General features: G+C 44.5%; 7 protein-coding genes, 1 long non-coding RNA gene and 1 pseudogene across 17 annotated transcripts in view; 5 read left to right on the forward strand and 4 right to left on the reverse strand.

The window, feature by feature from the left end:
- Positions 1-1,685, forward strand: part of LOC113915305 (uncharacterized protein C11orf53 homolog) — a 253,599-nt gene extending 251,914 nt beyond the window's left edge. For all 3 annotated transcript variants that reach the window (XM_027581144.2, XM_027581145.1, XM_027581149.1), the window contains one exon: positions 1,060-1,685. In XM_027581144.2, the coding sequence (XP_027436945.1) occupies positions 1,060-1,431 (372 nt within the window). In that variant the 3' untranslated portion in view covers positions 1,432-1,685. The remainder of the gene's footprint in view (positions 1-1,059) is intronic.
- A 31,734-nt stretch (positions 1,686-33,419) lies between these two features.
- POU2AF1 (POU class 2 homeobox associating factor 1) lies at positions 33,420-58,071 on the reverse strand. Of its 2 annotated transcripts, none has more exons than XM_027580182.2 (5): positions 57,658-58,071; positions 39,396-39,526; positions 38,855-38,897; positions 38,508-38,773; positions 33,420-35,531 (listed from the first exon to the last, which is right to left on the reverse strand). In XM_027580182.2, the coding sequence occupies exons 1-5, from the start codon at positions 57,671-57,673 to the stop codon at positions 35,217-35,219; spliced, it is 771 nt and encodes a 256-aa protein (XP_027435983.1). In that variant the 5' UTR covers positions 57,674-58,071; the 3' UTR covers positions 33,420-35,216. The 2 variants fall into 2 exon arrangements, with proteins under 2 accessions (XP_027435983.1, XP_027435984.1); XM_027580183.2 differs by lacking the exon at positions 57,658-58,071 and adding an exon at positions 40,487-44,833 and having other exon boundaries at positions 39,396-39,550.
- Positions 58,072-60,273: 2,202 nt separating this feature from the next.
- On the reverse strand, positions 60,274-88,721 carry LOC113914984. 2 transcript variants are annotated; one of them, XR_003517562.1, is made up of 6 exons: positions 88,634-88,721; positions 73,751-73,873; positions 73,134-73,226; positions 66,308-66,381; positions 62,888-62,923; positions 61,851-61,942 (listed from the first exon to the last, which is right to left on the reverse strand). It is a non-coding gene; the product is annotated as an uncharacterized LOC113914984 (long non-coding RNA). The 2 variants fall into 2 exon arrangements; XR_003517561.1 differs by lacking the exons at positions 61,851-61,942; positions 62,888-62,923 and adding an exon at positions 60,274-60,442.
- A 31,208-nt stretch (positions 88,722-119,929) lies between these two features.
- Positions 119,930-144,134, forward strand: LOC113914626. The gene is made up of 15 exons (XM_027580028.1): positions 119,930-120,338; positions 121,415-121,585; positions 121,997-122,154; positions 123,487-123,627; positions 123,931-124,048; positions 124,296-124,480; positions 124,669-124,794; positions 124,919-125,111; positions 125,824-125,946; positions 127,909-128,060; positions 136,911-136,997; positions 138,593-138,739; positions 139,165-139,362; positions 142,184-142,306; positions 142,981-144,134. Exons 1-15 carry the CDS (start codon positions 120,005-120,007, stop codon positions 143,038-143,040), a joined length of 2,316 nt encoding a protein of 771 aa, XP_027435829.1. The 5' UTR covers positions 119,930-120,004; the 3' UTR covers positions 143,041-144,134.
- Positions 144,135-150,964: 6,830 nt separating this feature from the next.
- BTG4 (BTG anti-proliferation factor 4) lies at positions 150,965-156,336 on the reverse strand. The gene is made up of 5 exons (XM_027581192.2): positions 156,082-156,336; positions 154,387-154,581; positions 153,783-153,920; positions 152,989-153,187; positions 150,965-151,240 (listed from the first exon to the last, which is right to left on the reverse strand). Exons 2-5 carry the CDS (start codon positions 154,560-154,562, stop codon positions 151,058-151,060), a joined length of 696 nt encoding a protein of 231 aa, XP_027436993.1. The 5' UTR covers positions 154,563-154,581; positions 156,082-156,336; the 3' UTR covers positions 150,965-151,057.
- A 14,053-nt stretch (positions 156,337-170,389) lies between these two features.
- HOATZ (HOATZ cilia and flagella associated protein) lies at positions 170,390-194,414 on the forward strand. 5 transcript variants are annotated; one of them, XR_003517555.2, is made up of 10 exons: positions 170,408-170,620; positions 170,724-170,855; positions 171,644-171,768; positions 171,932-172,042; positions 172,238-172,400; positions 173,477-173,547; positions 191,063-191,122; positions 191,751-191,803; positions 193,776-193,864; positions 194,122-194,412. XR_003517555.2 is itself a non-coding variant. In XM_027580586.1 (9 exons), the coding sequence occupies exons 3-9, from the start codon at positions 171,688-171,690 to the stop codon at positions 194,177-194,179; spliced, it is 597 nt and encodes a 198-aa protein (XP_027436387.1). In that variant the 5' UTR covers positions 170,429-170,620; positions 170,724-170,855; positions 171,644-171,687; the 3' UTR covers positions 194,180-194,391. The 5 variants fall into 5 exon arrangements, 4 of the variants coding, with proteins under 4 accessions (XP_027436391.1, XP_027436387.1, XP_027436390.1 ...); XM_027580586.1 differs by lacking the exon at positions 193,776-193,864 and having other exon boundaries at positions 170,429-170,620; positions 194,122-194,391; XM_027580590.2 differs by lacking the exons at positions 191,751-191,803; positions 193,776-193,864 and having other exon boundaries at positions 170,390-170,620; positions 194,122-194,414.
- LOC113914379 lies at positions 180,868-182,427 on the reverse strand (annotated as a pseudogene).
- Positions 194,415-197,729: 3,315 nt separating the features above from the next.
- Positions 197,730-219,092, forward strand: LAYN (layilin). Of its 2 annotated transcripts, XM_027580584.2 has the most exons (7): positions 197,730-198,002; positions 201,023-201,320; positions 206,993-207,150; positions 210,714-210,746; positions 211,369-211,452; positions 213,650-213,746; positions 215,794-219,092. In XM_027580584.2, the coding sequence occupies exons 1-7, from the start codon at positions 197,918-197,920 to the stop codon at positions 216,155-216,157; spliced, it is 1,119 nt and encodes a 372-aa protein (XP_027436385.1). In that variant the 5' UTR covers positions 197,730-197,917; the 3' UTR covers positions 216,158-219,092. The 2 variants fall into 2 exon arrangements, with proteins under 2 accessions (XP_027436385.1, XP_027436386.1); XM_027580585.2 differs by lacking the exons at positions 197,730-198,002; positions 206,993-207,150 and adding an exon at positions 198,474-198,668.
- A 3,909-nt stretch (positions 219,093-223,001) lies between these two features.
- On the forward strand, positions 223,002-224,775 carry LOC113915023 (DNA primase large subunit-like). The gene is given in 4 exon segments (XM_035723021.1): positions 223,002-223,747; positions 223,749-224,023; positions 224,026-224,285; positions 224,288-224,775. Coding segments are annotated over 4 exon segments (1,518 nt in total). The 5' UTR covers positions 223,002-223,070; the 3' UTR covers positions 224,594-224,775.
- The last annotated feature ends 24,770 nt before the right edge of the window (positions 224,776-249,545 follow it).

A 249,545-nucleotide genomic window follows, 5' to 3' on the forward strand; every position in this document is an offset into this window, starting at 1 on the left:
GACAGCTGTGAATTGAAAATCATTGATTTAAACAGTGGTCCTTGGATTTTTGAGTTCTGGAAAATGGCGTTAGGCTGCGTCTACACAGTACCAAACTGTCATTACGATAAGGGGTTTTTGTTTCATTTTGACCCTGAACTGGCCCCACTAACCAGTTGTTTGGGTCTGGCGTAGGCACAAGAACTCAGCCCTCATACTTCAGAGAATTTGGATTCTCTATTCTTGATGACCCTCACATGTTTGCAAATATGGTATCATTTAAAATGGAGTAAGATTTCCATTAGTAGACACCAGTTGTTTGCGATGTTTTTTAGATACTCATATAGTTTTTTAAACTGTAAAAAGAAGTGTGTTTTTTTTTTTTTAATGTACATATTTTTCTTTTGGTTTGTCAAAAAGTCTATGTGGGTATCAGACTAAATTTTCAGAGTATAGGAAATTAACTCCAGAGAATATGCACACCGGACCCCAGTTATCAAGCTCCCTTCTGGCTTCCAAAGAAGGCTTTCTCAGTAATAACTGTAGTCCTGCTTAAGAGAAAGCAGAAAGAAGCAGAAGGTACCTTTATCCTCTGGGACAAGACTTCAGTGACTGTAAGAGTAGTTGCATGTCTTGGAGTCTCCCAGACACCGGCTCACTGAAGACCCCAGTTGTACCTGTGTATGGTTCACTTTGTTCTCCATGGTTGAGGTGTGGAGGAACATCCACGGTGCCACCTGCTGCTTATATTGTGGCCCACAGCAAGATCTGACGTGCAGGTGACTTGAAGCACAATGGGATTTTGTGGTTTAAGAACAAAGCATCCTCTAAAATATGGTTATAACAAAGGAAGCCAGTGAAGCAAGGCAACTTATTGTTGGGGAAGAAAAAGGCAAATATAAAGTGTCAAATCATGCAGTCAGCAAATAAAATTACTTCTGCAGACCTGGGTTGGGCTGGGTGTTTTGTTGTGTTGTATTCCTGCCCTAATGTTCTTACTCTGAGTTAATAAATCCTCTCTACTCAGCTTTTTTAATCCTGTCTAAATGATCAAGCTCTTTGTTCCTCGGTTTTCTCTAGACCCCAGGATCGCCTTCGGATTCCTCCACTCTGTCGAGTTCCTTAGACTACAGTTACTCGCTGGCTCAGCTACCTTCATGTGCTCCGGAGAATTACAATTCTCCCCCTTCTCTGGACACCAGAAACTGTGGCTATCCCTCAGAAGACTACTCCTACTCACATTTGCCCTCGTACACCCAGTACGACTGCTTCTCCTCAGCCAGCACCTCAGTCTGCTACTGTGCATCGTGTGAGGCAGAACACTTGGACACCCTCAGAGCAGCAGAGTATTTTTCCTATCCCGGCACAGACTATGTGAACTTGGCCCCCTCAGCGGCCACAGCCAGCGAGTTCTATAAGAAGGGAACAGACTGGGACATCTGCTATAGTTAATGGCAATTACATTAATTTGGAACACGGCGTGAATATCTCTGTCTTTCGGCCACACCAAATGACAACTCGAAATATGCAGCCTGTTAACAAAATATCACAAAGCCCGGTTCCCATGTCGGATTTCCGATGTTCTGATGCTCACTTAGGCATTAATATGAAGTCTTTCAGACCTGGTCATTGTGCCAGTCCTACTTTGTATGCTCACAGTTAAAATTGTTTATAGGGACTGTTCAGTTGTTTTACTTTTCTATGTAACGAACAAATTCTAATTTTTTAACTAATAAATTTTGTATTTTTAAACATTGGCTTTTTTTTTTAATTTTCTGATGACAGTTTCCAATTGCTTTGAATAACACCGATTAATTCTGGAGATCACCAGTTACTTTTCAATAGTTTAATCTCATTTATCCATGAATTTTAAATTATTTTAATTCGGCAAGATGCCTTGGCTCCCATAGGGATGGAGGGTAGACACAGTTCTGATGGCTGATGAGGAGGAGCAGCCTCACCTCCAAATGAGGGTGTGCATCTTGGAGCCACATCAGAGAAAGACATTTTATGAATCATTAGCTTCTCATATCTAACACTAGTCAACGAAATGTTAGTATGACCAAAAGGCACATCTTGCCTACAGCAATATTAACCCATAGATCATTCTTTTTCATGTCCAAAGTGTTGTTTTGTAAACCCTCTGGGCAAATACTTGATCTTTTTTTCTCTTGAGAGCCGCCATGCTGTTGATGGACCACAAGGTTTGGAATTCGTTGTTACCTTAGATTTCTGAATTTCTGCCGTCAGTCCTTAAACATGCATCGCATCGCTCGTTTTTTACAAATTGGTTGAGACAATTGACCGTGCTGTTTATGACTGAATTTCAGAGTTTACTGCCTCTGATTAATGTATTTGAACAAGCCCAACCATCCTTCCGGGGAAGAGGAGTTAACTTAAGCTACCGATGCCAGACTATACTGTTCAACCCTGTTTGTCGAGGGCATTAAAACACAGGACCTAATCCCTGCAGTGAATCCTTCTGTCCGGGGGGCGTTTTCCATGTCCCAACGTTCTGCACAATGGCGGCGATACTGGTACCGTTGGTCCTGGCCACGGCTACCATTTTCCGAGCCCTCCCCGTGCGCCAGAGTTGCCTTTCGGGTTTTCTCACTCCTCCTTCCTCTCACTCAATCTCCACAACAATGTTGATGACAAAATCAGGAGTCTGAGACTCAGAGAAGTCAAGTCACCTGCCCGATGTTACCCAATCAGTAAGTACCCAGGCTTGGGTCTGAGGAACACCAGAGCTGTGCTTTGTACTCACTCCCTGGGGGTGAAAAGTTTGAGCCATCGTCTGTGGAAGACTGCTCTGTGGAACCTGTGAAATCATCCCCCATTAAACTCTGACTTCCTCCTACAAACACGGGTGTGTCCCCCACACAGCTAGTCAGAGCTCCCCAGAAGGGCCGATTGTCCACAGATACGAAGGTGCCAAGCACAAGAGCTGAAGCCCCCACTCTGGGGACCGAGAGAGAGAAGCTGACAAACCAACCACCCACCTCAGTGAACCTTGTTCTATCCGGAAGCAGATAGGCTTTCAAAATGACATGCCTAATTGTCACCTCCCTGGGGACTCCACTAAGGCTCGGGCAAACAGAACAAGTTGCAACCTGCCTCATGGAATAGCTGTGCCAGGGAAATAGAACAATCACTGCCTTTCTGAGATGCCAATAAAACTAAATTTTTAATAGTTTCCAACTAAATTGAAACTGACGTGTCACCGACAAATACCTGTACGGCCAGAAGGAAGCCCCCTGCATGCCATGCGCCCCACCCCACCCCGGCTGTCCCCACGGGGCAAAGAGCAGAGAAGCCGGAGATGACCAGGGGTTGACACAAAAATATCTTCTTCCTGTTGCCATTCTTCTTTCTTTCTTTCTTTCTTTTTTTTCATTCTCCACCTCTATCCTCTGCCTTCCAAATCAGATCTCTTGCAGCTCTAACAGAGCGCTTGCTCCTTGCTTCTTGTTCTTGCTTCCTATGTCCCTTAGTGTTTGCCTAAATCTAGTTTGGAAAAAGATTCAAAAAAAGAATGTGACACACGGGCTAAGAGAGTTCACGATGCTTTAAGATCTTTCCAGATATTGGGGCCGACGGGTGGCCCCGCACACGAGGAAGTAAATGAACACTGCGCACCCGGTGTCTCAAGTGCTGCAGCTCTCACAGAGCAGCTCCCGAGCCCTACAGCCCCAGGGAGAACATCTGCCCTCAGCACTGGGACAAGCTGGAGGGCCTCTCATCAGCATACAGCCGGGAAGCTGCAGGCAATCCAGACGCCTGTGCCTCGCTGTCAGAAAGCACGATTCAGTAAGTCAGCCCTAGGAGCCAGGCACCTGCATTTTTTAAATGGACCTAAGTTGATTCTGAGAGAGAAGTTCCTCTGTCTACACGGGAAAAGCACTCACATATTCCACGTCTGAATCGTTCCACTCTAGGATCTAGCAGCGCAATAACAGCTTATATGGACTAAGCTCTTCCCATGGCCCAGGGCTGCGGGCATTTATCTCATTTAATCCTCAAACAACAACACAAGAGAGATACTATTACTGTCCTTGCTTTTTTTGTTTTGTTTTGTTTTTGTTTTTTTGTTTTTTTTAATCAACAATGAAAGTGCAGCTTGGAGAGCTGGAATAACCTGCCCAAGGTGACACACCCTGTAAGCAGGCTGAGTTCTCCAGCTCAGGTGGTTTGAACGTCCCACAGCCGTTAGTATACTTTCCATGTATTATACCTGGAGGAATTATCTATTTGGAATTGGATCTTTTGCAGGCACATCTGTACCCATCTCCTCAAACCTCAGAGGCATTTAATAAAATTAAAAATGGGAGTTTCAATGAATGAATAATTTTGTTATTCAGAACCACTGGATTAATAAAACAAAATATTTTTTTTAATTTTATGTATTTATTTGTCAGAGAGAGAGAGAGAGAGAGAGCACAAGCAGGGGGAGCGGCAGAAACAGAGGGAGAAGCAGGCTCCCCGCTGAGCAGGGAGCCCAATGCAGGACTCAGTCCAGGATCCTGAGATCATGACCTGAGCCGAAGGCAGACACTCAAACGACTGAGCCACCCGGGCATCCCCCAAAAACAAAATATTAATTAAGCACTTACTATGCGCATGACTGATTCAGTACCTTCAAAATGCAAAGGGTAAAAGGAAATGTGATTTCAAAAATTTAAAACTGGAAGAGCTTCAGTTACGATGGACATGGACTAATTTTTCAAATTCTTGGGAAATTTAAATTAGGGGGTCAACCCTTGGAGCCTGAGAGATGAGACAAAGTTGAAGGTAGTAAACATCTAGAAATGATGACCTCAAGCAATGGCCCAGAGTGGTGACATCCTGGCTGCTGGCCCGAGCCACAAGTGGACATCAGGGAGCAAGGACCTGCGATGGACTTGGGTGGGGGGTAAGGAGGGAGGGAAGGGGGTGCTACCTTTTGATAGAAAACTTTTTTTAAAAATCATTCTTCAGGAATGCCTGGGTGGATCTGTTGGTTAAGCGTCTGCCTTCGGCTCAGGTCACGATCTCAGGGTCCTGGGATTGAGCCCCGCATCAGGCTCCCTGCTCCTTGGAGCCTGCTTCTCCCTCTGCCTCTCCCCCGGCTTGTGCTCTGCCTCTCTCAAATAAAGAAATAAAATCTTTTAAGAAATCATTATTCAGTCTGGAATCGAAGCCAATGAAAATTGTGAATAATATAGATTAAAATAAATGTGGACTAACCATCATTTCCAAATCCTCAAACCCTAAGTAACCTGTAGCACAACCCCTGGCAGGGCTGCTCAAAAAAGTAATTGACTCTTAGACTTTCTCCCTGCCTCTTACAGATGAAGGTGTGGAGATGACCTGCCTGCGCGAGATTGGTCTGCATGGTGGCTCTAGGTCTTGGGAGCTGGATTGTAGTGTGGCCAGAGAGTGGGCCATTCAGAGCCATGTGAACTTGTGCTTTAAAAGGTAGCTTAAATGGCCCCATTTCTTGTCTCTGGGCAAGATGTAGGGGCTGGACGATGAAGAAACCTGAGGGCACAGCTCTGCGTAATAATAAAGCATCAAACTCGTTGAGGGCAGGAATCAGCATCCACTCAGAAAATAGTTTTTCTTGCTTAATATGGCTAGAGATCATGCTGTTGGTTCTTGGGAAATGTGGAAATGTGTGTGTGTGTGTGAGAGAGAGAGAGAGAAAGAGAGAGAGAAAGCACTATTCATTTTCATCTGGATAATCGGGAGGAAAGAGGAGACATCTGCCCTTAACCTGTCAGGACGGGACTTGGAGTGTCCCAGCTCCGAAGCCACCACCTCCCACCCCTACTGTGCAATTCTAGGTTGAATAAGCCAGATTTCAAACAGAGCATGCTGTGGTTACCCAAGTCCTCACATTGCCCTGATGAGGGGGAGCGATGACTCCAAGGGAGAGATCAGTTTGTGGGAACGTGACAGTTACCCTAAAGGGGAGCTAGAATTTCACCGTGGTTGTAAAAAGAAGGAGGCATTCTCTGAAAGGAGGACCCATCGGAGGACTAAGAATTGGGGAGTATCCTCAAGTGGGCTCCCTGTGGGAGGTCCAGTTAGGGGGCCCTTTTTTTTTCAGACTGTGAGAGCACAGTCCCATTCTGCATCGTTGAATATTCCCCCTGCTACATTATAATTCTATGGGTAACCCCAGCTGTTCGGAAACATCTGGTTCCCAGTAGAGCTTTGGGCGGAAGTACGGAGAATAAAGTGAAGGCACTTTAGGGGGAAGCGTTCGCCCTTCTCTGCTGAGAACTGAGCAGTGCTGGTGGAACCCGTCTGAAGGGACGTGTGGTCCAGGGCAAACCGGAAGTGGTCTACAGCCAGTGCTGGTGGCCCTACCTGGGGCAGGGATCCCGGGAAGGGCATCAGGAGCCACGCAGCCACTCCAAGATACAGCCAGAGGAGGGCGATGCTTGAAAGTAAAAAAGGCAAGAGCTCGGGTCCCTCAAATAAGGGGTAACTTTAGGACAAATAAAAGAAACTTTTTACATAGCAAGTAATACACTTTAAAAAAAATTACTCCTACAAGTTGAACATTTAAATAGTTTCGATAGGGGTTGAGATTATTTTGGCCGGTAATATTTTAGGGCTGGAAAGGGACCCAGAGATCACCTAGTTCCATCGTTCTCAACCCTGGAGGCACATTACAGTCACCTGAGGAGGTTGGAAAAATGCTGACGTCCAAGCCCCACACCAATGAATCACAATCTCTGGGGTGATCTGGGCATTAGGATTTTTTTTTAACTCTTTATTTTGAAATTACAGGAAATTACAAAAATAATGCCTAGCCTTTATCCAGCTTTCTTCAGTGGTGACTGACATTTCAAATAACTATGGTATAATATCAAAATCAGGAAGGTGACATTAGTACAAAGCTAACTAGACGATGGATCTCATTTTTTTTTTTACAAGCATGCATTTATGTGTTGTTGGTGTGTGGAGGTATCTATGAATAAGCATTAGTATATTTTTAAACTCCCCTGCCCCAGAAGATCTTAATGCATAGCCAGGGTTGAGCACCAGTGGTTTTGTCCAGTCAAACCCGCATTCCTACAGACAAGGAAATTGAGTCCAGAGTAGCAAAGTGACTTGTCCAAGGACACCGCCGTCTTTCAGCAGGGAAGGCAGTGAACTTTCTCAGTCCAAAGATCTTTACTGTACATATGCTTGTTACAAGTCAACAATGTGCTACTGAAAAAGAGCTGATCCTCTAAGGGTTGGAGCAAGGGATAAAGGGGCATGTGCCTCATTTTTGAGGTCACTTTACGGGACAAACCTAACACACAACCTTTGGTAGCTCTTCCAACCTCATCAGGTTATTGAAAGACAATTGTTTTAAAATTCCTCAAAAGCATGGGTCTTGGACAATAGTAAACATCCCCCCATGTTCATTATTATTATTTACGGATTCTGACCTGGAGGGATCACAGAACTGGCATCACGTGGAAATTCCTTGACTTTCTCTCTGTGTGGTTCCTTCTGCTTTCTTCATGCTGCAAAGGGACTTTGCATGTTTGGGAACACACAGCCAGATTTAAAATCACCTCCCGCCATGCTCTCCCTCTCTTCTCACCTCCACTTGAGGCACTGAGCCGGGCAGGTAAGAGAGCTTGCCTACTTTCTGCGGGATTTAGTGTCTTCATTTTACATGCTTTTAGGCCTGAGTAAGGCAGAGATGTTTCCTCCTTCACCCACAGCCTGCCCCCACATGGCGAGCCTCAAACCGCTCTCCATGTCCAGGGCAGCACATTCGGAGGGAGCATGGAAAACAGCCCCTGTGCCCCCAGTGTGGGGCCCTCTCAGCCTGAGCACCTTCTCATCTCAGTAAATCTTTCCGCACACCACCCTTTCCCTGAAACAAACACAGCCAGGACTCCATTTGCGCTTGAACTGGAGTCCGAGCCCAGGGCAGCCGCAGGGGTCGGAGGGTTGAAGGGTCTCCAGCGATGGGCATGGCAGACGTCAACCCTGGAGCTCTGGACTCCGGCTCTCCTCTGAGAGCCCCTGGGACTGCTTCTCGGTCCCAGAAGCTGCCCCTCAGAGCTGGGTTTGAAGAGCCAGACTATCCTTGAGTAGCCTGTCTCTCAGCCAGTCCATGATGAGCTGGAGGAGGCCATCTGCGCAGGATGTAACTGAACCTTCCGATCTGGTCAGCCACGTGGAGCCTGAGCCTCGGTCTTCCCTCCCATTCCACTGTGGGGGGAAGGGTGCATCCCCTTCCTGCAGCCCAAAGGGGAGGATTAGGAGTCCAGCTTCCCAGACATTGACCCCAATGTCTCCACATAAAGCAGACTTCAGAGCCCTGGAGCCAGACTGACCTGGGTTTGATTCCTGGTACCACCCTTTATTTGCTCTGTACTGTTGGACAAGGACCTTAACCTCTCTGGGCTACAATTTAGTGACCAAAGCACACAAATCATTGGAGTAAAACCTATTCATTCAGAAAACCTCTTCAAAACTGGTTTTTGTCCTGGGGACAACTGGTGGAAAGCTATTTTTCTTGATCACAAGGAGGTCACACCAGGCATCATCCCAGGCAGTCTGGTGACACGGCATGACCAGATCCTCCAAGACCTTTCCAAATCCTCCAAGACGCAGACACAAGGGCCATTCTGTCTCGGAGGGAATGGGAATTCTGAGAGCATCATCAAGGGCACAGATGTCTAAGAAGAGTCATATTCAATCCTTTGGGAAAGACTTCCATGGCTACCTGGTTTTTATGTTTTCTCTGCACTTTAGGAGCAAATCATGTTTCTTCTGACATCAGTGGGTCACCACTATGGATGGAGCTCCCCAGTTATTTTGTGTCTGCCAGACCACCTACCTGACATTGGCCCCCATCATCAACCAATGGGCTGGGTATTGTTATTCCATTTTATAGACAAGAAAACTGAAATCCAGAGTTTGAGTCAAATGCCCAAGTCAATAAGTGAGAAGACCATAATTCAAACATAATCTGTCTAATCCCATAGCTTATGTCTTCATTCCCTTAGGGAAGGTCCTAGATGTTTCTAGAGCAGGATTCTCCTGAGTGGGAGTTCACACTGCTGACCCCTCTTCATCAATGTTCAGCATTGTCCCTCAGCAGAATGAAGATATCATTGACTCTGACAACAAAATGCTGAATGGGAATCGTGCAGAATGGAAGAGTAACTCAGAGACTTTGATCAGATTACCGTGGCCTCTATGAGGAAACTGCTCCGGTATAGCTCTGTTTCAAATGATGCCATGGAGCTGTTATTTTAAATGTCCTAAAGAAAAATCCTTTAGGAAGCATTCTTGGGAAGAGCCTGGAGTTGCTCTTCCACATTCCAAAGACATTTATTGTGCAGCTACTGTGTATAAGACGCTGCCCCAGGCATTCTACGGGCAGAAAGGCGATTAAGACACAGGCCCTGTCAACAAAACCTCACAACGCTGTGTGAAATTCTCTTCTATAAAATAAATCAGAAGAGATGCAATAATGGAAGTGCCAACCAAAAAAAAAAAATAATAATAATAATAGAATTACAAGTGCCACAGACTCAAGGAGAAGTATTTAATAAGAGCTAGCTGTCTTTGTTCTTTCCCATAATGAGTGCATGCAGGTGGCTAAATGCTTATTGAGCTCTTCTCAAGGACCTTTCCAGGGAAGTAACTGAAATCTAAGACTGAAAACAGGGGATGCTCAGTGGATGAGGTACTTGGAGTGTGCCCAGGTATTTGGTTTCAGCTAAACTTTACCATTTGAAGGAGGTGTTTTTAACTGGCCAGTTCTTACCAGTGAGTCCTCATTATCAGTTCTATCATTATGGATGAAATATTCTTTAATAATAAAAAGTTACATTCCTATAGAAAAGCGGATGGACCGAATTGTGAGTCAGTTATCTTTGCTCTCTGCTCTTGAGAAAAATCCAGCTACTCAGGCCACACCAGCCAAGACCGGGCACTTGTCACCCCGCCACGTGCACAAGAAGTCACCCAGGGCTGTCATTAGAGTGGTGGCTCTGATCGGGCAGGTCTGGGGTGGGGCGTGGGCTCCCACGTCTCTAACGAGCTCCCGGGTGATGCTGGTCCTTCTGGTTTCTTGACCACACTCTGAATGGCAAGGGACCCAGATGCTCATTTGCCCAGTGGCCACTACACAAACAGCCGTAATGGTGTGCAGAAGGGAACAGGGCTGGGCTAAGGGACCCACACACATAAAATGAAGGCAGACCTCATAATCCTCTTGTCATGATTTATGTGCCTGAGAGTGCATTCCAAGCTGGATTGTCTCACTGCAGGGCCCAATTTCCGGAAAACTTTCTAAACTTTGACACTATGTCTTTCCTTTCAGAGGTAGTATAATAAAGGGGCTAAGAGCATGGGATCACCCAGTCACCCACCAGAGTCATCCCAGGCTTGAATCCGGAGGCACGTAAGCTTTGCCAAACTACTTACCCTTTCTTAAGCCTCAGTCTTCTCCTGTGTAAAATGGGCATAACAAGAATGCTTGCTTGCCTCCTACAGTTGTTTGAGGACTCAGTGAGGATGCGCACAGAACAGCTAGCCCGGTGCCTGGCTCGTGCCAAGGGCACCGTTGGCGTGAACTCTTTAACCTGGAGGCTTCAACGAAGCTCTTTTGTGGAGACTTCTTGAGCCCTCGCCCTCCTGTATCTCTTGCATTGTGGTCACAGTCCATACTGACGAAAAGCCAAGATTTCGCCCTGAACATGTGGCTAATGATAGATGTTTGTGTGGAATAAAATCTTACGGATAGAGCTCAGCAGTTTCATTTTTTATGTTGTTTGTTTGTGTTATTTTTTCAGACAGGCTGAATCAGAAACTTAAGGCTCGACTCGTTTAGTTTTTCCAGCAGCCACAAAGAATTCTTGCTGCCATTCGGGAAATAAATGCAGTCAAGGGGAGCTCTAGACTCGCTCGTTTGCTTCTGGAAGAGGGTGCAGTGGAGAGAAGCAGCTGCGGAGAGAGCAGCGGGCTGTAGAAGACAGGACAAGCCATCCAGGCAGAGACGAGCAACCATCAGCTATGGAAAGTGTCCCAGTGGGAGCTAGAACCACCGCCAAGGAGGGCAGCCCAGGGCGGGGTGGGAAGGGGCACCCCTGCCTTCGTCTCTGCAGCACCCGCCCAGGCCAGGAAGGACACGGCCTCACTGAGAACGAAGCTGACACATACTTCTTGAAAGGCTCTGCATATGCCAGATGGGGTGCAAGTTCGGGACATGGTCCCTAGCCTCGGGGAGCTCACACTTTTGTTAAGGAGGCAAGACTGTCAGGGGTAGGGACCACAATCACTGTCTAGAAAGGCGGAAAGTTGGGGACCGAGAAGCTAGAAAAAAAGGAAATTGAGGAGGCAGAGGAAGGCGAAGGAAGGAAAGGAGAGAGAGAAAGAGAAAGGATGAGGGAAGGGCGGGGAAGAAGAAAAAAAGTAAGAAGTCTATCCAAGAACGGGTCCCAAATACGGACTGAACAGAAAGAACGGACATGGGGATGCTGGAGCGTCCATTGCACCCTGACTCCCCCAGCGAAAGGAACCGACTGGCCACTGCGTGAGCAAGGAAGAGGGGCCGCGCAGTAGGGGACCCGACACCGCGGGTTGGGGGGACCGCAGCTCACTCAAAGGGATTTGATGTGTTTTGGCAGCTTGCACTGGGAAGGGCAGACTGGGTTGCCTTTACTTTTTTCTTTCTTTTTCTTTTTCTTTTTTTCTTAAATTTTAATGAGCATATGAATCACCTGAGGGGGAATCTTGTTAAAACTGATTGTTGATTAAATAGGTTTGAGGTGGGGACTGAGCTGCTGCATTTCTTTTTTTATTGAGGTGTAATTGATGTATAACATATTCGTTTCAGGTGTACAAGGCAATGATTCAATGTTTGTATACATTGCAAAACGATCACCACACTAAGTCTAGTTAATATCCACAGCACACAGTTACCAAAAAAATTTTTTTCTTGGGGTGAGAACTTTTAAGAGCTACTTACTCTCTTGGCAACTTTCCAAATATGCACTGGAGTATTGTTAACCAGACTCGCCATGCTATGCATGGCATCCCCAGGACTTATTTCTTTTATAACTGGAACTTTGTACCTTCTGATGGGCTACTTTTCCTTAAAGGAAGGCTTTGAGAAATTCTTTTTGTCCTCTATTCCTTCTACTTCAGCCTGTGACGCTCAGGGGAATGGCACCCCCCGTCGGGGGTGGAGGGTTGGGAACGAAGAGTCAGCCGGCTCCTGAGCCCCTGTTGGATGTCTCCAAAAGGACCAATCAAACCAGTGTTTCCAGCTCTGGGCCTGACTCATGTCACCGTTCCCTGCCTCTCTCTCTCTCTCTCTCTCTCTCTCTCTCTCTCCGATGTCCTCTTGCAGAGGGGTGCGGGGACTGCCTGGGCTGGCAGCTGGGCAAGGGAAGATTAAGCGGAGGTCTCGGACCTCCATGAGGCCTGACTGCAGAAATCTGCCCCTCTTGGCCCAGTGCAGTCCACTAGGCAGCCCTTCTTGCTCTCTGGCATACCTCATCGCATCAGCTTCCACGTGCTTCTGGGGACAAGTGCAAGGCCAAAGGGAGAAAACAGTGCTAAGGTTGCATCTACGGAAGCCACAGTTCCTCCAGCCACACTTTTTCCTACATTTGCTGGAGAAAAATAGAAATTCTTGTATGATCCACTGGACTACTATGTTGAAGGGGTCAGTCCACTTTCTGAAACTCAGAGGAGAACCACGAATGAACCAGAACTACCTTCCCCTCTCCCACCCAACCCTGTGTTGTGTGCACCTGATTAGGGCTTTGGAGTTACAGGCTGGTCAACCGGGGTGTTTGAGAATAAAGTTGATTTCAAGCTGAACTGTTCAAAGTCAAAACCCCAGGCCAATGAAAACTATTCTTTAGAGACTCTCCCTCAAGCCAGACCCACCCTCCCAAAAAATGTCTCCATAAAAACACCATGCAGTCCATTGAGAGCTTTTTTGGCAATAACTGTCCAGAGAATTTTTACAACCCTCTGAAATCGTCAATCTACCCTCTCTGCTCCATGGCAGCAGACCAATGGTGCCTCATATAATTAGTCAGCTTCTCATAAAATGTCAGAGTTTTGGCCTGAGATTGTTCTCAGAGATATACTATGCAAATATCTAGCTGGTATCACCAGAGAACAGGAATTCAGTTTGGAAAAACACAGTGATTAGGAAGCCAAAGGACGGGCTCAGGGTCTCCACTGGCCCAGAACGTCTTCATGAGGGTCCCAGGGGTCCTGGCTGAGGTTTGCAACACAGGACGCTCGATCCCAGCATGACACCTCGTTCTCACTCTGGGTTTCCTACAAGTGATCTCGGGCGAGTCCCTTAAGAGGTCTGAGCTTGTTTGCTTACCATAATAGTAATTGTAATAATGCCAACCTAACAGGGCTCTTGTAAATGCCAAGGGGAAAGGAGGGGTCAAGGGACGCAGGCCTCGTAGCATGAGCAAGGGTCAAAGAGAGGGGAAGGAACTTGCCCAAGATCACACGGTGGCAAGCTGCAGTTAAATGCAGGGTGTCCGACACATACCGTGTTCTCTCTCCACTAAGCCCTGGATAGGACGGGCAAGACTCACCTGCTGGCACCCGCACTTGATGATTGCTATGGTTCCCAGCTGGGTCTTATGTGTGAGCTAACCCCCTCCTCAAGCCCCACGTCAGCCGAGCGGTGATCTCTCAAGGGCAAAGCTGCGTCACAATCACACAGCCTGTCTGAGCAATCTGGTGAAGCACAGGATTTCCACCTGTTCAAACTCGGCACACGTTCCCTCAGGCAGCTGTGGATTTGGAGCTGGGGTTCCTCCAAGTGTGAACAAGACGGATAGCATCAAGCCCCCCAACACACTCTTGTACTCATTCCTGTGCACTCCTCTTTGAGTACTATTCTGGAGCTCAGAACTCTCACTATTCCAGAAGCAGCTGAAACCATCGAAAATGGTGATTATTAATTTTATGGAGCGCCTTGCAAGCTAGGTCAGGCTCTATAATATTTGATACTCAAAGTGAAACTAAATGTGAATGACTTTTATCATTCCCATTTTATGGTAAGGAAGAGGAGGCCTAGAGAGTTGAGGTGAGCTGCCCAAGACATACAACCAAGAAAGATGGGCAGGATTCAAATCCAGGTCCCCTTACACCAGGACCAGGCTTGTCCCAGGATGCCCTAAGCCTGGTCAGCGCTAAAGAGCAAGCAGCCACCAGGGCATCACCCCAAGCACAGCCCACACGCCCCTGCAGCCAGGCCAAATTCTCAAAAATGCAAAACTTGAAGGATGGGCAGCAATGCAAATGTGTACACAGCTCCAAGTGGATCTACCCTGATCGAGGCAACCCAGGTGGCCACTTGGCCATGGAATGTGCCCAGCCCGATAAGAAGGCAAATGCCTGGCACCTTGCGCACCCAGGGCATGTGTCAGGTTTCACCGCTGGGCTGTGGCAAGGCAAAAGTCATCTGTGGTCTCCACCTGCCCGGACTGGTTGGCACTGATGCCCACAGCCTGCCAGGCATGACAAGCCCAGCGGTGGTTCCCAAGGGGGCCTCCTCGTGCCCTAGACAGCACTCTTAAAGGCTTCCTAGTGAGGCACACTTCCACAGCCCATAAGGCAGCAAACCAAGCCTCCGCCTCTCTGAACCCTACCCTTCCTCTGAGGTCAGCTCAAGTCCACCCTCCATGGTACAGACTCCAATGCCAACCAGCCACTGCTGGCTGTATGCCCTTGGACGGGTCATTTCTTGCCTCTGAGCCCCCGTGCCCTTTTGTGAATAAAACAGGAGTAAACACGTTCACCTCCCAGGGCTCTGGCACATAGTAAGTTCTCAGTAAACGAGAGGCATGTTTTCACTCCTCCCGGAGAACTTTCTTCCCTGCATTTCCATTGCTCTCATCGCCTTACCATTCCTCCACACACTGGCTGGGATCTGTCATCTTTCTCTGATCATGGGTAGTCTTGTCACTCCCAGATCGCCTGAGAGCCAAACAAAACAAAACAAAACAGAACAAAAGACAACCAAGACCAACCTTTCTCTTACGTCTGTGCCCACCCTCTGACCCACCAAGGTTGCTGTTTGTTGGTAACACATCGAACAGAGCCTGTAAGTACGGCCGTACTGTGGGATGGGAATTTCATCCTGGCAAAAGGAAACAGGTGCTCTTCGTATTTCCGTTCTACAGGTAACCGAGTTACCTGCAGGTTAGGGACGTTTTAAATGAAGTGCCCAGAGTCACGAGGACGTGAGGAGGGAAAAATCAGGGTGTGAATCCACATCTGTCCAACTCCACAGCTCAGGCTCTTAACCACGATCTTAACTAAAATTACTTAGGGCCTATTCTGTTGGGCCAGAGCGTCCCACAAAAAAGTCCACTAGGAATGAAAGGGAAAAGAGACCAACGGAAAGACCAAAATGAGTTCTGAGGGGAGCCCCAGAGTTGCCTGGCCTCTTCTTCTCGGATCCAAGATCGACCCAACTGTCATCCAAACAACAGACCCCAACCCTACCCGTGCTAAACCCACGCACAGAAAACAATGTGTCACATCCAAAAGCAGGGGGGGAAATATCCTTCTACTTAGAATTTTCTCTTTGTTTTCCTCTTTAACACCTAAAAGGACCAGAGGATGGAAGAGACCCAAACGATTTCTACAGGAGAAAATAATCTTGCATTTTAGTGATCAGCTTTACGGCAGGAACTGCCAAGGAACTGCTGGCTTTGGGGTGTTAATTCCACCTGTCTGTTACACCTCAAGTTAAAACCATTTGCATATTGGCTAGAGGGCTTTGAAATTCAGAAATTCATGTGCTCTAACTTGAAAGCCAAAATAAATCAATCAGAGCCAGCCAGGACATGTTCCCAGGAGATAGAACTGAAATGCACAAGAATTCATCCACCCCAACGGGTTTGGGGTGCTTTCCTTGCAGGGGGACTGTCACCACTGTCTGGGTCTCAGCCAAGTCTGGCCTCCCCTCTCCAGAGTGCTGAACAGGACCCTGGCCTGGCTTTGTCAGTCACTCTATGCCCAAGCTCCAAGCACGGGGCCAGCTGAAGAGGCTCTGCACCTTCCTCAATGCTTGTAGGCTCAAGGAAGACGGCAGATTGTCAGAGAAGGTAGCCGCAGGACCAACGTCTTCATTAAACAAGGAGTGATTCCAAGGAGAGACAAGAGGAAAAGAGCTCTTATTCTAGATCAAGACCTTTGACATATAGGAGCACATTTAACTGAACCAATCAGCAGCTCAGAGGCCTGTAATATTACCCCCGTTTTATAGATGAAGAAACTGAGTCTTAAAGAAGTGATTTGACCAGCGTCACAAAGTTAGTAAATGGAGTCAGGATTTGCACTCAGGGCTGCTGGCCCCAGAGCTCACCTCCTCGCACTTGGTCACTTACCCCACAGGAGCCAGTGTCAGCAGCCTGCAGACGTGAGTGGGAGCATCATCTGCACATACCGCAGCCTGGCAGCTCGATTGCTTCCTCCTGGGTTGTAAGTCAGAAGGAACGATAACTGGGGCAGAAGGTCAGGTGAGGTGGCCTCGGGGATCATTGTCTGACTGGTTCTTCATCCTCATGACAGCGCTTGGGATCTGGCAGCAGAGATGGGCTGGGTTCATGCCAAGGCCTCAGTCCAGGACAAAGGGCAGACCCAGAAAGGCCCCCAGAGCCACCCGGCCCCTATCTGCCCGCTGGCTGCAGGGCCCTGGGCTTTCCAGGTCAGCCCGCAACCCCTCCAGGCTCCTGGCCTGTCCAGGGCTTGGCCCTAGTCTGGCTTGGCAACACAGAGGCATGCAGGGGGCCAGCCCAGCACCCCCACAGCCACCAGCCACCGGACTTCATGAACACACACACAGCACGTGCCCCTCTGGCTTGAAATCCAATCCTGGGTACAGAGGGATCGGGGTCAAATGGTAATAGCAACCAGGCTGTCTGTGGCCATGTGCCTCATTTTTAATGACAGAAGAGAACAAAGAGAACAGAATTAGCAACTATTGAGTGTCTCTTCTTTGCCAGGCACTGTGCACATTACAGACCTTTTCTTAAACTCTCAAAACTTCAACAGAGGAACAGATACAGTAATAGCCTCATCGTACCAAGGCCACAGACAATAGCAGTTAGGGGCATAGGTTCTGAAGAAAAGTTTCCTTGGGTCCAAATTTTGCCTCCTCTTTTCACTGCCACTTGCCCTTGCGCAAGTTACTTCTCCCCTCTGTGCCTCAGTTTCCACTCTCATCAGCCCTTCCCTGGTCTTCAGCCTGCTGGCCCACACTGCAGATTTTGGATTTGCCAGCTCCCTTCATCACGTGAGTCAATTCCTTAAAATAAATCCTGCCCCCACCCTGCCTCCCTCTGGAATGTATGAACCCTTCTGCTTCCTCTCAAGCTGAGGACTGCCAACACTGGTACCATCTACCAAGCTCAAGAGGCCACTCCTCAGGAGAGCCGGCCCAGCCCTGACACTTGGGGTCAGTTATTGCTCTCATGGTTATATTTACCTAGGTTGTCACAAAGGCCTTTATCTCCCTGGCTTTCAGCCCAACCACCAGGGTGATACCTGGTGGGGGCATCATGGTTGGCGGGGAGGGGCTCTCACACCGAGATCCCATGGGCTGTTTCTGGAGTCTTGTATATCAGTCCATTACCCTTCTCAACAAAACTTCCTGAGTCACAGAGACACTAGGTCACTTTCCCAAGGCTACACTGCTTGTGGATTTCAACCCAGATTTGCTTCCAGGACCACCACCTACTTCTACTTATTGTGAGCATTAAATTAGGTAATAGGCCAATAACACACAGAAGGTGATTAATAAGCACCACATCTGGCACATTTTAAGTGCTCCATAAGCACTAGCTTTTCTTATAGACATTTTTGTCATCCAATTTTTACAAAGGACTTAAAGTGGTTGCACCATTTTCTCAAAGTTATTCCTATCAAGTGAAGGTCAGAGCAAAGAGTGTGCCATGCTGATAGGAAAATGAAACCCATCAAATGAAAGCATTACTACTTTACTGGCATTCCATTGATGGCCTAGAATCCTGCACATTTGCCATACAAAATGTGAAAGAAGTTAGGGTTAAAAAGTCAAGATATTTCAAAGGCAAAAAGTTGACAGCTCAAAAGCAGAAGAGCATTTCTTGTAAATGTGTAGTTTGCATAAAAAGATGATGAATGTACATGCTATATGGCCTTCCACCTCTCCTCAGCTGACCTGTCAAGGTTGAGGTCATGGCTTGCGACTTATAGCTCTGCTCTGGAATTGGCTGCTCATTCATACCCTGTCATCCAGTCTTCTGCTTCCAGGAGATGGCGTGTGGGTCCAGTCCGGGTGTGAGCTTGCTATGCTTAAAGATTTTCCAGGAAAGAGAGCTCTGAGTGCCTCTGGTCATCATTTCCTTCCCATGTAGCTAATGATCATTGTCATCGATTCTTCATATGTACATGGCCGTATGCTATGAGCTTTTCATATATCTCAATTAATCCTCACAACAGCCCTCTGAGCTAGTGAGATTGTTGGCTCCATTTTGCAGATGTGAACACTGAGACTCAGAGGGGCTGTTCTCTGCCCAGCTATCAGGCTGCAAAGCCACATTGCAGACCACTCACTGCCTGCTGCCTGTGGGTGCTCTCTTGCACTAAAGCCCATTTTCTCTTGCACTGTCCTCCTGGAGAGAGGGTACTTGACCCCAACAGATGCATAACGATTGTTAAAAAGTTATTTATTGGTGCAACCACTTTGGAGAATCATTTGTCAGTATCTACTAAAGTTTTAAATTTGCATGCTCTGGCACCCAGCAGTTCTACTTCGTCTGCTGTAGAAAAACGCTCGACAAAAGCACACAAGGAGCCATGTCCGACGACGTTGGTAAAAACATCACAATGATGGAAATTCAATAACAACTTAAACGTTCACCAACTGTGGAATGACAAGCAGACAACACAGAAATCAGACAACGAAGGTGTGTACCCATAATAGGAAATTCTAGGCAGTGGCAGACAGGAATGAATGAATCTGCTATTCTTACCTGGAAAGAGGGTCAAGGCATTGTGAAGTGAAGGAGTTTCCAAAATGATGGTTATGAGCACAATTCCATGCATTGACTAGTACTCAGCAATGCTGGTGATTTCTGTGCACATACTTACGTGAATGTGAGATAGGAAAAGCCCTGAAATTTTATGAGCCAAACTGAGAATAATTACCACTTGAGTGGGGGAAAGTGACAAAATATAGGGGATGTCGACTGAATGGGATTCCAGCCTCATCTGAGCAGTTTTCATTTGTTCACAAGAATTATGTATTTCGTGAGCTACTTGTGTAATTATAGTAAATCGCAAATACAGTTGTTTTATTTAGTTACATTAGAGGAACAGTAGCATATGGTGTTAAAGGATGCAGTGTAGACTCAGACAAATTTTGGCCTCCATGCTGACTTGGCCACTAAATAGCCGTGTGACCTTAGATAAGTTGACTTAACCTCTCTGTGTCTCGTTAGCCTCATCTATAAAATGAAGTTGATAATAGCACTGAGCTCAGAAGATGTAGTGAGTAATTATATGAGGTAATGGAAAGAGCACTTTATGCCTAGAACATATGTGATCAATCAGTATCGGCAGCTCGTGTTGTTCCTAAAGACCTGTGAGGAATTGTGATTTATGCCACGGAGCTGGCAGAGATCTGCTGGGGAGTCGTGGATATCCCAACACAACTGCAGGATTTCTATCAGGGAGCTCTGGAGAGCTCATGCTGCAACCCCCCCCCCCCCAATACACACACACGCACGCACGCACGCACGCACGCACCAGGAGTGAAGACACAGAAGGGCAAGTGATAGCCAACAGGGGAGTTGGATGGAGAACGGGGCTGATAGCTTTTGTCTGCTGGGATCAGAGGATGTTTATGGAAGCAGGTCCCGGGACCCAGGACTCATCGACAGTCCCATCCCTGGCATGGCTGAGCCCCTCAGCTCTCAGGGCAGGAGGTCCCCCCAGGGAGACCCAAATCCCTAGAATAAGTCATTTGGAGATAGAAAGGAGGAGAAATGCTTCCTGTAAGGCCACTCAGTTGACCCTGCCCAGAGGCTGGCTGAGCAGGGAAGGTGGACAGAGCAGACCAGGCTAATAAGGGTGGGGGCAGGGGGCGGGGGGGGGAGGTCCAATTAGGAGGATGGGAGGGACCTTTCACAGAAAGGAAGGGCTAGAGCCCCAAGCTCTGTCCAGCCCAGCCCAGCACAGATACAGACCGTTAAGGATGGAGTCCTCCGGGGAAGGGCTTGCTACACAGCACAACATCTCCATCTCAATTGCAGTGACTGACTTTGGGTAAAACAACTCCGTAATCTTGCCCTTAAAGTAAGGGAGGGACTCTCCTTGGCACTTAGCCAGAGTTTACAAACACAGGTCCTTAGTGTTGCTTTACAGAGCCGAATCCTGTGTGCCCTGATTAAATATTGGTAATAGTGCTACCTGCCTTATCTTGATTCAGTGGAGACCTGGTCCCCAAGGAGCTGCGCAGGGCGGAATTTACCTCCCATGCTACACACCAAGAAGTCTTTCATGAGTCATCTCTGCAAAGAAACTGCTCTAAAATACATAAAATCCAAATGCATACTCCTTGGCAAAATCAGTTTTCTGACTGTTAAACCCTAAATAAAAGTCTCCTTCAGCTCTCTGGGTTTGAGAGGTGAATAGCAGGAATGTCACCTGCGGGACTTAATAAATCACTCATTAACTTTCTCCTGGCAGGTGACCTTGGGGGATGGGGTGTGAAGGGCCTGGCATGCAGGATCCCTGTCCCCTGTACCTGAGGCTGCTGACCATCCAGGTCCTCCCCACCCAGGGGCCAGGGGCCTGCTGGGTCTGAGGGAGTCTAAGAGCACCAGACCCAAAGGAAGGACTGGTGTGAAGTGCAGTTTTGAGGGGGCAAAGGTTGTGCCATCCAGGACCCAGGCCTCTTTGTCGTTGTCTTCCCTAGGAACATCCCAGGCCCCTGCTTAGGACCCCTGTCTCTCCCCTACCCAGCCCGCTGAAGGGGCAAGATTAGAATACAATGATTCCCCCAGGAGATGAGGAGAGGGTGATCCTATGCCCTAGGTCTCCTTGTTGACAGAAGTCATTAGGCTCTCCCTCATAAGGAGGTTTCTGATGGCAGAGCTCCCTACAGATAAGGAGGGTGGGCTCTTGTAACTCCCCCAAGCAGGGGCTCTGCTCTGCAGGGGTGAGCCAGAGGGTTCTCTCTCCCCCTCAACCACCCCACCCCCCAGCCCAGAAGTGAATCTGATCAGAAGCACAAATGACAGGACTGAGTTTTCAGTTCACTCAGCATCCTGAGAGACTCTTCCGGTAGGAGCTCTGATTCACTGCCGTCGCACACTCCATTCCACCCTCCACAGGCAGCAGATCGCCTAAGGATGGAGTTCAGAGTTCAGCGAGAGAGAGGGGACACATGTCTCTAGAACACTGAAGATGGTCTTCTGTTCAGAGGAGAATGTTTGGGCGATCCCATGGGCCACAGAAAGGGATCTCTGAGAGATCAGGTTTCCTTTCTCATTCTTCCTCAGTGCCACCGATCACTCAAGACACCAGGCCCTAGGCTAAGTGCTGTGAGTTATATTATCTCATCTAATCTTCACGGCAATCCTTTGAGAACCCATTTTATAGATGGAGAAGCTAGGGCAGAGAGGCACCAAGCAACTTGCCCTTGGTCACATGGCTACTAAGTGATAGAATCAGGATTTGAAACTAGATCCGTCCAACCTCATAGCCATGCTTTCAGCCAGCCACAAACTCCAGAGCAGGACTGCGGCAGTCACTGTCGTATGAAATGAGTTAATACCCGTGAAGTACTTAGAGCACAGCCTAGAACATAGTAAGCACTGTATGAGTGTTTATTAATGAACAACAAGCCTTGTGGGACCAGGGGAGAAGATGACCTTGAGCATCTGTGTGGCCAGGATGAAGCCCACAAATGGAGGAGTCATGGGGCTCGACCGAAGAGCCTCCCAGCTCTCTCTGCCCCAAACTCCTGACCAACCCCTAACCCCATGTGGTGAGGAGGAGGTGAGAGTCGCCACCAGCACCAATCTCACACCCGACATAGGAAGTTCCATCTGTACTTAATGTCCCCGGGGCTGGAAAGGGCGAGAGTGATCTCCTACAAGGGCTGTCAGCAATGGTCCAATCAGCCCCCTAAGCCTCGGACGTTAATACAGCTGAGATCGTTTGCATTGGGATTGCAGCACACCCGCATCATCCAGGAGGTAAGTCTGCATTATGCAAATGACTTGTGCCAGGATTCTCCAGAAATGACCAAGCCACAGGGGACTTGCCTAACTGCTTAACCCTTTCCATCCAGCTCCAGGTTGAAAAGAGACACCACTGATCAATGCAGAGTTTCCCAGGACTTGACAAGCTGATAAGCAGAGGGGGAGCCACTCAAGACGGGTGTAACCGGCACACAACTCATCCAGTGGGTTTGCGGGTTTGCCCTGTTGCTGCATTGAAGCGCAAACTCTGCCTTCCCGTACCTCTTGAAGGGGAATGCTTTTCCTCCAGGGGATCCTTGGGGCTCACTGAAGGTGGGAGGATTCCTACAAGGGGCTCAGAGTCATTTACTCTGACTGACGAGGTGGTGGGGGGTTCTCAGAGAAGGGGGTTTTGGAACTGGGCATTGGAGGCGAGTTAACAGGAGAGAAAGGGCATGTCAAGGACACAGAAGCAGAAAGGTCTACAGTTTATTTTAAGAACAGCAAGTGATCAAAGTGAAGTGGACTGGGAGGCAAACAAAGGCAAAGTGCATTTTTTGTTACAGAAATCACTGTAAAGCTAGGAATATTTAATAAAATCACAAGCTTATGTTTATGAGTTATAAAATTTACCACTTGTCCCAAAAGACAAACAACAACCAAACAAACAATTGTCCAAATTCCGTAGACAGATTTCCTTCGGGTAGGCATGTGGGCATTGGAGATTTCGAAGCAAAAGGTGAGGTCGGCACAAATTCAAGCTCGTAATTGGTATTTGCATAGCTGAGCTCCTGGGTCCAGCTGGAGCAGACAAGCCCCAGGAGGACCAACAGCTTGGCCACCTGTGGCTTAGACTGCCAGGTGAGAAGCAAGGAAAGGCTCCTTCAGAGAAGGTCAGTCTCCCCCATATGAGTGGCAGCTTGAGACCTCAGCTTTTCTTATGGCTTCCATAAGAAGGAGTCATGGAATCTTAGGGCAGGTGGCCGAGCAGAGAGCATCTGATCCATCCCTCTATCTCCAGGCCAAACTGTACTACATATAACAAAATGGAAACACATAGCTAATGCTCCTCAAATGCATCATGTGACAGCGATGCTCACAGCCCCACCCCCCTCTGAGGCTCAGAGATCTTAATGATGCCATTCACCCTATGGTGACAATGTCTCACAGCCTTTATAACCAAAAACTTTTTCTTTAGAGTCAACCTGGAGCCTTGGAGAGGAACTGTGAGCATCCACGTCTTTAGATGTTAGAAAATGGACAACTTTCTCCATATAGGCATCCTACATTTGCCCTCACTTATCGCTTGGCATGCCACACTGGATTCCTCCAATCCTTCTTCCACTTCATCTACGAAGACAAACATATCATAGTGGTCAAGAGCCAGGCATTGGAGTAAGACAGGAGCCAGGCTCTGTTTCTACTCACTAACCACTGTGCTCTTGGGAAAGTCACTTAATTCCTGCAGACTCACTTTCATTTCAGTAAAATGCAGATAAGAGCATCATTTTCCTGAAAGATTGCCGTGGAGGTCAAAGGAGAACGTAGAAACTGAATCCGTTCATAAATAATGCCGAATAAATATAAAATATTATAGTATTATTTCTACTTACAAAGGAACAGCAATACTGAGCAAACAGTAAGCACAAGGAGGCTGAAGTGGCTATATTAACATCAAATAAAGTAGACTTCAAAACAAACAGTATGACCAGAGACAAAGAGGGATATTTTATAATGATAAAAGAATCTATTTATAAAGAAGGCATGACAACCATAAATGTGTACGTGCCTAATAACAGAAATTCAAAATACACAAAGCAAAAGTCAACAGGACTAAATAGAGAAATGAATAAACTCACGGTCATAGAGATTTCAACACCCCCTCTTTCAGCAACTTATAGAATAACTAGACAAAAATAGCCAGTAAATACATAGAAGACCTAAACAATACTATCAGCCACCTTGACTGAATTAACATGTATTGAATACTACATCCAACAATTACAGAATTTGATTTTTTTCCCAAGAGGACATGGTATGTTCACCAAGAAAGACCAAATGATGGTCCATAAAACAAGTCTTAATACATTTGAAAAGATTGCAATCTTACAGAATATATTCTCTCACAATAGGATTAAATTGCAAACCAGTAATATTATGATATCTGGAAAATGCCAAAATACATGGAAAGCAAACAAAACATATCCACATACCGATGGGTCAAAGAAGAAATCATAAGGAGAATTAGAAAATATCCCTAATTTAATTGTATGAAAATGCAATATATAAAAATTTGCAAAACACAGCTAAGTAGTGTTAAAGGGAAATTTATAGATTTAAATACATATATTTAAAAAGGATTAAAAGAAAACTCAATGACCTTAGGATATATCTTTAAAATATAGATCAAATATAATTCTCAACCAAGGAGTGATTTTATTCCCTAGGGGATATTTGGCAATATCTAGAGACATTTTTGGTGTCACAACTAGGTGAGGGAGAGCTATTAGCATCTAATGGATAGATGGCAGGTTTGGCCCTAATCATCCTGTAAAGCATCAAACAGCCTCCCACAACGAAGAATTATCTAGTCAAGAATGTCAATAGTGCCAGGGTTGAGAAACCATAATTAAATATGGCATAAAAAACATTCCCACAAAGAAAGCTATAGGCCCAGGTAATTTCACTGGTAAGTTGTATCAAACATTTCAGGAAACAATGAACAACAATCTTACACAAACTATAATAGATTATGGCAAGAAAACACTTCCCAATTCATGTGAGGTTAGCATAACTTGATATCAAAACCTGATAAATACAGTGCATGAAAATAACAGACCAATAGCCCTCACAAACATAAACGAAAACTTGGGGCGCCTGGGTGGCTCAGTCGTTGGGCATCTGCCTTCTGCTTAGGTCATGATCCCAGGGTCCTGGGATCGAGCCCCGCATCGGACTCCCTACTCGGCGGGGAGTCTGCTTCTCCCTCTCCCACTCCCCCTGCTTGTGTTCCTGCTCTCACTATCTCTCTCTCTGTCAAATGAATAAATAAAATCTTTAAAAATATATATAAAGATGAAAACTTTTACTAAAAAATGTTACATTGTGGTCTAGTGAGATTTATTCCAAGGATACAAGGTTAATTTAAATTTCAAAGAAACCTATCCATGTAATTCACCATATTGACAGAAGGATCAAAAAAAGTCATATGACAAATTCAGCACTGCTGTGATTTTTTTAAAACTCAGAAAACTAGAAATGAAAAGGTATTTCTTCAGTCTTTCCTCAATCTTTCCTCAGTCAAAGGGCATCCATTAAAAACCTACAACTAATATCATACATAATAGTAAATACTGAATGGTTTCTAAGATTGGGAATAAGGTCTGACAGAGAGAGACACAGCGAGAGAAGGAACACAAGCAGGGGGAGTGGGAGAGGGAGAAGCAGGCTTCCTGCCGAGCAGGGAGCCCGATGCTGCAGGGCTCGATCCCAGGACCCTGGGATCATGACCTGAGCCAAAGGCAGACGCTTAATGACTGAGCCACCCAGGCGCCCCTAAGATTGGGAATAAGGTAAGTGTGTTGCCTCTCACCACTTCTATTCAACATTTACTGAGGTCCTAACCAATGCAAAATAAAGAAATAATCCAAACACACTGGAGAGAAAGAAGTAAAAACTCTGTTCAGACATGAATATCTATATAGAAGCTCCTAAGAAACCTATAAGAAAAAAATAGCTACTATAACCAATAAATTAGTTTAGCAAAACTGTAGGATATAAGGTCGATCCACAAATATTAATTGTATTTGTATATACTAGTAATTAGAGAATGAAATTTTAAAATATAATTTATTTTATGATAACATAAAAAACATGAAATACTTAAGAATAAATTTTAAAAACATATATAGGACTTGCACCCTGAAAACTACAGAACCTTACTTAGAAAAATTTTAAGAGATTTAAATATATGGAGAGATATACCATGTGCATGGATTGGAATATGCAATGTTTTAAGATGCCAATTATCTGCAAATTGATCTACAAATTTAGGCAATCCCAATCACAATCTCACCAGTCTGTCTTTCTTTCTTTCTTTCTTTCTTTCTTTCTTTCTTTCTTTCTTTCTTTCTTTCTTTCTTTCTTTCTTTCTTTTTTGTAGGAATTGACAAACGGATTCTAAAATGTACATGGAAATGTAAAGGACCTAAAAATATTCAAAGCAATCTTGAAAAAAGCAGATCAAAGTTGGAGGACTTACATATTTGATTTCAAGTTTCACTACAAAGCTACATGAATTAAGAATAGATGAATGTATCAATAGATCAGAAAAGAAAGTCCAGAAAGAGAATCATACTTATGTATTCATTTAATTTCAACAAAAACGTCAGATAAATCCAATAGAGAAAAGAAAGGCTTTTCAACAAATGGTATTAGAGGGGAGCCTGGGTGGCTTAGTCATTAAGCGTCTGCCTTCAGCTCAGGTCATGATCCCAGGGTCCTGGGTTCGAGCCCCATATCGGGCTCCCTGCTCAGCAGGAAGCCTGCTTCTCCCTCTCTCACTCTCCGAGCTTGTGTTCTCTCTCTTGCTGTGTCTCTCTCTGTCAAATAAATAAAAAATCTTTAAAAAACAAACAAACAAACAAATGGTATTAGAAGTGGAATGTACATGGGGGGGGACCCTTGACTCCTATCTCATACCCCACCAAAAAAATGGATCTTAGATTTCAATATAAAACATAAAACTACGAAGCTTCTAGAACAAAGTAGGATATCTTCACAACTTGGGTGGGGGAGGCAAAGATTTCTTAGGTAAGACACAAAAATAAATACCCATAAAAGAAAATACTGCATCAAATTTAAGAGCTTATTCTCATCAAAAGATAGGATTAGAAAAATGAATACAGAAGCTGCAGCCTGGAGAAAATATTCACAAAACATATATCGAGCAAAGGAATTGTATTCAGAATACATAAAGATCCTATAACTCAATAAGAAGACAAATTACCTTTTTAAAACTGGGCAAAAGATTTGAACAGACATTTCACGAAGGAAGATAAATGAACAATAAACATGTGTCGGACAGTGTCCAATAGCATTAAGCATTAAAGAAATGCAAATTAAGGTCAAAGTGAAATAAACCAAATATTAGCAAGGATGTGGAATAAAATGGCACAACCACTTTGGAAAAAGATCTGGCAGCTTTCTTATGAAACTAAACATACATATACTGTATGAAACAGTAATTTCATTCTAAGTACTTACCCAAAATCAATAAAAGCATATGTGTACACACAGACATACACAAAGTAAACCAGCTTGTACAAGAATGTTTTTAGCAACTGTATCCATAATAACCAGAAACTGGAAACAGCCCAGGTGTCGATCAGTAGGAAAATGGATAAACAAATTGTGGTATGTTCTTGCAATGGAATACTACTCAGCAATTCAAAGAAACAAACTATCTATATGTGCAACAATGTGGATGAATATAAAAGCATCTTGCTGAGTGACAGGAGAGTTACACAAGGGAGTGTATACTGCATGATCCCATTCATGTTAATTCTACAACAGGCAACACTAATCTATGCTGAAAAATAATTGGTGGTTGCCTCCCCCGAGGTGGCAGCAGAGACGGAGTAGGGGCATGAGGGAATCTGGGAGCTATAGTAACGTTTTGTATCTTGATAAAGATTCAAGTTATACAGGGGCACTCATTGAATTTATGTTTCATTGTATGTAAATTTGACCTCACGATAAAAAACAAGAACCCTAATCTAGTATCAGTTTAATGCATGCATCCTAAAGTACTTAGAAATGAGTGTACTGATATCCACAACTCACTTTGAAATGCATCTAAATACAAAATAGATTAATGGAGAAATAGATGGATTAGATCCATTTAAGATAAACTAGAGAGAGATGTTCATGGTAGCTCTAGGTGGTGAGTATACGGGTGTTCGCTGTATAGTTTTTGGAATTTTTGTGCATGCTTGAAAATATTCATGATAAAATGATGTGTAGGGGGAAAAAAAGTAACAGTGATGTGAAATATCAGAAGTCTCCCTGATAACCTCAGGGCAAACCCTGAGGAATTCAGGGATAGGCGTGCCTGTCCCTGCTGTTTTCCATTCCAGCCGTTTGTGGGTTATTCGCCCCACAGGCTTCTGATGAATCTGCGTCATGGCATTGAACTTTCCCAGAATATACTGCGTTTTTGGTAAGTCTGTGCGTACATTCTAATTTTAATAACTGGGGTCGCCAAGATGATAAGGGTTATGACAACTACATTATTCAAGTATATGAAAGATACTCTTATGTCAGACCTAAAACTGGTGACAAGCGACTGCTGTAAACAGCAAGGTAAATTATTTTGCAGCCAGGAAATTCTGTTTTAGTATCAGCTACAAGAAAGCTAATTTGCCTTTAAATTTTGTTTATGAAGTGTTCCTAGCATACCTGTGAGCTGTTTTTAAATGCTAAGTGTAAGATGCAAGATCTTCTCACCTTCTACTTAGGAGGAGCTAATGTTTATGGAAGGCTTATGATAGAAATGTCAGACGTTACAATGGGCACTTTAATTATATTATTATATATATTATACCCATTGAAACCTAGTTTTGTCTGCTCTAAACTGTTCTTCTTTTCACTATGTACCACTACCTCGGATGAGGTAACAATGGCTTTTGATGTGTGGAAGAGCCTGTTAATTCCGTTTCAAAAGTGCGTCTAATCAGAACTTGCCGGTGGAACACAGGCGCGAATTGAAACTCGTCCTTGTGAGTTGTTGCTGAGTCACTACGGTGAGCTGGCAGGCAAGCCCAAAAGCCCCTTGTCTTCAAGTTCATAGACCAGCGTCAGTGTTCCCGGGACCAAGAGGGCCAAATGCTGCAACTCCAAAAAATCTTTATCCTGACTTGCTTCCCTAGGCAGAAAGACAGAAATACAGGTCTACAATGGCAGCTGGGCATCGTTAATGGGTCTTTGCCACAAAGCCCTTGGACTCTTTATCCGCTTGTGCAGAAAGGATTATGCTTTTCCGTTTAGTAGGATGGCATGTAGATTTCTGTTTAAAAAGGGGAAACGTGGATATGTAAGTCCAAGATATTTGGAAAAACAAAAGAGAATTCCCTTCAGAATAAAGAGAAATATCTACGTCGAATTATTTCATAAAAACTTCATACTTCATACCACATCTTTCCTTCCTCTGAAAGGCAGTTTTAAATCAAATCTACAGGATAGAGTACTCTGATGAATAATTTGCAAAAACTGAATTCTATGTTGAAATTGCCCAAGGTGTTTAATACATTTAATTTGAGCCCCTTAGATATTCTGATTTATGTTAACTATGTCAGGAAACAAAAAAGAAAGGCAAGGAATTCTTGATTTATAAAGGGTCCCAGTACCATGGCTGGACATAGCAGTTACTCACTGCGATACGATACTGTGATTTTAAGAAATAGAAATTTAGTCTTCATTCCGTTCCCAGCACAGACCCTTGGAATTTCCTAAGTGACAGAGGGATAAAGGTGTTTTTTGTTTTGTTAATGAAGTGATTTAGGAAAGCCCCTAGGTAACCTGAGGAGGGCCTTGTTGCCAGAGGAACCAACCTGTGATTGGCGCCTGGAACCTCCTGAGAGGGCAGAGAGGCTGGAAGTTGAATTGATCGCCAGGACCAATGATTTAGTCAATCAGTGATTATGTAAGGAGCCTCCATAAAAAGCCAAAAGGGTGGGGGGTGTCTGGGTGACTCGGCTGGGTAAGCGCCTTCGTTTGGCTCAGGTTATGATCTCGGGGTCCGGGGATCAAGCCCCACATCAGTCTCCCTGCTCAGCGGGAGACTGCTTCTCCCTCCCCTCCATAAATAACTTTTTTTTTTTAAAAGGGTGGGGTTCAGAGAGCTTCTGGATTGGTGAATGTTTTCAGGTTTGGGAAGAGGGGTGCACCACTCCCTTTGCCTTTTGCACCTCTTCCAACTGGCTGTTAAGTAAAATACTCAGTTCCAATCTAGAGCCCGTGGGTCAGAACTTTCTATTGGCATCTGAAGTGGTGGGGGGCAGTCTTGTGGGAGTGCGCCCTTAACCTGTGGGATCGAAGCTATCTCCAGGCAGATTGTGTCAGACTTGAGTAAAGGGGGGAAATCGGAGGGGGAGACCAACCATGGGAGACGATGGACTCTGAAAAACAAACTGAGGGTTCTAGAGGGGAGGGGGGTCGGGGGATGGGTTAGCCCGGTGATGGGTATTAAAGAGGGCACGTTCTGCATGGAGCACTGGGTGTTATGCACAAACAATGAATCATGGAACACTACATCCAAAACTAATGATGTAATGTATGGTGATTAACATAACAAAAAAAAGAATTGAACTCACTAAAGCACTTGTTGAAATGGGTGAATACTATATCAAAAGGAATGCCAAAAAAAAAAAAAAGCATAATGAACATAAAGCAACCATCATCGCATCCTTCAATTTTGGAAAGCATAAGCATAAGCTTGGTAGAGTGCTTTGCAGCCACAACCTACCAATGCTCAGAATTCCTCACCCTAAGAAATGGGCAAATGATACTCCCCTTGACTGACAGAGAAAACAAAATCCGGGCCCACAGGTGGCATGGAAGGCTCAGAATCTTAACGGCAACTTTGAAAATCAAGACACCTGAGAAACAGCCTCTGCACGTGCCATGTTGCTGCCTCTGTGGACACCCATTGGATATAGGTCAGTTGAAGGACAAAGCTTCATAGAGACCACGGAAGTACAAACAGGTAAGAATTCTGGCTACAATCTGTGTAATCCATGAAATATATTTAGTTATGTAAATCTACATCCATTCATTTATCTATTTATATTGTGTATATACCATATGTCCAAAATGCTATTACCTCATTTAGTAGCAAAAGCCACAGAGTTTGGATATTAGCACATAGATAATTAGCACCGTGAAGCTACTAGAGAGCACAGATGACTTTGAGGGGGAATACCACTAACCGTGGAGATTCTAGATCTCAAGGCAACCAGCAGGCTGGCCTAAAATGCCAGCCACCTCTCTGCACATCCATTCTGGATTCAGTGTTGACTGAAACTTTTGTGTCCACCCCTCCCTGCCTGCTCCCTTTGGAATGGATTCTCCCTATACAGAGACCCCTGGGTTACTGTAATCTGAGGCACTCCAGGTGGGGACATTCCAACCCTCCAGTTATCTTCATCCGTATCTTCATCTGCATCCCCCTTTATGCACAGGGGAAACAGTAACTACTTGCTTGATGAATTGAGGTCACCATGTGAACTTGGACCAGTTACTTAACCTCTTTAAGGGTTTCTCCCCACTGTAAACAGGAATTAGAATGGTACATTCCCTATTTGCTTTTTGTGAGGATTAAATGAGATAGTAGTAACAGCTTTATTAGTAAATGTGAGGTACAGAACACACCTCGGTTTATATTTACCGCTCTACTCATTTCCTATATTAGAACCTTCCATTTGCTCCATAACCCTGAGTTTCTTGTAATAAGGGCTATGCCCTGACTTTTTGAATTCCCCGACAAGTAGCACAGTACCCAGCACATAAGTTATTTATTGCACGTGGCAAATGAAGCAAGGGTCTCCAGTCCCATTTATCAGAAGTTAGGGACAACCTCTCTGGAGCCCTCCTGAGTCACTGCAGATGCCAACATCTTCACTGAAGTAGGGAGCATTCTAAGACAGCAAATAAGGACATTGGTCATGGCTGAATTATACCGTCATTGAGATAAGCAGATTTTTCAGTCCTGCATGGTTCATTCCTTACAGCTTGGTTTGGCTTGAAGTTCGTCATTGCACACTGCCCAGGGAGGGCCCTGTGAGGTGGCTTACCTGTGGGATGCTACCATAGCTCCTGTCTCCAGTGTCCCTGCTCCATATTTGAATACATCAATCCATGACTGAGGTTTAAAAGTACATGGGTGAGCCAGAGGGAGAAGGCTCCAAACATCCTGCTCTTTCCTTTATGTTTCATTCTTACATTTGCTTAGGGGTCTACACATAGTCAAAGAAAGTCTCAGGCTGTCAGATAATTGACATTTAAAATGGCTCTAGCTGCTCTCTCTCAACTGAGTCTATCCACTCGAGAGGCCTGCTGTAGTGATTGCTAAGACCTCTGGGCTTTCCCTCTCTAATGAAGAACTTCTGCAGTACAACCCATAACACTGCCTGGTTCGGTAGGAACCCGACTCCGATTAAATGGAACATCATTGATTCTATGTGTCACACACACGTTGCATCATCTGAGATCTGTTTTTAGCATTCAGACACGAGAGTAATCCCAAAACCACTGGAGGCGGAAAGGTAGATGAGCAGTGTTTCTCAGCTTTGGCTGCATGTTGGAATCACCTGGGGAGCTTTAAAAACTCCTGATGTCTGGTTCCCACTTCGAGCAATTCTGTCTCAGTTGGTCGAAGTCAGTTAAGCATCTGCCTTCGGCTCAGATCATGATCCCAGGGTTCTGGGATCGAGACCCGCATCAGGGTCCTCACTCAGAGGGAGTCTGCTTCTCCCTCTGCCCCTACCCACCGCCCCCAGCTTGTACGTGCGCTCTCTCTCTCAAATAAATAAAATCTTTTTTATTTTAAAAAGTAAACTATTAAAAAAAAAAAATTACCCCAGTAGAGATGAACAGTGAAGGGCAGTGAACTCAGAAGTTGTTAGTAACTCAGAAAATCACAGGAAAAGGAGATCTTTCCAAACTGTTACTCACTCCAAGGACTCACGTCGGAGGGGACTGGCGGGCTTCTTGAATTTCCATTTCATTGTGATGACTGGCCCTGAGAAACAGCTTCCTTTGGGCATAGCGCTCTGCACCGTGTCCCAGGCCCATAGGTTCTGACAGATGGAAACACCAGTGGTTGAATTTACCTCTGGACACCGAGCATCATGAGACTTTACCCATGTAACATGAATAACACCAAGGGCAATAGGGTTAAAAGTCTGCCTTCATTGCCTCAGATCCCTGCTCTCCTGGAGACCCAGCCTCCTGGCCTCCTGTGTTCTGCCCCAGGAACTGGACAGCCGGCTCGAGGGGCCCGTTCCATCTTCCCTTGAAGTAGATCAAGTTGCAAAGTCAACAAGACTCGTGTAAGCTCCTGCCTGCACTCACCCTGCCTGACGTGGGACTGCAAGCTAAGAGGGATTAATTTGATAAGAAATAAAACACTCTGGCAAAGAAAAGTCTGAGTAAATCTTTATTAAAATGTTTCCATCTTAGCAGGAAAACCCAGGAAGAAATCTAGAGAGACTATTACAACCAAGACCTTTTACCTCAAGATAAGGAGAAAAAAAAGACTGTATAAATCTTAGCAAATACTTAAAGTACTTTATTTCTATGCTAGTTTTTGCCAATTTAAACCCCCTTATGGAGATTGCTTCTGCATAGTCTCAAACCCTCAAATAATAAGCTGAAAAATCTTGCATAGTGTTTTCTCTAGGAAACCAAACAGGCCTGAGACTTCCGCTCCTTTGTCTATTCACCGCCATGACCAACAAAGATGTAAATTTGGTATCGAAAATTTTAACCTTTAAAATCTAAATATTAAGTCTGAATAAAAACAATTCAAGGTATTCGTATTGGAATTTTAGGCAGATGCTAAGAAATGTGGGTCAAAATAATCCCGCAGCAGAAAAAAAATCCAATAAAAGGCAACTTTCTAGAGTTTTTACTTAAGATGGGAAAGAAAATGTGTCCACGAAGCTGTCATTTCTGAGAAAAGTTTATTCCTTGGCCATGGATTCTGCCAACTAATGTGTCTGCCTGACGCTGACAGTGGTATCAGCGGACAGACGTGCCAGTTCTGAAAGCACACAGCCGCGACAGCGGCTCTGCATCCCCAGCAACAAGTGTGCCCAAGCACCTGCAAATCTGAAGTTTCCCCAGCAAAACAATAAAAATCGAAATGAAACCTAGTGGTTCTTCCAGCTGAGGCTCTAGAAGCCCCCAGGAAGGACAGTGTTTAGGAAGGAGGCCTTGGCTCTACATTAACAGTGGCTTACGGAGGTTTTTAAGACACGCAAGAAGCACGTGAGGCAGCACTCAGCGAGGACACCATCACCCCTGGGCTTCGGTGGGTCTTGGTCCCTTACCCAGCAAGCACCCCTGAGGGTCTGCCCACGGGAGGAGGCAGTCAGGCAAATTAATCCTCCCGATTACAAGAGCCCAGCTTTCCTTGCAAGTATTCTCAAGGAGAGCAGCAAAACCACCCATTAAACCAATATTTTCCTTAAGTTTATTCTCCTTCTTAATAACCCAGTAATCTGGAGCTAAATGGGTCCTCAGCCCCTCCTTCTCTCAACCCAACCTTTCTTCCAACCCAACCCTACCCACCCCCTCATATACCCATACCTCGTTCCCCTCCCTCCTCTGTCCCTTGACCCAGCCCCTACCCACTCTGATGTTCCCTTTTCTCCCGGGACCACCCCCTCCCCCCCCACCGCCTCACTGAGCCCCAGGCCTTGAGACTCCGCTGCCTGAGACTAAATCTGGCCAGCGCTGAGAACAGCAAACAAAGGAGCAACTGTGGATACTGACAGCTCAAGGAGTCTGGCATTGGGTCTGCCCTTGGAGGTGCGGCAGGACACGGCATCCATCACTAAATGACAGAGGGTGGGGCAGGGCATCCAGGCCCGAAGCCGGCTCAGCCACACTGCTACTCCGGTGAGTGCTCGAGGCAGAAATCAAAGCCCCGGGGTCCTAGGCTTGCAACGCTGGCTTCAATATCATCACTAAGATCCCTACAATTCATTTTTCAAAAGGAAGAGAAATGGAAAAAGAAATGAGAAAGGATAGAAGGGAGGGAAGGAGAGGCAGGAAGGGAAAAGGAAGGAAGGAGGAGGGAAGTCTATCATTCTAGTCTGGGGTGCAAAGTGTAGTCGTAACATGGCTACTCCAAACAGATGTGAATCCTGTTCCCTGTTTTAAATCCTGTTTTAAATCCCAGTTTCAGGGAACAGGATTCTCAGGCGGGAGCGCACCCTAAAAGCCTTCCACAGAGAGCGTGTGGTTGAGTGCGTAGGCGTCACCATCCTCTTCTTCCAAAAGCAGCTTGTCGATGGTCAGGGAATTCATGGCTCTCCTGGGGTCTTCCATGTCCTGGAGGACGGGCTCGGGGATGGAGATGGGCAGCTGGACAAACTGGGGCCCGGGCAGGGCTGGGGCCGGAGGCTGGTACTGCAGGGTGGAGGTGGGCAGTGTGGATAGGGGCTGAGGCCACGGGAAGTAGGTGAGGGGCGCCTGGTGCTCCGGGCCCTCCAGCTGGGGCCCCACTGTGGGCGCAGCCGCACTTCTCGTCTGTGATGGGGAGGACACAGGACCAAGGGTTAGCAGCCCTGGGGGACCCACCTGTCCTTGCCCGTCCTTGTCCGTGGGGGAAGCTCTCCATCCCCCTTTCCTGCTGTCTCCCCTCAGGGGCTCTGTCTCCACCTGCTCAGAGTCTCCCCCAAGGGAGAAGCCACACAGACTTCAGCTGGGCCCCTGGCTTTACCCCCCACTAGCTACATGTCCTTGCTCATGGTACCTCCCCAAGCATCCATTTTCTCTCCTACAGAGAGAATTACAAACAGGACTGATGCCGTAGGGCCGAGCCTATTAGAGATGCTCTTTCCAGATTTTATTGAATATACATTCCATCCCAATTTCAGGTATATTAAAACGTGGGTGGGGGGAAATGTACATCTTAAAAATCAGTGAAAATACAGCATGCTAAACAAGCCTGTCCCGTGGTGTAGCGGCTGCATCCCCAGGCTGGCCACTGTCATGGCTAGACACGGAGACAGCCCTGGCTCCATACAGCAGCTCTAACATCCTGGGGTCCACCTGGGCCAACATAGCTCCACTCACCTCCCTCCCGCTCCGGGCCAGACCTGGACACTGGGAAGCACCGCTCCATCAGTAAACAGGGCTTTCCCTAGGGCTTCCAGCACCTCCCACGTTCTCATCCTCCGCCTCTGAGCTGGGCCCCCCATGGCTATCCCAGGGCCATTTTCTCAGGTGCCCTGCACACAATGCCTCTCCTCTGTGCAGCAACCACCCTACAGACCTGAGGTCAAGCCTGCACGAGAGGCAGGGCCTGGATCCCTACTATCTTCTACAGCTGAGGAAGCAGGTGCAGGAGGAGGAAGGACTCTGCATGAAATGATATGAGTGAGACCCAGACCTCCCCCTACTGCCCCTACTTCCCCCATCCTATTCCTGTCCGGTTGCCACTGTGTTTTGAGAGTAAACCGTTAGAGTCATTTCAGGACGAGCTTATTTCACTTTCCTGGGAATCTTGTGACAATGCCGATTTTGGTCCAGGAGGCCTGGGGGAGGGCTGGGACTTTGCACGTCCACTCAGATCCTTGGTGATGCCAGTGTGGCTGGTCCAGGGACCGTAGTTTGAGGGGCAAGGCTCTAGGGTGTTTTCCTATAGAATGCTAGAGCTGGAAAGGGTCTCCGAGGCCTTCCAGCCTCCCAACAAAGCCTTACTATTTCCAGTACCTCAAAAATGCACATGGAAATCCTCCTTTTTTGAGTCATAAACCCATGCAGGTCACCTGCAATGGCAGGTTTCTTGGCTCAGAGATGGAATTCCATCAACCCAGTGCTACAAAATGTCTTATCTCCTGCTCATCAGGAGCGCCCGCTGGTAGCTCAAACTAGCTTTGATGAGTTCATTTACAAAGCGGCAAAACAAATTATTTCTTAATAAATAGAGTTTGTTTGATACACAGAGCCTTTCAAAGTAGGAGGTGGGGCTAATGAAAGATAATGAAAGAAATCCTTGGGATTGGAATGACTGGGAACAGTTATATCTGCCACCTCCCGTCCCCACCCAAGGCCCCCGATATGGAAATGAGTTGCTTGGGAAAGGTGTTGAATTCACTCCTTCCTATCCACCATCATGTAGGCCCCACAACCCGTTCGCTGGGTAGCCTGGGGGGTGGGGCATGGGGTAGGAGGGCTTCTGGGGGCCCTTGCCTGGATGGTGATGAAAAGGCAGGTGCATCAGGATGACGCTGAGCCCTTGAGAGAAATGGTTGGGAGGCAGGGAACCAAAGCAATCCAACATCAATGTGGGCTCTGCAGCTACTCATGAGGCCCCAGCTCCCCTTCCCACAGTTTTCCCTGAACTGAAGCTGGATACGGCTCTACCCATAGGCCTCTTCTCCTCTGAACACTTGGGGGATTCCCATTCCTTTGCTCAAACAGGTACCACTCACATAAAACTATTTTTCTTGCTTTCTTCATTGCTTTCCCACCTGGCACTTGGAGGCAGCCATTGGCGAATGTTGCTGACCAACTTTAACCCATCATAATAACATTTATGGAGTGTTTTCTGCATGCCGAGGACGATGCTAAGTCCTCCACATGTATCATCCCAATTGATCCTGACATCAGCCCTCTTGTTAGTTAGTATTCCCAGTTCACAGATGAGGACACCAGGGCTCAGAGAAATTAAGTCACTCAGGCCGGGGTCTTCTAGCTCCTAAGTGAAGGGACAATGAATTGAACCCGGGCAATCTGATGCTAGAGGCAGCACTCAAAACATTACCCTGCAGGTGGGTCTGACTTCATCGACAATAGTTTTCTGTGGGGCACCTGGGTGGCTCAGTCAGTTGAGCGTCCGACGCTTGCTTTCAGCTCAGGTCATGATCTCAGGGTCGTGAGATCGAGCCCCACATTGGGCTCCGTGCTCAGTGGGGAGTCTGCTTGAGGACTCTCTCTCTCCCTCTCCCCTTCCCCCACTCACATGCTTGTGCGCTCTCTCTCTCTCTAAAAATAAATAAGTACATCTTTAAAAAAAAGAAAGGTAGTTTTCTGAAAAGTTGTGTCATCTGTTGCTTAGCCTTAAGATCATCTGGAAAGTCCCATTGTTAAGTGAACAATCACCCCCCAAGGTATCTGAATAGAAAGAAGACACTGACTCCGGTACAAGACCCCACATAGACCTCACCTGATAGCCCACTCACTGAAAATTTAAACTTCCAACCAAGACTTGCCTCTTTGGGGGCAGCAGGGGAGATTTAGGGCAGAGAGGCTGGAGAACATCCCAACCCTGAGGAGCCTGAGGTATGAGGAGGGAGGCCCTAAGCCTTCTTTGTGGAAGCTATTTTAGGTCCCTGGGAATAAGAGCAGGCCCAGGCCTCCCTGCAGGACAGGGTGGGCTTGACGACTCCATTATCCTGCAAGTCAGTAGCAGGAATGATCAGGGGTCAGGAAGTCAGCCCGCATTCCAAAGGGTGTCCTTGGCGTAGGTTGGTGCAGCCATGTGTTTGCGTGACATACCGTGACGTTAGTGATGAGCGGCTGGGAGGCGTAGGTCAGCACAGAGGAGGGCCCCACCACCGTGTAGCTCGGGCACATGGGCTGCACGTACATGTCCGCTGAGTAGGGGCAGCTGACGGCTTCGTGGGACACATACTCTGTGTAGGGTGTCCACGGGGCCAGGGGTTGGAGGGTGGCCGGGGCAGGCTGGGAGAGCCAGCCGGCACACAGGGCCCCCTCCTCCGTCACCGTGGAAGCAGAGACCTCCATGTCAAGGCAGGAAGGACCTGTGGGAAGAAGGAAAGTGCTGCAGGTGTCACCCCGATGGGGGACCTGAGGGGTGTCCCCAGGACTGTGGGAGCTCTTACCCACTGCGGTGTAGGTCGCCAGGGGCTGATGGGGCAGCACCACCTAGAGGGAGAGGGGAGACCAGGTCAGCTATCTCCAACAGGCCCTCTGCAAAGAACTTGCCCCGAGGGCCCCAGGGCAGGAGAGTAGAGGGGAGGGTCTTCCTTATGAGAGCAAAATACCCACCCCATGTCCCAACCCTCACCACCCATACTATGGGGAGATTCGCGTTTCCATTTCGCAAGAACCTTGCGCACTTCGGGAACCCGCAGGGTCCTCTTCCGGTGGGGAGCCCCCAGCTCACGCCGGGACGGTGGGGGTCATCTGCTCCCTCGGGCCGAGCCAGCCAGCCAGCCCGTCCCCCTCATCCTACCTCGGGCGTCACTGACGTTGCCGCCGGGGTCCGTTCTTCAGCAGCCACGCCATGGCGATGTGCCGCCTTCATGGCCTCGGGAGAGCATCCCATAGAGCAAGAAAGCGCTCCCACCCGGCCCCGTGGGACACCCTGCCGCACGCACACGCGCACGCATACACGCACACTGGCCGCGGTGGCCCCCTCACCGCCGTAGGTGTGACAGCCGCCCCGCTGCCGGCGTGGCCACGTTTCCTCCGGAGCAGTTCCTTCACGGGCTCCTTCACGCGGACCCCCTGGTACGGCCGGGGTGGGGCCGGGGCTTGTTCTGGAGCTGTGGCTGTGAAAAGCAACGTCACTGGTGCTCATCTCCCTCCCGGCCAAGCCTCCACCCCAGGGTGCCCGCTCACCTCAGCTGTGCCTGAACATGGGACTTCCTGGACAGTTTCCCCCAGTATCGCCCCTCCTCCTGCCCCAAACCTTCTATGGCTCCCTTCCATCCCATCGATTAAGGCCTGCAAACTTCATGTACAATGGAAAGTCCTGGGCTGTGTCAGCTCATCCCATTTTCTAACCACTTTGCACACTAAGTGCTACCTACACCCCAGCTCTGGCTGGGCATAAACCCCAACTTCTCTTCATGTTCCTTGCATGTTTTATGTCCTCCTCTTTACTTGAGATTTCCCATGGTCAGGATCCCTGCTCACAGTTCTCAGCCTCCTGACTTGTCCTGGCTCCAGACTTAGCACAACCCTCCTGGCCGCCCCCGGCTGCCCACAGAAGTGGCTTCCTCCTCCAGCCTGGTAGGCAGAGGGGTGTAGGTAGTGCTCAGCATAGGGGGCGGTAGAGGCCGGCATAAGAGCAAACACTCTGAGTCTGGATGGCACAGGCCTCGACATCTGCCCCTGCCACGTTCTAGCTGTGTGATCCGTGATCCTGCGCAAGTTACTAACCCTCTCTGTGCAATTTCTTATCAAAAGAATGTCACATAAGGAGTCGCTGGCCTAGTAAATGAGAAGCACAGTGGGTGCTTAGTATAAAATCAGGTACAGAGTAAGCATTTAATAAAATTGCAATCTGCTATATAATAATTAGTAATCCTTTGGTAGGATTGTAAATTTCTTATGCCCCTAACTAGATCATGAACTTGTCAGGGTGAGATATTATACCTCTTTCTCTAGACTTTCCCAGGTAGCATGTCCACAGCAAGCTCAGTAAGGTCTTTGCTGATTAATTGGTTGGATGATAATTTGAAACGTGCTGCCCTTTAGAATGTACCCAGACCTTTAGAATGGGCTGCAGTGAATGATTCCCAGGTTCTCTGTGGCCCCCCAGGAGAGAAGGTTCCCTGTGCCTTTTGTCATCAAAGCTGGGAAACCAAAGCACTGAGCTGGAACAGGGTACTTCCTGACCAGGGAGAGCAAGCCAGCAGCAGTCATGGCTGGGCAGTGACAGTCTGCCCACCCAGACGGCCCACAGCCTAGGCCCCTGGGTCTTTGGAGGGCAGGCCGGGGTCAGCCAAGAAGAGTGAGTACCACTGGCCCTGGGGACTCACACAGGGAGTCCATTATCATCCACCAAAAAGGGTCCCAGGGACCGGGCTCTGAATCAAAAGCCTGAAAGCCTGGGTATCTATTAAACCTGGAACCATAGTGCTACCCTGGCTGAACTTTGCTCAGTAAATACCCAGCTGATCAGAACCCATGCCTGACCCAGCACCAGACCTCCAGCCATGCCCAAGGCACACGCACAGCCTGGCCTGGAAGCCTAGCAGGCAGAGTGAGGCAGTAGGAAGAGGGAAAGGGAGCGTACAGAACCCTGGGGACACATGACGCCGAGAACCCCAGACTCAAATGCATCCAAGGGGGCTTCCTAACCTGGCCAAGTAGCAGAACTGACCAGGAAGAGATGCACAATGCAGATACCCAGACTTTCAGAGAGTTCTGATTCTGGGGGGTTGATGTGGGCCTAGGAATCTGTATTTTTAAAGTCTTTCAGATTCTGAAGCTCTGCTGGGGTTAGAACCACTGATAATTCATCCCTGATCTAACATAAGAATCTCCCTCTAACGTCCTAATAGGTTTATTATCTTCTTTTTAATTACCCCCGTCATAACAAGGGATCTCTATTGATATTCATTCATTCTTTCAAATATCCCGGGGCACTAAGAACACATTACTGAACAACACAGCTGTGGGCCCTGCCCCCATGCATCTTGCATCTAGCGGGAGAGACAGCAATGCAACAGTTAAAACATGTGAAATTGAGGCCAAAACCCGAGTGTGGAGCGGAGAGAGATCCAGCCCGGTGCCGGCGGCCGGGGACTGCCTGTGAGCAGGTATTCCTATAAGCAGCATTAACAGTGGACTTGAGAGCCAAAAATACCCGTATTCAAATCGGGGCTGTTGCTTACTGGTAGACAGGTCTCAGATGATTTTTTAACACCCTGGACCTCACTGATTCATGTCTCCCACAGTGGTTGTGAGGATTCAGTGCAGTAACACGCGGGATGCTCCCAAAGCCACGTCCACCTGCGTGGTCTTTGCCTTCCGGTCCCCCGCCCACTTCCGCCTTCCTCTGGGGAGCTACAGCGCCGGGAGGCTCTTCCTCCAACTTGACGGACCACATGGTAACAAGCACCAATTTCCCTTGCATTTGCCTTCTGATGAAACTCGCCATTCATAATCCATCTACGGCCTTCTCATCTACACAGTGAGGATCCTAAAGGTACATGCCGGGGAGGGTACACGCTTAACGCAGAGACTGCACCGAGCAAGCGTTAAAGAAACGCGAGCTAATATTATCATTCGTGTTAGTAGCCATACCCGCTTCCAGCCTCTGCAGACGGATAGCAGGTCCCCCGTAGAGTCTGAACAAACGTCCCATCCTTCCAGCTATTTCTTAATCCCCCTTGTAACCCTCCTTCTGGGTGCCTCACCCCTGCACAGATTCCATGTGCCACTTCCCCTCATGATCACTGAGGCCCAGCATTGGCCCCAGAGCACGGGTGGGCCCTGAAGGGGCAGACCTGCCCTCCCACACTCTGCTCACTCATGCTCAGTCATCCACAGCCACATCGGCTTTGTTCACACCCGTAGCACTCAAGCTATGCGTGTCTGCAATTGGGTTTCCAGCTATTCTGTGGCACAGAGTATAGCCTGAGGCATCATGCCCTGGGGAGAAACTCAGGGGACAGGGTTATTTGGGGGTCTGAGCACTGTGGTCACACCCGTCATTCAGCCGGGGGACAAGAAAGACTCATTCTCACAGGTAGGCATCTCAAGCCGCTCAAAGGCAGGTACGAGGCTAACCCCCTCCGTTTGCATGTGCACTTCTGCGGAAGGGCCCACAGGACTCCCGAGCCCACTCCCTCCCAGGAAGTGGACACATCGAACACTTGGCTGCTAAGGGGCCAGCTGGGCATTTCCAGGATCTTGTCAAGTGGTGGCTTCCTGCCTCCTGTTGTTTTCGAATCAATGAACAAAGCAGGCTTGGGGGAGGTGCTGTGAGCAGAGGGTATCAGCTTCTGAAGTCTGGACTTCCTTCAAACCCACAGTGTCAACAGGTGTGCCCAGCACAGCGACCATAAGGAGAGCAGTTTCTAAGTCCCCACCTCTTCCTCTTGCAGTCACAAAACTCCCCCAGCTCTCAAGGATCTCCTGCATACCCAGCTATGAGTCCAAACCAGCTGCCAGGGAATCCTGCAACTGACTACAAGTGTGCAGGCATGAGCGGGGGTGCTTCCCACAGTGTCTTGGCAAAGTGGCCATGACCCATCGGAATCAGAAGCCTCGGGACAATTCCCAAAGGAGCCCGATGGCCAAGTGTGTGTGCAAAGCCAAAACTTGCAGTCGGTGCCTTTCACCCTGACCTTTGGGAAGCAACAATAAATGTTTCTAATTCTACAGTAAACACTGTACTCCTTACTGCCGCCAGCATGAGAAACGAGCCCGCAGATACAAATTTGGGATAAGAAAAGAACTTGGTCTGAAATCATGATTGCTTTGCTTTGGGGCTTCTGGATCCCCGAACTGAGCTAGCTTTAAGACAACTAAACTAGAATACTTAAAAGAAAAATTTTAAGAGTCTTAAAATAATTTCTTAAAATAATAATAAGAGACAAAGAAAATAAAACAGAAGGTCAAAATGATAATACATAAGCAGAGAGGATGAAAGGGCAGTGTCCCAGAGTAGAGTTGACCAGAGATTTTAACAGCCCCCCTCATCAAATTGCAGCTCCAGGTAGCATGTCCTCAAAGCCTGAAGCTTCCTCACCATGTATCCCGTGGTTTGAAGGCCCATTAAGTCTCTTGGGAGCATCCAAGTGTCTGCCACTGAGAAGAGTCTTCTCACCTAAACATGAGCCTCACTAGGAATCTCCTTTTACAGGGTGAGAAGTTCAGCCCCGTTACCTTCCCACCACTGGAAGTCAGTCACCAGTGGAGTTTGGCGGCGGGGGGGAACACAAAAAACTCATTTACAGAAAAACCTATAAATTTGGCCCCAGTGAGGGCTTCCCTTTTCCAAAATGAGCGACGAAAAAATCTGAAAGTATAAAAAGTCAGCAGAAGACATTTCAGTTCCCCCTGCCACACACCCAGACATGCTCCACATCACAAAAATAAGAGTCCTACAGCTGTTGTTCTTCTGGAGAGCACAGACCATGACAGACCAAGCCAACTGGTCACTTCAGGCGTGCTCCGGCTGCCTGGGCATGTTTGCACCGAGCTGAGGGAACGTATGGATTCTACTGATTTAAATAAACATGGCCCTCCAGTTCCTTGAAGAAGGTATAATAAATATCACCAAGCACATATGCAAAATTGTCAGCACTTGTTTATTTAATGACCCCATGCAAACCACATTCACACCACAGTGTGGAAGCTACTTGGCTAAGGAGGTAGGTCCCTCCTAATGGCTCCTCAAGGAGCCGACATCCAAGCATTTATCACATTTAACTTCTCCAGGCAGCTTTCAGAGAGCCTCTTCAGATGGGTGTTACCTAGAACAGCCTCCAAGATCCTCTTGAAAGAAGAGTCTTCTCCCAGCCACTGTCCTGTTGCAGATTTCCCATGAGCCGCCAGGGCCCAGCAGTAAATTGAACACCAGTTAGGATTGCTGCTCTAAAGGCTAGTTGGGATTCAGGGTACGCCTCCAGTTCTCTCATCAGGGAACCAGGAAGAGGCACCCATCCCACCCATCTTGACAATCTAGCTCACTGAAAGTGCTTTCTGTTTATAACTGACTGGTTGAGCTCGAGCCTGTAGCCACACAAGGCCATTTTGAAAGACAAAACCTTCCTAGCCCAGAAGGATACATGACACACTATTGATCCCTCCAAGTAACCACAGTAAATATTATTCTCTTTTGCTGCTGAAACTTCAGTATTATTTTTTTAAAAAAAATCCATTCTAAGGAGAAAAACAAATAATTTTCTCTTTACTTGTAGCAAAACCAAAAACAAATAATTGAACAATAGGAATGCAAGCCTAGGGCTAACAAACTTGTCCTAGCTTCTAACTGAAAACAAAGTCATAAAATTTCCTGACACTTTTCACTTTATTTTTTTTAATTTAATTTAATTTTATTATGTTATGTTAGTCACCATACAGTACATCAATAGTTTTTGATGTGGTGATCCATGATTCATTGTTTTTGTATGACACCCAGTGCTCCATGCACTACGTGCCCTCCTTAATACCCATCAGCGGGCTAACGCGTCCCCCCACCCCCCTCCCCTCTAGAACCCTCAGTTTGTTTCTCAGAGTCCATCGTCTCTCATGGTTCGTCTCCCTCCGATTTCCCCCCCTTCCTTTTTCCCTTCCTTCTCCTAATGTCCTCCCTGCTATTCCTCATGTTCCACAGATAAGTGAAACCATATGATAATTGACTTTCTCTGCTTGACTTTAATGTAAAGAAGTTTGTGTTCTCGGCCCAAGGTAGTTGAGGGCACCTGGGAAAGTTTAGCTCAGGTCGGCTAAAGGATTATCCACATCCTTAATTGAAACACTAATGTGAATGTTCGTCGTCTGTTGAAGGTCTGAGTCAAAGTTTTCAAATTTGTTCTTTCCATTCATGGACAATGGCTGATTTTTTTCCAAACAGGAAGAAAGAACTTGGGCTTTGGCCAAAGATTGGACTTGACACGCTAGAGAAAGACTCTCCCGCCCAATTTACACTAGATTGCAGTTTACTTTTTTTTTTTTTTTTAATGGAAGCCAACAAAGAGATTTCCTGTGCATGTAAATGCGGGCTTTCCATTCACTAATGTTTGAACTGAAAGGGCTCTGCAGCCAGCAAGTATCACCACGTCACTCATATATTCTAGCAATCTGGATAACACCCAGGGCAGAGTGGAAAAAGACAGATTGACAAAAGAATGCCTTTAAATGTGTTCAGAAGAATGGGGCCTGGGTGACTCAGTCAGTTAAGTGTCTGACTCTTGGTTTTAGCTCAGGTCATGATCTCATGAGTCCTGAGATCAAGCCCCTGGACATCTCTGTGCTCAGCGGGAAGTCTGCTTGAAGATTCTCTCCCTCTGCCCCTCCCCCCACTTGTGTGCACACAACTGCGCACTCTCTCTCTCTCTCTCTCTCTCAAATAAATAAATCTTAAAAAAAAAATAAAGGTGTTCAGAAGATATGAGAAAGTGGAACCTCAACTGAATTACAATCTGATGTTGCTTGTAAGGCTGCTGGGGCAGCCGAAAGGGAGTAAGCCGTGGCGTCTTGGTATGTGGAGTGGGATGTCTCCATTGGGAGACCTCCAAGATGGCAGGTGATCCCAGACTCTCTGGTCTGATCACAGAAGGGAAGGGAAAAGTAGTGACATTTCCCTTCTTTGTCCCCGTTCTGAGACGTATATTCCTATCAGCCCCACAGAGCTCGGTGATCAAACATCATTTGATCAATCATCATTTGATTAAAACCATCAAGTCATCTACCATGATCCCAAAGGGTCACTGGGAAAGGATAGAGAAGAGCCACAGCCCTGGGGGGGCCAAAAGGACCTAGAGGGAACAACCTGAGAAAGAAGAGCCAGGGAGGATCCTAAAGTACATCTGGGGTGGCCACAGAGACTTGTTCAATCTTAGAGCCCCAGAGCCCCAGAGCAAAGGGGTCCAGGAGCCAAGTGATCCCTGTTTAAGGGAAGCCCCAGCCTGTCTGGCATGGACACGCAGGGTGATGGCACACTCCTCTCAGATTGTTAGGCTTAGGCAGAGAGCCAGTTTACTCGTAGCCCACTCTCATCCACCAAGTTCCTGCCTGAGGTGTTCCCACTTCACAGCCTCAGGATTACCTGTATTATCCCAAAAGTTCTGGATGTCCCCTCCATGACTTTGAGTGAGGTCAGCCAAAAGGCCACTAGTGCCAGAGCCTTCAGACGGTCTTCATGGGCACTGCTGCCGAGACAACCTGCCCCCGGGGGCTCTCCGGGCATTCCACACCGGGTGTCCGTCCTCCCTCCAAACCTCCTGCAGAGCAAGCGGAGTGCACAAGGCTCTCGGATTCCTCTCTCTACTCCCAGAGACAGTGTCAGTGTTCTGCCTCTTCTTCGTGAAGACTCAGGCATGGTGAATAGATGCATGCATGACAAATGTCCCTGTGTTTCCTAGTCATGACCTTAACCCCCAGGAACTCAGAAATCACCACGCTCACCTTTGCACAATTTCTGTGACTCACACAGCCCTGAGGCCTCACCACAACTTCTGAAATAGGCAGGGGAGGTCTTCACCCTCCTTTCCACTGATGGGGAACACGATGCCCAGAGAGGTTAAGTGGCTTGCCCAAGTCCACACTTGTAAATAGATGTGTCATCAGTTAAAGCCAAGACCTCTGATTCCAAGCTCAGTCCATTTCTGCCTCACCGCCTGCGTGCCCCCTGCCTGGGCAAGTCCACTTATTTCTCTGGGTAACCCCAGAGGTCAGTCACCAAATGTCCCTTGCCCCATTCTGACCCTCATTCCTCATGTCAGAGTCTGGGCTTGGACCACCCTGATCCAGTCTCCCTTGACGGCCAGTTTCCCCAAGAAATAGAATTTCCCATCCGAGAGAGGAAAAAGAAGTCCATGAGAAGGTTACCAGCAGTCTGCTCACATGAGTGACGAGAACTGAGAGACCTGAACAATTCCCCGCAAAGTTTTATTTTTGGTATTTTCGACTGAAATGACAGTGGATAGGTCCACCTGAGAAACCAGCTGCATCTGCCTGTCTCTTACAGAAACTGGGGTCACCAGAGCAGAAAGGGCTCCCATCTGAGATACAGTGAGTCCCAGATTAGGGGACAAGACTAGGAGAGCCCTGACAGAGCATGCCCTGAACAAATACATGCTAAGCAGAGTAAACCAGGTCCCTGCCATCAGGGAGCTCACCATCTCATCAAATGGGGTAGACGTTAATTAAATAAATGCATCAGCAGACCTAGAATCACAAACTGTGACAGGGCTGCATCTGCCTCATGGCTGAAGTGTCCTGGCTGGTTGGGCTTGTTTCCACCTCCACTTGATTCAGTAGGACTTCCATGAGCAGCAAGCAGGGGTCCCCAGTCTGTAGGGGCTACATAAAGAGGAGAGGGCAAGAGGCTTTGTTGTCCTGCCTCTGATGCAGGGAGTCTGGTCTGGGGTGAGGCTCAGCCCACACCATGAATGTAAGTCTTGCCCAACACATACAAAGTAGTCCCGGATGTTCAGGATTCATCCCCAGCCTAGGGACCCTAGATGAAATCCAAAGATGTTTCACCAGCTGGTCCTATCCTATCTTGGCCGATTAGCCCACTAGGAACTAGGAACTCCAATTCCAAGATGGAAATCGGCTGGCTCCAGAGGTTCTATACTGTCTCATGTCTAACTTCCTGAGATTCATATTTGTAGGAGCTTTTGAGTCAGGCTACAACTGCTCTCGGTGAAGTAAGAACCCACCTCCGTCTAAGGGTGGACTTATTTTAACTGGGAAGGGAAGAAGCATCTAATGGAACCCTAAAATCCTTGGCATTGAAAAGTGGTAAGATGTTTGGGACTCAAGAGGATCTAGTTTGGAAAGCCTACTACATAGCTTATCACTATGTGACCCTTGGCAAATCACTTAACATATATGTGCCTCAGTTTCCCTATTTGCTAAATGAGAGTAATGATATCTATCTCATGGGATTATCATGAGGATTATATGAAATTAACACAGTTAAGCACCTAGTACATAACAGGTGTTCAACAAACTGCTGTTTCTCCTATGATCTTAGCCTATCACTCATCAGAGAAGTAGCTAGCCCTGGTGTTGTGATCCTAACTTGCCCTTGTCCTGCTACATCCTGATACTGAATGTCTCTATCCTCAACACACCCAGAGCCTTCTGCTGCCAGCAAGGCCTGTCTCAACCTGCCTTCTTTATGGTCTTAGAAGTCATCCCTCAGGTACCTGGGCAGGTGTCCCCAAGCAGTGGGACAGCCATGTTTGGGAGAGAGGGGGCCCATGATGCTGCAGAGAGACTAGTCAAAGACCTCACTTGCAAACAGAACAAGCTTGGACAGGAGACTTCAAAATCCTAGCACTGACCTCTTATAAAGATATCACGAGCTGAGCAGAAGGACTTCTTTCTTCAGAAGCCAGCAGAGGAGTAGGTTTGTGGCAGATTTAAATTTTTTAAAGGACAACTCCAGGAAGGAGCACCTTAGAGATTTTTGAGAGACAGACGGAGTAAGATGGCATGCGTTTGTCCCTGACCTCAGATGTAGCCCCTCAAGGAACTTTTATGCATCTCCCAAAGGACAGGGACAGAGCCATAACTGAGGCCATAGTCATGGTACTTCTCCAAAGGCCTAGAAACCTAAGAGCACGTTTCCCATATGGGATGGAAACATGGCAATATACACGGGAAAGCTCTTTGACGGTCAGGAAGGGAAGTTTTATTGTCTATTAGAGCAAGGCAGAATTCTAGCAGACATATTGGGCATTGCCTTTGCTTTATCGAGAGTAGCCGGGATCAGAATGGGGAAAGAGAGGAACTACACTAAGAGCACAGGACCATATTGGGGGTGAGCCAACCCAAGGTGCCCACCCAAATTCTATAGCAAGTTAGCACCAGAGTGAGGAGACTGAGCAGAGGAGTCAGAATATCTTTTCTTATTAGATTAAGACTCAGAGCCTGAATCTTAGTCTGATCAAGAACAGGAAAAACCTATGGTTAGGCAGCTGGAGGAGAAAAAGTGCAATTGTTTGTTCCTTGATTTAAGCAATATCTAGTTTGGGATTTTCCATACCAAAGAGATTCTTGTTAAAGGAATCCACTTTTCCTGAGACCAATTCCTTGGAGGAAGGACCCTTCAGACCCAGCGCCAGCTATACATTTGGGGTCAGATCTAAGTGCTCCAGCCCCAAGGCTTGTGGTGACCTGGGACATAGACTATGTGAGTGAAGTCAGCCCTCATAACTGATTCATGATGTGAGATATAAACGCCAATCAAGATGAGCTTTTTTTGCGAAGTCTCTGGTGTACTAACCAATGGTCTCAGGATGTGGGGGCATTTCCTTGTGAAGGACCCTGAAGAATTTGTTAGAATAGCAAGCCTGGGAAAGGAGTCACCAGGTCAGTCTTAGAAGAACATACCTCCTTCTTTGTTCACAAGATACCGACATAGACTGAAAACATGACCTTCACAGCTTCAAAGCTTCATGGAGCCCAATACAACATGCTTCACAGTGACTCACTTTGCTCTAAGAGTGTGGTCTTTACCCCAGAAGCGTTTAAAACTAAGGACCTGTGACCAGGTATCAGGGATCTGGCTGAAGGAGTAGAGGATTGGTCCAGGTCACAGTTGTCAAGCTATCATCTAGAAACCCTGGAATACAGTGGAGGCAACTGTAGTTGCCAATAAAGGGAAGGAAGCAGGGGAGTCTGGGTGTGAATGAGCAATCAGAGCTTCAATATCCCCCCAGAACTGCTCCATCTTTATTTTTTTATTGGAGTTCTACAGTAGGTTTGGTTTGAAGAAAGACATTTGTGTCAAAAAAATGTTGTAAACACCAGCCTAGACGTGCCTGGATTTTCTTCCCAATGGTCATATGTTATGTCCTAATATGCCTCTTCATCTCCCAAGATCTAAGCAAGAAGTCTAATTATCATTTATTCTTGGGGATCTATATCCAATGCTATATGCTTCAGGATACCTTCCCTGATTCCATCTTCCCCTCCCTCCTGCTGAAGATAATGTATGTCACTGCTTGATTTCTCTACTAAGAATAATTCCATTATTGGGTGGATGCACTCATGCATGGGACAACAAAGGGATGATTGATTTTCCTTCTATGCCTTTCTTTCCTGAATCAGTGTTGCCTTCATCCAGCATTAAAACTTCCTCCTGCTTTCAACTCTCTTTCCTCTTTTTTTTTTTTTTTCCTCTCTTTTCTATTTCCCCAGCATTTTGCAGTCCTGGGAAGTGATAACAATCTCTGTACACTTCCTATCTTCCAGTTAAATTTATGAGTCTTTCTAAAGGGTTAAAAAGTAATTCAGCTTTTCTTAAGTGTGGTCAAGTCCTTTTTGGTCCCAACACCTGGTCTGAGAATGACTCTGGTTTATAATTCTTTGGCTGCCTGCTCTTTCCAGAAAGTGACACTAATGAAACCATTAAAACCAAGAAAGGCAGCACATTGCTGTTTCAGTTTTCAGTATCATTTGTGCTATTTCTTCAAAATTCAAGGGTCAGTCTCCTAACAGCTAGATTATAAACACTTCAGTCCAATCTTGTGAATTAAAAGAAAACAAACACAGTTTTTCAGTCACTATGAGCCTGCTGCCTTATGAGGCGTGGTAGAAAATGGTGGCCCAAGTTCCAAGTTTGGCCACAGAATGGCCATCTTAGCCATCAGCCTTAGCCCTGATCACTAACCCCACCACAAATTACAAGACTGGAAATGTGCGCCCTGCTGTTTCACAAGAAATGCAGAACTCAGAGGCCACACAAATCACCATCTATAATTAGCCGCATAAGTTTTATTCTCAGAGGTAGAGTGAGAGACAGCGGGAAAATAAGAATAGTAACTAATATTTATTATTGAGCGTTGACTTAATGCAAAGCACAGTAGTAAACACCTACCACAGCCCCATGAAGCAAAGAAGTCAGAACTGTGGTCCCGTTATATACTTTAGGAAGTGGTAGCAGAGTGAGGCAGAGGGCTTGTCGGGACTGTGCAACCAGTGAGGCATAAATCTAGGATTCAAACTCAGATCTGCCTGCCCCAGAGGCGAAGCTTTAAGCCGCTAATGGCATAGAAAGAACAGAGACGTCGCTCTCTAATTCCAAATAAACCCCTACTCTCTGTATGTTGCTTTCCACACCACACCACACATGTGCACACACATGCACACACGCATGAAGGAGTAGCCTGACTCTTCCAAAGTCTGGACAGTTCAAAATGAAGGAAAAGCCAGGGAGGCAGAAGCCTTGGGTCCCACCTCAGGCGGCCCCACAGGGCTCTTTATTCGTGCTGCCCAGATAACAGATGGGCTGAGTTTTGGGGGGAAGATTCTAGGTCGCTCTCTCCCCTTTGAGCCCTCCCATTGCAGCTGAAAAATCTGCAGAGCCCCGTGGAGGAGGTATAGACGCAAAGACCTTATTCCTTGCAGTAAGTTAAGATGAAACACGCATCAAACTGAGTTTGTGAAGTAGGCACAGGAATCCGCCAGCTGGCCACTTCATTTTTGCCATTGAGTTTCCACTGCTTTACCTGACGTGGAAGGCCTGTGCCTTCACCCAGAGCACCCTCCCACGCCCTGGGGGTGAGCCAAGGCCCTCGGCGGAGACACGGGACAGCTTTGTAAGACAATATTCAGGCTGACTTACTAACCTAATCTTCAAGCTTCAGTCTTCCCATCTATGAAATGCAGCTAAAACACAGAACCTACCTCCTGGAGTTTCTATGAGGATTAAATGAGAGAATCCATCAAAAGTGTGGCAAAGACTGGCAGCTGCCGCACCCCCATCAGCCCTCTCCTTTCTTACTCACAAGCCCCACGTTAGGGGGGGTGTCAATGTGCCTGCTAGATAACGACACAATCCTCCCTTGCAGATCAGAGCGGCCATTAGATGTCAGCAGTAGCGGTGAGGGCAGCAGGGAGGCATGATCTTGTTGCCTTTCTTTTCTCTTCTTCTTCCTTGTCCAAAACACAGATGTGGTGGCTGGAGCTAAAGTGGCAGCTATGAGACAATTTGGAGGACAGAAGCCACATGCCAAGGACAGCCGACCAGAAAGACAGAAGTAGCGGGAGCCGTTGCTGGCCCTGCAGGCTCTGTGGACAGTCCTGCTCGGCTTACGGCGGACTTTGGTGTGAGAGAATGTACACCACCGTCTTACTTAAATCCATCTTGTTTCAGGTCTCTTCACTAGCAACCGAATGCAATTAAACTGATGGAACAGATCTGTTGGTACACTGCAGGGAGCCAAGTAAGTACCCATGCCCCAGAGCTGGGACGTGGATGGGTTGGGCGCACAGGTGAAAACGTCCAAGGGTATATTAGAAGCCCTTCCCTGCAACATCTAGGTCAGTAGTTCTCACCTTGGCTGCACATTTGAATTGCCTGGGAAGATTTGAAGATCTAATGCCCGGGGCACTTTAATGAGAACCTCTGGGTTGGGACCTGGGCATCAGTATTTTTTAAATTTCCCAGAGCATTCCAACCTGTCGCCCAGGTTGAAAAGCACTGCTCTGTGCAGATGGAGGAATGCCTTCTGTTAAACATTTGTGTTTGAAACATGGATTTATTTTGTATGGGCCCTCATGAAAGCTCAGCAATTATAGCTGGAAAAGAACTTGGGTCAAGTTCAATCTCCCTGCCTCTTAGTCACGTAAAGGCAATTCCTTTACATGGTTTTACAGCTGGAACGCTGAAACCCAGAGTGGTTAGGTGGCTTGCCTAAGGCCCCGTACCTAATAACCTGTACATTGGAAAGTAAACTCCATGTTTCCTGCCTGCAAGAACAATGCTTTGTCCATAGCATCACACAACTGGGACAAGAAGATTCCAGAAAAGCCCTCTCCACCCCCAGCAGGCCCACTCTAATCAAGCAATTGTTCAACAAAAATGAGAAAACTAGAACATCAATAAGTATTTCATAACCGTGAAACTTCTGTTGATAATCGATCAGCCAACTTTGGTTTGGTTGGATCAAAGTCAGAAATTGGTGGACATCTTTGTTAGTAGGAAAATAAACTTCTTTAGAAAGAAGTCAGAGGGGGGGAAAGAACCTACTACCTTTATTTTGTAATGGGAAGGTTTAAAAGCAAAAATTTACGGAACTTCTAAGTAAATTAAATGTCCAGATTTTTAGCTAATAAGTGTAGACAACCTTGGTTCTTTTTTGTTCCTCACAACAGAATGGATTTGCAGATGTGAACTGGAAGAGAGATTTCCAAACCTCTGACTTGGGAACTTTCTGGGTATGGAGAAAAACAAAGTTGGCATTTTTCTTTAGTAAATATAGGGAGAAGGAAGTGAAGTGTTCACCTTAAAAATTATTGCTCTTTCACCAACTAATCTGTGTGCTTGGTGATGTTTGTCCCTTATTTCACTTCCTTCTGAGCTTGTGAATTTGTGTCGTCTTTTAGATCCGACTTGTCCTTATCAACAAGAACCACTGAATCAATACATAAACTTGGTGAGAAGTAAAGGTGCTTGTTAAGTGGACAAAGGTTGTAACACACAATAGAAATGTTAGAGGTACTCCACAGACCTAAATTACTTCTTGGTGTAAATTTGCCTGAGTTTCCGCAAGAGATGGGGTTTTAAACAGGATAGGGTCATTACAGGTTTTCCTTATGTTGAAACGAATTTTTGGCTTCCCTACAAAAATTGGCTATTTAGTAGAACCCTGGAGTAAATCCAGAGTTCTACGTTAATGAGAATTTTGAGACCCTAATTTATCTGTCTGGGAACCTCTGCTTCACTGAAGCTGTCTGGAAGCAAAGGTACATACATCCATGTCATAATCGTTTAACAGTAACTATTTCTTGTTGCTATCGGGCCTCACTGCACTCCAGGGCCGTGTCTACGGGACATCAAGATAAGCAGCCAATTCAAAGAAAATCAGTCAGCCTGTTTTCCCTTACACAAATAACAACAATAAAAAGCAGTTGTGTGATTCATTCATTTTCTAACAAATGGTGTTGAGTTTATTGTACATAGTTTCAGAGCTGTTAAGGAAGAAGTCAGTCAAATCAAATTCGGCTTTATGCAAATCATTTAATCAATTGACTGCAAGTTTTATCTCCCACTGGTGTTGGCATTGTGTGACCCCAGGATGCAGCGAAACCTAAGGAAATGAGCATGTAAACTATGACCCAAATCATTTAGCCCAGAGGTCGGCGAGCTTTTTCTATAACGGACCAGATAATAAATATTTTAGGCTTTGTAGGCCATATATATAGTCTCTATGGCACCTACTCAACACTTCCGTTGTAGCAAAAACAGCCCCAGGCAATATGTGAACAAAGAGATACGGCCACGTTCCAAAAAAATTTTATTTGCAAAAACTGGTGATGGGGCCGATTTGGCACTCAGACCGTGGTCTGCAGACCCCTGATTTAGACCCTTGGAAAACCATTTGAAAGATCCTATCACTCAAGAATATTTTGATCGTGCCTTTTTAACTATTCTGATCAAAGTGTTTGGAAAAAGATAGACAGGAAGGAATTTAGCAGAACCCTGATCCCTCCAGATGGGCACAGGGGAGGTGCCCCAGGAGGGAAGGTGCTCCCTCACCACTTTCCAGAGACTTGATGACACTACCCACATTCCCTACTTTCACTCCGACTAAAACCTCATAAGGCAGGCATTAAAACCCCCATTTTGCAGATTTTTCAGAATCTGCGAAGGTTGAACTATTAAGCTGCAGAGCCAGCTTTCCAACCCAGACCTGTCTCACTCCATCACTCCTGCTGTTTCTACTGCACTGTGACCAGTTGGCCTGAACAAGGAAGGGCCTCTCGTTGGAATGGCTGTGAATTCACATCCACGCGGTGCCTGCAGGACCAAGTCCAGAACCCAGGAGGAGAATGTGCCGGCGGAGTAACTTCCTTATCTAACCGGCCAGTCAAGCAAAGCTCAGAACCGTGCACGGGGCTCGCAGATTTCCACTTCTGTGTGCTAGCAGGTCTGAGCTGATCCGAACCAAAGTCAGTGTTCACATTTGGTCCCCAAACAGGGATCCTGGGCCAGGTAGGGAGGAGACAGCATTTACAAAGTGGATGTTTTCTTAACCCTTTCCAGAACGCGAGAGTACAGTCATTTCAAATCATGGCCCGAGGGTGTTTTCTGAAAAAAGAAAGTGCCTTTTCAGCACTCTTGGTGTCTGATTTCAAACTCTGCCCTTCCATCAGGTGATTCTAAGTGGGCTGATGATGCTGCCCTGTTTTTACTGGTTCCCCACAAGGTATAGGCACCTAGGTCCCCTCAGTGCCCCTGGACAAGGGTTTTATTTGGATCCTGGGTTAAGGGGTTGGGTCTAGTTCCCCAGGGCCTTTCCTAATTTCCTTTAAGGTGCCAAAGGACAATTAAAAAGAATTTTGACTGTGTGCATCTGATCATGTACAACCATTCACCCCAGTTATTCCACAGACAAGCTTACAATGTGGTCTCCCTAAGGATGGAGTTTCGTTGGACCCGACTGACGTCCAGCGTGTGAGCAGGAAACATGCCTGCAGCATCTCCTCTGAAAAAAAACTGCTCATCTCTTAAGAGGAATTAAGGAAGGAAGAATGTAGTGCATAACGAAGAGTGGGGAATATGGTAGCTCATGAAGGCAAGAAAGCAACCCATATCTCAGACACTGAAGCAAAACCAAAGCAACAAACACCCTTTTGGCAGCATCTCAGCTTACCAAGGTAAGGGTAGCTCTGAGGAATGGGTATTATGTTTACCCCATTTTACCTATGAGAAACCTAAAGATGTTTAAAAAATTAAAAATAAAAAGGAAAGTGACTTGCTCTGAATAGGTAGGAACCAAGGCAAAAGTCCCTCAAGAGCTCACATAAAACCCACCAATTCAAATCTAAGCGTGAGGGCTTATGGACACTCAGCAGCATCCAGTAAAAGACATGAGTGCCCACCTGCCTTCAGCCACACAGCTCTCCCTGGGGCTGGGTTCTATTCCTCTATCCTTTGGGTAGCCATGCGCACCACACATATTAGCATATCTCTAATTATCTTGGAAGGATTCCATAGCTCTCAAGCCCAGATTAAAGTTCATCTCTTTTTATTAAAAAAAAAAAAATTGCATCTTGCCAGTATCAAACAATGAGACTTCACAATCGGAGAAATTTTGAAATCGCTCCTCCGAATTATATATTAACAAGCTTAATTCCAGAGAATTTACACAAGAAATAAAGGAAACAATGAGTTGGTGATAAAGTGGCTGCAAGTTATGTTTTAATCAGTGGAAGTGTATTTTCTGAACCCTAAGGCCTCCAAGAGAATATCTTTTTGTAAAATAAACAAACACTCCCCAATTTATCTTTTTCTGTAAATCTAGATTCTCTTATATTAAGTTTGCTTGAAGCAAGGTGTACATAAATTCATTAAAAGGCATTTTAAAGACCTGGGCACCTTTGAAAAGGCAGAGCAATTTTTTTGGTAATATTTCTTTCTTGAGGAAGTCCGGAACCGAGCCCCCTAGAAAGGTTCAACTCCCATGAGGCAGTTGAGTTGACTTTGTTATTTCAAGAAAGGAATATTGTAGACACTCTCTGTATGATTTCAATTATTAATAACATGAGTCTCTGTTTGATCCCACATAATGGAAAATAAAGTTCACAGTTGTTCCATCCAACCCCAGGGATAAACATGAAGGTTAAAGAGAAACACGCTGCCCCCTTGCACGGGGACACACGGCACACCAGCCTTGCCACAGAGCGCGGAGAAGAATGACAAGAGGCAGGGCAGTGGAGCAAGCGAAGACTTGCCTGACAAAGCCAAGCCACACGGTCCTGGGGCACTCACAGAAACAAATCATGCCTTCAGCAGAAACCTAAGTAACTCAGAGAGAAACAGGCCGGAGGAATGGAACCACAAGCTCAAGAGCAGCTGTTTATGAAAAATAAAGCCAGTCATGTAAAGGACTCCACGGCTTTCCCCTCTCGGCCCCAAACCAATGTCACATTTGGCTTTTCATTGTGTGAATCATGAACTGGCCTTTCCTCGCTATGGTGATTCATGCCGCCCAGCGGAGACACGATGAGCCGTCCCACCTTGGAACACTAGTTCGTTCGCCTCCAGCCTGGAAACTTAGCATCACCTCTGACAGGTTGGTTTCTCCACCGGGCTCCGTCGCCCACCTCGCCCCTGCGCTCCCCTCCTGGCTGGGGACCCAGAGCCCGCTGCCTCCAGCATGACCACATCCTCTCCGAGAAGTCCCAGGCCCACTGGTGAGCTCCCAGTGCCTACCTGTGCTGACATGGCTCTGACAGCCACGGTCAAACCACTTACGTTTTTGCCAGAGCATGGCCTGTGACAGGATGTTGCCTTTTCTCTTTGAAGCAGACAGTTTGGCTTCTTGAATGTGAGACCTGGGTGTGCTTTCCTCCAGTGTAGCCACTGCTTGCTCAGAGGATGTTTCCTCAGCTTTTTAAAGGCCCGAGTTCCCGCTGCGCGGGGGCACCGCGTCATCACATCCTCCCACCTCAGGCACGGGTGCACTTTTTCTTCAGCAGGGCTGCCTGTCACCCCACTGTGTGCGCCCTCAGAGGCCCCCCAGCTACAGACTGCTTGACTCACGGAGCCAGCCAGCAGGATCTGAACGACAGCACAGCACAGAAGGCCGTGGTCATCCAGACGCGGCCCCAAGAGTGCAGAGTGATGCGTGTGTGAGGGTGAACACGTCTGTGGACGTGAGCTGTGTGAGCATGCGTGTCAAGTCTTGAACCCCTCCACACCCATGATGAGCCCAAAAGACCCCTGGACAACTCTGGGTTTGCTGTGGTGCCCCTTCGGGCTTCTAAACCACAGGCATGTCAGCAGGACTCAGTCCGCCATGGGCCCTGCTCGACGGGAAATGCAATTCCCAGGGGTCACTGGTTCTCAACACAGGAGGAAACACCTGTAGTCTCTTCAAGCCTCACTAAACAACCTCTTCATTCTTTTAATACTGCTTTTCTGTTTATTCCATTTTGAAACACAATAGCCCCTCCCTTGCCCCTCAGCCACTGCCAAAATGGCGAGGCTTAATCATGCTTAAATATGGGGGACACTGGTTCCAGTGGTCCATATGCCCACGGAGAAAGAGGCCAACTCACTCAGGGAAGAGAGGAGTAGACACCCATGCTCTTCAACGATACAATACGAACAGGGCCTCCTTCCTAGTACCCACCCACCTGCTAGCATGAAGCTTCTCAGAAGAAAAGTAGTGAGGCTCACCACCTCATAGCATATGGGTGTTAGGCCATGGACTCCCTCCCAGTTTGGAAGCTCTCTGCCACTGTGTATCTCCCGCCGGGTGTGCTTAGGCCCCAGTGACCCAGTCATTTGACCCCCTGACCACGGCCCCCCAGCGCAAGGCGCCCTTGCTGCTCTGCCCGCCACACTGCTTCAGAGCCATCTGACACAGCTCTGTCCACGGGAAACCAAGGCGCGTCCATCCGGCCTGGCTCAGTCATAGGAGGGGTGGGTTCCCAGCGCGCCTGTGCCATTCGCTGGCTGTGTCCTCTTCGCCAAGTCACGCCACGCTGAGTCTCTGCTTCCCTGTTTATAAAACGAAGGAGCGGTGCTCTGAACGCCTCACGGGGTTCTTGGGAGGATATGCGACCTCCCTGGGCCAGCCTCACTTTGTTCTGGGTTTTGTCCTTTCTCCAAGTTCCGTGAAATTCAGAACATTTTCTTATTTATGTTGGGCTCTCCCCCAGGCCTAGCGTAGTGATTTCCACGAGGCGATCGTAATAACAACTACTTACCAGGCACCAAGCTCTGTGCTAGGCCTTCACTACGTTATCCGATCGAGTTGCCACAGCTCTGTGAGGAAGCTCCTGTCCGTACAGTTTGGAGAAACAAATGCGCGGGAACTTCAACGGGGCCCGTGTCACGGGGCTATGAGGTGATAGGCCGGCTGTCAGACCCAAGTTCCTGGTGCTAGAGCCAGTGCTCTAAATAATCACACTGACAGGTATTTGTTCAGTTGAAGTCAGTGAAAGCCAGATGCCAGTCTTATTTAAAACCTAGAACGGAGCAATGGGAGATCTGGGCTAATTCTCTGTCCTCTGGAAAGAAGGGAGGAAGATGACAAAATCTAGAGGTGTGCTCACAAATCAGACCTCACACAGCAGCAGGTAAAAACTGTCAGGAGGTAAGCCCGCCATCATGCCCAGCTCTAAGCCTCGCGGCCTCTGACAGCCTTAAAGCTCAGGAGCCAGATTCCAGCTCAGGGCTTCCAGTGAAGACTCTGGTTATCAACGACCACATACAAGCAGGTATTTGGGAACCAAGACTTGGTCAAAATATCCAATATTTGTTGGGAAGTCAGTTCCTGTGGCTGAGAATCCAAAGTCAAACTGCACGGCATAGTTCCAAAGGGGAGGAGGCGTCCATGTGTATGCAGTACTTCAAGAAGTCGAAGAAAAGAAAAAATTCTTCTAATGCCTCCAGAGGTATCAAATTTGGGTGTGCTCACATTTTTTTTTTAAAGTTTCATATATCGAAATCAAAACTCCTAAAATAATTCAGTAAAGAGCACTGATTCATACTGCAAAAGAATCCTTAGCTTTGCAAAAAGGATTTACCACAGACTTCATTCATTCCTTCATTCAACATGTATCTACTTGTACTCACTATGTGCCATCATCCAGACTAGGCCTTATTTTCCCCTTTCCATTTGGGCCTTCATCATCCCTTTCAGCCATGGCAATTTATCATCATGCGTCCCCAACGGGTCTCTCTCTTATTCACTCATTCACCCATTCACTCATCCATCCGTTCATTCATTCCCTACCTGCATCTTCCATGCCTAGTCTTTCTCTTGTCGCCACTCACCTCCACCACATACCAGTCAAAGCAGGTATTTTCATCTGGTTGATGTCAATCCTTTTATTTGTAGACACTTGTACCTGTTCTTACAAAATGTGTACTGTTTTGCATGCACAGACCTTTTTCATTCATGTCTGTGGTGTTGTATTGTAAGCGCTCACACTGTTCCTGAGTTTGTCATTCAGCACTATGTTTAAGGGCCATCCACACTGCCGTGTAGACATTCCATCTGTCTCTTCTGATGTCTTCAAAGGAGCCCCTGGAATGCAAACACGGTGTTTTACTTAACCAGATTGTCTCTAACTTCTCCCTCCACAATCAAAGCATCGATGAATATTTTGATGCATCCTTTTACAGATATGCATGCTTTTGTGGGTTATATGCCCAGAGGTAGAATTATTATGTATGCATATATTTAAGCTGACAAAATACAACCAAATTGCTCTCCAGGACTCCCACCAGCTTCACAGATTTCCATTTCACCACCAAACTTGGCACCATCCAGCTTCCCAATTTTTGCTGACCAAATAGATGTAGTGATAGCTCATTGTGGTTTTGTTCTACATTACTAATACTAATACATAGTAATACATACTCTTCATATGCTTGTTAACCTTCTGGATTTCCTCCTCTAAAATGACTCTTTATTCCTTTGCCAATTTCTCCAGTGAGGTCGCTGTCATTTTCTTGTGGACTAGGAGTTCTTTGTATATTCTACATGTAAAATTCTAGATATTATCAGTTTTACTCAATATAAATTTCTTCTCCTAATCTGGCATCTGTTAACTTTATTCGTGGTATCCTTTTTTTTTAATAGAAATATCCAATTTATATACATGGACCTGTCTTTAAACTCCATTGTATTTCATTGGTCTCATTGTCTGTTCTTGTACCAACACTTGAAAGTTTTCACTATTATTTATTATAGCACATCTTAAAATTTTAGAACAAGTTTATCAAGTTCCTCCAAAAAAATACAACTGGAATTTTTATGTTTTTTCATTGAATTTATAGATTGCCTTAAGGAAGACTGATATCATTATAAGATTAATTTGGCCCAGCTGAGCAGGGGGTAGCTCTCCATCTATTGAAATCATATTCCATATTCTTTATTATTATAATTTTAAAATTTTCTCCATGGAAGTCTGGTGTATTCCTAGATAAGTTTATTCTCATTTGCTTTATAGTTCCTGTTGACATTGTGAATGGCATCTTACTTTCTATTGTACTTTTGAGTTGGTTATTGATGTTGTTGAAACATTCTCATAATATTTGTGAGTTTATCTTACTTCTAACAACCTGGCTAAACTCTTTTACTGGTTCTAACAGTTTGTCTCTTGATTATGATGGTCTTTCTAGATAGATGATCATCTCTTCAGCTGACAATAGCAGTTTTCTCTTTTCCCTTCCAATCCTTACATCTCTTTTTTTTTAATTAAAGATTTTATTTATTTATTTATTTATTTATTTATTTATTTATTTATTTATTTGAGAGAGAGAGAGCACAAGCAGGGGGAACAGCAGAGGGAGAGGGAGAACAGACTCCCTGCCAAGTGTGGAGCCCAGTGCGGGCTCAATCCCAGGACCCCAGGATCATGACCTGAGCCAAAGGCAGACACTCAACCAACTGAGCCACTCAGGTGCCCCCAATCCTTACATCTCTTATTCCTTTCCTTATAGGTTTAGTGAGTACCATGCTAAACAGCAATGGTGATTGTGGTTATTCTTGTCTTGTCTTGAGTATGATGAAGATAAATTCCTAAAATTTAAAAAGAAATTATGAAAGATCTAAGATGGAAAGAGTGACAGTCAAACTCTAGGGGTGATGAAAAATTAACACCTAGACACATTATAATGAAGTTTAAAAACAACTCATACAAAGAGGAAAACCTAAAACCCTATGGAGAAAAAAAGTATATTAACAGCTGAGGAACAGGAATCATATTAATAGTATTCTTCTCAATAGCAAAACTAGATGCAAACGAACAACGAAGAAATATTTTTAAAGTACCAACAAAAAGAGCATTGAACCCATAATTTTAAATCCAGCCAAACTATCATTTAAATATGGTAGCATAACAAAAACATCCTCAGATAGACAAGGCCTCACATTAAAATTGCTCTTTGAGGAAGCACGCAAATAAAAAGGGCAACTGGGAGAATTTAAAAAAATACAGGAGCAAAAGGTGATCAGATCCATGGGTAAGGTTTATGATAGGAATTTTCTTTAAGCTGAAAAAAAAAAGAAAATACATCCCAAACCACCCAAAACAAAATATCTAGAAAATATCAGCATGATTGCTCAAGTGCAAGGGACACCATTCACTTTATATTCTAATTTGCAGAGGCATGTAATGTGTGGCCCTGGAGGAGATCAAAGAGAAATTAAAATGTGCTAATGTTTTTGTTTTACAAAAGGGAAAATACAGGTATTGACAAATTTAAGAAATCGACAGGGGAAAATATAAACCTAAGTATGGATCAGAAGTAAGGGGTGATGGCCACTTTTGTTCTTACTATAAGAATAGATATAGAATGTTGCATTTTTAAACCAGCTGAAGAAAACTGGATCTTTCTATGGAAAACAGGAAGGGGGTATTAAAAAAAAATACAGTGAATGGAAAGTAGAAATAGGGTAATAGGATAAGTTCTAATAGCACAGTAATTATAATAAATATAAAAATATAAAAAACATTAAACTCACCAATTAAAAGACAGATTCCTGGATTGAATTTAAATTCTAAAAACAAAAACAAAAACAACGCTATGTTGTCTCTCAGAAAGAATCAAAACAAAAAGTCACAAGTAGTTCGAAAATAAAAGGCTGATATAATTCTTGATTTTGAAACTAGATAAGGTCAACACAAGAAAAGACTACAGACCCATTTAATTTGTGAACAGAGATTCAAAAATCCCAAATAAAATTTTGCTTTGCTGATACATGATGGTGATACAGTAATAATAATACAACAACACACCATGATAAAGTAGGATTTATCCCAGGAAAACAAGGATGATTTATTCTCAGAAATTTTATCAATGTAATTCACCACATTAATAAACTCTAGGAGAAAAATTCTGGAATTACCCCACTCAATGTCTAAACACTTGATAAAGCCCAGCATCTAAATGTAATTTTTAAAAAATAGTAGTAACTCTTACAGGATTAGGACTAGAAGAGAATTTTCTTAGCTTGGTAAAATTTATATACTAAATCATCTAGGATGATGTACATAATGGAGCAATTATAGGCAGATTCTCTTTAAGAACAAGCTCTTTGGGGCGCCTGGGCGGCTTCAGTCAGTTAACTGTCTGACTCTTGATTTTGGCTCGGGTCATGATCTCAGGGTCCCGAGATTGAGCCCCATGTGGAGCCCCTGACAGGCTCCATGCTGAGCATGGAGCCTGCTTAAGATTCTCTCTCTTTCTCCCTCTTCTCCTCCCCACCCTCCCCCAAAAAAGTTTTCCTATTACATGTATGTGGTTAATTTCCAAACATTTCTGCACACAATTTTTTTAAAAAACACATGTTCAACACAAAAAATAAAACATACAGATTACATCATGTAACTACACCGAGAACTGTTCTAGGCTTCAGGGATACAGCAATGAACGAAACAGAGAAATTGTCAGCATCATATAGCCAGATACTCGGTGTTGGGTAGACAGAAAAATCCATATGACCTTCCAGTGAAAGTTTTATCATCAATGCAAATATAGACAAACTAGAGCATAGAAAAAATTGATGGCCTACAGGTTGACCAACCCCTAGACTATGAAGATTTTCTGTGGCCCAGAAAATTGGAGCAATTTGTAAAGTCATATCTAGAGAAAGATATCCTGACCTTAGGGGTGGAGTTGGAGAGGAGAGGGTACTCAGTGATTTTAAAGTGGAGGAGGTCCTATGTGCATATATACATTTTCCTTGGGAGACAATCTGTAGAGCTCATGAGAATTCCAAGGTTAGGAATCACCATATTTCAGAGAAATGCTATGATATCAAAATTTTAAATACAGGAAGGGTACATTGCCTAAGTCCAGCTAAAACAAGAATGAGCCCCCAAGTGAAATGGGTAATCCATGGGTATAGTAGTATCAAACTTCATTTCTGCCTACAGGCAATTCCTTTATACACCAAGTCAGCTAAGCCCATTTCTCATTTCTCCTGCAAACAAGTATCATTTCATTCTTCCACAGAATTTGCCTCTGGGTAAGACAGCAGAGCATGGTGAAGAGATTATGTAAGTAGAGTCAGAAAGCCTGGCTTTCTGACTGGTGGAATCTAGCTGAGCTGCTACTGGGGTGGCCTTGGGTAAGTTGTTTCAACTCTCCTAGCTCCAGTGTCCTCCTCTTCCAAATCAAGATAATAGTAATAGTCATAATAAGGATAATAATTGTCGTTATTGCAATGATGAAATGCAATAGCCTAGTGTAAAGTCCTCTACGTTCTCTAATTTTCACTGTTTCGTTCTGACCAAGAGACTACATAACTGAATTCCCTTTCATGGTTTTGTTCTCAATGTTCAGGCACACCAGGGACACTTCAAGCTTCAACAATTTGTACTTTTCCAAGATAAGAGCAGTTTCTGCTACCTCTGCCAAAGAAGCAGTGGGATTCAGACCACATCTGTCTGAACCCCAATTGACAAATATGGCTGACAGGTGCATGGCAGGTTCTTATCTGGGAGTAGCATTAATAGTTGGGATTTCCAGCTTTATTATGCCTTAAATAATTAGATGTTATGACTAGGTACAATTAAAAAGGAAATCACATTCATTCTGATCAAATAGAGACTGCACAGACCCAAGGCAAAGTGGCCTGGATGGGTGCCAGTATTCAGAAGCTAGGGCTTTACCGTATGTAGCAGCCTGGTGTTCATGACAAACTAGAGGGTGGCCAGCTCTTTTTATGGCTCTCCTGAATGCCCCCTGATACTAAACAGATGGCCCCCGGTCATACTGACAACGTCTCTTCGACACAAGAAGCTGGCAAGTGTCCATGCCCCCATTTTGCAGATGAGAAAACCAAGGACCAGGTGGCTTTAATTATTAGCTATGGCTCAAGACTGCCATAAATAATCCTGGAAGGTAGTCAACAAAACTTAGTGGTTATTACCTTTGATTTGCTTGTTACCCTGGAGCTTTAAAAAACAGCCTTTGCAAAAGAGAAAGTCTCTAGGCTATTCTACCCACATGTGGTCCTTTCAAGGCAAACGGACTTTTTTTTTCATGCTTTACCATTACTTGGCACCACACACTGAGTAATAGGTTTAATTTGAGAGTTTCACCTCCTTGTCAACAGTACCTTCCCCCACAGTCTGCACATTTGATGGCCACCTTTGAGAAACGGCTTCAATTATCCTTCTACAAATGCTTTTTGAGCACTAAATCTATACTGGGAATTATGCGAGACATTAAGAATTCCATATGAGGAAGACACAGCCCCTGTGCCCAAGCAATTATCACTGATATGAAAAAAACAGATTTTTTTTAATGAAAAGTCCTAACAAGAATTCCTAAAGAGTGGTTTCCATCCAAATTATGTAGAATAATTATTATAGAGAAATATCCTTGGACCCCGCCCTCAGAAAACTTGACTCAGTAGGTCAGGGAGTGGTCCATGATTCTATCGGCTATTTTTTTTATTAAAAAAAAAAAAATCGGGAATTCAAGTGACATTACTTTGAGATTTAGGAAACACTAACTTAGGCAATCAAAAACCAGTCCTTCCTGAGGTTCAGGATCTGCCACCAGCAGCCTCTGCCCTCACTCCCCTGTCCAGGCACAGCCTCACATGACTGACCCCATTCCAGGGAGGATTTTCATTGGCTGGATTTCACACATGTGCCTGCCCGGGGCGGCTGTTTCTTCTGGTTGGTGACCTCCTTGATCATCGGCACCTCAAGGTACTCCAAGAGTATCCCATCCCACGAGTCACCTTCTCCCCTCACCCTCCTGGGCCCAAACCCAAGCATCTCCCACTTGAGTGTGATGAGAGAAAACAGTCTTGTCAACTTCCAGATCTCTTTTACCATTAAGGGTGCTCTTGGCTGTAGGCTTTATTAAAGATGCCGTTTACCAGATTATGGAAGTTCCCCTCTGTGCTGCTATAGTGAGGACGTACCTGATGGTAGGATGTTGTGTTGTGTCCTATCCTTCTCCTGCATCTACTGAGACAGTCACACTGTTTTTCTTAATCTGTTAATATGAATCACATTCATCATTAGAATTTAAAAAAACTAGTCCTTCCTTTTTTCTCAAGATCTCTTTTCCTATCTGTCCTCTTTCAAACTCGTATTCATTGGAATGCCCCTAGAAAGCCCTGATTAAGAAGAAAAACAAAAGTCTCCAGCTCAAGTGTAGCGTGGAAGATCCTTTGTCTAGGGAAGCCCATAACCATTGTTTCCCACGCACAGAGAGGAACTTGGCACCACGAATGCTGTGGAACCGGAGACAATCCCTTTCCTTTAGGCACCCACCAAGGAATAGTGATCAGGTGGCCCTGTGACCCGACCCCCACTCGGTATGCCCAAGACTCCGACCAGTCTCACTGTTTTTCTCTGCAGTGTTGAAAGGCTCCCAAGTGACCAGAGCCCCCCAGACAAAAGACATTAGGGATGTCTGAGCTAATGGCTCAAAGGAGTAAAGGGGAGGGAGTTTGTCCAATGATGCTTGTCAATCATCTTTCCTTATAAAGTACAACCAAAAAATCTCCTCCAGTTCCTCTTCCTGCAACACCAAGCCCTCTGGTGACTCAGGATTTTTACCAGGTGCCTTTCATGATTTGTGCCCAAACGCTATGGAAATCGGAACTACAATAAAGCTAAGGTCTGTTTCCTTGTGAATCAAAGGTTTTGTTACTACAAAAAGGAAAAGGCTGCAGCATGCCACGACAAGTCTATTTGCATGTGTGCCATGCTCCTGGGCAACTGTCGGTCATGGGGGAGCTGTCAGGCAGGCAGCCGTAGTCTGGTGGGAGAGAAACCTGAATGAATGAATGAATGAATGAATGAAGAGATGGAGAAGTTGAAAAGGAGATAGAAATGTAAGTGGAGAAAGAAGAGAAAGAGGAAAAGGGTAAGAAAGAGAGAAAGACAACTCAAAATTTTAGACATCTTAAAGGTCCAAGAGGGAAAAAAAAATCTGCCTTCAAAGACAGAGCTGTTATTCAATCAAGCAGTAACTGTGCGAGGTACATGTGGCCACAGTACCACCAGGGAGAGACTAGTGAACCAAGTAAGCTAAGCATGTGCTCAGTGAACCCAGAGACAAAATCAGACACTGACAGTCAACACCTACACGTCATTGTCGCCGGTCCAGGCCATCATTTAGCCACCAAAGTGCACAATGCCCAGCACATAGTAAAAGTCTTTAAGTGGTGGCCATTATTGTTATTATTTTTAATATGAAATATTTTAACTAATATGAACGCTTTTGACGCAAGCCCAATATCTCTGCCATTACCTGTCAGAGCAAATACAGAAAACAAAAATACAAACAGGGTTAGAAATGTAACAGGCACACAATAAATATAAATTGATTGGCATGAGTATATTTTTTAAAAATCTCCCTTAGTTAATATATTCCACAAATAGACACAGTCACACCATAAAACAATAAATAACATCAAAGTGAGGGGAGAGGGGTAGAGATCAAATGTACCTCCCAGTTGTAAAATCAATGATAGCCAAGATTTCTGGACATTTACTATATGCCAAGAACTGTTCTAAATACTCTGCACGTATTATTTCATTTAATCCTATAACAATGCTTTGAAGTATCAGCCTCATTTTACAGATGAAAAGACAGAGAGATTGAGGTTAGGAAACTTAGCTAAAACACACAACTCCTAAGAAGAGCCTGAGATCCCACCTGGGCACTTGGATTCCACAGCTCTTTTTTTTTTTTTTTTACTTGAGATATAATTGACATACTAATTTCCGGTGTACAACACAATGATTTGATGTAAGTATCTACTGCAAAAATGATCAGTACATTGCCTCATGAACACCCACCTCCACATAGAGTTATACATTTTTTCTTGTGATGAGAACAGCTCTTATCAACCCTGTAACACCACCTCCCCACAAGAGAGTTAAGTTTCAAACAACCAATCATTCATCTATCTAATCATTCAGCAAATACTTGTTGACTGTCATTCTACTGTTATCCAGGCTGTATTTAGCACTGAGGATATAGTAGTGAACAAAGAAAGTCCCTGACTTCACAGAACTTGCATTCTGGTGGGGGTTGGGGGTGGGGTGGAGAAGAGACAAGCAGCACAAATATCCTCACACCAGAACAAGGAAAACAGTGGGTCAGAAAGCATCTCCCCAAATAAACATATTTCCACAGAAATATGCACATCAGAAAAGCATTAAAAAAAAAAAAAACAGCTAAAGGGTACAGATAAAAACCATCAATGACATTAAATCCAGATATTCTACACTCAGCAAATTCAACAAATGTCAACTGAGCACCAACCACTGCCCTCTCAATGGCAAAGGAGAGACTGAGTTCAAGAAGGCCCGGGCTCAGCCAGTTAGCGGGAGGTGGGGCAAGGGCTCCGGTGGGCTTTCCACTCTGCCACAGATGCCCAGAGGAGTTTTACCGGGGGATGGATGCTGAGCCTAGAAGCCAGAAGTCTAATCAGACCCAAGTATCCTTGCCTTCCCTCTTTCTTCAAAGGCTGCCAGTCCCACTTGCTCAGCCGAAGGTGCCACTCAGACCACTTATATCTCTGCAACAAGGTGACCATTTTGCACCAGGGAGGTGGCCTTCATAGGCAGGTGCACAGACTCTAGAGCAAGTTACAGACAGATTGCTAAGCAGTCCCAGAGCCACCTCAGCTTGAGTGTGGATGGCCCAACGTGTTGATGGCCCCAAGCTCTGGAAGGCAAAAACTATGCCAAACCACCTCTTCTGGTACAAGAAGAGTAGGTTCCTTAAGGAAGCATCATCTTGGGTTTCTTTTGTATACAGAAAATTTGACACAATGCCAGTTGTAGAGTATGCACTCAGCAAAGTTTCATGGATGAGCTGATCACTGGCCATTTATCCTTTGTCAGAGCGTGTGACAACCACGTAGACAGCAGCAGCAGCGGCCCCTGACATTGAAGAGCAACCTCCCCAGCCCATCAAGGCCAACTGCAGTCACCAAGCACCAGGAACTTTATTCAGGCTGCTCCCTGCAGGGTACAATGGCTTACAATAGACTCAAACTGGTGCTGCTGACGGTGTTGAGTCTTGAGTTTTGAGCCAACACATCCGCCAACCTTGGGCAAGTTATCTTCTCTGGGCACACGGATTTTAAAATTTTTGTAAGGATTAGATTAGTTAATATGTGCAAAACAGTGCAAGTGCCTGGCAAATAGTAAGCATCTAAAAGGGTTGGCTGCGACTATTCCAATACTGTGGCTGGGCCGTGCCCAGTCCACCGGTACTGCCTGCACCACAGAGGGGCATGAGGACATGGAACAGAGTGACGGCAGGTGGCACGATACAGCCACCTGGAGTCATAAACATCCATACCAATGAGTGCAAAGATTGCTAGAAGCACAGAGAGATCACTGTGGGCTGATCCTACATAGATCCCCCCGAAGCCTCCTCCAAGTCCACCATGGTCAGGGGGCTCCCTGTTATTCCTCTGGGTTGAGGAGCCAGGCTACTGAATCAGTTTATAAATGATGGTGAGTCACGTAATGTAATCTAGATAACCCTCTGCTCTCACCTGTCAGAGAATGGGATGCCAGTGTGGCCTGATTAGATCAGCCAGAGCAAATAGCTGCCATCAAACATTTGAACACCTGCCCCTGTCCAGCCCTCCAAATGCCCCCAGGCAGCATTGGCTCTCAGTCCCCGTGAGAAGTACATGCTGAAACCAGACGTTAGCGGAGTGTGGGTCCCCGGGATGCTGGCCATCCAGAGGACAGTGTATTTGGAGATCTACTTTAGTTCTAAATTTCAGATGCACCACCTGAGCCCCAAGAGAATTTCCTCATGAGCCACGCCCATTTTCAGGGGACCACTGGGCAGAGGTTGCAGAAAGAATCTGTGGGGGTTGGCTCCCAAATTACAAACGTAAGAACAGTGTCCAAGGTGCAGCATGGGAAGGAAATGCTCTTGGAGGGAGGGAGAGTGAGGGACCAAGTGACATGGCCCACACCCCAAGACCTGCCTCACACTGCAACTCTGTCCTCCCAGGAGCTCTGGCATTCCACAAAACCTCCCCCCAAGCTTAAATCAAACACCCCCTCCCCCTTGACTCAGCTCAGTCAAGACAGGCTGATACCGTCCAGAGGACTCCACAACAAAAAGCAGTTAAGAATTTGATCCCTGGAATTCGATAGGTCCCGGTTCAAATTCTGGTTCTGCCACTTAAAACTGTAATCTTAAGCAGGTCACTTAACACTCTATGCCTCCATTTCCTTGTCTGTAAAACACAGATAATAATTCCTTACCAGGCTACTGTGAGGATCAAATCAAAGACCGCGTGAAAAGGAGCACCACGGTGCTGGCCATAGTCGATGCCCAGTGAAGGTTGGCCATTCTATTACTAAGCGCCGCCCAAGAGAGAGACTACAGCAGGAAGGAGCCCAGAGAACACCAGGCTTGGCAAAGGAGGCAAGCCAACCAAGTCCACCTTCCCGAATTCGCCACATCCAGCTCATTCCAATGGCCCGCGGGTCCTGCCTTTTCCATACGTGATGTTCAAATGGATGCCATTGTGTGGCTCATCTCTACAGCTGCCTCACTTCTGTTTACCGCCCACGTGGGCCCACCCTGACTGCCTCCTCAGATGCTCGTGCCCAGCCCAGGCCTGGTCCGAGAAGCAGGCCTCCACCCCACGTGAATGACACCAGGAACGGTGTCTCCTTGTGATACAATTACTCCCACTCACCAAGAAGAGTTATGCCTGTGTTGGCCCAATAGTCTTAACGCAGAGGGAGAGACCCAGCACACTCATAAAATCATTCGTTCCACAGATGTTGATGAAAGCCTAGGAGGTGTCCTATCCCCGTAACACCCTTCTCTCTTAGAAGCTGTTGCCTTTAGAGCTCAGTTTCCCTGCTCAGGGAACGCCTCCCAGACGGCGAGGCCAGGAGGTGGCTGCAGGAGAAGGCTGAGCGACCTGAACACAATGGGGCATCCTTCCCGGAGCAGTGGCAGGGCTGGGCACAGCGGCAGTCCTCAAGCAGGACCAGGAAGTAGGGAATCTGCCCGGCCAGGTGGGCTGGGGCAGGCTTCCTCAAGGCGCCCGGGGCTCTGCTGCAGGTGCGGTCAGGAGATGTGCCAGGGAGGCTGGCTCAGGGCCCCCTGTGGCTTCCTGCCTGGACAAACACACCTCCTCCGCAGCCCCGGCACACTGTCCCCTCCGCCGAGCCCCTCCAGGCAGCACTCACACTGGTCCATTGTTCTTCCTGCTGGCAGCTCTCTGGCTCTTGTTTCCCATCCCTGCCCCCCCCCCCCAAACGACCCCAGCAGACCCTCGGCTGGTCGTACACGCCGAGCAGATTCCGGGGCTCAGTGCTTCCACCCTCGTGCATCTCACAGAGTTGGGGTGCTCAACAAAGTACCTTTCCTATTTTGAGGACATTCCTTCAAGTAGGGACCAAAATAGAATGTTGCGGAAAGGCCAGTCGATGGACAAAGATTTTCAAATGATCTCTGTCATCGGGATCCTTTTCTATTTCAACTCAATTATTAAGCAGATCTCCAAAATATGAAACAGGTAGAGGAGGACTAACTCTAAGCATAGTGAGGTCCAGAGGCTGTCTTTTGGGTCTCCCACTCTTTTGGCTCCCCTGGCCCTCAGTCAGGAAGCCCAAAAGCATCTCCAAAGAGCGCACATGATTGGGAATGTTCTGCCCCGTGACCCTCCGCCTGGGACTCACCTCACAGACTGATATCTTCTGGCCAGACCTTGAGATGCATTCCCTACACCGCCCTCCATTTCACCCGGGTGTCTCCCAGTGGCCCCCGGTCCTCTCTCAGTCTGGCCTGCTGGGTCCTCTGCTGCTGCAGGGCCAGTTCCAGGCCCTCTACCTTTCCATCTCCTCCCTACCTCCCACCCAGGTTGGTGGCGGGTGGCCCTCAAGTGACAACTTGTACCTGGGGCTTGAGGGCAACTCAGAGCCAAATCGACCCTTTGGTACAATGGAACTCAGTATGAGAGCAGACTGTCTCAGCACTAAGGGGCAAAGAGCTGGGGTTCCCAGTGGGTATGACTTTAGAAATGTCTCCTTCTGTGACAGGTAACTTCTGAACTATCTTGGCACTAGGTAAGGTTCAGGAAAGCAGAGCACACTGGTCTCTGGGGTGGCCAGTTTGAGATACGGAAGGCGCACTGCACTCCCCCGCAGCAGGGCCGGGCCCCCAACTCCGCCTTCCCCACGCCTGTTCCTGGTTGACCCCACATGCCTTACAGATCCTGCTGCAGTTCCAACAGGGGTGGCCCAGAAGTGACCACTACTTAAGATGGGAACATTTATTACTCCCTTATACTCTGCCAAAAGCTTGTGTGCTTTTCTTTTATGTCTGAGGCCCAGTCGACTTTCCCTGAAAATCAAGACAAATTGAAATCCCAAATGTGGATCCAACCACAATGCCCACGGCTCACCCCATTCCCCCGCCTCCCTCAGCTTGTCTATCTGCCCACTCCCAAGAGCCTTCTAAGCCTTATTCAAAGCCCTGGACCTACACCTTCCATGAAACTACTTCTACTGTTACTCCTTTTAGAGTGTTAATGATTCTATCCTCACTTTTTGATAATTAATAACACACAGCTTGAATTTTCATTGAACATTTAAATGGTTTTATTTCCATAATTCAACTGTTAGTTTCTTGTGGGCAAGGACCAAGGCTTCCTAGGATCCCCCATGGTGTCCAGCCCCGTGTTTTATATTGTGATTCGCAAGAGGCTAGCATTCAATTAGTATTTGTTGACTTACTCATGCCACTGACTAGGACCTCCGTTATGTCAAATGCATCTGGACTCTGAAGGTAGCTGCCATAGATATTTCATCCAAAGAACAAAACCCAGGCTGAGAAAGAAGACAAGAGGAAATACATTTTAATCTCGTAATTTCTTAGTTCATTTCATATTTTTCCTAAGCAAACAATCACAAGTTTAGTCCGTACAATAGAGAGCTCCTAACTGTCTCCCAATACCACTGCTCCCCCCAGCCAATCCACTTTCCAAAGTGCAGCCAAGAGATTTATTTCTCATGCAAATCTATCATCTTCTTCCACTGCTTTAAATCCCTCTGTGGTTTCCAGTTGCCTTTAGGCCTTAGTCCAAATCCTTCCTCTGACTTCCTAGGCCCTTGGGAATCCGGACTTGCTGCCTCTCCAACCTCATCTTCCATCCCATGCGCTAAGCTCTCCGGGGCCCTGCATATTCAGCTCACTTAAAACTTCCACACCAGGCTCTCCTTTGAACCCCAGGCCTTCACACGAGTTCTTCCTCCTTCTAGAATGTTCTTCTCCCCACTCTTTTCTTCCCTCTCCTGCATCCCTTCACCTGGCTGATTCCTGTTCAACACTCATTGACGCAGAGAGGACTTACCTGAGCCCCACATAGCAGTTCAGAGAAAGTACCAGATGTTCAGCTCCTTCTTGTGTCTCCTCTTCATTGGGGTCAGCTGCTTGTTTCCCCACCTAGATCTTGAGGTTAGGGACAGTGATCCTCCTGCTCATCATTCATCACCCCAGTTCCAAGAATAGTGTTAGTTGAATAGAATAATCAAAATGTCCCCACACTGCAGCCAAATGTTTAGGACATCTTCCCCACATACAATGCTGCAGGCCATGAAGACGTTACCCTTCAAAGTGAGGGCTTTGGGATCATTGTTTTTGAGATTAAATTTATAATTAAAGAAATAATAACTTAGGGTGCAAAAGAGTTCCATGATCCCAAATTCAGTCCAATTCAGCTTACCAAATCAAATTACTTCCTTCCCCTACTACAACCTTATTCTCTGCCTCTGCCCTGTCCACCAGCCTCACTTGTGGTCTGTTGCTTGTAGGACATAAGAGGAAGGAAGGGGGGAGTCATGACCACCGACATAAATACCACCAGTTAATACCTTTACCCAGTATATTGTTGCCACTTTAAGTAAAGCTGGCCTTTCTCCTGGAGAAAAGCTTCCAACACAGCTGATGGTCTGCAAATCTGAGACAGCCTCAGTCAATGGACAGGGAACCTGAGATGGTTTTATATGTACACAGACAAGACAACAATTTATGGAACGTGGTCTCAGGGGGAACTTGTGCCCTCCAACCATTTTCCCCCACTCCTGATTCAAATGTCCCAGTTAGACCTTAGTCCTTTTGCTCAGAGCAGTGGTTCTCAACCTTTACTATGAGTCAGAATCCCCAGATTTTCTGATTCAGGCCCCAAAATTTGCATTCCTAAGTCCCTAAGTGATGCTGATGATGCTGGTCCAGGGACCACATACGAAAAACCTCTGCTTAAACTAGGAATGGTTTCAGCCCTGGTTGTGCATGAGCATCACCTGCGGAGCTTTTTAACATTACTGAATTTGAGTGAAGCCTGAACTTCTGTATTGCAAATGCGCCACAGTGATGCTGTTGCATGACTAAGGCTGAGAACCATGTATGTATTTATCTCCATTGAAAAGTAGTGGTCCTTCTAGAGACCCCGAATAGCCAGAGGAATATTGAAAAAGAAAAGTAAAGCTGGCGGCATCACAGTTCCGGACTTCCAGCTCTATTACAAAGCTGTCATCATCAAGACAGTATGGTACTGGCACAAAAACAGACACATAGATCAATGGAACAGAATAGAGAGCCCAGAAATGGACCCTCCACTCTGTGGTCAACTCATCTTTGACAAAGCAGGAAAGAATGTCCAATGGCAAAAAGACAGTCTCTTCAACAAATCGTGTTGGGAATATTGGACAGCCACATGCAGAAGAATGAAACTGGACCATTTCCTTACACCACACACAAAAATAGACTCCAAATGGTTGAAAGACCTAAACGTGAGACAGGAGTCCATCAAAATCCTAAAGGAGAACACAGGCAGCAACCTCTTCGACCTCAGCCGCAGCAACTTCTTCCTAGAAACATCGCCAAAGGCAAGGAAAGCAAGGGCAAAAATGAACTATTGGGATTTCATCAAGATAAAAAGCTTTTGCACAGGAAAAGAAACAGTCCACAAAACCAAAAGACAACCGACAGAATGGGAGAAAATATTTGCAAATGACATATCAGATAAAGGGCTAGTATCCAAAATCTATAAAGAACTTAGCAAACTCAACACCCAACGAACAAATAACCCAATCAAGAAATGGGCAGAAGACATGAACAGACATTTTTCCAAAGAAGACATTCAAATGGCCAACAGACACATGAAAAAGTGCTCAACATCGCTCGGCATCAGGGAAATCCAAATCAAAACCACAGTGAGATACCACCTCACACCAGTCAGAATGGCTAAAATTAACAAGTCAGGAAACGACAGATGTTGGCGGGGATGCAGAGAAAGGGGAACCCTCCTACACCATTGGTGGGAATGCAAGCTGGTGCAACCACTCTGGAAAACAGTATGGAGGTTCCTCAAACAGTTGAAAATAGAGCTACCATACGATCCAGCAATTGTACTACTGGGTATTTACCCCAAAGATACAAATGTAGGGATCCGAAGGGGTACGTGCACCCCAATGTTTATAGCAGCAATGTCCACAATAGCCAAACTGTGGAAAGAGCCAAGATGTCCATTGATAGATGAATGGATAAAGAAGAGGTGGTATAATATACACAATGGAATATTATGCAGCCATCAAAAGGAATGAGATCTTGCCATTTGCAACAACGTAGATGGAACTGGAGGGTGTTATGCTGAGCGAAATAAGTCAATCAGAGAAAGACATGTATCATATGACCTCACTGATATGAGGAATTCTTAATCTCAGGAAACAAACTGAGGGTTGCTGGAGTGGTGGGGGGTGGGAGGGATGGGGTGGCTGGGTGATAGACATTGGGGAGGGTATGTGCTATGGTGAGCACTGTGAATTGTGCAAGACTGTTGAATCACAGATCTGTACTTCTGAAACAAATAATGCAATATATGTTAAGGAAAAAAAAAAAGAAGAAGAAGATAGCAGGAAGGGAAGAATGAAGGGGAGTAAGTTGGAGGGGGAGACCAACCATGAGAGACAATGGACTCTGGAAAACAAACTGAGGGTTCTAGAGGGGAGGGGGGTGGGGGGATGGGTTAGCCTGGTGATGGGTATTAAAGAGGGCACGTTCTGCGTGGAGCACTGGGTGTTATGCACAAACAATGAATCATGGAACACGACATCAAAAACTAATGATGTAATGTATGGTGATTAACATAACAATAAAAAATTTTAAAAAAGGAAAAGTAGTGGTCCTTCTAAAGTACTAATATTTTGTAGTGGAATCAGTCATTTACATGCTAGTATGAATGAGTCCCCAAGCTTTCCTGAGATTTGATGACTAAATGCAATGGGGTATCCTGGAATGGATCCTGGAAAAGAAAAAAAAAATGGAAAAACTGGAGAAACTTAAATAAAGTCTGTAATCTAGTTAATAGTATTATACCAATGTTCATTTCTTCATTTTGATAAATGTACCACAGTTATATAAGATCTTAACATTAGGGTAAGCTGAGTGAAGGGTATCCGGGAATCCTCTGTACTTTATTTTTGCAACCCTTCTATAAAACTAAAATTGTCTTAAAATAAAAAGCTAAAAAAAAAAAAAGACTATACATGGTGTGGGCAAAGTCATTAATGCTGAAAATGTGTCAAGTAGCAATAAATATGGCATTATTCTTTGGACATAAGGTATATCTTTTCAGACATAAGATTTGAGATTTGTACATCAGAAAACCATGGCGTCATTATCTTTGCCTCCATATTTGCTAAATTACACTGTAATTTGTATGAGAGATTTTCTGTCTTGTTCATCACAGTATCACCATCACCTAACTCAAAACGGACACTCAGAAAGTATGTGTTGAGTGAATGAACGAAAAAGTAAGTGAATGATGATATTCTAGACTGTACAAAGATAGTTTGATAAGCCCAACCCTTGACTTTTGGAGCATACAATCTGAGAAGATGTATTTATAATATTTTTTCACTTACATATAAATATATTTACATTTTTATTATGGATTTCATATAAATCTGAGAAATTTAAGAGTCACATATAAAATCTAAGGATATACATACATGTATATGAAAAATACAGGTGCTTATATATATATATATATATAATCAAAGAAAGCAAAATAACAATATTAAGCCAATTGGAGGAAAAGTGAAATTTATATCAGTAGGGATTTTTGCCTATTTTTGTTTGCCGCTGTATTCCCGCACCTAGAATAGGTTTGGCATTAGCTGACGCTCAATAAATATTTGTTCAGTGGATGAATGAATCAAGCCTCATGTACAAGCCAAGGGGATGCCTTCCAGTTCCTTTTGGGTGAGTGTGTAGGAAGAGGGGTTGCTGCAGAGAAGCCCTCGGTCTCTGAGCCTTGAGGCAAGTTGGCATGTGCTGTGTTTGGGCTAAGTGTTCCCCTGCCATACCTGGAACGTCCTCCCACTCTGCCTTCCATGGCTTTTCAGAATCCGCATTGTGAACAAAGGTCTGAGTGTGTTTTCATCCAAAGGGAAAAAAAGAAATCCCACATCGGAAATGTCTCTACACACTCATTTCCACATTGCAGTCTGTGTTGACTCGGTGAAGAAATTCAACGGAACTGAACCCCCCTTTGCAGAGTGGAACTTCTCAGGAGAGCCCGCCAAGCAAAAATGTCCAAAAGAGTCCCTTTGCCCTTGTGAATCACCACAGAAACATCTCTCCAGAGGAGGGCTTCTCTGCTGGAGGCCCCAAGTGGTATTTCTGTCCATCTTCGTACAAGCTCTTAACCAGGGCATGACTCTGGACACAACACAGGTAATTTCTCTACCTCAGAAACGCTCAAAGTACAGCCGCGGGTTACAAAGATGAAACACAATTGTGTACACAGAAATCTGTCTGGGATGCCAAAGGTAATTAACTCTGCTTTTTAGGCTTCAGAATCCCAACCTCAAACATCTCTGTTGTTCTCCTCCAGGCACTCCCATTATTAGAGACTAAAATTGAAATGATCTTCTCTTTATCATGACACTATAATTAATGGGGAAAAGGAAAATGGTTTTTGTGGGCTAAGGTCTCCTTTACCGGCTCTGTTGCCATTGTTATTCATGGGAAAACAGGAAGAACTCAGTGGAAGAATTTATCTCTGGGAAAGACCTAACAGCTGCCGAGAAGGTGATCTGAGGGACATCCGAAAGACCATCCAACCAAAACGAATGCCCTTGCTGTCCCACCACAGGGACTAACATGGTTAGCACAGATTTCCAGCAAGTTACTCCCTTTCCTCTGAAAACTTGCACAGAGATGTAATCTGAGTGGGGTAACAAATTAAGCCATTGCCACACTGTGAGAACATGATATTTATCAGATTAGCCAGGCGATAGATGAGAAAGATCCTAAGGGAATGGGACATGGGAGGTACTGGTTAGATGAAGATGATGATGGTGACAATGAAGATGGCAATGACAGTGATGATATCGTTGGTGATGGTGGGCTGAAGCCCACCAAAGACTTAAGATGGTGCCCTGGCTGGAGCACCCTAGGTTTCCAGGGTAGGAAGCGTTCCAGGGTCCCTGGAGGTAAGAGCACAAAAAGAAAGGAGTAGGGGGCAGCCATCGACAGAATTGACCCCTTGGCCTCAAGTCTCCTCTGTTCACGGCACTAGAACTGTTACTCCTCAGGGGCAACAGTCAAATTGCCTTCTCTTCCAGCTCTATCGAAGAAATACGTAGGAAGGGACAGAGACACATCTGGATGAACATGAAGGGAGTTGCTGCGTGAAAAATGTGCTTTGCAAGGAATTTCCTTTTCTTCTCTGGGAAAGGAAGACAGGTCACCCATGCTGGGGACAGTGTCCCTCAGAAAACTTAGAACTTTGAGAGAAAAAACAAAACAAGACATGCAGGAGGACACAATTAGCGACATGTGCCATTCACCTCCCACAGTTATGTTGGCAAGACTGAACAATTTTGTGTGTTATCACACTGTTACCCAACGGTATTGTCTTGTCATCTTAATCTGTTCTTTCCTCTGTTTGATCTTTCCAACTTGACTTCTAACTTCTCGTGAATGGAGACCATAAATAATCCTGTTTCTTGTATGCGTCCTGCCCCCTGGTTCCTGCATCGAGCGGGCGTGATGTCAGTGCCTAATGAATTTTTGTGACCTGCTTTGCTGAGGCATCTCCACTGCTGCCAGGGGCGGCTCCCGGGGACTCTGATAGACACCGAGGTGTCAGAACAGTGAGGACCCAGACAGTTCAGAGAGATTATCTGGCCTTCCTACAAGAACCAAGATAACCCCCTTGATATTTTCCTGCTCGCGTCAGGAAAGCTTTCCCAGGTCAGGGCTGTGAAGAGACTCAAGACCCTTCTCCAAGAAGTAGACTCAGCTCAGCGTGAAGAATGGCCCGATTTCCTCCGTGCCAAAGAGTTCCCCTACTCAGGGAGCAAGGAGGATACCTGAGGTGATGGATGGAGGCGCGCTCTACCGATGCGCATGCTCACAGTCCTCTTAACCACATGGCCATTAAGAGCACAGATTGGGAGCCAGATCGCCTGCATTCGGATGCTGGCTGTGCTGCTTACCAGCTATGTGACTTTGGACAACTGTTTAACTTCTCTGTGCCTCAGTTTTTCATCTGTAAAATGGATATAATACTCCTAGTTGTCTCATAAGACTGTTGTGAGGATTAAATATATATAATATATCATAATATATATTATAGATTAAATATATATAATATATTAAATAGTATATATTACATATTAAATATTTTATTTTTATATATAATATATGTAATATATATAAAGCACTTAGGAGAGCTTCATAGCAAGTGCTGTAGGTAGGTTAGATGTTATTACTGCTATTATCTTCACTTATAATCATTATTATTAAAGCATTGGAAGATACAAGGTATCTTCACCACTCTTCACAACTCACGATGTTTCCCTTTCTTCCAACAAACCCCTGAGACGGATTTTATTACTATCTTCACTGTAGATAAGAGGAAATTTAAGATCAGAAGACATCAGTGACTTGTTAACCATCTGAACTCATTACATTGCACCATTCTTGTCTCTTGATGATAGTACAGATAATGACCTTAGGATGACAGTCTGGCCCTGTTGTGCCCCGAGCAGGGCCTGGGCAGATGGCTCAGGATAGGCTGTCTCCCCAACAGGCTGTCTCCTTAGCTAGTGTCCCAAGGATCATCTCTCTTTACTGTTGGACCACCCCATGATTAAAGCCATGCGTGTGCTCAGCACCTCACCTCTGCTGACTTTTCTAATGCAGTCCCTAACTGCAAAATGAACCTCCAGCTTTTCTTATTCTAATGAGCTTGGTGGTCATTTTGTCTCATGACAGTGTGCCTTGTATACTCTAAGTGATTTTCCCTGGGGGGGATAAAAAAAATCTGCCATCTGCTGCCAGGCTTGGAGAGAGCCTGTTTAGCTGGGCTAGAAATGAGCAGGAGACCAGGGCTGTGGGCACCTGGGCACGAAGAAGCCAGTGTCTTCCCTTCCCAGCTATTTGCTACCGAAGCCCTGTTTGCTGCTGGCATCTGCCTGAATGGGCATTCCAAGACCACTGCAAGCCTTGAGCAAGAAGGTTACGAAAATGCACCAGACACGGGCAGTGCCCCATGAGACCCGCAGCCCAGGGATGGATGCAAAGTGCACGTACAGCAAACCCTACGACCCAAGCCAGCCTCTCTCGTTTCAAATCGTGCTCTTCCTCTTCCTAACTTCATATCCTTAGACAAGTTGCTTAACTTCTCTGTGCCTCAGTTTCTCACCTACAAAAATTTCTCATCTACATTGTCAGGATTCAGTGAATTAATACATACAATTGAATGAATGAAATAATACATACAGTGCACACAGTAAGCATTTAATAAAAGTCAGGTATCATATTACCATAATTATGATCATATTATATTATATATTTATATACTATGAAACTTATAGCATATACATAGTATACACTACATATAGAATAGGGAACATACACTATATAGTAACACCCCTTAAGTATATAATATATATATAGCATATGGCCTACATACAGCATATTATTATATATACTGTTATTAAAATAACTACATATTATTATGATAATATTCTGTAGTGATACCAAGGAGGAAGTGATTCTATCTGACAAGATAAGTTAGAGAAAGCTGTGGTTATAAAACAACGTAATAGTCTCTCCTTTTGAGGGCTCAAAATATGCTAATCCCTTCACGAGCATTATTACCATCATACTCCTAAGACCCCCACGGGTGGAGAGTAGTTGCCACACTTTGGATGAGAAAAACCAATCCTCATAGAGGTCAGGCGACCGGGACAGCAGCCCATGGTGGGGCCAGGGTTTGTGCCCGGGGCATCCTGCCTCCAGAGCACAGGTGCTTCTGTGGGGGGGGCCATCCGAAGAGCCTGGGAGGGGGGGGTGGCCTGGCGGACACAATGGCAAGCAACGCTGCCGGCACGGTCCTGAAAGCCGGAGGAAGAGACCCCGAGACCCCGAACCAAAGGGGGCCCCAGGGAGCAGTGGAGGAAGGCTCCGGCAGCAGGGATGGAAAGAAGCCGAGCAGATGTGAGCAGGTCTGATTGTTGTCTGGTAGGAAGATACAACCAGGGTCTTGAGAGCACAGCACAGGTGGCTCCGAACCCACTTCAGAACATGAGTCCTTCTGACATTACAGCGGGGCACGTGCTGAGGTGGCCCCAGCCGCGACGTGCTGCCCCGCTCTGGGCGCGCCCTCCCCCGCCCTCCCCCGCCCTCCCCCGCCCTCCCCCAGCTCAGCTAGCAGCCGCACCGTGCTCTCCTTTTGTTCTGCATTCGGCGAAATGTCAGTGTGGGAGCGAACCGAGAGCAAACGTGTCTTTCATTTGGCAATTAGTCATGTACCACTTGTAACCGTTCTCGCGCGCGCGCGCGCGCGCGCGCGTGTGTGTGTGTGTGTGTGTGTGTGCTATGCATTATTTAACTTTTCCTCTATTTGTAGTCGGCGTCCCCACTCAAGTTTTATCAAGTTCCACATGGGCCAGGACTGTCTGCTAGTTAATTGGATTCCCCAGACCCCAAGGCAGGCACACTGTGCATTTCATAAGCATCTGGTGGTGGAGGGGACCTGTTCTGGAGAAGGAAAGCAGCCCAGCCTCTCCCAAGTCCGTGGAGACCACAGATGGGGTGGAGGTGGCCAGTTCTGATCACTACATGGGCTGGCCCCCACGGTAGCCCTGACAGTCCCTTCCTCGCCCAGTTGTGCCCCGCCCCCCAGGGCCGAGGGAATCCCTGCCCTACTTCACCGTCCCCTTCCGCCTTCATGAGAAATGGCAGCCCCACCACACATGGGCGTGTGGTGTGAAGACGCTAGGTGAAGTTCTCATCTGGGCAACTGTTCTGCTGTGTTGTTTTCCTGCCCCTTCCTGAGGAGATAAGATCTGGGCAGGCTTGTGGTTCTCTCCCAGCGACCCTCAAAAGCAACACACAAGCCAAGTTCCCATTTCTCAGACGCCTCCCCAGAATCACACCCCATTTCAGTATCTGTAATGAGATCCAGGCCACTTGAAAGCAGGAGCAAAGAAAAAGACAGAGCAAGATCAGTGCTTCTGAGCTTCCCTTTCTTCTCAGAAGGTCTCCAGGCAAAAGTGATTTGCATGGGCTGCCAACTCAGTACCTCACAGGGGGAGACTCAAACTGGAGGTTGCTAGAGAAGCTGCCACGTTCCCCAGCCCCACAGGGTTGGGGGGGATATGAGCGCCTAAAGGAGAGCTCAGTGAGCAACTCTTCCAGGGGCCTGGGAAGAGGGGAGCAGAAGGCTCTGGAAAGACAGGAGAATGGAAAGTCACATAGTCTCAGAGAAACAGCTAAAAAGCATAGGGGGCCATGCGCACGAACCTGTGAGCCAGCTGGCTCCGAAATGGGATTCTAGTTGCAAGATGCCCCAAGATACAGACTAACTCCTCTCAGACTCCTCTGGACGTAGAGGTGGTATCACCCCGCGTTGCACAGAGCACAATGCAGAATTAGCCTCACTCAGTAAAACCTTGTGACTAGTTTGCTGACGACCAGCAAGTTCCACCAGCCCAAGAGGAGAGAAGCCTCATTCTGATCACTCCTTGCCTCCAGGCCTCTCCTCTACCTCCATTCCTCTACAGGCTCCTTTTATTTTGTAAGCTGGCAGCTGGTAATACCAGTCCCTAGGATGCTAAAGTTTACTGAGAAATCCGAGAACGTGAGCGTAAAAGATAGCACTGCACAGACAGCTTGAAAGGACCAGAGTAAAATAATTAGAAATTTCTCCTTTATTTTAAAAAGAATCATGCCCTCCTGACTTTAGGTCCCAGAGATCAGGCCACGGAGGGTACAGAGAGGTGGGGGGTGGAGGCAGGAAGGGAGAAGAAGACAGAGAGGGAGAGAAAGAAGGAGGGAGAGTGAGGGGTCGGGAGCGAGGGAGAGAGAGAGAGAGCGAGGTCGGGATTCCCTTGTATCTCCTGGTGTTCAAAATAGCACGTGTTCAAAAAGGAGGGGAGTATGGCTTGAGGTCCCATGTGATTTAGAAATGGCCTGAATGGCCAGCCCAACAGCCTCCCAAGACACATCCACATTAAACAAGGAAGAAAATTTGGCCTCCAGGATGAGGTCCACCTGATGGCAGAGCTGGAAGGGATGCATATGGCAGTCCTGGGGGCTGAGGGTAGGGGTGGGGGTGGAGGATATATAGAAGAGCCAGAGGCCCAAAGGTTCAAAATGCAGTGGAAAGTGGCAGCTCCTTTGTTGCTAAGCTTCGGGATATTTTTCATTCTGGGCAACGTAGCACGTCCAGGTGTTAAGAGAGACGGGCTTAGAGCGTGTGGGGAAGGGATAGTTGGGGCATTACTGATCATGGGTCCTGGCTGCGGGGATGGGGTTGTATAGTCTGAGTCTACAGAGTCTTCATGGGTTCCTTTCCGGGATCCTGGATGGAAAGACCTGTGAACTCTTCTTAGATGTATTATTACATTTAATCCCAGGTAACATGTGCCCCTCGCTTGGGGTTCCCATACATACACACCCCAGGCCTCAGATGACTCTGGCTTCCCAAAGTCAGGTCAGAAGAACAGATTTGAGAAGCCATCAACCATGCCAATGGGATGGAATAATTTGGAACCCTTCAGGTCCTCAGGTAAGTCCAGAGCATGCCTTGGTTCTAATTCAATATTCACGCCCTCTTCCAAGCACAGCCCGGAACCCCAGAAGGCATAGAACATATTTGCCCAGTGCAAGACAGGGTGACCCTTAAGAGCATGGGCTTTGGGGTCAGAGCTCCTGGATTTGCATTCTGGCTCCACCATGTACTTTGTGACCTTGAGAAACCATTTGACTTCTCTGGGTCTCATTTTCTCAAATGTAGAAAGGGATTAATAATGATCCTTGATAGGACTAAATGACACATCGTCTATGCCTTGCACAACATCTGAGCCTACAAAGTGCTCAATAAACAGTAGTCATCCTTATTATTTTTATCATCATTACGATTGTTTTTCCCCAGATCAGTAGCCTCACTGGGCCCGCAGTGACCTCTCTCAGAGTAGGCTTTTGGGGAAGCCAGTGCCCCAGCCCTTCCCAAGTTCCCATGAGCCCTTAAGGGGGCCAGAGTGCACGCGGTTTGCCATCTGTTGGTTTAACCTTGAGGAGACCCAGGTGCCGTGCAGCCGGAGGGTGGGCCTACATTTTGGACAGAGTTTGGCAACTCCAACTCCTCTGCCTTAGGTCCCTGGGTGTGAACCAGTCTTTTTTACAGACCGAGCGATTAACGACAAGGACTTGCCCTCGTCAGAGCTTTACTGACTCTGACTGAGGGTTAAAAATGAGGCTCACCGGCCGTTCTGCCTCGGTTTCTGCCAGTCACTGCTTCGCATGGCTGCCTCCATTTCTCTTCCTGTCCTCTCTTCGCTGATCTAGACTCAGCCTGGTATTCTTGTCACAAGGTCATCTCCCAGGTGAGCTCAGCTCGGCGTGAAACAAAACAGCTCATCTGAAGGCACCCCACTGTCTGCAGAGAGTGGGGCGACAGCCCTCCTCACTCTCCGGTCCTCTTACTCGTGGGCTCTTTCAGTTCCATATTGCAGAGCAGGGCAGGAAGGGTTTTAATCTAAGATCTTGGAAGCCTCGGGAAGGGAGTGGGAGCTGCCCCTCATTGGGTCGCTGGGTGGTCTGCGCCGTCTAGGGGTCAACCACTCAGCCTTAAAAGATGTCTGGGCACAATTTATTTTCAAAAGGCTTGTATGTTTGTTATTTTTTCAACTTTGGTTTTAGATCCGTTTGGGTGTTCTCCAAAGGAGAGCCACGCGGATTTGGCATTCCTCCCTTCTCTTTCCCACGCTCTCCGCCCTGCACCCAAGCATCCTGACTCCCTGCTCGCTGCGTGCGTCGGAGGCGTTTTCGTGTGCTTGGGCCACAGCACATATTTTATAAACACACGGTCAGTTTACACTGCCTGGGAACTTAGGGGCTTTCCTCTCTCCGGGAAACAGCTGTGAGGAGCTTGACCAACCTTTGCTTTGTGGAGAATGAGACGTCGCCTCTGATCATGCACGTGGGGCAGGTGCACTGGCTGAGTTCCTGTTGTTACGCCTGAGGATGCACCCAGAAATGCTAAGGAGGGAAGCTCATTATGCTCTCCTCCCCCACTTCCAGTTTAATTGCTCATAAATGATTTTGCATGCTACAAAACCCCATATCTGCTCATCTTCATGCTGTCTGCCAGTGGCACCTTCCACTACCTGACAGCCATGGGCCTCTGAGGTCATAGAATTATGGAGTCATAAAGCTGGAAGGGATTTTGAGAGTGTCATTCACCCAGCGAACTAGATGAGCACTTACTGTGTGCAAAGCACTGGGCTGGACTCCATGAGTGAAGGAAGGTGAGCAAGACCAAGTCTCTGCCTTCCTAGGGCAACAGGTGAACAAGACCAAGTCTCTGCCTTCCTCGGGCAACAGGCTTTCTGCTCTGCCATCACCTCCAGCAAGCCTTCTGCTACCTCCCGAGGCAACCTCAGGTTGTCTTCCTTCGTGGTCCCATATCCCTCTGCTGACCACTCTCGTGGCACCTGCCACACAGCACTGAAATGGTCTTCATGACTTTCTTCCCCATAGAACGTGAGCTTCCAGAGGGCAGGACCAGCCATGCTGGGTGACACTCAGATTCTGCAGTTCGTATCACAAGGAGAAATAACAGAAGAAGAGAAATGCTTCAATTATTAGCCACTAATGATGATATTCATTTGGCTAACCACCAAAACAAGATGAGGTTGGTGGCTGCATGAAGAAGAAGTAATGGAGAAGGCTGAGGGACCAGCAATCTTGAGAGCCCAAGGAGAAATGGTCAAAATGGGATCGTCTACTCAATCTACTGCTCCCTTAGCCCTTCTGCAAACCTTCTCTGTTATTGCTGGAGGAGGTTGTACTAGTTTGCTCAGGCTGCCATAACAAAGTACCACGGACTGGATGGTTCAAACTACAGAAGTTCATTTTCCCACACTAGTGGAGGCTGGGAGTCTCAGACCAGGATATCGGTAAGGTTTCTTCTCAGGGCTCCTCTCTTGGCTTGCAGATGACCGCCTTATCCTCCTTGTCTTCACGTGGTCTTTTCTCCATGCCTGTCTGTGTCCTAATCTCCTCTTCTGATACGGACACCAGTCCTAATGATCAGCGCTCACCTAGGTGACCTCAGTTTACCTTAATTACCTTTTTAAAGTCTTGATTTCCTAATACAGACATATTCTGAGGTCCGGGTGATTAGGACTTCACCATATGAGTTGGTGTGGCGGCGGGGGGCGGGGGGATAATTCAGCCCATAACAGATATCAACACTGATGCTCACAGATGTCGCAGAGAGTTCCTGACAAAGGCCACAACCAATCGATCCAGGGGCCAAGAAATAGGCCCGTGACTACCTCCCTCCTTGGATGACTTACAACCCTGGACATTCAAGGCTTCGTCTATCACTGATGACCAAATGTAAACATTTGGCCACCCCCACCTCTTATATGTGCCCCCTCAGCCCTTCCCCTCCCCACTGGTGCTACCCAAGTTTCTGTATTCAAGTCAAGGGCAAGAGCGGTGTCAATGTAGAGGAAATAAAGAGACAGACACCCCTAGTGACTAGGATGGAAAATGACAGCAACAGAGACAATTTGCAAAGAAACCTACTGGCTCGCTTCCCGAGCTCATAAGCAAAACTGGAAAAAAGGTCCAAACACCCCGGCTAGATGGAGGAGAGCCAAGCCAGCAACAAGCACCAGCAGTGGATTGCTAACTGCCAGCCAGAGCCATGTGCTGCTGGACAGGAACCAAGATGGAGCAAAAAGAAAGTCCTGGCAGCAGGACGACCTTCCCCTCCTCAACATGGCCCTTGCTATTGGCTTGTGCCAGGTCCTAAGTCCTCAGCAGCCTCGGTTCCCAGGGATGTTCTTTACTGTTGGGTGCCAGTTGGCTAAACGTCACATTGGAAAGGAGTACGGGATACAAGCTTCCAGGTGAACGGACTCATTGTAACCAGATTTGGCTTAGCTGGGCTTGCACAATGCCAAGATACTGGGGGAGGGGAAAGAGGGGAGAGTGCTGATTCAGCACAGGCAGGTGAGGGCGGGACTGGAGCTGGAGCATGCCCACTACACACAGCAAGCGTGGCCTCGAGGTTCTCAGAGCTCAGCCTGTAAGCCAAAGTCAGTCCTCTGGAGGAAGGGAAGTCTACAGGCAGGCTTCCCAGCCACCCCTGAGCCAGGTCTCAAGGTACAAAGTTCTGGAAGACTTGCAAAAACCAGATGTGGACTTCTTCAATAGGTATTAAAATGTCTTCCAAAACCATCGACTGGTCCAGACAACATGATCCTCAATCTCATCCTGAAATTGCATCAAAGGCAGGGTAGACCAAGCTAAGAAGCTCTAGCTCTGGAGCTGTATCAGGAGATAATAGCCAACAACCTTACCAGGGCCACGTAGCATTCTGGGGTTCACCTGGAGAAAGCCACATTTTTCACGCAGAAGCTAAGAATGGGGAGAAAGAAGGCAGTGAGCATGGTAGGGAGTGGACCCTAACTTAGCAGAGACTTTGCGGGAGATAAAACAAGAGGGGATGTGACTAGAGATCATCTCACAAGAACTAAGCCTCAAAACTCACAGGAGCTGCAGGTAGACTTAGCCCACCTTTGGCTCTCCCCTTCAATAGATAAGAACAGAAAACAGCATCCACACAATCTGAGACAGGAGTCTGTCTGCCAGGAGGTGGGAGAGATTCCACTGGCGACCTGTGACCCCATTTACTCACTCATTCAGCTCTTCTTTGTTGAGTATCCAACATCTGCCAGCCACTGTGATGGGTGGTAAACAAACTCTCAGGCACTAGCCTCATGAGGCTTACATTCTACAAGAGGGAAAAGAAAACAATCAGTCACACAATTCAAAGTATTTATAATTGTGGCAAATGCCACCACGAGCTTTGACGATGATGCCAGAACCCAGGCTGTGCAGTCTGGGAAGGCTTCCTTGGAAGTGACACCTAGGCTGGACGTTGAAGAATGCATGGGAATTGCCTAGATAAAAGGATGGGGTATGGGTAGTGGAGAATATGCCAAGAAAATAAAAAAGAGCACCATGTGTAAAGGCCTTGAGGTTGGAAAGAGCACTCAGGCCTCCTCTCTCATCTAATGACTTGAACGTGTGTTGGGTCCCTCACAGTCCAAAAACTCTCATCTGGACAATTCAAGAGGTTACTCGGCTTCTAGTGAGTAGAGTTAGCCGACTGATCTGCAAAGATAAAGTTTAGGGTTGCACTTGGGTGTACAGAAGGGCAAGACGTCCCCGTGGGCTCCCACATGGGCCGTACTTTAAATGGCTCCAGACCACTCGGCTTGCAGGAAAGAGAGAGTGAGGCTGACTTCTCCAGCAGTGCTACACACTGAGGCCTGCAAAAGGTGGGGAGGTATGGCAGGTCACGGCCACTTTCTTTTATGGTACCACTGAGGCCAAGCTCACAGGATTTACAGAGCACAAAGCTGCTAGGGGTCGGCCTCCTTCCATCTCTGAAACTCAGTGGTTCACTGTAAATGACATCACAAACATGGCCCTTTGTCCACTCACCCAAAGGGAATCTCTAACCCCTCCATCTGGTAGGATTCCCCCTAAACTGTCCCAAGCTGGTCTTGTCTCTGACCCCAAGGAGGAGGGATAAGGGAAGATACTTCCAAGCCCAGAGACCTTCAGAAAAAGGTCCAGCAAATCCCTCCCCCACCTCTGAGCCCACTATCATCCCTGGCACCCCAATCTCAATCTCGATTTTAATGTCCAAGGCTCAAAGACCGTCTCAGAAGTCACCAGTAAGGGTAGAGCGGTTCTGGACGAGTCCACACTGCCTCACTCCTGCTGGGCTTCCTCCCCAGTTGCCTGTGAGAAATGGTTCCCGTGGGCAGCCCCTGACACCGCCCAGGCCCCCTCCTGCTCCAAAGCCTGGATTCACACCACACAGTCTCATCTCACACAAATGCAGGACTGATGACAGACCTCTCTTCCCACCCTCGGGCTTCCCAGGACCTCATCTAGTGTGGAAGAGAGATGGAGAAATGGCTGTGGCATCCTGCAAGAGGGAAAAGGTAAGTTCCATCTGAGCTTCAGACCTTCTGCAGGAGCTGGACGTCCACACTGCCCACCCCCACCACTTGGCGCATCCTAGGCACACACGTGCACACACGATCTCTCCCCCTAAATGCTCACGGCCACTGCAGGGGGGGAGGGCACTGGAAGGAAGGATGTCTACCTTATCCTCACCTCTTCCTAGTCTGAGGCTGGGGGCTGGGGGCTGGGTGCACAGGAAGACAGCCAACCTGAGTCAAGGGCCTGTTGCCACTTGGAAACATTCTCATTTAGAAGCTTCCTGCCTTTGGGTGCAGCAGATCGGCCAGGGCCAGGCCCCGGGAGCTCTACGAGGGCTGCTCAGGAAGCACAGACACGGGCACCCACACAGGGCACACACTCAGGAACTCAAGACACTGTGTCGGGCCCCCTGCAGCCTGTCCACACAGGCAGCCCTGTGCGAGGGAGCGAGGGCGACTCTAGCAGGTAGATGTGTGGCAGCTCCAGTCTTAGAGAAGCTCCACCCCTCCACCTCTCCCTCACTAACTAGGACACTCTAAGTTGGGATATTTTTGCATTTTCTTTGTGTGTTTAACCCAAAGCACCCTTCCAACCCCTGGGCACTAGACACAATGGATTTCCACTTCTTTCCCAGCTGAGGCTCTTGCAGCCCACAGTTCTTGACCTAGTTACTCTTCAGCACATGTCTACAGAAGAGTAGTACACATGGCCACTCCCCAAGCCCCTCCTCGGACCCCTAGACAGACTCTCCTCCCCCCAGTTGCAGCAAGAGGAAGCACCACAGTGACAGAGCTCCCCCTACAGAGAGCTCACCATGGGGACCGGCCCAGGAAGGCTCGTGGGGTGTCTCTCCCCCAGTCACCATTTTGTGAAATTAGGTTCCAGGAATATCTTCCAGCTCCCCCTCAATCCACCACTCCCAAATTATGGCAGCTTTATCTGGTAGATCTGCAGAAGCAGAGCCCTTTGTATCACTGCCCAGGCCCCGCAGACAACACAGAACTTCGAGCAGAACTTGAAATGACACCCAGGACAGGCTCTTCACCCAGCACAGGTCCAGACCGATGGGATGTGTTCCAGGGTCCTCAACTGTGCCAACCTCAAAGAGTTTTGCGTGCCAGGTGACTCCATTAAATGCCCACGCTGACTGCCACCCAAGCCTACCCCTTCTAAGGGACTGTTGATGTCCATGAAATGAATGAGAGTATAACACACTTGGTTCTCGGACTACCTGGACACTCGTTATGTCATTTAATCCTCCACAATGCGTCCGCAACCCCCTCCCCATAAAGCAGATACCGCCTGGACACTGAGGCGTGGAGAGTTGAGGTGACGCACCAGGATCAAAGCTCAGCTCCTCCCCTATGATGTCACTTCCCTGAGGGGCTGTGAGCTGGGGACCCTGAGGAGGAGGGAAACTGGGCCCCAGCAAGCCTCTGAGGCGGGGGCTGCTCTCCCTCCCCAGGCACTGAGTTCACCAGAGCGACCCCCCCCAGATCTTCACAACCTCGAACCACCAGCGCTAGTGAGACAAAGGCTTACTGGAGAAGCAAAGCAGGTGGAAGGAATGAGCACAGGCTCATGGACTTGATGGGCGTTTGCGGCCTGACTGCCACTAGGAAGTGCATCTTCGAAAGGATCCAGGAGCGCAGCCAGCTGGGGGAGTACTGGAGGTCCTCATGGGTGCAACTTCAGAGCATCGCCCACCCACAGCCCCAGTTTCTGGAACTTGGGCTCACTGCCTCACAACTTGGCATGGGATTCACCTTGATGTAATTTTTGCTGTAAAACAACAAATGCTAATTTGTTCACTTTTATTCGAGTTGATCAGCCCCCAGTGGTGGTAGCATAAATGAATGCTAATTGGCCTCAAAGTCATTCATCATCATTAAAGCTGTAAGACTGTGTGGTTACTAATCAAATAGGCTTGCAGATAAGATATATGTATTCGTGTGTTAATTCAATACATTTTACTTAGTATATCCAGAGGAAGACACTGTATTAGGTACTTGAGAAGATGAATAAAGAAGATCCTTGTCCTCAAGTAGCTCAAGAAAGACATGAGAAGTCCTCAAATAAAGGCAAACTATGCCTCGTGCCCCGGGAGAGTAAGAATCACCATGGCATTTCAGAGAGGGGTTGGTCATGTCTCTCTGGGGAATCATAGAGGGCTTCATGAAGGAGGTGAGATTTGGGCTGGGCTTTGGAAAGTTGGTAGGAGTAGAACAAACAGATTGTACGGCATTCATTCTAGGGAGCATATGTGGAATGATGAAGGTGGGGGAAATGAAGGGTATTCTTGGAAGCACTAAGGATTCCTGGTAGGCAGCAGCATTTGTGTGCAGGGAAGAAGTTTACAAGCATCGCTGAGGTCTTGCTGTAGGACAGGACCTGTGTGCTATCTGGAGGCTCTGCGCAGAGCACAGGGATACACACCAGTAGACAAAGCACACAAGGTCCCTGACCTCACAGCTTACAGTCCCTCCAAGGATAAGGCCGCAAAGGAGACTAGATAACCCCCAGTGTTGCCCTTCTAAATAGTTTGAAGATTTTCAGGTGGGCACTGGGGAGTTAGTGACAGTTTGTAACACCACAAGTTTATGATCAGAGGCTTTTGAAAGATGCATCTAGGCCCAGAGTATAAAGCAAATTTAAGAAGAAAGAGGAAAAAATTGAAAGTCCAGCCTAGATAAGATATAATGATCAACACCAGGGCAACAGGCAGGAAGGAGAATAAAGCCACGAGCGGAAGAGATACTACCCGGGTAGACCGTACTCAGTTTGGGAACTGACTGGACATAGAAGGTGGGGCAAGAAAAGCACCAAGCTCTCCTGGGCTGCGCAGCCCAGTGACGTAGAGAATGGTGGTGCCATCATCCAAAACCAGGGAGTCAACAAGAGAATGCTGGGATGGGAAAGAAATGAGGAGTGGATGGGAGTTATGCCCTGCGTTCTGCCCACCAACAAGGCAAGGGGTGTTCGAGGCAAAAAGAGATGAGAGTAGCCAAGAAACCATGAAGGGAAGGACCAATGGGAAGGACAGGTAAATGGAAAATAGTGAAAAAAGAAGGGGGTAGGGCTGGCTCACAAGCAGTCATGTCTCCTCAAGATCTTAGCACCTCCTCTTCTCCCTCGAGGTCACCAAAGCTCTTTGGAAAAACACTTTCTCTCCTCCAGGAGACCACACAATAGAGAATATACTAGAAATATGCGTGACATATGTGGTGGGGATATCAAAGGAGATTTGAATTCCAGGGGTGGTGGGTGAACAATGGTCTCCATCTTCAATGTGGGCCCTAATACTTCATCGTGGTTTCTCTTCTCATAGGGATTCTCCTCCATGCTCAGAGACCCCAGCTCCTGGTCTAGAGATCCTGATTCACTGGTTTTCCCATGACCCCAAGAGCCCAGGCTGACCCGAATTCCAGATGATGACCACTACTGGCATCAGAAGGACCAGATCAGAAGTTACCCTGTTGGCCAGCACCCAGGGCTTCTTACCTACCTCCCCTGTTTCACACTACATCCGAGGCAGGCAGGCCCAGGCCGGTCTGGCCCAGCAGCTCCCAGGTGGGGGTGGGAAAATTGACATCCTCCCAGAGTTTACTCAGAATGCATGTGCCCTAACAGAGCATGTCCCCTGGGACCTCACAAGGACTCTGATTGGCACAATCAGGACATTTCTTGGGCTTGCAGCAGCCTAAGGCAAACATCTTCAATTTGCAATCCTGCCACCAAAGTCTCAAAAGCAGAATGAAAATCAATTTCCCGCAAAGGAGTTGATTTCCTTGGAAACCTAGAATTCCCTCAGTGGCAGAGTTTCTCCCTCAAGGCCTAAGGAAAGTCACCGCTGCTTCCATTTTTCCACTGGAACATCTCTATTCTCTCATAATGCCATTAAACAAACCCCAGCAAGTGGAGCTACAAAGTTGAAAAAGAAAATTACCAAACAGTCAGCCCTCTACTCATCTCTAGCCCTGGAGTTTAGAAGAAAAGTGAGATCCATGCACAAAAAGATGATCCTCTTTCTGGAGAAAGCCAGTCACATCATAGACCTCTCTGAGCCGTGAAATTGAGCAGGATCCTCCAACAGAGGCCGAAAGAGAAAGATGGTCCACGGCGGGCAAGGAGGATCATCACCACTCACCTTGGCGTTGCCAATACCCCAGATGCCCAACCTCTGCTCCTGGCTCACAAAGGGCTGCTCTTATCTCCACCCAGGCAATATATGTCTAATTCCACGAAAAGGACAGAAGAATAAAAAGGATTTTTTTCCTAATAAATATTCTTTTGCAGCTAATCCACCCTTTGTAACTGTCAGGTTCCATGGGGCTGGCAGCCAGCCCATCAGATAAGAAATGCAGCTGTGCCCTGAGAAACGTGAGAAGAGAAGCAGATTAATAAAGATGAAAAACATGTTTGGTAACCGTGTCTGAGGGGATCCCTCAGAGGGAGACCCTGGCAGCTCAGGGACCCCAAAACCAATGCCACCCAGAAGCTACAACTACCCGATGGGGATTCCAGGGGTCAAACATGTGAGCCCTGAGAGCAGGCAGCTGAGCCCACTTTCCTGAGCCTCCCCGAGTCAGCTCAGTGGAAACTGGCAACAGTGACAGAGGTGTCACATCACGAGGCACGTGCTTTCGGTGTCCCCTACCCCCAGCATTAGGCTGAGGACACACGAGCTCTGCAGGGAGGCAGCCCATGTCCACCGCATGCTCCCCTCCTGCTCTGTGACAGGTCCCTGGCAGGCAGCCCCATGTGCAGAGGACGCCGTGGGGAGAGGGGTCTCACAGGATGAGTGGCCCCACAAGTGCGTGGGTAAGACAGGGATATCGGAAGAGAAGGGGTCCTGGTTAGGCTGTCCTGAAAACCCTGGGTTTGGATGAATGGCACTGTGTACAATGGAAACACCGGTGTCCCAGGCTCAGCCATCCGGCGAGGACTGTTAACGCAGACAGAAGAGGAAGGAGGTGAAGGATACCTCCCCACCTTTCTCCAGTATCCCTGCATCATCACCTATGAGTATATTCTAAAGAGAGATCTCTCCCCCAAACCAGCCCTCAGGACTTCTTCAAACCCTACCACGTGCTTCCTGCTGCTTTTCTTTGCAGGCCTGCCCTGTGAGCCTCCGCAGCTTCCGCTGATCTACAGAACTTTCCAGAACCTCCAACCAAAGGAGAAGGAGCTGGGGACCACACGCTTGGGCTCCACAGTCACCACACAGGGGAGAGCAGCAGACAAGAGGGGGGGCCTGGGGAGGATAGTAAGGCAAAATTAAATTCAAGGGCCCAGAGCCCTTGAACACAAAATCTAACATTATAGCTTTTCTTTTGATTCCCCTCAGCGATCTGGCCACTCTGGCCCATGCAGCTACGCCTAGCCCCCAGCCACCAGCTGTCTGGAGAGATCCGGGAGAAGGGAGCGTGCAGACATTCCCTCTGCTCCCCGAGGAGCCAATGTAAGAGACACCAGCCTGAGAGACAGAAGCAGCTCTGCAGCAGCCAGGCTCTGATAACCTGGACAGTGCAAGAGTCTAAGGAAGAGGAGGTCCAGTGACAGACCACTGCATCACTAATCAAAATTAGAGTCACTGCATCAGACCACTCACTATGTTCCAAGCACTGTTCTCAACTTTTCCCATCACATATTTGTCCCATCTTCACGGCAACCCACTTCTTTTTATTGAGGTACAAGTCATATTACATAAAATCCACCATTTTAATCACGTTAAAGTGTACCATTACATGACTTCCGGTACATTCACAAAGTTGTGCAATCATCACCCCACTAAATCCAGAACATTTTTATCACCCAGGAAGAAACTCCATACCCTTTAAGCCATTACTCACAACAGCGGACTTTTGAGGTAGCTGCCCTCTGTTGGGAGGGAGACATGCCTACAGTCCAGCCAGCCCTGTAGAGTAAGTACCGGGAGACATAGTGGCGGCTAACAGGCACATTCCTGAAAGTTTATACGCGAGAAAGTAGAGCACAGAGACTGAGTAACTTGCTCCAGGCCAGGCAGTAACTGGTGAAGTCCAGCTCTCTGACTCCAAAACGAGGCAGGCACCTCTGTCTGGAAGATAAAGCCTGAGAAGAAAGATACTTCATAGCTTTTTGATGGTAAATAGTATAGATAAGGTTCCCCTGAATTTACTGACCAAATGTGAAGGTATTAGGGAAAAGGGACATTTATGGGGCTTTGAACCAGGAACTTTAATGGAAGCACTCCAGAAGGCAGTAAGCCGACAAGGTGTGTTTACTGTGAGAGACAAGCCCACCTGCTTAGACCAAGGGTTTCAGTGGCAAACAATAAGCATTTGCTAAACCAAGTGCCGCGAGAGGCACAATGGAGGATACAAACAAGTGACTGTCCAACTTCCAGTGTCCTTCAGCTGGTTCCGCTTACTGTCTCAGATCTTCCCCGATTACTTTCTGTTCCAGTCCCAGTGGACAGCCCACGGTCCTTAAACACGAGTCTTTCCTGGCTCTGGGCCATTGTTGTTTTGTGAGTTTTTGTTACGTGTTGTTTATCACTGTGTGTTGTTGTTTGTTTTCCATCTACAGAGCACTCTCCCCTCCCCCTAATTGTCTAAATCTCACCCCTTCTGAGCGTAAGTGCGCTCTTTTTCTCCCAAATGCAGAATACACAGTAACACTAGTCCCACCGAGGGAGCTGTGTGGTGTGGTGCTGAGCCCTGGTCAGGGCACGCCCTCATTTAGTCCTCCCCAGAAAGCCCAGGCGAGGTCCAGGGACGTTCCCCGGAACCTAATCTCTTAACCGCCATATTTATTAATGCACCTCTCAGCTGAGTCTGCCCCTCACGATGTAGCTCTTCATCCTATGAAGCAGATATTGTTTCCTACTTATTCCACACAAACTGGCCTTTCCTTCCCACCAGAACCCTGAGGGCGGGCACCATGAAGTAGAAGCAGTTCAGCCCAGTGCCTCCCACCTACAGACCAGCTTCCCTCTCTGGGCTCCCACAGCGTCTATGTCAGCCCTGAAATCATTCCACATCCAGAAGCAGAAATCAATGGACTTATCTGAAGGGAGAACTGATCCTTGTGCCTTTACCCGGGTAATGAAGGACTACAGTTTCAGTATAGTCTTCAGAGGTGCGCTGGGGGTGGAGAAGTACGGGGCAAGAATTGCATACGTATTGCTTAGTGGCTGGCATGGAGCCCCAAGTTCAGTATTAATGTCAGCCTGCTCATAATAACAAAAACTCCCATTTTGAGAGCGCCTGATACATGGCAGTCCCTGCACTAAGCACTGAATTTACAGTATCTCATGAGTCCACACACCGAGCCTACAAGTTCGGGGCTGCTACTACCACTGCTTTATCGGGGAGGAAATCAAGACTCAGAGGAGTAACTTCCCTAAAGGTTCACAGATGCTAAATGATAGAGTTGGAATCTGAACCCACGGCTTTCTGATTCCAAAACCAGAGGGGAGGGGAGAACCCCCAAAGCCTATTTAGGGAAGAGCACCTCTCACCTAAGTTACATATTCAAACTTTTCGTATTCTCAAATATACACGATTTATAAACAAATGTTAATTGATTTGCATATGGTATGGCCCCTGCTCTCCAGAGGCTAGCAATTTAGACAAGATGACAGATGAAGGGAAAGAAGTGGGAGGAAGGACAGCCACCAGGGCTGGCCAACAATGAAACGGACTGCCTCCTGGCAGGAGTAGAGAAGAATCATGGGGAGTTCGGTGAGGGTGAGTACCAAGGTTAGGTCAGGTGACTGCCAGGTTTCCTTCTAACACTAATACTCCATGATTCCATTCATTAGCCCACAGTCAGCTGGAGACGGAAGAGCCCAACCTTAGCAAAGTTTAGAGCTGAGGACACATACTTTATAGCCATCAGCACAGAGAGTGGCTGGGATTCCCAGTGGAGGACACAGACGAGGGCACCCAGCCACAGGCGATAGCAAAAGACCACAGAGAGTGGCTGGGATTCCCAGTAGAGGGATCAGAGCAGAAGCCAGAGAACTGGGCAAAAAAGAACACAGAGCTAGATTCAAGGAGACTCTGTCAGAGAGGTAAGAAGGAAAATGTAACACCGAATCAGAGGGATGCAGCAAGACAAAGTGGCTCCCAGTAAACCAGTGAGCACTTATGAGCACCTACTATTCATTCCTCTGATGTTCTATTCATTCAACAAATATTCGTTGAGTATTACCGGTGCCAAGCACTATTCCTGCAGGGAGAGGGAGGGCAGTGAACACCCAGGTAAATCCTGGCTCCCCAGGTGCTGGCAGCCTTGGAGAATGCTTGAGTAAGACATTTCCTTGTAGCGGGCCATGAAAGAATGTAGATCATGGCTCCTCTGTCCGGATCACTCGTAGCTGGGCTATGGATGCTAAGCAAACACATGGCAGTCCACACTGCAATCCAATACTTAAGTAAGATGCAAAGAAAATAACAGACAGGAGAGAAACTAGCAAGTCAAATATAGTTTTGTTCCGCCAAGTAGAAGAGATGTGACCATGTTTGGAGGCAGGGAAATATCTTAGCCAAATTTAATGATATACTGCTTCACGCTATTTAGAAACTTAAACTTTCATAATCTTCAGAAACAGAATCTGATTGCCCCTGCTTCTCAAGCAAGATAACTGTCTCTCCAAGAAGTAGTTCTAGAAGCCCTTGTCATCACAGCTGGGCCAAGCCAGGCAGACTCTGCCCAGGAGGGGAGACAGGAAGGAGAGGGTGCCTCGACTTCATTCATAAACCGGCATTTATTGTTGGCAGTGGGCCACAGATATAACGTGGTCCTAAAATGCACATCACACTATTCCAGAGAATTCCCTAGAAAGCATTCCATCAGGCATTCCAACTCTGGGGGCAGAATAAGAGGACCTCACCCTGCGGATCTCTAAAGTTCAGACCTCACCTGGTCCTGGGACTCTCCAGTGAGATGCAATTCAGAAAGTCTGGTGCAGGTTCCTCCAGGCCTGCCTGGTTCTGACCAGAACTCTGAAGTATAGCAGCACAAGCCTTGGAGTTTCCAAAACCCATCTCAGGTTCTCACAGCACAGACGAGGGCACCCAGCCACAGGCGATAGCAAAAGACCTCTTTGGTTGTTCTTGTTGCTGGAACGTTCCAGCGCCGACACCAGCACCAACCTAGTGCTGGGCCAGAAACCCAGCCACCCAACCCCGGCCTCCACTGGGACAAGAAAAGCTCCAAGCCCTATTCTGCTCTTAAGAGCTCAGACCTAGAATGAGAAAAACATTCAAGGGTCATGTTGGAGAACACAGGACCTCCTCGGGGGTGGTGGAGAAGGCCCACCACCACCACCACCACCACCACCACGACTGGGAAGGGGAAGAGGGCTCATATTTCCCTGGAGGCTGCACCCTGCTCTGGGGAGAGCAGCTCCCCAGAAACGACACTTGAGGACCTGGCTTGGGGCCACAAGGGCAGACAGCTCAGGGTTTATTTCCCCTTTATAATGGAGGCAGGTAAGGAAAGGAATTCTTTGACTAAGTAACATAACACTTCTGGGTCCAGCCCACCAGGCTTGGCCCTGGGAAGAACAAACAAGCTGCCTGCCCTGTCCCAACAGGTTTGTGGACACTGGCCCCAGCTGCCACTCACCTGTGCTCAGGCGTGGATACGGGGTAAGGGGAGGGACGCCGATGCCCAGGACAGCAAGGATGTTGGGGAAGATCTATAATCCAGTCTCAACCCCTGCCAAGGCCAGAGCCCAACACTTGGTGCCACCAAGCCATCAGATTTAACTCTGCACCCCACCCCTCACCTCATGCCACCTTGGTTCCCACTTTCCTCACTGGCCCAGGCCCCTGAACCCAGGTCTAAGTCCAGGCTTCTTCCCCATAAGCTGAGGGACGTCCCAGATGCCACCTGCCCAGGCTGGAGGTCTCCCCCCGTGATGTATACGTGCTCTGCATGTCCCAAGCCAGGAGCAAACCCCTCCGATCCAGTTGGTCAGCCACCAAGTAACTTGTTAATAACAATCAGCATCCGTGCAATATTCTGCAGTTTGCAAAGTTTCTTTTCACAGATATTATTTCCATTCTCCGAACAATTTTCTAAGTTAGGCATTATCATCTCCCCGTTTTACAGATATGAAAGCAAGAGGCTCAGAGAAGTATTCAGCAGAGTGGCAAAGCCAGGCCCTGAACCCAAGCTGCTTAAGGCGGCATCTCTTGCTGCAAACCCCAGGGTGGGACTGTGGGTACCGGTGACCTGTAGAATGGGTTATATCTAACCCCCGGCTTTGCAACCCTTGGCTTTTCGAACCTGGCCGCTGAATGACGGAGAGGCTACCACCTGGCTGCCTGAGCCCTGCACTGCCAGGCAGCTGGCCCAGGGCACAGAGCGTGGCCGAGTCCCCGGGGCCACCCCACCCCTGGCAGGTGCCCTCTCACCTCGCCCGCCCGCCCCACCACGGACTCCAGGCTGGCGCCCTCCTCGTGCTGTTTGTTTTGCTGAGGGTTTCCGTTGGCTGGCATGTGGGTGTTTGTTGTATTCCTCCTGCAGATGGCAGACAGCGTGGCCCCCCCACCATCACCCCACCCCACGGACTGTGTGTGGAGAACAGTCGCAGCAGAGCAGAACAAAAGCCCAGCAGGTGAACAGCCCTGTCTGCCGGTGTCTTTTATCCAATCCAAGTCCAGACAATATCTTTACAAAATTCTTTTCAACTCCCCCATCATCTGGGACCTGACTGGAGGCTTCCTGCCTGGCTACTGACAGGAGCCCCCCAATATCTCCCCCACCCTCACAGAAACATCTGCTCCTCTGATGGGGCAAAGGACACATAGTTCCAAAGAGCAATTTGGTTTGAGTTTGGGTTTCTTTTTTGAGGGGAGTAGGTAGAGGGATTCTTCCATCCTTTACACCCCCTCAGAACCCAGGGACCCCATGCTCACAGAAACTCCCGGCAAAAGGAAAGGACTGTACTTTGTGGACGGTAGACGGTAACTCTCATCCTCCGGAGCTCAGAGCTCCCCTCAGCAGGAGGGCCCAGTGACCCTCAGCTTCTTACTGCCCCTGAGAGGCCTCTTGGGAGGCAGGTGCTCTGATGGGGGCTAGAGTGGAGGGTGCTGGAAAGGAATGGGTATCTTTGTTTTCAAATCTAATATTTCTCATTCCCATATCTCCATGCTCCCATCTGCCCCAGGAGCTGTGCTCGACTGAGGACTGGTGTCTTTCTCTCTGGAAATACCACATAGAGGCTGGCAAGGGGCCGAGTGTCCTCTTTGCCCACGATGAGGTTAGAGCACCAATGGCGTGTGCCTGCAGCCATGCCTTGCATCCCTGCAGCCATGCCTTGCATCCCTACCACCATTCAACAATGCAGAAAGGCAGGCTGGGCATCCCCATTTTCATCCTGTGGTCTCCTACCTGCTTCTACCATGCTGTCCAGGTTTTCGACTGATGGCTTGGCCACCCAGCCTTCCTGGGTTTTCTTTTCAGTCTTCATCATGTTCTTAGGCGATCTCCATTGGCAACACATCTTCTACCATGAGCCCAGGGCTTAGCTCACTCTACCCTCAGGCTCAGCTCAGACCTGCAGGACCCCCGCCAGGCCCATAGCCTCTCGGGGGGAGGGAACTGATGACTATCACCCCCGACCACAGCTGGACAGCCTTTTATGCCCACCTGGAAGAGAGCCTCAGAGATGTCCATGCTTACTGCGCTGTCGAGGACCTAGAAGCAGCTGAAGATGCTGCTTGGGGGGAAAGGCAAAGGAGGAGGGTGTCGGGGCACCCACAGAGCCATCAGCAGGTGGGACATAGAAGTCCCCCCCCCCAGGCAGTTCTGCAGTTCCACAGGTGCTGACACAGGATCCCGGACTCCCTGCATACATTTGTGGGTTAGAATGCGGGCTCCAATTTGTTTAGGCCAAATTCTAGCACAAAAAGAGATGGGTCCCAGTATGCAGAAGCTGCTTTGGCCAGTTCCTAGGGACACGATGTTATCTCCGTGCACATTGCAGGTCTGTGCCTTATGCTTTCCAGCGTGAATCCCTTGGCTTGTGCAGCTGCTCACCCCTTGCCCACCCTGGCCTCCAGACCTCCAAGGGCTTGGCTCTTGGAAGCCTTCCCTGATCCCTTCCTAAGTGAAGTCAAGCACTCTCTCGGGACCTTTTTTCCAGCGCTTAACAAATTCCCCCAGGTATTTTAGTTATCTGGGTACACATCTTATCTGTAAACTCCTGAACAACAGAGCTAGCTATCTCATTCATCTCTGTTCTCACCAACTGCTCACCACTCCTCACCCCCTACACCTAGCAGTGTAGCTTGCACAGAGCAAACGTTAAACATTTTCAGAATCAATAAATCTGGATAATCCCAAGTCCTTCTGATTAGCCACTAGGGGATTCTGGGTAGGGGTTGATGGAGAAAAAAAGGAAAAAAAAAAGAAAACCAAAATATGTCCCCATCTTCTTGGCAACTATATATATATATACATATATATATATATATATATATATGTATATATATATATATATATAAAACGCTAAGTTTCAAAAGAGAGAATGCTAGAGAATGCCCCAGGTATTATGGTGAAAGGGACCCTGACTATAAGAACATCCCCCATCCTCACTGGATGGTGCCCTGAATTTCCAGTGATACTTCCCCAGTCTCACTTCTGTCCCTACGCATCCATCCAACCATCAGAAACCTCTGTATGACATATTAAACAAAACGCCAATTTCCTGAACTTGAGGGAAAACTGGCTTCCCCTGCCTGGAGTGCTGGGTGCTCTCTGGCCAGTGCACGTGACCACCCTGTCTCCTGCCCACTCCTGCCCACTCCTGCCCTGGAAGGGCAGCTAAGCCTCTGTGGTCAGGACCCCAGGGAGGCCTGCCGATGATTTGCATATAATCACACACAATGCCAGGCACAACAAAGCCACTCCACACAGCAGAGCCCGCTCAGCTGAGTTTAAGGCTTAATCTCCTTAATACAAAAGTTTCTGCTTTGCTTCAGACAAGTTCTGGGACTCTTGCTAATGATGCTAAACAAATAATCAGCCTTTATCCCCCTCTGGACGCTTTGCCCTGTGCATTGTGGCAGCACGGGGCCCTGTTGCGGTTTACGGGCCAGGCCTGCACCTGCAGTGTTTGTGTGAGATCACTAGCGCCCAGCAGCGCCCTTTAAAGGGAGCTGAGCACGGCAGTGGGCAGAGCCAGGGAGAAGGCACTAGCCCAGGGGCTGCTTGAACCCCCGGGCCAGACACCAGCTCAAGGCTTCCCATACTCCCAGGGCACCCTGCTCTTCCCCTCGGAAAGCACTCACCCCCATGCCCTCCTGCCAAAATCCAGTCCCTTCTTTACTAGTTCTCCGAGTTGATTCTCTTCCTCTTCCAGACAGTGCTCAGCCCCCTTGTGCTTCCCTTCCCAGGCTCACCCAGTGTCTCTGTTTAGGCAACTCTTTGCCCCCACCACCTGGTCATTCTAGGTCCATTTCCCTATTTATTTTAACACCCCTAGGACTCATAGGGCTGACCCAAGCAAAGAGCCTCAGGGACACAATTTCGAAGAGATGCTCTGTACCTTTAGTCTCACCTTCAGCCCCTCTGCCATGCCATTTTGAGAATGAACAATGAGCCCCTGCCTCTTACAATAATGCCAGATTTGGAAGTTGATAATCAGGCAAGAGCCCTCAATGTGGGCACCCCGGCAGTCTCAGTTATCTGTTGCTGTGTAACAAACAACCACAAAACCAAGAAGCACAAAACAACAGTCATTTTTATTACATCTCACAATGTTGTAGTGTAGAAATGTGTTTAGGGCTCAGCCAAGCAATTCTTCCGTTCTATGCAGTGTCAGTGGGGGTTACTCTATGGTATTCAACTGACAGATAGGCTTCACTTTCAGGTCTGATGCTGTCGTAGGTGTGGCTGGAAGGCTTGGATCAGCTGCAATTGTTGACCAAAGGGTCTACACATGGCCTCTCCAGCATGGCCGTCTCCAGGTAGGGAGGCTCTTTACATAGCAGATCAAGGCTCCCACATAGAATGTTCCAAAAGAACTGTACAGAAGCTGCAAGGCTTCGGAGGGCCTAGGCTCGGAAATCCCAGAATCTCACTTCTACCCTGTCTCATTGGTCAAGCACATTCAAGAGGAGGGAATCAGCAGACATCTTTAATGCCTCCTTGTCAGGAGCCCCTCCAGGAACAATGTCCTAGGCCTGAAGGCTGCGTAGCCTAGCCTTGCAAATAGAACCTCACAATTACCAGGCTTCATGCACTAGGTGCTAACATCATCCTCATTCTTTACCCCAGAAACTCAGACACACTTCCTACCCTGGGCCCAGGGCAGCGTCCCCAGCTGACCTCCTGCTTAGTCTGCCTTCCACCTGCTGCTGGCAAGACCTTTGGTTTTTCTTGGCTGCTGCCAGATCTAGAGCTGCCCTTTTCAGGTTTTTGTTCACAGACGGCTTTAGATGGGAGATAAGGAAGTGTGGGTCCATTTTGGCAGAGGCAAAGATGCTGCCCTATGATGGGGGGGGTGGTAATAATTCCCCAGACCTCAAGTCCTCCCTGGCCTTATAGAATGGCTCCAGCAGCAAGTCCCTGCTATGGGAGAGGGTTGTCTCTATGCTACCACTCTAAGGCTCTCAGGGAGTCAGACGTGGGCCTCAGGGATGAAGGGGGCGAGGAGAATGGGAGGAAGGGGTCGTTCTCTATCTGCCACACCACCTAGATGTTGAGTCACATCAACACCAAGCAACACCAGGTCAGACAGGCTCCGGCACTCCCATCTGGCCCAAACCAGATGCTCTTTCCCTGGCTCCGGGCTGGGAGTGGCAGGTGTCTGGCAGGTCAGTCTCTGCTCCAGGAGCAAGGGTGCGTGGTCACGTAGATGAAGGCCATACACACGTCTTTCCCCTTTTCTTCAGTAATGTGTTTCAGATGTGATTATGAAATGTTTAAGCCATGCAAAAAGGAATGAGGAATACAAACCCCCCCCCACGCAAACACCCCCAACTTAAGAAATAAAATGTTACCGGGGCACCTGGGTGGCTCAGTCGTTAAGTATCTGCCTTCGGCTCAGGTCATGATCCCAGGGTCCCGGGATCGAGCCCCGCATCGGGCTCCCTGCTCCGCGGGAAGCCTGCTTCTCCCTCTCCCACTCCCCCTGCTTGTGTTCCCTCTCTCACTGTGTGTGTCTCTCTCTCTTTGTCAAATAAATAAATAAATCTTAAAAAAAAAAAGAAATAAAATGTTACCAATATTGCTAAAGTTCTCTGTGCCGCATTTATTTTCAGGGCTCTGGAGAGTTGGGGAGAGAAGAGGGTCTGCTCATTCTCTCTAGGGGCTTTGGGAAGCAGCCATGGGGACCCTTCCACCCCTGACAGAGCCTACTAAGGTATCTGGTTGGGTTTTAAACAGAATGAGTGGGTAACAATTGACAGACATATTCTTCCTTTTTTGGCTTTAAATGAAAGAGCAAAAATCACACACACACACACACACACACACACACACACACACACACACACACACACACCAGAAAATCAAGGGGAGAAGCATTGATGGAGAAGAGGGAAGCTCAGCATCAGCCATAGCTGCTCCATCCTGAGACGGACCACTTACTGGGGCCCCAGTCAAGGTAGATGTGGTCAAAGTCTGCTAATAGGCCATAGAGAATGTAGACACTTCCTTCAGCTCTGAGCTCAGAGACTTCCCAGATCCCGTAGTCTGCACAGGTCAGTAGGTCTTTAGAAATGGGCTTTACGTCTCCATGTGCATCTATCTCCCACACTTGACTATAAACTCCATGACCGTACGTTATTCCTTTTTGATCTCCCACGAAGTTCTTGTGCAGAGTCAGGACTCTATTACTGGCTTGAATGTATGATTCATTCTTAGGAAAGCTCCGTGGTCAGTGGGCAGGGATCAGGAGACCTAACAGAAAAGGAAAGTGGCTGAAACATAAGAGACCAGAGCATGCCTAGCTCCCAGACCTTGGTTCCTAATTCCACTCTTTCCAAACAGGAACCAGGCTGATTCTGAGACCAGGGCAGGAGATGTACAAGATGAGCCCATAGCATCTAATAGTGCCAGAAAGTAAGGAAATGCTTTTAAAAAATAAAACCCACAATGATGGGTTATGTCAAAGGACTCAGGAGCCAACTGAAAGAGCTCCCAATGACTAACACTGGGTCATTTGAAGGGAAAAAAAAAAAAAGCTTTCAATATCCATGAGTTCATTCTGATATAAATAAATAATTGAATAAATAAATAAGGGAGAAAAGACAAATCTCCCATGCAGAAGAATTCCATATACTTTATGTAGATGCTCCACCATCAGGGTCTAGAGCACAGGTCTTCCCTTCTCCCCAAGAAGCACACTATGGAAAGGAGAAAAATAAGAACAACTTTTCAGTGGAGAAAACCTGACAAACATGACCTCAGCCAGGTGGCTGAGGTCCACATCAACAGTGATGCATCATGGCGATAGTATGCACTCTTGATGTGAAGTGGTGTACGCAACACTTTATCTCTGTGGTCTTCCTTCCCCAAACCCACAATTCCAGTCTAATTATTAGAAAAACATCAGACAAATACCAATGGAGGGACACACGATGATATACCTGACACATCCTCCTCAAAACTGCCAGGATCATCAAAAAGCAAGGAAAGTCGGAGAAACCATCACAACCGAGAGAAGTCTAAGGAGATGTGACAATTAAATGTAACATGGGATGCTGGAACAGAAAAGGGCATTAGGTGAAAACTTAAGAAATCTGAACAGAGTATGGCCTTTAGTTGATAATGATATATTGGTATCTTAATTCTGACAAATACATCAACTTAATGTAGGATGTTAATAATAGGGGAAACTGGGTGTGACGTATATGAGAACTCTGTACTGTCTTTGCGATTTTTGATTTTTCTCTAAGTCTAAAACTGTCCTAAAAAATTATCAAGAAAAAATCAACCACGTTCCAGGAAAAAAAATTAAATAAAACTGGAAAAACAGAGGAAAAAAAAAAATAGAGACTGAAAGGACTTCAGAATCATGGAAGTTAAGAAGTCCCCAACCTGTCCGAAGCAGTGAAGAATCAGGTAAAATCAGAAGTAAAATCTAGAAAGATCTAGACCAGCCAGGGGACACTGCCCTTGAAGAGGGCAGTTTTAGGAGACAGTGAATATGGAAGTTAGAGTTCAGGGACACAGAATAAGACCCTGAAAGCAACAAATGTAGACGAACTATCAGAGAGTGTGGTCTTTAGGGATACGCAAAAACCACAAGAGTGGTCGTGAGCATCAAGAAGGATGGTGCACATCAAAGCTCCTCACAAAACTTTGCTACTTAAAGTGTGGTAACCACAGCCTGTTAGTAATGCAGAGTCCCGGGCCGCACCCCAGATCTCCTATAGTACTGAATCATGATCTCCCTTTCAGGAGCACAAACATTCAATACCAGGAAAACAACTCACCTAATTTAAAAATGGGCAAAGAACCTGAACGAACATTTTTCAAAAAGAAGACAGATATGTGAAAAGATGCTCAACATCACTGATCCTCAGGGGAATGCAAATCAAAACCACAGTGAGATAGCACCTCCACCTGTTACAGTGACCATCAACAAAAAGACAAAAGATAAGTGTAATCGAGGATGTAGAGAAAAGAGAACCCTTGTGCACGGTTGGTGGGAATGTAAACTGATCCAGGCATTATGGAAAACAGTATGGCATTTCCTCAAAGAACTAAAAATAGAACTACCATAGGATCCAGCAATCCGACTCCCAGGTATTTATCCAAAGGAAATGAAATCAGTATGTTGAAGAGACATCTACAGTCCTGTGTTCACTGTAGCATTGTTCACAACAGCCAAGACATGGAAACAACCCAAGTGTCCATCGATGGTTGAATGGATAAAGAAGATGTGGCAAGTACATATAATGGAAGATTATCCAGTCATGAATAAAAAGGAAATCCTGATGTTTGTGACAACGTGGGTGAATCTGGAGGACACTTAGCTAAGTGAAAGGAGATAGACAGAGAAAGACAAATACCATATTATCTCACTTATATGTGTAATCTGAAAAACAAAGTTGAACTTATACAAGCAGAGAACAGAAGTGTGGTTATAGGAGCAAGAAGGTGGGGGAAATGAAAGGTTTGGGCAAAAAGGGTACAAAACTGCAATTACATAAGATGAAGAAGCCTAGAGATCTAACTTACAACATAATGATTACAGTCATGACACTGTATTCAATATTGGAAGTAGGCTAACAGTTGATTTCAGGTGCTCTCATCACACAAAAAAATGATAACAATGTGAGGAAATGATATGTTAATTAGCTTGACGGTAGTAATCCTGTCACAAGCCATGTGTATCAAATCATCATGTTTAATCCATGCAATTTTTATTTTTCAGTGTATATATAAAAGAAAAACATGAATTCAATTAAATTAAAATTAAAAGATCCCCGAGCGATTGGCAGAAATAGTAAAATGTTTGGAGAATTATAACGTGACATAGATGTTAATCGTCATTCCCACCAAAATAATTAAGGTACTGATACTAATTGGCACAAACATACGTACACACACACACACACACACACACACACACACACACACCCTCCTTTACAACTGCATTTCCTGTTCTGCCTCCACTCAACAACGCGACCACCGCCACCACCTGCACCAAGTGATCCTGCAAGATCACAGTGCCACCTTCTGGAAAGACGAGGGAGGATGACAGCCCCTCAGGAGAACAAAGCAGGTGACAGAGGTGATGTGCAGGGTAGGGGGGCACACGCCGGCCTAGGGGACCTTGTAGAGAAGGGGCTTCACCAGACGATGGCACCCAGAGCTGTCCAGTACAGCGATTGGCAGCCACGTAGGGCCACTGAGCACTTGACATGTGGCTAGTCCTCCCTGAGATCTGCTGTAAGTGCAAAATGGATTTCAAAGGCTTAATATAAAAAAGAATGTAAGATATCAAGTTATTAATTTGTACACCGACTAAGTGCTGAGGTAATACATTAGGTTAAATAAAATATGTTGTTAAAGCTAATTTCACTTGTTTCTCTTTAGTTTTATAATGCAGCTCCTAGAAAATTTGAAATTACATCTGTGACTCGCACTTTTTTTATTGGACAGCACGGATGTAAAGCTGTGTTTTACAGAATATAGATCCCCAGGGATCTTAATGTCTTCCCCCTCAAGTACGTCTCTGCAAGGCGTCTGTAATTCTGCAGCTCGGTAATTCCCCTTCAGACCTCAGCTCCACAATCAGCATCCGGTTCTTGTGGACATCAGGAACCTCTGCAGAGAGGCTAGCACGTCGTAAGGGCACAATGAACACTTGGGGAATGGGCCACTAAATAGATGAGCAAGTGAAGTGCTGTCAAGTAGAGGGACACCTTGTCCTGAACGGGTGGATCTCTTCTTAGAAGCAACCCAGTCACCAGTCTTTCAGGGGGAGATGTAGTGAATTAGATACAACAAATCAAGTCAGAGCCACATTTATTATTCTCAAAACCAAAGCCTAATTACAAAGTCATAAAACAGATTTTCTTAAGGCCCTCCCAACCAAGTGCTATTCAAACTGGGAGGCAGAGATCTTATTTACAAGTTGTAAGTGGGGCTTAGAAGTTGGGTGGCCTTGAAAGTCCCAGAGTCCAGTTCCCGTTCTTTGGCAGCCACACCTCATCCGAGACCTCACTTCTGTTAGCACCTTATGGCTCTGCAGGCACTTTCTCACCTGTTAGCTTGATCGATTTTCACATCTGCTCTTGAAGAAAGCCAAGCAGTATTATTTTTTATCACCTTTTTATGAGTGATAAGTTAACTGATCATCTAATTTCCAAACGTAATTAGCAAGGAGGCCAGGTCTCTCCCCTTGCTTTCCACCACCTGCTGTGTGCTTGATGCATTGCATCACATGAGTATTCCAAGCGCTCCCTGGCTGTTTTACAGTTTCCGGGTATTTTGTGTATGCATTTTCTTGAAGAACATTTGACCAGATGTGTGACTCTGTTAAAACTTTCCATCTTATTGGCCTTGATCTTCTCATCTGTAAACTGGGAGGAGAGAATTAAATTATCTCCAAGGTCCTTCCTAATGCTAAAATCATGCGGATCTCTGAAACGTGGCTGAACGTGCACCAAAGGCGGAAGTCTGTGTCTCATTCCTCTCGTGTCTCTCCTGCAGGATTTTGCAAACAGAGACTGGCTTTGCCTTGCACTAGGAGGAAGCTAGAGTGTCCTTTGCTCTCACTGAGCCCAGTTCTACACACACACACACACACACACACACACACACACACACACACACACACACACACACCACCGGCTACTCTAGGAAGGAAACAGCACGTGGCCCTATCCGACTTGTCTGGGCCAAAGCCGCCCAGAGGATCCGTCTCTCAGATGTCATCTTTATGAAGTATTCAGTGCGTCCTCCCTGGAGCTTCTGTGAGTGGCGGAGGCTGTTCTCCTTGGCATTTCTCTGCGTGCAGACCTCTGGGCCCAGATCTCTCTGTACCTCTCCCACCCTCCTCTCGTCTCTCTGGGTGCTGCTGTCACCGTGTCTCTGCCTTTTGCTCTTGCCTCTCCATCTGCATCCCCAGAGGTCTTGTCCACCCTCTTCCAACCTGCATGTGGGCCTCTCTCCTTGCCACTGTCGCCCCTGCCCGGGAGGTGAGGGCTCTACCCTTCAGAGGCATCCCACGGACATGGGCCTGTCTAGCTCTCTTCTGCTCTGCCTTCCAGAGTGCCGTGTGCCTGGGAAGGGAGAATCCTCAGGACTGCGGGAACCAGATGCCCTGTGCAGAAGAGCCGCACCAACCAGGGTGCCCAGAGGGTAGGGCCTGGGGCTGAATGTGCACTGGAGGAGTTGGGGACAAAGTGAAGGGGTGGGCAAGACGAACAGCTCGAGGGGAGAAACGCCTGGGCTGGGGGGTCAGAAGACCCTGAGCAGGGAGAGAGAATAGTCTGGGGTGCACCTACGGCCTCTGGGGGGAATCATCTGAGTACCAGAAGCTAAGTCTCAGCCCTAATTGCTGTGCGCCGGTCATTCTACAGGTGGGCTCTGCCCTGGCTCACCACCTGCTGCCTGTCCCCCCGGAACTTTCTTCACCAGAGCGGGTCCCCACGACACCCCCCTCTGCCACCTCTGCCCTCGAGGATTCTTCAACCACTGGCCTGGCCAGGATGCCTGTTTTCCCTGTGGTTCGGAGGCCACCCAGCCAGAGGAGGGCAAGGACACATGTGTCTGCCTGGGGCCCGGCAGAGTGTTCCAGGTACGTCCTCTGGCGGTGGGACCCAAGGACAAGCTGCATTTCCAGGACTGTTTTTGGTCAAGTTCAGTTCAGGTGTAACCTGACCAGGGTTAGCTCAGGTTTCCAAGTGACACAGGGGTAAGATTGCCAGATAAAATACAGGGTGTCCAGTTAAACCTGAATTTCAGATCAATTACGGATCATTGTTTAGCATAAGTGTGTCTCAAGACTTATGCTGAAAACATATTTCTTGTTTATCTGAAATTCGAATTTAACATTTTTACTTGCTAAATCTGGCAACCCTACTCAGAAGAAAGGGCAGTCTGTTGTTCTCCACCATAACCACTCCCAAAATACACCCCGGCCCAAACCCTTCCAATTCGAATTTCCCTGTAAGCCAACAAATATGCATGTGAATCCTTCCTTTCCTGAAATTTCCTGAGTCTTTTTGACTAAAATGCTAGCACTGGCTGGACCCTAAGCAGCATCTTCTAGTTATCTTCCCTTCTCATCTGACTCCTCTCCAGCCCTGTTGAACCTTGACCTCCCCTCCCCCACCTCTCTTTTCTGGCCCATCTCTGGTAGGATCACAGCCAAAGGTGTGGTTTCTCACAACCAGGTTGCTCATCAACCAGCCACTCTTCAACTGCGTTTCCTCCCTCCCCAACCCACAGCCCAGTGATGGGCAGTGCCCCTGCCTCCCAGGCTACCAAGATTTTGGAGAGCCAAGGGGCTGTGTCCAGCGGGAACACGCGAGCTGCAAGGATGGGGCCACCTGGAACCAGGAGGGGCTGTGTTTGACCAAGGATCAGTGGAGTGACCACTGTGCCCAGGAGGTAGGAGGCATCTCCATAGTGCGCCCCTTGCACCCTGGCCCTCCACCCAAGAGCTCACAGGCCCAACACCCTAGCCCTCTCTGGAAACATGGAGACCTGTGCTCTATACTCTGAAGCTGGAGAGAGTTGGGGGCAGCATCCCCCAGAGAGGTGTCCCTAAGAAGTTTGAGTCTTTGTGCAGGTGTGTGCCACACCAGGAGATGTCCGTGGCTATGACCCAGGCCTGGGGCTCTGTCTGTGCTGGGAACAACACTCAAGTGGAACGTGTGGTGCCCTGTGCCCCGAGGGACAGAGACATGTCCTGCAGCTCAGCTGCTCTGAGGGCATCCCAAGGATTTCCGTCACTGAAGGCACTGGGAGCCAGGTACAGTGTCTGAGCTTCAACCCCTTGCTGGGCTGGGGTTCCCTACACCGGGGCCTCTGCCTCCTAAGAAGGAGAATGCATGACATGCCTGTGCACGAGGTCCTGGCCCCTACTCGCCGACCCACATCATGGGCACAACCTCTAGGACCAGAGAAAAGGCCCCCCTGTTGATTTAATTTCATCCTATAAAACTCCTTGAAGAAGTGATTTGCTCATCAAAGAGTGGGAAACTGTCTTGGAAATCTTCCCACGTGAGCAAAGCATAGCACCCTGAGTTACGACTCCAGGTTACCCCTCTCCGTGAAGTTCTTAGACTATTGGCACCACCACCCCCCTGCATCCTTATCAGGACACTCGGGGCTCAAGGAAAGCCCTGTGCTCTCTCCACCTCCCAGCGGGGCAGATGTGTTACTTTCACCATGTCTTAAGGGGAGAGCTGACCCTGGACCTCCTCTTTCCCAGGAATTCTATCTTCTGGACAGGCCTTCCTCACCACGTGCTGTAGGCCATCCCTGCAACTCAGACCAAGGGCAAAAGCCTGTCCCTCTGTATGTGGTCAGGATGGATGGTAAGACAGCGGGACAGAGGGAGGCCACAGGTGGACCCACGGCTCAGGACCACACACGGGCAAGCCTTGACCTTTCCATGGCATGAGCATGGCCCCTTCAGGCAGAAGCTAGATGGTGATGGGCAGCTCCCCATGAAGGGACCCCTCGATTTTTAGAAAGCTGAATCCTGCCATGTGCAAATCAGAAATGGACAGCTTCTCTTGTATCCATGTGCTAGGGAAAACTCTCCCCCTAGGCCCTGCAGGTTGAGGGAGATCCCTGTCTTGCTCCAGGGATTGGGTTCCTGGGGCTGATCAGACCAGGTCATGAGCTGCTACACTCCCTTGGCCTGCTCTTCAGGGATCCCGGGCCCCCAGGCCACGATGCAGGTGAGCATCACAGCTGATACCTATTGCCTCTCCTCTCCCACCTCCACCAGCAAGAATCTGTCTAAAGGCTGCTATTCCTCATGTTCTGTATCTTGCTTGCCCAGGAAAGTCGAGCGAAGGACATCTGACCTCTTCTTGGTCAATGAGCCCCAACTCCACGCGCCATGGGGATCTGTTGCCCCCAGAGCCAGGCATCCGAAACCCCACAGTCTGCCTCCAAATCAATGATACGCTTGCCTTCCTGGTGACCCATGCGCATTACCCGGAGTATGACCTGTGAGTGTCCAGAGGACATAGCCCTGCCACCATCAAGGCACTGGGGAAAAGACGCCCCGGTGCCTGTAGGTACCCCCAGGTGACAACCCACCGCCTCCTCTCTCTGTCCCCAGGGGCCACTTCTATAACACACTGCGGGGATTTGACTGGGGGCGCTTCCGGGCCCTCCCCGAGGAGTCCCAGCTGCACGATCGAGAACCCCACCTCTTTCTGCAGCAGTTCCAGCAGCCTGGGGTGTATGTCTTTCGTCTGAGTAGCAACAAACATCGGAAGATGGTTTGTCCCTGATGGTTGGCCTCATTTAACACACTAGCCCATCGTTTCCCCCTTGCCTTCAAAAATACTGCCTGTATAACCATCCCAGACAGATCCCCAAGGAAGGAAACACTCAGGGTGTCCCTATCAAAGTTCCGGGCTCCCATAGTCCTAAGAGGTAATTCTGGGGGTTCCTAGGGTTCCCTCCAACATGTGATGTATAGGGAAGGGAAGATCGTGAGGGTGAAAATGGCATGTGTATCTAAGGACCTCACAGTGTCCAAGCATCTCTCACAGCCCTCTACTTCATTACCCCCTCTTTCCCTACTCCCTCTTGCATCCTAAAGGCACACATCCCAAGCTCATCCGCACAGGCTTGTATCCACGTGGCCTGCTTATGATGCCACCACTGATCCAGGCGCAGTGTCTTGGTCACACACAGATTTAGCTCCTCATCCTGTCTGCACAGCTTCTAAGAGGCTGTGCTGGCCTTGCCCCAGAACAGGCATACAGCTGCTCAGTTACTTGATGTGAATTTGTTTCCCAGGGAAAACCCAGATTCTGCTCCCCCAAGGTATGCACAAAGAGCTAAACTACTTGGTTTGTGCGGACAGGCCCAGTGTCCCACTCTGTCCCCTTGCCAGTCTCTGGCAGACTGTGGGAGAAAGGCTGAACAGATTTCTTTCCACCCAGTACATCCGCACCCTCCCGCCAGGGGGCCAGTGCTTCGGAGAAGGACCCTTCGCCTCCACGACTCCCAGGCATCTCATCCAAACTGGCATCGCCAAGATCCCCAGGCCCCCAAAGAGGTCTGACTGGCCAGAAGCCCTGGGGGAGATGGTTCTGCTCCTGGGGTTCTGTCTGCTTCTTCTGGTGAGTAAAGCTGGACAAGTGACATCTTAACCCCTATGCAAGACTGCCTCTCCAAGTCCATGTAAATGGGCTGTCCAGTGCCCGTTTGCAGCAGGCGATCCAACAGTCGCTCAGACGCAAAAGTGACAAAGGTACAGCCTCAGGCCTCCAGTGATCAAAGTTCAGCGGGCGGAATATAGACAACGAAACAAATGAACGTCAGGGAACATTAGGGGACTCTGGTGAAAGCTTGTCCAGGGTGTCTGGCTGCACGAGGAATGGGCTTGGGAGGAGGGAGGGAATGAGAAAGGGAGGGGACTGCGTGTGAGGGTACAGAGTCACGAGAAAGCACTCGCCTGCTCGGGTAACCCAACGTGGGGGCGCAAGCACAGAGCCGAGAAACGAAATCACAATGGTTTCATGGGCCCTGCTTTATCCTCTACGCAGTGAGGATCCATTAAAACCTTCGAGCAAAACAAAACAAAAAATTTTCAAGCAAGAGAGAGAAACCCTGTAAGACTTTTACTTTCACTCTAGCAATAGGGTAGAAGACAAGATGGATCGGGGGGGAAGCCACAAAGAGACAGCTGGAATAGTCCAAACGAGAGAAGACGAGGTGCTCCCGAACCACAGCTGAGCAGTCATCTCCCTCCTCCTAGTCTTCAAAGAAGATGCTCCCCCCTGTCCTTCACATCACCGCATCATGTATCGTGCAGATTCAGTGTCACAGCCTGACCTGGGCCCGGAAGGCCACTCCCAGCCCCACCTTCAGGAAGCATCAGCAAGGATACAACCTGGATGCCTACACTTTCCCAAGAACTGGGGTGACATCAGTGAGGAGAGGTCCATCACATCAAGACTCTGATACCCCCAGGGTCAAGGGAGATCATGGTGAGTGGCAGACTCAGGTTAGAATCCCAGAGTTCTCCCCAAATCCAACTGACCAGCTCCTGCTTCCTTTTTTCATGTTCCTAGATTACTCATGGTTCCATTCTCCCCCATTCATTTACTCATTTGCTCAGTAAATATTTATTAAAGGCCACTCTATGCCATACACCGCCTGGTTCTAGAAGAACGCAGTGTAGATGGGGGTAGACACATCTAAATAAAAACTTCCCAAGGGGTGCCCGGGTGGCTCAGTCGGTTAAGCATCTGCCTTCAGCTCAGGTCATGATCTCAGGGTCCTGGGATTGAGCCCCGCATCGGGCTCCCTGCTCAGTGGGAAGTCTGCTTCTCCCTGTCCATCTACCTCTCCCCCTGCTCATGCTGTCTCTCTCAAATAAATAAATAAATAAATAAATAAAAGCTTTTTAAGGAAGAACTTTTCAAAAGAAAAGTAATATAGCTGTGTACAAAGTGCCCAAGTTAGGAGATGTCCAGCACTAGCTGGAGGAGCGGATCACAGAAGGCACTCCTATGTCACACTAAAGTGCTTCACCTTCTACCCTTGCTACTCAAAGTATGCTCCTCAGATAGCAACACTCCACCTTAAATGTGATTATGAATCACCTGGGGACCTTCTGCTGCAATGCGGCAGAGGTAGAACCTAGAATTCTGTGTTTCTCACGAGCTCCTCAGCAGGGCTGATGCTGCTGGTCCAAGCAAGACTGTGGCTAGACCATTGAGGATGGGCAGGAAGAAGATACAGGGAAGATCGGCAGGGAGGCTTAACTTTGCGTTTCAGGAGGCGAATCCTGCTTCCCATTCCCTGACAGGTGGGTGCTGGGAGGCCGAGGAGCAGGTAGACCTGGAGTGGTTTGACCCAGAACGCTTCTTTGCGATCCTGCTCAGGCAGTCCCTGTCGGTGACAACGAAACTCAGCCAGACAAAGGAAGAGGTAAGTGGAGAAGCTGAAGAAGAGAGCAGGGTTGAAAACGGGTTCATTGCAGAGGGAGCTGGTTAAAAGGATATAGAACCTAAAGAAATCCTCCATCTATCCATAAGGAATCAGGAAAAAGGAAAGTATCCGGGAGGGGAAATAGATTTCAGATTAAACTTAGGGCTGATTTTCAGAACTTTGGGCTTCAGATCAGTGATAATCTATTAAGACCGCCGCTGGAGTCTCTCAGAGCCCCATTCCTGGTCCTCGGTAGCCCAACTGGAATGCATAAATTCAGGCCGGGAGGTGACAGGCGTCGGGACCAAAAAAGAACACACTAGAAGTCCAAGTATGGCATCTGGGTCAGGGGGCCTGTGGGGCTGCGGCGTCCCTCCCCCGACGGGCAGCAGAGGGCGCTGTGATCAAAGTGAGGAGAGCGGCCGCGAGGCTGGCGGGGCGCGGTGACAGGTGAACGCCGCCCTCTCCCGCAGCTCAAACTCCTCTGCCTCAATCTCGTCAGTGAAGTCCGTTCTCTGCGGCAGCTGTGGGGGGCTGAGCGCCGCATCCCAGCCTCTGCTGGCCAGCTTCTGGGGAACCCCCCGAGGGAGCTGCAACAGGTCGGGCTGTGTTCACCCCTTCCCACCTGGTCCCTGTGCCTAAATGCGACCCCCGGGGCGCCCTGAGCCCCGCCCCCCCGCCCCCGCCCCCTACCCCCCCCGTGGCCCCTCGCCCACGGTCCCATCTCCCAGACCCCCGGGCCCCCCCCACCCCCCACCCCCCACCCCTGAGGATTCCTCATCCCTTTGCCACTGCCGCCGGGCCTGCCCAGAATGTTCTGGCAATGGGGAAGCCAGAATGAACTGGCTTCCCCAGCCCCCCAGCCCCCTACACCCCCCGTGGCCCCTCGCCCACGGTCCCATCTCCCAGACCCCCGGGCCCCCCCCACCCCCCACCCCCCACCCCTGAGGATTCCTCATCCCTTTGCCACTGCCGCCGGGCCTGCCCAGAATGTTCTGGAGCTCCCTCCGGGGGCTAGCCCCTGGGCAGCTGCTGGCCCTGGCGTCTGCAGCCCCCGGGCAAGGAGGCCGGGCTGTGTCTGATCCCAGGCTGCTGAGGCTGCTGCCAGGGCCGCGGAGGAGGAGGCCGGGCGCAGAGGGCGTCTGGCAGGCCAGTACGCAGCAAGCCTTAGTCACCAGCTGAGGCTCGTCCGCCAAGACCTGGGTGCCAGGCAGGAGCAGTGGGCCTCTTTCTGCTCCGCGCTGATGGCGGCTCGCCGGCTGCTGAAGCGCCAGGCGGCCTCCGGGCCCGCGAAGTCCTCCCAGGCGGGGCCGAACCCGGAAGGGTGTGTACCCGGTGCCTCTGCGTCGGGCTTGGTGAGCTCTGGCTTAGGGGAGGAGCCCGCGTGGCTTCGCCAGCTCCGGAGCTGGCCACAGCGGAGCGTCATTTCCCCATCCCTAACCGCGCTCCCCTGATAGGGCCTCCCCCATGCCGCCCACCCCCCGCAGGGAAGTCCCCCAGCTGGATGCTGCGCTGGGCCGCCTGTCCCAGGCTGTGCTGCAGGAGGGCCACCGCCTGAAGGCCTGGGGCGTCCTGGGTACCGGCACTGGGGCGGAGCTGCTGCGGCCAGGTGGGTCCTGCTCCCCCGCGCCAGGGCCCCCCAGGAAACCTGGCCCTGCGTTTAGGGCGACAGGCCCTGCAGAAACTTGGCCCCTCCCCTACAACACCCTGCAGGGGAGGAGAAGGGCAGAGCAAAGTGGAAACCCCCAAAGCTGGCAGGGATTTCCGGTGCAGTGTGCGGGCAAACAGCTGGGTTGCCGAAGAGGGAGCCTCCTAAATGGGAGGAACAGGGTAGAAAGGAGCAAAACTGCCACGAAAAATGGCTTTACACATAGGGGAGCATTTCCTGGGAGCAAAAGCCTGACGCATGAGTGCAAAAGGCCACATTGGGAGAACGCTGGGCTTGCCTGGAAACGAAGAGTGGGAGAGGGTCCCCTTGGGTTCCCTGTGGGCATTCTGAGTTCCGGGAGTCCCCAGCCCCATCAGATGACCCCTGGGCTGTCACCGCTGTTTCCCAGAGTCCTTCTAGTCCCTGCCAGGCTACAGTATGATGCTATCCCAGTGTCATGTCTCAAGTGGGGCATCCTGGCCTGCACTCAGGAAAAGACAAGACACTCTGCTCTCAGGGGGCACTTGCTACTGGGGTTGGGGTGGGGTACTTCCCAACTCCTTCCAGGCACCAGCCAAGGGAGCCCCTAGCCTGCCCCCTCAGCCTCACACGCAGGGCTGAGCAGTCTGCTTTCCTGCCGCTGCAGCAGGCCCTCAAGGGGACGCCCAGGACATCAGAGTGAATTCCGTCACCGGGTTGATGGTCCCCGGCCCCAACTGTGCAATGCTTCCAGCCAGTGGCCATGCGGGGTCCATACCCCCTGGCTACTTCATCCACCCAGACACTGGGAAGGTGCTGCCTGAGGCTGGAAACCTGGGGTATGATCTGCAGGGAGCTACCTTGGTGCCCACCACTGACTTCAGTTCCGGTGAGACCCTGACCACGAAGGAGGAAGGAAGGTGCTCCCCGGGAGCACAAGGAAGGGAGCAGGGCTCTGTCCTTGCACCATGGGGTATGATGACGAGCTGAGCAGTAAACACCTTCTCCCCCTCCTCAATTGAACATTCTTGCTGCAGAAGGTGAAGGCTGGAGAGAGCCTCTCAGTGCAAGAAGGCTCTGTGGGGCCGGGGAGGGAGGCTGGCGTATCAACAGTACTAACACTTCCCGGTCTCCCTGTCCAGGTGGCGTCCGAACATCAGAAGCCGCCATCCTCCCCTACGTGCCCTACCCAACCTGTCCTGCCACGGGCTCCCCTCCCGCCCCCCACCTGCCTGTCCTGCAGCCAAGTCGGACGTCACGGCTGGGGGCGCTCATGACAGACCCCGCAACTGGCATCGAGGTGCCCGTGCTGGCTGTGACTCTGCATCCTCAAACCAGGCAGTGGCTCACTCTTGGGGGCACATACTGCAATCCTCTCACCAAGACCTTGGCCCCTCTAGAGCTGGGGGGCCCCGTGGAAGACACAGTCACAGGAAGCATCTCGCCAATCCTGGGAGTCGGGTTGGATGAAAACACAGGTGTCCGGCAGACCTCGGTGCTGTGCTCCCACCCTCTCCTCTCTGCCCGAACTGGCTTCCCCAGCCCCCCAGCCCCCTACACCCCCCATGCTCTGGTCCAGGCTGCAAACCACCCCACACCCACCTTTCTGCCCTTTATTCCCACTCTGCTCTTACCCCACCTGTGTGCTCCGTCCTGGCTTCCAGTCCCCCACCCCCATCGCTCACTCGGTCCGCAGGGCCCAGTTCTCCTTACGCCTCATCTCCCTGTGTCTCTGTTCAGTCCCCTTCCTACCTCACCCTCTGGGTTCCGCTGCCAGGTCAGGTGCTTGCACTGGGGGGACTACGAGATGCCTCGGGGAGCCTTATGCTGCCTGGTGACAGCTTTGAGGAGCCTCTGAGCAGGAAGACGGTCCGGCTGCAGGGAGCTTCTCGGCGAGAGGGCCAGACGGTGCCCCACACGGGAGGATCACAGGCCCTGCTGGACGCCAACGTGCTGGTGGCCCAGAGGCGAGTGGTTGCCGTGCTCCAGAGCTACCGGGAGAGGCCGGGGTCGAGGACACAGGGGCTTCTGGAGGCTGCCATCAAGGACATGAGACAGGCACTGGGCTTGAGTCTGCACCATGCCCTGCAGCAGGCTCGGAGACTGGAGCGGCAGCTGGGGACGGCAGAGGCCATCGTGGCCAGTGGTGGGAAGATAGGTACCTACTGACCGAGACCTAGGCTCTCGGGCCCTGAAATCCCAGGCCCAGAATGGCCCGGTGCCTCAGTGCCCGCAGCTCGTAAGCTCGGGGACAGGGCTGCAGCCCCACGGGTCATGCAAGCACGGGACCGAGGGAAGGGAGAAGGAGTGTGGTGGCTTCATGCCCGACCCCATGAATGGTCAGCTTGAACTCCGCCCTCTGATCTCTTGCCAATCCCGCTGGGTCTTACACTTAATGTTTGTGAAGTGTATGTTTTCTTGTTATTTCAGAGGGCTCCCAACACCATAACATGTTATGAGACCCATTTTACACCAGGGAGTCTGGAGTTCCTCCGTCTCCCTTCTGCCTCCACTAATACAAGGATGGGCAAGGAAAGGAAGTAGGAGGGGCATCTTCCTGGAGCTTACCTCACTCATTCTTTCTAGAAGCTTCTGCCCATGATGTGACAGAAAAGAACCAGGGTTTTAGGTCAGAACTGATTCAAGTTTGAAGCCCTGCCCCACCAGTCAATAACTCTTTGACCTTGGGCAAGTTACTAGACTTCACTCTGCCTCTGTTTTAACATCTTTAAAATGGGGATAAAAATAATACATACTTTAGGTTCCATTGTAGGACCAAATAAAATGCAATTTTTTTAAAGATTTTATTTATTTGACAGAGAAAGGGAACACAAGCAGGGGGAGTGGGAGAGGGAGAAGCAGGCTTCCCGCAGAGCAGGGAGCCCGATGCGGGGCTCGATCCCAGGACCCTGGGATCATGACCTGAGCCGAAGGTGGACGCTTAATGACTGAGCCACCCAAGCACCCCTAATCTGTAAGGAGTTCTTAAGCCCAAACTTCTGGTCTTAAATTTGTTCCCTTCTCCTTTAGCTTTTTGGTGTGACCTGGAAATTGTTCTCAGCCTCCCAAAAGTCCTGATGCCACTCAGTACCTTTCTCCTGAATTCAAATGTTAAGTGAGGCCCCAGAGGAAATGCAGTCTTTGTAGGGAAGCTTCTCTGGTCAGGGGTTAGCCCTTTGAGCCTGGCACATAACCCTAACCCCCGTTCTCTCTGCCAACTCCCCCTTGTGTTAGGAATGATGTGCTATCCTGGGACGGAGCTGTGGGTTCCAGTCTTGTACGGGATGGAGATCCCAGACCCTGAGGGCTCAGGGCTCATGGTGCCCATCCTGGGCATGGAGACTGATGGGAATTCAGGTGACGCCACAGCCCTGGCAGGTTCAATGGAAGATGCTGATGGCAAAGGTAGGAGGGAACTGGGGGCCTGTGAAAGCCCCAGGGGGGTCAGGAATGTGACTTAGCCCTGGGTGAGAAAGCCCTGGAAAGCTCAGGAGGGCTCCCCTCCTCTTCCATTTACTCATGAGCCATGAGATGGGGTCATTCTGACGCCTCCACTAGGGCTGCTGAGACCCAAAATAAAGTGCTCAGAGATTCCAGAACCCGAGGACCACAGGTCATTTATCTTCCACTGAGAAAATTGGGTCCTTTCCAAAACCAGCCCTTCAGAACCTCACCCTCAGGGTCTGTGGCCTCCAAGAAACCCTCTAATCCAGCTCAGAACCCCTCAAGGGTTCTCGGTTTCTTCGGCTCCCTTCCCACCATGTTTACCTCTTTCCATGACCACCTCTTCCTTCTTTCCCTCCCGCTTTGCCACAGGTCTTGTCCCAATCTCGATTGGGGCTCAAGCCATAGACCCCTTGACCGGGGAACCTGGTCCTGTCATTGGTGCTCAGACAGACCCCTCTGCCGGAGTGGTGGTGCCCATCGTCCAAGTGCTGGAGGCCCTGCCTCGGGGAGTGAGAGACCCTGGTCTGGTTCGTAGGAGCCGTTTATTCTATTTCTTTTCCCATTCATCCAGCAGCTGTGTATGAAGTACCCTCTAGGTTCCAGGCACTGTGTTAGGTGTTGAGATGCAGGAGAACTAGACGGGGCTCCTGTCCTCAGGAAACTGGTCGGCCATGGGTTCCAACCATGATCGTGGTTTATAAGGGTGTTAAGGGAGCACATTCCCTTCTGTTGTCAATGCTGATCACGACTGATAAGTTCTAATGCTACAGAGGGATGTCCAAATCACATGCAGGAGAGCTCAAGGAGGGCTTCCCTAAAGAGGCAACACCTGGGCTCAGTCAGAAAGAGGCCTGGGGGGCCAGCAAGCACAAAGGTGGCGAGCGTGAGACCATGACTGTCCTGGGAGGGTGAGAGGCGGCCGGCGAGGAAGGCCGGAAACAAATCACAAACTGCCTCGGGTGCCTGGCTGAGGCCCGGAAATGTGGCTTACCATGAAAGCCATGGGGAGCCACTGAAGGATTCTAAGTACACATGTGATATGATCAGATATGAATATTTTTGAGACTTTTAAATTTGGAAAATTTGGCACAATACAAAAAGAAAATAAATTACTCATAATCCTATATGTCTTAACATATGTAAATGAAGAAGCACAAGGTCCCTCCTCCCCATTGCTCTCCCCCATCTGCCATCAGCAGCCCCCCCCCACCAGACACTGCTAACCTCTCCCCCTAGTCTCCCACTAAATGCAGCCACTGTTAATGGGTTGGCACATCTCCTTCCAGACATTTTTATGTGTGTGTATGTGAATATGTAGTCAGCATTCTAGAAAGTTCCTTCTGGCAGCCATGCAGAGGATGGATGGGAGCAGGGCCAGCCTGGAGCAGGAAGCCCCGTCAGGAGGTTATTGCAATAATTCAGCCATTGGCAGGTCTCCACGAAAATGGAAATGACGTAGGTCCTCCCATACATTCTCAGCCTGGTTCATTTCAGGAGCAAAGATCGATGTGTTGTAAAAGATTCTCATCAGAAGCCAAGACACTTTTAATTCTAGCCCCGACTCACGGTTTCACGTCGGAAGGGATGAGATGAAGGGAAGAGAACAGTTTCTACCTGCCCTGGCCTCGCCAGAGAGACCGGGCATTAGAAGGAGGGAGGAGGGGACAGAGATCTTGAAGCAGGTGCATGGTTATTATTTTTCCACCTACAACCGAGTCAACTGCCTTACCGAGCTTAGTCATGGACACCCAAGGGTGAGGGAGGCCCCTGTCTGGAGGAGAAGCCCTGGGGATCTTTAGCCAGACCCCAGGCTGTGAGGAGAAAAAGTGTACGAGCACCAGATAAGCTGGACATTGCAGCTGGACACCCTGGAGAAGGAGCTGAGAGCCCGGGAGCAGTACTGGCACGGCCAGGAGCAAGAAGAGATGTGTCTAGCAGAACGCCTGGGGCAGCTGAGCCACGAGCTGCTCTCCATTCCCAGCAAAGATGCTCGGCAGCGGGTGAGGCCCAGAGGCACCACCTCACCGTCCCCACCCTCTACCCAGACTACCCAGGTTTCTCTTGTAAGTGTGGAGCCTGTGTCCCCCCTCGCTGACCGCAAAAATGGAACCTGTCTCAAGGCAGACCAAATCCCAGGATTCCCTGGCTCCAGGCCCTAGACTCTGGTCACCCCCTAAGTGTCTCAGGGTGGAGGAGGAAGGGAAGGAGGGGGGAAGGAGGAAGGACCACCATGAGACGGCCCAGCCCAGAGCTCCGGCCTTCCTCTCTGAGGCCCCTTCCTTTGTGCTTCCTGCCCTGTGCAGCTGAGGGCTGCTGAGGAGGCCCGGGCCGCGCTGGAGTCCTGCCACCTGCAGGAGACCGAGAGGAGAGCCAGAGCCCTGAGCACACAGAGCAGCCCAGAGCGGGGCCTGCTCTCTCAAGGTGGGACAGCATCCCCTGGGCCCAGATCCCCAGAGCAGAAATCTCCCGGGAGTGGGGACACCTCCCACAGCTGCCTCGTGGGGAGTCCCTCTTGCTCTCTGAATGTGCTCACCAGCCAGGCTCCCCCCGCCAGGCCCCGGCTCTGGTCTGGCGGGTTCCCCCGGCCCCAGTAAACCACTGTGCCTTTTCCTCTCCCTGTCGCCAGGGGTGGCGGCTCTAACGTGGCTCTTTTCTCTGCCCCCTGCAGCAGACAGAGAGGAGTGGGAGCAGGAGGTGCAGATGATGCTAGGCATGCAGGAAGTCCTGCAGAGTTTAGGACAGACAGCAGAAAAGCTCAGGCAGGCAGTGGGCCGGCTGCGGGGCCAGGAGCAGGAGATGTGGCTGCAGCAGCCTAGGAGTCCGAGCCCCCAGATCTGGAACCGTCGCAGGAAGGTGAGGCTCGGAGGCTGGTAAGAGGACCCATGCGGGATGAGCATATCCTCCTATGTCATCAGATGTGGTTCTTCAGGGCAGCGTGATATTCAGGAATAGGGGCCCCAAGGAGCAGCAGATGGGCTGGGAGGGGAACAGGAGGAAAGAAGCTCCATTTTCATTTGGGCATTTCACTTCCTATGCTCTAGGTGGTTGAGCATCTCTCTGATGAGTTTCAGGAGGTGGTAAGGGAGAGACTGAACTTTCTGGATAGGGCCCTCGGTCACCTGCAGTACCAGCGGGAGCTGAGCCGCCTCCACCTCTTGCACACCCAGGTACTGCCTTGGACTAGGCCACGGAGATCAGCAGGTCCAATTTAGTAGGGGCTTTGGAGAGAAGCTCCCAAAGCAGCCATGCGGGAGCCATGCGTGGAACCAAGTTCTGATTCTTTTGTCCTAGATTGTTGCCTCAGGCTCCCCTGCATGTTTGGAGAATTACCCTGGAGAAAGATTCTATGGAATGATCCCCACTTCTCTCAGGGCCCGGGCTGCTGCCTGCCCTCTCTTGATCCCCTTCCTGAAGAGCCTCACTGCAGCGCTAGTGGGAGCTCAAGGCCATGGCCCAGGCCGGGAGGACCAGGGGCCAGGAACAGGTAAGGCTGGTCACTCGCCCAACATTCCCTTCTGTTGTCAATGCTGATCACGACTGATAAGTTCTAATGCTACAGTCAGGGCTCCTGGCACTATAAGAGTGTGGCCACGGTAGGTTCTTCAGGAAGAACATAGAGAAACCCAGTGTATTTGTTTTCTATTGCTCTGTAACAGACTACCGGAAAGTTCTGTGGCTTAACACAACAAACATTGATTATTTCACAGTTTCTGCGGGTCAGGTTTCTGGGTGCAGCTTAGCGGGGTCCTGTGGCTCAGGGTCTCCTACAGGCTGCATCAGGGTGTTGGGCTAGGGCTGCAATCACCTCAAGGTTTGCCTGGGGAATTGAAGTTCTGTCCTGTGGTTGTTGGCCAGAGACATCAGTTCCTTGCCACGTGGACTTCATGGGACAACTTGCAACATGGCAGCCAGCTTCCTTCAGAGCAAGCGAGAAGGGGCCAAGAAAAATGGAAGCCACAGTCTTGTTGTATCCTGATCTCATTATTTGTGCCATATGCTATTCATTAGAAATGAATTACTAGATCCAACCCACACTCAAGGGGAGGGGAAACACAAGGGCATGGATACACATCGGAGGATCCTGGGGGCCATCTTACAGGCCACCTGTCCCATCTGACGCTACACCTGGCTCTTTCTGACTTTAGCCACAGTCCTGGGCCCTTACTCCAACAACTCTCTTCTTCCCCTCTGTTCAGATGCAGATAAAGCTGACATCATGTGGACCTCACCACTCCTTTCTACCCTGAAGAAAGTAGGCATCTGGTCCCAAGCCCGCAAGGAAGAAGCTGAACTACAAAGACAGGTGCATCACCCGCTAGGTAACCTCCTTTCCCTGGAGCCCCTGTTTGGAACTATCATGGCCCACTGAAGGTATTTGATGGTGTGACCCCCAGGGACTAGGAATGTCAGAATCCTGACCTGCCAATCATCCCTTCCTCCCCACCCCCAACCTAAGATTCCCAAGGGCCTTTTCCATGTAAGGAATAAAAAATAGGAATCAAAATCTTACTGTAATAACTTGGCCAATTTCAAAGGGGAAATCCTAAAGACCCTGTGCCTTCCCACTGAACACTGAATCTAAATCTTGGGATTTTACCCCACACGGGCCAGCCACATGTTACAAGGAGTTAATGGAAGAGGGCGAGATACAAGGAGACAGGCAGAGTGGACAAAGAATAGGAAGACCTTGCCCCGAAAAGCTAAGAAGAGTTTTACATTTATAAATGATTCGGGGGGAAAAGTGAAAAGAAGACTAACATTCTTATGGAGTACTTTGTAATATGTCATGTGCTATTCTCAGTCTTTGGATACGTTAGCTCATTTAATCTTTACAACAACCCAGCAAAGTAGGTACTTTTACTCATTTTATAGGTAGAGAAACTGAAGTATCTGAATAGGTCAAGTTAGTAGTGGAAAATCATGTTGCTAACAAGGAGTTCAGCTGGAATTCAGTCCCACAGCCTGTGCTCTCAACCTGCTTACCCATGTGAAAAATGATCCAGGACCATAAAGGCAGTGCCTAAAGGGAGATGCAGGTTATTGTGGTGGTGAGTTCCCAGGAGGACAAATCACTGTGTTTCAGAGAAGCAAGGGAAGGCACTGCGGGAGAGTGAGACCACGCTTCTACCATGAAGGTGGGAACACTGAATTTGAACCCCAATTTTGCCTCTCAGCTGGCAAAGCCTAAAATATTTACTTTTGGACCCTTTACAGAAAAAGTTTTGCTGACCCCAGAACTTAACCAATCTTAGTATTAATTGGGCCTCCCTTTGGGGGACGCTAAGAAGAGTGTAGGCAGAAAGGTGGGTTCTCACCACCACTTCAACCTCCATTGTCTTACAATGATATTGACGTTATAATATTGAAAGCAATTTGGGGACGCCTGGGTGGTTCAGCGGGTTAAGCGTCTGCCTTTGGCTCAGGTCATGATCCCAGAGTCCTGGGATGGAGCCCCACATCCGGGTCCCTGCTCAGCGGGGAGTCTGCTTCTCCCTCCCTCAGTCCCTCCCCCCCCCGCTTGTGTGCTCTCTCTCTCTCTCTCAAATAAATAAAAATCTTAAAAAGAAAAAAAAAAGAAAGCAATTTTATATGCATTGCCTTGTTTACGCCTGGTCACCCAACTCTTAATTCTGTAAGATAACAAAAGATTATTAACCTACTTTTTTATAGATGAGAGAGTTGATGCTCAAAGAAGTTTAGTATCTTTCCCCGGGTCTCCCAGGACCTGGACCAGAACCCAGGTCTCTGGCAGCTAGTTCAGCATTGTTTCCCACACCATGCTACCCAAGCTTCTTTTCATTGTCTTCTCAAGAATAAAAAGACAATACAATATGTTTCAAGACCCCAGGCCCATTAGAGACAATTCTATGAGGAAGTAAGATTATGATGTTAATCCAGCTAACATTTACTGAGTGCTTACTGTGTGCTAGACACAGTTCTGAGTACGTTACATTTAGTGCTCCAAACAACCCTATGAAATAGTAGAAGAAAATTAGTTACTATCTTTTCCGGATCCTTGTTTTGTTTTTTGTTTTGTTTTTGTTTTTTGGTTCTGGCACCTCTGTTCCTATTGACTGAGGCTCAATTGCTTTTCCATGAAAATGGGCGGGAGGCTCTGAGGCACAGTGCGTATAGATAGCACTGTGGATGGATGGGCGGATCAAAGCAAATACAGCTTTTTCTAAGTTGGATTGTGTTGTTGTTCTTGTTGCTTTTACTAAAAATCATTACTGGACAGAAAAGTCAGTGAAATCGTTGCTGTTTTCTCTTGATCTCTATAGCCCCCAAAAGCTCTTTGCAGGATGTCCCAAAACCTCAGTTAATGCAGAAGGAAGAGCTTATCACTGTGCAACCCACAGACCTTTCTGCCAGGGAGTTTGTGGTTTACCAGTATGGCCTCTCCGTCCTGAACCTCCTCATCCCCGAGATGCACGTAAGTCTGGGTGCTGGCCTCTCTGTGGAGCAGTACTCTTGCAGCCAAGAAGGTCAAAGTGACCAGGAAGGAGGCTTTCGGGTGGTGGATATATGTTAGGATTAAGCAGCTGGAATAGGGAATTTGCTAGTCTCTCCTATAAAGGGACTGATAGAAGTCATTTTACCAATCTACAGTCTAATCTCTCAAATGATAATAAGTAGAGTCAATGAAGTACTTTGTACATGCCAGAAAATGTTCTAATAACTTGCATGAATTAATTCATTTAATGTTCACAAAAACCCTTTGACATAGATACTATTATTTTTTTCAAGTATAATTAACACAGTGTGATATTAGTTTCAGGTGTACAACATGATTCGACAAGTCTGTACATTACTCAGTGCTCATCATGATAGGGGTACATCAATCCCCTTCGCCTCTTTCCCACTCTCCCCTCCCCTCTGACAATCGTGAGTTTGTTCTTTGGGTTTTTTGTTTGTTTGTTTGTCTCTTTTCTTTGTTCATTTGTGTTGTTTCTTAAATTCCACATATGAGTGAAATCATGGTATTTGTCTTTCTTTGACCGACATATTTCACTTAGCATAACGCCCTCTAGGTCCTTCAGTGTTGTCCCAGATGGAAAGATTTCATTTATTTTTTATGACTGATTAATATTCCATTTATATCTATATATAGATAGATATGTATAGCACGTCTCTTTTATCCAGTCATCTATTGCTTCAATATCTTGGCTATTATAAATAATGCTGCAATAAACATAGGAGTGCATATATCTTCTCAAATTAGTGTTTTCATTTTCTTTGGGTAAATATCCAGTAGTGGAATTACTGGATATTATGGTAATTCTATTTTTAATTTTTTGAGGAACTTTCATACTGTTTTCCACAATGACTCACCTGTTTGCATTCCCATCAGTGGTGCACGAGGGTTCCTTTTTCTCCACATCCTTGTCAACACTTGTTATTTCTTATGTTTTTTATTTTAGCCATTCTGACAGGTGTAAAGTGGTACCTCATTGTGGCTTTCATATGCATTTCCCAATGATGAGTGACTTTGAGCACTTTTCATGTGTCTGTTGGCCATCTGGATGTCTTCTTTGGAGAAATGTCTACTCATGTCCCCTGCCCATTTTCAACCAGATTATTTGGTTTTCTGGTGTTGACTTGTAATGAGTTCTTTATATATTTTGGATATTAACCCCTTACCAGATATATCATTTGCAAATATCTTCTCCCGTTCAGTAGGTTGCTTTTTTGTTTTGTTGATGCATTCCTTCACTGTGCAAAAGTTTTTTACTTTTGTGTAGTCCCAATAGTTTAATTTTACTTTTGTTTCTCTTGCCCTAGGAGACATATCTAGAAAGTGTTTCTATGGCCAACATCAAAGAAATTACTGCCTATGTTTTTTTTTCTTCTAGGAATTTTATGGTTTCAGGTTTCACATTTAGATCTTTAGTGCATTTTGAGTTTATTTTTGTGTATGGTGTAAGAACGTGGTCCAGTTTCACTCTTATACTTGTAGTTGTTCCGTTTCCCAACACCATTTGTGGAAGAGACCATTTTTGTCCCATTGTATATTCTTATCTCCTTTGTCATAGATTAATTGACCGTAAAAGCATGGGTTATTTCTGGACTCTCTATTCCGTTCCATTGATCTATGTGTCTCTTTTTGGGCCAAGACCATACTGTTTTGATTACTATAGCTCGTAGTATATCTTGAAATCTGGAATTGTGGTACTTCCAGCTTCGTTTTTCTTTCTCAAGATTGCTTTGGCTCTGAAGTTTCTTGTGGTCCCATAGACGTTTTAGGATTATTTGTGGTAGCTCTGTGAAAAATACTATTGGTATTTTGACCAAGATTGCAATAAATCTGTAGATTGCTTTGGATAGTTTGGACACTTTAACAATATTTGTTCTTCCGATCCATGAGCATGGAATATCTTTCCATTTGTTTGTGTCATCTTCAATTTTCTTCATCAGTGTTTTAAAGATTTTATTTATTTATTTGTCAGAGATAGAGACAGAGAGAGAGCACAAGCAGGGGTAGTGGTAGACAGAGGGAAAAGCTGGCTTCTCGATGAGCAAGGAACCTGATGCAGGACTTGATCCTAGGACCCTGGGAGCATGACCTGAGCCAAAGGCAGACGCTTAACCACTGAGCCACCCAGGCTTCCCTTCCTTCATCAGTGTTTTATAGTTTGCAGAGTACAGGTCTTTCACCTCCTTGGTTAAGTCTATTCCTAGGTATTTTACTATTTTTGGTGCAATTGTAAATGGGACTGTTTTCTTAATTTCTCTTTCTGCTACTTCATTATTAGTTATAGAAATGCAACACTAAATATTAACTTTGTATCCTGTGACTTTACTGAATTCATATATCAGTTCTAGTAGTTTTTTGGTGGAGTCTTTAGGGTTTTCCATATATAGTATCATGTCACATACAAATAGTGAAAGTTTTACTTCTTCCTTACCAATTGGGATGCATTTTACTTTTTTTCTTGTCTGAGCGCTGTGGCTAGGATTTCCAGTGTTATGTTTAATAAAAGTGGTGAGAGTGGACATCCTTGTCTAATTTCTGATCTTACAGGAAAAGCTCCCAGTTTTAACACCATACGATGATGTTAGCTATGGGTTTTTCACATGTGGCCTTTATTATATTCCCTCTTAACTACTTTGTTGAGGATTTTTATCATGAATGAATGTTGTATTTTGCCAAATGCTTTTTCTGCATCTATTGAGATGATCATATGGTTTTCATCCTTTCTCTTGTTAATGTGATGTATCCTGTTGATTGATTTGTGAATATTGAATCACACTTGCACCCCTGGAATAAATCCCACTTGATCGTGGTGAGTGATTTTTTTAAAGTACTGTTGGATTCAATTTGTTAATATTTTGTTGAGGATTTTTGCAACTATGTTCATCAGAGATATTGGCATATAGTTTTGGGGGGGGCTGTAGTGTCTTTATCTGGTATAGGTATCAGGATGATGCTGGCCTCAGAGAGTGAGTTTGGAAGCTTTCCTTCCTCTTCTGTCTATTGGAATAGCTTGAGAATAGGTATTAATTCTTCTTTAAAAGTTCAGTAGAATTCACCTGGGAAGCCGTCTGGTCCTGGACTTTTGTTTGTTGGGAGGTTTTGTTTTGTTTTGTTTTAATTACTGATTCGATCTTATTGCTAGTAATTAGTCTGTCAAAATTTTCTATTTCTTCCTGATGCAGTTTTGGAAGGTCATATGTTATTAGGAATTTACCCATTTCTTCTAGGTTGTCCAATTTGTGGGCATATAGTTTTTCATAATATTTTCTTATAATCCTTTGTGTTTCTGTGGTGTTGGTTGTTATATCTCCAGGATCATTCATTTCTGATTTTATTTATTTCAGTCCTCTCCCTCTCTGTCTTTATGAATCTGGCTAAAGGTTTATCAATTTTGAATTTTGTTAATCTTTTCAAAGAACCAGCTCCCAGTTTCATTGGTCTGTCCTGATTGTTTTTTTAGTCCCTATTTTATTTACTTTTACTCTCGTATTTATTATTTCCTTACTTCTACTGGCTTTTGGGCTTTGTTTGTTTTTCTTTTTCAAGCTCCTTTTGTTGTAAGGTTGGGTTGTTTATTTGAGATTCTTCTTGCTTCCTGAGTTAGCCCTATATTGCTATAATCCTCCGTCTTACAACAGCTATTGCTGCGTCCCAAAGATTTGGGACCACTGTGTTTTCATTTTCATTTGTCTCCATATATTTTTTTATTTCATCTTTGATGTGTTGGTTGACCCATTTATTGTTTAGCAGCATGTTATTTAACCTCCACGTATTTGTGTTGTTTCTGGATTTTTTCTTGTGATTGATTTCTAGTTTCATTCCACTGTGGTTAGAAAATATTCATGATATGATTTCAGTCTTTTTTAATTTGTTGAGACTTGTTTTGTGTCCTAACATGTGAGCTATTCTGGAGAATGTTCCATGTGCTCTTGAAAAGAATATGTATTCTGTTTTTGGATGAAATGTTCTGAATGTATGTGTTCGATCTATCTGGTCCAATGTGTCATTCAAAGCCACTGTTTCCTTGTTGATTTTCTGTCTAGATGATCTACCCATTGATGTAAATGGGGTGGTAAAGTCCCTACTATTATTGTATTACGATTGGTTTCTTCCTTTATGTCTCTTAATAGTTGCTTTATATATTTGAATGCTCCCATGTTGAGTGCATAAATATTTAAAATTTATTACAATCAGCTCTTACTTCTTACATCTCCTTGTTGAATTGTTCCCTTTATCATTAGGTAGAATTCTTTTTGTCCCTTGTTACAGTTTTTGTTTTAAAGTCTGTTTTGTCCATTATTGATACTGCAGCTTTCTTTTAACTTCCATTTGCATGATAAATGTTTTTCCATACCTTCACTTTCAATCTGTGTCTTTAGGTTAAAATGAGTCTCTCGTAGGCAGCGTATAGATAGGTCTTGCTTTTTTATCCATTCAGTCACCCCACATCTTGATTGGTGTAGTTAGTCCATTTACATTCAAAGTAATTATTGAGGGTATACGAGCAGCTGCATTCCCCAGCCAGAACCTCCAAATGAAGTAATTATTGATAAGTATGTACTTTTGCCATTTTGTTATGTGTTTTTACGATTGTTTTGTAGTTCTCCATTCCTTTCTTCGTTTACTCTCTTGCCTTAGTGATATGCTTGGATTCCTTTTCTCTTCATTTTTTGCCTATTACAGGTTTTTGGTTTGTGGTTACCATTAGGTTGATAGATAACATCCTATGTATATAGCAGTCTATATTAAGTTGATGTTCACTTAAGTTTGAAGCCATCTAAAAGCACTAAAATTTGGGCACCTGGGTGGCTCAGTCAGTTAAGCGTTTGCCTTCAGCTCAGGTCATTATCCCAGGGTCCTGGGATCCAGCTGCATTGGGCTCCCTGCTCACTGGGGAGTCTTCTTCTCCCCCCTCCCTCTGCCTGCTGCTCTGCCTACTTGTGCTCTCTCTTTCTCTCTCTGTCAAATAAATAAATAAAATCCTTAAAAAAAATAAAAATAAAAGCACTAAAATTTTAATCCCCTCCCCAACATTTTATTTATATGATGCCATACTTTACATCCTTTTATTTTGGGATTTCCTTGACTGGTTTTTATAGATATAATTGATTTTACTGCTTTTGTGATTTAACTTCTGTACCTGTTTTATGAATGATTAATCTGCTTTTATTATGTTTCTATTTACTTATGAATTTTTTTCCTTTCCTAATTTTATTACACCTGATTACAGCCTTTTCTTTCCACTTGAAGAATTACCTTCAATGTTTCCCATAAGGCTGGTTTAGTGGTGATGAACTCCTTTTACTTTTATTTTTCTGGGAAACTCTTTATCTGTCCTAATCTGAATTATAGCCTTGCTGGATAGAGTATTCTTGGTTGCAGTTTTTTTTCCCTTTCAGCATTTTGAATACATCATGCCACTGTCTTCTGGCCTGCAAAGTTCTGCTGAAAAATCAGCTGATAGCCTTATGAGGTTTCCCTTGTATGTAACTATTTTCTTTTCTCTTGATGCTTTTAAAATTCTCTTTATCACTACTTCCTACTACTTTAATTATTATATGTCTTGGTGTGGACCTCCTTGGATTGATTTTGGTGGGTGCTCTCTGTGCCTCCTGGATCTGCATGTCTGTTTCCTTCCCCAGATTGGGGAAGTTATTTCTTCTAATAAGTTTTCTGCCACCGATCTCTCTTTTCCTTCTGGGATCTGTGTAATGGGAATGTTACTGCACTTGATAGTGTTGAGCTCCTGCCCTCCTTTCTCAAGACCAGTAAGTATCTTTATGACCATTACTTTGAATTCTCTATCAGGCATATTGCTTACCTTCATTTCACTGAGCTCTTTGCTCTGATTTTGTCCTGTTCTTTATTTGGGACATATTCCTCTGTCTCCTCATTTTGTCTAACTCTGTGTTTGTTTCTATGTACTAGGGAAGTCAGCTAAGTCTCCTGCTCTTGAAAGTAGTGGCCACCAATTAATGCAATTCCTATCAAAATACCACCAGCATTTTTCACAGAGCTAGAACAATCAATCCTAAAATTTGTACGGGACAACAAAAGACCCCAAATAGCCAAAGAAATCTTGAAAAAGAAAAGGAAAGCTGGAGGCATCACAATTCCAGACTTCAAGTTATATTTCAAAGCTGTAGTGATCAAGACAGGACGGTACTGGCACAAAAACAGATGCATAGATCAATGGAACAGAAGAGAAAACCAAGAAATTAATCCACAACTATATGGTCAATTAACCTTTGACAAAGCAGGAAAGAGTATCCAGTGGAAAAAGGACAGTCTCTTCAACAAATGGTTTTGGGAAAACTGGACAACAACATGCAAAAGAATAAAATTGGACCACTTTCTTATGCCATTCACACATATAAATTCAAAACGGATGAAAGACCTAAATGTGAGGCAGCAAAGCATCAAAATCTTAGAGGAGAACACAAGTAGTAACCTCTCTGACATCAGCCATAGCAACTTCTTACTAGATATGTCTCCTGAGGCAAGGGAAACAAAAGCAAAAATAAACTACTGGGACTTCATCAAAATAAAAAGCTTCTGCACAGTGAAGGAAACAATCAACAAAACTAAAAGGCAACCTATGGAATGGGAGAAGATATTTGCAAATGACATATCTGATAAAGGGTTAGTATCTAAAATATATACAGAACTTATAAAACTCCACCCCCCAAAAACAAATAATGCAGTTAAAAGTCAGCAGAAGACATGAATAGTCATTTCTCCAAAGATGAAATCCAGATGGCCAACAGACATGAAAAGATGTTCAACATCACTCATCATCAGGGAAATGCAAATCAAAAACCACAATGAGATATCATCTCACACCTGACAGAATGGCTAAAATTAACACAGGAAACAACAGGTGTTGGTGAGGATGTGGAGAAAGGGGAACCCTGGTGCAGTGTTGGTGGGAATGCAAACTGGTGCAGCCACTTGAGAAAACAGTATGGAGACTCCTCAAAAAGTTGAAAATAGACCTACCCTAGGATCCAGCAATTGCACTACTAGGTATTTACAAAAATACTAATTTGAAGAGATACATGCACACCAATGTTTAGAGCAGCACTATCAATAATAGCCAAATTATGTAAAGAGCCCAAATGTCCATCAACTGATGAATCAATAAAGAAGATGTGGTGTGTGTGTGGTGTGTGTATACACCACACACACACACACACACACACACACACACACACACACACACACACACGATGGAATATTACTCAGCCATAAAAAAGAATGAGATCTTGCCATTTGCAATGACATGGATGGAGCTAAAGAGTATTATGCTAAGCAAAATAAGTCAGAGAAAGACACTGTATGATTTCACTCACATGTGGAATTTAAGAACCAAAACAAATGAACATGGGGGGAAAAAAGAGGCAAACCAAGAAACAGTCTTAAATATGGGGAACAAACTGATGGTTACTGGAGGGGAGGTGGGCAGGGAGATGGGTGAAATAGGTGATGGGCACTGAGGAGGGCACTTGTGATGAGCACCAGGTGTTGTATGTAAATGATGAATCACTAAATTCTACACCTGAAACTAATATTACACTGTACATTAACTAACTGGAATTTAAATAAACACTTGGGGAAAAAAAGAAAAAAAAGAAATTATATCTTAAGAAGATATTACTGGAAAAAAAAGAAAAAGAAAGTAGCAGCCATATGAAGAAGAGGCCCAGTAGTGCCCTACAGTACAGTGTCCCCTGTTCACCAGACCAGATGTGCCAGGGGTGTGTCTCCTATGTATGTTTTGTGTACCCTACTGTTGTCCTGAGACGCATCGACTTCAGTCCAGTCAGCTGTAATGGCCTACATTGCCTGTTGTGGGCAGGGTTTGGTCCCTATGCTGTTAAGGGGCCAGTCTGGGGCTACCCTGGGCTTGTGGTTGCGTCAGACCAGATGCGCGCCCTCAGCTCATTCACTAGCACTGCAGTCACATTGAACTACAGGTTACTTTCCTTGTGTTGTCCCCTGAGAGGCTTTCGTTTGTTGGTGGGGCCTATAGTCAGACAAGATGTCTGCCCCCAGTCCTTCTGTTGGGGTTGCAGGGACCCTGAACTACAAGACTCTCTGCTTATACTGCCCCTTATGAGGTTTTTGTTGGTAGGCAGGATCAGCAATCATACCAGATGTCTGCTCCCCGCCCATTGCTGGGGCTGCAGTCAAACTGATACGTGTGGTTGTGTGGTTATCTCCTCCTCTTGCTGGGGGTTTGGTTCTCAGCCACGTCTCCAGCTCTCCTACCCTTTTCAATGTGGTCTCCTCTCTGTGATTAACTGCGAAGACTCTGTTCTACCAGTCTCTGGGTCATTTTCTGGGTTAGTTACACTGATGTGGCTTTGATCTGAGTGTATCAATGGGACGAGATGAGCTTAGGATCCTCCTCCTCTGCCACCTTCCCAGGCCTCTATATCTATTTTTTTTTCCTCATTTTAAAAGTGAGGTGGGAAAATACAAAGTGATTGAGTTAACTTACCCAAGATTCCACAACCGAAAGGGTAGAATGGGGTGAGGACCCAGCCGTCATGCTCGAGCGCCCCCATGCCTGACTGCCACACTCTATTTAAAAAAGTAATAAATTAATTCTTATAGTTAGCATAAATATTAAACACATAAATACTCTTTGCACTTTCCTGTAGTGTGTGCTGAATCTTCTTATCCTGTTCCAATGCATTTACTTCCCATTAATTTGGTTGGTGCTGTGTAGCTGAGCCACATGAGAATTGTTTAGCAAGAAGATGGGTCTTGGTTTGGGTTTTATTTGTTTCTTATTCTTTTCAGGCTCCTAAAATCACCCTGCAGATTGCTTCTCATCTTCCTGCAATGGATGCCTCAGACAATGCCTTCCAAGGCTCCTTCTTCTATCAGGTGCTACAAATTCAGTTCCAGATGAGGGTTTGTAAAATTCTAGGGTCTAAAAAGGAGCAAAAAGACCAAATGTTATAAAACATTTTTCTCTCTCAAGTCCTGACAAGTCTTTATTCCCCCTTGGTAATAAGTCATTCAGTAAGGCATAATAAATGTCACCATGTAAAAGCTTTCTCCAATTAGTGAAATGAGTATGTCCCAGCCCAGAGAACCATAATGGCTTTGTGCCCCTTACTGAATCTCTGCCATCAAAGTCGATGGTTCCAGACTGGTGTTTCCCATAAGAGTCGTGGTTCCAGCTTCAGCAGGTCCTGCACAACCAGCATCTTTCTGCAGAAAAGGGATTGAAATTATTCCTGCCCCTGCAGTTCCTCAAATACGCAGGATTGGCAGTGCCTTGGTGGCAGCCCAAAGCCGGCGTACACAGACCCGAAACACTGAGAACAGTTCGTTGGTAAACAGTGATTTGAGAGGGGCACTGCTAACCAATGCTAGAGGACTAGGAAGCCTTGACACTTGACTAGTTGGTTTTTAGGGGATGTCATAAGACCAAAAATTACGCTTTCATTGCACCCTCCAAGCATCCTTTCACTTGATCCTCAAAGAAATCTATGAAGTAGGCAAGAATTTAATCCCATTTTACTGACAGGGAAGCCAACTCAGGATTCATTGGGTACTGTGCGTCAGGCACTTGGCCATGCGCCTTACGTGCGCTATATCGTTTACAGTTTATAACAACCCAACCCTAGGGGGTGGGTGCTCTTGCTGTCTCCATTTTATGAAGTAGGAGATTGAGGCCCATTGAGGCCAAGTGACTTTCCTAAGATCACAGGGTTAGCAAGAGTTTAAACTCAAGTTCTAAATTCAACCTCCTTTTTAACCACTGTGCTGTGTCGCTACCCAGAGCTCATTCCAGGGACAAATCTCAGACTATCTGGCTCGAAATTACCTAATGCTTTTCCATGCCAACCTATTGCCTGAACAAGAGAGTTATTTCAAATCAATTAGACAAGACAGAATATTTAAGAACCTGATTACAATAAAGATATGAAAGACAAAGTCAGAGAGCCCTATAAGGCACCGATTCTCAGACTGGGGTCCTTGGACCTCATGGGTCAACCACCTGGGAAGCTTGGTAAACATGGAAATGCCAAGGACTCCCCTAAAGCAGCCCACAGAACCAGACATTCTGGGATGGGCCCCAAGAATAGAATCACTCCCTTGTGATTTTTATCTGCAGATACAATTTGAGAACCACTGCTTAAGGAAACGGTGATTGGAGGACATCAATAAAAAAACAGAGATGCATGAGTAACTTCGCTCTGAATTTCTAGTAGTTTATTTTCTGTACCACGGGGGAGCAAAAACTGGAGGAACAGTGGGGAACATGATTTATTCAGGGAGTTGAACTAAAGCAATACTTTTTCCCTCTACATCTGAATCTTTCCTTCAGTAAATTTCCATTAACCCCAGGGAGTCTCTGATATTATGATTCCAAAAGTTATTTTAAACCACATAAAACTAGGAAGAGAAAAAGGTAGTGGAAACATTCCCTGAGGTTGACATCTCTGTGTTTGGGTATCTCCCCTACTCAGAGCACTGAAAACGCACTGTTTGTTGGGAGAGATTCTTTGGCGTCTGCGGGAAGTTTCATTCTGCTGCTGATCCACTGCCTGGCCCACATCGCCGCTGAGGACTTCCGCCAGGATGCAAACCCTGCCTTTCTGAGGTCATTTTACAAGGTATTTATAAAATGCATGGGGCGCTTAGCTTTGCTCCCAGAATAACAAATTCTTTAAGCTGTGCAATATTTCAAAGCCACTTAGGTCCCATTGTTGGTCTCTGGTTCCTACTGCCTGGCCAGGAAGAAGGTTTTCCTGATCAAATTTCCTGTGGCAGCATATAACAAAATGCATGCACCCCTCTGTAGGAATCAGAGAGAAGTGGTCTTCCTATAAGAAAGGCATCCCAGCTTTCTGGGCTTACTCCCTTGTCGATACATAAGCCTCACCAGAATTGGAAATGACAGTCATAACCCATGGTAAGGGCAAGCAAAGATGATCCATACCAAGCCCCATTTTTCTTTCAACTATATATAATTTTGAAGCTTTAATAGCAGTCACCTAGAATGGAACTGATCTGGCCCCCGCGCCGTTCCCTTGACCAGGGCCTTCGGGCTTATTTCGGGAAAGCATTCTTGACCACACTGCGGATGTCCGTGATCTCCTGGGACAGTAAGCTTGACCAGAGCATAAGCGCGGCTCTGCGGGACGAGCAGCCCATCTCTGAAAGAGAAAGAGATCTTCTCTCTTTACTCCTTGAAAGGAAGTGTGAGTCTTGCTTGGAGCCCGAGTCATCGGAAGAGGTAACTAATTTTAACTGGTGTAGCATATGTCAGTTAAAAGTTGACTTCTTCACAGAGTCAATGCCTCAGTGTCTGACCTGTTCAGATATTTCTGGCCTCCCCAGGTGGCACACTGCCTTGACACTCAGCCTGTTTCTCAAACCACATACGACAGTATATTTTTTAATCCTGTATTCTACAAGGCAGACAGTGGGTACCTGGCTCTTTGAGTTATGGGGATTGCAAATGAGGCTCCATAGTTACTTAACTCATGTCCCACTAACATATCAATTTGCAGAATTCCATCTATAAAACTCACTGTGACTCAGTAATTAAATTTAGATGCCCCGGTGGTAGCCTATTTACCGAACAGCAGTGTGTTGCTTTCTGTGCAAGCCTGACAAGGATATTCTTAATATTGTGTTATTTAAAATGCCTTTATAAGAATACTATCATCCAGCTTTTTAACTATTAAAAACATGTGTGATCTTAAAATTGTCATCCTCCATTAAAGATCAATTCGTTCTTGAGTTACAAACAAGAGCACCTTCTCTCTCATTAGTTATATAAAACTTTATACCTTTCAAAGCACTTTTATGTATTTGTTGTCTCATTTGATCCTACCAGCAGCCCTGTAGAATAGGTAGCATGCATATTGTTTTTGGTAGCATACATATTTTTAGTCACATTTTGTATTTAAGGAGAGAATAAGCTATTTGCCCCAAGTCATGAAGCTATTTGTAGTGGCAGATCTGGGATCAGATTCTAGATCTCCTAAGTAAATTTCCATAAACACCTCTCTATGGTCAGATCCCCATTAGTTACCAAGTCAGAGATTTATTTGGTGATTGTTGACGGTGATAGTGATGGTGACAGTGATGATGATGGCGGTCATCTAGACCCCAGAATCAGTCACACCCCAGCTCCCACAGACCCCAGAGAATGCTCGGTTCTCTCTCCTCCTCTGACAGTAGCATCGGACCCATCTGCTCACTTCCTCCTCCTCAGTACAGTCTTTACTTGGCTCCCAGGACACCAGCATCCTCTGGTTTTCTCCTACCTGTTTGGCTCTTCCTTCTCCGTCTCCTTTGCGGATCCCGCCTCCTCTCCCTGGCCTCTTCGTGTAGGAGGGCCAGCGGTCAGTCTTGTCCTCTTCTTTTCTCTGGCTATATTCGCTCCCCTTGGGGAGCTCATCCCATCTACTAGCGTAAACCCTATCCGTATGTCAAGGACCCTCACATTTTTATCTCCAGGCCCACCCAACTCTCCAACGGAACCCATGTCCTCAACCGCTTGTAGCCACCTCCACTTGTAGGTCTAAGAAGCATCTCAAACTCAACACGCCCCGACCCCATCTTCTGTCCAAACCTCCTCTACTCGAAACCTTCCCCATCTCAGTTGATGGCAACTGTTTCTTCTGGTTTTTCAAGCCAAAGTCTTCCTGGAAACCTCTCTGTTGCAAACACCCCATAACCAATCCATCAGGAAATCCTATTGCTCTATTTTCAGAATAGAGCCATAGTATGACCACGTCTCCTTGCCTACAGGGCTCAAAGCCTGGTGCGGGTGCTCATGCTCCCACCTGCAGTCCCGTAATACTTACTAACCCGTCCCCGATTCCAACCTTGCCTCTCCTCAGTCTGTTCTCAGCACATTGGTCGCAGTGATCCTCGTCAAATGAAAATGGGTCAGTTCAAACTCCTGCTGTGGCTCCTCATCTCACTTAGAGTCAAAGCCAAGGAAGCCAAGTCCCCTCGTCTCCCACCCCCTCACCCGCCACTCTTCCCCTTGGTCACTCGTCTCCAACCATGCTTTCCTTCTTGCTGGTCTTCAGACACACCCGCTGCACTCCCCGCTGCCTGCAACAGCAATGGTTCTCAACCAGCGGCGATTTTATCTCCCACAGGACATGTGGCAATGTCTGCAGACATTTTTGATTATCCTACGCCTTGGAGAGGGCTGCTACTGTTAACTAATGGAGAGAAGCCAGGGATGCCACTAAACAGCCCACAGTGTGCAGGACAGCCCCCACAACAAAATACTATCCACCCCAGAATGTCAGTGGTGCTGAGGTTGAGAAACCCCGGGCTAAGCAGTTAGAGCATGCACAACTCCCTTACCTCCTCCATGTCTTTGTTCAAGTGTCACCTCCTCCCTGAAGCCTGCTCTGACTAGCCCATCTCATTTGCAACCCTCTTTTCTCCTGTTCATCAGCTTTTCCTTACCGTGCTCAACTTTTCTTTCTCCTGTATGATTTCCTAACGTACTACATAATTTACTCACTTAGGCTTGTTTATTACTTTTCCTCCCTAATAGAACATCAGCTCCATGAGGTCAGAGATGTTTGTCTGCTTTGTTTCCTGAGGTAGCACCCATGCCAGGCTCATAAGGAGGCTTTCAGTATATTTACCATATTAATGAACAGGTTTGTAAGGACCCCGATGCTCTTATATACTGAAATATTCCAGTCTACCAGAGGTAACTACAAGGCAGGTCAGAGCAAGCGTTTATTACTTACTTGCCATGTGCCAGGTCTTCTGCTGGGAGTTTTACATGCATCATCTCATTTAATCTTCCCTATACCCTTACAAGCTAGATGCTACTTTTATTCCTAACTTACAGGTGAAAAAACGCTTAGCAGTGTTAAAAACTTGCCCAAGACAGAGGTAGTTGTGGAGCTGGAAGGCTAGTCCTCTGTCAACCACCATCTATGGAGAGGTCTTGCTTTTATTTTAAAGACAGAATTGTATGTATTCTGCTCAGGTCCAGTCTAAGAAGATCCAGGAGTACTTAAGAGAAATGGGAGCAAAGGTATTAACTCTGTCCTCCACACTCTCCACAGTATATTAAGAGAAACACGGATCTTCTCCTCTTCACCAATATGGAACATTTTCTAAAATCCCTCCTCACCGCAGAACAACAGATCCCAAGAAAAGCAAGAGATCAGCATGGGGACGAAGAGAAGGTGAGATGCCCTTATGATCTACGGCATTAAGACTGTACTTTGCTATACACCTTGAAACAGTTTATCATGTGTTTGGAGCCACCTTTGTAATTGAACATGTCAGCAGAACAAAGGATTGGAAATCAATGGTGGTAAGAAAAGCTACATCATCTGTCACTTTATTTAAGAGTTTTCCCAGTACAGGAGATGGTAGATCTTAGATCTCAGAGTTAGGAAGGAAGAGATCACAGTTTATCTCTCTGCCTTCAGGCAGGTAAAGCATTAATTAATCCCAGAGAGTGGGAACTGAGTCTCAGACTAGCCCCCGTCCACCCAGCTGGAAGAGGGCAAGAAGTAGCTAGAACTGGGTCCCTTACCTTCTCATTCAGGGTTTCTTTCATTATGATACCTGCTGCTATTGTATAAAAGGTTGTTTGTTTTTTATCATAAGCATTAAAATGTTATATCTTTAGGGGCACCTGGCTGGCTTAGTCAGTAGAGCATATAATTCTTGATCTCGGGGTCGGGAGTTCAAGCCCCATGTTGGGCATGTAGCCTACTGTAAAAAAAAAAAAGTTATATCTTTAAAAACCTACACATATTTTGGTTGCAAATGACCAACACTAATATTTTGTAAGGTATATGTATAATTAGCAAAGAGAAAAACCCCAAATACCTTCATTTTTCTCATGCAGAGATGTGACCTTACATGTCAAGATCAAGATCAGCAGCTAGCACCCCGGAGAAATAACTGAACACTGACTTCAGCCCTGGGCCCCCGTCCACTTTATGAAAAGTTACCACCCATGTCTGGGGTGAAAACTACCTTTAAAACTTTATTAAAATATAACACAGCTTTTAAAAGTGCACATATCATAAATGCACTCCTCACAAATCGTCCAAAGTGAACATTTCCATGTAAACAACATCAAGAAAGACAACATCACCAGCCTCCCAGAAGTCTCCCATGTCCCCTCCATCTGGTCATTGGCCCCCCGAGAATAACCACTATCCTGACTTCATACATCATCAACTGTTTTTGTTTATTCATGAACTTCACATAAACAGAATCATAAATTATGAATTACTTTATCATTCCTTTTGTTCAGCATCATGTTGTGAGGTGTATCCATATTGTTGCATGTTGTTGTAGTTTGCTGATTGTCTTTGCTATAAAACATTCCATTGTGGGGATATATCAACATTTATTCTTTCCACTACTAATATTAGTGCCTGTGGGTATTTTCCAGTTTGGGGTTATTACAAATAGTCTTGTGCACCTTTTAGTGACTATATGTAACTGTACCAAATAGATATTACTTAGAACTGGAAATTCTGGGTCTCAAGGGGTGATAGTTCTCTCCTTAGCAGATACTATCAACAGGACTTCCAAAGTGATTGTATGAATATCGACTGCCACCAGAAGGGAGTAAGGGTTCTGGTCACCTCCATTTTTATCAACACTTAGAATGTTCCATCTTTTTTATTTTATGCATTCTTCTGGGTACATGGTTTTAACTTGCACTTTCCTGATGGCCTCTGAAACTGGGCACCGTCCATGTGTTTATACACCATTTGAGTGTCTTCTCTTGAGAAGTGCCAGTCGAGTATTTGCCGATTTTTCATTGGATTCCCAATTTAATTGATTTGTAGGAATTCTTTATTCTGCAACTATTTTTCCTCATTCTGTAGATTGTCTTTTTATGAAAATAACTACATATAATGTTTCTTTTTCTGCTTCATTTTTTGATCTAGAAAGAAAATGGTGATCTTATTTCAGTCTGCAATTTAAAAGATGTTAAATATGGAAATATGATATCTAATAAGGTTAATAAGAGAATTTTTTAAATACCTGTAACATTGATGTGTCAATCACATAAATGTATACCTTCACCTTGGGTGGATATACAACATAACAAGAGGTTAATATTTGGCACAGAGGATAACATGCATACAATGGGACAAAAAAATCATTAGATCACATATTTTATTAAAATATTCATTATTTAGAGATACTGACTGAACCTCTTTCTAGAAATGTAAATTTGCACATATTGTTATTTATCGGGCTGATTAACTTATCTGAAATTGTCTGCTACTGAATCACACAAAGTAGTTAGATGTATTTGCACAATATTTGGTGATCTGGAATGAGAATTTAGGGATCTGGCAATAAGATACAGGCCATGTGGCCTGCACAGAATTCGCTGTGGAAGCTCTGGTTGGAACACTTCAGAGAAATAAATAGTCATCTGAAACAAGTTTGAGTGCTGATCAGGAGAGACACAACCATCTCATGAATTCAATGGAAGCCAAAACATTTTTCTTCAAATACAAACTTCAAATCAAAAGCCGGCTCAAATGACAAACCCAATGCCAGCAATTCAAGCTGCTTCTCACATGGATAATTCTCTGTATTATACTCCAAGATGAGTAGCAGAAGGGATTTTTCTTTTTTACATAACCATTGTTATTGAGTCTTTCAAGCAAAGCAACAGAGACAGGCTAGTCAAGAAAACCTGACAAACATTATGTGTGTGGATGATGAATAGCGAATTCAGTATCCACATCACATTCAAAAGTTTTAGCACTATGCATCTTTTGTCATAATGATGAGATGTCCATACTCAGCTGAGGATTTCACTCTAAATCTAACCAAAATACTAATGCTCAATTACTTTAGGGAAAATAAATTATAACTAAAAACACCAGATGACTGTGAAGACAAAAAGATTTACAATTCAGGTTTAACAAAGAGTTTTAAATCCAGCCATGAGGAGATTTTCTCAGATTCAATTCACTACACTGCCATCTTACGCAGATGCTGAGTCCTCATTTCTTTGCTGCTAGGGGTTGACCACTTCATCATCTTAAATAATCACTCAGTTTAAAACACTAGCCAACAGGCAAAGTAAGTACCAAATTTGTCAGCCTTAAAACTGTTTCACTAGTTACTAGCTCAATTAAAACTTTCTGCTCCCTTCCTAGCACAGATACCAATAAAATGTAGTTGCCCTAAAAATGGACTATGAGATACCCATTCTCCTGTCTCTTCCAAGAACTGGGAATTCATAAACAAAGAACACCTCCCAAATCAAAGCAGAGTAACTTCATAAGATTAAAGATGTCTCCAGTACTTTTAGAAGAAGGTAAATCTTAGTTAGATATGATAAATACCGAGTGTGTATCCTCAAGAACTTTCGCTATTCACATAAATTATGAGATGCATTTCCCAAAAAGCAGAGTGAAATTAATTAAGCCAGACACACAAGACTATTTAGAGTCATTAGGCCAAGAGGGGGCAAAGAAAAGTCATGCAGAAATTAAAGATCTTTCTTCTGTATCCCTCATTCTCGGCTGAGTGAGGCACCTGCCAAAACATGATCCTATTAGCTTCCTGGCTAACTTCTTGAGCCTTCCATCTGATCCCATTATTAATATACTAACAGCTGCAGGCTTTTGGTAAGCACATGCTCTTTAATGGAAATGCCACAGATTACAAGGCAGAGATCATGATCTCTTTTCTGCTGCATTTTGTGCTGTTATTGCTGTTTCTGTTTAAAAGTGTTCAGATTCTCATTATCTTCAAGGAATTAACTTGTGTGAACCCACATACCCATATACATGCACAGCCCACTGGCCAGAAAAAGGGTAAGAAAACTTCAGTAGATATAGAAACCATATTTTACCAACTATTCACCAAAAAAAAAAGCCCTTTCCAAAAAAATGTAATACTTAATTGTTTTAAAAATTATTCTTTTATTTCAAAAGTGGTACACAGACTTCTGCTTCCAGGAAATGGAGTAGGCATACCTTTCCCTACTCCTTCCACCAAGTAGAACTAAAATTCTTGGACATTATGTGTTAAAACAAGGAGATTCTGAAAGGAGTAGAGAAGAGAATAGACAAGCCAAGGACCTCAAAACCCAAGGCAGGAAGTGGTGGTAATTCCAGAGATTCTCTTAATCCTCATGTATTCTAGACTTGGAAATGAAAAAACCAGCAATCCATAAACACCAATGGGCACAGAACCAAAAAGCTCCCCTAAAGCATGCTCTCTAGCGAAAGGACTGAGAAAAGGGCAGCTTAGGGGCACCTGGGTGGCTCAGTCAGTTAAGTAACCAGCTCTTGATTTCAGCTCAGGTCATGATCACAGGGTCGTTGAGATTGAGCCCTGCATAGGGCTCTGCACTCAGCGGGGCATCTGCTTGAGAGTCTCTCCCTCTGCCCCTCCCCCGCCCTCTCTCTCTCAAATAAATAAATCTTAAAAAGTGGGGTGGGACAGCATAGCAAGACAGAAAACTTTTAAACAGTAACTGCTTTACTCCAGCCAAGCATCACAGGAAGAAAAACAACAACCCTGGCTCCACCCACATCAGCAAAAGTTGAGCGAGAAGTCTAAACTTCCACCTTGCCAGGCTATATAATTAGGCATCCCAACCTCCTCCTGGGATGTTGTCAGAGAAGACCATGCAGAGAGCTAGGAATCTTCATCTTTTCATCCGTGCAAGGCAGTTACAAATCCCCCTCCTCTTCAGTGTCAGGGCAGACCACATGGGGAATCCGGACATCTACCAACATATGGTAGTGGAGTCCCCTCCCCACCACCTCCCCGCTCGAGTGGTATCAGCAAAGGCCACGTGGAGAGTCAGGACTTCTCCCCCTGCCCATCGGTAATGAGGCCACCCTCAGCAAAGTGTTCCTGCAAGCCACATGAGGAGCTTGAACTCCCATACCTGCCCAGCAGGTACGAGCAACCTCTTCCTTAGGTAGCAGTGGAGAGCAAGTGGGGAACCTGGACTTTTAGCTACCACCAGGCAGAAACAAGACAGCACCCCCCCCCACTCCCCTCTCCCACCACCAGTGGAATGGTGTCAAAGGAAATCAGCTAAAACAAAGTTTAAATAGGATCCCAAGTCTTATAATGTCACAAAATGTACAGGTTTCAGGCAAAAATCATTTATCATCGTAAGAACCAGAAAGATTTAAAAAAACTGAGTGAAAAAAACGCAATAAACAGATGCCAACACCAAGATGACAAAGATATTAGAGTTATAGGAAAAAATTTAAAGAAGCCATCACAAAAATGCTTCAACAAACAATTATGGACATGCCTGAGATAAATGAAAAAATGGAAAATCTCAAGGAAAAAAAACCATAAAGTCACAGAAGAAGAAACAGAAGACAAAAAAATCCAATGACCATTTTAGAACTGAAAAATATAAAAGCCAAAATAAAAAGCTCACTCAATGGGCTCAACAGTAAAACAGAAGGGACAGAGATGGGAAAAGTCGGTGGACTTTTAGACAGAATGATAGAAATTACCAAATCTGAACAGCAGAGTGCGGAAAAGACAGAAGAAATGAATGTGTAGAGCTGCAGGGGCCTGTGACACTATAACAAATGACCTAGCATTCAAGTCATCAGCTTCTCAGGAGGAGAAGACAAAGAGGGCCGGCTATACAAGTACTCAAAGAAAGAAGGGCTGAAAACTCCCCAAATTTGGAAAGAAGCAAATCTACAAATTCAAGGAGCTGAATGAATCCCAAGCAGGATAAATAAATTAAAAAAAAAAATCCACACCAAGACACATCATAATTAAACTTCCAAAAACTAAAAGCAAAGAAAAAAATCTTGAAAGCAGCCAGGAAAAAAAAAAAAAAAAAAAAGACAGCTATAGTTAAAAATGTGTATCACAGCAGATTTCTCATTAGAAGCCATAGAAACTAGGAGAAGAGGCACTACATTTTTCTAGTCCTGAAAGAAAAAAAGGATAAATCCAGAACCCCAAAGTCTGGCACACACATGGGGAAAGGAGATCACTCATGCGTTGCTGGTGGCAATATGAAATGGTACAGCCACTCTGTAAAACAGTTTGGCAGTTTCTTAAACTAAACACTCAACTACCATACGACCCAGCAATTACTCTTAGGCATTTACCCCAGAGAAATAAAAATTTATGCTCACACAGTGTGTATATATGAATGTTTATAGCAGTTTTATTCATCATCCCTCAAACTAGAAACAACCCAGTTGTCATTCTTCAATGCATAAATGGTTAAACAAATTGTGGTACATCTGTACCATGCTTCCATGCTTCCATTTGTTCCTTATACTCAGCCGTATAAGGAACAAAATACAGCTTCGTGCAACAATCTGGATGAATCTCCGGAGAACTAGGCTTTAGTGAAAAAAAGCCAATCCCAAAAGGTAGCCTACAGTAGGATTCCATTGATAACATTCCGGAGACGGCAAAGTTACAGAAATGGGGGATAAGAGTTTAGTGGTTGTCAGGGGGTTGAGGAAGGGCTGGGAGTGGGAGGAAGTGGGTGTGGCCATAAAAGGGGACGATGGAAATGTTCTGTATCCCAACTGCATCGTGTCAGTATCTGTTTGTAATATTATAGTACCGTTTTGCAAAATGTTACCATTGGTGAAAACTAGGGAAAGGGTACACAGGGTCTCTCTACCTTTTAAAAGCATGTGAATCAATAGCTCTCTCAAAAAGTTTAATTTTTTAAAGAAGAAAAAAAGTGGTACATACTCAGAAAATTTCAAAAATCCAGATTAGGAAGATCTAATTTGGTTATTATAGTTATATTCTAATAGACACAGTATTCATTTATTTGGGGGTTTTTCAACTGTATTGATCACTTTTAATCAAAGCAAGAAATACATAGTTCATTAAATTTTCCCCTATACCCTTGTCTCAGGGCCACATGGAAGCTTTAAAAAATTACACAGGGCTCTGTGTAATCCCTCTGGGCCAATTGTCAATCATGGTGGAATTGATTTCTTTTTGAGTACCCACCTGGAACAATTCGTTTTAATGGTCATGTCTGGTACTGTGTGCACAGAAATTTGATGTCATCCGTGCATCCAGATAAGAATATGGTGACTCATTAGCGATGTCCATCATGGCATGGGTCACAGAAGTGGTAATATATGTGCCACAGATTTATCCTCTCTGTTGGCTGGAAGTAGTTTTGTTTTTTGGTTTAAAAAAAAAAAAACCAACCTCACACACTTCAAGAGACAATTGTTAATAAAATCCTCTGTGCAAAGGTTCTTAGAAACCCATTTTTCTATCACATCTAAGTATTATGTTGTTTTTACATATAGTAACTATTTTATACAGTTTTCACTTTCTAGTCACACTATACGTGGGAATAACTCCAAGTTGCTCATTGAAATCCAAAATAACATCATTATGGCACTAAGAAACAGGTAAGAAACGAAGACTAAACAGGACTGAGAATAAAACTGGCAGAAGGAAGATTTAAGATAATCATGGTTTAAAAAAATGAAAGATATTAAAGCAATCAGATAAATAGTTATGACAGAAACAAAGAAATGATCCAGCATCTAGAGAGTTGGTATCCCTAAAATGGATGGAGAGATAAAGTATTAAAATATTGTAGATTGCTCTAGAAAAAATCAAATCTGCAGATCAGAAAGGAATACAATATTTTGGGGAAAACTGGTAAAATGGCTGACACATGGACAAAGACTTCCAGTATAAAGAAAAGGTTTTCAGACTGGCAGGCGAAGGAAGTCACCTAAGAAAGTAAAAGCTCATGTTGGTGTGAGTGGCGGGGATTTGGGGAAATCAAACTGGTCTCCAATTTCTCCACAGTATCGTGCCAAAAACATTAGTTTCATGTGAGATCTATGAAATTGTAAGAGAAAGAAAGCATGACCTAAGATTTTAATATTCACTCAACTGGTCCTTGGGGGAAAAAATTAAGAATGCTTATATCGACAAATACTACCATATAAAATTGAAAAACAAAGTTTTAAAGATAAGTTGCCAGCTTGCTAGTGTTTAACTCCAGGGAAATCTTTCAGGGAATAAAATACTTTGTGGTAGAAAAATTTATGAATATTTTACCTCATGTATCTTTGTTTTGCTAAGATACTTTAATTTTTTAATTTTAGTTACTTGTTTAGCTCCTATTGTATGGTTTTTCTTATTAAATTGTGTATCAGTTCTTACATCTGTATACATATATAGCATGACTGTAAAAATGGTCACCATTTAATGTTAATAATGGTAGTTTCTGGATGGATGGTAGGGATTTTTTTCCTGGTGGTACATTTTTTTGCTTAGCTTAATTTTTTTTAAGTTTTTAATTTTAATTCCATTAGCTTGAATCCTTATAATGGACAGGTGTCACTGTTATAAGTCATAATTAAGTCTATTAAGAGGTTTAGAAATAGATCAAAATTTTTAAAAGACACACAAACAAGGGAATTTTGTATCTTAAAGAGTAATTTTAAAACAAACTCCCAGGGGCCTTGTGAAATAGAGCAGCAATGATGAGGAACAAAGTGCGGCCAGGAGACCATATCATGGGGATCACACTTCCCCAGGTGAAGGTCTACCTGCCTTAATGGCTAATGAACAAACACAAACTTTCAAAGCTTTCTTGCAAAACACTGAACTAGAAAGGTATTAAAAACATAGTACGTTTATTTAAACTGTTACTTTTCATAATTCATTGAATCTTATCACAGGTCAATATCTTCATTCTATTACTGAATACATTCATTAGTGTTACATAAAACTTCACATAAAATTAAGTAAGAATTAAAAGTACAGTAAGAACATAGTCATGATCTGTGTGAGAGGATTCACCATTGTGCCACCCTAGACCCTGATGGGATTACTTTTTCTGTTTCATGGGCCTCTCAACCTTAAACTCCCTTTTGTTTTAAAGAAAATGAAGCAGCTCCTCTGAGCTCTATCCCACCGAGTGTCCAGCCACTGCATTATCGGTTCATGTTGACCCAGTGGTACCTGTCCACCCGGGGGATGGCGGCAGGCCTCGGACCCTTGGGATTTTTATGCAATGCATGATAAGTGTTCCCTAGGAGGCCCACGCGGCCATCTGCCATATTCTTTTTGCGGGAGACATGGAACCAAGATTGAAAGGGCTGTTTCAAGTTTTCAACCTGGAAAAAAAAATAAATAAAAAAGAAGGTATGAAGATCATCTCTAAAGTAATAAGCTAGACCGAAATACTAAACACAAACCCATAACTCAGAAGCTAAGCCTTTCAAAAGCGTAGAGAGTACAAATGAATAGAAATCAAAGCAGATGATGATCCTTGGGAAATTGTCTAGCATGGGGGGGAGGTAATAAAGTCATGTCGTACCTTTTAACAAAATTAAATCTTTAATCCAACTAAAATACTTAAAAACACATCTTCAAATTTGTGTATATTCTTGGGTTCTCTGCTACCCCACCCTCCCCTCACTGGCTTAACCCAAAACTGTCTAATTGTAACCTCTAGGGCTGAGGTCTAGAAATATCCATTTTCAACATCCCAAATGACCAACACAGATGTTTTGCAGACCACACTCTGAAAAGATATTGTTCTACAAGTGTATAGCTGACTGTGGATCTGATCCCTCGATGGAAGAAAATCTTTCTAAGCCTAAGAATAGAATTAAGGGTATATATGTCATTACATGATTTTAAACTTTTATACATGGAGAACTATATAATAAACTATAGAGTTTAGTTTCCAAACTATCAGAATAAATATTTGCCAATAATATGAAAAGGGGTTAAAATATTTCTAACTTTTGAAGAGCCTATACTAATAATATATTAAAACCTCAAATGGTAAATGGGTAAAGAAAAAAATTCATAAGACAGTAAGTACCCAAAACATTTGGGCACATGGAAAGTTGGGTTTCTTTAATGCTTAAATTAAGAGTCTATAACAGCATCTTTAGCAAATTATGTATTTTTAAATGAGAATAACCAATTTTAGGAAAAATGATAAAACAGACACTTTCACATGGAGCTGGTTAAAGTACAAATAAATAAAACCTCCCTGGATGGTACTTTGGCCACATCCTATCACCTAGTAATTCAAGTCTGAGGATCAAGTCTCCAGAAATAACTTAAAATTCAGTCATCTCTACAAGTTATGAGTTTTTTTTATATCACAACAATGTGAAAATCTAGATGACTGCCAGTAATAGATTAAATAAATTACAAGGGAAAAAGTATTAAAATGTTAAGTATTTAAATTGTCTTAACATGCATAAAGGATTAATTTCAGAAAACATACAAACAAGTATATACATAACAATATCAAGAGAGAGTCTGTCTAGATCAGTGTTTTTCAAATTGAGGGTTGCCACTATTTCTGGATCATGAAATCCATTTAGGTGGTTGAAATCAATTTAATTTAATAGAAAATATGGAGGGCATTATGCCAAGTGAGGATGAGTATTGTTTCATGAAACTTATTTCCAACATACAAATATACATATCTTTCTAGGAATTGTGGCTAAAATATATTTTATTATTTTTAGAAAAACTCTTGTGGTGGGATTACAGACCTTTGATCGTTTCTTAATATTCCAGATTTTCTACAAATGGTATGTTATTTTCTGCTGGCAAGAAAGCCCACTAATTTTATATTTAATCAGGAAGGAATTTGGATTAAAGGAAACTTCTGCTCAAGTACTACACAGAAAAACACTATTACAGATGACTGTAGCTCCTGAGCCCTCAGCCAAGTAGAGAAACTACATATAGAAGAAAAAACTTTCCCAAAATGTTACTGCGATTTTAATCTTTATAGGTTTTTCTGTTTTCCACTTTTACGGTGGACAAATTCTTTTTAGAATTAGAATGGGGGCGGGAAAAAAGCGTAGAGAACACACACTGGAACACACTTCACCTGGTAAATACTCTTTGGATTGCTCACTTTAGGAATGATCTGAGGTTCTTTGTTACAACTCTCTTCGTCAGAGGAAATGCCGGAGGAGTGGTCCAAAGTGGCTCTATTAACAATGCGGCTGATCCGTTGGGAAAGCTCCCATTCCTCCCACCTGCCTTTAAAAGAAGCAATTGTAAATGGGTGATTTTTCTCACCATACCTAAGTGGGAAAAGAAAATAAAGTATTCATTAGGGATTCAAAATTTCACAAGTTGTTTTTATCTCTACTCTTTTCTACAGACCACTCACTAATCTGCAAAAAGTTATTTTAAACAACAAATGGAAATGGTTTGACGGCAGAGCAAGTTAAGAGACATTGTGACCTTCAGCTACCACAGGTGGTAATTAATGGGGGTTATTCTGTAAGCGCTTTCTTGGTGAATTTTTCAGAAAAAGACAAGAACTAGTTTCTTTCAGTTCAGCGAAAGGACTGCATTGCAACTTCTCTGCCCTTTGATACTGCCTATAATCCTTAGATATCCAACCAATAATCTACGGTTGGCAATGAAGTGCAGGGATTAAAGTCAGATTTCAAATACTATGTAAAGTCTTTGTGCTTCCAGGCCATCCGCTCCTAATGGAAGTTTGTGCAAATCAAGTTTGCATCCGAAAGCTTAACCGGCCAGGGCCCTCGGCCCGCTAAACGCTAACGCAGGGCTGTGGCGCATCATCTCTCACAAAGGTGTACAGAACTGACTATGTAACCCACGGTTTCCAGGGGTCACAGGCACACCCCCTCCCATGAGATTACTCACCTACAGCACACTTCAAAGGGATCTACCCAGAGGGTCATCTCCTTTGGAAGTCCAAGGTGAGAAAAATCCACTTTACTTTCAGCACAAGCCCGTTCTAGAATGGGATCTTTATTCTGAATATTATTTATCCTGATACACCTTTAAAAAGCAAGGAAAGGGAAACAAAGATGGGGTGACAGGCGCCTTGGTAGAAGAATCATGAGATGGGCAAATGTCTCCAATACACAGAGCTCCCCCCCTCAGCCGAGACCCCTACCCCGTCCCCGCCCTCCACGGTTCTATGAGTAGAACCATTGACTTTTTACACAGCTACTCAGAATGTGAGTTGCATCACTAAGCCACACAATTAGTGTGACGAACGCTCTCTGTTTAATCCGCCTCACATAAGGGCGTTTGCCCTATAAGTCTTCAACTATATTTTAAGCTACATAGTTTTCAACTACGCACTGCCACCTGCTGAATCTCTTTCTTTCAAGCCCACGTTCAAATCAGTATGAGCCCATAAAACTTATGTAACTCAAGACTCTGCGGACAGAATCCTTGCCAATGGCGATGGCTTGCTTGTGACTTCCTTCCCTTTGCCGTCCTACACACTGGCTCTCACCTGAAGGCTTGCCCTTTGGAAGGGAAGTCAGAGTGCCAGTGACTTCTATAGGTTTCAAACAAGATCGTCATCAGCTTTTCTGCGAAGTCTTTTACTTGCTGTTTACTCAATTTGTCATGTTTTTTCACCAGTCTTGTGACAAAGAAAACTGCTGTTGCAATTTCATCCCTCATCATTCAAGAGAAAGGAGGAGGTCTGCAACCGTTAAAATGGAAGCGAGAATAAATTAAATAGAAACAGGGTCACACTGGTTATCAATATGTAATTGCCATTGGGAAGTTTTATAGACCTTACGTTTAAAATAGAAATCGTTTGCTAGTCCTCCATGAACGAAATAAGCACATCGATACTACCAGTGAACAAAACAGCCAGGAGCACCAATTCCTCAACTAGTCAGTTTTTGATATTTTCAAAGAAAAAAAGACCCGCTTTTTAAAACTTTAGTACACTTAAGCAACAAATGAAACACCACTATGCAACTTAAGTCAAAAAAGGGGAGGGGGGCCAGGGTGGCTCAGTCTGTTAAGCGTCTGCCTTAGGTTCAGATCACGATCCCGGGGTCCTGGGACTGAGCCCTGCATCGGGCTCCTGGCTCAGCGGGAAGCCTGCTTCTCCCTCTCCCTCTGTCTGTTGCTCTGCCTGCTTGTGCTCTCTCTCTCTGTTAAATAAACAAAATCTTTTAATAAAAAAAACCCTGATACAGACAGTAAATTATACCCAAGCAGTGCTTTTTAAAAAACATGTTTACAGAGAGCAAAACATTTCAGGATATAGTAGTTCTACAATGTGGCTCTCAGGTCACATGCTTTAAGTAAAAGTTAAAGTTAATCAAACATACATTATACTTGCCAGAAAAAGTGCTTTAGCCCAACAGAAAGTGGGCCAGCGTTAGAAGACACTCGCCCCTACACCTGTTCTGTTAGTTTTAGGCTGAAGTTTATATAAGCCTGGGTCCCAGAGCCTGACAGGTGTTTAACCTTACACAGGGGCAGTCCGTTAGGGTAATTAAATAGCTTCTTCCAGGTCCCCATCAGATTGCTCCCTGGTATACGCAGAGTGAGTTCTTTAAAATCTGAACATCTGAAAAAAGATTTTCCGCCTGGATTTGTCTCTTCTATTTTGCTATTAAAGTCTTGTCTCTTATGACGTAGATAAGAGACAAGACTTCTTCTTCCCATATCCTAATATCCTACATTCCAGTAATTTTGTCTCTAATTATAGACTGTCAACATATTAAAGACTTTTGTCTTGGATCGTGTATAAAACTTAAGACAACTTTCTTTGAACAGTTGTTATGTTGACAACACACATTTTTTGCTAGAATGTTTATTTGCAAACAAAGTGGAAAAGATCTTGGAGTTTATCTAATCTCATTGGTTCTCAAAGTGTGGGTCACTGACCACCTCATTTGGCCCCACTGCGCTGCTTGTTAAAAATGCAGATGCTTCTAAAGGTGAAGCCTGAGAATCAGTAGATCACAAGTACTTCCAGGTGATTCTTATACCCACTAAAATTTAAGAACCACGGCACCTGACATATGTCTTTAAACCCACAGTAAGGGCTCATTCAAGTTCTTCATCAGTGAAAAAGAATTCGTTCTCTTAAAAGGAAGCCCATTTCCTTTCTAAAAAGCTCCCAATACCAAGCGGTGCTTCCTCCCCTGGAGGCGCCAATTCCTCCTAATGGAAGCCTTACTTCTCTGGAACTAGAGACTGTAGCTGACGCTCGACTGCAAATGCCAGCTCTTCGGCCTCTCCTGAGCCTTCTCTTTTGGAGCGCTAACCTCAACTTTTAACAGTCCTTCCGATAGACACGTTCCTCCAGACACTTCACCATGCTCGGCGGTCACCTGTGGAGGAGTTTCAGGTATGTCAGTAAATGCTTGTTTAGGTGTGGAGCCCAGGACACACAGCGCCCCGGGTATGCTCTGCCGTTGCAGATGAGAGTGGGACTGTCTCCTCCCTTGCTGGGGGGACCGTATTTCTAGAACACAGCCTCAGGTGGCATTCACCTTGTTGGCAGTGGCATCCCACCACTGCCTCACGTTGAACTTGCAAGTAGTCTTTTTCACTAATGCTATTGGTTTTTTTACATTTTTCCCTTCCTGGACAGCTTAAGGTTTAAGATATGGGCTTCGGATTTAGACAGACCTGGGTGTGAATTGCAACTTTACCACGCACTGTCTGTGTAACCTGCAGCAACCTGCTTACCTCCTGAACTTTCAGTTCCTGACCTGTGAAATGGGAGGGACAAGAGTGACCCCCTCAGGGTTGTTAACAAGATTACAGTCAATAATGCATGAACACACCTCGTCCAGAGCCTGCCTGGCTGTTGTGACAGGAAGCTGATCAAAAAATCAGCTTAAAATCAAGTGTCATGGGATTGAATCCCAGTCCTTCGTTTAACAGACATTTAGGGGAGTTTCTCAGTCTCTCTCATCTTCAAAATCTCATCTGTAAAAAAGGGGGTAAAACGTGTGCCTATAGCCTTGGAATCGGATTTCCAGAACTAGAACGCTTTGTAGGGTTATGAGACTTGAGTATAAAATGCCTAGAACAGCACCAAGTACTCCGTAAATGCTCTGTAAATCATAGATGCTGCTACTACTATTGTCTGTCTTACGACGTTCTTGTCCAGATTAAATTATAAAATTAGGGCGCCTGGGTGGCTCAGTCATTAAGCGTCCGCCTTCGGCTCAGGTCATGATCCCAGGGTCCTGGGATCTGGCCCCGTGTCGGGCTCCCTGCTCAGCAGAGAGTCTGCTTCTCCCTCTCCCACTCCCCCTGTTTGTGTTCCTGCTCTCACTATCTCTCTCTGTCAAATAAATAAATAAAATCGTTTTAAAAAGTTATAAAATTATATGAAGTATTTAGCAAAGTGCCTGGCGTACAGTAAGTCCTCAAAAAGTGGTAGCCTTTCTTATTAATAAATAAGTTTATATTTATCATTTTATTGTCTTTTCTAATGCTTTGTGGATTAAATGGGGGTATAAAACAACTGCATATTACAGTTATACCTGTCATATTTCATTGTGTCAAATTTAGACCATCACCATTAGGAATCAGGATTATGTGTGACCCAGTTCTGTCATTCAATAAATTCTCTTATCGTTTTGACTGTTATCCGTAAATTTGGCAAGAATATATCCTGCTACAAGTAATAAACAAGTTGAATAGAATGAAGATCAAGCAGGGGCACCTGGGTAGCTCAGTTGGTTAAGTGTCTGCCTTTGACCCAGGTCATGATCCCAGGGTCCTGGGATCGGGCCCCTCATCAGGCTCGTGCTCAGTAAGGAGTCTGCTACTCCCTCATCCTCTGCCCCTTTCCCCACTTGTGCACTCTCTTGCCTTCTCACTCTCTCTCTCTGAAATAAATAAAATCTTTTTTTAAAAAAAGAATAAAGGTCAAGCAAACTGCTTTGACAAAATCCAAGTGACTCTAGAACACATTGCAATCTATTCTAGAGAGACTATAATGTTAGTATTACGCTTTTGAAATTTTAGAGAGAGAGAGAGAATAGACTAGGATAGAGAATACAAATATTTACTTTAATGATGTTATGAACTAAGATTTTCAATGTAAGGAAAAAGGGACAGAAGTGTAAAATCAAGGAAATTAAGTAAAAATCCTATAATGTTAAATTTGGAAATGGTAGTAGTAATATGAACTTGAGTTTTTTTCTAAAAATTTGTGTTTTAGTTCTGTTCACTGAAAGGTCTAGAATCAGAAAGCAATCCTGACATTCATTTTGTGGTCTCTAAATACCATTTCTCACTTAAAAAAAAGTCCTTGGAGAAATGGCTCGTTCCAGTTCTAGTTCAGGTAATATATTAGATGAGCCTGGAATGTATTTTACCAGAAAGCAAGAAAGTTATGCAAAACCAGTGGGTCATGTCAAAAGACATGAGCCTACATGAAGAGCTCCCATTGGCCAAAGATGTTATTTGAACAGTATAGTAGATACTGAGGTCCTTCAACCAGTTCCCCTCTTTAGGGTCAACACAATCATCCCCCAGCTGCTGGAACCATCAGCAGCTAATGGCTCAAAGCTGCATTTCTCACTGGGACTTACTCTCAGAAACTATCTCACAGTAAAGATAGCCTCCCATCCCCTGCAAGGGGTGGCCTACAGTGCAGCCTTCGACTGGCTAACGTGGGGATACAAAAACCTGGCCCCCTTAGAATTCTGAAGAGCCACCCCATCTCCAGAGCTCCCTATAAAATAGACTGAGTCTTCAACTGCACCCGCCTCATTCGTCCACCTGTGCCCCTGCCCGGTCCTATCTTTCTCACTCCCTCATGGGTATATCTCTCAAGAGGATTCCCTAATAAACCTTCTACATGCAGTTCTCTATCTCAGAGTCCGTTTCTAAGGAACCCAGTCTAAGACAGTTTTAAGGAAACAGACTCTAAAATGGAATTTTGGAAATGGATTACTCACCTACTGGCTGGAATAAAAACTTCATTGCTAGTGGTAGTAGAATATGGATATGGATGGCTCCTGGCATGCTGGACTGGTATAACTTAAAACTTTCACCAGTGATGAACTGAGATGAAATACAGATATTATTATTGGAAATACAGCTAGGATTGCAGTGGCTACTGTAGTATCTTTGATGCTTAGGAGGTATGAGAAATGATCATCTAAGGACTATGGAAATGGTGGTTGAGCACCTGGATGTCAAGCAATGACATGAGTTAATAAGGCTAGCTCAGTTCATATATTAAGAATTTCAGTATCTATTATACGCCCAAACGTATAAATAAAATGAAGTTGTGACTAGGACCTTAATGACCTTCTACTTTCACAGTATCTTATTGATTTCAGCTTTCCATGATATATTTCTTATTCCCCTTACTCAATTACAGGGGTTTTCAAACTGCTGTACTTTGGAATCACCTGAATATCTTTTAAAAATACTGATGCCTGACAAGAGTCTACGCCCAGACATTGTGCTTGAAGAGGGATGGAGTGCAACCAGGGCAAAGGGACTTTTGAAAGCTTCCCCAAGTAATTCTAATGGGCAGCAAAAATGGGAGAGCATTAAGAGACATAACTCCTAGCCATTAAGGAGATTTCACATTTATTTTACACCCTTGATTGCTTTGTAATGCCTTGAGCTTAACAAAGATCATTATCACAAATTTGCATCATTTATCCTCATCTTTTCTAGCCTTTTCTGGGACAAACTTTTGCAAAGTTTTGTTGTTGTTTTTTTTATGTTAGAAGTAAAAAAAAAAATGGAAATCACGACAACTACTCATATATTGCTGAAATAAAATTTATTTTGGAACTAAAGGCAACATGCATTAGCATATCCTCAATTTTTTCCTTTTCGAATGGTTAATGTTTGCATTTATAATACTAAAGTGGGTGCCAGGTGCTTAATAATTCTTTCACTAGTTCACCTTCATGGATGACATATTGTTACAGTGCATTTTGAGTTGGTGCAACACATTAGCTGATGAGGCTTTGAACCCTCCCTAGCGATATTTTCTGCAACAGGCCCAGGCAGGCCTTGGATGTTATGAATAGAACAGTGGAATAACAATGTACTTAGAGTTCAGGAAAGAATAAATAGAAACTAAACATCATGCAAGACTTCCTTCAGTTACTTGTTTATGATGATTTTAAACACCTTACTTAAATCACCTCCTACACATAATGACAACTAGAACTTCTGTTATAATTGACATTCACTCCATGACTATTTACTGACCTTCTACAGCATATGAGATGCTGCTAAGTGCCATGGGGTTAAAAATTTTGTTTCAACTTTCAGGAGGCTTATAATCTAGAGAAGGAAATCAGTTATGTACACAGGTAACTATTTGAATGCCGAGTTTGGAGATACGAGATACTCAAAAATCACTCCAAGTTTCCAGCCTTAGTTACCAAGACAATAATGTTTCATTGAAGTAACTGAGTTCAGCAGAAGAGTTGGTAGAAAAAGAACAGTGGCTGGTTCAGATTGAAATACACTGAGTTTATGATGGTAATTAAACACCCAGGTGGTAATGCTCATTGACAGGATATTAGAATTTAGCAAAAGGTCTAGCCTGGGCCAGCCTAAACCAACCTCAGGTTTAAGTAGAATAGAAAATGGATGCTGAAATTTGAAGACAAACTGCCTTCAGCTCAGGTCATGATCCTGGAGTCCAGGGATGGAGCCCCATGTCTGGCTCCCTGCTCAGCCAGAAGCCTGCTTCTCCCTCCCCCTTCCCCTGTTCCTTCTCTCTCTTGCTCACTCTCTCTCAAAGAAATTTGAAGACAAAAACAAACAAACAAACAAACAAACAAACCCAAAATCCAGGTCTTCCACCATTTCTATGTAATGTCTAAAATTCCCATTATAAGGCATTTAGTCCCTCGATTAGATGTTGTCTTTTCAGGATTTCCTTCTGAAAATGTCAAACGAGTTATCCTTAATAGAACAAGAGAATCATGTTCTATCTGAGATGTTTGGAAAAGGGGAAGAAGCCTGGGGGAAGCACCACAGAAACGGGTGGAAACACGCGGTTTCTGGCCATTCAGAATGAGGATGAAATACAGAATGAAGAGGAAGCCTTTTGAGGGAGGCAAACCATAAGAGACTTTTTTTAAAATTTTTTTATTATGTTAATCACCATACATTACATCATTAGTTTTGGATGTAGTGTTCCATGATTCATTGTTTGTGCATAACACCCAGTGCTCCACGCAGAACGTGCCCTCTTTAACACCCATCACCAGGCTAACCCATCCCCCACCCCCTCCCCTCTAGAACCCTCAGTTTGTTTTTCAGAGTTCATCGAAGAGACTTTTTTTTTCCTCTAATTTATTTATTTGAGAGAGAGAGAGCAAGAGAGAGCATGAGCAGAGGGGAGGGGCAGAGGGAGAGGGAGAAGCAGACTCCCCCATTGAGCAGGGAGCCTGACTCGGAACTCAATCCCAGGATCCCAGGACCATGACCTGAGCTGAAGGCAGACGCCCAACCGACTGAGCCACCCAGGTGCCCCAAACCATAGGAGACTCTTAACTCTAGGAAAGGGGGGTGGGGCTGGGTAACTGGGGGATGGGCATTAAGGAGGGCACATGATGGAATGAACACTGGGTGTTGTATGCAAGTGATGAATCACTGAACTCTACCTCTGAAACTAGTAATACACTACATGTTAACTAAATTAAATTTAAATAAAAAATGTAAAAACATAAATAAAATCTAATAAAAAGACAAATTTTACCTTCTTATCAAGCCTGTAACAGAGAATCAAATGGTAGAAAACATGAAAATGACTGAAATGACCTTGCACAAGTTAACAGTTTCCCGAATTGCATTTCTTCCTTTTAGCATGAGGGACTTCAACTCTTATCACTAAGGCAACTTCAAGCCCCAAGTCTCATCAATAATGGTAAACCTTGAAATCTGCTTCTACATTTGTCTTCTTGATCTTAGCTAAACTTCAGTATAAAATTGAAAATATTTATGCATTTAATAATTTAAAAATATAGGCTAAATAATTTTAAAATATCATCCACGTTGAACATTATATTCACTGGATTTCTTACATATGTTAAAGATTATTATTGTATTTTTTTTAAAAGATGATCCTCTCAAGCAGGATCCAACATATGTAGTGTGTCTTGGGGTAATGTATTTCATAAAGCTCCCAGAGTTAAACTTCACAGGGCAGCTTTTGCTCAATTGTCTTTTTTTTTTTTTTAATAATTCCTCCCACTATAACATCTGATGCTCAGTAACTATTTATTGAATGAATAAATTCAGTGATGGGTACTATTTCTTTTGCTTCTCCATTTTTCCCCTTTAGTTTCAGAGGTAGAATTCAGTGATTCATCAGTGGCATACGACACCCAGTGCTCGTTACACCATGTGCCCTCCTTAACACCCTTCACGAGGTTACCCCATCCCCCCACCCACTTCCCCTCCTGCAATTCTCAGTTTGTTTCCTATGATTAAGACTCTTTTATGGTTTGTCTCCCTCTCTAATTTTGTACCGTTTTATTTTTCCCTCCCTTCCCCTATGTTCATCTGTTTTGTTTCTTAAATTCCACATGAGTGAGATCATATGATATTTATCTTTCTCTGACCGACTTATTTCACTTAACAGAATAGCCTCTAGTTCCATCCACGTCGTGGCAAATGGTAAGATTTCATTTTTGATGCCTGAGTAATATTCCATTGTATATATATATACCACATCTTCTTTATCCATTCATCTGCTGATGGACATCTGGGCTCTTTCCATATTTTGGCATCGTGGACATTGCTGCTATAAACACTGGGGTATAGGTGCCTCTTTGAATCACTATGTTTGTATCCTATGGATAAATACCTAGTAGTGCAATTGCTGGGTCGTAGGGTAGCTCTATTTTTAACTTCTTGAGGATCCTCCATACTGTTTTCCAGAGTGGCTGCACCAGCTTGCATTCCCACCAACAGTGCAAGAGGGTTCCCCTCTTATACATTCACTGGGTTTTTGATGTGATAGCCAATCTTATCAGACCTATTTGATTTCCTTAGTGTCCCTTCCTTAAGTTGCAAATTATATCCATTTGCAAATGCACATCATTGCTAATGAGGAAAAAAATACAGATGTTTTAGCAAAAATCCCACTTCTGACAGAAAGTATATACATTTTTTAATGACTGCAAGTAAGCACTATTTTATAAAGCGATAAACTATCCTACAATGAACTCTTCAGTCCCATTATGTTCAAACCACATATTAAGGAAGTTACATTAATGTTGAAACAAAATTGCATATGCTAAAATTTTACCTGATAAAATTCTACAGTTATGCTATGTTTATTTGAACCCAAGAGAAATTAAGTTTAGAGCTGCCTAATCTATTAAGTGAGACATTTACTGATAAACTAAATGAATCAAACTATTATGATGCTTCTTTTTCATAAAGTTACCATGCAAGTGTATTTACCACAAGCCTTTTTCCTACTTTATTTGTATTTCCTATGTGCATTATTGAGCAGTCATAATGGAAGTGGTATTGTGCTAGAAGGACCAGATATAGATACAGATCTGTCAGTGAAGTCATGTTTATATGAAATGCATCAAGTTGGAAACCAAGATAGCCCACTGCAAACAATTCAGGATGTAAGACAATGTATATACAGTGCTCTGTACCAATATATGTATGTTATATACACCAGCACTCTCTACTATTACAAAATGCTGATTTCAAAAATGCAATTAGAACACTGGAGAATAACATTCTCTTAGTAATGGGAGATACTAATTATATAGTGAATATATTAAGTGCAGAAGGAGTTAGAGAAGGAAAAGATCGAGATGAGGCTCCAGGCTCCAAGGAAGATTTACCCAGGAAGTAGGAACGGAGTTTGAGATTTAAACAAGCCACAGATGAGCTAAGAGGGGAAAGACACTATGAACTTGACAAAATGTTTGAACTTGATGAAATCCTTGAGGTATGCTCTATGGATATAGAGGAAATAAAGATAACAAATCAGAATTATGTGATTCTTTTCAGAGTTATGTAATTTTTTTAAAACAAAAGAATATAAACCCCACCTAGAAAAAAGGCTTAAGTGCCAAATGGGGAGACTAGAAATAAAAACAAGAATAGGTAGACCTCCTCCGGTGGCACTTAAAAGAATGGCATAAAGTATTTTCATGCTTATGAATGTATTAACAAGATAATCAGTCAATTTCCTGCTTTTGGCTTCATAAAGTTACAGAACACATTCTAGAGCTCTTAAGAACAGACTTTCTTCAACTGTGTACTCAGACCACCTGAAATTACTTCTAAAAACCTGAAAAATCTACATGAGTCTTTTTGGAGAGGGGACAGGGGCTAACCAGTGGTGGGAAGCAGCCAGGAAAGTTCATCTGTTTCCTAACAGTCCAGAGAAGTTCATGGACCCTTCCCTGACTCAATGAATAAAGCCCTGAGACAAACATTCTGGAAGAGCCAGTGTAGTCATCTGCTGCCCACTGACCAAACCTTATGATGTGGTGGTGCCCAGACAGCTGTTTCCCTTGAATTCACATGTGAATATGACCCTGTTTACAACAGCTTGGCTTCTGTGGGAGTCCTCTCTTCTACTTCTTGTGGGCTCAAGACCTACTTCTTCCTGCCAGCCCCTAGAGAGGACACGGATACACTCAAAGCTGGTCCCAAGCCTTCTGCTTTCCTCGCTCTGTTTTCTATTCAAGAAAACCCCCCTGCTGCTAGTTCCCTGCTCTGTCCCAGGTGGACCACAGCAGATGTTGGATGTTCATTCATCCTCAGACTTCAACTGTTGCCACTTTAGGAAACGACTAAATCTCTCCTTTCAAGAGTTGCAGCCCCCAATATCCAACTCTACCAATCGCCTAAACTAAGCAAGCCTGAACACAAATGCTTTGTAATTAGCCTCTGACTAGATTTGCCTCCCAGCATCTTGGTTTGTCATTGGAACATGGAGGTTCATCTTGTTCTCTCTCTTGGCTTCAACCAGTCACCAGGTCCTATGCCATTTCCTTCCCAAAGTCTCTCCCATTCATACCATATTTTCTACATCACTTCATACCTAGGTCATTAAAATAATTGCCTAAATGGATACTGAGTCTCCCCGGTCTCTCCCTCTTCTAACCCATGCCACTTTATTAATCTCCACAGAACAACATATCGTATAAGTCATGGGCCCCCAAAGTCAAGTGAATGAGATTAAAACCCCATGGCCTGACACCTATGGTCCTCCATGATCTATTTCCTACGTACCTACCTCTCTAATCTTATTTCCTCAAGCAGGGACACATTGATTGCTCTCCCAACTGACCATGTATGTTACGGTCTCCACAAACTGGCTTGTATTTTTCCTTCACAAGTTGTTCCTTCTACCAAGAACATCACCTCTGTCTTCTCCCTTTATCTATGTTCTACTTTTTCCTTCTAGACCCAGCTTGACCTCACATTTCCCATATAGCCTTCTCTGGGTCCCCCACCTTCGGTGATTTGCCTTTTCTTTTTTCCTAAATCCTGGCAATAATGAAGCTTACATAAATTGTGCAGCCACTATAAAAAACAGTATGAAGATTCCTCCAAAACATAAAAATATAAATACCATATGATCCAATAATTCCAATTCTGGGTATTTAGCCAAAGAAAACAAAAACATTAATTTGAAGAGATAGATGCACCCCTATATTTATTGCAGCCTTATTTACAATAGCTAAGAAATGGAAATAACCCATGTGTTCATCAAAGGTTGACTAATTAAAAAAAGATGTGGTGTATATATAGATATATAATGGAATATTACTCAACCATAAAAAAAGAAGGAAATCTTGCCATTTGTGACAATATGCATGGACCTAGAGAGCATTATGCTAAGTGAATTAAGTCTGACATAGAAAGACAAATACCATATGATTTCATTACATATGGAATCTAAAAAATGAAACAAAAAAACAGAAAGAGATTCATAAATACAGAGAACAAACTGGTGGTTGCCAGAGGGCAGAGGGGTGGGGAAATAGGCAAAATAGGTAAAGGGGATTAAGAGGCACAAACTTCCAGTTATAAAATAAATCACAGGGATGAAAAATACAACATGGGGAATATAGTCAATAATATTGTAATAACTTTGTATGGTGATACATGGTAGCTACACTTACAGTATTTCATAATGTATATAATTGTCGAATCACTATGTTGTATACCTGAAACTAATATTATATGTCCACTATCTTTTTTTAAAAGATTTTACTTATTTATTTATTTATTTGAGAGAGAGAGAGAGAGAGAGCTTGAGCAGGGGGGAGGAGCAGATTCCCTGCTGAGTAGGGAACCACATGGGCCTCAATCCCAGGACCCTGAGATCATGACCTGAGCCAAAGGCAGACGCTTAGCTGACTGAGCCACCCAGGCGCCCTGTATAGGTCAACCATCTTTAATTAAAAATTTAAAAGTAAAAACTAAAAACTAGTTTTAAAATAATAATGAAGCTTACATTACTACTCAGAAGTCTTGAAGTATCTATTAATCTAACAATCTTGGTATTTAATATAATTATATATAATATAAATATATATATATTTGATATTAATATTGATATAATTACTAAACTATAGCTATCTTAATTATCTGTGTACACAAATTGTCTCCCTCTCCAACTAGACCATAAATCCCTAGACTGTGTTCTCTCAAGATGGTAAATATGTAACATGTTTGCTCCTACTGCTGAAGCCTTAAGAGCTCAAACAACTTTAGTTATAAAGCCTATTTTTTAGATTGTTTCTGATTTACTAAAAGATAATTTAACGTTTTTACATTGAAAGCAACAGTATCAATTAGTCAATAAATATAAGAAGCTAGTACACTCTTATTAATGAGAGCACAATGAAATGGAATCAGAAGAATGAAATTATAAAAATTCCTGGCAGTTCATTTTAGCTAGAAAGAAAATCTCCTCTCAAATTGAACAGATTCATTGATTTTTAGCTCTTAAAAAGGCATTAAGTTTACTTCAATCTAGTCTTGCATCAACATATAAACTAGGTCCTAAATATAGTATCAGTTAATAAGGTAGTCTGACATTTATTGATCTATATAAAAATCAAAATATGGTTTTCTATTTCCTAAGAGAAAATATGTATGTAGAAAATACGTTTAAAAAGAAGCTGCTAAACTCCAATAATTTCTAATCAGTCTGATTCTTCACTTCTTCCTCTCGAACAACGTTCTCCAAAAGCTGTGGAAGATAGAATATGTTCAGATGGTGTGTCTGTGTGTGTTAAAAGAAGGGAGTAAGTTTGTCTCCATCTTTTGTAGTTCCCAGTCCCCATCACTCTAGTCTTTTATCGAGGAGTGGTAAATTTAACTAATACAAATTCTCCAAAGCTAAAGCAGAAGATATATGTGTTCTATACTCTTCTGGGTTTGTTCCTAATCACCAACCCCATCTCCTCTCCTTAGCACTCCTTGCCCATCACCCAAATCACCAAAAGCCCAGAAATTCAATAAAACAGTAAACAATCTCTCTGAAAGGTACCTTCCTGGTTTTGTCTAAAACAAATGCAGTCTTCTGTTTCGTCATTTAAAACACCACAAGCATTCTTACTTAGATTAAATCATGGGTCTCCCTGGTCTCCAGGCATGCCTAGACATGAACCATAAAGGGAATGAGTTCCTTGGAGTTTCTGTAGTAACTACAGGCCAAATCAACAGCAACCCTAAGAACAAGCATTCTTTAAAAAACAAAAAACACACACACAGGACAAGGCCACACAAATTTTTTTTCTCGTTATTTTCCTTTTTTTAGTGGCACTACCCGCAAAATCGACTGTATTTAAAAAAATAGATTTCTGGAGGCAATGCATCTTGATCACTTTTACATACGTTTTCTTTATTTTTTAAATTGCCTTTGAAGAAAAGCTCTAAAAATATAAATTTCAAGGCATCTACTGCAACCACTACCTTGGAGGGCAGCAATCCAGCTCGGGTAAGAAATGTAAAATGCAACTAATAATCATAAAATGTCAATCAGGAAGAGGTGTTTAATATTGTATTGGGGACAGTGACTAACAATTTGAAAAAACAGAATTGTTTTTATAATTATGTCCTAACCAAAACCTGTAAGTCTGCATATTGATAATGGAATGGAAGCTATTTCACTCCTGCATTTATGTATGTATGTCTATTTAGCTATAAAATACAAATTTGGTTCAACAGTTACCTCTAGAGAACTCGCAGCTTACCTAGTTCCGATTCCAGCATATTGCCCGGTACGGCTTGGTATACTGTACGTGTTAAAGAAACGTGAGGGATGTATGTGGTGTGTTCTACAACATTGTGTTTCTCCCAAAGATAAGATGAATACAAAAAAATAGTTATAAATGACACATCTTTTGCAATTTGACTTTACAAGTTAATCTTGAGAATTAATGTTTACTGTACATTTTATACTTTGATTTCTTACTCTTCACTTTGGTGTTCTCAGGACACATGATGCATGTGGCAAAAGAATGTGCTCTTTCATAGTGAAAGACAATGCTGTAACTCAAACTCATCCTTGGGAAGTTCTTCTGGTGGTTTAATAGGGTGAGCTCGGAATTTGTTTTGAATGATCTAGATTACTGGCCCCTAATTCACGATACTAGTGGCACGTAGGAAACCATTTCCTGGGTTTAGGGAACCAATCTCTAGCTGGGAAGTTTTCTTCTGGGGAAAATAATCTAGAACTAAGCTTTTGGGGTCAACAATGAGTGCTCTATACCGGATGCATGAAGACCATACTGAAGGGCTACTTCCAGCTGAGTTCCACAAAGTGTAGAATTAGAATATTCTTTATCCTTTCCTGATGCATTCATTGAAAGAAAAGAGGGGAAGGAGTAACTCAAGGAAAGAAGTATTAGTAGAGGTCTCCCAGAAATTCTCTGTAACTGTCCTCTTTTGTTCAATCTAGTCCGAACACACACATAAATACATCTACATCATCAGATGTGGAATTGTGAGAAGAAAATGTAAATGGTCACAAGACATTGTTTCTCTGGCCTCCCCAGCCCTCACCCTGAATATCCCAATTTAGTCTTGCTTGGAGGACCAATTGGAATCTGGCACCTTCCATGTGCCTTCCCTGACAATTACAGTCCTCATTGATGCCCCACCCCACCCTCTTATATTTCTCCCCAGTTTAACAATTTATTATATACTCTCTTGAGTGGTAGATAATGTGTGTTCACACCGTGTAACCACCTAGATTATACACGTGGAGGGTAGAATGAATGACCTTAGGTGCTGAACATACAGCAGGTATTTAAGTATATGAGGACCAAGCTTTGATCTCACTCTTGAGCCCACTCACTATTTGATGAAAAGAGCCAACCCTCCACGTCCTTCCATGGCCCTCCAAGAGTGTAAGAGAAACCTAAGAGGAAGGCGAGTACAGATGGGGCTCTCCAAGGCAGTTGTCCCACATGCCAGAGGCCCCCGAGGCCTATCTCCCTTTGGAAAATTAGAGTCTACAGTTTGGTACCAAGCCGAGCTGTTTTCCCTGACAAAGGTGGGCATGAAAACTGGGTGGGCGTGCGGGGCTTCTTGGGGAGTGGTAGGGGAGAAGGAGCTCTTGGTCCCTCCTGCCCTATCAGGAAGAGAAACTTCTCAGGAATCTGTGCCTCAGTCCCCAGGGCCTCTTTCCTGCAGGGACCCACCTTCGGCCCCAGCTCTTGGCTTCCTCCCCTCCCCCACCCCGCCCCGCCCCTCCTCCACCCACCCCACCTCGCGCGCGCCCCGCCCCCTCCGCCACGGGGTTCCAAGGGCGGTTGGCCAGCCACGGCCACGGTCACTCGGGCACTCGGAGCTGCGGGGCGCACAGGGTTGAGAGAGCCGGCTCTAGGCTTTGGGCTGGGGACTGAAGAGAAGTTTTCTAGGGAGGAGAGGACGGGGGAGTGAGGAGGTGGGAGCAGGACTCGAGAAAGCGTAGAGGGGAGGACCCGGGAAGGGAACCTGCGGGGTAGGGCCCCGGGAGGCACCGAGACGGGCGCGGGGACGGCGGCGGCTGGGATGCCCCCGGGAATACCGGGAGTTGGGGGGTGGGGGTGCGGCCCGGGGGGTGCAGGTCCCCTCCGAGCGCTGCCCGCTGGCCCTGCCATGCCAAGTGTGCGCGGGGGGCCGGCAGGGGCCAGCGCAGCCCGCGAGCCGGGCGGGGGTGCCGGCTGGGTCCGGGGCGTCGTCCGGGGGCCCCGCGCCCAGGTCCTTGCGCCCAGGCACCGTCGGGCACAGCCCGGGGCGGGGCGGGGGCGGGGAGACGTGGCCCGGACCCCGAGGCCCGCTGGCTCGGGGCCACGGCGTTGGCGCTGCCGACCGTCCGGGAGCTGCAGCCCGCGGGCGCCCGGTGCTCGGTTTGTAGGCAGTGTAATTAGCTGATTGTACTCTGGTGCTTACAATCACTAACTACACTGCCATCAAAACAAGGCACAGAATCACCCGCCGCCCCGCGGGCAGGAGGACGCCACCCTCGGCGGCAAACGGCCAACCCCGAGCGTTGGGAGAAAGCTGCGCTTCGAGATTTGATGCGTCAGCATTTGCTGGGCACAGTGCTGCCCGCCCAGCACGTTGTCGACCTGCGAGGACACTCCAGCAAACTAGCCGGACGGCTGCTGCTAGACGCAGTTAAACTGTTAGCTACCCCGAGGAGTAAAAGCAAGATTGGTCAATCCGCCTGCAAGGAGAGCCTGCAAGGAGAGCGACATGTGTAAAGTTTAATGGCTTTAACTGTGAGCTGTAATGACATTTAGACTTTGGGGAGGAGCCCCACCCCCCCATGTAACGTTTAATTCTGTATACTGTGATTCATTCTGCCTCTCGTTCATTATTTAGTAAGGTATTCACCAACCCACCAACTAAAGTGAGCTACAATTGAACCGATGAACCAATATGATTTGTCTATCACAACGTATGGGGCACCAACTTGGGACTGCAGTGCATGATGGAAGTAAACCTTTTTTTTCTGTGAGTCTAGTTACTAGGCAGTGTAGTTAGCTGATTGCTAATAGTACCAATCACTAACCACACGGCCAGGTAAAAAGATTTGGGAATCATCCAAATGAACTGTCTGTGCACAATGGTGTGTTTGGGGAAAGTTGGGGTTTGGAAATGCTCCAGTATTACCCATTGCCTATTAATAGCTTATCCAAGAGAAAAATCAGTATTTTAGCAGCTAAATACACAATGTAAAATTCATATGTCTTTATTTATCAATTTCCTTCAGGCTCTTAACCAAAAAAAATTTAGATATATAATAGGATTTTTTCCTTCACTGATCTATGTCATTGTATAGACTTGTGATGATCAACTTTTGAACTGTCTGTGAGACTGTATTAGTATTTTGAAAGAATAAAGTGCCATAAGGTCATAAGTTGTGGTTATTACCTTTCCTAAGTTGGCTTTATGATGTCCATCTCAATTCCTGCCACACTAATTACAACTTTGCTATGACTGAAATGGTTAGATTGTTCCTAGATTAATGAAATCTCCCAGGAAAGTTATTTATTCACACTTATTAATATTTTTATAAAAATACATTAACATTTTTCATAATTTATTTTTCGGGAAGGGACTGAGTCCACACATCAGATATAATCCTTCTTTTAAGTGATCGTTTAGGACTGTTGCAGTGCAGGCAGCTTTTAGGGCAACTGATTTGTAAAGGCACTTACAATCTAAATCCAGTTTCTTCCATGAGATTTCCCTTAAAGGATTGGGCAGAGGGGGATATATAACAAGAACTTTATACACAGGTACTTCTCAGCCCAGTTCAGCGCTCTGGCTCCCATGGGCTAGGATGTTAGCTGCCCTATTGAATTCTCCAACCACTATCCACACAGGGCTGGCCGAACTGTGGCAATCTGGTGTGGAAGGAGAGGTGGGTTGGGGTGGTAGGGCTAAGAGTTGAAAAGCTTTATTTAGATATATGGGTATATTTGGAGGGAAGGAAACTGGGGCCGGGGGGGGGGGGGGGGGGGGGTTGAAGGCTGACTGAGGTCCTGGTGAGAGAACTCAAGTGCTGCCCTACTGACTCCCAACAGGACAAGAACCACCCCAAACCTGATGTTTTGACTCCTCCTATCTGGTTGCCAAGGCTTAGACTGGTCCTGAAGCCTGTGATACCGCAGAAGTGGGCTTCAGATCGTCCACAGGCACGCGCTGGACCCCAGCATCTATTCAGGAATCAAAGGGTTTCTGGCGGTGGTGGTTGCCAACTTGACGGTTCTCCGCAGGGCGGGGCTGGGAGAAGAGAGGGGGAACTCAGAGAAGCGTCCTGAGTTGCCATGGAAACAAGGGCCAGCGGAAGGCTTCCCAGCCACAAGGAGTCCGTTGAAATTTGCCCCCAGGGATTACTGGTGTTCACCGGAACTTCGGAACAGGACTCCAACTTGGCCAAGCAGTTCTGGATCGCAGCGTCGATGTACCCTACTAACGAATCTCAGTTGGTGCTATCCCGAGGTAGCAGTCAGCGCCTGCCGGTGGCCCAACCCTCTAGGCGCAGTCCGCCTGGTGAGTAGCAGCCTTGGGCCACTGGTTTCTGCCTCCATCATCAGTAACCAACCTGGAAGATACCAGAGCCACTGTCACAAGTAACCGCCGAACCTATTTCTTAAAATAAGAATCTTTCATTTCAAATGTCTGAAAACCCTATACAGTTTGTTTAACTTCTCAGCAGTCCTTCCACCCGGAAAGCATCAGTGCTATATTTGTTACATCTAAAACCACATCTGAAAGTATCCCTTAGGTTATGGCATCTGTTTGGCTAAACAGTATAGAATAATCTGGGGGAAATATTATATGTTGACTGAAAGGATGTTAAGGGTGGTTGTTTACATAATCAAGTTCAAACATGAAAGCCTCAGAGAAAGTTGAAAGCAGAATCAGTATTAGGAACCAAGTTCCCAGACCTGTAAAACCTTAGTAAGCCAAAGATAAGGAAACTGTTATTATGCAATTTTTATAGGTATAGAAAGCTTAAATACCCCACCTTTTTTTAGAAAGCTTAAATATCTTTAATGCTATGGTCTTTCCAATAATTTCTTCACTTCCCTTTTGTATTTTTTTAGAGAAAATTTACTTCCAGCCTTTTAGCCTTGAGAAAAATAGTAAGTACCAAGTCTTAGGCATTTCAACATCCTGATTCCTAGATCCTTCAGAAAATAGGTAATAAGTATAAGGAGACATCTTTACACTTTGGCATAACTCTCTGAATTGCATACCAAAGCCCTGTCTCAGAGACCATCCCACTTATCCGGAGGAGAATGGCTAAATTCCCCTAACACGTTGAATAGAAATGCAGAAATTGGAAACTCTTTTACTGCAAAGATGTTCTCTTCAGAGACCTTTTCTTGTCGCTGGACTCAGGCTTACTCCTCTTCTAAAGAGATTAGCGGTTCCCTTCGGCCATAGCTAATTAGTTCAGTCTCCAATTATTTATGAATCGGTTTGTAAAGTTTCAGGACAGTATATATTTGTGTTTACCTTCCTATTCTGTTACTTTTTAACATTTATCCAAGTTTATATCAACATTATTATAAAATCATGATAAAATTATTTCAGGTTGAATTTGACTTTATTTCCTTTAGAGACTACTGATATCACCGCTGAAACCATAAAGATTCAGGCATCTGAGGAGAAAAAAAAGTATCTCCAAAAGGTAGGCCAGTATTTCAGAAGGTCATCTGATTTTCATTAGAAATTCATTATTATTTTCTAAATAATCCCAGTTATCCTTTTTAAACACATATATGTAAAATTTTTCTACTTCTGGTACATCAGCTTGAGCAATTAGAGAACCTTTACTGGAATTTTTTTTAAAGATTTTACTTATTTATTTGACAGAGAGAGAGACACAGCGAGAGAGGGAACACAGGCAGGGGGAGGGTCAGAGGGAGAAGCAGGCTCCCCGCTGAGCAGGGAGCCCGATGTGGGGCTCGATCCCAGGACCCTGGGACCATGACCTGAGCCCAAGGCAGATGCCCAATGACTGAGCCACCCAGGCGCCCCCCTTTATTGGAATTTTAACTGAAGATTAAATAATTATATAGATTATTATATATATAATAGATTTAAAAATTCTATTAAATTTTGGCTATTCTCAGTCCCTGCAAAAGCCCAAGGGTATATAGGAACGAGAGAATCAGAGGGAAATGGGGGAAAATGGATTCACACACCTTCCATCCAATAAAGCCCTAAACCATGTACAATGTTCTAAGAATGTTGTAATAACTGGAAAAATCAAATAGAATTGACCATTTTAATAGGTCAAAATCAACTGACCTGAGGAATGAGTCTGTCATCTAGAACCCTTTTGACTAAAGACTGAAATTGAACAAATTCGCATAGTTACATCAACTGAACACATCTCTTTCTGACAACGTCTCTTCTTTGCTTTTCATGATGCAGGCACAGACTTAAACTCCGCAGTTAATACAGTGATTTATAGGAATATTTTGTTTGGTTAATGGATAAGTTCCATTCCTGTAACTGTTCCTGTACTATAAAAGCAAAGACAGAAGATTCACTTGGACCTAATGTCTTTAATCATTGGATATACTGGCAAACTCTGAAAGACTTATCGGGAATTCTACATAGATTATAGAATAATGCATTTGTGTTTGCCGATCACATTAATTCACTCTATAGACTACTGGTGATTCCTCCAAACAAATGAGGTGATTATAAATAGTCAGCATTTTCTTCATTCTTGAGGATATTGGGCACAATGTGTTTGTACCAGGACTTAATGGGCAGATGGAGCCTAATTTTTAGTAATGTAAAAATCATTAAATTCAACTTCCTCAGCACTTCTTAATTTTATTTTTGGAACACATTAGAAATAAAGACTAAAGACAAACTATTGTCAATTCTTATCATGTTTTGTCAAACAATTAAGATGATGTGAGTTACAAGTGGATGTTCTGCTAATGAGCTATTATATCAGTAGTCTTAGAACTGGCTTCCTTGCCTCGGGTTCTTCTATAGTAATTACTTAATTCTATAGATTTTGATTGAGAAGTACCAAGTGCTAAGTACCATACTAGACGCTGGGAATACAAAGGTAACATGTGGTCCTTCATTTCAAGGAGTTTATAGTCTGGTGGGAGAGACAGCCAATTAAAGTCAAGAATTATGATACATTATTACAATAGATGTATATGCACATAATACTATGGGAACACATTGAAGAACATCAAAATGAAACTTAAGGAATCAAGAAATCTTCCCAAAGGAGCTGAGTTTCAAAGAATATATAGAGTTGACCAAAGACTATGCAAAGCAGTCCTCCACAGTGCACTAGTTAACTTCTTAAAACCCAAGTCCAATTATGCTTCTCTCCTTCTGTATTAGGGTGCTAGGGCTGCAGTTACAAAATATTACAGCCTGAGTGGCATAAACAACAGAATTTTACCTTCTCCCAGTTCTGAAGGCTGAGAGTATGAGATCAAGACACCATCATAGTTGGTTTCTGATGAAACCTCTCTTCCTGGCCTGTGGATGGCCAACTCCTCACTCGGTCCTCACATGGCACAGGGAGAGAACTCTGGTGTCTCTTCCTCTTCTTATAAAGACACAAGTCCTATCAATAGAGCCCCACCTTTATGACCTCAGTCAACTCTAATTACCCCCCTTAAGGCCCTACCTCAGCATACAGTTACACATGGAGTGAGGGCTTCAACATATGAATGGCGGGGGGCACAATTCAGTCTATCCACCTACTTTCATTTTTTCCTTGGCTCTCCATTTCTACAGGATCAAGACCAAATCCTTCAGCATGGTATTGAAGTTCCTTTCCAATCTGACCATAACCTGACTGAAATCTGCCCCCCTTCTCCTTCCCCTGTACCCTTCCCCCACCCCCAGCATAGCCCACTCTGTACCATTGGTGCTCCACCACTAGGCCAGGGTACACTCTGGATCCTCCCCATATGTGCTATCAAAGTGATGAGTGGGTAAAACAGTTTTTGCTGAACTTCAATATGCACATTATTCTGTGATAATCTGCCAAATTATACATTAAGTCAAGTGGGTCCTGCAATGCAATAAAGAAGAAGTTTCTGTTTGTTGAGAGTAGAAGAAGCCCAAAAAACAGCAAGCCAGCAGGAAAGAAATAGAATGTCACCCAAGGTATGCCCTGTGAGTACATAGGAGAGCTTAGTCAGTACTGCATAGTAGAGTGCTGTTCAGACATGCCGTGGTACAAAAGGCAAGAGAATCCTGCAATAACTGAGTGCTGTTACTAGATATCCTCAGATATTATTGTGATGTGGTATTCATAACAGCCAATTTAGTGAGTGTATACCATGTGCTATAAACTTACATATATCAACTCATATTCTCCTTAAAATCGCCTCCTGATGATTCTCCCCATTTAATCAAACCAGGCTTAAATGATTTTCCAGTTCCCACAAGTGACAAGTGGCAGAGCTGAGATTCAAAGCCTCTAGTCTAACTTCAAAGCCCATGAGACTCATTGTACTGTAATGTTTGCTGGCCATGGCACTGTTCAGGTCTGTTGCCAAATAACCTAAAATTCAAAACTGTAGTATAAATAAAACAAGTATGAGAAACACCATTTCCAGCCCTGTGAGATTATAAGCTGTTTCTTCAACCTGCATTGCACTTTCCTGTCTGTACCTGAAACACTCTTCCCCATTTGCCTTCAAGTCCCAGCTCAAATGCCAATGTCTCTGGGCCAGGAGAAGCGACCTAGAGACTAGCAGAATGAACAGCTTCCACTTGCGTACCCCTCCAGCAAGTCACCTCCATCTTTCTCGTAGGATTCGTCCCCGTCTCTGGCCTGTGTTATGGGCCAGTGTGCATCTTTCTTCCTTTCCTGCCAGATTACAGGCACCATGGTGTAGTGGGCTTCAGAGACAAAGCGAGTCTGGAAGTCTAACTCTGCCACTATTTGCCTGACCTCGAACAACCTCTTTAACTCTGTGAGGTTCAGTTTCCTCAGATGTAAAAGGAGGAATGTAAAAAAAAAAAAAAAAAAAAAAAACTTGACAGAGTTGATGTACGTTACGTGCAGTCCCTGGCCATAGTTTGCCTTCAACAAACGTAAGTTCTCTTCTCCTCTATGAGGAGGGAGATCACTTCTTATTGCTTAAGCCCAGTGCTTTTCTGGTTATTGGAACTCAATACATATTTGTGGATTGAATAAATAAATGCATAATTGAATGAATTAATGAGAGAACATATGCTCCATACAATGATATTTCCATTTTGTTTTGCCTTTCCCACATGTATCCATCTGGCAAATTTTTCTAGGCTGATAATTTTTGCAAGAATACTCCCCAGAGCTAATCTGTTTGCAAGTCTGCTTGAGGAGCATGTTACCACATCACTTCTCTTCTCAGTTTTGCTTTTATCTCTTTCATCTCTATGCGGTGAGAGGAACTGTGACTCCCTGTAATTATGAAAATGTAGAGTCAATTTTTGGATACTACTGTTTTTCTAGGTCTGTAGCACTCTACCTACCCTGATGCCGTCACCATTCTAGAATTTTTAGCTTGATGGCAGAAAATAAGTGGCAGTGGGAGGTTCTTTTTAGCTAATAAAAAATGTACAATGCTCTATTCAATTTCAGAGAATGTTCTACATACTTTGAGGACAGACATTGATAATACCTAGTTTGATTTTCATCTTAAAATGGGAAAAAGTATTTCCCATCAATTCTCCTAAAGGTTTTTCTTCTATTTTTTCTTTGATGAAAAATCTAAAAATTTCTTTTCCGTGTGTCTTAAAAGTATCTTCATAAAAGCTTTTTCTCCCAATTGATACTGATTTTTTTGGTTGTTGAACTTCTTTTTAAACTGTAATGTTATTCTCCATTTTGGAATATATTCCAGGTATACATTGTAAATGCTTTTGGTTAGTGGACAAAATGCTATTAATCACAACTACTATTTGTTTGATGGCAGAAAATCAAAAACAGTGGAGTCTGTCAAGATTAAATGGCTTATTCTGTCTATAAAGGAAACCTTATAGCACTGTACTAGACTATTATCCTTCCTTTGAGAGTTCTAAAGTAGCCTGAAAACATTATAATAAATGAATAGTCAGCTAATTTTTTGAAATCATAAAACTAATTTGCTTTTTAGTTTTACCACCTTTAAGAAAGCTCTTTAGCTGATTATCTCTTTATGAAAAGAATTATAAATAATTCATTTGCTGGGAGAAGGAAGAGATCAGAGCAGTATTTTAAGGCATATATATAGATGGCATATTGGAAATATTCATCTGGAATCAAAGTTCTGACATGAGTGCATACAGACTAAAGATTTTTACAAGAAATTATGCAATCTACAGAACAACATTCCTGATATACTCTTTATTGGGAATGGGATTTTAATCCATCCTATCACACAACCTGGGCAACCAAGATTGACCATGGTGTAAGTCTTCCTCAAAAGTGAGCTTGTATATGGCACTCCCATGACCCAGAAGCAAATCATGCTATGAGAAGATGCTTGAAGGAGAATCTAAGAAGCTTCGCAATACTTTCAGTTACTGAATTATGAAACAAAATGAAAGCAGAAAACTTTAATGTTATCCTCCATTATCCTACACTTTCAAAGTAATAAGAGGGATACTTAGACTCATTATAAGTCAGGTTCATAGAGCCAAACCAAAGATGTAGGAAATTTCCTCGCTGTCATTGCCAGGACGCTCAGATAAAAGAAAATCCTCTTCGGTGTCCAATTGATCAGAATTGGCTTCCCAGACAACCTAAATTTTCTCAGTAGCAGTGTTATGTAGCATTTTTTTAAGTTTTACTATGCTCTAATGCAATATTAACAAAGTTTCTTTTCCTCCATAAAGTAAATACCATCAGGAAATGGTAGGTTTCTCCTTCACCAACAAAAGCTAGTCATTTAAATTCCTGTTGTTCCTAATCTGTCAAAGAATTCAAGTGGAAGAATCGTAAAAATAGTGTGTGTGCATTCACAGTAACAAGCAAATATTTTGGTGGCAAATGATAATTAGATTACATAAATATGAATTACTCTTTTATGTTATCTATAGTACACTTTGTTTTCAAACATTATTCAAACTCAGGAAACATTTTCAGTTGACAGATGAGGTTCTCCTCTTAATCTTCTTTGTAACTTCTACAGTCCATGAAAACGTACTTGAGGAAAAGGATCAAATAGATGAGATTTGGGATCATGTAGGTGAATTCATTGCCCAAGACAGCCCCAGCCCCAGAGCTGGACAGGACCATGTCCCCACAGCATCTTTTCCTCTTTTTTTCCAGAGATCTATGTACTTTATCTTCTATATACGTTCACCTTAAGAACAGAATAAAAACTTTTAAATCCTAAGATACAACTGGTCAAGAACCCATACTAATGATCTCCTTGTAAAACATGATTAAATGAAACCATTGAACGCAGAATGAAGCCCAAAAGGATTATGTATGTTTTAAAATAAATGACAAGACAATGGTGGAAATATGGTCTACAGGTCACGGAACAGAGTCATAGTCAGTGAGCATTGTATGTTCTCTGAAGGAATTGATACCAGGAAAGACAACAGAGAGAAATGGAAGGTCATGGTCCTAGTATATGTTACACAGTGTTTGCCCAAAGCAGGTGAAAACTTTGTAGCCTTAAAAAGAGATGCAAGCAAGTCGAGGATCAAAGCTGAAGAGGCAATGCTAAGCTCAGGCAAGAAGGGCCAAGCAAAGCCACACAGTAAGATAAATCATGAGGCAAAAGTTAGAGAGTCTGATTTGGAAGAATTGGGCAAGATTTATTCAACAAATACTTATTGAGTACCTCTATGTACCTGGCACTGTGCCAGCACCAGAGTCCAATGGTGGAGTCCAACATGTTTTAAAGATATGAATTCCATCCTTATCTGAAACTTGCTGTCTAATCAGGGAGAGAGATATTTGTGAAAGAATTATATGTGATGTTGGACAACATTTAATAGGGCAGTATTGATCCAATCAAGGGAACAGGAAGGATTTCTGCAAAGACAAGCTGAGATTTAAGGAGGAGTGGGCATTAATGAGGCCAGAAGAAGGGGTGGAGGGAGCGGTGGGAGAGCATTCCAGACAGCAGGGGCAGCTTTGCAAAGGTCCTGTGCTTCAAAAGCCACAGGGCATTTCAGAAGCTGAATGGCCAGCAAGGTAATGCAAAGGTTCACATCAGATTTATTTGGAAAGGTCAGGAGATTATAATATGGAGAACGGTTTCCATTAAAATATGTATGACGGAGCCAAGAATGGATTGCAAGTGGCCAGAGCAGAAGGGGGCAAGCCTGATTGGAGGCCGTTGCAATCTTCCAGCTGGGAGGGGATGGTAAGCTTGGATTTAGGAAAAAGTGGATTAGAGAGAGAATTAGGAAGTCAAATAACTAAGGCTTAAACTATATATTGGATACAAAAGGTGAGGCCAAGCAAGCTATCAAAGATAACTCCTAGTACTTTGGATTGCACAACGGGTGCCATTGTCTGACACAAGGGACGCGGGATAGATAAAGGCCGGGTGTTGCATTGGTGTTTTGTTTTGTTTTGTTGGAGAGCAGAGGGTTAAAAACTGAGCTGAGCCTTAAAGAGCTTGAGGTGCCTGGGAGATAAGCAGGAGGAACTGTCAGATTGGCCTGAAACTCAGGGAAGTAGGGCCCCGGGATGAGATTGGGAGTGATTTGATGGTGAGTCCCCCACCCTCTCCTTCTTACAGCCTAATGGGCAGGACAGGAAAAGACACACCTGAAAAGAGCAGGTCAGTGCCATTAACCCATTGATCTTATCTATGTGCATCAATATGATGAAAACCCTAAAGATTCAGTAGATACGTGTTTGTGGAAGACAAGCCTTGGTAATTAGACTGAATCATCAATAATATATCATTCAATCATATATATTCGATTGAATTGTGAAATGAAATGTTCATTTTATGCTCCTATTTTTCTCAACATTAAAATTCAAAACTCACTTATTGCTTTTTAAAAAATAAGAGCCTTTTTTTTTTTCACCGTTCAAAATTTATTTGGTATTTTAGTTGGTATGACACTTAGTTGGCTGCATTGTCTTTTTACATTATATGGCCATGTACACTATATTCTGACATACATGGTACACAAAGTAAGATCCTTTAGGACAGTTATGCACAATACACGCAATATTGAATTTATACATTGGATCCCAGAACGTGACTGACTGGAAAAGATGGACTAGGCATGTCGGGTGTTGGGGGAAGGAACCCGAAGTGACAGAACACACAGTAAACGCACATCTGGTGTGCAGAGCAACCTCAGTTCTGGCAGTGGAGCCTCTGAGACGGTGGGGCTAACTTACGTTAACCAATTTAGGGCTACAAAGACAGGTATCATCCAGTACCAGGATACAGCTGCAGGGTTTGGTGAACCATCCCTATTTGGAACTTTAGGAAACTGACTTTTTTCTTAGGCCATTTTAATATTACTTGAGTAACAGATCAGATAATAAGGACAATATACACAACCTCCAACTAAAATCCTGCTATAGTCTAGACAGTGAAGTGGTACATTAGAAAACTTTAAAACTGCAGCTCCTTTTGGATCCCCCAAAGTGTATCTGCACTCTTCTTCAAACGGGCCTCCTCCTCAGAAGTCAGAGTCACCTTCACAACATCTGAAATTCCATTCTGTCCCAAGATGCAAGGGACACTAAGGAAGACATCATCTTTAATTCCATAGAGACCCTTAATCATGGTGGAAATTGGATGCACCCGCCTAAGATTCTTCATTATGCTTTCGGCCAGATCTGCCACAGACAGTCCAATGGCCCAGGAGGTGTAGCCTTTCAGTTTGATCACCTCATAGGCACTGTCAACCACCTCTTTGTGAACCTCTTTCCACTGTTCCTTATCTGCATCAGTGCCTAAGTCAGGGTGCAGATTCTTCAGAGAGACACCAGCAACGTTCACTCCACTCCATACAGGCACACTGGAGTCTCCATGCTCCCCAAGGACCCACCCGTGACAGCTTAATGGGTGAACTCCCAGTCTTTCCCCCATTAGGTAACCGAACCGGGCTGAATCCAGATTGCAACCACTTCCAATAACACGGTTTTTGGGAAAGCCACTTATCTTCCAAGCCACATAGGTCAAGATATCCACTGGATTGGAAACGACAAGCAACTTGCAGTTTGGGCTATATTTTACGATATTAGGAATGATGAACTTAAAAATGTTCACATTACGCTGGACCAAATTAAGACAGCTTTCTCCCTCTTGTTGACATGCCCCAGCTGTGATAATAATCAGCTTGGAGTTTGCAGTCACATTATAATCTTTGCCAGAGACAATTTTTGGTGTTCTAAGGAGAAGGCTGCCGTGCTGGAGATCCATCATCTCTCCCTTGAGTTTGTCTTCCATGACATCAACAAGAGCAAGTTCATCTGCCAAGTCCTTCATTAAGATACTGATGGCACAAGCCATGCCAACAGCACCAACCCCAACAACTGTGATCTTATTCTGGGGGCTATGTTCTTCCTTAAGAAGTTCTGAATCAGCTGATCTTTGAGAGTTGCCATTTTGGACTTAGAACCAAAAGGAATCGGGAGTGCACGTCGGGCGGGCGGGCGTCAGCGGCGCGCGAGGTTGAATCCGGACTCGGCGGCAGCGACTCTGACCAAAATAAGAGCCTTTTAAAGCAACATTAATCTGTTTAGAAATCACTTTTACTTTTACGCATTTATTTTGTGCAAATGTCTTAAAACAAGAGCTACACTCTTCAGGTAATTATTATTGGTTTCCATTAAAAGATGTGTACAGAACTAAGAAAAAATATGTAGCAGAACCAAGAAAAAAATTTTTTATTCTTCACAATGGATAAGTTAATATTTTATTGAAACCTACGTTTAAAAAAAATTGAGTTGATTCCCTCTTATGTAATGACTGATATGTTTTCCTCATTTTAGTAAGCTGTAATTTTTAAATGAAAATTATATATGTCAGAGCTGGGACTTGAGCCAGGATCAAGCAATTTCCAGGAGGTATGGAAAGGTGCTTAGATACGCATCTTTTTCCTGCCAGTCAGCATTCTTTCTCCAGTCAATAATCCTTTGACATCCTCCATCCACTCTTATAGATTACTGCTGTTAGGTTTACCTCCTAAAACTCATGCTGAAGAAAGCCTTTTCAATGATTATTCAGGCTATCTTTTAAGATATATAGTAGATCATTCGAGATCCAACAGTTCTGTATCTTACTATATAGTAGGTATAAATTTACTATATGGAAATTGTAGCATCTACATAGCAGATTTCAATTAATAGGCACAGGGAATGGTAGTAAAGCTATAGAGGAAATTCATCGCTGAAGCATTATCAAAATCAGCAAGCCGGCAGGTACATACTGCCTTTTGGAATCAAGCCCAGATTTGAGACTTTATATTGATGATACATAGTTTTACCTAAAGCCAATGATCATTCTCACCTTCCTCAGGATGGCACTTGTAACGTGGAAGAGGAATGTAGCCTGCTGAGGACAACCTCTGTAGACTAAGAACTGAAATTCCCTAGTGCTCCTCTTGGACTCCCAATCATAGGCATAGAATTAAAAAATTAAATTTAGGAGCCTCAAGAAAAAAAAAATCAGATAATGTTCCTAACCTCTGTTAAACCATGGAGCCTTGGCTCTGCCTAGATGATATTATAAATTTGGAACGTAATTCCCATTTAATAGTCAACTTTTAATCAAAAATCCTATCATAAATATTTACTTTATATTAAATAAGATCTTAGAAAGCTCATCAGTTTAAAAGTACTACTATTGGGGCGCCTGGGTGGCTCAGTCGGTTAAGCATCTGACTCTTGGTCTCAGCTCAGGTCTTGATCTCAGGGTCGTGAGTTCAAGCCCCACATTGGGCTCCATGCTGGCACAGAGCCTACTTATAAAAAAATACTACTATAATTCAACTCTTTATCCTTTAACACACTTTTTGCAAAGTGCTACATGATACCATAAAATAAACTTTGATGAAAGCTGACCTCAATTTCCCTACTCTGTATTCCCATAGCACTCATTTTCTACTAGAATATAAATTTTTCTGAGAGTAGACTATACTTGTCTTATTCACCATGGTTAACCCTAATTATTAATTCTTCATTTTCAAAATGAAGATCGAATGAAGAAACCAAAAAAAAAAAAAAAGGAAAAAAGAAAGAAACCATCTGTTACTGTGTGGGTGTGTGTGTGTAAGTGTTCCAAAATCTCTAGGATGTGTTTGAAGGGGTCTAGCAAAAGAAGCATAGGATACAGAGTCAAACAAACAGTGCTAGGAATGAGTTTGAATCTTTGGTCCTTCCAGTTACTAGTTAAGTGACCCTGAGAAGAGTGGTTAATTTTTATGTGGTTGAGCTCTTTCCATCTGTAAAGCAGTGATAATAATAATAATACCCACTTCACTGTGTAATGAGGATTGAGTAATCCCTCTCACAAGGCCTGTCATCCAGCAGTTACTTGATGAAAGTTTTATCTTCTCTGCTCCCTTTCTGTTTTCCTTTAACTCATAATTGAAAGATAAAATTGTAGTGGATATAAAATAAGCTGTAGTATTAAATGAAATGCTTTGATAAAGGGATAAAAGGATGATGATATAGATTATGAAATGTTGTAGACTCTCACAAAAGGCACCATCTCCCAGATTTCCACATCCTGATTGAAAGACACAATCAAGATTTGTTTGCCCGTAGTGTTAAGAAGACTTTCATAATATTTCCCCGTAATCCTATCTTTATCATCTGCAAAAATAAAAAATTAAAATTAATATATATGTATATATATATATAATCACTGAAAATATATTTTGAAATTTCAACTATGGAGCAAAAATGTGTGGGCAGAGTTAGTTAACCCTTGCAGGTAAATAAAAGGTACTTAAATTTATCGTAATGCCTCTCTCTCTGCAAGTCATGATGAAGGTCTGGATCAGTGGTTCCCAACCAGAACCCTATCAGAAATCAACTGGGAAAGGACTATTTTTCAACTACAGACTCTTTGCAACAGTTCCTAGAAACCTAGAAAAAGACTCTAGTATAGAAGCCAAGGCACTATTAGAGGTGGTGAATAACAACAATTTGACCCAATTCAGTCCAAGGCAAACCCAACTGATGAGCTAAATGGTGGTTAAAATTATAGTCACCTTTAAAATTAAAATAATGAATATGATCCTAAACTGAATAAGTAACATAGGTTTAGTTTGCTTGTTTATTTTGTTTTTGGGTTTTAGATGGATTAAGCCTGTGTGTTACTTATTGAATCAGTTTGCTAAGTTATTTCTCCCTAGAAAATTGTCCATTTCATCTATATTTCTAAATGTATTGGCATAAAGAATTCAGTGTTTTTTAGTCATCTTTTTAATCTCTGTTGTAGCTCTAGTGATTACTCCTTTTCATTTCTAATCATTTGTATTTTTTCTTAATATTATGCCAAAAGATTATCTATTTTAATAGTCTTCAAAAAACCAACACAGCTTTATTATTCTCCATCATATTTTTGGCTTCTATGGTACTAGTTATTGATTTTTATTACTCCTTCCTTCAATATTGGATTTGTTCTTATTTTCCTTCTACCTTCCTTCTTTTTTCAGTTTGTTCCTTAATTTTCCATTTTATCTCTTTCCTAATGTAAGTATTCACAACTATAAATATCCCTCAAAATACTATTTTAGCTGCATCTCACAAGCCATATAGTATTTTCATTATTATTCCATTTTTAAGTATTTGTAAATTTTCTACTTTGATTTCTAATTTGTCCCAAGAATGATTCAGAAATATGCTTTTTTAATTTCCAAGTGTATCAGGTCTTCTTAAGACATCTGGGTTTTTTTATTTCTAAATTATACTACGGTCAGAAACATAGTCTCTGTTTTCTACTAAATCAAGTTTGAACAGAGTCATCTTTATGTCAAGGTTCTCAATATGATGCCATCCAACTATCCTACCCTTTAGACTCCTGTTCCCCAAAACACACATCTTGTCCTAGGCAAGCCAGGCTTACCATCATCTTTAAGCCTCTTTCAGCTCATTCCTATTTCCGTGTCTCCATTTATTTTTAACTGGACTGTTATCTCCTTTCCATCATTGTGCACGCTCTTTGTGTATGATCATTAAGTTAGCCCACTGCTTCTCTAGCTGCCTTTCTCAATTTGGTGCATGAATTTAAATCCTTAGATTGCTTGTTTTGGAGCTCATGTAATGTTCTTCTGAACTTTCTACAAGTTTTAAAACTATAAACTTATATTAAGATTTAGATCAGCAGTGAATGTGTTTAAATATTATTTTATATGCTTTTTTTCATTTTCTGATGTTTGTGCCATGACCATATATTGCATTTATATTCAATGGAAAGAATAAAGAATTTTTTTCAATTTCCACGTGAATTAATATAGTTCCTCCAGTATTTTTTGGTCTCTTTTCTTCATGGTTTTTTTCCTTTTAGACCATCTGCTCCTCTCATTATATAATAATAATATTTTGAGAACTAACTACATAGCACATATACTATAAGTCCTTTACTCCCATTCTTCTTTAATCCTCAGAACAACTCTGAGAAGTACCATAATTACCCTTGTTTAATACCTGAGGAAGTTGAGGTTGAAACATGTAAGTGACTTTTTCAAAGTCACATAGCTAAACTATAGTAAAGACAGTTTGGATCTGGGTCTCTCTGACAATGAACCAAGGTGATTAACTACTCTACCATACTAGTTCCAAGAATTTCGAGATTATCTGAGTATTGGGATGGTTGCTAGGTGAATAGGCAAAGACTCGGTTTTGAAATCACTCCAATACTCTTCTAAGATAGTCTTAGGATTAAATTCAGTCGTTCAGCTTATACTGTGGTATTCAAGAGAAAATTTCTTTTGGTAACATAGATAAGTAATCAGAGGAATAGACACATAAACTATTTCTGATTAATGTTTCACTCAAAAAATTTCAGTCATAAGCCAAAGAAGAAATGGATTTTTCATATGAGAACCAGGTCTTGTGAAGAAAGGGCCTTTCTTTTAAAGTCTGGTGTTTATTAAGAGTTTCTTTAATAACTGAAAATTACCTAGGGAGAACATTTCTAATACACTGGGGAATTTGTGGACAGAGGAATTTGCACTGCGTAATCAAGGGCAAATAATCTCTTGGGCATCCCTCCTCGTTCCTTTCCTCCACCCCACTCCATTCATCAGCTCACCTGCAGGCCAGGGCTGGAGTCATCAGTATCCTCCACGCCTGTCCACAGGGGGTGGGCAACCTAGCCTTCTCCTCTTTTTCTCACTCTTCCACATTTTGAAAGCATTGGAAGAAAAAAATTTTCTCTGATAATAATAATATCTACCATTTATTATATATTTACCATACACCACGCACTATGTTAAGCAGTGTTTGCATGATCTCCAGTTTTCACAACAACCTTCCTTAGAAATGAGAAATCCAAAGCTCAGAAAGTGGCTCTTTGATGTACTCTGAATCATAAACCTCTAACCTGTGGGTTAGAGATTACAGTTGGAGGGAAGAAAGGAGGAACCAGGAGGGACAGTGAAGGTATTACTTGCCATTAATCATACAGCAGAATTGAGATTCAAACTCAAATGTTTGGCTCCAAGATCTATGTTGCCACCCAAGTCGTTTGGCTCTGAAAGCCAAAAAGAGAGAACTAAGAAATTCAATTCTTGATGTGACATTAAAATTCATTAACCATCTATGAGATATTAAATTTATATATTATCATATCCTAATTTCCTGGAATCAATTTTATACCATAATTTATTTTTTTAAGAATAGTATATAAACAATATATAAATAATATATATTTCTTATAAATATTTAAGAAAATATTATGTTAAAACATTATAAATTCTGATCTCCCTATATTATTAAGAATAAATTTTATGACTAAAATGCCTTATAAATATAATATTCCATTAATGAACATGACAAAACACTGTGATGAGAAATGATTATTCTTTTGGTGTTATAAAATTAACAGGTAAATTATCCCTACTAATTAGGTAAATTATAAGGATTTTTCTCTTACCACTGAATTTATTTAGTTATCAAGGCAGGGATTTATTAGAATAGTTGGCAGTGTTTTTGTTCTGATGACATTGTTGCCTATAGTAGTTTTCTTGTTCATCCCCAGGAAACATGTCCAGGAAGCAGAAATCAAATCATATTTGAAAGCTTTGTTTCTGGTGCTTTATATTATAAATCTGATTTGGTACTAAAATCCATTATAATAAAAAGAGATCTGAAACCAAAAGAAAAAAATGCATTTGTTTTTTAACATAAAATCTGTTGGAGTTATTTTTCACCAAGAAAGGAAGGGCTAGGGGTGAGCAGGGGCTTGGGGGTGGTACTGGGAGCCGCAGACTGAGTGAGGTAGAGGTTCATCAGCCAACTGCTCCTTACCCCACTTAAAAAAAAAAAATTCTATAATTGGAGCCCTTGGTCAGGTTCCACATGCCATGAGAACTCACCCAACACCATGATGCGGGTGCCTCGGTGCTGGCCAAACTCCGGAGTCAGTGACTGGTGTGACTCTCTTACGGGGAATATGCATTTGGTCTGGACCAATCATAGAATAAACACATCTCTCTTTTTAAGACAAATGAATTTTTAATTTTACTATTGTTTTAGATCTCATAACTAAATACATAATCTATTTGTATATGAGAAGCGTTATGACAGTCTAACTTGCCTATGGCTACCCAGTAGTTACACACAAAATAATCATGTAGTTTTGTTCATTAGGGATTTTTAAGAACTATCCATTGTTTAATTTTACTTTCTAAAATGTTTTTCTTCTGCTTTTTTTTTTTGCTTAGGCTAATAATTGTGTATTAGTGCAATGATTTCATTTAGACATTATGACTTGATTAATTCAGTTCAATAAAAATTCATTGAATATCATCTGCAAGGCACTGCTTAGCTCTAAGGAAGGATAAAAAGATGAATAGACTCTGAAAGAGTCATGGTAGCAACTATGGTATAAAACAAGGAAAGTAAGATCAATACCTTCATAAAGGTAGAAAGCACTGCATAATCACAGTATGGAGCAGTTAATTCCAACTGAGTAGGTATATAATGGAAAAGCTGGAAAAGAAACCAACCTTGAATACTACATTGAAAACATCCCGGGTCCTTATCGACAGACATTATTTTAGTCAGTCCCTAGCAAGTAGACAGGTATTATGAAACTTAGCTTAGTATTTGCAAGCACCCTGGATTCTTTTTCTTTCAATAATTGTGGTATATGAGGCTCAAAATTCAAGTCAAAAGTAGAAATCCTGTCCCAAAATAAAAATATCATAGGCTTATAAAAGGCAAGATTCATATGACATGAACAAAAGGAGGCAAAGCCAACGTACAGGTGTACCTGCCCCAGCTGCTGATTTCTCCTGCCCTGCACGGGCTCCTCCTCCCAAGTGTCTCTGTGGAGCACGCCCGAGGTTGGTAGCTTCTCCTGCGGGCGCCTGGGCTGAGGACTCCTTCTGAGGAACTACTCAGCCATGCGGCTGCCTCCCCAGCTTTGTACACCCTGTTTCCGCTGCTTCAAAAGCTTTTATCCCCATTCTTTCTCTATTGCAGTCTGGTGACTACCACTTGCAGGAACAAGGTTGTCTCCTCTGGGACGTCTTTGAGTCTCCCCGTAGATTCATACCCACCCTAGTCTGAATTAAGGGTCTCTTTTCAGGTCTCTGATCGTACCCTGTACTACCCACATCGTAGCACATTTGAAACTACTCTCTGCAATGACCTTGTAGGCAGGAATTGCGTTGTTCAGCCCCTAGCACAGTAATGTTACATCATAGGTGCTCTTTATGGATTGAAATGTGTCTCCCTTTAAAAAGGATACGTTGAAGTCCCAATCCCCAATACCTCAGGATGTGACCTTATTTGGAAACTGAGTCACTGTAGATGGAATTAGTTAAGGTAATTATTAATGGAGTAGGGTGGGGTGTCCTTATAAGACAGCCACGAGAAGACAGAGACACAGAGAGAAAGCTATGTGCCTAAGCAGGCAGAGTTTGGAGTTAAACAGTTGCAACAGGGAGCGACAGATTGCCAGCAATCACCAGAGGCCAGGCGGAGGCAAGGGAGGATTCCCCTACACATCTCAGGGGGAGCATGGCCCTGCCTACACCTTGATCTTAGACTTCTAGCATCCAGAATTGTGAGACAATAAATATCCATTGTTTTAAACCAACCAATTTATGATTGCCCTAGGAAAACAGTGCAGTGCTCAATAAATTCGAATGGATGGATGACTTCGAATTTTTACCTATGACAGATCTGTGTCTCTTCTGTTATTTCTTGTTTCTAGCCTTGATCTAACAGAGCTTCTTTCATTTTATTTGGCCACTTGAAGGTACAAATTTTATTTGTCTGATTCTCAGATTTTTCTTTTGCTCTCAAATGTTGTAGACGCAATTTTCTGCCTGAATGACTCCAAAACTGAACATAACTGGATTTTATGAAAGAATTTTTGTACCTATATTTGCCTCTTTTTCATAGTCTATATCTTGATAAATCTTCATGCCTACACTAAATCAGTTTTTTACACTTAGGAAAGCAGAGGAGAGATGAGAGAATGAGATTCCATATGTGAGCTACTAAGAGCCGTCTTGTCGTGGACTTAGGTTGTGGCGTGCTCTTTGAGTTTGCTGATCTTACTATTTAATGGCAATTTAGTGGGGTGGATAGTAGCTGGGGCTTTGTTGTCAAATAGAGCTGGGATCAACCACAGTTCTGCCACTTCGTGGCTTGGGTAAGTTTTTTTAACCGTAGTTTCCTCCTTTGTAAAATGGGGTAATAGTAGTGTCAAACTTCTGAGTTATTACAAGAAAATAATGGCATAATGTACATAAAGTTCTTAGCATAGTTCATGTAGTAAAGTCTTAATAAAAGTTATTATTAGATTATTAGATGGGCACCAAAAACACCCTCCCACAGAGTATCAAAATCACATTATTTTGTAAAGCAGCGTCCTCTGGAATCAACTGTGTTACAAATGGAATGTCTAAATCTATCATAGAAAACACATATTTTAAAATTCTACCAAAGAATACCAGAAGGGAAATGCAAAAAAAAAAAAAAAAACATCTACCCTTTACAGGCAAAAGTTTGATTATTGAGTCAAAAAACTCACCCACTTTTATTTTTTCCCTGTAAACAGGCTAAAAGGAGAGATGAGATTCTCCAACTCTTAAGAAAACAAAGAGAAGAAAGGATCTCGGTGAGACTGAGAGGCATTCAAATCAATCTAAGCGGTGGCAGCGGGGAGAGACTATGGCAAATTCTCAGAGGTTTTATGGATTGTCCCCATAAACCTAAATACCTACAGTACAGAGCCTTCTATCTACTTGTGTGGGGGCAGGGTACAGACATCAGGCAGTTTGGTCATCCTTGAGAAATCAAAAAATTCTCCAGAGTGTGCTGCTCTATTAGGATAGAAATGAGGTTGGTGGTATCAGCAGGTTTGTCACCCCGTAGGATAAAGCTCTAGGATAGTCACACAGTTGAGCTACCACAGTGCTCATCCTTGTTTTACAATGATTGATCTTGCTGAGATCATACAAAAACAAATGCTAAATGAAGAGAAACGTAATAAAAATACTAAAACAAATAATGGCACCCTATAAACTTTCAGACATACAAACACCTGCTCTCTTGAATGAACTCCAAACACCCTTCATCCGGAACATTTCTAATCCCAGTGTCTCCAGATTTAAGAAGCTAGTCTGTATAAACTCTGTGATAATTTGACCTTAGGTTGTTTTTTTTTTTTTCAAGTAAGGAGATGTCAGTCAGTGCAAGAAGTAAAAATTGTGCTTTTTGAGTTCTGTTTTTTGTTTTGTTTTTAGAAAGAACTGGTTTCCCTTCCTTATAAGCCAAAGGCCAAAGTACACAAAGCAAAGTAAGTTTACTTCTGTCAAATATGTTCTTACCTTTCTAGTTCCCCCATAAACGCTGTTTTTGGTACTTCCTTTGCCTCCTACCCTCAAATGTTCTAAAAACCCACCCACTGTAGTCACAGATTTCTTGCCTTGAATAAACCTTCTCCTCAGCCACATTAAAGCCTGTGTGCCCACTTGCATCTCTGTGCAGCAGGCCAGCATAAAATGGTCAAACAGGACAGCAGATCAAGCCTGACTCTTTGCACATGTTCCCTTCCCCCACTCTCCTGTTCTTGGCGTATTCACCTGCCCACATGGCCTCTCAACTCCGGCCCCCCCTCCCAGCTCCTCTTCCTCCCCACACCTAGCTCCCTCATCTGTAGTAACTCAGCCCGTCTTTTAGATTACCAGCTCCGGATACCACCAAAGGCATCCCTAAGGTTGCTAAATCTAGGTTCATGTAGCAAAGGCGGTAGCCTTACAGCGAGGGGTTAATAGCCTTATCCCTGGAAAAATGTTAGAGCAGGAGAAAGCAACGGTCCCCAAGAGTTTAAAGGAAACCACCGAACACCAGTTAATCATTAAAGAAGCCCTAACCAAAAAAAAAAAAACAAAAAAAACCCAAAAAACTCCTCATTTTCTGTATTATGACTGAAAACCAATATGGCTAACTCAACATTAGTTTGACAAATATATATTTGCCTGCTATATTCAGGGAAGAACAGTAAGAGAATTTAGACTCTGCTCTCACTGGTATTGAGGCTGACTCCCTTTAATGTTATCAAAGTAATATTCTTAAAAAATATGTCCACAGTAATTTTAAAAAGTTTTGAAAGAAACGAAAAGATCATTTAATCACCTGGCTGTGTTGTCTACATAATACTCAGCAGTTTAATTTCTTGCTTTTTAGTCAGATGATTTGAATCAGATTCTAAGAGTAAAGCAAAACTAGTCAATGGTAAGATGCATTTATCTGATTCAAATAATGGGTGAAGACTGGTAAGCCTGGGTGCTTTAGGTTTCTGGGCATATTTTTATAGGAATGCTCAGCACATTCCTGGTACCACCCCTGTTGATTCACCTAAGAGTAAAACATTATTTCACAGCTTGAAGGGATCATTCTTTAGGTGCTTGCCTAATTCCTTTTGTATTCAACTTGCTCATTTTCCCTCCTCTGCTCTGAAGCCTTAGATTTCATTCCATTTCACTGGGATATCTTCCTTCTCCGAGCTTCTTACAAAGTTACCATCTGTACCATTCTTTCGGCAAATATCCGTATGCTACTATGCAGCCATATTTTATAATTACTCAACTCATTAACTCTTACATTATTTAACTCTTCATGTATTTTTTTTTTTGAGAGAGAGAGCTCACGAGTGTGGGGCGGTGGGGGGGGGGGGTTTGGGAGAGAGGGAGAGAGAGAGTCTTAAGCAGGCTCCATGTTCAGCACATAGCCCAACACAGGGCTCAGTCTCACCACCCTGAGATCATGACCTGAGCCAAAATCAAGAGTCAGACACTTAACCAACTGAGCCACCCAGGTGGCCCTCATGTATTTTTGACCTATCAACTATATTGCAAGCTCAATGAGAAATTGAGTCACCCAAAGTGCCTAGCACACTGACTAGATGTAGGAATTCAAAAAATATTGGTAACAAAATATTTTAGTTCAAGAAAATCATGTAGGTTAGTATTAGCTAATTTAGGTGATGCTTTTATACTATACATGATAAACATTTTTAAATTTTTGAAATATTTTATACAGAATTGTAAAATACTTAACTTTTGCCCTCTTTTTCCTCCCTCCATCCTTCCTTGTTTGCCCCACACCCCTGCACACAGAGACACATGCCTTTACCACCCTCTTCCAACAGATCTTCTTAGGATGATCCAAGTCCACTTTTATCAGAAAGAACTAGAAATAGAAAGTGTGTTCATAGTAAGGTTTTAGTATCAATATGTTTATAGATTCATTATTCCTGTCCACCACAGGAATACTTGCATTTTAAAAGAGGTCTGACTGGAAGGAAAGAAGGACCAATAGCTATTCCAAAGAAATCAATTATCAGTGATAATCACAAGTAAGTGTGACTCTCTGGTGAGCAAAATATATGTAGGGTAGGCGGTCTTCTCCCAAGCCCTTTACATCACACTTCACAGCATAATGACCATTCCTCCCACTTGTAAGTTTATACTTGGCTCCAAAATCTCATGCATAGTCAGAATCCAAGACAGTAAATCTTTACTGGGGAAACTTTCAGAAGTTGTTTCCATGCTACCTGGTGTTCACAACTATGGAGCTCTGTGTCTTAAAACTGATTCATGTTATTGCCAACAGGAAAGTGACATCAGAGTCAGATAAGGAACACCAAGAGGAGGTCAAAGCCTTGGACTAACGTGATGGACACATGGGAAAGGATGGCTCACTTAGATCTTGACATTTGAAGCACCCTTCTCTTATGTCAGGATCATTGGGATCACTTTGTTGAAATAGACAAAGAAATAAAAGTTAAATATGCAGACTTCTAGGAATTTTACCAGTTATTGAATACTTGTGTCTACTTTACTTGATGGATACTACTGTATTTGACACCACACAATCGTATCATCTTACACCTCTGAAACTCCTATTTATCTTGTTTTCATCAGACGTGTATGTCCAGAACTGCTATATTTGATCTATATTACGAATATCAGATAAACAAGAAACAGGGGTTTCATATGCCCCAACTTGAGACCACTACTAAAAAACCCTAAAAAAGTTAAGGTCTTCTTGCTGTTAAAAAAAAAAAAAAAAGTCTATATAAAATCCATTTTCCAGAATTTAGTTTATTCAGTTTCTGGAACATGTCTGAAGTCAGAAATTACTTCTAGTTCTGTAAATAGTTGGCTTAACATTTCTATATCTTCGACACATGTGCATGATCATATTGCCAGCCTCCCTCATTTTCAAAGGTATATATTTTTGGTATATATTTTATATATTGGAAAAGAGAAGGTTAAGTATTTGTCTCTTCTGTGCTGTGTAACTGGCAGTGTTACTCAGGGTTGTATGCTCTGCTCCAGAGCTCTGCTGAACCTCCCAGCTCCATTGAGGACCACCGTTCACTTCACCCTTGGCCCCCACCTGCCACTCCTGGACATAACCCCCATCGGATGCAGCTCCTACCCACAGCGCCCACAGAGGAGTGGGTGACCCACTGGTCAGAACTTCATCACAGGGACAAACCAAATTGCAAGGGAGGCTGGGAAATAGTCTTTAAATGGAAGATCATCTGCCCTGTTAACGTCAGGACTCTCACTGAAAGAAGTGGACAATGGATATTAGTGGACGACTAGTAGTTTCGGCCACACACTATTTGGAGAAAAATGTTTTCAAATGAACAGAAGAAGGTAGTCAGTCCTAGAAAAGGGAAATTTACAAAATTATAAATTGGCAATCTCATGTCAGCACTATGAATTCTTTATTCATAGTTTGAATAAATGAATTTATTCTTTATTATTCTATGATTCTATGATTATTCATAAAATTATTCTATGAATTTATTCTTTATGAAGAATAAAAGGCACCCTATCAGGGTGATATATTTGTCTGCCAGACAGATATAGCTCTCTTGTAAAGATGGATAGAGCAAGTTATCAAAGCCTAAACTTTCAAATCATATAACTAACTCCCTTTGTTCTGATTCCATGCTCACTTGGAAATCTCTTGCCCAGAGGTAGAGATTGTGCTCAACAGACTAATGCAAACATCAGTGTGCTTGACAATAATATTTCTCAGTGTATAAATATATTAGTCTCTTAGATTGGGTTTGGGCTTGTCAAACTAAGGTTGGGACCCTAGACCAACATAATTTTACCAAGAAAAATTCAACTGTGTAAGCCACCCAACCTTCCCCAGTGGACACCTCTCTGCATTACCATATATAATGGTTGGTATTGCTGCAACAATCTAACAAAGTGATCTAAAACATTTATTATTGCTCACACATCTGCCGGTTAGCTGGGGGTTTGGGTTGGCTGATCTAGGCTTGGCCAGGCAGCTCTGCTTCAAAGTGCCAGCACCTAGGGCAAGTCTGCTTCTCACTATATGTCTGTTGATTGACTGAGGCCCCTCTGCTCCATGTGTCATCTTCTTTGGGATGTACATGGTCCAGTGGGATAGCTGAGCTATGTTCCTCTCAGACAGCAGCCGAGAAGCAAAAGAACAAACAAGGACAAGTGAGGCCTTTTCCAGTGTAGGCTCAGAAACCGCTGACTCACTCGGTTGGCTAAACAAGTCACATAGTCAAATACAGAGACAAGGGGTGGGAGATATACTTAGTCCTTTTAGTAAGAAGAATTGCAAAGTCACATGGTAAAGGGTGTGGATACAGGACCTGTGCGGACTGGAGTTGCAACTGTAATCTAGTACATGAGGTTGACCACATACCTTAACAAAGGCAATGTGGACCAAGGGCCAGAGTATCAAAGGGAGAACTCAGGGCACAATTTAATTATTTGGGCCAAGGTAACAGCTTCCCCAAATTGAAATAGGTGTTGTAATATTGGAAATACCTCCTTTTCAATTGACATTAAGTAACCAGCCATCTGCACCCTTGCATGTCTATCTGCCCCATCAAACCTTCCCAAAACTCTTAAGGTAACACCAAGAGTTAATTGAAACTTAGATGAAGGAATTGCCAAAGTTCCACCTAGACTTTAAGTGAAGAAAAGCAGAATATCAGATGCCAACTCAGGGGCTTCCCTCACCGTGCAGTCCTCTCTGTCTTGAGAACCAGGAGTTTCTAGAAAGAATGCATGTTGGATATGAGATATTCTAATTTCAGACATAAAGATGGGTTGTAAATCAGCGTGCCATAAAGGTCAGTCCTCACCCTGCTGATGCTTTTTTCTGCGGGAGCAGTTCCTCCCTACAGCATCAGCTGATACTGAAATAGATTCCCCTGCCCAGGACTATATTCACTCACTCCTCTTCCTCTAGGATTGCAGTGGCTCCAGCTGAGACCAAAACCCAGGAAGTCAGTGGTCCAGACGGGGCTTCTGCAGCCATTCACAGCAGCCTGGTGTGGGGGAAAAGGCAGGGAAATCAGACCCACCTTCTGCCACTCAGTACTTCAGTTTTTGGACAGAAGGCTCACTTTATTACTTGAGCATCTTTGAAAACATTGTGTTTACCACAAGAAGCTGATGGAAACAGGAGTATTGTGGCAGTTTCAAAGAGGGAGCCCACAATGAGGGCTGAGCTGGTGAGGAAGGCTTTTCCACAGAGAGGGACCATTCTTTCCTAGGGAGGCTCCTCTCCCTTCTACCACCAGCCCAAGGCTGAACAATCACCCCCACCTCCCAACAGGTGCCCCGCAAACGGCAGGGATTATTTCCTTGCTGAGTTCAGAGACACCCTTTGGCTTCGGGTGGAGCTACTCTCTTCTCAGCCAGAACTCCAACTCAGCCACCTCCTCTGGACGCTATCCACGCTGCCCCATAACTTGCGGGCCAGGGGCACACTGCCCACGTGAGCATCTTTCTTCGTATCCGCCATTCCTTTCTCAGGGGTGGCGTTGAGCACCCAGACTGCTGCCTACCGAGCCCCAGGGAGGTCTCAGCGCCTCGCCTCTCCCACTGGCTCACACTGCAGAGCCCAGGGCTCTGGGTGAATTTGGCCATGGCTGCGAGGAGTGGGGTGGAGATGTGGCCCTGTTTTGAGCCACAGTGCCTCTCTTCATCAGATTTCAGAGAGGCCAACTGGGACATTACTGGGCCTCGCGCCCTGGGCAAACGCAGGATCTCCGCGGGAAGCTCGGAGGAGGCGGGGCGGGAGGGAGGCGGGCAGGGAGCTGGCTCCCCTCCTCTGCTCGCTCCCCTCGGGCGGGCCAGGTCTGTGGCGCCGAGGCCGCCGGAGGAGGCCATCAGGGGCGGGCCAGCTGCGGGGCTGCCCTCCCCTCGGTGACGTCCCAGGGGGGCGGAGGACGGCGCGCTGGCTCCGCGCCCTCCCCGCCTCCACCGGGTGCCCCGTCCGTCGGTCCTCGGGAGATGCTGCTGCCGCCTTTGCATTTGCCGTGCACGCCGCTACGGGTCCGTCCTCTCCACCGCCGTGGCGCCGCGGTGTCCGAGGGCGCACCCGGGCCGGGGCCATGCAGCCGGGAGCCGCGTTGCAGGCCATGCTGTTGGCCGCGCTGCTGGCGGGGCCCCGGGGTACCACCGGTCGCCTGCTAAGCGGTGAGTGAGCGCGCTGGGGCGGGGGCTGGTTCCCGGTCGGGCTCCGCAGATGCACCCACCTCACCCCAGCTGCTGCGGGCCGTCGTCACGGCCGCCGCACCTCTTCTCTGGCCCCCTGCACAGGCGAGGGGCGTCCTCGCCTACGCTAGTGGACCCAGCCCTCCCGCGCCCCCTGCTTGTAGGGGAGCCGTCGCCCCGCGGCTAATGGCAGCGCGGGTCCCTGCTTATCCTGGAACACGCGAAGTCCGTTCCCTCCCCCAGAGTTCCGGGCGTTGGGGGACGTAGGCTAGGTGAGGCAGTGGGCAAATCCTCCCCAGGAGGCTCCCCCTCGGCCGGCCCCACTGAGTGCCGCGCAATAGTTGCCTGGACCCCGGCGCAGGGGCAGGCTCACCAACTCTCCTCCAGCCCACGCGGGAGGTCTCCTGTTCCCGGAGACCACGGGTACAGTGGGGATTCTGGATCGGCTGTGCGGTGGGAACGCAGCCTGTTACTCCCGGTCTCTTCTGGGGGGAGGATGGCGGGATCCAGCTCTGGAACCCGAGCGCTTAGAGATCCAGAAAGAAGCCTAGTTAGTTCGGGAGAAGCCCCGCCTGACTCAGGGGAATGACTCTCTGCTTCCTTCCTCCTGTCGTGTCACTGCAGCCTCGGACTTGGACCTCAGAGGAGGTACAGTGCTCTGGCTTCTTGCCTCTTCTATTTGTTCTGCATGTCGGGGAAAGGATGTCCGTGCCTCTTTCTCAGGTCTTCGGGGCGCAGACAGATTGGCCAAGGGGCTGGCGGAGAATGACCACCTCCACTCCGTTATCCCGGCTTGCAGAGCTGATGGAAAGGATCTAAAGTGTGTTTCAGGATGGGGGTGGGCTGCGAGGCGGCAGAAGGGGGGTGTGTACATGAATTAAGCTGCCGGGATTAGGGCTGCATGGGCTTTGTCCTGGGTCATGGGGAACAGAAGCCCCCGCCCTTCCCCTTCCTGCAAATAAGAAGAGAAAGACACTTCCTGAAGGCAGGGGAACCAGATGCGCCTCAGGCATCCTTCCAGCTCTGGCGCTCTCTGGCACTCACCCCTGACTTGCCATGTGTGGCCCGGCTGGACCATACAGGAAACCCGTTGAAGGTGTCATGTTTTCCCTTGATAAACCAACAGTAGAAAAAAGGGGGACTGCCAGTAAATTCAGCTCCACCTTATGTTATGCCCATGGCCAGACTGAAGGTACCTGGAGCTCATTTTCCTTCTGCTGCCTCATTTGGAGCCCCCTTGAAGGAATCACAATAGCAGGGCTGGCCCAGGCTTCTCCCCAGGCAGCATGCCAGCGACAGCCTCCCTAGCCAGCGCCCCCCTTTCTCTCTGGAACAACGTCGTAGTGAAAATGTCCTGTTTTTGAGGCCTCCTAATTTGCTGATGGGCCCGTCCTGTTAGAGTTCTAGCAACAGCAGAAGAATAGCAGAGAAAGGGAGAAGACGCAAAACTCTTCTAACTTGTTGCTTATCGAGAATTTCCTTACAAAAACGATAAAGGGAGCAGTAGAAACAAGACTTCACAGGAGTCTCCTGGATTATCTGCATGTGCTCTGTTCCCATTTAGCACTGAAAATGCAGTTAACTGTGGGTAGCCTTTGCCCCGGATTCTGGTCAGTGTCGGGAATGGTGAATGCTCTCTGGTTCCCTGCACGGCTGCAAAACAAATTAGGAAAACGAGAACATTCCTTGAGGGCTGGGAAGAGGTTCCCAAACCAAAATCCTTCATCCCTTTCTCTGCGGCAGCAGTTCACACCCACAGCCCACAATCGGGCTCTTGCCTTGCAAGGGACTTCCGTTGTTGAAATTTGGTTTTCACTTGTACATTTGGGTCCAGAAGTATATGCTCTGTGCTTCTGCAGGCTAGGAACTGGCATTGTGGTTTCTGTATTCCCAGCACCTAGCACAGTGCCAGGCACAGAGTGTATATGCAATACATGTTGATGGAACGGAATTTGCACGCAGCAAGGTTTCACCCAGATGCCAGCTTGGGGGGGTGGGGTGGGTGGGTATGTACCGGTGAACAATTTGTCCCTCCTCAATAGAATCCCATCCATTTGACTGAGATGGTATTCAACCCTTCCAGTGCCAGTCCGATAAGACATGTTACATAAGCTCCCAAAGCAGCCTGAAACTGAGGCGGAGTGGGAACTGGGCAGCATAGTTCAACGGTTAGGGGCTTGACTCTGTAATCAGAACCACATGCCAGGGAGGGACACGGAGGCCTTGTTATAAAGTAGCACTGATAGCTATGTGACCTTAGCCAAATTACTTAATTTCTCTGAGCCTCAGTTTTCTCCTCTGTAAAATGGGGCATAAACAAGAGCTACATCAGGGAATTACTATGAGAGTTCAAGGAGAGAAGGTATAGATATAAATGTAGACGCCCTTAGCATAGTTCATGCCCCACGGTGAGAGTTCAGCAAACCTTATCTGTGTCTTTAGGCAGGATCGGTCATAGCAGAAGACCCCATAGACCTGATGCTCTTAGCTTCTGCTTACACCACAGCCTGGGCAAAATCTCAGTCCTACTATCCGGGCAAAGGGTTCCAGGATGGAGGAGCCCACCCCCAACTTCAGAACATGTCTCTTACCTGAAGGAAGCACCAAACAGAGAAAGCTGCCTATAAACCACACTGTCCCCTGAGACTTCCTGATGAGGTGGAAGTGTTATATGTGTGTGGCTTTAAGCAGAACCATAAATCTTCAGCTACCTCTCTTTTAAAGGATAGTCAAAAATGTCTGCTTTTCAAGACCTATAATGGAACCCAAACAAAACACGGAGTCCCTACACAATACAGTCATCAGAATTTAAATCACTGCATCTCCAATGCCAGAAGGGGTATTCACATGCTCTGAGAAGCTAAATGACATCATACAGTCCACGGATGAGTAATCAGGATTCCTGCCTGGGGGTAGCTTCATGCCCAGGCCACCGAGCATCCCTGCCCTGGGATACTTTGGGGAGTACTGAAATAGGTTGGCTTTTTTTTTTTTTCTTCCAGGGCAGCCAGTGTGCCGGGGAGGGACACAGAGGCCTTGTTATAAAGTCGTTTACTTCCACGATGCTTCTCGAAGACTGAACTTTGAGGAAGCCAACGCAGCCTGCAGGAGGGATGGGGGCCAGCTAGTCAGCATTGAGTCTGAGGATGAACAGAGACTGATAGAAAAGTTCATTGAAAACCTCTTGGCGTCTGATGGTGATTTCTGGATTGGGCTCAGGAGGCACGAGGAGAAGCAAAGCAATAGCACAGCCTGCCAGGACCTTTATGTGTGGACGGATGGCAGCACGGCAACATTCAGGTAAGTGCGGAGAACCCGCAGCAGCTCACGCGCTTGACGTAACTCACAAAGGAGGGAGGCTGAATCCGCAGTACCCGGTCAGGGGAGAAGAGAAGGCCCAGCCAGGCAGAGCCCAGAGGATAGCACTGGCCGAAGCAGGGAGGTGAAGGTGGTCAGTCAGCCTGGCTCTTTGCCCACCTCATGTCCCAAGAGCTCTGTCCAGGAAGATGTGGTCCAGAAGTATTGTTTTAGCAGCACATGATGTTTGAAGTCAGGGGTTCTGGCTATCCAGCCTTTTGGATTAGAACCCCAGTGAGAGATTGAAGGTCTGTGGAGCTAAGACTCAGACAGGGAGTGGGCCTGGATGGGCCAAAGGGGGACTTAAGGAAGCCTACATTTTGGAGGACCGTCCTAAACCCACAGCATCAGGACTCACTCATTTCACACCCCACCCTGGCACCATGGCATTGCCATTGTCCCTCCCTAAGAAATGCAGTGACATGGACAAATATCAAAAGATATCAAAGTTAAAAGGCAGACATAAGACTGGGAAAATGTAACAAATTACAGAGAAATTATCTTTTTCTGATAAAGAGTCTAAGTCATTAAGACACTAAAAGCTTATGTAAGTCAATAAACTTCAAAAGATAAAGAGGCAAAAGACCTGAGCAGCTGAAAAATGGAAAATCTAACTGGTAAATGCTCACATGAAAAAAAAGTTTAAACTCATTATCAATCAAAGGAATGCAGATTAAAATATATGTTTTTTACCCATTACCTTGAAGACAGCAGATCAGCATCTGTCGAAGTCTACCCATTATGCTAATCAGATCCACATCTTCCACCTACGTGCCAGGGGTGGCCCCTCCAGGGTGCTCATGGGCTTCTCTTCCTGGAAGAAACTTTAAAAAGGAAAGTTAGTGGGGCGCCCTAGTGGCTCAGTGGGTTAAGCGTCCCACTCTTAATTTCAGCTCAGGTCTTGATCCCTGTGTTGGCCTCTATCTGGGCATGGAGCCTGCTTAGGATTCTCTCTCTCCCTCTCTCTGTGCCCCCATCGCTAGTTTAAAAAAAAAGGAAAGTTAGTAGGATGAACTTCACTCCCCACCACTCTAGCTGGTCCCAGGGCCCCAGCTGATACTCACCGACCTCCCTCCTCTACTATCCAGTCCAGAGTCCCCTCACTGTCTGCTCAGGGAGCCTCAGTGGCTGACCTTGTGGCAGCACCCAGACCCTCAGCCCTGAGGAATGTGAGGCCCCAGTCAATTTGCACTTCTCAGGCTGGGGTGACTGCACCTTTCCATTTACCATCGAAATGGGGTATGTGAGGACCCACAGGAACCCAAGTAGATAACCTGGAGGCCAAACGTATTTCTTCCTACCCCGAATGGGTGACAGCATAGCTACCTCCTCCTGAGATTAGGGCCAGTTACCTCCTACAAAGATAACCACTGCTCTTCTTGCCTGCTGGTCTCTGGACACAAGGATCCCAGAGTGCCCAAGGGGCAGCCATCACTCAAGAGTTTAATAAGACTTTTCCTATATCTTCTGGTGGAAGTATTTTGCGGCACCCAGACCCCTGTATTCTTACTCTTGGGGACATGGGATGATACAAAGGTCATTGATTCAAAGCGTGCACTGAGTCTTGGAGGATAATGCTGCCTCCTTGCAAAGTATTCCCTCTAAGCTAGTTCTTCGGCTATGTTGTCAACAAATTTTTCCATCATTCTGTCAGGCTAGCAACTTCCAGATGGTGCAACATGTGACATGACTAGTAAACCCCTGGCGACCAGCCTACTCCACACCTCCTCCGCTATAAAGTAGGTCCCTTGGACTGATGAGGTGTTGTTTGGGGTTCTGTGCCGGTAGATCAAATAATGGATAGTGGCGCTGACTGAGGCCCTGAGGCGGGAAAGGCAAATCCATACCCGGACTCTATGTCTATTCCTGTCAAAGGGAACCATTGCCCCTTTCAGAATGGAAGGAGTCCAATGTAGTCAACTTGCTACCAAATGCCAGGTTGGTGTCCTAAGGTCGGTGTTCCTTCAGGGATTTAGCTTTGGTCTCTGTTGCTGGCAGGTTAGATGTTTGGCCGGAGCTAGATCAGTCTTGGTGAGTGGAAATGGATCCTGCGGACCCCATGCATAAGCTCCACCCCTTCCACCATGGCTACTCTAGTACGTGTCTGTTGTGCGAGCACTGGGGCGACCGATCACAGGCTGGCTGGCGTCCACTGGCTGAGTCATTTTGTCTCCCTGGCCGTTCAGTGCCTCTTCTATGCTAGATGCTTTCTGGTGGGCTTAACATGTGATAGATCCTCATACTTTCTGCCTATTCCCATACGTCGATTCACATCACATCACGCTATCCGAGAGTTCCCCATCCCCAATCTTCTTCTCTTTCTCCTTTTAGACTCCTGATCAGCTGGCCAAGCTCTTGCTTTACCCCTGAGTCCTCATGTATTCTAACCTCCGGGAACGTCTCATTCCATGCAAGGCAGTTAACTAGGCATACCATCTAAGCTGCAGCCATGGGGAGGATGTCCTCTTACCCCTTGATCTTTCAAGGCCGATTCTGAGTGCGGTCATAGTGCAGTTGCTGTCCAGTGGAGCTGTACTCCCATCCTTGGCTGACCCATCCATGAACCAAACTCGGGCAGCCTCTGTCAGCCAGTCATAAGGGATTGATTCTCTTATGCAGGGATAGGTGTAAACTGAGGGAGAGACCTTGGAATGACAGTGGGAGATGCCATGGCAGTTTGCTCTGCCTGCTCATACAGTGCTCTTTGGTCCTGGATCTACCTCTTCCATCTTAGAACGGATGGCTTCTGGGCCTGCCCAGCCGGGGACTAGGTGTGTCTGACAGTACCGCACTCACGATGGGCAAGCTGGATCGCACGGTCTCTTGGTGCTTTTTGCCTAGTAGCAAGCCAGGAGTTGTTTTGCAAAAGGTGATTATTTCTCAGCTACAGATGACATGACCTTGCTATAGAATCCTAGGGGTCTACATTGTGATTCCCTCATTGGGGCTTGCCACAAATTCTCTATGGCATTATTTTTCCCATCACTGATACCTCTACTAATAGGATCTCCTAGACCGTATGGCCCAACTGACAAATCTGCTTATACCACAGCCTAGAACCTGCTTCAGGGTCCTTTTTACCTCTGGACTTCACTCAAAGCTGGCTGTCCTTCATGTCAACTGCTATATGGGCCAGAGCAGTAGTCCCCAAGCGTGAAATAGGCTGCCTCTAGAACCCAGGGAGGCCTACTAGGTGCTATGTATCCTTCTTCACATTATTGTAAGATGCTTCAAGATGCAGTATTTGTCCTTTAATATGAAAGGGATGTTCTGGCATTCCCTAGATCACTAGCAACTGACATCTCTAACCCCTGGACACATGAGGGTCTTACTTAGCTTACCTGGTTCAATAGCATGTCAGAAATATAGCAGACCAGTGTGATTTTCTGCAAGATGTCTAGGTAGTCCAGGTCTCCTCATACCACCTTATGACAGAGAGTTTGAAAATTAGTATAGGCCTGAGGCAAGACCATAGATGTATACTGTTGTCCATTCCGAATGAATGCAGACTGTTTCTGATTCTCATTCTGATAGAAAATATTGTGTTCACCGGATCTGCACATTACGTAGCCAAGGGCCTGTTAACCGGCTCTAGCAAAGATACCTCATATGGCACAGCAGCTGTAACTGAGACTTCTACTTAGTTGTGTTTATGCTACTCTAGTATCGTCCTTCGGGATCTGCCCGGTTTTTGCAGGAGCCAGACCAGTGAACTAACTAGAGATATGGTGGACACTACCCCGCCCCCGGCATTCTCTGGCTCTTCAGGGGTGGTAGTACTTTCTGTCATCTTCCCCTGGATGAGATACTGGTTTTTTATTTATTACTCTGGAGAGGGTGGGGAAGAGTGCAGTTTCAGAAACTTGCACTTGACCTAGTCCACTACTGTAGCTCTTACCTCATAGGCTAAAGAACCAATGTGGGACTATACCAACTACCAAATATGGCTGTTCAAGCCATGTGTTTGGGGACTGGGCAGATGACCACTGGATGGGTCCCACCATGAGCTGGTCCTGGGGCAGAACTCCATTTACTACCTGGCCTCAATATGCCCCTACTCTAATGGGCAGCCTTGATGACATTTCAAGTTTTCGAATATCAATGTCACCTTGCATCCTGTGCCCAACCATTCTTATTGTATTTGGATATTCCCCTTCCCCCAGTGCATGGATACTCTACTAAGTGGCCATAGGTCCCTTTGGGAGAAGAGGAAAAATCATTACCATGTGCACAACTGTGGTGTTGCAGGGTCCTTCCTCCTGAGAACCTGGCCTCCTCTTCTACCAGTGAGTTACAAGCCTGGTAGCTGGCTTGAGTCCACGACCTAGGTGCCAGGCATAAGATTCCATCCATTCTATCATCTGTGAAATGAAATAACATAAAGCCATAAGGTCATTGGGGAAGAGAACAAGGCAAGTCAAGGTAGGAGGTCCACCACCTGGGTTGGAAAATGGCCTGGAGGCAAATAATGGGTCAGAGCCCAGCCTAAGTCAGGGCCCCCAGTGGTCCATTCACAGCATCCAAGCAGTGTTGCAAGTTCAGTTATTGTCCAGGCAAGTTCAACCCAGCGAGTGTAGCAAAGGATCTTCTCTTTGGTGGATGGTAACATAGCACTCAAGCAGAGCCATACTGAGGTGCTACAAGGAGACCTGTCTCTCAGCTGCCTCCTAAGAAGGGGCTCTGACAAGATCTGGGAGAGCAGCAGGACCCAGCTAAATAATCTGAGCATCAGGGCAAGATCTGGGCCTCAGAAGGAAGCAGCTCAGGTGGGTAACCGTAACCCCGCAGACTATGAAGCCCAGCCTCGAGTCAATGCGTGCAGTGAGTGCTCACAGCATTTAGACTCTCTATGGACTCCAAGGCCTTACTCTGGCATCATTATATCCAACTGGGTGGTAGCACCATTTAATTCCAAGTATCACTGGGTAGTGGAGCTCAGGCTACTAATGCACCCCATCCAGGAGCAAGGAAGACAAAGACAAGAAGTCTGGCCACAGAGGCAGAAGGAGGGGCTCATCTGCCTGATGAAGTGGAAACAACTTAAAAACTGAAAAAGACTATGTGGCCCTTCTGCTCTCGTCCCCACCCCCTCACTTGCTTTGACAGCTTCTACATTCTGGAAAGTCTTGCTCAGATGCTTGCATTTTCCATTTATTTCCCGGGGCTAGAAAGGCAGTTGTGATGGTTGAAAAGCACAGAGAGATTTGAGCAGGGCAAGCTCTGGCTGAGATAAGCCATGCCTCTTCTCAGTGCATCTGATTTCTAAAACAAAGAGAAACAGAAGCCAGTTAGCAAAAAGCAAAGAAGAAATAAGATCATCCAGACTGGCCCTGCTAGCTGCTTTTTCTCATAATTACTTTGCAGATATCATAGGGTGATATATTCCTCCCTACAAAGAGGTTGTGGTAAATGTCAGATGATTGATCTCGATGTCCACATTAGAAAGCACATGGTTCCACTTATTGGCAGGACTCCAATTCCTGCCTCTCTCTGTATTGTCTTCCAAAGCAGAATCCTAAGTTGGTGGCTCAACGGAACTTGATGGGCAAACAAAGGTTTTGAAGTCTTGGGGTTTCCTCCTCCAGTGGTCTCCATTGTTGACCCCTTCCCTACAGGAACTGGTATGTGGATGAGCCTTCGTGCGGCAGCGAGGTCTGCGTGGTCATGTACCATCAGCCATCCGCACCTGCTGGCGTCGGGGGCCCCTACACGTTCCAGTGGAATGATGACCGATGCAACATGAAGAACAATTTCATTTGCAAATATTCCAATGGTAATGAATCCCTTCCCAAGTTACATGGTTGAATTCGCAACTTCCTCTCTTACTTCATAAGCAGCTGCTAGTTCCCAGAATTTGTTACATGGTCTCTGAGAAAGCTTGCTGCAAATACTAGCCATGTTAAACACTGGCGAATGCAGTGACAATTCCTCACTGAGGAGTACTCCTAGCCAGGGAGGGGAGTATCTGATGCCAAGAGAAGGGAAGGGTCTAATTTATGTATGACAAAGCGAGAATTATGAGAAACACAAGGAACAAAAATCCCTCTAAGTGGACAATCACAAGTTCTTATTCTTTCCACATGTGAGGTTGGCTGTAGGAACTTGGGAAAAAGAAGAAATTTGAAAGGGAGCTGGTCATTGTTCCTGGGTCTTCTAACAGCCACATGACATGATTTTCTGGGGCTTTAAGGAAACGGCATAATGACCAGTGGAGGTAGATGATGGAGTACCCTGATTTCACTGACATTGGACAGATAGCTGTCACCTTGAGGAGCAGGCTTAAAACACCCTCTAGCTATGCCTTGCAAATTCAACTGGCATTTGCTTCTAGATCTGTTAAGTGTTTTGAATTGGCTACAAGCCTGCAGTCTCACTCTGCTGGGGTTTCCCAAACTCCTCCCTCATAACTGACTTAGATCTAAACTTGAAGTGAATTGAATTTTGATCTGTCCCTGAAGTTTCTCAGATCCCCGAAGCCTCCTGATGGGTCCAAGTCCTGCACCGTCTCCTGGCCAGAATAGAATGACTTGTTAGTTATATCTAGTTAAAGACTAAGTAGTCCTAAAATCGTTTGAATTTAACTGTTTTTGCTGTGATTTTTGCTGCTACAAGTTGTTTTCCCCACCCCCTCCTTCATCCTTCCCCTGTGGGCTCTGTGAAGTTGCCCAAGAGCTCTTAACTGCTGTTCCCTGTGCTTGGAACATTCCTACCCTTTCTCAGACAACTCATTCTTACCTTTGGGGTTTACACTGAACATCATCTTTTCTCATAACACAGCCAAGTGCAACAGGTGATTGTGGATTTGAACCTGGACGATGATGATGGTTTCCTATAAAGGGCAGTATTAGGACGATTGGCAGAATTTGAATAAGGTCTGTAGATTAGGTAATAGACTATCAATGTCGATTTCTTGGTTCTGATCACTCTACTATGGTTACATAAGAGCCTGCCCCCCACCCCAACTTTTTAAAAACATACTGAAGTAATTAGAAGTAAAGAGTAACCATGTCTGCAACTTATTCTCACAAAAAAAGTTACACGTGTCTGTATGTATTTTTCGTACATGTGTGGGTATACACATAGATATAAATAAAAATACAGATCCATAGACATAAATATAGAGAGATAAAGAGAGACAGAATAAATAAATGAAATCTGATAAAATCGTGACGTTTGGGTGAGGCTATATGGGCACTCTTCGTACTATTTTAGCAAATTTTCATAAATCTGGGATTTTTCAAAATAAGAAGTTAAAAAAATTTCCTTTGGGAAACCTTCCAGGGGCCCCTCAAAAGCAAGTTAGGTTTTCCTCCTAGGAGGATTTTAGCACCTCACACACACGGTACTTTAACTGCCTGTTTATAAGTTTGTCCCTTTCACTACATGGCTGGTGTGAGGTCTAAAGTCGTACATGTTTGACCAGTTAATCCCTGCACTTGATGGGCGAGGGGAGGGTCATCCAGTGCAGTTCCAACAGGATGGCACACCATCTATTATGCCAGATATCCTATTATCTGGCATAATAGATGGCAGATCTATCTGGGCAAGGGACTGGTTGAATCACGTCTAAAACTGGACTTGACAACATGACCACGTAGAGTAGGTGCGTGCTAACCAGACCTGAACCCTTGCTTAGTTCTGGGGTCTGCTAAAGGTGTAGGCGTCTTCAGTGAAAATCAAAGACAAATCAGCTGAGGCAACGCATCGCAGATGCATTGCAGGGACTGATGGAAATGCTGCATTAATGTGCCGTGTTTAATGCAGTTTTGCACAGTGGATTGAGCCATAGAGGGACAAGAAGATGAATAGGTCATGTCATGTTATTGAATATACTACATAATATAATGTAATATCACAAAATTACTATTTGTTAATATCATCCTGTCTTTCCGTACGTTATGGCCATCCTATAGCGTTTAAGAGCCAGAGAGAGCTGGAACTGTTCTCATCTGCTATTATATCGCCACTACCCTGCACAGTTTTGGTCTCCTTGCAATTTTAATTTTCACTTGAATTTATCTGGTTCAAATTCCAGCTCAGCTACTCACTAGCTGTGAGATTTAGACAAGTTATTTAATCTCCCGGTACCTCGGATACATGGCGTACAAAATCACCAGAATAATAGCAAGTACCTCATAAGGCTGTTGGCAGGGTAAATCGTGTTTGTTTTTATAAAACACTTAGAACATGGTGATGTTTCTATCGTATAGAAGGCACTATATAGGTGGGGCTTTTAAAATAAATAAATAGATTTGCATCACTTTGGTGTACTTGCGTTCCCATGCACAGACACACTCTCTCTCTCTCTCTCTCTCTCTCTCTCTCTCTCTCTCATGGGAAGAGGATTAAAACTTTCCTTCAGAAGCTTCAGAATAGCCTTGGCATCCTGGCCTTAGGACTGTGAATTCCAAAATCATGCCCTTTAAGGACCCCATCCCTATGAATCCCAGAGCACTTGATGAGCATGAGAGATTTACTACCAGTACCTTAAGGGGACACTCCCAGCCAAAGGTAAAAACATTCAATGTAGATTATTTGTGCAGCCTGATTTTCCTGAGGCTCTTTGAGGTATTTAAAAGGACTTGGGTTCTAGATCACCAGTGTCCGCCTTGGGGCTGGCGGTGGTCTGCTTCCCTGCCCCCAACCACAGTCCACTCCTGGGAGATCAGTGTTTGTTACCCTCTAAAACATCCCCAGCGGGAATTGTTAAAATGTCTTTGACTGCTTTAAAATAATCCAGGCCTGAGTGTAGCTGGGAAGGGGTAGGGGTTACTTTTGAAACTAGATTAGCCATATGTTGATAAGGGTTGAAGCTGAGTGATGGTACATGAGGGTTCATTCTAACACTCTTTCTATTTTTGTGTATATTTGGAAATTCCCGCATTTAAAATTTTAAAATACTTTTTTTAAAAGATTTTATTTATTTCTTTGACACACACAGAGAGAGAGAGAGAGCACAAGTAGGCAGAGCGGCAGGCAGAGGGTGAGGGAGAAACAGAATCCCCGCTAAGCAGGGACCCCGACGTGGGGCTCGATCCCAGGACTCCGGGATCATGACCTGAGCTGAAGACAGCCGATCAACCAATTGAGCCACTCAGGCGCCCCTAAAATTTTAAAATACCTTTTAAAAAATACCCAGGTAAAGCTGGGGGAAGGCTAGACTTGCTGCAAAATTTCTTTTGACTTACTAACCCAGATCTTGGCATCTAGTAACACTAAATAAAGTTTATCAGATGAGTGAATGAGTAAATAAGTGGATGCCATGATCTGGCCAATTTCATCCAGATGGCATGGAAATTTAGTTACTATTTTCATATTTGTTTCTTTCTGCCACAGAGAAACCAACAGCTCCTTCTACAAAGCCTGGAGGTAAGCCTATCATTTGAGATTTGGGTTAATCTGGGCTGTTTCCCAGGCCCCTTTTATGGGTTTAGAACCGTGTGTTCTTTAGAACAGATTTTCCAACAGGAAGAGGACTGGTGTGAAGTCAGACTATTTAGAGAGATGTATGCCACACCCAACCTTGTCAAGTAGTTCATTAATCTCTCTCTCTGGTATTGCCCATTTCTCCCAAAGCTGAAAAGCAACAACCACAAATTCAGTTTGGGATGTGACTTGTCATTATTGACAGTATGAAAGGAATAATTCAATCTAATGAGAAAAGAGGTGAGCCACACGGATAATTTATGGTCCTCGGAGTGAGTCATTGGCCCAGGCCTTTGGCACCTCTGCATTCTATGTGCCTTGACACCAGCCACCTGCTGTCTGTTTCACTACAGGATTCTTGGCAGCGAAACTCTCACCAGGAAGATGAAGACAATTAAACCTGTAGGCCAGCAAATTCAACCCTTTACTTTTCTATGTTTATAAATGGCCTGGGTCAAATTGCTACTGTCTTTTGGTATCCCCCCTACAACCTGGTAGGACCTCAGAGATTATCTGGATTGTGAGGCCTTCCCCGGGGTTCTCAAGTGAATGTGTCTGCTTCCAGATGAAAGAACAGGGCCAGCAACACCCATGCTTCCGGAAGACACGGGGAAAGAAGATGCCAGAGAGACATTTAAAGGAAATGACGGTATGGACTGAACTCTCCTGGGGAAAATCGATGATGGGACTCTCTTGATCACAAATTACCCAAGATTATATTTTCTACTTTGTTCTTTCCCTCAGCTACTTAAAAAACAAACTAGACAGGGCATCTGAGGCTTTGCAGAAAGTGCATGCGGTGCTGGGGTTGGTCAGGGAAGCGCCTGGGGAGAGTAGGCTGGCCGGGAGCTGAAATGCCTGCGTGACGACGTGGGAGGGGGTAGAATACCCGACAGTCGTGGGGGTGCGAGTGGGGCCCTGCAAGAGCAGAAGGCAGGATGTGGGATGCATGGTGTCCGTGCTTGATATTCACTTGTGGAAAGAAAGGAAGGAGACGGGCAAAAACATTTTACAATTCAAATCATAAAGGATCAAAGAAAATGGGGTGATAAATTAGAGTGCTAATGGAATTTCAACCTCGAGCCTCTCATCACCTTGAATGTTGAGAGGGAGATCTGGGTTTGTGTCACTGGACATTAAAAAAGCACATCATTTCTCTGTGCTGTAGTGTCCTCTTTTGCATCACAGAAGTAATGCTGTGTTTCTCACCTGTCTGAGAGCATCACCGTGCCCATGAAATGAAATAGGGTATTGTAATCCTGCATTTCAGTTCTGACACCCGCCACCCCAACTTAGGGCAAACCCCACAGGTGAAAGGCTCCGTCCCCCACAAGTCTGCCCTCCCTGCAGACGTCAATCACAAGTTCAGGGGTCCCCAGGCCACTCCCACTTCTGATAAGCTGGCTACAAATCCGGAGGATGCCCACGACCCTCTCAGTTGTGCTAAGTCACAAAATGGCTCACAGAATTCAGGAAAACACTAGACTTAGGACTGCATTTTATTGTAAAGAATCCAAATCAGGAGCAACCAGCAGAGGAAATAGATTGGGTAAGGTCCAGGAAGGTCCCATATCGAGATGCATAATCACCCTCCTGGCACATCGATGTGTTCACCAGCCAGAAAGCTCCACTGAACTTTGGTGTGCAGAGACTTCATTGAGGTGTTATTACAAAGGTATGATTGATTTGGTCATTGGCCATATAATTGAACTCAATCTCTAGGGCCCCCCTCAACCATCCTGAGACCCCACCCGTCCCCCTCCTGTGACATCTCATCAGCATAAACTCTGACGTGGTCTGAGGGACTCGTGAATAACAGAGTTACTCCTATTACCTGAGAAATTCCAAAGATTTAGAGTCTCTCTTCCAGGAACCAAGGACAAAGGCCAGTCAAATTTTTTTTATTATACAACAGATAAAACATGTTGAAAATGCTTTGAAAAAAGTACAAAGTGCTGTGTAGAGTTGGGTGGCGTTTTCATTGCTCATTGTTATCATGGTGGCACTTAAAGTGGGTTTTGTTTTGGGCCCTTTGTGTGTGTGTGTGTCTGTGTGTGTGTGTGTGTGTGTGTGTGTGTGTGTGTGTGTGTGTGTGGTTGTCAGGTTTGCAGCCTCACAGGAAAACAAAGCAACAGCTTCTAGAAGGTTGGGAACTTTGGACCAGTGGGAATAAGAAAGGGGTCAGTCGCCAGTCCTTGATTCTTCCTAAAGGCCCATGACAGAAAATTCTTTGGTTCTAAGTCTTAAAGGACAGGAAAGGTCAGGATAGCAGGCCTCTGAATGCCCGCCACAGTCACTGCTCTTGGCCCCAACTGGATCCAATTAGATTTAGTCAGATTTGTTGCGAAGGTTACAATCTGATTCATGTACTTCATGTGACCTTCTCTTTCCTAGTAATAGCACTGAGACTTGCTTCTCTCTCCCTGCCTCTCTCTTCCCGACCCCACCTTGGGAACTCCCATTTCTGTCCTCCGTAGAGCCGAAGACATCAACACTGCCCAAGCAGCCCCTTTGTTAAGGGAGAGCAAGGCAAGAAAAGAGAATCTCTTTCCTCTGGAGAAAAAAGTGTGATTAAAACAGTGCATTTCTGATATTTTGCAAGAAACTCCAACATGTAAACTTCTTTCCTCTATTACTTAGGGTCTTAGCACAGGTAGAAAATGCTCACTCACTGAAACTAGAAGGCTTTGCTAACTGGCTAACTGTACACACATCTCCTTCCGGGAGGATGCTCTTTGCAATACTCTGTGTTGATTATGCTTTTTTAAGCCTGTTCTGAAGTTCATAAAAACATCCCTAGTGCTGATAGTAATACGTTTTGTTTTGTTTTGTTTTGTTTTTTCCAGAAGCTGCCTTGAATCTTGCTTACCTTCTGATCCCCAGCACCGTCCTTCTTCTTGTGGTCATCATGGTTGTGTTTTGGGTTTGGATCTATAGAAGGAGGCAAGTAAAACCTTCATTTTGTAAACCTGTGTATCTTCTGGACTCTTGGAGATTCGGACATTGCTCTGTTTGCTTCATGAAAAGCCACAGCAGCTCCAAGAGAATTACCATTGCAGATTTGAGAGTAAATTCTCTGATGGCCTCCGGATAATCAGAAGTACTAAGCATTTGTGCTTAGTCATGATTAAGAAAGTGATCTTATAGTCTTTAATTTTTGTGTGTGAAAGATTTCAAATGACTTGAGGGTGAAACGGTTATTCACCTCCTTAGTAGCCACACATCGCTCAGCAAAGTGCTTTCATGAATGTATGCTCTCTCTCCAAAAATGTTTGTTAGTTGGGTGAAGGAATAAATAGTGAGCCGTTGAAAAATGACTGTCCCAAAGCCTTCTGGCAAACATCTGAAACAGAATCCCTTTATTCAAAATGAAATAGCTAAAGCCTTTTAGTTGACTTTGCTTTTAATTGAATATACAATTATAGATTGCTACAAAATAGCTACACTAAGTGGCCTAGAGCATCTCTATTTATGGATCGTGTGCCACCATTTTTGAGGTTCCCATAGCTCTTCTCAGTTGCCTTTTTATTCCCCAGCATCATGCCACACATAGAAGAAGGCTGGTCTGCCCATTTTACAACAGGAAAACTGAGTTTCAGTTTAAGATTCGACTCCCTTTGATGACCATTTTATGATGAATTAGTAAGATTTCAATGCACAGTTGACCCTGGAACAACATGGGTTTGAACTGTGTGGGTCCACTTATACATGTTTTGGGTATTTTTCAATAAATACAGTACAGGACTGTAAATGTCTTTTCTCTTCTTTATGACTTTCTTAATAACATTTTCTTTTCTCTCACTGACTTTATTGTAAGGATACAGTATATAATACATATAACATGCAAAATATGTGTTAGGCTTCCAGTCAGCAGTAGACTATGAATGCTTCAGTTTGGGGTCAAAGTTACATGCAGATTTTCAACTGCACAGGGGCTTGGTACGCATAATCCCCTCATTGTTCAAGGGTCAACAGTAGAACCTGCTTCATTTAATAATATCTTCCTTATAGGATTATTAGAAGAATTAAAACAGTTAATTCATGCAGAATGGGCATATAGTAAACACTCAAAAATGTTAGTTCTTACTATGATCCTTTTTATTAGTTAATTCATTTTGATCTAAAAATAGAATTCAATTTAAAAATTGGTAATATATTTCCCAACTACTTACTCTGCAGTTTTTTGTTTTTGTTTTTGTTTGTTTGTTTCCATTTCATGGTCTATTTAGCCCCTCACCAGGAATTGTGAATTGTGACTCTGAAGCTGGAGTCTATCTCAAGGGTTATTAACCTTTTTGTGCCACAGACCTCTGTAGCAGCTGGGTAAAGCCTATGGACCCCTTCTCAGAACGATATCTCTAAATATATAAAATAAAATATATTGGATTGCAAGGGAAGCAATTGTACTGATATAACAATTTAGCAAAATATTTCCAAAACATGAATGTGATTCGGTAATACACGTGTTTCTTTATTAATGCTTCTTTATTTAGTGGTGAGTATAATTAGCATAATTTTGAAGTAGAGATGAGTGTAGAATATTTTAAGGCATCTACGATAACTGTGATGAGATATGAAAATGTCCGTGATTCTGTTGGTGATCAAGTCAAAGATATTACTAATTCTACTCCGATTTATTGCCTACGTTTAGAACGGAAGGACAGGCTAACTTTCACTTGGAGATGAGCTTTTTTTAAATGTGATATTTTTTCCCCATCCAATTCTATCCATGGATGCTCTGGCAGCTCTGGGGATCCCAGGACAACCACCTCTGTTCTATGCTGGGGCAGCAGTGAATGGTAGCTAGGCAATCACTTTCCTGTTTTGGTACCCTACCTCACCCCAGAGCCCTGACTTGGATGTTTCCGCAGGTGAGAAGTGCAGTGTAGTGATTGCTCAGGATGACTTCCTCCTGCCTGAGCAGGAGACACAGGGATATTCTCAATCCCCCCCATCTAAAATACTTGGCTTTGGTTTTCTTTCCTCCTAGGAAACGGGAGCAGCCAGGCCCCAGCACAAAGGAGCAGCACACCCTCTGGCCCTCTCCTCACCACGGGGACTGCCCAGACCCAGAGGTTTACAACATCATCCGAAAACAAAGTGAAGCCGATTTAGCTGAGACCCGGCCAGACCTGAAGAACATTTCATTCCGAGTGTGTTTGGGTGAAGTCGCTCCCGATGACGTGTCTTGTGACTATGACAACATAACTGTGAACCCCTCCGAAAGTGGATTAGTGACTCTGGAGAGCATGGAGAGTGGCTTTGTGACCAATGACATTTACGAGTTCTCCCTGGACCGAACGGGGAGGAGCAAGGAGTCTGGGTGGGTGGAAAATGAAATCTATGGTTATTAGGACACATGAGAAACGCTTGAGCAAACGGGAACAGGGAAGAAAAGAGGCAGCTTCTCCTGTTTTCTACGAGGAAAAGACTCAGAATGTCTATGAAAATGCTCAGATCAGGTCGTGGGGTGAGCCTGTGATCTCCATTAGGCCCTGTTGGATCCCTAAGTTTGGCCATATCCCTTATCCCAGCTTCTCACCCAGATCAAGCTTATGAGAAAGCACCTTGCCCGCGGTCAGGCATGTAGTAGAAAATAAATATCAATTGATGGGTTATTTCTGACTTGCAAGGGACTGTGCTTTCCTTGGCAGGGATAAGGTTGTGGCTGCGGGACTTGGGAAACCCACCTCTAGGTTCCATTTTTCTTACTCTGTACAGCAGCACGTATAATTACAAAGAGACAGAAATTACAGAATCTTTGCAAAGCCCACGTCCTCTGGCATCAGGCGGGCCCGTGCATCAGCGATTCTTAGATGTGTTTTTTTTTTTTTTTTCAAAGAATCAAATCAAATCAAAAGCAGGAAGCAGAATGTTAGTCTGTCTGTGTCTACAGCCCTTCCTCTGCATGTGGCCTCAGGGGACCTCTTTTTCTTTCTCCTCACATCCAAACTTGGAAATATCCAACTTGGAAATACTTTACAAACTGGAACTGAAATCCGAGTCTCGGCTTCCAGGCGTATTTGCGTGCCCAGCCCTGATAGTGCTGTTTATTCTGCTTGCGTGTTCGTTCTACTGAAGCATCAACACAATATTGCTGATAATGGTAATGATTCTTCCTTTTTGCTGTAGGGACCTATTTCAGGTACTTTTGGACTCATATCCACAGAAAAGTTTCTTGGCCTAATACCTGTTGTTTACACGTTGAAGGTCTGAGGGCTCTTATTTAATATCACCAGCAAAGCCCTGCTGTCTTGTTATTTTAAGCTTTCCTCATATATCTTATTTTTTCATAGTTTGTCACTTTGCCTCCCGAGCCCCGAACTAGACAGCGTTAACTGGTCTGGGTCAGAGCAGTACCACGTGCAGTGGATTGTAATCACCGCCCAATTACCCGCCCCACTGGGGCAGAGAGCAGGGTGGACGACAAACTCGTCACTTAAGCCTGCTTCCAGGAAGTGTATTTTGTGGACTTACAACATTTTTTTTAAAGATTTTATTTATTTATTTGACAGAGAGAGAGAGAGAGAGTACAAGCAGCGGGAGCAGCAGAGGGAGAGGGAGAAGCAGGCTCCCCACTGAGTGGGGCTGGATCCCAGAACCCAGAGATCATGACCTGAGCTGAAGGCTGACACTTAACCAACTGAGCCACCCAGGCGCCCTGACTTAAAACACTTAAAGCAAAAAGAGTGACCTCATGGTCTGAAGGATTGGGTCGTTGCTCCAAAACATCGAAGTTCCCATTTTGCTTCAGATGTCCTGGCTCTATAATCTCTCCTTTCATCCCCCTCTGCCGCCCTCCTTGGGCCCCTATGAGGCTGCACCTCCAACAGGGTAGGGATCCTATGTGCCCTGTCAGCATCGTACCTCCTACACCCCAGACCGCACCTGGCACAGAGTAGACAGTATTTGTTGAATGCATGAACACTTAATTTTTCAGATCGATGTAGAGTAGTATATATATACATATAAATATATATATCAGCCTAAAAGTTTGTAGCACCCGTCATTCACACCCTGCCTGAGTTGGGGAGGTCAGTGGGTTATTTTAGTTTAAAAGGCATTCCTTTCGCCTAGGAAGAAGGAAGCGCGTAACAAACAGAAGCTGAATTGTGTTAACAACTTACTTTATGTTGCTGAAGCTGGTAACCAAAGCGTTAATGGGACTAAGAAGAACAGCTGCAACTTTTTACCCAGGCCCCTTTTATTTGCCTTTAAATTTCCCTGACTCTTGACTCTCCTTTGGGGGGAGGTAGAGTTGAGGCTTGTCTGTTGGGCTCCTCATCTGGTCGCCTCTCAGAGAAGCCCTTTCCTCACGGCTTACTCGATGTCTCAGTGTTAGCTGTGCATCAGACACACAAACTTGGGTTTGGGTACAAAGTTGGCAAACCAGCTAGGAGCTCCTTGCTCATGGTTCATCAGTAAGGGAAGTCTGGTGACCGTCCAAGCGGCTGCCTAGGCTCTTGGTCCCAGGGACGATCACAGGGGCCCCACCCCACCTGGGTACCGCCAACCTTCGGCACCAAATATAACTCCTGCAGCAAAGAACTAGTTTGGGGGTTTGGTTTGGACGGACATCTCTTGGTGAGTACTTCATGTGCAATGGCTCGTGACCTTGTTTCTTCTGTTTGGTTCATTCGGTGAAGCTCTGGCTTTTGGGGAGGAACCGATGCTTACTACTGGTACCCAGGACTTCATTTGGTTTGTTTGTTGTTGCAATTTTTGGTATCTTTGAACAAAACTAGCCGTGTTCCAATTGGGATATGGGAAATGACCATTTGATCCCCATATGCAGCCCTTTGGGTTGTATTCTCTAAAATTGGGTAATTTTTTTTTTTTTGCAACACTGCTTGGCCGCAGTATTTGTTAGACTCCTAAGAAAAATGACCAATTAATGGATCTATAAATTATAATCTCATCTTACAATGGATTTGTTTTGTAAAAAGATTATATTTGGAAATTGGGCCTTTAAGATTTTGTTTGCATCATGTTTGTGTATTTGTATGTGCGTCCATGTATGTTGTAAACGTGAGCTGTTTTCTCTCTCTCTGGATGGTATCGCTAAATTTCATTTAGTTGGCTTAAAGGCAAACACTTATAATAATTGGGCATTCTAAAACTCAGAAAAATTGTAACTAACCCAAACATCTTTCAAGTTTATGTGATCTGGGAAAATGTTTGATATTGAAGCTAATTTCAGGTTGTTGGGTTTATTAAAATGGACCTGTCTTTAGAGTTGTTGGCATTAGATGTACAGTTTCTGTTCTACCTGTGTTTACTGGAAGTCAGGCAGGTTCATGTTCTCTCTATTGCAAAACTTGTCAGAAAAGAAAAAGCATATGGTATTTTCCAGTTCTTTGTATTTGAGTTTGTTTCTATTTTGTTTGTTCATTTGTTTTTGTTTCAGAGAAAACCCTTAGTACTTTGCCTAATGAAGATTTATGGGTAATCTAAGAACAAATAAACAAATGTAAATGATGTTAATAAATGTAATTAAGACTACTGGAAATAATAGGGAAACAACTCTTCGCAAGGAAAGGGAGACAAAGAGTTCAAAGAGGGAACACTGAGGACAAACTCGGATGTAAAGAGGAAAGTTGTAGAAGGCTGTAAAAGGAAATCTTTGGAAAGGAATTTTGTGCATGGTCAGGACTGATGAAGATTATGGAGACTAGTATGTAGTTAAAAAAAAAATTATTTGGGAGTGATCAACGCTTGGGGAAGAGAAGGGTAAATAAGAGAGCAGATCAGGCAGATGTTCGGGCAGTGATACTATATCAACAGAAGCCTTAAGTGATTCTCTGAGGAGTTCCAAAGTAGGATTACCCTTCAGAACCATCCTAAAAGAGGGCAAAAGGCCCAGGACTTTTATAACAGTCATTGGATGTTACCAGTTGGGAAGAAGGCGTGACCTTGGCAAGGCAGCTGTCTTCAGTCAAGGCAATTCCGATGGCCTCTGAGAGTTGAGGACTGTTGGCAGCACTCCTACAGCTGAGAGCCCTTCATTCCTGATGGAGATTCTGATCAGAACATCATATATCAACATGGGAGATGACAGGAAGGGAAAGAGAGACTGCATAAGCTTCTTTTAATTCATCTTGTTGGAATGCATGAGTTTTAATATCAGAAGTACACGGATATAAGACTGGAGTTTGGCTTTTCTCCCTGTTGAAATGACAGTTTTCTTAGATTATTGGTCTAAGTTATAAACGAAGGTTTTTCTTTATCTTTCATCTGCCTAGACAAACTCTATTAAAGTTGAATCTTCTCACTATTAAAAAAGCTAAGTCTTGTTGACTGTATAACCCTCTGCCTTTGCCTTTAGAATCTAATTGCCACCTTGGCTAAATAGATAACTAGGTCTTGCAACGATCTATAATCTTATTTAGGCCTGTGCTTTAAAACCTGGTATTTCAGAAATGCTTCCCCAAATTCAACTTCATAACTGCTCTAGTTACTTCCAAGCAAAGATCAGGTTTGGAGGAATGCAACATTTCTGCACCTGTTCAGAAATATTCCTTAGTTCCAGGTTGAAACCCAACATTCTGCAGTATCACGATTTGTGAGTTCTTGTGTTGTATTTTATCTAGGGCCTTTAGGGGAGGTTGGTTGTAACCAACTAGCTTGTACTTAACCTATTTTGTCAGACAAGCTCTCCCCTAAGTAGTAGTTTCAGGTCCATCAGAAGCTTGTGGTCCAAGCAGTGTTCTTTTCAATGTTCTCCTTGCTAACAGAGTGTAGGGAACCTGTGGATTCTTGTGGGACCACCAAACAGCAGCATCTCACCTGTAATGGGTGCATTGATGAATACGGGAATCATTTCTTCCATAAATTATTCTGGGCTAAAGATTCGTTATATTTCCGGTTGGCTTTAGGGGCAGCACAGTGTTTAAATCCCCATTCCTTAGCTCTCCTGAGGTCCTCCCATCCTTCCAGGAATATTGGAGTTGATATTTAGTTAGCGGGTTTTGGAGCCTTTGTATGGGCTGCAAACCTGGTGGCTTGATCGGCCCAGCAGTTCCCTTGGGCAGTCAACCAGCAGCAGCTCATAGCTGAGGGGTCACCACTGCATCTAGCTTTTCCTTGTCCTTGATCCATAAAACTCCCATCTGTGAACATCTCAAGGTTGAATTCATTTATTATTTTTCGTTGTTACTTCCCTTTCATTTTTTATTTTATTTATTTGGGTCCTTTCTCTTTTTTTTCTTGAGCCTGGATAAGGGTGTCAATTTTGTCTTTTCAAAGAACCAGCTCTTGGTTTCATTGATTCCCTCCCCGCCCGTATTACTTTTTTCATCTTTATTTCACTTATTTCTGCTCTGTTCTTTATTTCCGTTCCTCTACTCACCTTGGGCTTTGTTTGTTCTTCTTTTTCTAGTTCCTTTAGGTATAAGATTAGATTGTTGTTTTGTTTTTTTTTTCTTGTTTCTTGAGGTAGGCCTGTATTGCTATATACTCCACTCTTAGAACTGCTTTCTCTGTGTCCCAGAGATTGTGGACCATTGTGTTTTCATCTTCATCTGTCCCCATATATTTTTTTTATTACTTCATTGACACATTGGTTGGTTGTTTAGTCTCCACATGTTTGTGTTTTTTCCAGTTTTTTTTTTCCCCTGTGATCGATTTCTAGTTTCATACTCTTGTGGTCGGAAAAGATGTATGGTATGATTTCAATCTTAACTTTATTGAGGCTTGTTTTATGGTCTAATATGTGATCTATGCTGGAGAATGTTCCATTTGCACTCACAAAGAATATGTATTCTGTTGTTTTGGGATGGAATGTTCTATATATACATGTTAAGTCCAGTTGGTCCAATGTGTCATTCATAGGCATTGTTTCCTTATTGATTGTCTGTCTGGATAATCTACCCATTGATGTAAGTGGAGTGTGAAAGGCCCCTGCTATTATTGTATTACCATCAATTTCTCCTTTTATGTCTGTTTCTGTTTGCTTTATTTGTTTAGGTGCTCTAGTGTTAGCTGTGTAGATATTTATAATTGTTATAGCCTGTTGTTGGGATTTATCCCTTTATCATCATGTAATGTCCTTCTGTGTCTCCTGTTACAGTTTTTGTTTTAAAGTCTAATTTGTCTGGTAAAAGTATTGCTACATCAGCTCTTTTTGTTGTTGTTGTTTGCTTCCATCTGTGTGGAGAATGTTTTTCCACCCCATCACTGTCAATCTGTATGTTCTTAGGTCTGAGGTGAGTCGTGGGTAGGGGCATATAGATGGGTCTGGCTTTTTTTTAAATCCATTCTGCCACTCTGTCTTTTGATTGGAGCATTTAGGCCATTTACATTTACATTTAAAGTAATTATTGATAATTAGGTACTTATTGCCGTTTTAAAAATTTGTTTTCTGGTTGTTTTTGTAGTTCTTCTTCCTTTCTTGTTCTCTTTCTGTTTGATGAGTATATAGTGTTTATTTGGCTTTCTTTCTCTTTATTTTTTGTGTATCATAAGGTTTGGGTTTGTGGTTACCATGAGGTTCATATAGAACATCCTAAGTAAATAGCGGTCCATATTAATTTGGTCATTTAAGTTAAAACACAACCTAAATAAATAGGAAAAAATCCTTTCTTTTTTCCCTTCTCTTCCCTTTTTATTCCCTTCCCTGCATTTTATGTGTATGATGTCATATTTTATATCCTTTTAGTCATAGTTTTCTTATGTCTAATGATGACCTTTTCTTTTCCACTTAAAGAAGTCCCTTTAAAATTTCTTATACGTCTGGTTTAGTGGTGATAAACTCCTTTATCATTTTGTGTGTCTGGGAAACTCATCTCTCAAATCCCAATGATAGGGATGCCTGGGCGGCTCAGTCAGTTAAGCGTTGGCTCTTGATTTTGGCTCAGGTCATGATCTTAGGGTTGTGAGATCAAACCCCGTTATCGGGCTCCATGCCAGCTGTGGAGCCTGCTTGAGATTCTCTCTCCCCCCACCCCCCGCTCCTCATGTCTCTCTCTCTCAGAAAAAATAAATAGGGGCACCTGGATGGCTCAGTCAGTTAAGTGTCCGACTCTTGGTTTCAGCTCAGGTCATGATCTCAGGATCATAAGGTTGAGCCCCATTGAGCACAGAACCTGCTTGAAATTCTCTCTCTCCCTCTCCCCCTTCCCCTGTTTGCTCTCCTCAAATAAATAAAATCTTTAAAAATAAATAAAATCTTTATTAAAAATCTGATAACCTGATATGAACTCTCCCACCATCTGAGAACAGCGCCTGTTGGTTTGGGTTTTTCGTGTTTTGTGTGGTTGCAGTAACGAGATGCAGTTTTCTGGAGGAAAACGGAAAAAACTGAGGTTGACAGGTGACCAAAGGAATGTTTGCTACTCTCATAGCCTTCAGTTTTACTTGGAGCCACCTTCTGAAAGCATATCTTTGATCGAGTTTGAACACTTGGCTATTGATAGAGTTAAATTGCTAAAAGCAGTTGAAAATCTTGGTGTGAGCTATGTGAAAGGAACTGAGCCATACCAGAGTAAGTTGGAGAATGAGATAAGAAAGCTCAAGTTTTCCTTCAGAGAAAACTTAGAGAATGAGTATGAACCACGAAGAAAAGATCATATTTCTCACTTTATTTTACGCCTTGCTTATTGCCAGTCTGAGGACCTTAGACGCTGGTTCATTCAACAAGAAATGGATCTCCTTCGATTTCGATTCAGCATTTTACCCAATGACAAAATTCAGAATTTCTTAAAGGATAGCCATTTGCACTTTGAGGCTATAAGTGATGAATAGAAGAGTGTCCGAGAACCAGAGATTCTTGCTTCATCACCCAGTTTGAGTGGGTCTAAGACGGAATTGGAGTTGGAGTCAGTTTATAAGATCCCTTTTGCTGATGCTCTGGATTTGTTCCGAGGAAGGAAAGTCTGTCTGGAAGGTGACTTCGCTTATGTACCACTTAAAGACATTGTGGCAATTGTCCTGAATGAATTCAGAGCGAAAGGCTTTAGCATTAACAGCCAGGTCCTTGCCTGCTGTGCAGTCCGATGAGAGACTTCAGCCTCTACTTAACCACCTCAGTCATTCTTACACTGGTCAAGATTACAGCACACAGAAGAATGCTGGGAAGATTTCTTTAGACCAGATTGATTCGCTTTCTACCAAATCCTTCCCACCTTGCATGCGTCAGTTACATAAAGCCTTGCGGGAAAGTCACCATCTTCGTCATGGAGGCCGGATGCAGTATGGCCTCTTCCTGAAGGGCATTGGTTTAACATTGAACAGGCATTGCAGTTCTGGAAGCAAGAATTTATCAGAGGAAAGATGGATCCAGACAAGTTTGATAAATGCTACTCTTATAATATCCGTCATAGCTTCGGAAAGGAAGGCAAGAGGACAGACTATATGCCTTTCAGTTGCATGAAGATTATTCTAACCAATCCACCAAGCCACGGGGATTATCATGGGTGCCCATTCCGTCACAGCGATCCAGAGCTGCTGAAGCAGAAGTTGCAGTCCTACAAGATCTCTCCTGGAGAGGGACACAGCAGATCTTGGATTTAGTAAAAGGGACGCATTACCAAGTGGCCTGTCAGAAGTTCTTCGAGATGATACATAATGTGGATGATTGTGGCTTTTCTTTGAGCCATCCTAATCAATTCTTTTTTGAGAGCCAACGGATTCTAAGTGGTAATAAAGACATCAGGAAGGAATCCATCCAACCAGAAACTCCTCAACCCAAACCAAGTGTCCAGAAAGCCAAGGATGCGTCATCTGCTCTGGCCTGTCTAAATTCCTCTCTGGAAATGGATATGGAAGGACTAGAGGATTACTTCAGTGAATGATTCTTGGGCACTTAGGAACCCTTTTTCTTCACTAGCTTTCATTCTTACTTTCAAGATTTTGCCGGTTTCTTTTTTAACCTCTTTGTCTACTCCTTCCACTGCTCCCCAGTTCATCCCCTGGAAAGCAGGCTTGTGAGTAAAAACCTCCACTATATTTTGCTTTGACAAAAGAGAAAAGGGAAAATTTCTTTTTATATCTAACACTTGAGTGGTGTGATCTGAGTCCTGTTTCAGGAGATTAAACAGCTTTCTAGACTGGTTACACTCCCCTAGAGACAACAGAACTAAATACAACTCTTATTTTAAATCTTATCACTGTAAGTTTTACTCAATCCTTTTCTGGACCATTTTTGTTAATATCAAAATGTAAAAAAAAAAAATCTGATAACCTTACCAAGTAGAGTGTTCTTGGTTGTAGGTTTTTTCCTTATTTTGACTATATCATGCCACTCCCCGCCCGCCCCCCCCAAAAGTCAGCTGATAGCCTTATAGGTTTTCCCTTGTAGGTAACTTTTTGTTTCTCTCTTGCTGCTTTTAAGACTCTCCTTATCTTTAATCTTTGACATTTTTATTATATGCCATGGTATGGACCTCCTTGGGCGTATCTTGTTGGGAACTCTCTGTGCTTCTTGGACTTGGATGTCTATTTCCCTCCCTAGGTTAGGGAAGTTTTCAGTTACTTATTTCTTCAAATGAGTTTCTACACCTTTCTTCTTCTCACACCCCTATGATGCAAATGTTTGCTTGCTTGATGTTGTCCAAGAGATCTCTTAATCTCTCCTCATTTTTAAAAACATTCTTCTCTTCTTGCTGTTCAGCCATGTGCTTTCCATTACCATTACCCTCTTTTCCAGATCACTGATACATTCTTCTGTTTCTGCTAGTCTACTGTTGATTCCCTCTGCTAGTTTTTAGTTCAGTTACTGTATTCTTCAACTCTGATTCTTTTTAATATGTTCTATTTCTTTATTGAAGCTTTCATTGGGTTCTCCTCTCTTTTCTCCAGCCCAGGGAATCTCTTTAGGATCATTACTTGAAATTTTTTATCAGGTATATTATCTCTGTTTCACTTGTTTTTCTGAGATTTTTTTTCTTGTTCTTTCTTCTGGAGCATATTCCTCTCTGTCTCCCCATCTTGCTTGACTTTCTGTTTGTTTCTATGGATTAGGCAAACTGGCTACTTCTTCAAAACTTGAAGGAGTAGTCTTGTGTATTATGTCCCCTATGCACACTGTTTGTGCTTGGTAGCCCAGTACACTTTTCATCTAATTGTACTGGGGCAACAAGGTTGTTTCTACTGTAAATTAAAGTGCATTTTCCAGCTATCATAGATTTATATCTCCCATCCCCCAAATTGTGATATACTGTAGAGTACCAGAGTAAACCTCCCAACAGAGGAAGAGGGATTTCACTGAGACACAGGAGGACACCTGCTGACCATGAGAATTATAAGGACTTCATTCCCTCAAGAGGCTCACACAGAGGCCACATGACCCCCTAGAGGGGGCAGGATTGGGAGCCCCCAGATGTGGTTTTGAGTCACTTGATCACTTGCTTGTAAAGGTGTTAGTTCTTATTATCAGAGGCAGCCTCCGGCTGGTTGGAAGGTTGGATTTAATAACGTGTACCTTCCTTCTTCATCTCAGTTCATGAATTTCAGCCATTTCCCTTTGACCCTAAAGAAGCCACAAAAGAAAAGGGGCCAAAGAAGCTTGGTGGTAATTTGTCTTTTTCTTCTACAATCTCTAAAAGCTGATTTTTATGAGACTGAGATTAGTAGGTAGGATTAAGGCTGAGGAACTTCACCTAAATCTATGCCACAGCATCCTCACCATTTCACCCCCGGCCCTACCTACAGGGTAAGGAACAAGAGTCTTAAATAAACAGTTGGAATAGGCAGCACTGCACATTATCCTATTGGGCAGATAACTCCCCTCAAATCACCTCTTCCCTAGACTCAAAAGACTCTACCACATTGGGTAGGCTGGAAAGCTTCCACCAGTTTGGGGGATCTGGAGCTGTCTTTTTCATGTGGATGATAAAAAGAACATAGGAGGGACTATTACCTGCAAGAGTGGCCCCAAAATGCCCTATAGCCAGGTCCTTGGCCACAACTTGCCTCCAGGGCAGACCCCACTCTCAGGTTGGATTAGAATTTAAAAGAAATTACAGATGTGGGGACCTTGTTCCATTGCTGATATGAACAAAACAACCAGAAAAGACACCTTGAGACAACTGGAAAAATTTTAACATGGATTGGACATTTGATAAAATTAAAGATTTACTTTTGTTTCATTAGACGTGAAAATGGCCAATGTGTAACATCTAGCACTACTTAAAGAGATAGGGCCCTCAAATTTCATCAATTTAGGGGTGCCTGGGTAGCTCAGTTGGTTAAGCATCTGACTCTTGATTTTTGGCTGAGGTCATGATCTCAGGGTTGTGAGATCAAGCCCTGCATCAGGCTCCATGCTAGGCATGGACCCTGCTTAAGATTCTCTCTCTCCCCCTTCCCTTCTCCCCCTACCAACACCCAACACGCACTCGAGCTCTCTCTCTCTCAAAAAAAAAAAAAAAAAAAAATTGTCAATCTATTCCTGATGGTAGTTCCAGCCATTTTGTGGAGATGCATGCATCAGCAATCATAGACTAGAACCACAGAATCATGTAACATAACCTCCAATTCTGATGCCAGGATTACAAAGCAATCTTAACAAGCATAAATAAGCTTCTCACACAGATTTGTTGATGGGAAGAGAAATATTTAGGTCATGGGCATTCTGGTCTGCATGATATTTATTTCCTTAAGATTACCAAGGTACTAGTCTGGTTTATGTGTGAGACCACTGTGATTTGATTCCTGTGGCTCTATCTCCAGACTGATTCCAGTCCACTCTGACACTTGAAGGATCAGGTTTCTAGATCTGCAAATAAACGACACCAGTTTTTTTCCATCCCAACATTTTTCTTTTTATTAGTTTAAGGGTAGAATTTAGTGATTCATCAGTTGCATATAACACCCAGTGCTTATTACATCAAGTCATCCCAACACTTCGTGTATTCATTGTTCCACTCCTTAAAAGACACCTTCTATCCCACTCTACTTTTTCTGGCTAACTCAAATTTGTCCTCTATAACTACAGTTCCCAGATTATTCTCTCCACAAAGCCTTCTCTAACCTCTGTATTTATCAGCACCTAGTTCAATGCCCGGGCCATCATTTGTCTTCATTATTGGGCTGAAAGTACCTTGAGATCACAATATTTATCAGAATCATTTTTACATCTTTCCAGAGTGCCAAGAACAACGGCTTGGACACAGATCAATAAATACTCGTTAAATACATTAATGACAAAATGTAGCAAGTGTATTCTTTCTTTCTGTATTTCAAGGGAAAATATAATAAATAATCATGATACCAAAGCCAAACAAATCCAAAGGAAACTAAAACGTGCTAATGTGCCAAGAGGTTTTACAAAGTAAGTCCATATGGGATTTTTAAAAACAACACAAGTGTTGTAGGACTTTATTGTGAATTGGATCTGCCAATATCAATGTTGAAGAAGCCAATCCTGAAGCCAAATACCAGCTTTTGTTTCCCAAACACTGATTAAAACAAATAGTTTTCAGTTGCCATAGCTTTTGGATCAACAGATCTTCCTTGACTTATGATGGGATTGCATCCCAATAAGTTTATCATAAATGGAAAATATTGTGAGTGGAAAATGCATTTAATACACCTAATCTGCTGAGCGTCCTAGCTTAGCCTAGCCCACCTTAGATGTGCTCAGAACATATACATCAGCCTACAGTTGAGCAAAATCATCTAACACAAAGCCAGTTTTATAATAAAATGTTGACTGTCTCATGTAATTGAATACTGAAAGTGACAAAGAGAATTGTTGTATGGGTGCAGAGTGGTTGTCAGTATATCGATTATTTACCCTCAGGATTGTGTGCCTGCCTGTGAGCTACACAGCACCACAAAAGAGGACTGTCCAACATAGGGGGCCTGGGAAAAGATCACAAATTCAAAATTGAAAGTACACCTCACTTTCGCATCATTGTAAAGTCAAAAAAATTACAAGTTGAGCCATCATAAGTCAAAGACCATATATATTTTTTACATGCACACTGAATATAGCAAGTAATATGGAAATTCTGGCTCCCTTCATTATTTGAAATTAAGGAACCTAACATCACTAGTGAGGCCAGAAAACCCACAGCTTCACAACCACAGAAGATAACTTTCCTTGGTTCTATGCAGCCAACTCCAGGACCATCCTTGTGATGGTTTATCATCTCCAGTAGCCTATGCTTTAAAACTGAACACAGCCTCAAAGTAGCCTTCAAGTATGGACACTAGTTAAAACCAGATTAAACCCTGTATTGTTACATGAAAGCACCAATGGTATCTTTGACACTGCGTGTAGTCCCGATATATGCTAATATTTTCTTATGGAAATTTAAGAGTATGTACAAAATTAGACAGAAGTACCTTTCACCCAGCTTCAACAGTGACCAATTGTGAAAGGAGAACTCAGACACAAAACCATTAAGAATGTTTAACTATTTTGCAAGGGAGATCCTACTTCAGAACAGTAGAGTTCTCCAAAGAACACAGCAAGATTACAGTTTGCTTCTCAAATGATTATCCTATTGCAGGGGTTGTTATTTACAACAAATAATTATCCGGTCCAAAATATCAGTAGTACTGAGATTGAGAAATTGTGTTTTAGGGCAATGCCCAGATAATGACTCAGCTGAGAGCCAACAGCTGCTGGTGTCCTCAGCATAGGGGGTGGCGGGGCGGGGCGGCGGGGGGGCGGAAATGAGGATCCTCCTGAAAGGAGGATCTGGGTGGCATACACAGTATCCACTCTGTGCCCTGATTACTTTTAAAGAAAACTAATACTTAGAGACCTTATTCTGGGTGTTAGCAGTGCTCACTGCTCCTGGTTTGGTCTCTATTTCTAGGCCTTTTCAGGGGACAGAGCTAGGAAATACTTTTTAAACCTACATCATTTTTCATCGTGATACTTCCAGTTCAAAATCCAAAACTATGGTATAACCCTTACATTTTGAGAAGCTTAGAAACCCATTGATCCTAACAGTTCGTGAAAGCTATCTGATTAGGCCTTTTTTGAATCTCATTAAGTTTACACTTTGTTGGGGGGGGCAGTTACAAAAGTGAAGGAGAACTTTGCAGGTAGGCGTTCAAAAATAATCCAGAACATTAGAATTAGAAGGAACTTTAGAGATTTTATCTGGTGACCAAAACACTCATTTGCAAATGAACAAGGGGCCTAGCAAAGTTGATTGAACTTGATCCAAATTTCATAACTACAGAGTGCCCTAGGCAGAATGAGGACCAAGCCGCCTATCCCCTAAAATTGTTTGTTTTCTGACCCTCCACCCTACTATCACCACTCTTATGTTGCAGAACTGAGAAAATAGAGCAGGGAGGAACAGAAAGAAGGATGGCACTCACTCGGGATTTCGCGGTGCCTCAGTGGAACCGAGAACTCAGAGTGCAGATCTGCATGAGAAAAGCACTGCTTACCCTCCTAAAACATTTGTTTCATTGTTTTTCCAAAGCACTATTGGGTTGTGCTGTGCATTCCATGTTCTCTCCTTCACTTTGGCTAATGGCCAAGCAGTGACACACGAGGTTGGCCAAGGTTGGGCCATCTCAGCAAAACTAAAGAGTTCAATTAACCAGCCTGCTCAGGTATAGAATTAATGATTGAGTCTCATTAGTACCACATACAAAAATAACCAAGCTGGCTACACTGTATAATGCTTCACTCCTCTTCAAATGAAGGATTTTTAAAAGGTCCTATCAATCCCTCCCTACACCTACTAAGTCTGTCCAAGTCAGATGTTTATTATTTCTTTCAGTGGTTCTTAAACTTTTCCAATGAAGTCCTGGGAGAGAAGAATGCCAGCTGTATACACACACACACAGAGACACTCATGTGTGTAAATGCACAGCCCTGGGAAAGTGACCCAACACACTCTTTAGGAAATAAACACTTCTCTAAAGTCTTGTTTATCTTAAATATTTGTTTAAATCTCATACCTACTCTGTTTTTCATATATAAATAAAAGCTTAAAAGAGAAAACTTGTATTCCAGAAGATACAGTGTGTTTAACAAAGACTTTGAGAAGTCCACCCCCCACCTTCCCCTCCCCCCACCCCAATCATGGCACATCTTCTACCCCTGTTTAAGAAGCTCTAGTTGAGAAACTGCTTATACAATAGATTTTTCTGCTCTGGAGTAGAATTCCTACTTTTAAAGGTAGTTTAATATTTTTTAAATTTGCATTTTATCCACTCAACCAATATTTATAGACTACTATATTTGCTTTTATTTTAACAAAATCATGAAGCTGTGATAATGAAGATATTCATATCATTTTTATCAACAATGAAGACCTAAGTGTATTCAAATTGTATAAAATGTTACTATATTTTCATCAAAAATGAAAACTAAAGTAAATGTAAAACTTAAAAATGTAGTTTTTTCATATATTGTCAGACAACTTACGTCTCTTCTAAAATGTTCACAAAGCATCTATTGAAATTAAAAGGAAAGCCAATATAGATGCTAAGATGGCAGATAATAAAGATAATGTCTATATTTTAAATTAAACTTTTTCAATTTAATTTTTGAAAAGTTAATGTTGTTAAATGGCTTATAAAAATAAGACGATTCCTCATTCAAAATGTATTGTCCTTGTAGTCGCCAATGCAAAGAATTAGTGAATTGGTATCGTGTTTCATAAATGTCATAGTTAGACCTTCATACACACAATTTAAGAGGGATATGAATTATTTAACATTGCAAAATATTGCTCAGCCCCCAAGTGCAACAGTTGTGAAACCACCCTAAATTTGTGAGCACGAAAGAAGTAAAACTAATGTACGCTCAGCTCAGCACTCTCGGAGAACAATAATTGGATGTGGAAAAGTCTCTTCATTCTTGTTCAAGGAGAAGATTTAAAGACTTGATTAACTTGCCTTTCCTCTTAACTAAGCACTTCCATCATGCAAATGTCTGCCTAAACAGTAGTTGTTAGCCAAGTGGCTATGTAGGCTTCTGGCCATGCTATGTGAAGGCAGAATGCTCCTTCATAGCTTGTGAATATGCGGTCAGTCAGAAATGCCCAGTGTATGGATGCAGCATGGAGTAGAAAGAATGCACGGACATGTCTCCCTCCACTCTGCTCTGGAGAGAACACAGTGAGAAGAGGACCTACACACAAAAAGTTTATTTACAAAGTGCTTTCCCATATGTTACCTACCTATTCAGTGAAGTTAGCATGTAGAACAGGATTATTACTACTTTACAAATGAGGAAACTGAGGCAAAAACTACATTGAAGTAACTCTCCAATGACTACCTAGCAACGTTTGGTGGGGCGATACCAGAATCCAGGACTCCTGGCTCCCTACCCACAGAACCTTGCTGCCTCATGACCAGCTTCTTGACTCTCAGAGTTGCTTCTATATTTATGGCAGGATTTTGTGATAAAATACTACGTGAGTTGAAAAGAGTAAAAGAACCATATTGTTTTGCCCTCTTAAGTGTCTAAGGATTTGGAGGTTCAGGGGTGGAGAGAAAGAAAGTCTTTTTAATAGATGTTTTCTGAACTTGACTGCTGAACTTCAGCATCTTGGAAACAACATACCTGAAATGTTTCTGATCAAACAGTGACTATGGGCACAACAGTAAAATCACTGTACTTAGTCTCCTGGGGAGTGGACAGCCTTTCTTTCATCCTTTTGATTTGGATTTCCTTGGGCTACTGGATGGGATATTTTCTGTTGTTACGTGGCAATTTAAGACGGGTAGCTAAGTAGCATAATTGTTATTTACCGTGTGGTATGCACTAGTTGCGAGTTGGAGGCTGAGCCTGACAGAAAATTAAATGTGATTTCTGCCCTCAGAGGTCTTCATTTTACTCTGACGAATAGATTTGCCATGTAAACACAGGAAAGAGGGGAGAACACCAACTTCAGGGGGAAATGGGGTAGAGATACACCCAACAAGACAGACCACTAAGAGAGGAACTAATACATTTAATTTGATGACGAGTTGAAGAAAGCTAATAGATTCTTTTAGCCATAAAGCAAAGACCGCAGAGGCTGCCTCTCAAGCTGACCCCCGACACCTCTGATATTCTTCCCCCAAAGTATCTGGACATCTGGACATCTGCCCACAAAGAGGTTTTTGGTGACATTCTGTCTCCTTCACACACACACACACACACACACACACAAAATGTACTCTCTCTTTCTCACTGTCAACTCTGCCCTCAAAAGCAAAAAAAAAAATATCCCAGGGCACTAGAAAAATTATCAAATCTTTTGACAACTATCAAATTTAGTCTTGGATGGATGTCTACTTAAGAAGGTATTTACAACAAAATGTGACTGACCAGTAGAGGGGGCATGAGCTTCACATTTGGTGTTCTTTAAAGAAATAAGAAACCAGAAAGAAGAATGAGGTCACAAAGAAGAGTAAATTAGGCATAGAGCAAATTCAGAGCCACCAAAAACATTTTGTGAACATTCCTTATCTTTGCATTCTTGCGTGGGCATATGACAAAGTAATGTTATGCATACCGGAGGAATGAACCCAACAGTGCATGACCTTTCTTACTTGAGCTCTTCTGCATTCAAATTCGTATTAATGATAGGTGACTTCATTTTAACGCAGTTTTTCCATTATGACACAGATGAGCACATTCCTCAGCTTGCCGTGGCAACCCTTGGTGTGGCAAAATACTTCAGAGTTAGGTGACCTTTTGCCCTCATATATCTAGAGATTGTTATCCTCAGCAGAACAACTGCTCTTGGTTGATTCTGTAGTGAGTAAACTGGTTTTAGTGACAGGGAGCCTTATCCCGTCAGTGACTCAGGGCTAGGCACTGGAGTCACAGAGAGGAGTCTTCAAAATCTGGATTCCACCCTATGCTCACCTGGTGGCCTGGAGCAAATGATGTTAACTTGCTAAAATTTAGTTCATTTGTAAAAAGATTATAATAGAAATCAAAACTAGGATTGTTGTGGGGATTAATTATAACATAATAAACCAAAATATGGGGGTGGAGGAGTTGGTATTCTCCTTGCCTTTCCACTCAACTGCATGGATTTGGAGTATCTTTGATTCATGACACACTGATTATTGGCCTAAGCATGGCCCTCTTTTGTTTATATGTGCTATGTACTTATTTGTGTGTTTATTATTAATATAAATACTTGTGAACCAGCCACCCAATACAAGAATTAGAACATTAACAATCCTTCACACCCACCTCTGGGCTTCTCCCCAGCCTATTCTTCTACTGCCCCTTGAATCTTGCAATTATTATTATAACTTTTGAAATTACAGCTCTATCACACATTTGTATTTCTAAAGATTTTTTCCATTTCCTTTTGTTTTTTAACATGATTAAAAGGGTGTTAAATTCTACAAAATCTTTGGGAACTTCCTTTTTTTAAAAAAATTGTATTGCTCAGATTATTCATATTTTTGTTTATAGCTATTTATTTGGATATATAATATGCCATTTATTTATCCATTTCCTATCAATAAATATTTGGGTTGTTTCAAGTATTTGTCTTACTAAATGTTCCCAGTGCTGCTGGGGATGTTTTTAATGTCGCTTATGATACATAAGAGTTTTTCTTGGGTGTATACTTAGAAGTAGAATTGCTGAGTTACAGCATATGGAAATGTTCAATGTTTAGATAATGACAAACTTCCCAAAGTGGTCATAGCCATTTACACTCTTGTGAGTTTATAAGACACCCTGTCAATTCACATTTGTTGTAATAATTGGCGCTGTCATACTCTCTAATTTGCCTCATACTGAATGAGTCTAAATTGGTATCTCATTGTGGTTTTAATTTGCCTTCCCCAATCAATAAAGTTGACCATCTCATAATGATTTTATTGACCATATGTGTTGTCGCCTCTGAAATTCCTGTTTATATTTCTTGCCCACTTTCTGTTGGCTTGTCATTTCCTTATTGAAGAAACCTTTATAAATTCTTCCTATTGATCGTTTGTTGGCCAATTAGGTTGCAAAAAGTTTCTTCCAATTGGTACCTTCTCTTTTTGTAAGAGTCTTTTGATGTTCAGATCTTAATTTTAATATAGTCAGATTTATTGATCTTCTACAGTTAAAGGCTTTTTTCTTTTTTTAAATTTAAAGTCAATTAACATATAATATATTATTGGTTTCTGAGGTATAGGTCAGTGATTCATCAGTCTTAGATAATACCCAGGGCTCATTACATCATGTGCAGTTAAAGGCTTTTTTGTGTGTCTTTAATAAATGCTTCTCTACTCTAAAGCCAAGAAGATATTTACCTGTATTTTCTAATAAAATTTGTAAAATTTTGCTTTTAATATTCAAGTCCTTAATTTATCTGGACTTCATTTTTCACATATGATATGAGGTAGGGATCAATATCCGTTTTATACAGATGATCATTTTTATACAAATCCACTTATTGGATAGTCCCTCTATTCCCTATTGATTTGCATGCTACATCTATCATATAATAAAGTTCCATAAATCTATGGCTCTGTTTCTGAGCTTTTCATCTGCCCAAGGATTTATTTTTCTACTTTTGAACAAATACCATACTATGTTTATACTGTAGCTTCAAATTAAATCCTGTTATCTAGTAAAGCAATCATGGCCCTTGACTCTTCCACATAAATTTTAGAATAAGCAACCAAGTTCCACTAAAATCCTATTGAAATTTTTGTTGGGATTGTAGTAAGCCTATAAACCAATATGAGAATTGAAATATTTACAATCTTAAAGCTTTTTCCATTAACAAAATAAGAAATATCCTAGGATTTTGCTTCATTTATTTAGAACTTCTTTCTTTAGGGAATCTCAATAGTTTTACATTTTCTTCATAGAAGTCCTATACACGTTTTTAAAAACTTTTATCTGACATTTTAAAATATAAGTGGTATCTTTTGTTACATTTTATGGTTATTTTGGCATACAGGAGTTAACTGACTGCTAGATTCTCCTTATTTATACTTGCCCCAGGAGTCGATTTTCTCTGAAGCAATCGTGCCATCAGCAGATAATGACTATTCTATTTCCTCCTTTCCGATTCTTATGCCTCTACCTTCTTTTTCTTGCCTTACTGCACCAGCTAAAACTGTTGATACAGGGTCAAACAGAAGTGATGATACAGGGCACCCTTGTCTCATTCCTGATGTTCAATTGAATGCTGCTATTGTTCACCATTAAGTATAATGTTTGCCATAATGTAATTATCTTTCATCAGGTTAAGCAAATTCTTGACTTGCTAAGAATTTTTATCATGAATTTATACTCAATTTCTATGAAATATTTCTCCATATCTTTTATTTTTTTAAAGATTTTATTTATTCATTTGAGAGAAAGAGAAAGATCATGAGCAGGGAGAGGGGCAGAGAGAGAGGGAGAAGCAGACTCCCCACTGAGCAGGGAGCCCGATGTGGGGCTTGATCCCAGGACCCTGGAATCATGACCTGAGCCGAAGGCAGATGCTTAACTGACTGAGCCACTCAGGTGCCCCTCTCTGTATCATTTAAAATGATTGTGTTATTTTTGTCCTTGAAGCTGTTAATGTTATGAATTACACTTACATATACTTATCTATTTGCATACTTCACCAAACCGTACATGACATATCTTACTTTGTATACTCTGTTGGGACTTAGTTTGCAAATATTTATTTAGGATTTCTCCATTGAGGTCCCAAGCAAATAATCTGTAATTTTCCTTTCTTATACTCTCCTTGTCTTGTTTGGGGATCAAGATTACATGGTCTCACGTGATGTAATGAGCACTGGGTGTTATATGCAACTGATGAATTACTGAACTCTCTATCTGAAACTAATGATGTACTATATGTTGGCTAATTGGAATTTTTAAAAAAGATTACATGGCCTCATAAATGAGTTAGGGAATATTCCTCTTTTTCTATTCTCTGTTACACTTTGTAATAATTTTTAGTATGTTTTGTGAAAGTTTAGTAGAATTTGCCTACAAAACCAATGGTGTTGGGAGCCTGGGTGGCTCAGTCGGTTAAGCAGCTGCCTTTGGCTTAGGTCATGATCTCAGGGTCCTGGGATCGAGTCCCACTTTGGGAAACTGCTTCTCCCTCTGCCTGCTGCTCCCCCTGCTTGTGAGCGTGCTCGCTCTCCCTCTCTCTCTCTGTCAAATAAATAAAATCTTACCAAAAAAATCACTGGTCTCAATGTTTTATTTGTGAGATGATTTTTAAATTGCCTTAATGTCTTTAATAGTTGAAGCACTATTAAGGACTTCTATTTCTTCTTAATTCATTTGGTGAATTACATTTTTCTAGAAATCGGTCCATCTATTTCAAATGTGTTTATGTAGTGTGGAGATATTATGAACAACAAAATGGACAACTTTGCCCTCAATTTCATTTATGTTTCAGACTCTTAAAGTTTTAAAGTTGTGATTAAAAGATGGCAAAGGAATACTAGTTTTTGAATTACTTTTTTTCTTTGGTCACTCTTGCCACGGGCTTGTCTTATTTTACTAGTTTTTTAAAAAACCAACTTTTGGTTCTGTTGATCTTCTGTATTGTATTTTTGTTTTCTATTTCATTAATTCTGGCTATTTTTCTCTCATCTCCTCCTTTCTACTTCCTTTAAATTTATTGTTTTACTTATTTTATCTTTAAAACGTTTAACTTAAAGACACCACCTCTTGATATTGCGTAGAATTTAAGTCTAGGTTATTATAAACAAACTTTCTTGTTCTCTTTTCTCAGTCTTTGCTAATTTTTGAAAGACAGCACCAAATTGTATTCAGGTATTTGATTATCTTCATACACCTCTAGCTGCATCTCTTAAATTTGCTTTCTTACTTGAGCCCCTTTACCCATAATGTTTTCAATACGGGTCTTTGTGTAACAAAACTTTTGTGGCTTTATATGCCTGAAAATATTTTTATTATGCCAAAACATTTAAATGACAATTTGACTGGATATAAATTTAAGCTCAAAGCTCTTTTATTTTTTTTTTTCAGTACTTAAAAAATACTGCCGCTGTTGGGGCACCTGGGTGGCTCAGTCGATCGTGGGGTCCTTGGATCAAGCCCCATGTCAGGCTGCCTGCTCAGCTGGGAATCTGCTTCTCCCTCTCCCTCTGCCCTTTCCCCCCCAAATAAATAAAATCTTAAAAAATAAATAAAAATATTACCATTGTCTTCTTGTCGCTCTTGTAAAGTCTGAGATCCTGATGATTCTTGTTCCTTTATAGTTGATCTGCTCTCTCTCTCTCTAGAAACTTTTAGAATTTTATCTTTGCCGGTGAAAACTTTTATTTTATTATAATATTCCTAAGGTTAGTTTCTCCTTATCACTCCTGTTTGGTACTGCATAAATATGAGGTCCTGCAACTTCAATTCTGGGAAATTTGTTTTCATTTCCTCAAATATTTCTTCTCCACTTTTATTTTTCTCTCCTTGAAAGAGCACTTCAACTACCACCATTTTGACCTCAAACTTTCCAATTCAGTAAGTTCTTCTTTCCAGCTTATCTCTTGATTTAGGCAAAAGACCCTGTAGGCAGAGCACCCCCTGATGGAAATTGGAACTGCTCCCTCAAGCAACAAGGACTGCCCTGAACCAGCAGGACCCTGCCCATGGCTGACCCCAAGACAATGATCCACTTGACTTTTGCTGCCCACCTGTATACACCCACCAACTTTTGTCCCACATTTTCCTTAGGTAAACCTAGAAGTATTTTCAGCACTTCAGAAACCATCTTTGAGACGTCAGTCCACTGTCTTCCTGGTGTTGGCCTCACTGAAATAAATTCCTTTCTTATTTCAGCACCTTTGGATTTTTGTCGGTGGAGAATGACAAAACTTGGTCTGTTTGGTACCCCCAGAGCCAGGTGCTCTTGTACCCCTGCATCATACAACACTCCTCTTATCTGTAAGTTGAAGTTTGCATTGCAATTCAGTCTCCTTTATCTCTTGACTTTTGTTTTATATATTCTTTTTCTTCTTCCCTGCTTCCTTCTAGAAGAGCTCCTTAATCTGATCTTTCAGCTCCCTAATTTGTTTTTCAGCCATGTCTATTCTATCTCAACTGTAATTTCTGCTATTACATATTTTTCATGCCTGGTATTTTCTCTTGACTTCAATGATTTTCTTACCAATTACTTATTATGTTTATTTTATATTTGTTGAACATTGGATTTAATGTATTTGCTTCTAGTGGCATCTTTAATGCAGGCTGTTGTTTTCTTTTGAAGTTGTGTTTCTAATGTGTCATTACTTTGGCCTGTGAGCATATATTTCTCTGATGGTATCAGCTATTCTGCCTGAGCATTTGGTGTGGGAAAAGACCAAAGGGCAAATCCCAGTCTGTGTCAACACCCAGTGAGATCAAGGAGGGGAGAAGAGATGACCCTAGGGTGGAGAGTTCCAAACACCAGAGTACTATAATGAATTGCTCTGACTGGCCATCACGCAACTCTTGAGGTCACGGTCCTACTTTCAGTCCCACTCCACCCTCCACCCCTCAAGGACAAGTAGTCTTAAGAGGAGGTACTCTTAGATTATAATTCACCAGCCCTAGGGGCTAGAGGGAGTTGTGGTAGATTGTTCAGTAAACACTCAAGGGCAGTCAACCCCCACCACTTTTCCACACTCTGGCTTCTGGTTCCGAGGCCACTTATACTAGCAGTCTGAGCCTCTGTTGCTAATTCCACAGAAGTGTTTCAGGATTTCTTTTCCTTTAGTGCCCAAGGTTCTTGGTCATGCTGTTTCCAAGAATGAAGAGGTAGACCAGGCAAAGTTTATTGGGCAGCAATAGCAAAGTTTATTGGGCAATAGTACAAAGCACCTGAAGAGGGAGGGGACCCGAGGGTTGCCATTGGAGTTTCTAAGTCTAGGGGATTTTATGAGATTGTTGGAGGGCTATTTTAATCTGATTATCCCTCCATGCGCCTGTCACCCAATCAGGTTTTTGTCCACACACTCATCTACCTCTCAGGTAGTTGTTCATGTGGGAAAGGGTGGAGGGCTCCTTTCAGGATGGATTTAGAATAACAGGCTGGGGTCTTTTTCCTTTTAAGGGTAGTTTCCTCCTAGGACAGAGGCCCCTTGCCCCTGCCTGCCTTTCTTCGGACTATCCTCCATTAGAAGGGTCCTGCCCCAGGCTCCGGTTGTACATACAGATACACACATACTAGTGTACACACATGCAAGTGCATACGTACACACACAAAGACACACACACACACACCATGCTTCCCTGTGCCTGGGGACTTTTTCTGGTTTTTTTCCCCCCATCATTTCCTAGTTTCATGATGATTTTCCTCTACAGTTCCTCCAAGATTGATCTTGGGGTCAGCATCCATCCCATAGTAATTTCTTTTTTTTTTTTAAGATTTTATTTATTTGACAGAGAGAGACACAGCGAGAGGGAATACAAGCAGGGAGAGTGGGAGAGGGAGAAGCAGGCCTCCTGCGGAGCAGGGAGCCAGATGCGGGGCCCGATCCCAGGACCCTAGGACCATGACCCCAGCCGAAGGCAGACGCTTAACCGTCTGAGCCACCCAGGCGCCCCATCCCATAGTAATTTCTATCTTGGCTAATTTGGAGCTTTATATAGGTTTATACTAGACAATTATGAAACAAGTATCCTTTGGGACCTTAGCTGCACTAGGACCGCCCAAGATTCAAAATCCCTGCTATAGTGCTTACTTACCTGAACTTCTCGTCCCCATCAGCAAAGGTCTCTGTGCTATTCCTTGCCTTCTTCACATTCCATTACTTGTTGCTTATCTTTTCCCTATGCAAATACCTAATTAACCCAATCATGAAGTTAATGGAAAAAAATTCAAATAGAGAGGAAGGCCTCCAGACTTTCTCTTCAGGTGAGCAAAGTGCATTTTAATAGTGGTTTTCAGAAGGCTTTTGCATTTGCTTTGTTTAATCCAAAGGAATAAGGCTTTACAGAAGGGAAGTAGCAGGCTGCTGGAGGAGACATTTTAGGCAAATGTGATTTTTTTTTTTTTTTAGCTTTCAAATTTTACTGTGTAGAATCACACAGCCATATAATAATTCCGATTAATGCTTATAAGCTAACAATTGTTGTAAGTCAATTTGTATCATTTCAAGTCTAATGGGTCAAAATCTACTTAATGACTTAGGATACATAGGATTTCATGTAATACAGTCCTAACATACACAGTCAGCCTATCTCTCTAATTTCCTTTGTAACTCTTCAGTTGTGACATTTTCAGCTTCTTCCCACCTCAAGATACAAATCTTTTCACTTTCATTGGTAAAGCTCTCCCTACATCTCAACCGCTGGCTAACTCCTACTGATTTTTTAGATCTTACCTTAAATGCCACTTCCTTAGGGAAACTTCTTGACCCCTACACTCCCAGACTAGACCAGGACCTCATGTTATGCAATCCCATAGCAGGCAGTACTTTTCTTTTGGAGCATTTACTATAATTGCAATTAACCAGGGAAATCTGTGGGGAAGAGGGAAATTGGTATAACATACTGGGAAGCAGGAAAGAAAGCATTTGTGTTCATTTTTTTTTTTTTTTTGAGCAAATAAATATCAGAGGCCTATTATGTTCCAGGTATTGTGGTAAGTAACTGGGAATACAGTGGGGAAAGAGGCAGACCATTCCTCTTCACTTTAATCTCTCATTCTTGAGGATCTTCCCTGGATCTTATCATCACCTAAAATAATATTTAACTCAAATATACTAGCATAGACATGACTCCTTCTCAAGATCTTTCATGCCTTCACCTCATCTCATTTATGCTCCACAAACTCTGGAGCCCTCCAGGGACACCTGGGTGACTCAGTTGGTTAAGTGTCTGCCTTCAGCTCAGGTCATGATCCCAGGGTCCTGGGATTGAGTCCTCCATTGGGCTGCTTGGGCTACTTGCTCAGCAGGGATCCTGCTTCTCCCTCTGCCTGCAGCTCCCCTTGCTTGTGCGCTCGCTGGCTCTCTCTCTCTCTTTCTCTGGCAAATAAATTTTAAAAAATCTTTAAAATACCAGCAAACAAACAAACAAACTCTTGAGCCCTCCGCTTTCCCATCAGTCTCCCCACCCCTTCTTATCCCCCTGTATTCTCTCCCCAGACTGCATGGTACTTGTTATCAGCAATTTTCTTGCCTCATCCTCAACTCCCTTGCCCCTTTGACATCCAGCAATCTCCAGCCCTGTATCAATCTGACATCCAGGCTACCAAACATTGTCGGAAAAGTCCCATAACCATGTGGATAGGTATTCCTACCAATTCATGGTTTTCCCACCTCACTTTGGACCTTCTTGGAGCTTCCTATTGTCCAGCACGTTTGCTATGTGTCCTAACCAACTTCCTCCCTCATTCTTAGCAGGTTTTTCACACCTCCACAACTCATCTCAAGCTTTCATTCCTCTACTCTCACACTCTGTGGATGATCTGCTTCCTACTTCACAGAGGAAACAGATGCCAAGGGCAAAGTTCCTGCACTGCAAACTACCCACTTACCTGCAGACAAAGGGCCCTTGCTTCCTTCCCCACCCACACCTGAGTAAAAGAGTCCTCCTACCTCCTCACTGAAGAGCCCCTTGTGTTCTGGATTTCTTTGCCCTTTATCGATGATCTCTCATCACCTTTACTTCAATCTCTCTCTCTTCTCTTTCCAAAAATTCTCAAGTCTCTACCAATTAAAAACAAAAACAAAACGCAACTTGTCTTGATTTTATGTCCTCATCTACTTTCATTCCTTCTCATACAAGTTTTTTGAAAAGAAATGGTCTATTCACTTTTCTTCACCACTTCCCACTCAAGCTTGGCTTCTGCCCTCAGTACTAAAATCCTGTGCAAAAATCATCAATTATTTCTTCATGACTCAATTCGATTAATTCTTTCCATCTTTATCTTGCTTGACATCTTTTTAGTGATTGAAAGTATCACCTCAGGATGCCTGGGTGGCTCAGTCATTAAGCGTCTGCCTTCGGCTCAGGTCATGATCCCAGGGTCCTGGGATCGAGTCCCACATCGGGCTCCTTGCTCAGCAGGGAGTCTGCTTCTCCCTCTCTCTCCCTCTGCTTGTGCTTTCTCTGTCAAATAAATAAAATCTTAAAAAAAATTTCACCTCCTTGAAATTCTTCTCCTTTAAGCTCTTTTTTCTCTAGATTCTAAAGGTATTTTTCCCCTTTCTATCCATTCTCATTTTATTTCTCTGGCCTCTCCTTGTCAGGGAGGGGATGCTTCTCTTTTTTTTCCCTCCTCCCGTGAGTGCTGAACAAATAAGATTCTGTCTTTTCCTTCATTCTTTTATTTGGAAGTCATGGGCTTAGGGGAAGGGGTAGATTTTTTTTTTTTTGGCTTGTTTTTGTATTTCATCTTTAGACTAGTGATCTAAGCAAAAAAATTTATTCCTCTGTCTTGGACACTAAAAATATATGCAAATTTAAAAATTTTTGTGGTTAACATAAGAAACTTAAGTTCAACAAACACTTAAACAATCCAAAGAGATCTGAAAAAACTAGGTCAAAATTAATAGTCACCAAAATTGGATAGATAATTATATTTAAAAAAACTGAAAGATACATAGTCATAGCAGCCAAAATATACCTACAAAACCAGGAAGAACATGTCTACTAGTAAATTAGCTAATAAGGTTCCAGTTTTTACAATATAACATACTTTCTAAGACTAAAGATGAGAATAGAATGACTCTTTACTTACTTGTAATGTTTATTCCCTTAAGAGATGAGTCAGAATGGTAAAAACTCAAAACCAGGCCCTCCGTGAACCTGTGGGTGTATCCCCTGAGCTATGAGTAACAGGCTTCTAGACCAGCAGAAGACAGCAAGTGGCTGCAATGTCTTCTCCTCGATGCTTGATATTCCCACTGTACGATATCCTCTGCATCCTTGACTTCACAATTAATTTCTAAATTTTCAACCTATCTCTCTCCACTGAGCTCCAGAATTATGTATCCAGAGCTTATGAACGTCAATGCAGAACACAGGAGTCCTAGCATAACTCACTCTGTGTCAGTATGCAGTATATATTAGAGAAATAAGGACTAAATATCTGAATGAAATAGATTATATGCTCTTTGAGGACTGGGTTCATATTTCATCCACCTTTGTATGTTCAGCGTTCCAGCAGAGTAAATGGCACAAAATGGTAAAGCTCTCAGTAATTGATCACACCTGTTCATGCCTGTCAAAAACCTGGTAGCAATCTTCAGCATCACTTTCTCTCCCTCATCCCTCACATTCCTGCCAGAATCGGAATCCATTGCTCCAGCAGCTTCCTCCCAGTTGCAACTTCAGAATTTCTCTTTGGAGGGGTTGAGGAGCAGCGCAGTATGACTGGAAGGAGAATAGAGAGCCCTTCATGACCTGGTCTCCTGTCTTTCCATTTTGTCTGTGGACACTCTCATCACTAAGTCTCAAAGTTCACGATCGATGGCAGTTATCTGAACACATCATGCTTCTTCATACCTTCAGGACCATTGCTCATGGTATTTCTTCTTCAGATGCTCATCTAAACTTTTCCCACCTGGCGAAGTCTTACTAAGCCTTTACAACTCTGCTCAAGTTTCATCTCTTGGAAGCCTTTCCAGCAAACCCTTAAACTGAGCTAAACACCTCTCCTTTGAGCTCTCCATGCAAACCTCTTCTCTTGGTTTTCACCACGTTAAATTATAAGTATTTGTTTATGGGTCTACTCTCCTCAAAATAATCTTCTGAAGTAGGCCCTGCTTTTAGCACTATTTAACAGATGACACACTGAGGCAGAGAAAGGTTAAGCAACTTTCCCAAGGTCAACGGCTAGTAGGTAGTAGAGTCACAATTCACACTCAAGCACTCAGATTTTAGAGCTCCCACTCTAAAGCATAGAATTCCCAAGGGCAGGGACTGTGCCTTATTCATGTTTGCATCCCCAGTGTCTACTACGGTGCCTAGCACATGAATGCAATAAATGTCAAAGTAAACTGCATTTGTGGAATTCCTTACCTTCAAAGAAGTTCACACCCTAGTGGGGTTAGAGAAGATTAGTAAAATACTCCAATAATAGAAAATAATGAAATAAATGGAAAGTAACTGAGAATCGAGTAGCTTATACTTTGAAACATTGGTATTAGAATATTGAGGACCCTCTTTAGAATCTTATCCCAGCAGCACAGAGATAGAATTTTCCTGGGGGCATCTGAGTGGCTCAGGCAGTTGAGTGTCCGACTCTTGATTTGGGCTCAGGTCATGATCTCAGGGTCGTGGGACCCAGCCTTGCATCAGGTTCCACACTCAGCAGGCAGTCTGCTTGAGATTCTCTCCCCCTTCCCCACCCCAACCCTGCTCGCACTCTCTGTCTCTTTCTCTCTGTCTCTAAAATAAATATAAATCTTAAAAAAAAAATCTTCCTGGAATTCATGGTTGTATGAAAAACCAAATCCAATGGATGGTGACCAATAAATTGTTGGAAGTCAAACTGGAAGATGTCAAGTGACAAGCCCTAAAACTCTGGCCCTGGTTTTGCCCTGTTTACCAGTTTACCATACTGGCCATGAACTTACTGAGATCCACACATTTGCACTAGGAATGGTGATACAAAGACTAATTACCACAATAAAGATATAAAAGGCGGGCCACCTGGGTGGCTCAGGTCATGATCCCAGGGTCCTGGGATCGAGCCCCCGCTTCGGGCTCCCTGCTCGGCGGGAAGTCTGCTTCTTCTCCCACTCCCCCTGCTTGTGTTCCCTCTCTCGCTGTATCTCTCTCCGTCAAATAAATTTAAAAAATCTTAAAAAGATATAAAAGGCATGCTGGTAGAACTGGCAGATGGCTCCTCGAACAAAGATTAGGTAATATGATAGATGGCAGAGTGAAGGATCAAAATGATTCTATTATCTGAAACAATGGGCAAAATCAATAAGATGACATTTTAACTATCAGAATTTCCATTTATATTTTTAGAAAAACCAATAGCCCAGGAAAATGGTAAGAATAATTGCTATTTTAAAAGACCCAGAGGTTTTAGTTGGCCTTAACCTTAATTCTGGGCTGTAGCTGCTAAAAAGAAAACTAGCACAATCTTTGGCTGAATTATTATGAGTAGAGTGTCTGGATCAAAGGAGAGATGGGCCAGTATTCCACACTGCTTAGACTACACCTGGGCTACTGTGGTTCAGTTTGGGGAAAAATATTTGAAGAGACGTTGACAAGCCAGAGTCCAGAGAGGCACAAAAAGAAAAGGTAAAGAGCTAGAAACATAATTACCTAGATGGTGAATTTGGGAATGTTTTGCCTGGACAATAGAAAAAAAAAAACACGACAATAGGTGTGTGTCTGTAATGTCTTACAGCAGAGAAAAGAACTAAAACCGGACAGAAGTCAGAAAGAAGCAGCTTTGAAGCCAATATGGGGTGTATTTTCTACTGAAATGAACTGTTTCACATAGATTACATGTGAGACGTGTAATGAAGCATGAAGCATGAAGCAGGAAACCACGGCTTGATGCCATCTGTCAAGTGTCTAGAGATTTCTGTATCAGATGGGAAGATGGACTCCTATGATACTCTCTGAGATCCCTTTCAAATCAGGATCCTAAGCAAATCTGTCATCTGGGAGGAGATACAAAAATCTTTGAAATTTATTTCAAAGTTTAGAGAGAATCACATGTTCTTCACATAGAGGAGACCCATTGTAGCTAAAACTAAACTTGAAAAATTGAAACCCAGGGCCTGGCTACACATCCTTTAAAAGAGCCAAAGAAAGTTTTGCTTAAATAATCAATCCTCTAGTTTTATTTCCATAGTAGTTTCTTAAACATAGTGGTACCCACGTGTTCATTAACCTGACAGATTGATGCATATTTCAGGAATACCTGTATTTTATACCCATGAGAAGCTCTTGTAATTGGCATAGGTCAGTGATTTGGATTTTCTCATGTACTTTCTGTCTTGTGTAATATAAAATGCAAAGTATTCATTCTAGCTTTGTAACCTCTTTGTTCTAAGCAAAGCCATCCAATAAAGATTCCACCAGTTTTCAGTTTTGAACTAAATCTAAATTCAGTCCTGAGCCTGCTGGTATGTTGACTTTTATTCAGTCCTAAAAGGATAAAACAGTAAAAATGCAGATGTTATTCACGGTCAAGGAAACATGGTACATATCTTGTTTTTCAGGTTCATGGGCTATCAGCTTCAGCAAAATACGTATAGCACTGTGAGCCATGAAGGTTTTCTCCCTTCTCATTTCAAATCACTCTTTAATTAACTCTTTGCTAACTCCTCTCCTCATTCCACATTTTTGTTCTAAGTTCAGTATGTCATAGAATTAATTCTTATCTCAGCTTCTTACCATCTTTTTTAATTCTTTATATACATACACGCTTTTGGCCTTTGACATGTTATCTTAACACTTTTTAATCACCTCAATGGCAAATATAGTGGACTCACAGCATTAGCTGGGCATATTGCATTTTAAAGGTTAAGCAAATAGGAAATCTGGTATCCAGAGTACTCTACCTCATTGATACTAAAACTAGAGATGAAGAAGATGAGAATGTATGAAGCTTCTCTGATCTTCTCTTTCTCCCTTTTATATTATTTTTCCTGATGTGTGGTGGTGGTGATGGTATGTGTGTTTATGTGTCTAGGGGGAAAAAAAAGAGGAAAGAAGAGGGGAAAGTGGGAGAGAGAAGGAGGGGAGGAAAATGAGAGTTGGATAATAATAATTGCTATAATGTATATGGTTATCATTTAATTGAAACAAAAGCACATAAGAGACACACAGGGTTAAAATTGCAGAGGGAAAAGTTGATCTCTTGGACTGAGAGAACCGAGCCGCATCAGAGTGTCCAAGCTTGCAATATTTAGTCCGCATACATTTCTCCAGGTTCTATTTACAGCTCCTGGTAATTTTCAGTGGTGCACCTGCTGCATTTCCAAGGGGGCAAGGTTTGTTTTTGGTACAACTCCTCCTACTTCTCCCCTATCTCGGCTTCTCTTTCTCTGACCTCCAGACACTCAGCATCCTCACACTGATCTCTGGTTTACCAAAAACCTGTTAGTACTCCCTGCCATCTCTTTCTCCTCTTTCCAGCCCCAAATGAAGTCTTAATCCCAGACTGTGCAAGGAGGTAGTTGGCCTGGTTACCTGATTAAAAAATCAGATAGAAAAGAGTCTTAATTTCTGTTCAAAAGGTATACTCTAAAGAGGAGTTGTTGGCTTTAGTTGGGTCTCTATTTGCATTTCCTGGTTCTTGAGTAAGCAGCTTTTCATCAAATTCCCAAATTTCCACCCCCAGCGCACTTAAAACACATTAACCTAACCGGCAAAATGTATATGGGAACTCTTTTTGAGTTAGGCTATATATGTGGGCTTCTGGCTAGTTAGACAAACCCTCATACTACTCTCATCAATCCAGAAATCTCACTGGCCTCACCCTCCTCACTTTTGCAAACAACATAATTCACAGCAGAATAATGTATTGCTTGGGGAGAGTGCAGGGCGGAAGCACAGTGAGCAGGTGGAGGGCCCAAGAACCAGCCGATCTTACACAAAAAGTATTAAATTAATAAAATATATACATATACACATATGTTAATTTTCATTAAAAAAATTGAAACCAGTTGCAAGAACAATGCGATATCTACCACATAGCCTTTATCTAGTTTTATCATTTTGCCACATTATCTATCTTTTCTAAGCCATTTGAGAGTAAATTACATATATCAAAAACTTTCATCCTTAAATACTTCAGTGTGTATCTCTTAACATGGGTATGCTTTTTCATAACCACAATTATGAAATTCAAGAGGCTTAACATGTAAATAAAAATAAAATATTCATCTAATATACAATCCATATTCAAATTTCAACAATTGTCCTGAAAACATTCCTTTATAGCACTTTTCTCCCAATCCAGGATTACATGTTGCACTTAGTGACATGTCTCTTTAATCCCTTAAATCCATAACAGGTTTTCAGCCTTTTCTTTATCATTCATGACACTGACCTTTTTTTAAAAGAGTATGGGCTGGTGGATGAGTAGGGTATTTCTCAGTTTGCATTTTTCTGATTGTTTCTTTGTGATTAGATTCAGAATATGGATTTTTTGACTGGGATACTATGTAAGAGATACCGTATTCTTCTCAGTATCTCACGTCAGAAGGCACATCATATCATTTTATCCCATAACTGGTGACATTAACTTTGATCATTTGGTTAGGGTGGTGTCTGTTAGATTTCTCCACTGTAAAGGGGCCATTTTTACCACTTTGTAATGAATAAGAAATCTAAGGATACTGTGAGAGTAGGTAAACATCCTGTCTCAGTGATTTTAACAACTATTTTATGATTTTAAGATCTATTGATAGATAATTCCCTATCTAAATCAATTATTACCATAAGGGTTGCAAAATGGTGATTTCTTAATTTTGCCATTTCCTCCAGTGTCTTAGTTGTCAAGAAGAGTTATTTCTCCTCTCCGGCCTTTGTATTTATTTATTTAATATTTTAAGAATAAATATGCACTTTTGTATTCTTTTCTGAAATTCACTGTGTTATAATCCATTTTAGTCATTATTCACTGGTGATGCTCAAAGTGTCCCAGTTTTGGTAAGCAGAGGTAGCTTCAAGCTGGTTCCTGTTTCCTGTTGACTTGTTCTCCATCACTCTGAAAATCTTGCTTTCTGGCACGAGATCTTCATGGGCATTTTATACTTTCCCTCTTTTTGCCTTTGAATCATCCATTTCTCCAGAGTCTGGTTCCTTTCAGTAGAGATTGGCATTTAGAAAGCAAGACGTGGAGGCATGTAATATATTTCAAAATATGAAAATAACGCTGTTCCTGTTTCCTCGGGCCACCACATGGAAGACTGGTGTGTGGTGATTTGCAG

The sequence above is a fragment of the Zalophus californianus genome, chromosome 11 (assembly GCF_009762305.2).
Source record: "Zalophus californianus isolate mZalCal1 chromosome 11, mZalCal1.pri.v2, whole genome shotgun sequence".
Classification (NCBI taxonomy): Eukaryota; Metazoa; Chordata; class Mammalia; order Carnivora; family Otariidae; genus Zalophus; species Zalophus californianus.

Bases quoted from the DNA above. Each gene is read 5' to 3' on its own strand.
- LOC113914626 (XM_027580028.1), top strand. From the start codon at position 120,005: ATGCTGCCTGGTGACAGCTTTGAGGAGCCTCTGAGCAGGAAGACGGTC. The intron at 125,947-127,908 runs GTAACCTCCTTT...TGATCTCTATAG, and splicing joins ACAGGTGCATCACCCGCTAG to CCCCCAAAAGCTCTTTGCAG. The intron at 136,998-138,592 runs GTGCTACAAATT...TCCCCTACTCAG, and splicing joins AAGGCTCCTTCTTCTATCAG to AGCACTGAAAACGCACTGTT.
- LAYN (XM_027580584.2), top strand. From the start codon at position 197,918: ATGCAGCCGGGAGCCGCGTTGCAGGCCATGCTGTTGGCCGCGCTGCTG. The intron at 210,747-211,368 runs GTAAGCCTATCA...GTCTGCTTCCAG, and splicing joins TCCTTCTACAAAGCCTGGAG to ATGAAAGAACAGGGCCAGCA. The intron at 211,453-213,649 runs GTATGGACTGAA...TGTTTTTTCCAG, and splicing joins GACATTTAAAGGAAATGACG to AAGCTGCCTTGAATCTTGCT.
- POU2AF1 (XM_027580183.2), bottom strand. From the start codon at position 40,625: ATGACTGCTGCTGGCTTGCTCTCCCTGGTCAGGAAGTACCCTGTTCCA. The intron at 38,898-39,395 runs GTGAGGGGGCCA...CTCTCCCTCTAG, and splicing joins CGGCTGTCACACCTACGGCG to GTGGTGCTGCCCCATCAGCC. The intron at 38,774-38,854 runs GTAAGAGCTCCC...TTCTTCCCACAG, and splicing joins GGCGACCTACACCGCAGTGG to GTCCTTCCTGCCTTGACATG.
- BTG4 (XM_027581192.2), bottom strand. From the start codon at position 154,562: ATGATGAGGGATGAAATTGCAACAGCAGTTTTCTTTGTCACAAGACTG. The intron at 153,188-153,782 runs GTGAGTAATCTC...TTTCCCACTTAG, and splicing joins CCCTTTGAAGTGTGCTGTAG to GTATGGTGAGAAAAATCACC. The intron at 151,241-152,988 runs GTGAAGTGTGTT...TTTTTTTTCCAG, and splicing joins ATCCAAAGAGTATTTACCAG to GTTGAAAACTTGAAACAGCC.
- HOATZ (XM_027580586.1), top strand. From the start codon at position 171,688: ATGTTAGCTGCCCTATTGAATTCTCCAACCACTATCCACACAGGGCTG. The intron at 172,043-172,237 runs GCACGCGCTGGA...ATTTGCCCCCAG, and splicing joins GGGCTTCAGATCGTCCACAG to GGATTACTGGTGTTCACCGG. The intron at 191,804-194,121 runs GTAAGTTTACTT...TATTGCCAACAG, and splicing joins GCCAAAGTACACAAAGCAAA to GAAAGTGACATCAGAGTCAG.